We start from the raw sequence: 288,358 nt of genomic DNA, 5'->3' as shown, positions 1-288,358 counted from the left end.
GAACATTTGAACGTAAAGGATGTACTGAGAATGGAGCATCCATTCCTGACCAGGAGGCCCTGGCCAGGAAATTCAGATCTGTGGTGCCAGCGGTCAAAGTCGGAGGTTCCCTGAGTGGGTCACACTCCACGTCCAATCAGTTCCGATGCAGCCCATGCGTTGGTTCGTGCTGGGAATGTTCATGCAGGGACCCCCTGTGGGCACTGAAAGCCTCAGAACTGGTGTGATTTTGTCATTCATCGCCAGGTGGGTTGATATTTCTACTGGACCCAGCCTTCTACTTATTTTTTCTTTATTTTGTGATGGGAAACAGCTGTCGCTAGAGAGGCCAGCTTAGCTGCCTGTCCCTAATTACCCTTGAACTGAGTGGCTTGCTAGATAATTTCGGAGGGCAGTTAAACATCAGCCACATCGCTACGTGCCTGGAGTCACATGTAGGCCAGGCCTGGTCAGGGCGGCAGATTTCCTCCCCAAAAGAAACTTAATGAACCAGGTGGATTTTGACAACAATCGGTGATAGTTGCCCTGGTCACCATTAACTAGATCAGCTTTTCATTCCTGATTTCTTAATTGAATTTAAACTTCTCCAAATGCCGTGGTGAGATTTGAACCTGTGTCCCAGAGCAGCCCGGGTCTGCTGGATTGCTACTCCAGTAACATCCTCATTGCACCACAGTCTTCCCCATTCCAGCCAATTATTTGTCGCCCACCAAAGAACGTGCGTTCAGCTGCCAGACGGGCAATGAGCAAGGGGAAGATTAAATTGAAGGAAGTAGGGTTTGGGGTGGCATGCAAGAGTGACACGGTCACACAGTCTGCAGCTTCCTAATCATGGAAGATAGCAGGACGAGGGTGCACTGGGAGGCATAACAGGGGGACGTAGGTCACCCTCAGTAAGGCTGCAGGCCACAAACTGGCCCAATGATGCAGGCAACCTCCTCATCCATATGGCTCAATGGATACAGATGCCCTTGCCCTCCGCCAATTCTCTCCCCCCCACCGCTCGCCTCCGTTATGGACCATCACATCCTGTCAGAGAGGGAACAATGTCAGTGATTGTGTTGTATTGTGTCTAGGTGATGCGACTGCCATTGCTGAGTAGCTGAAGACATGTGAAGGCAGCAATAGATGGGTGTGAGGTTTGCAGCATTGATAGTCGTGTGAGAGTGCGGTGAAAGATCTGGATGTTAGATCAGAGACCTGAGTGTCAGAGAGTGCTGAAGGGTGAGTGATGGCATGGCACATTCAGCCATGTTGGAGGCCCGTGTTGGGTATAGGATGTCATGTGAAGATGTATTCAATGACCTTGACCACCCAGGTGAGGCGATTAGACCTATTGTGACATTGCCTCTGAGTCTTCAGGGACAGCAGACGCCTGGAATTGACCTTGTTCGCTTAACCCCATTCCTTTCTGAGAGTGGTTCTTGAGGATCTCCAAACCCCCACTTCCATTGCTGTCAGTAGAAACATGGCCTATCTCCTTCACAGTCACCCCCAGAACTGCACCTGTGAACCTACCCCACCCTCTCTCTCTCTGCTCTCTGTCCATTCAGAGTCAGGCTCCTCTTGAACTGCAGCTCCTCCTTCAGAGGGACAGACGTCCTTTAAGAGTAGCAGGTTCTCTGTGCCATATGCTTTCTGTGAGGCTTCACAATCCCGTGCTGAATGCTGAGACAGACAACAGTTCCGGCCCCAACCAGACCAGCGCAACTGGTCAGATAAATGAAGGGGCAGCGCCAAGTTTGCATGCTGCCACATTCACAGGAAAGAGCATGGGCAGATTGCGTATCGTGACTCCTGCTCCCAAAGAACAGCGTTGACCAATTTCTCAGACTCCATGTCGGTACGTCTTTGGTTAATGCAATTCGGTGGCATGTGAAAGGAAATAAAAAACTTGCATCTCTATGGCAACCATCAAAAGAGCATTGCAACCAATGAATTACTTTTGAAGTGTAGTCACTGTTGTAATGCAGGAAATACAACACCCAATTATACACAGCAAGGTCCCACAAACAACAGTGCGATAATGATTAGATGTTCTTTTTCGTGACATTGGTGGAGCGTTACATATTGACCACGATGCCAGGGATAACTCTCCAGCTTTTGTTTGGAATAAGGGAATGCAGAAAGGGGAGCAAGATTGGGCGGTTCAGCCCTTTGAGTCTACCCTGCCATATGGTCTGGGTTCCCCTGATTGTGACCTTAACTCCGCTTTCCTGTCTGCTCCTTCGTAACTCATTCCCTTGCAGATGAAAAATCTGTTGCACTCAGTCTTGAATGTATTTAATGACCCCCCCCCCCAGCTTCCACTGCTCTCCGGGGAAGGGACTTCTGAATACTAACGATTCGCTGAGAAAATAAATCCCTTCTCATTCCCATCTTAAGTGAGAGGCTCCTTATTTTCAAACTGTGCCACCTGATCCATTCTTGAGGGGAAACATCCTCTTAGCTCTGAGAACCTTACAACCCCAGGCTTAATATTTTATCCAAAATTGAGACGAGATGCGGACCACCAAGGCATTAACCTGTGCTGAGTTAGTCGTTTGGAGGACAGTCTCCTGATTATTATCATGTCACCCTTGCTGGAATGAGATTGGAACTTTGCTCTGCTACAGATGGGGCCTCCGGTATCATCATACCCAAAAGGTGACACTTCTGACAGTGCAGCACTCCCTCAAAGAACAAAGAACAAAGAAAATTACAGCACAACAGGCCCTTCGGCCCTCCAAGCCTGCAACGACCATGCTGCCCGTCAGAACTAAAATCCCCTATCCTTCCGGGTACCATGTCCCTCTATTCCCATCCTATTCATGTATTTGTCAAGATGGAGCTGCTTCTAAACCCTCCTTCATCACTCACTCCCAGTCATTGCACAGCATGGCAGTGTGCAGACCTGCTCCTTGCTTTGGGACTGCTGACCTGGCTGGGCTTCTCGACCCTGTGGGTAAGAGGCGGGCCACGCTGTGACCCCCGAGGGGGTCGGAGGACCAGCGGCAGGGTCAGCACTGCTGCCTGGGAGACAGCGGCTCTCCGTACGGGCAGCATGACCAGGAGAATCGCCGTCCAATGTGGGAAGAAGGCCAATGGCCTCCACTGAACTGCAAGGGGAAGTTACCACCTCTCTCCCGGCATCAGTTCCGCCTGCCACCCCTCAATTTCCCAAATCCCCCCCGTACCCCACAAATCACAAGCTGACACCTCGCACCCTCCTCACATCCGATCTTCGACCTTGTTCCTCAGCAAAGACCTGCTTGTTGGGTAATTTGGACATTGTGAATTCTCCCTCTGTGTACCCAAACAGGCGCCGGAATGTGGCAATGTGGTTCGATTCCCGGCTTGGGTCACTGTCTGTGTGGAGTCTGCACGTTCTCCCCCGTGTCTGCGCGGATTTCCTTCGGCTGCTCCGGTTTCTTCCCACAAGCCCCGTAAAACGTGCTTGTTAGGTGAATTGGACATTCTGAATCCCCCCTCTGTGTACCTGAACAGGCGGTGAAATGTGGCGACTGGGGATTTTCACAGTAACTTCATTGCAGTGACACTTGTGACAATAAAGATTATTATTATTATTGTCCTCTTCCATTGCTTGCCTGTCCGCGAGGACATGGCGCAGGTGCCACACTGTCTCTCTGCTGAGACACAGTCTTCTGCAGCACATGGTTTCCGTCAGCTCATTGAATGACCAACAACACCTGTCCACCTTGGGCTATCACTGGCCTCCCCTTCTGGGTTTCTGCTCAGCCTGATGGGTGGCTGGATCTTCAGGGTGTGTGACGGCACATGGGATGCCACCTCCAGCCTGCGTTGTCGCTATTTCCTTCTTCAGCCTCTGCCCTCCTCGGCTGCCGCAAGCAGTGAGGGCACCTCTGCGGGACCCACACCAACAAACATTGTTATATCGGTAAGGAATTGGGAAGGAGAGAGTTCGAAAGTCAGTTCGGGCTTCAATCCCCCACCCTTACGTGTCCCGCCTTCTCTCAGAGTGCCATCCAGTGAGCCAGTTGTGCTGGCAAACCTCGATCTGCACACTCACCCCCCCGGCCACATCAGGGACCCCCACACCAAAGGCCCCAAATCTCTGCCAGGAACATTAGGAAGGCTGTACTCAAGCACCCTACCCTGACACACATGCTTCTCCTTTGGTCGTGAGAAGATCCACATGATGAAGTGCTGATCTTTAATGTTTGATTGCTGGCCGCTGTCTCTATGGTGTCGACGCTCCTAGAGTTCAGGCGCACTGTTCAGGCTTCAAAGTTTGCTGGACCCGCAGTGCACGAACCATCCTCTGAGACATGCCATGTGTGCCCTCGAGGAGGCACTTGAGAGTTGAGGAGGGTGAAATGCTGTCACAACTAACAAGGCTAATTCCTCGTTTGAAACAGCCTTCAGCTGTGAAGCTAGAGGCTGCTCACAGTCAAAGGGAGTGAAATTGAATTTCAGGATAGAAGCGGCAGCAGGGCTCTGTCCTGGAAGTGTTTTGTAGGACAGACAGGCTGCAGCTGTGGCTGCCTCTGATATCCATGATATTTAAAGACGGCTTGAAGGCCTCACATACACAAAGCCCCTCACCCGCCCGGCCCAAGGGCGACTCCTGCCCTCAAAGGGATCATCATCCCCCCCCCCCCCCCCCCCCACCCCGGTACTGGGGCAGCAGCTCTGGTGCCCTTAAGCCCTTAAACTGCATGACAAAAAATGGGAGTGGCCACTCACCCCCTCACTTCCCCACTTCCCCTCAGTAGCCAAGGCAACAGGTTTCTGTTTTTGAAAAGGAGTACAAACGATGCCAGAGTGATTTCTCGCCGCGGAGTCAGGTAAATCCCGGGAGGCCGCCGCATTCGTCTTCAGTCTCGCGAATGAGATTGAAATGAATGCAAATGAGGATTAATAATATTCTCACCATTTTTGGACATGATCCGCAACTCGCCATTGGCAGCCGGCCGGGCGAATTGATTTTAACCTTTCCCGCCATTCACCCAGCCCGCCCAATATGCGCTAGGCACAATGCAGTGTTTAATCGAGCCGAGTGTGTCTACTAAAACTGTAATTAAAGGGCCGTAAAAGGTGAGATAATCACTCATTCCAGCCAATTATTTGGTTACAGATAAAGGACTATTATTTATATTTTACCTGGTTCCCTGGAGTGGAGATAATTTATGAGAGATTTTATTTCGATCATTTAAGGTCGTGGGATACGGATGATGTAATTAATGGGAGGAGCCAGGTCTGTCTGTAGTTTGTCACATGATTTGAGTGTACTGGATCTGCTCTTGAAGAAATTTTTTTCCAAGTCTCTGCACAGCTAAGCAAGTAACCTGTTGTGTTTACTTTATTTACAAGTGGCATTTGAACTGTATTGAGTTTCATAGAATCATAGAATTTACAGTGCAGAAGGAAGCCATTCGGCCCATCAAGTCTGCAACAGGCCTTGGAAAGGGCACCCTATTTAAGCCCATGCCTCCACCTAAACTTTTTGGACCACGAAGGGCAATTTATCATAGCCAATCCACCTAACCTGCACATCTTTCTTCGTTGCAATTAGTGGCAGGTGTAGATGTTAACTTCAAATTTTTCCTTTTGTTTAAGAACTGTTTAACTGTTAATTGTAAAGTGATTTATTTGATATTAATGTGGTTAATTCTGGGCAGGATTCTCTGATCACGCCCGCCAGGAGACCGGAAATTACTGCCCGAGGTCAACGGACATTCACATGGTCCGCATTCCTCCCACGGCAATCCTGCGGCGGGCGGAGGAATTCAGCCCCCGATGTTTGTTTTAACATAGAAGATATCTATTGGTCCGAGCCATCAGTCCTGGGGTGAGGTATCCTTTCCTAGGGGCTGGTTTAGTACAGGGCTAAATCGCTGGCTTTGCAAGCAGACCAAGGCAGGCCAGCAACACGGTTCAATTCCCATACCAGCCTCCCCGAACAGGCGCCGGAATGTGGCGACTAGGGGCTTTTCACAGTAACTTCATTTGAAGCCCACTTGTGACAATAAGCGATTTTCATTTCATTTCACAGTTTTACAAATAGGAAAGTTTGTTTGAGCTTCTCATTCAGTAACCTAATAAATGCTGGGACCTGGTACGGGATCCTAACACTCAGAAACCAGTGGGTTACTGTCACAACCCTCAAGGGGGTCACACTATCAGGGCTATTAGATGCCAGGTGACCTCCTCTGGATATGATCTTCCCCCAGTAACGAGAGGGCGGAGTTTTCCACTCAACTGGGGGAAATCAGACCTCTAGTATAAAAACCCCGACCTGGGTTCAGAAACCCTTTGGGGAGTGGAGAGTGTAATATTCTAAATCATAGTCTTTATGTTCTACCTGGTCTGGTCAATGCGTGCTGCTTTAGCGGATTCTACAGTCACCAAAATGCCAGATTTGCCAATGAGGACCATCCCCTGAAAATTACTGCAAACAGATTTCCCACTGCCTTAATTTACAGGAGGAAGGAAAGAGAATGGTTAGGAAGTAGAAGTCGGGTTTGGGAGGGGTGGGGGTGTGGTGTTGACTGCACAGGCAGCACCCGCCCTGCCCAAAAGAGGACACTAAGAGGAGTGAGATCACACACCCCAAACGTTACAAATTCCTCCATTCGATTGTGCAGACGGGGATTTCCCAAGTGAATGAATAATGCTTGACTGGGGATGAGAAAGTTAGAAGTAAAAGTGCGTTGAAGGAAAATCACCGAGAAAGCGGCAAGGGGGAGGGGCTGGGGCAAGAGGCCTCACTGGATGTCGCTCTGGGTGAATTCCTGACCTCCCTTTCCCTCTTTACCATCCTCCTTGAACTCAACCTCTTCAACTCAACCTCGCGTCACAATATCTCTTTGAGTGGCTCGGGGTGCCTGATCATCATTCCTGTGAAGCAACCTGCGATGTTTTTCCAAGTTAAAGCCACCAGATAGAGGCAAGATGTTGCAGCTGCCGTGACGTACATTTAATGAGGCATCCCGCGACAGCTAGAGGCAACCATTTGGTATCGATGCTCTCAGCTAACTTAGCATTTTCTCTCTATTAATATGTCACAGTTCTTGCAGTTCAGCCCTGCTGTCTTTACTCTTCTAAATCCACCCCATTAATCTTGTTGTTATGAGTGTATAATTGCAAGGGTTGGAATAATTTGGTGCCTATTTAACAAGGGCTGCTGTTGTGCCCAGTCACCAGAACATTAACAGGCTGTACGACAGCAACTACCCCACTGTGGCTGTAACTGTCGGGGATGTTGGGGGGGGGGGGGGGGGGGGGGCGAGGAGGAGGAGGGGGGGGGGACTGGAGGAGGGGGGGGCTGGAGGGGGGGGGGGGGCTTGCTTGGGCAGACATCATTTTTCTTCCGACATGAAACAGGTGTTCATTTTAAAAAACATTAGGAGGTAAAAGGGTCAGTGAGCGGGAGAGGCAAAGGCAGTCATGCAATTAGGAACTCACAGATTTTATGAGCCCTTCTTTTAACCTAATAAGGTGACTCTAAGTTTGCGATACGAGCATTTTTACTGCCGGCTCGGACGCCGATGGCAGGGATATTGCGGTCATTGTAAATGTGGGCACTGACGTGGTGGCGTTCTGGCATCAGAGGGCACTGGAGACCTGCCTGAACAGGTGTATGTTTCCGAATCAGATTGAAGAAATCTTACTGAGGAGAGGGAGGCTTGGATTTTCCATCGTTCCATTCAGGCACTAAAGAGTCACCCAGGCAGCCCCGTTGGAGCCTTAAACTAAAAGGCTAGTTTAGCCTGCATTCAGCTCAAGGTGCCACCTTGCTAAAAATGAAATGAAATGAAAATCGCTTATTGTCACGAGTAGGCTTCAAATGAAGTTACTGCGAAAAGCCCCTAGTCGCCATATTCCGGCGCCTGTTCGGGGGGGGGGCTGGTACGGGAATTGAACCGTGCTGCTGGCCTGCCTCGGTCTGCTTTAAAAGCCAGCTCTTTAGCCCTGTGCTAAACCAGCCCCTGGAGTTGAAACGGCACTAGGAACAGCCACGCGGATGCTTGCCAAGGGGCTGATTGATGCTTGAATTGTCCGCTGATATTCATTAAAGGGGCTACATGGCATTTCAGTGGGGCTCTCCTCCCGGCTGTTCGGCATGAAGCCAGTCATTGCCGAGGATTTAAGGAGCTCCTCAAAGTGTATCAGCATTTGCCGATTATTTCAGGGGACATGAGCATCAGTGGCAAGCGCTGCTTTCTTCAGCCGCTGCAGTCCGTGTGGTGTTAGAGCGGGAGTTCCAGGATTTTGACCCGACAGTGAAGGAGCAACTATATATTTCCAAGTCAGGATGGTGGATGGCTTGGAGGGGAACTTGCAGGTAGTGGTGTTCCCAGATATCTACTGCCTTCTAGGTGGCAATGATCATGAGCTTGACAGATGCTGTCGTAGGAGCCAATTTCTGCAGTATATCTTGTAGATGGCACATGCTGCTGTGCCTCTTTTGGCCCAGGTTCAGATGCTGATAGTGGGGTATTCAGCTGTGGTAATTCTATTGAACATCAAGTGGAGATGGTTCAGTTCTCTCTTGTTGGAGATGGACATTGCCTGGCACTTGTGTGGCATGATTGATGCTTGCCACTTATCAAGCCAAGCCTGAACATTGCCCAGGTCCTGCTGTACATTGGGTAGACATTTCTTCAGTGCCCACTGACTGCGATGGTACTGAACAATCATCAGCTTCTCACCTGTTGACAGACAGAGCTTCACTGATCAAGCGACTGCAGATGATCAGGCTGAGGAGATGAGACTACCCTTAGGAATTCCTGCAGTGATGTCTTGGGGCTGAGATGTTTGACTTCCAACAGTCACAAGGCAAACCGTAAGAATGCCACTGGAGACAACCTTGCATCTTTTTTGAAACTACCTGGGAACATGGGGGCCTTCTCCACGGCAACAACTCAAACACACTTGCTAGCCAACCAGCACTTGGAGTATAAATTGTGGCGATTGTTTGAAATTTGGTATTCTTGTGTTTGTCCCGATATGTTCAAGATAAAAGGTTTTGACAACATGTCTCTCTGGTCAGTAATGTTCAAGAAAGGGACTGTTTGTCGATCTGTTTCTTGCTGTCGGGGTTCCCCTTAGGGAGGAAGACAGAAACCAAACAGAGCAGCACCACCTTCTGCAGGAGAGGTGTCTTCCTACTCCCTACTGCTCCAGGATACCCTTCTTCCTCTGGAGACAATAAATTCTTTTGTCTTTTGGGGGTTGACTTCCGTGTCATTGGACAGAAAAAAATAGGGCAGCATGGCAGCACAGTGGTTAACAGAAGTGCTTCAGAGCTCCAGGGTCCCTGGTTCGATTCCCAGCTTGGGTCACTGTCTGTGCAGAGTCTGCACATTCTTCCCGTGCGTGGGTTTCCTCCGGGTGCTCCGGTTTCCTCCCACAGTCCAAAGATGTGCCGGTTAGGTGGAGTGGCCATGATAAATTGCCCTTAGTGGCCAAAAATGTTTTAGGTGGAGTTACAGGGATGGAATAAGCTTAAGTGGGGTGCTCTTTCCAAGGGTCAGTGCAAGGACCGATGGGCCAAAGGGCCTCCTTCTGCACTGTAAATTCTATGATTCCTTGACCAGCCGCTCAAGTGCCACATCTGAGATCTGGTGCACCCTCTCACTTGATCTCTCAACCACCCTGACGCCTGCTGCATCAGTCCTCACGTTCAGTGGAAATGAGTTCACGTATAGTGCTCCACGGAAACTGTATTGAAGCAGTACTTGAGTGCCATATCTGCAGATTTCTGGATTACCGTTTCCACACAAATACAAATGATAACCATCAGCAAATTAGGACCAAAATGATGTGCAAAATCAAGACTTTTCAAACAGTTTTATGAACACATCACCCTTTCAGCAACAATTTTACCTTTTAACCAAAAAAGCTCTGCAGAGTCTAAGTCAGAAACCATAAGTTCAAATATTTAATTCAAGGCAAAGCCATTTGCAGTAAATGAAATAGTTGGAAGAAAGATCCAATTAAAAGAGACCAACGGAATGGAACAAAAAAGTATAAATAAGTTTTATTATTATTTTTCACCGACAACAATAAGTAAAAACTAACAGGAATGGGACTCTAAGTTGTGACGTTAAACTTCCAGTGCCGCAGAGGTTGCTTGACAGTAATTACGACTTATTGCACCATTTAAAATTCACTTACACCAGAATGGACAATAACCATCACAGATGTGTGTTGTGGGTATCTAATGGGAGTGCAACCTCCCACTCTTTGTGTGTTTTTAACAGCCCAGAACTCCCTCCCTAATAGCATTGTCGCTATACTGCCACAATCACCTTCTCAAGGGCATTTAGGCATGGGCAACAAATTGTGACCATGCCAACAATGCCCACCTCCCATGAATGAATTTTTAAAAAACAATATTATTGGGAAGTTCATAGAATTTACAGTGCAGAAGGAGGCCATTCGGTCCATCGAGTCTGCACCGGCTCTTGGAAAGAGCACCCTACCCAAGCCCATACCTCCATCCCATCCCCATAACCCAGTAACCCCACCCAACACTAAGGGCAATTTTGGACAATTTAGCATGGCCAATCCACCTAACCGGCACATCTTTGGACTGTGGGAGGAAACCGGAGCACCCGGAGGAAACCCACGCACACACGGGGAGAATGTGCAGACTCCGCACAGACAGTGACCCAAGCCGAGAATCGAACCTGGGACCCCTGGAGCTGTGAAGCAATTGTGCTATCCACAGTGCTACCGTGTAAAGTTTCCCCTTCTAACACCCCCGCCACCCCTCTCACCCCCACACCCCCATATTGAAGTCAATTTAGAAATTCAATACCTCTACTTACCTCACTGGTTGTCACCAACGTTGATTTTTTGAAAATTCTTTCATAAGATACAAGTGTCGCTGGCAAGGCCCATCCCTCATTGCTCTTGAACTGAATGGCTTACCAGCTCATCTAACAGGGCAGTTAAGGGTCAATCACGTTGCTGTGGGGTCAAACACAACTGAAGAACATCATCACACGATCCCACAGCATCTTCGAGGGCATGGGCACTCTCCTATACACGTACAAAATTATTTTAAAACCAAATGCCATGCCTGTGGTTCACGCACCTCGCCGGGTACCGGCACCACTCAAGGACCGCCTCAAGCAGCAGCTGCAGGACCTCCAGGACCAGAGTGTCATGTCTAAAGTAACGGAACCAACCGACTGGGTCAGCTCCATGGTGTGTGTTAAGAAACCATCCGGCGAACTCCGCATCTGCATTGAACCTAAGGACCTGAACCGCAACATTATGAGGGAACACTACCCTATCCCAAAGCGTGAAGAACTCACCTGCGAGATGGCTCGCGCCAAATTTTTCACAAAGCTGGACGCATCCAAGGGGTTCTGGCCGATTCAGCTTGACACATCCAGTCGGAAGCTCTGCACCTTTAACACCCCATTTGGCCGGTATTGTTACAACCGGATGTCGTTTGGCATCATCTCAGCATCGGAGGTGTTCCACCGAATAATGGAGCAAATGATGGAGGGCATCGAAGGGGTTCGCGTATATGTAGACGACATCATCGCCTGGTCTACCACCCCGCAGGAACACATTGATCGTCTCCAACGCGTCATCCGGAGAATCCATGAGCATGGCCACCGCCTCAACAGAGCCAAATGCTCCTTTGGTCAAACAGAATTCGCCGCCCACCACAGAGACTGAATTTATGAACTGCCTTAATTTCTAAACTCTCTGAACTCATGAACTGATTGTTTCGTTACCCTGTTTATTAATTCACTAGTTTGTACATACTGTTATTCATGTTCTGCTTTGTGTTACATACAGTCTATCTGCACTAGACAACTTCCCGTGTAAATATGTTAGAACTTTTGTATATAGTCCTGTAAATATGCTCACATATGCCCCACATAGTCAGGAACATTCACATACCACACTATTTATTGCCACATACATACATTTTTTTTTTAAAAAAGGGAAGATGTCACAATATACACATCAGTATATGATGGTGCATAGACAGACACTGACTGTCACACTGAAAGACCAATCAACACACACAACACAGCAGCCAATCACCAGACAGGAAACGGTCACTATAAAGACAGAGGGCACTAGTTTTCCCGCTCATTTGGGATGCAGCCTCTGAGACAGACAGAGCCCGTCGTCAGTAGCACAAACCTCTACCATGTGCCAGCAGTATAGTCTGGTCGGGTTAGCCATAGGTCTTCAGTCAACCTAACATAGCGTCGACCCACAGTGCAAGTAACAGCTCATAGTTAAATAAAATAGAGTTGTACTTCTAAAAGTGTTGGTAGCCTGTCTCTCTCACTGCTGTGGTAAACGCAGTCCTCGCACACCCAGCATACCCTACACATCAATACACAGCTGTACAATTACATGGTAGCCTCCGATGGTGGCCACTATGTACAAAACCACCATCACCTGCTAAGGAATCAGACCCAGCAGATACCACAGCACTTCACTCATCAAGCATACAACACAGACCCCTACACCAGTGGAAATGAGGGCTCCTCCAGAGGCCTACGCAGCGAACCCTGCATCCACTGTGTACACTGACGTAATGACCCTGTCGAATCAACTCTGAGGATTCCTGCCTGAGAAATATCCAGCAAAGCCATATGGTATAGCCACATTCTCTGGGCATGTGACCAAATCAAACCTTGTTGTTGAAACATTGGGAATCCCCCCCCCCCCCCCCCGGGCATGTTTTCCAGCAGCAGAGGTGGTTCGCCGTTGGCGGCCGGTGGGATTTTCTGGTGCCGCCAATGCCGACGGCATTTTGTATGGCTCACCGCTCCGTCGCCGGTGAACCCACCGTGGGGCGGGGGGGGGCGAAAACCTCAGTCCAATGCTTCAACTTGGCATCACACCTTTTTGGGAGAGGATTACGGAACTTTGGTGAAGTGATTCATTGGCCTTTTAGCCAATACGCACTTCTGATACAGGTCTCAACCATCAAGCAATCTGGCCTCCCTGAAGCTTCGCAATGAATAATTAAGTAAAGTGCATCATCGGAGAGATTTTGTTGTGCCGCAATCTGCAATTTCTCCGACAAATCCCGATTTGGTTTGCTCATTTACAACTGGAGTAACGATGCTTTCCACCGACACAGAGAAACACGAGGAACTTAAACATGCCCTGAAATAAATATCAAAGCCACAGCATGACTTACGACACATTTCAGCTGTGCATTACACTCATCAATAGGACGTGATATTTAATGAGAAGCCTTTGTTCAGCATTGTCAAATAGAACATGGAGCGGGGGGAGAGTTAAAAATGTTTGCGCCAGGATTGATTAAACTTCAAAAGGGTAATTTCACCAAAATAGACCATAGGATAAACGTCAAGGAATCACAATTTCACGAAAGATTAAAAATGTTATGAGGGGAAAGTGAATTGGGGAAAAAAATGCCATTTAAAAAAAATAAATGTCGAGCACCGAATTAATTTCTTTCCAATTAAGGGGCAATTAATAGGTGGCATGGTAGCACAGTGGTTAGCACTGTAGCTTCACAGCGCCAGGGTCCCAGGTTCGATTCCCTGCTTGGGTCACTACCTGTGCCGAGTCTGCAAGTTCTTCCCGTGTCTGCGTGGGTTTCCTCCGGGTGCTCCGGTTTCCTCCCACAAGTCCCAAAAGACGTGCTTGTTCAGTGAATTGGACATTCTGATTCTCCTTCAGTGTACCCGAACAGGCACGGAATGCGGCGACTAGGGGATTTTCACCGTAACTTCATTGCGCGTTAATGTAAGCCTACTGGTGACAATAATAAAGATTATTATTATTAGCGTGGCCGATTGACCTACTCTGCAAATCTTTGGGTTGTGGGGGTGAGACCCACGCAGACACGGGGAGAATGTGAAAACTCCACACGGACAGTGAGGCGGGGCCAGGATCGAACCCGGGTGCTAACCACTGTGCCACCGCGCTGCCCCACGGGGGAAAAAACGTGATGAGCAGGGCTTTCCCGGCTTTTGGTTTGTGGGCTTGGAGGTGCGGGTGCCAGGAAAATAGCAGGGAACCATATTTGGAGAGCTCCTTGATGCATTGCCACTGCAACACTGATTTTTCTGTGGCTGGAGGGGAGGTGGGTCAGCTGCACACTGAACTAAGGTGCCAGCTCAATACCAAAGTTAAGTTCCGAATCAGGGACCCGCTCGACCCACACTTTGCCAGAGAATCTCCAGAGGTGCTCTGATTGGATCTTTGATTGGACCCACTGCACCGGCAGCCCATCCAACATCCTCAATAGGACAGTTAGCTCAAGGGAGGCCAACCTGGAGGCTAACTCCAGGAAAGTAGCTTCCCTGGTTTTCCTGCCAACAGCGCTGGGCTCAAGACCGATATTTGAAACCCATGTCGGGGTCCAGAAACCCACGGGAAAAAGAAATGCCCTATTTTTTCTGGTTGGAGAATCAGCGATGAGGTTGAACCACAAATTTGAAAGTGACGACTCTGCAGAAATCCCTGCATACTGAGGGTTGTTGGAGTGGCAATACAAGCTCAGAGGGAATAGTAGAGTCAGAAAAAATTGCAACTTCTAGAGAAAAATTAGACACATACTCAATGCAGGGGAAGGATGTAACTGTGAGGCTAGTTTTTGGACTACCTTACCTAAGAGCTGGTAACAGTAATGTGGGCTGAGTGTTATATATATTTCTGCGTTGCAAACTACTATAGTTCGATTGTTCTGAAATGTTATCCAAAGGTGTATATTCAGGACATAATAATACATCCCTGTATTATGAAGGTTAGTATTCAATAACTGAAATACAGAACTCACTAACACATTGATTATTGTACAGAATTCAGAGCACGGACACAAGCCATTGAGCCAAACAGGTCCATGTTTAAGCTCCACATGAATGTCCCCCTCATCCTCATCCACCCGTGGGAGTGTGCAGAAATGAGGACTGGGGTTTGCTTCGAGCTGTTTGCTGCAGTGTACGATGCCTTAATGGTCCTGTGTTTGATTATGTGGGCCTGTTGGCTGATCGCTGCTCAGTGTTCTTGATTAGTTCGGCCTGCGGGCTCAGAGAAAAGAAAACGAAGCTGTGGACAGAGTGGGATGCCGGAGCTGAGACATGGAGCTGACATTTTAAAACGCTGTGAAAACAAATATGCACAGCAGCGTGTGTCACCGCTGCATTGATTCAAAATATAGAATCAAAGAATAGAACCATAGAATTCCTACAGTGCAGAAGGAGGCCATCCGACCAATCGAGCCTGCACTGACCCCCTGAAAGAGCACTCTACCTGGGTCCACTTCCCTGCCCAGTCCCTGCAACCCCGCACATTGATCTTGGCCAATCCACCTAACTTGCCCATCTTTGGACTGTGGGAGGAAAGCGGAGCACCCGGAGGAAACCCACACAGACATGGGGAGAACGTGCAGACTCCGCACAGTCACCCAAGGCCAGAATTGAACACGGGTCCCTGGCGCTGTGAGGCAGCCATGCCAACCACTGTGCAATCATTTAATATGTTTATTGAGGCATCAAATTGGCCAGGACATGAGGGAGAACTCCCTTGCTCGTCCTATCAATAGCGCCATGGGAATGCAGATGGTGGCTCAGCATCCTATTTGAAAGATGGCCCTTCTGACAGTGCAGCACTCCCTCAATACCGCACTGATGGACCAGCATTGATGTTTGTGCTCAAGCCTTAAGAGTGAACCTGAAACGCTGTGACTCAGAAGCGAGAGTTCTACCAACTGAGACAGGGCTGGCAGTATTCATTCAGCATCCTCTCTTAGCGGTGACTATAGTTGCAAAAAATGTAGAGATCCCAAAGCATTTGCTATATGATACCCACACGGGAGCAACCGTTAAGATTGAAGGTGGAAGACATTCAGCCCCTCAAGTCTGATCTGTTATTTAATTGGATCATGGTTGATGTGTTCCTCAACGCCATTCACGTAACTTCAGCCTGAATCCTTTGATACCCTTATGCAAGTAAAACCTATCGATCTCATTCTTCAAAACTCTAGTTGATTCCAAGCAGCCAAAGCTCTTTGTGTGAGACAGTTCTTCATTTCCATTAGCCTTCATGTGAAAAACTTTCTTCACGGTTTCTGAACGGGCTATCACTAATTTTAAGACCGAGGATATGAAAACCATTCTTGCTGATATTTCAGCATGTTTGAGGAGCGTCTGCAACCCTTGGATACCGGGCGAGTAAGACACAAAACTTAATTTACCCACATTATTTCTATCATTCCAGGATGGCAATAAGTGATGCATATGGAGGCGGCAAGGTGGCACAGTGGTTAGCACTGGTTCCTCACAGCTCCAGGGACCTGGGTCCGATTCTGGCCTTTGAGTCACTGTGCGGAGTCTGCACGTTCTCCCCGTGTCTGCCTGGATTTCCTCCGGGTGCTCCGGTTTCCTCACACAGTCCAAAGATGTGCGGGTTAGGTGGATTGGCTATGCTAGATTGCCCCTTGGTGTCCAGTGATGCACAGGTTGGGTTCTGGGGATAGGGCAGGTGAGTGGACCCAGGTAGAGTGCTCTTTCAGGGGGTCAGTGCAGGCTCGATTGGTCAGATGGCCTCCTTCTGAGCTGTAGGAATTCTATGGTTCTATTCTTTGATTCTATATTTTGAATCAATGCAGCGGTGACACACGCTGCTGTGCATGTTTTTTTTCACAGCATTTTAAAATGTCTGCACACTGCAGAGGTTCTATGGATTCCGTGAATCACACGACAAGAACCAAATGATCTGCTCCTCATCACACTGCTGCTTGGGGGGGGTGCTCGCTGGGCACAAACTAGCCAATGCATTTCAGACATTACAACCAGTGACTACACTTCAGGGACATTTCATAGGCACTAAAACACTTTGGAGCATGAGATCATGCAACGCACCATATAAATGCAAGCCATTCTTTTTTTCTTCCTTCTGCGGCATTGGTCAATGTTCATTCAATTTCTCAGTATGTTCTCTCTTTCAGTGAGCTCTATATTCACTAAGGCTATTGTGTACCAGAGCTTGTGCAACCAATAATATAAATCTCAACCTTGATCACCCGACTTGTAATTGTTCCTTTACCAGTGTGTCGTGACAGATCCTAACAATGTCAGAATAGCAGCAACTAACATAGCTTGTCCTAATTAAGCTTGTTGCTTTCTGATTGAGCTCAGGAACAGTACACAACTCCTTATCATCAAACCCAATCTCCTCTCTTTCTCACTGGACACGTGTTCTCAACCAAATGATAGTCTTGAGCTCCTTTTATCCAGTGCAGCCCTGGGATTTGAACCCTTTGCCAGAGTAACCTAGTAACCCCTTCCAGCTTTGTCAATTTATAATCATTGACTCAACAGCACCGACAGAGACCATTCGGTCCTTTGTGATCCTGCTAACCTCTCGAGGACAGCTCCCCGGCTGGTCCCGCTCCACCAGTCTTGATCACAGTCGCAAATATTTGCGTTTCAAACATTTATCCTGTTCATTTCCAAAGTCACAGCTGCGTCTGAAATTGACACAATTGCCTCGCGTTTGCTGCCCCGAAAACAATGGATTCTCTCAGCCTAGGCCGGGCCGGAAAATCACCGGGGCGGGCGCGAATCGCACGACGCCGCCCCGACGCCGGTCCGTCGATTCTCCGGCGAGGTCGGCGAGGTGCTGGTCGGGGGCTGCTCTACGCGGCACCCCGGCGATTCTCCGCCCGGGATGGGCCGAGCAGCCGTAAAGAAAAACCCGAGTCCCGCCGGCGCCGTCCACGTGTGGCCTTACCTGGTGGGATCTTGGCGTGTATCCACCCGGGGGGCGGCCTGGTGTGGGGGGGGCGCGACCCCAGGAGGGCCTCCTCTGTGGCCTGGCCTGCGATCGGGGCCTACCGATCAGCGGGCAGGCCTCTCGGGCCAGGGGCCTCTTTTACTCCGCGCCGACCCCTGTAGCCGTACGCCATGTTGCGCGGGGCCAGCGCGGAGAAGGGACCCACCGCGCATGCAAGCAATCGCGCCGGTCACACTGCGCATGCGCAGACTCGCGGCGTCCATTTGACACCGGTATCGGCAGCTGGAGCGGCATGGGACGCTCCAGTGTTGTGCTGGCCCCCTGTAGGGGTCAGAATCGCTGCTCCTGGGGGCCTGTTGATGCCGTCGTGAAACGCGACGGTGTTTACGACGGTGTCAACACTTAGCCTCAGGGTCAGAGAATCCCGCCCAATGTTCTCTTCTCCTGCTCACAATTTGAACCATCTGGAGCCAATTCTTTGAATTTCTCAGAAGTAAGAAACCAGCGCCAGCCCCTGTGAGCCAAATTGATGCCCGATCAGCATGTGGAAATTCAAGGTATGTGAGTGATTGGTTGCTGGGGGAGGTCACTGCTTTTGTTGCTGCTCCAACAAGGCACCGGGAGAACAAAAGACCAGGAAGAAGTTGCACTTTGCAAGGTGCGCCTCACGAATTCAAGATACGCCAAATCCATTCACAGGAAATGAAGCACTTTTGAAGTGTCATCATTGTTATAAAGTAGGAAATGCAAATTATAGCATTGTGCGGAGGCGGTGGCTTAATGGCATTGTCACTGGACTCAGAATCCAGAGACCCAGAGTACTCTGCGTCCCAAGTTCAAATCCCGCCACTGCAGGTGGTGCAATGTGAATTCAATAAAAATCTGGAATTGAAAGTCTCACGGTGACCATGAAATCATTGTCGATCGCTGTATAAACCCAGCTGGTTTACTAATGTCCTGTAGGGAAGGAAATCTGCCGTCCTTACCCGGTCTGGCCTACATGTGACTCCAGACCCACAGCAATGTGGTTGACTCTTAATTGCCCCCTCAAGGTCAATTAGGGATGGGGAATAAATGCTGGCATAGCCAGCACCACCCAAGTCGCATGAACAAATTTTAATAAAAATATCTTCAGCAATTTTACAGGGAGACGTCTCTGCATTTTGATCCCCTCCATTCATGTGGCCTACCATTGTTCCAGAAATTCAACGTAAATTTAAACGCAGGGCCATAAATGGTGCAGCAAACAGCACAGCCGTTAGGCAGGAGGGTGCTTCATGGGTTCTTCCTCTGGACTCGATCAACCTTCTGCGCTGAAATTGGGCTTCAACAAATATTTTTCCTCAGAAGTTCCTTTTTTCCTGAGGAAGACACTGCCTTCTAATCCATCCGTTGGAAGGTTTGTGGGGTTTCCCTCAGATGTGGTAGCAAAACTAAGCAGACCAGACAAGCGAGAGAGAGTGAAAAGGAGAAAGAGAGTGACAGAGAGGTCAGCACAGTAAATAAGGGAGTGCTTGGCAGGTAGAGGGAGGTGTGATAAAGTAAAGAGGGAGAAGGAGACGCAGTCAAGCAGGATATTTTGCAGATTTTTTTCAGCTTTTAAAATTTTGCTTCCCAGCTCTCTCCGACGCCAAGTATCATCAGGAGTATATGAAATCGTGGAGTGAGGGAAGAAGGAAGCCAGCTGTGTTCTGCTCCAGTGATCCATGATAAAATCAATCAGTACACTCTTTAATCTTCTCTCTGAGGCCCTCAATTCATATAATTGTATCTCTGCTCCCTTGCTGCCTGATTCCCTCGCTTCGCCTTGGTGTGATACCAGTTTTCCTGGCTCCATGTACCGGAATGTTAAGTTGAGGTGTTTCCGTCTGTCTGAAATGAGTTTGACAGTATTTCAAACTTTTTGGCCATTCAGATTCATGTCTGTGTGGGTCTGTGCGCACGCGTGTGTATCTCTGTGTCTGTGTGGGAGCGTATGTGTGTGTGTGTGTCTGTGTGTGTGAATGAGTGTGTGTACATTTGTCTGGGTGTGTGTGTGTCGGGGTGCATGTGCAAGTGTGTGGGTGTGTGCGTGTGTGTATGTACATGTGTGCAAAGTATACATGTGTGTGCATATGTGGAGCTCTACATTTGCATGTATATATTTGTGTGTGATATGTGTGGTGTATATATGATAGGTGTGTGGTGTATATCTGTGTTGTATGTGTGGGAATATTTATGTGAGTGTGTCTTTGCAAAAGTGATGTGCGTCTGACGATTGTATGTGGATGTGTGACATGTGTAGTGTCTGTGTGATGTGGTGTTTGTGTTCATGTGTGCATGTGTGATAAGTGGACGTGTGTATGATGTGGCATGTGTATGCGTGTTTATGTGTAGGTGTGTGTTTTGTGTGTGTGTGTATGTGTGTGTGTGTGTGTGTGTGTGTGTGTGATATGTGTCGTGTGTATAATGTGGTGTTGGTGTGTTTATGTGTGTGTGTGATATGTGTAGTCTATTTGCTGAAGAACTCTTGCTTAGTTTCACTTCAGCCACTGTTTAGGTGTGTTCTTTGATTCTTCAAGGTCATAGCAGTCTCTGCGACATGGCCAAGTTACACTAAACCTGAATGCAGTTGACAAAGTTCAGTAGCCTTGTTGCTTATCTTTGCACCCTTGTCATTGGCACATCTTGATTGGCCAATGAAACCTCTTCGCAATATCTTACTTTAGTTGTGATGTGGAGATGCCGGCGTTGGACTGGGGTGAGCACAGTAAGAAGTCTTACAACGGCACCTGAGGAAGGAGCAGTGCTCCGAAAGCTAGTGTTTGAAACGAACATGTTGGACTTTACTTTAGTTGAAGGGAGGGGGATAAAAATTGAGCATGGGGTAACTTTGCCTGCAAGTCTGACTCCATTAAAGAAAAGGAGGACAACTGTCAGCATTCATGAAGGAGATATGCCGCTGATGATGGCCAATGTCAGATTCACAGGTGGCCTGTGAATAAGTTACAAAGAGGAAATATTTCTGATAAAAGAGAGGTAAATCTAGCCCGAAAGAGCAGTCTCTGACACTGTGGGGTGTTCTCATTAGCTCCTCAGAAAGAGTTGTGCCAAGCAAAGGCCTGTGGCAAAGCTAAAGTTGATAAGGAGATTTGTAAATATAGTGCGAGCTTCACCAAGCTGAACAAGGAAGATGTCATTAGCAATTTCTGTGAACATACTGTGATCCAACTGGCACATTAGGACTGGCCTTCTAATCTATCTCTGTCCTGCCGAGCAGGACCAATCAGAGCATTCAGAATAATAATGTGGTCATTATTAAAATCGTGCTAAGTGTCTATCGATAGCACTGTGCCAGTCAATGGGGGCAGCACTTACAACAAGGCAGACAGGCAACAAAGTCTCTTTATGGAGTCTATTTAAAATCGTGCTAAGTGTCTATCGATAGCACTGTGCCAGTCAATGGGGGCAGCACTTACAACAAGGCAGACAGGCAACAAAGTCTCTTTATGGAGTCTATTTAAAACAAGGGTCTATGAGCTATATACTTTAAAAGAGCACGACAGTAAAAAGTCTACAGAGTCTAGTTAAGGAGTCTCTACAAACTGCAGAAAACATGGCAAAAGCTGCAGCAATATCTCCCGTGAAAGATGGGATGGTTTGTCCAGGAAAATGCAAGGAATAAAGGAGAGTCACTTCCAGCAGGGCAGTCTCCCGACTTGGCAAGATGGGCAAATGAAACAATGGTCCGCATTTTGGCAAGAAAATAGTGCTTTCAGAAAATGTAACTGAAGCAATGCGCTGTCCATTATTATTAGCTGAATAGCATGCCCACTGAAGTGAGTGGAGCTATTTGTTTCCATTTAACAATGAGAAACCGTTTCTATCCAACACAAAATCAATAAGTGTGCAGGAGGCTGAGATGTAACAGATCTGTACATCTTTCCCTGAAGCAACGGGAGCCGATGCAAAGTGCTGTTAGGAAATGCGTTGGCTTATAAATCAGGCAGTTAAGTATAATAATGGTAATAAGTTCAGAAAACAGAAATTAAATTTATGTGCTGCAAATGAAGTTATCACTGCCAGGTTCTGCAAAGAGCTAAAAAATGTGGAGAACGCAAGGGCCGGACTTAATGCCAGTCAAATAAAATGATCAGTGCAGGAACGGCAAGTTGTGGAGGTTGAGTTCCGGGGGGGAATGGAGGAAGGAATTAGAGAAGGAAGTAAAAAAAAGGAAGGATAGAATTCAGACACCACAGTTGGGGAAGAAGACGGGGAAGAATAATTCTCTCCGAAGGGGAGTCACGCAGACGCGAAAGATAAACTCTGTTTCTCGCTCCACAGATACTGTCGGTCCTGCTGAGATTTAGCTCCATTAGCTCCCTTCTCTCTCCACAAATGTTATGATGTGGAGATGCCGATGTTGGACTGGGGTGAGCTCAGTAAGAAGTCTGACAATACCAGGTTAAAGTCCAACAGGTTTGTTTCAAACACCAGCGCCGGGATTCTCCCCTACCCGGCGGGGCGGGGGTTCCCGGCGTGTTGGAGTGGCGTGAACCACTCCGGCGATGGGCCGCCCCAAAGGTGTGGAAGTCTCCGCACCTTTAGGGGCCAAGCCCTCACTTTGAGGGGCTGGGTCCGCGCCGGAGTGGTTCCCACTCCGCCGGCTGGCGTGAACGGCCTTTGGCGCCACGCCAGCCGGGGCCGAAAGGACTTTGCCGGCCGGCGTAAGTCTGCGCATGCGCCGGAGCGTCAGTGGCTGCTGACGTCATACCGGCCCATGCGCAGGGGAGGGGGGTCTCTTCCGCCCCCGCCATGGTGAAGACCATGGCGAAGGCGGAAGAAAAAGAGTGCCCCCACGGCACAGGCCAGCCCGCCGATCGGTAGGCCGCGATCGCGGGCCAGGCCACCGTGGGGGTACCCCCCGGGGTCAGATCGCCCCACGCACCCCCCCCCCTCCCCCCAGGACCCTTGCGCCCGCCTGTGCCGCCAATCACGCCGGTAAGAGAGGCGGTTTAATCCACGCCGGCGGGAGAAGCTAGTCAGTGGCGGGACTTCGGCCCATCGCGGGCCGGAGAATCGCCTCGGGGGGCCCACCGACCGCTGCGGGGGGCCGGCCGACCGGCGCAGCGTGATTCCTGCCCCCGCCGAATCTCACGGTGGGGCAGAGAATTCGGGACACGGCGGGGGCGGGATTGACGCCGGCCCCGGGCGATTCTCCGACCCGGCGGGGGGTCGGAGAATCCCGCCCCAGCTTTCGGAGCACTGCTCCTTCCTCAGGTGAGGTTCAGGAAGGAGCAGTGCTCCGAAAGCTAGTGCTTGAAACAAAGCTGTTGGACTTTAACCTGGTGTCAGACTTCATACTGTCCACAAATGTTGTCAAATCAGCAGAGGAAGCTGGTGGAATTTAAAGCCAGTTATTTTTTTTAAAAACTTTTGGTATTGAAAACTAATCTCAGTGATGGTGACCATTAAACTATCATCCGTTGTCGTCAAAATCCCTCTGGTTCGCTGAGGCCTTTTAGGGATGGAGGTTTGCCATTTGACCTCAGTGTGAACTCCAGATCCACGGCAATGTGCTCGACTCTTAACTGCTCTCTGAAATGGGCCGAACGAGCTGCTCAGTTCAAGGGCAATAAGGGGTGAACAACAAACGCTGGCTTCACCAAGGGAACCCACATCCCATCAAAGAATAGAACAAAGAGGGGAGGAAGGAAGGTGAAAATTAAGAATAAGGATGGAAGTAAGGAGGCTGGAAGGAAGGACGACAGATGGGAGGGTGACAGGAAGCCTGGTGGGAAAGAGAGTAAGGGAGGATTGGAAAAAATGGATCGGGGATGAGAGAAATAAAGGAACGATTAATTTTTTTATTACTTCGTAAATTAGAAAAACAACCCGAGTTGCTTCCTTTCAGGATGGTGAGCGGGCAAAGATTCTCCCCAACCAACTTCAGCTGTTTCCTGCATCATTTCTCCTGGATGGACCAATTGATGATTGATCTGACTGGTATAAGGGGCAGTGGTGCAGTGATGCCCCCGCTATTTCTGTTGCTCCTTCACCATTGTACCTGTGAATTGTAGGCAGGTATGGTAATTGATCCTGACACTGCTGTTTTCTCCTTCGAGGGACAATCGCCACAGCGGTATAATCCAAAAATGTGCAGGGTAGGTAGGTTGGCCCTGAGTGTAACAAAGATGTGCAGGTTGAGTGAATTTGCCAGGATCAATGCGCGGGGTTACGCGAATAGGGCGGAGGAGAGGGCCGAAGTAGACTGCTCCTTTGGAGGATCGGAGCAAACTCGATCAGCGGAATGGCCTCCTTCTCCACTGTAGAGATTCTATGGAACTCTGGTCCGCGATTGTTGGTGGGATATTTAGGTCGAGATTCTCCGCAAATGCGGAGAATCGTAAAGGCTGCCATGGGACAGGCCGTGACCCATGGCAGCCTTCACACTCACTTCCGGGGCCGGTTCTCCCCCATGGGCTTAGTGTTGGGTGGGGTTACTGGGTTATGGGGATAGGGTGGAGGTGTTAACCTTGGGTAGGGTGCTCTTTCCAGGAGCCGGTGCAGACTCGATGGGCCGAATGGCCTCCTTCTGCACTGTAAATTCTATGTAAATCTATGTACTTCTATGTAAATTAATCTCTTCAATTACGGCTCTTTCCCGGGTCCTGGCGCTGTGAAGCAACAGTGCTATCACTATGCTACCGTGCCACCCATAAGTAGGGCTGCCCTTTTCAGTTTAAAGAGAAGGACCCTGATCGGACCATGAGCTTGCCAAAGTATGGGATGGTCACAGAGAACAACAGCGCCTACAGAGAAGAAAAAGCAAAAGAATTAATTGCCCGGAAAAGAATTGTCTTGAGGTTTAAAAACGAAACATTTAGAACACAAACAACAATCACGGAGATCCTGAAAAAAGTGCTCCTGCCAAATCTCCCAATGCACAAGGTTCAAAGGACACGCAGAGGTTTAAAAAAAAGGAAGAGCCGCAGTTTTGAAAGTTTGAAGGTTTAATAAAAACAAAGCAGACGTTCGATGGACAGCCTGCCAAATCCCGAACATGCACGGGGAAATCACAGACAAGAAACAGACAGCTGCACAGACAGCCTGAAGTAAAGAGAAAGTGGTTACTGCGCTCAGTTTTAAAGGCAATGACATTCAAAGCTGTAATTAGAAGAAAAGGAAAACAGTTGAAAATGAAATGAAATAAATGAAAATGAAATGAAATGAAAAGTTCTGGCCAGGGAATTGAGGAAGACGCCTGAGACGGGGCAGCTCCCAATAAAGCACCCAGGGTTAGAGATATCAGAGAGAGGGGAACGAAAGACCCGAGAGTGGGGAAAACAATATTCAGGCAAATCACAAGAATATTGCCAACCATGTCAATGCAATGAGATGCAGAAGCCAAAGACTTTACAGCGGAAAGAAAGAGGTAAAGATAGAAGAAAAAGAGATGGAGATAGAAAACAGAAGCTGCACTTGCATTATTTGCAGGAGGCAGTGGCGCAGTGGTTAGCACTACTACTTCACAATGCCAGGGAACTGGCTGAAGTTCGCCAGCAGGAAATGCTCCTTGCACATCGGGGAGACATTTTGGAAGGCTGCGCCGATCTTTCTCCTCACCTTTTTGACCCCCCCACCTTTTCTGCTCCCCCAAACCTTGGAGCCCCTGGGACCCACCCCTCAACCCCCCTGCAACTGGTAAGGTCCCCCGCTCGGGTCTGATCCCTGGCAGTGCCAACTGGCACCCTGGAAGTTCTGCCTAGTCAACAATCCCCTCCTCCCACCAACCCCCAAACAGCCCCCAACATTTTAAATACAAACATCAAACAAAAGGAATCAGGAATCCACCATCCGCCCATACATAGTCATCAACAACATATATTGTCCAAACCTACCCCCCCCCCCCCCCACCCCAACAGCCCCAACACCTCCACCCCCGCTAATGTCTGATGTCATCCATTTCTCGAAAGTGCATAATGAACAAAGCCCGTGAATTGTAGGACCCTTCCATCCCGCCCCCTCAACTCAAACTTCACCTTCTCCAGTGTTAAAACTCCAGCAGATCCTCCCACCACGCCAGGGCACAGGATGGAGAGACTGACGCCATTGTGCGATCAGCGAGGCGGAGGCTAAAACCTCTGCCTCCACACCCGCTTCCAACCACGGCCGATCCGATTTGCCGAATGTGGCCTTCAGAGAACCCGGCTCAAGTCTCACTTGTACCACCTTCGAGATTACCCTGAAAACCTCGCTCCAATAATCTTTGGACAGGACCAAAACATCAGAATGTGGTTTGTGGTGGGCCCCCCGGCAATGCTCACACACATCCTCTACCCCCTCAAAGAGTCGGCTCCTCCTCGCCCTTGTAAGGTGTGCTCTATACTCCACCTTCAGCTGTGTCAGCCCCAACCTCACACACAAAGTTGAGGCATTCACCCTCCGGAGAACCTCACACAACAACCCCTCCTCCCCCCCCCCCCACCCCCTCCATTCTCTCTCCCAACTCCTCCTCCAACTATGTCTTAATCCGTTCCATCGTGCCTTCTCTTCTCCCAGTCATGGTGGCTGCGCCGACTGCTCCCAGAATACACCTCAGTGACGTTTCTCTGCCGCCCTCTTGCTTGTCCTCTTTTTATTGGTTAGAGGAGGAGGGAGGGAGGGAAACACTGGCTTAACCGCTCCTTGACACCAGGGATCAATGCTAGGGCTTGAACTATCGGCTTGGTAGCACAGTGGTCAGCACTGTTGTTCCACAGCTCCAAGATTCCAGGTTCAATTCCCGGCTTGGGTCACTTTCCGTGCGGAGTCTGCACGTTCTCCCCGTGTGTGCGTGGGTTTCCTCCGTTTTCCTCCCACAATCCAAAGGTGTGTAGGTTAGGTGGATTGGTCATGCTAAATTGCCCCTTAGAGTCCAAATAAGGTTTGGTGGGGTTACTGGGTTACGGGGAAAGGGTGGAAGTGTGGGCTTAAGCGAGGTGCTCTCTCCAAGGACCGGTGCAGACTCGATGGGCCTAATGGCCTCCTTCTGCACTGTAAATTCTATGGTCCTATAACTTATTACGATTTATATCAATGACTTGAGTGGAGGACTCAAAGTGCTGTTGCTAAACCTGCTGATGACAGAAAGATAGGTTGGAAAGAGGAAATAAGGAGGCTACAAAAGGTAAAGATAGGTTAAGCGATATCATCTTAGCTGATGTTACCACCAGACAAATTGGATCTGAAGGTATAACCCAGGTTGATAGGTCCTGGGCTGGATTCTCCGCAGCCCGACGCTGAAATCACGGCCCGCTCCGGGGCGGAGAATCCAGAATGATGCCATAATCGGGCCCGTCGGCGGTTTGGTGATTCTCTGGGCACCGAAGATTGGCGTCACTGGGGAGTACACCGCGCCGCCGGGGGGCCATTGCCAGAGGCCTGCTCAGCAATCCTGCGCCCCCGACCAGCCGCGTTCCCAATGGAGTGGAACTAACCTGCTATTGCCGGTTGCAATGCTCGCATGCGGCTGCACAGGGTGGGCCTTGTAGGCGCCCGGGGAATTAATGTGCGGGGTTTGAGGGTCGGGTGCGTGGCCGATCGGGGGGTCTCTTTCTTGGGTCTGGCTCCGCGGTCCGAGTCCACCATGGAGCACGACGCGGCCGCTGGAGGCCGCCGCCGCAGTGCGCATGCGCGGCCTCTGACCCGGAAGTGCGGGGGGCCGTATCTGCAGAAAAAGCTGCGAGATTCACTCCGGGTCCCTGTTCGCCCCCTGGAGGGCTCTGAATTTGTTTCACTTTTTTGCAGGAATTTCAGGAGTAAATCTCCACCGTTTTGACGCTGGCGTGGGGACATTGTCTCAATAACGGAGAATCCAGCCCCCTAATTTTTATTATTTGTTTCGAAACATGGAGGGTGGTTACTAAACAGAGTCGCAGAGACTGCTGATGAGATTTTAACAAAATAAAATTTATATTAAACAAGAAGAGATAAACTATATTACAATACACCTTTACCCACTACTACACCTTTACAGGTATATACAGAATCTTAAGGATAACACAAGTTACAAAACCTATCTTATACTCTCCTATTCATGGTAAGTACAGTCGATGTGAACCAATCAGCGAACTGGACACACCTCACTCTGGAACCAAGTGACAGATGCTGCCATCGGCAGGTGCTATGGATCTCTCATCAACTTCCCCCACCACCAACCCTTCCAATGCTTGTCACATTGTGGTCCCACAGAAACTGTCTTTTATCTTGGGTTTCCCAACTCCACGCTTGAAGAACTCACCTTGGAATTTCCTCCCAAAGGATACTTTCACTTTGACATTTTCTGCAAGGATCCACCTCAGGGTTTCAGTCTCTCCTTCTGACGTTCCAATCCTCTAGATTGCCATGTGCATTCAATCATCGCCTTCCACACTGTGTCTCGGGTATTCTGCTGTACCAACAGAACACCAATCCTTCACAGTCCACTCACCTTTGATCATCTCCTTTGATCTTTTGGCTTCTCACAAGCCCACTTTCTTAAAATTTGCTTCTCGCACCTTCTCTTTAAATTTGAAGTTTTCGTCAGCTCCTCACCCTTGACTTCACTTAACAGGACCTTTTCCACATTCCTGCTTATTTTCTTGACTTAAATTATAGGTCTTCTTGGAGCATATCTCCTTTTCCCTTCAGACCTGCTCCTGCAGTTCCCTCTCCCAGTAGACTGTTGCCAATTTGTTATTTCCCTTGTGATAGAGAACTGAGCGGCACGGTGGCACAGTGGTCAGAGCTGCTATCTCACAGCATCAGGGACCCGGATTCAGTTCGGCCTTGGAAGACTGTGTGTGCGGAGTTTGCACATTCTCCCCGTGTCTGCGTGGGTTTCCTACGGGTGCTCAGGTTTCCACCCACAGTCGAAAGATGAGCAGGTTAGGTGGATTGGCCATGCTAAATTGTCCCTTAGTGTCCAAAGATTAGGAGAAGTTGCTGGGTCATGGGTTAGGGCGGAGGCATGGGCTTAGGTAGGGTGCTCTTTCCAAGGGCCGGTGGAGACCCGATGGTCCGAATGGCCTCCTTCTGCACTGTAAATTCTATGATTCTGTGATTCTATGAAACTATCCCCTTCACCTTCGAGCATAATCACTAAACAAACCTTAAAATGCTTACTGTTCCTCTGTGGTTTCTCTGTTGCTAGGCAATGGCTCGGTTTCTAGACCCTGTGTTTGCTTTAACATCCATTCAAGGATTTTGACCTGTGATGGGCTTTGCTTAATTGGAGATAGAGAAGGTATAAGTTAGTAACGTGTTTCCTTCTATCTTAGGAGTTGTTTAACCATAAATTGAAAAGCTATTTTCGATGATGATAACATTTTCAATGAAGAATATAGTTTGTTTTAATACAAAATATACCTATTGGTCAGTGGAATCATTCTTGGGGTGAATTATCCTGTCCTCACAGTTTTAAAAAGAAATAGAAAGGTGTTTGGGGTTAGTGTACAATATCCTTACAAAGGTTGGGGTCTGGTTTGGGATTGTGGTGATATGCATCACTGTAAATACACAAGGGGTTAATGTAGATACACTAGGACTGAGTAAACACTAGAGGGAGCACCAGAGACATCGTGACACACAGACATTCAACCAATAGGTCAGTAAGATAGGACACGACCAATGGGCAGTCAAGACACCCAGAGGTGACACTACCACAAGTGGGCAACCCATATAAAAGGAGAGGGCACACATGCTCTTTCTCTTTTCCAAAGGCAACACTCAGAGAGACAGGGGCAGATTGGAAGCATCACACCCACCGCATGGCTTAGAGCAGACTGGTTAGTTAGATTGAGTTACTACAGCAAGATTAGCAGGAGAGTCGAACTCAAGTAGGAGAATTGTTAACTGTTCAATAAATGCGTTAAACCTATCTCCAAGTCTGAACCTTCCTTTGTCAGAGCATACATCAAGGAAGCAGCTTGTGCTACATGAAGAAGCATAACATAACAGGAATCATAACAACAAATATAAATACAACTTACTTCTTCTGGGGTACATGACACAAACTGTCAAGGAACTGGTTTTTGGTTCTGTCCTATGGTTCTATTCGATTATAACTGGCAAAGGATACGAGGTGAGGCCCGCAATCCTTGGGAGCCAGTGGCTTAGTGGTATTGTCACTGGACGAGCAAACCAGAAATCCAGGGTAATGCTCGGGGGATCAGGGTTCAAATCCCATCGCTGCAGATCGTGAAATTTGAATTGAATAAAAATCTGGGTGGTGAGCATGAAACCATTGCCGTTTGTCATAAAAACACATCTGGTTCATGAAAAAGAAAATCTGGCATCCTTACCTCGTCTGGCCGACATGTGACTTCAGGCCCACAGTAATGCCCCTCAAGGGCAATTAGGGATGGACAATAAATGCTGGCACAGCCTGCGACACCCACGTCCCATGAGCAAATAAGAAAAAGGTTGGCATGCAGAGTGTATGGCAATAGGGTGGTGGGAAGGGGGCAATGGTTGGCATGAGTTAGCACAAATTGGGAATTGGGGCTATGAAGGGCCAAGGCGATGTGCGGGGGGAGCGTGGGGGTGTGGAGGGCCATGGTGGCTGGGTGGAGGGGCATGCATTGGCAGGAGGATATGATGGGTCGTGGAGGGTCACAGGTCGGCACACGGTGCATGATGGAACAGGCAGACAGCATGAGTTGGCATAGGTTGTCACCTATGGGTCATGGAGGGTGCATGGGCGTGATGAGGGGTGAGGGCCGGAGAGCTGTTCTTTATTTTATTAATTTAAAAAATTTAATGCTGGAGCACAGGGCCCGGTCTCCTGCCCATCCCACCTCTATCACCCTCTGCACACATCATGGGGGTGCCAGGCTCGATTCCCCTAATCCCACCCGCACTCCTGGAATGAGGCATCCTTTTCCAACATCAGGTTCAGGAAACTGGGAATTCTCCCATTCCCAGTGAAAATCAGGGGCTGGATTCTCCGTAGCACCGTGCCGAAATCGCATTTGGCATGGAGACGGGCCCAAATTCAGGCCCAGCACCAGTCTGCCGATTCTCTGGACGCGAGAATCGGTGTGATCGCGGAGTATGACGCGCGGCTGGAGGCCCAACGATCCTCTACTCCCGACCGGCCGAGTTCCCGACGCCGTGGAACTAATGTGCTATAGCCGGTCGGGGCGTTGGCGTGGCGGCTGCGGGGCGCAGTCCGCGGCCGCTCTGGTGGGGGGCAGGGGGATGGCAAATGGGGGCAGGATCTTTATAGGTGGCAGGGGTTAAGATCTGCGCGGTCAGATCTTCGGACGCGCGGCCGATCGGGGAGGGTTCTGATTTTTCAGTCTGCCTCCGCAGTCCGACTCCGCCGCAGAGCTCGACGCGACTGCAGGAGGTCACCGCCGTGCGCATGGGCGGACTCAAAACCGGAAGTGCGGGGGCCCGTATCCACAGCTAAAGCTGCATGAATTACTCTGGGTCCCTGCTAGACCCTGCAGGGCATTAACTTAGCTGTACATTTTTGTAGGAATCTCGTGAGTAAAACTCCAGCGTTTTCACGCCGGCGTGGGGACATATTCCCATTTTGGGAGAAGCCAGCCCCCAGGACCGGAATGCTTTGAGAGAATGAAAGGACGATATTGTGCGGAGGGTCACTATGAGAGTTAATGTCAGGGCTGGCTGGTCAGTTGAGGAAGCGAGGAGGTGCCTCGACAGAAGTGGATGGGTACTTGTGTGTTGGCTCGAAGAGTGATGTGCAGAAGAAAGTGAGTGAAGGCAGAGTGAGGAGGTTTATTCTTGAATATGCCACTCACCTTTCCCGCCCTGTCGGGTCATTGAAACGTTTGCTGCACCGGACCCAGGAGCAAGGCACTACGTTCCTGCTGCTGAACTCTTCCTCCACTCCCAACCTTTCAGTGGTAACCCACTTCCTTCCACAGGGAATAATATCTTCTTGCAGGATGTTAAGGCCTGAAGCATTATTTCTGGTGACGGGTTGTAAAAACGCAGGGTGCCCTTGCCAAATCGAACCTCCGTCTGTGCAATCTTTAGCTCTGTCAACACACCTGCAATATCGTTCCCATCTGGCCGTCGCAGGGTCTCTTCAATTATCACAGCCGATTGGTTGCGACAGCCTGAAGTCAAAATCAAATGCAGCGACTGGATTAAAAATAAACTGATAAATACACTGCTGAAATCTTAGCATTTCAGCGCACTGCCGGCTGTACTGCTTCAAGCAAATCTGGAAATTAAAATTCAAAGTCTCTGTGCGTGTTTGTGTCCCTGGATGCGCGTGCGTGTTTTTGTTTGTATGTGTACATGTTATTATGTTTGTGTGTGTAAGTCCATGTTTACATGCCTGTCTGTGCATGCGGGTACACCCTCTGCGTGCATTTCTTTTTCTATAAATTTAGAGTGCACAATTACCTTTTCCAATCCAGGGGCAATTTAGCCTGGCCTATCCACCTACCCTGCACATCATTGGATTGTGGGGGTGAAACCCACGCAGATACTGTCATAATATACAGCAGTATATCATGGTGCAGACACACACTGATGGACATACACTAGGACCTTCAACATGCAAAAACACCACAGCCAATCACCAGTTAGAGCACACGCACTAGAAAGACAGAGGGCATCACTTTTCCCGCTCATTCTGGATGCTGCCTCTCAGAAGCACAAGAGCTCATCAAGTACAGCACAGACTCTCACCACGTGCTGAGTGATTCAACTGGTTCGGACAGGAACAGGTCTCTAGTTAAACTAACATCATGTGAACCCACAGTTATAGTATGTCTAGTATTTTATAAGAGTTAATAAAATAGTGTTGAACCTTCTTCAGTGTTGGTGGCATATGTCTGCTTCACGAGTCCACAGTGCCCAACACTTCAGACACAGGGAGAATGTGGAAACTCCACATGGACAGTGAGCCAGGGCCGGGATCGAACCCGGGTCATCAGCGCCGTGAGGCAGCAGTGCTAACCACTGCGCCACCTTGTCGCCCTTTCTGCCTGCATTTCTGTGTGCAATTCTATTATTGATTGTGTGCATGTTTTTATAAGTGTGTGCATGTCTGCGTTTAGCCTGAGCCTGTATCGGTGGGATTTTTCATGCAACCCACTGTGTGTTGCGTGGTGATGGAGCCCACCCGTCATTGGCCAGCAGCGGGATCTTCTGATTGCACCAGTGTCCAAGGGGTATCCTGTTGAATGCGGCCCTCACCGACTGGACACCGACGGCAGGGGTGTGCTCTCGGCGGGACTGAAACGGCCGGACGTGCGGCCGATGTGTGCGCCACTTATGTGTTCACCTTTGCATGCTGGCATACATGTGTGTCTGTGTATGCTGGATTTAACTTAGCTGCAGGGACGGCTGAAGTCGAACAGAAATTATAGATCAGTCACCAAACAAAGTCAGCACAGTGGTTAGCACAGTTGCTTCACAGCTCCACGGTCCCAGGTTCGTTTCCTGGCTTGGGTGATTGTCTGTGCGGAGTCTGCACGTTCTCCCCATGTCTGCGTGGGTTTCCTCTGGGTGCTCCGGTTTCCTCCCACAGACCAAAGATGTACAGGTTAGGTAGATTGCCCATGATAAATTGCCCTGAGTGTCCAAAAGAGATTAGGTGGGGTTACGGGTGGATGTATGGGGATATGGTGGAGGTATGGGGTTAGCTAGGGTGCTCTTTCCAAGGGCCGGTGCAGACTTGATGGGCCAAATGGCCTCCTTCTGCACTGTACTGTAAATGTTTTGATTCTATCAGGCAGAGGGCATAGCTCGCTATTAAATGAATACTTTGCATCTGTATTTTCCAATCAAGAAGATGGTACGAGTTGTAGTGAAATTAACGGTGATGTGCAGAGTGGGGGGTAGACAAACATTAACAGGGGCTGGTTTAGCTCACTGGGCTAAATCACTGGCTTTTAAAGCAGACCAAGCAGGCCAGCAGCACGGTTTGATTCCCGTACCAGCCTCCCCGGACAGGCGCCGGAATGTGGCGACTAGGGGCTTTTCACAGTAACTTCATTGAAGCCTACTCGTGACAATAAGCGATTTTCATTTCATTTCATTTCAAACCAATGCAGCATGTTTTGTATTCCTGGTTATTTATGGTGTGTGTTCCGTTTATCTTTGAGCCATGCTTATCAGATTGTGTTGCTCTCCTTCGGCTGTCCAACTTTTCCAATTCATTTGCTTAGTCCATGTGTATTATTTCCAGATTGGAAGAGAAATCACCGATGGTCTCCGGGGATGGATTGTTAATGAGTTTTTGTCTTTGAAATAGGGAAGAACCTACTCGACCTGTGCTTTCTCATTTTTCCCCAGCAGAGTTTCACATGCTGAATTCGGCCTGTCGGATAATTGATCACATGAATCTCAGCTCCAGATGCACAAAAAGGTAAAAAATTACCAAAGGGTTTTTACGGAACAGGAGAAAGTAATTGGCCTCGCAATCTCCCCGTTGTTTTTTCAGGGGCTCCAACAAACCTCTTATCAAAGTTACAGCGAGTTATTGGGAACCCTGCAGTTTACCGGAACTACTGATACTGACGGTAGAAATCAAATCTACCTACCCACTGTCTCCCCGTCCCTCAATCCATTTTCTCTCAGGAGTCACAGGAATTGCCTGTTCCTGGTTGTCCCGTGTGTCTCACTGGCTGTCTCCAAATCCTTTTGGTCAAAAATTTACTTTCGACTTCACAATGTGGAGAAACGTGGGGGCGGAGAGGGGGGAACAAACTGTTCTATTCCCAGTTCGGGACCAGAAGGGGATTAATACAGGGAGGCATGGTGGCACAGTGGTTTGCACAGTTGCTTCACAGCTTCACGGTCCCAGGTTCGATTCCTGGCTTGGGTGACTGGCTGTGCGGAGTCTGCACGTTCTCCCCATGTGTGCGTGGGTTTCCTCCGGGGGCTCCGGTTTCCTCCCACAGTCCAAAGATGTGCAGGTTAGGTGGATTGCCCATGATAAATTGCCCTTAGTGTCCAAAAGAGATTAGGTGGGGTTACGGGTGGATGTATGGGGATATGGTGGAGGTATGGGCTTAGGTGCAGACTTGATGAGGCCAAATGGCCTCCTTCTGCACTGTACTGTAAATGTTTTGATTCTATCAGGCAGAGTGCATAGCTCGCTATTAAATGAATACTTTGCATCTGTATTTTCCAATCACGAAGATGGTATGAATTGTAGTGAAATTAAAGGTGATGTGCAGAGTGAGGGGTGGGCAAACAGTAAGTTGTTCTTGTTGGCTCTCTTCCCGCACCAAATGCTTTACTAAGGCAGTCTTTCATCCGTTTCCATAGCGAGTAATTCCTGGAACAGGTCACTAGTCTGTCACCAGGGACTTATAACCTGAAGGTCGTTACTCCACATCAAGCGTGACTGACCAGGGGTCTCCTCCGCACTTACCACCAGTCATAGAGCGTGTTGGAAGGATTTTACGTGATTGATAATCAACATGTTTGGCCGCGTTATGACCGTGTCTTCTTTGGCCATCAAGTCCTGGGGTGGGACGCAAACCAGCAACTGCAGGCTCAGAGGCAGGGTCTCCACCACTGTGCTCCGAAATGGCCAGCCAGAGGCACCAGGTAACTTGCTGCTTCGGAGAACGTGAGGGGCCGATTGGCCTCCTTCTGTGCAGCAACCATTCTGTGATTCTGTGCAGAGTGGGACAAGGGAAAGTAAGTCGTGGGGAGAATTGCTCTTCGGTTTTCCTGATCACCTTTGAGATAGCGAGACATCGGCAAGACACTTTAGAGAAAAATGATCAATAGAAACTAACACTCTCTCCCTCATCGACCACAGCTCCTGTTTCACGATTTTTAAAAGTAGAAGTGAATCTCGCCGCCAGGAATGCCCCCTAGTGGAGGCGGAGAATCGCGACGGCGCCGGAGAATCCCAGGTCAGGCCCACGAATGATATGCCAAAGGTGTTTACTGTATGTGCGGAGTACAACGCATTGATGCCATTGTCGAGGTGACGGAGAATTGCGATTTGGTGGTGAACCCAACGTCCGCCATGATTTCAGCGGCAAAACTGATTCTCCGTCCAATCGCCTTTCACGATTTCCGCTTCGCCCAACGGGCAATCCCACCCGGGATCTATCGAACCAGGATTCATCCTGGAACCTGACTTTCCCAGTACGAACCTCAGCTGGGATTGTAACAAAGGTTGAAGGGCTCGGGGTTATTGAGGGGGGGAGGGTAATGTGGGATGAGGCCATGTGACCCCCAAATTGTCAGAGGTGGGCTTTAAGGAGGATCTTAAAGGAGGAGAGGGGAAACTGAAACTGAGAACTACAGCTTGAGAGAGACTATTGTAGAACGTGAAACATGGACAGCTGAAAATATGGTTGCCCATGGTGAAGTGAAGGGGGGGGGGAGTACACAAGGCAGAATTAAGAATTGAGGTGATGGTGATAGGGATGGATGAGTTTATAGTGATAGGGAGTGGGTGGAGAGCATGGAGAGTGATGCGACCATCAATTCATTCGGAGACACGAGTTGAAGTAAACTGTTGCTTTAATCGGCTTACAACTGAGCCTGCCTGTGACTATGCTGAACTGAGGGCGGACTCGCAGGACCGCAGCACTTATACTTCCTGCAGGGGTAGAGCAAAGGGCGGAGCCCTGTACATGCTCCTCATCTCCCCCTGTGGGCAGAGCCGCACAACGGCTCATAGATGGAGCCCACAGGGACACAGTAATGTACAGTGTGAATTTATAGTGGTTATACATTCACCACATTCACCCCTTGTTAAAAAATCAAGTCCGGTGGGGGTGACGAGTCTACAAGTTCAGCCGGTCCGGCGCCTGAATCGTGTGTCGAGACCGACGAAGCTGTGGTGTTGCAGCCATTTCGGACGGCTGTGGAAGGATGTTCGGTGCGAGTCCGAGGATGGACTCCGGGGGTGGTTCTTCCTGAGCTTCGTTCCTGCGGACCGGTGTGACGGGTGGAAGGGAGCGCGGGAAGCAAATAGGTGCAGGGGCGCAGGGCGTGGGAGGTCGGGCGGGGTGTTGTGTGGGAGGTACATCGGCTGTAGTGGTAGTGGAGCCGGCGGGTGCCAGGTCCCGGAGGGAAACGGTGTCCTGTCGGCCATCGGGGTGTTCGACAAACGGGTAGTGGGGGTTCGAGTGCAGGAGTTGGACCCTCTCTACCAGGGGGTCTGTCTTATGTGTCCAGACGTGCTTCCGAAGGGGGACAGGGCCCGGTGTCCTCAACCAGGATGGAAGCGAGGCCCCCGTGGTAGTTCCCCTGGGGAAGACAAATAAGCGATCATGAGTCTGGTTTGTGGCCGTACAAAGGAGGGACCTAATTGCATGGAGCGCATTGGGGAGGACCTCCTGCCATTGGGAGGTCGGGAGATTCCTGGACCGTAGGGTCAGTAGGACGGTCTTCCAGACCATCGCGTTCTCCCTCTCCACCTGCCCGTTCCCCCTGGGGTTATAGCTGGTAGTCCTGCTCGAGGCGATGCCCTTGCTCATGAAGGACGAACTCCTGTCATAGCTGGGGAAACCGAACAGGGTGAAGATGCTGTGCAGGGCTCTGATAACCGTAGGGGTGGTCATATCGGGGCACGGGATGGCAATAGGGAAACGGGAGGACTCGTCTATAATGTTGAGAAAGTAGATGTTATGGTTGTTCGAAGGGATGGGCCCTTTGAAATCAATACTCAGGCGTTAAAAGGGCCGGGATGCCTTTACCAGGTGGGCCTTATCTCGTCTATAGAAGTGCGGTTTATACTCCGCGCAGATCGGGCAATTCCTGGTGACGGCTTTAACCTCCTTGGTGGAGAAGGGCAGGTTGCGGGCCTTGATGTAGTGGGCGAGCCGGTTGACCCCCGGATGGCAGAGGTCATTGTGGATAGCCTGTAGCCGGTCGTCTTGCACGCTGGCAAATGTGCTGCGGGGCAGGGCATCTGGGCGTTCATTGAGCTTCCCAGGACGATATACTATATTGTAATTATAAGTGGAGAGTTCAATGCTCCACCGCAAGATTTTGTCATTCTTGATTTTACCCCGTTGCGAGTTGTCAAACATAAAGGCAACCGATCTTTGGTCGGTGATGAGGGTAAACCTCCTACCTGTGAGGTAGTGCCTCCAGTGCCGCACGGCTTCCACAATGGCTTGGGCTTCCTTTTCGACTGAGGAGTGTCGAAGTTCCGATGTGGAGAGGGTTCGGGAAAAGAACGTTACTGGCCTGCCTGCCTGGTTCAGAGTGGCAGCGAGAGCAACTTCTGAGGCGTCGCTCTCCACCTGGAATGGGACGGACTCATCTACCGCCCGCATGGCGGCTTTGGCGATGTCCGCCTTAATGCAGTTGAAGGCCTGGCGAGCCTCGGCTGACAGTGGGAAGCGTGTGGCCTTAAATAGTGGGCGGGCTTTGTCCGCATACTGGGGAACCCACTGGGCGTAGTATCAAAAGTGACTTCACTGAGCTGCGTGTAGTCGGTGGCGTGGTCGGCGGTGCTGGAGAGGCCCCGTGATGACTGTCCGCGGAAGTTGTAATCTTCGAGTGGCGAAGCGGGTGATGGCCAAGATGGCAGCCCCGTTGATCACACGTGGCGGGCAGTGAGGAAGATGGCATCCAAGATGGCCGCCCCCATGGATCACATGTGGCGAGCCCTCCGTGGTGGGCGGGTGGCCGTGCGGCGCAGGCATGGGGCAGTCTCTGGTCGGGGGTCCACGGTGGGGTCGCGTGATCAGCCAGGAACGCGGTTAGGCTTTGGAAAGCGACCTCTAACGAGGTTGCTAGTTTTACTGTGTCCACCAGGTCCTGGGCCTCTTTCTCGAGAAGACGCTGCCGCACATAATTGGATCGGACCCCTGCAACATGCACGTCTTGGATGGCGAGCCCCATGTGCTGGGAGGCTGTCACGGCCTGGAAGTTATAGTCGTGTGCTAGGGCTTTAAGGTCGCGCAGATAGTTTTCTAGCGACTCCCCAGGGCGCTGCCAGCGAGTTGTAAAGATGTGTCGCGCTAGGCTTCATTCATGGGCCACACGTATAGGCGGTCGAGAATCGCGAGGAGATACTCACCAGTGCGTGGAGAAGACTGAGTTTCTGTTCTTCTGTAACAAAGGAGGTAGTTGATGCAGCCAGGTAGGCCTTGAAGCACCGAAGCCAATGCAGAAAAATTTACTTTGCCTGCGGCCTGTGAATCGAGTTCCAGTCGGTCAGGTTTGAGGGCTGATTCCATAGTAGTTTTTAAACTCGATTAAATTGATGCGACCATCATTCGGAGACACGAGTTGAAGTAAACTGTGGCTTTAATCGGCTTACAACTGAGCCTGCCTGCGACTGTGCTGAACTGAGGGCGGACTCGCAGGACCACAGCACTTATACTTCCTGCTGGGGGCGGAGCCAAGGGCGGAGCCCTGTACATGCTCCTCATCTCCCCCTGTGGGCAGAGCCGCGCAATGGCTCACAGATGGAGCCCACAGGGACACAGTAATGTACAGTGTGAATTTATAGTGGTTACACATTCACCACAGAGAGATTTTAGTACAAGTGTCTAACTCCGATTTCACTTCTGATCTGCTACTTTGGACTTCATTGGTCCTGTTAATACCACAGCTGCTGGAGGAAACCCCACATGACTGTTCTTTAAAGGTGTCCGCCACATATTGCTGTAGGTAGTTGGCCAAACTCAGTGTGGTGGATTGCATCCTGCTGTAGGGCTCCTGGGTGGTTGTCCAAAATTGCTCTAAAATGAAGCTGTTGGCCCGGAGCTATGTGTGGTGGCCCGGAATAGATGCGGATATTGAGACTTCAGCAAAAGAATGTACACCATGCCAAGAACACCAGAAGCTCCCTCCAGCAACTCCACTCCACCCATGGGAGTGGCCAGGCCTCCACGAAGATTTTGTGGGGCCCTTTCAAGGAGCATCTCATTATCGTGGAGGCACATTGAAAACGGATGGACATCCATCGCAAAACAACAGCGACATCGCGAGCCACCCACCACTGAGCGGCTTCGGCAAACTTTCAGTGTTCACAGACTTCCCAAGGTGTTGGTATCAGTCAACAGCACTGCTTTTAAGAGTACGGAATTCGCCAACTTTCTGAAGCAAAATGGGGTCCACCGTTTACGGACTGCGCCTTATCACCCGTCCAACGGTTTGGCCAAAAGGGCAGATATTTAAGATCTCCAGTTCCCCAGAGACCCGCCTCGCCCGTTTCCTCCCGGACCGCCTGCCACCACTGTAGTGCGCCCTCGGAACTGTTGGGACTGCGCTCGGGATTGAACCTCGTCTTGCCGAACATCAGGGAATCGATCCGTGACCAGCAGGAACAGGTCAAGATGCAGCGAACCAGAACCATCGGGGAATTTGTATCTGGCGACGCCTCTACGTCTGACATTTCGCCAAGAGGGAGGTGTGGATCCTGGGGACGGTAGTAAATCAATCAGGGCCAGTCTCATACTCTGTTTGAGTACAGGGCAGAGAGTCGAACAGACACGTGAACCACCTCCACAGCCGAGACTCACAGATCCTCAAGGACAAATCAAAGCCCCTCCCTCCAGAGCAGCTCAGCTACCTGCGATACCCAGCAAGCTGGATGGGCCCCTCGGCCTGGAAATGCGAAGTTGATTCATCCGACCCAAAGTCTGACATGGAGACATTACCAACAGGGGCCGCTGGCCCAAGCGCAATGGGACCACCCTGGAGTGCGGCCTGCAAACGTTGCTTCCCAGTTCGTTATACCTCTCCGAACCCAGGACAGCGGGCGTCCGGGAGACAACCCCAAGCAAAGCGGGAAAAGGACTTCCTCCCTTCTGCCATTGAGATTGACAATGTGTTGTCCTTGGAGGAGGAGGACTGAACCAGAGGCCAAGGGATCTGCAACTTCAGAGGCCCTGTGGCCTCACCTGAGTGCGATCTCCCTAGAACAGGGGGTGGAACTACCCCTTAAGCCAGGGGCCTCTGGGACATAAAAACTTTGGTTCAAGTGTGGGCCGGGCACGGGAGACTTTTCGGGGAGTCGGAGTTGTAACATAATAGGTACAATAAATTGGAGTTTCCTTTCAGCCATTGCTTCTGAGTGGTCGCTTGCCTGGGACTTTACAGAGGCCAAACCTAACTGTGCACAGTACCTCAACACATGAACCCACCAATATCTTGTCCAATTGTAGCAAAACATCCCTACTTTTATACTCCATTCCCCTTGCAATAGTTGAAAACAATTCCATTTGCCTTCCTAATAACTTGCTATACCTGAAGACTAACTTTTTGTGATTCATGTACCAGGACACCCAGATCCCTCTGTACCTCAGAGTTCTGCAATCCCTCCCCATTTAAATAATATGCTGCTTTCTTATTCTTCCTGCCAAAGTGAACAAGTTCACATGTTTTCCACATTATTTTCCATCTTCCAAATGTTTGCCCTCTCAGTTGACCTATCAAGATCCCTCTGAGGACCCCTTCTGTCCTTTTTCATGACTTACTTTCCTACTTACCCATGTGTCATCAGCAATTTTAGCAACCAGACATTTGATGCTGTCGTCAAGGTCATTAATGTACATTGCAAGTAGTGGAGGCCTCAGCTGATCTCTGTGGCACATCTTCCCAAGCTGAAAATTACCCATTTATGCCTACCCTTTGTTTCCTGTTCGTTAATCAATCCTCGATCCATGCCAATATGCTAGCCCTGCACCATGACCTCTTATTTTGTCGCAAACTTTGATGTATCATCTTATCAAATGCCTTCTAATAATAGTAATCTTTATTGCCACAAGTAGGCTTACATTAACACTGCAATGAAGTTATTGTGAAAATCCCCTAGTCAACACACTCCGGCACCTGTTCGGGTACAGGGAAGGAGAATTCAGAATGCCCAATTCACCGAACAGCACGTCTTTCGGGACTTGCGGGAGGAAACCAGAGCACCCGGAGGAAACCCACGCAGACACAGGGAGAACGTGCAGACTCCGCTCAGACAGTGACCCGAGGTGGGAATCAAACCCGGGTCCCTGGTGCTGTGAAGCAACAGTGCGAACCAATGTGTGACCTTGCCACCCAAGTACACCACATCCACAACTTCCCCTTTAACCATATTACTTGTTAATTCCTCAAAGTACTCTACTAACTTAGTTCAACATGATTTCCTTTTCACTAAACCATTTTGACTCTGCCCAATTGCCTTGAGATTTTCTAAGTGTCCCACTCAAACCACCTTCGTCATAGATTCCAGCATTTTTCCAATGACACTTGTTAAAACAAACTGACCTGTAGTTTCCTGCTTCTTTCCCCTTCCTGACCTGAGTACAGGAGTTACATTCACTATTTTCCAATCTGATGGGGCCTTTCTAGAATCGGAGGAATTTTGAAAAATTAAAACAAGTGCATCGGCTACCTGAGAGGGCATTTCAAGGATATAATCGATCAGGACAACATGACAATTAAGTTTGAAGAACTTTCTCCATCCTCTTGCCCTGATGATTGCAATTGTTTCAATTTTCTCCCTCCCGTCCACCTCTTGATTCCAACTTGCTGCATTATTTCTGGCGCTTTCGCTAATTTTCTTAGATCATGGCACTCATGTGGCTATGGGCCAGATGCGAAGCTGAAGGTATAGATGACATTCATCCAAGAGCATGGCTCGTCTGCTGTTGGATTGTCGATTGATGTGAAAATTGAGTTCAGCAGCTCCTGCATGTCTAATCTATTTAGAGATGCGGTGCCCACAGTAAATAGAAAGATTATGACCTACAAATTGTTCTGTCTGGTTTTCTGTGATGATTGAGTCGTTTCCCTAAGTGGCCAAGACAAAGAGAAGTAACTCATCACAGTATCTTGGGACTATCTGCTCCTAAATGGACGGTCAGTCGTCCTATGATGAGACAGAGAGATGGACGGTTTAGTGGCCTAACAACCTTTGTGTAAACTATTTTCATTACTGCCTTCAGCAAAGCCAGAATACCTGAAGACCCTGACTGATGTAAAGATATTGATTCTTCCATGTGAAGTGTACATTTGATTTTGATCTTGCGGTGGTTCGAAGAGATGACATGGTTTGCCAACCTTCATTTGGATCGATGAATTGATTCCTCTGATATGAGCTGTTTGAACTTTTTATTAATTTTTTATTAATTCTTGGGGTGTGAATGTTGCTGGCAAGGCCACAATTTATTGCCCATCCCTAATTGCCCTTTAAAAGACGATGAGACCAAGGAGAGATTCAGTGAAGACCGAGGGCAGGATTCTCTGACCCATCAGCTGCGTTTTCCAGAAGGGTGTGGGCACGCCACCCCGCCGGCATGGGGATTGTCCGTTCCTGCAGCCGACCAATGGGGTTTCCCATTGTGGCCACCTCATGCAGTCGCGAAACCCGTGGGCGTGGGCGTGGGCATGCTGCCGACGAACCCGTAGGATCCCGTTGCCTGAGAATTCAGCTGCCTGTATCTGACCATCTCCTTTAATCGAAGAAAATAAAAACCTCATTCACTTGGAGACTTTGAAACACATGTTGCCCAGTACCACAGATTGGGAACAGCATCATCGGCAAGCACTGGAACTGTGCAATAGAAACTTGTACGATTTACTAAAGTATCGAAAGTCAACAAAATATTACACATGTTAATATTTACAAAATTCCCTCGCATTATCCTGCCTCCAGACATCTCCCTGACTATATTAATGTTGCACAATGCAATATCCACGGTGTGTACAATATTGCATGTCACCACTTAACAGTGATTCACTTAATGTAGATTTCCCTTAACGTCGTTAAGAAAGTGGTGTCAATTTGTCCACTTAACACTGTTAGTTTCATTTTAATGTTGCTTGCCATAGACCTCCTCTTCTGTGGCCTATCTGCTCTCATGACCTTTCTCGCAGTCCTTCCACCCTCGCCCTCAGTCCCCCTTCCCCTCACTCCCACCCTTGCCTCCCGTCCTTTCTTCCCTGAGCCATCGATGATAAGGGAATAGTGTAGATGGGCTTTCGAGTGGTTTCACAGGTCGGCGCAACATCGAGGGCCGAAGGGCCTGTATTGCGCTGTAATGTTCTATTGCCTTCCCCCTGGCCTGGTTTCCCCTTCCTCTGCCCCCCACTTTGGCCTTGCCTCCTGCCCTCTATTCTTACCTTAGTCTCTGGTGTATGTTCCTCAGTTGCCCAATGCCTGGCCCCCCCAGGCCCCATTTTCAACTTGCGCTGAGCTCCATGTGGTGGCAAAAGCTGGTTGGAGCAAGGAGTCCTGGGACTTCAGCTGCTACATGGACCATCGAACTTCTGCCAGTAGGTGGAACCTGGTCCCTCTGAAAGTGCTGTGGGTAAATGTATGTTTAAAAAATATTTAGCAATATATTTTACTTTGCAAGTTATTTAGGCCAGGAATGTGCCGTGCTGTTCATGTACGGTATGATATTTTAACTTGTACATTGGATTTAACGGGTGGGAAGTGTCAAAATAAACTTTACCGGCTTGAACATTGATTTCTACAGGAAATCGTGATTTGTTTGTTTTACTTAAGGTCGCAATTTTTAAGAATGCAACCACAATTTAGTGTGACAGCTCCCAATAGTCCTATGATACTGTTGCACAGAACATCACCTAACCCAGGGTTTCCTGAACCATTCTAGCCATGGACGCCCTCAATCTTTACGCTACGGGAACATTCTCCGGCTCCAAGCATGACCTGCGCGGCATATCGCAGGTATCAGTGCAGAATTGCATCCAGGGTGTCACGGATGCAATCCAATGTAAGGGCTTTAACTTTAATTATTTTGACCTAGAACAGCTCCGCAAGGACGAGGGGGCTACGGGCTTCGGCAACATAGCTGGTCTGCCACATGTGCAGGGGGTGATCGACTGCACCCATGTTGCTCTTCATGCCCCGTGGCACCAGTGAGCCTCTTTCTCAAACAGGAAGGGGTCCCACTCCCTCAACATGCAGCTGCTGTGTGACCACCAGGTGCAATTCACGCACATGGGTTTCCTCCGGGTGCTCCAGTTTCCTCCCACAGTCCAAAGATGTGCGGGTTAGGTGGATTGGCCATGATCAATTGCCCTTAGTGTCCAAAAAGGTTAAGTGGGGGTTACTGGGTTACGGGGTGAGGGTAGATATGTGGGCTTGAGTAGGGTGCTCTTTGTAAGGGCCGGTGCAGTCTCGATGGGCCGAATAGCCTACTTCAGCACTGTAAATTTGATGTTCTATTCTATGATTCTACGAGTGTGCATGTCTTTAAGGAATGGTAGTTGCATCATCAGCCAATCGCCGATCTCTGGCATTTTTGAAGGTCACCCCAAGCTGCAGGGATGGCTTGTAAGCAAAAAGGGATATCCCCTGCAGCTGATGATGGCAGTGCGGAGGCCAGAGGCTACAGCAGAGATCTGATACAATGAAGCTCACAGTGCCACCCACCCGGTCTGTGGTAGGTCTGGCAGGCGCTCCAGTCCAGCCCCAGATGGTCTGTCACATCGTGATGGTTTGCTGTGCCCTAAATAAACTGGCACTGCCGTGGTATGACGACCTTCCTGAGGAAGACCCCGAGGAGCAGCACTGTCCCCGGATGAGGAGGGCATTCCGGATGGAGTCTAGAAAGAGGCAGTTGAGGATCTGGAGGTTGGAAGCCAGGTGGAGGCATACATGCGCATGGATAGGAGGGCGAGGCACACCCACCGGCTTTATGGAGTAGCACAAGCTTTTGATCACAGCGTTCTCCCACCTCCGTCCCTCCACAGGACATAATAATAATCACTTATTATCACAAGTTGGCCTCAATTAAGTTACTGTGAAAAGCCCCTAGTCACCACATTCTGGCGCCTATTCGGGGAAGCTGGTACGGGAATTGAACCCGCACTGCTGACATTGTCCTGCATTACAAGCCAACTGTTTAGCCCACTCTGCTAAACCAGTCCCTAATCGTGACCCTCTGTGATCACGATATGAAGGATGCACTAGTCTTAGAATTCCCCCCATACCAAAAAGGGCCGATATTCTAAATGGCGAACAGGGATTCTCACTGCCTGGGCAAGAATCTCCCAACGGGAGAACAAGCGCCGACGCCGGAGTGAAAACCGGAGTGTTTCACTCCGGAGTTGGAGGCCGCTCCTCGCCCCCCTATTCTCCCACCCCCCCGGGGGGCTAGGAGCAGCGCCTGGTCATTTACGCGCGCCGGGCCTTGGTGCCGCGTAAAAGTGGTGCCACGTAAATTACGCGGTCGGCACTGCGTAAATGACGTCACCGCACATGCGCAGTTGCCGTCCTCCCCGCGGGCGCCTCGCAAGACATGTCGGAGTGATCTTGCGGGGCAGCGGAGGAAAGGAGTGCATCTCCCAGAGAGGCCGGCCCGCCGATCGGTCAGCACCGATCGCGGGCCAGACCCCTTTTGAGCGCCCCCCCGGTGCTCGATCCCTCCTCCCCCCCCCCCCCCCCCGCAGCGTTTGCGCGCTGTTCACGCCGGCAGCGACCAGGTGTGGTCGGCGCCGGTGGGAGCACGTCGTATTGGGCAGGCCGCTCGGCCCATCCGGGCCGGAGAATCACCGCTCACCCGTTACAAACGGCGAGCGGCGATTCTCCGAGCGGCCAGCCGCAAGTCTCGGCGCGCCGTTTTGGGGGAGTGAGAGAATCGAATGTGGGTGCCGGAGCGGCGTGGTGGGACTCACCTGGTGCCCCCGCGATTCTCCCACCCAGCGTGGCGGGGGGGGGAGAATTGCGCCCCCTGACTCCGATGCAGGCTTCTGTGGGTGCTATTCAGGTCAAACTATATTTTCAAGTTATCCCCCGGTATAACCCATAACTTCACCGAAGATTTCATCTACTTACCACTTAGTAGCATCGATCCTGGGTCCCGCATTGCTAAGTAAATAAAGTAGACTGAAGAATAACCACTGTTTCAGGTTAAATTAAGTTATTATATTATTATATTTTTTCTTTTCAAAGCTGCAATCACTTTCTTGACAGAAAGGTAAAAAGATCTTGCTTCTGGATCCTTCTGGTTGGTTGAAGGGACCTTCAGGCCCAACTTGATAATCAATCTTCTTTAAAGTCTGTTCTTCTTTAGATGTATTAGCTGTTTTAGCTCGGCTGCTATGTCTTATCTTTCCCATGACCGAGTTGGCTGTAAGCTGACTCTGCTTCTCTTGTTCCTTCTCTCCTTCTCTCTGAATTCTGGTTCTGGTAGTTCCTCCTCTGGTCTCTGGGTTTATATTCTCTTTCTAACAGTTATTAAGTTTTTATGACCTTATTGTAAAGTAACTTATTTCCCTTGGATTGCAAAAGGTACCTTTAATCTGAATTTTTCTAACATGACTAAGTATTCATTTTGGGCATGGCCTCAGCCCTCAGATCTGATTACATTGTTTCCTTTGTGATATTTTAAAATGCTTTGGTTTCAAGAGGTGTTACTTTTAATTCCTGTCATTTCTGTAGTTTTATTTTCCAATTGTGTCCCCAGCTCATCATTTTGACTTTGATTTTGACTTTAAATTATGTTTCTCGTAGACTGATAGCCTCCAGTTTTCTTTAATTTCCCTGATATCGGCAGAACTTCACACCTAGAATTGTCACCAAATTCAACTGAACCTCATCTTTTCCTTTCTAGCTGCTTACTAAAATAGTTAATTTCAATGAAGGTGTGAAACATGGCTTTTAGCTGTATTCTAAAATCCACTTGGTTATAACTTGAAAGGTTTACAATTATCACCTAGCTCAACTGAAACCCTCATCCATGCTTTTCCAGATGCTTACTAAGATAGTTACTTTCAATGAAGGTGTGAACCTTGTGCTTAGCTTCATACAAAATTCTATTTTTGCTAAGCCTGTTTGGCTAAGGCTATCTGCATTTTACAATCCTGCTCTTTGCAGCTGCTATTAACCCTTCGTAGGATCTTTCCCTGTATCCTCTGATGTTTCTCTCAGACCAGATATTACCAGACTTCCATGTTTCATATGACATATCTTTCCATTTTTTTCAATAACAGTACTCTTCCCCTACGTTTGGGTGTGTGTTACCAGAATGCACATCCCAGGTGGACAGCCTGCTGCCTTCCACACCTCGTTGCTTGAGAAGCCTTGGCCAGCATGCTCTGCACTGCTGGGTCCTGGAGGGACCAAACCTACTTCCAGGCAGCATTAGTCTCCCTGTTTTGCCTGCTGTGCCTAAGTTTAGTCAGTGTCAGGAAGGGGGGAATGTGATTGGCGTTTCAGTCCCAGGGTCTCCTGGGTGGAAGGCCTCAGGATGTGCTCCAGTGAATCCTCCTCCCTCCGGGTGCTCACGGGCCCTGTGTTACTCCATAGGACAGAGGGGCAGCCGGAGTCAGTCCAAAAGCCTCAACGTCATCCGCCAGTCCTGGAGGCTCGCCATTGCCTGAACCATACAGATGAAGTCCTCAGCCATCGTCCTCTGGAACTGATCCATGCTTCAGAGTTCTCCCATCATGGATCTAACATCGCGCCCCAGACTTGCAGTGTTGGCCTGGGTATCACGTGTTGCCAGCACCACCTCCTGTGACAGAAGGTTTTGGGTCTCCTCCCAGTACTTCCGGCTCTGCCTTTGCATCTCCAGCAGCTGAGGGACGATCGTGTCCGGAGACATGGCACCTGTGTGAGGCACAAATGAGTCCTGGGATTCAGCAGACCTCTGACTGTCCGATCCCTGGGCCATTCCTGCCCCCACCTGATATACATCAGATACAGTGTAGTGCTCATCAGATAGTGACGCAGAAGCATGCCTTCTATGGTCGCACACTGAGGTATATGTCTCTGCAATGTTGGATGGTGCGGGCGATTGCTGTGATGCTTCATCTGTGCCCTCCTCTGAGATCTCCTCCTGGGTGGGTGTCCAGGGTGGGTGATGGGACACGGCTGGTGATGGGCCAGGCTCTGTCTGTTCCTGCACGGCAAGGGACATGCTTTAGTACACAGCCTGGTCAAGGGTTTGAAATACACAGAACTCACCTAAGACTGGTCACCTGAATGAAGGTGCAGTGACTCCTCACTATTCTCTCACACGCCCACCTTGCTGTCAGCACAGGCCCGTTCCTCCCCCCGCGAGCTCCATGGCCCTCAGCTCGGGCACCCCACCGCCCATTTTCTCTCGCTGTGGGCAAGCTTCTCCGGCGGGAAGACAAAGGGGGATGATGTGAGTTGGTCGTCTGGCGGGTCAGATGTCGATGACACCTGTCATGTGTGGGCACTGGCCATAAGCAGGGAGGGGTTCTGAAGAGGAGTGGCAAGGAGTTTGCGGGAGTTTGCGGGAGGTTGGGTGCTGGGGGCCTGCGTGTTGGCGCCACGTGGAATCAAATAACATTCTGGGGGTGGTGGAAGGGTGGAGTGCAGAGAGGAGACCAGGAGCACTTACCTTGGCTGATCGGAGTAGGTCATTCATCTCTTTTCCGCAATGCACACACGTCCTTTTGGTCAGGCTTCTGGCGGTGACCAGTGCTGCGATCATCTCCCAGACAGGATTTGCCACCTTGCTGGAGGGTCTTCTGCCAGCCCAGGCGTATATTGCTCCCTCCTCCAGCATCTGGGTGAGGGCCCCCTCAGTAAATCACGGAGCTTGTTTCCTCTCCGCCATCCTCCTGGCTTGAATGAGAGTAAGTGCTGTGGAGCTGTTTCAATGCAGCGGGGGCTCCCGGGGTGGGTGAATCAGACGCTTTGCACCTTGGCATTTTCCACATGGGCAAAACGTCTTCTAATTGCTGGGGTCGGTGGATATGGCGCCGATTTTCACACCAGAACGTTTGGAAAATTTCGCTCATCAGGTTTTACAGCACAAAACGAGGCCCTTCGGCCCGTCGCGTCTGCAGCGGCCATCAGGCAACAAATTATTCTAATCCTACTTTCCAAGAACTTGGATCGTGGCCTTGCACGCTCTGGCATTTCAAGAGTGTGGTAGTATGACTAGAGGTACTACGGTACCTGGGAGTGTGAGCTGCTATCGGTGGAGAAGGCTCGCTGCCCATTGACCCAAGTGTTGCTTTCCCATTGGTCAAGATGAAGGTAGCTCCGCCCACGAGGCGGAGTATATGAACCCGTGTTTCCCAGCAGCCATCGTTCTTTCTGTACTCAAGCTGCTGGGCACACTTCTTGGAGATTAAAGCCTTCAATTCGGACTACTCCTTCGTTTCTGTGCTTATTGATCGCGCATCAAAGAGATCATCTAAATGCTTCTTCAATGTTGTGAGGGTTTCCGTCACCACCATCCTTTCTGGCAGTGAGTTCCAGAATCCCACCACCCACTGGTGAAACCTTTATCCTCAAATCCCCTTTAAATCTCCTGCTCCTTACCTTAAATCTCTGTCCCCTGCTCATTGACCCTTCAACTAAGGGCAAAGTTTCTCCGAACTGCCCTATCTATGTCCTTCATAATTTTGGACACCTTGATCAGTTCTCCCTCCAGCCTTCTCTGCTTCAAGGTGAACAACCCCAACTTAAACAACCTCGTTTAAAGCTGGGGCTACCGTATTTTCATTATTTTTAATCGGAGGAGTGATGCTGGTTTTGTTTGCTCACAAGTTTGTTTAATATTTGGAGTTCTGATGGAGAGCTGTATTTTCATATCAGACACACACGCAAACTCCCGCCCTCGCCTTTATTTCTCTCACACACAAACACACACTTGCACCTCTCCTTCTCACACACTCACACTCTCACCTCTCTCTCTCACATACTCACCTTTCGCTCTCTCACACACTCATCTCTATCACACACCTCTCACACACACACACACTCACCTGTCTCTTTCACTTACTCACCTTTCTCTCTCACACACGCGTGCACTCACCTCTATCACACACTTTCTCACACTCATCTTTCCCTCTCACAGACTCACCGTTCTCTCCCTCTCACACAAACTCACCTCTAGGACAGCACGGTAGCATTGTGGATAGCACAATCGCTTCACAGCTCCAGGGTCCCAAGTTCGATTCCGGCTTGGGTCACCGTCTGTGCGGAGTCTGCACATCCTCCCCGTGTGTGCGTGGGTTTCCTCCGGGTGCTCCGGTTTCCTCCCACAGTCCAAAGATGTGCAAGTTAGGTGGATTGGACTTGATAAATTGCCCTTAATGTCCAAAATTGCCCTTAGTGTTGGGTGGGGTTACTGGGTTATGGGGATAAGGTGGAGGTGTTAACCTTGGGTAGGGTTAGGGGCTTTCCAGGAGCCGGTGCAGACTCGATGGGCCGAATGGCCTCCTTCTGCACTGTAAATTCTATGATCTATGATCACAGACCCTCTCACAGACTCACCGTTCTCTCCCTCTCACACACACTCACCTCTATCACAGACCCTCTCTCACACACTCTCACCTCTCTCTCTCACATACTCACCTTTCTCCCTCTCACACACACTCACCTTTGTCACACAGATTATCTCACTCTGGAGCTGGTTTAGCACACTGGGCTAAATAGCTGGCTTTTAAAGCAGACCAAGGCAGGCCAGCAGCTCAGTTCAATTCCCCTACCAGCCTCCCTGAACAGGCGCCGGCATGTGGTGACTAGGGGCTTTTCACAGTAACTTAATTTCAAGCCTACTTGTGACATTTCACACTCTCACCTCTCTCTCTCACATACTCACCTTTCTCTCCCTCACACACACTCGCACTCCCCTCTATCACACGCACTCTCTCACACAATCACAATCTCACCTCTCCCTCCATTGTTCTGTGGCCAGCCTTCCACCCCCCCACCCAGCATGGGCAGCACGGTAGCATGGTGGTTAGCATAAATGCTTCACAGCTCCAGGGTCCCAGGTTCAGTTCCCAGCTGGGTCACTGTCTGTGCGGTGTCTGCACATCCTCCCCGTGTGTGCGTGGGTTTCCTCCAGGTGCCGGTTTCCTCCCACAGTCCAAAGATGTGCGGGTTAGGTGGATTGGCCATGCTAAATTGCCCGTAGTGTCCTAAAAAAGTAAGGTTGGGGGGGGTTGTTGGGTTACGGGTATAGGGTGGATACGTGGGTTTGAGTAGGGTGACCATTGCTCGGCACAACATCGAGGGCCGAAGGGCCTGTTCTGTGCTGTACTGTTCTATGTTCTATGTTCATGGCTACTGCCCACCTAGCTCCACCACCAACTTCGCCACCCAAGCGCCATCACTCTCACCCTTGCCCGGAACTTTGAATTCTGCTTTTTCCCCGCTATTCCCATCTCATCCAGGCAGAGGCTGGCATCTCGGTTCATTGGCTGCTGATAGGTTGACTAGTTGCCAACGCGGTGTGAATACAGTCTCCGATGGGGCAAGCTGAAAGGACTGCTCTTTTCAAATATTTAATGGCCAGACCTCCCTTCCTTGCAGAAGCAAATTTGTAAAATTCTGACTTAGCAGATTCTGACCCGTCTTTTGTTACCAACTCTCATCAATAAAAGGCTCCTCCAGCACTGTGATAAAACAAAATGTCAATCAGTTGGAATTATTGCACCTACTGAGGAAGCTCCGCCTTGATTCTGGCTGCCCAGTGATATGAACACTGGGAGTGAATACAAAGCTGAATGTGTGTAATATATGTCCAAAGATGTGCAGGTTAGGAGGATTGGCCATGATAAATTGCCTCTTAGTGCCCAGGGATCTACAGGCCCACAAATGGGGGCCGGTTTAGCTCAGTTGGCTAGACAGCTGGTTTGGCCCGCAGAGCGAGGCTGTTTAGCACAGGGCTAAATCACTGGCTTTGAAAGCAGACCAAGCAGGCCAGCAGCACGGTTCGATTCCCGTAACAACCTCCCCGAACAGGCGCCGGAATGTGGTGACTAGGGGCTTTTCACAGTAACTTAATTTGAAGCCTACTTGTGACAATAAGCGATTTTCATTTCATTTTCATTTTCATTTTCAATTCCAGTACTGACTGAGGTTATTCATGAAGGCCCCACCTTCTCAACTTTGCCCCTCGCCTGAGGTGTGGTGATCCTCAGGTTAAATCATCACCAGTCAGCTCTCCCCCCCCCCCCCCCTCTCAAAGGTGAAAACAACCTATGCCCACCTGGGACTATGGTGACTTTACTGTTACAGGGATAGGGGAGTATGCCAAAGTAGGATGCTTTTTCAGATAGTCGGTGCAGACCTAATGGGCCAAATGGCCTCCTTCTACACTGTAGGAATTCTATGCTTCTCAGGTTTAGGTCCTGTTGTCTCCTTTGCAAACTTGGAAGCTCTGATGACAGGCACTGGGTTTAGTACGATATTGTACGATATCATCGAATTCACAGTGCAGAAGGAAGCCATTCGGTCCATCGAGTCTGCACTAGCCTTTGGAAAGAGCACCCGACCTAAGCCCAAACTCAAACCTCCACCCTATCCCAGTAACCCCACCCAACCTTTTTGAACAAGGGCAGTTTAGCATGCCCAGTCCACCTGACCCTCACATCTTTGGACTGTGGGAGGTAACCAGAGCACCCGGAGGAAACCCAGGCAGACGCGAGGAGAAAGTACAAACTCCGCACAGACATTGACCCAAGCCGGGAATCGAACCTGGGACCGTGGAGCTGTGAAGCAACAGTGCTAACCGCTATGCTACCGTGCCCCCTTAATGTGCATAACGTTCGTTATGCACATAATGTCACCTTGGCAATGCTTTGTGGTTTAATGTTTTGGGGCAGGATACATTTCCACCCATTTTTCTTCCAGGCACAATTTCTAGTCCAGATATTAGATATCCTGTCGCTTGTTTAAGAAAAAAAATATCACCTGGGTTCACTAATGGGAAGGAAAGGAAATCTGCTGTTTTGACTTGGTCTGGCCGACATGTGACTCCAGACCCACAGCAATGTGGTTGACTCTTAAAATGTCCTCCTCAATGGCCAAACAAAGCAGTTCAAGGGCAGTTAGGGATGGGCAATAAATGCTGGCCCAGCCAGGGGCGTCCACATCCATGAATGAAAATAAATTTTTCTCATCACAAGACCCTCCATTTGAAAGTTCTGATTGCAGTGACTCCCTTTGGCCCCATCTCTTCTTTATCAGCATATTTCATTTCCTTATTCCTCCCTTTGGGGTACTATATTTTGAATGGTTTCCTCTCAATTGGATGCAGGGTCACTATTTTGAATTTAAGCGGAGAGTTCTCAGAGTCCAGTGAACAGTTTTGGTGCCTTTACCTGAGGAAAGATATACTGGCTTTGGAGGCAGCCTAGAGAAAGTTCATTGGGTTGATCCGGGATGTGATGTTCTTTGTGTTGTTAAATTCAGGATAGTTGGCGTAGTGTTCACAAAGACAACAAAATAGCATTAAATTTAACAAAGCTATAAATTTATTAACACTACTAATTTGGATTTGACACTTAATCCGAGTTATTATACAGTTGATAATAAACATATAATCTACACTCATCTACTCCTAATCTTTCATTCAGTCTGCTCTCTCGCCTTCTCCTCAACCTCTCACCCATAAGGTTTAGCATCAGTGTCTTATTTAATTGTACATCTGGCTCCCTCTAGTAGCTGAGTTATACTTTTCATTAACCCTTGCAGACCTTACATTTATGATAATATCACACGGGGTATGGAGGGAATTTCTGATGAGGAGAGGTTGAGTACATTGAGCCTGTACTCATTGGAGTTTTAAAGAATCCAAGGTGACCTTATTGAGACATATAGGGCGTGATTCTCCGACCCCCTGCCGGGTTGGAGAATCGCTGGGGGAATCTCGCCCCCGCCGGCTGCCGAATTCTCTTGTGCTGGAGATTTGGCGGGGGCTGGAATCGTGCCATGCCAGTCGGGGGCCGTTGGCAACCGCCCCCCCCAGCAGCTATTCTCCGGCCCGCGATGGGCCGAGTGGCTGCCCATTTTCGGCTGGTCCCACCAGCGTACTTTACGACAGGTATTTACCGGCATGACCTGGCTCCGCGGGCGGCCTCCGGGGTCCTCGGGGGGGGATCTGGCCCCGGGGGGATGCCCCATGGTGCCGTGGCCCGTGATAGGAGCTCACCGATTCACGGGCGGGCCTGTGCCATGGGGCACTCTATCACTCTATTCCTCAGCGCCGGTCGGTATAATGGTCCGCGATGGCCAGCACAGAGATCAAACCCCCCTGCGCATGCGCTGGGGTGACGCCAGCACACGCTGGCGCTCCTGCGCATGTGGCAACTCGCACCGGCTGGCGAAGGCCCTTCGGTGCTGGTTGGCATGGCGTCAAGCCCCTTCCACGCCATGTGCCACGGCGTAAACCGCTCCGGTGCCGGCCTAGCCCATGAAGGTGCAGAGGATTCCGCACCTTCGGGGCGGCCCGACGCCAGAGTGGTTCACGCCACTCCTTCGCGCCGGAGTTTCCTGCCCCGCCGGTTTGCGAAGAATCCCGCCAATAGAATTCTCAGGGTGCTTGGCAGGGTACATGCTGAGAGGGTGTTTCCTCTTGTGGGCGAGTTTGTGACCAGATCTAGAGTAAGGGGGTCACCCATTCAAGGCAGAGATAAGGAAGAATTTCTTCTCTCAGAGGTTAGTGAATATGTGGAGACTGTGTGGAGAGCTGTAGAGGCTGGGTCATTAAGTATGTTTGAGGCTGAGATAGACAGATTTTGAATCCGTAAGGGAAATCAAGAGTTATGTGGATAAGGCAGGTAAGTGGATTTGAGGATTATCACATCAGATCAGTCATGATCTCATTGAATGGCGGAGCAGACTCGACGGACCGAATGGCCTACTTCTGCTTCTACGTCTTTTGGCCTTATGGTCCAGGCCAATATTAATCCCTTGGCCAACATCCCTAAAACAAGCAGACTATTCTAATCATTATTACATTGCTCTTTGTGGGAGTTGGTCCTTAAGAATGTTCGTGGGTCCTGAGGTCAGGAGAGTTGTGACAAAATGAAAGTCTCTCTCAAGCAAAAGCCAAATACCTTGAACGTTGGAAATTTGAAACAAAGGCAGAAGATGGTTGAAATACTCAGCAGGTCTGGCACTACCTGTGAACAGAGAGACGGCTCATCTTTCAGAATAGCCTGGTAGGGTAACTCTGATCCTCTCTCCACAGAGGCTGGCTCACCCGCTGAGTGTTTACAGCATGTTCTGTTTTCATCTCCCTTCCCAAACATGAGAAAAAGACCGAGAAATGAAAGTGAGACAGATAGCGGGAGAGAGAGGTAAGGAGAGGTGGGAAGAGATTGGTGAGGAAAGGAAGAGAGGTACGAGAGGACGGGAGGCTTAGGTGAACTGAAGAAAGCAAAGAAAGGGAGGGTGAGGATACGAGTAATAGTGAGGACAGAGAACAAAGATGGGAGAAGAGAGGAAGGGAAGAGAGGGAAGAGGAGGGGAGGAGCGAGGAATGGTGGAATGAAAAGGGGCTGGGGGACAGAGTTATATAGACACAGGAAAGATGCAACAGAATGAAGAGACAAAGATATGAACAGAAAAGAACATCTGAGAGATGTTTTAATGCAAATCCAATAGTTTGATTAACAAAAAAGCTGAAAACTCAATTATGGAGAACTTGCAGTTACCCACTAGGTCGTCAGTTTCTGTTGCCTTTAGGCGAATTGGGCCCAATCTGTCTTGGACCAATCCAGTTCCAGCAAGGCCTCCTTCATATTCTCACTATGGCAGCACCATGCCGATGAGATTATTTGCCTCCTTTTATCCTTTGGCTGCACAGCAACTGTCTTCGTGTCTGATCTTTTTATGCCTATTCATTGGTTTCTACAATTTGTCCAAACTGAACTCAGATCGAACTCGTAGAAACATAAACGTAGCAGGAGTGGGCCAGTCGGTTTGTCGAACCATTCAAGGCAACCACGGCAGATCCTCAATCTCTCCCCCAGGCCCCTTGGCACTTTCAGGGTCTCGAAACCTATCTATCTCCTTCTTAATTACATTCAATGATTTGGCCTCCACAGCCTTTCGTGGTAGAGAATTCCACAAGTCTGCCACCCTCTGGATGAGTACATTTCCCACCATCTCAGTCCAAATGGAGCTTGCACAGTCTGTTTCGCCCACACATTCCCCCGCTGGCAATCATTTAACCAAAGGATGTCCGCTGCTCTTGTTTTCTGTCTCCTCCAGGATCAGCCATCATTTTTTAATAATAATCTTTATTGTCACAAGTAGGCTTACATTAACACTGCAGTGAAGTAACTGTGAAAATCCTCTAGTCGCCACATTCCGGCACCTGTTCGGGTACACAGAGGGAGAATTCAGAATGTCCAATTCACCTAACAAGCACGTCTGTCGGAGCTGGTGGGGAAAAAACCGGAGCACCCGGATTAAACCCACGCAGGCACGGGGAGAACGTGCAGACTCCACACAGACAGTGACCCAAGCCGGGAATCGAACCTGAGATCCTGGCACTGTGAAGCAACAGTGCTAACCACTGCGCTATCATGCTGCATCTTACAGGTGGCTGTGCAAACACCCCCCCCCCCAAAAGATCACTTGAGAAACCACAACCATAATAGTTCTTTTGAACAGACAGTTTTGTAAACCACAACATGTTTTTTGAGAATCGTAACATGTTGCGAGAATTATCAGATCAATTCCATCACTCTTTAGCAATAAATATAAGCACATCCTTCCAATAATTTTGCTCCATTTGCCAGTGTGGGAGAGGGGAAGTGGATGTAAGTATTAAACAAGAGAGCCCGACCAGAAGAAAATGTACTTGGGAGAAGATTATGAGCTTGCTGTCCCATTAATAATGATTTTCAGCTGACTTTAAAAAGATATCAGCTGCCATGGGCACTCAATGAGGTAACACCAAACCAATAAAATATAATTCATGGGGCTGAGTAGAGGACAATTTGGGTTTAGATGTGAGGAAGGAATATTTGGTTTAGGATTGATTGGTGAGCAGGCAATAGAAGTAAGGAGAGAGCTGGATCAATGCTTCATCGAGGAGCATTTAAGAAGAAAACATTTGCACAATTATTAAATATATTGCACAAGGCTAAAATTGATGTGGAAGACATGGGACTTATTAAGCAATGTGAGGGCAGCAAGGGGGCAGCGGCTACTGGAAATAAGTTTTAAAAATGGACAAATGATCGGGAGGGAAGGAAGATGAGGAGGTGTTATCTCAGCCAATCGTTTTACTCTGGACTCAGAGACACTCAGTCAGCTGGGTGCCCATACTCGATTCAGAGTTGCTTCTGATCCGATGTTGCAACTTATGCAGGAATCCCGTGCACACGTTGCGACCTGGGACTTCCCTCTGGCAAAGGTCTGACATCAGAATGGGAGCAGGGGGCAGCACGGTGGCGCAGTGGGTAGCACTGCAGTGTCACGGCGCCAAAGGTCCCAGGTTCAATCCCGGCTCTGGGTCATTGTCCGTGTGCAGTTTGCACATTCTCCCCGTGTCTGCGTGGGTTTCTCCCCATACAACACAAAAATGTTGAGGGTAGGTGGATTGAACATGCTAAGTTGCTCCTTAAATTGGAGAAAATGAATTGGGTACTCTAAATTTATTTTAAAAAAACAGAATGGCAGCAGCATGTCCGAATAAAATGGAAAACCCACATACAACCTGTGATCAGTGACGAAGCAGCACTGAGACCAGGGTTAACGGAGTGGACACTGGAGGAGGGAAGTCGGAAGAGTCTATCATGGTATAGCTTCAACAGGCCATTCAGGCAAACTGGTTTATGCTGAAGTTTATGCTCCACACCAGTCCTAATTCATCCCATCCTATTAATACACTCTTCTTTGAACGTTGGAGTATTGATTGTAAATTAAGCGGTCAAGCAAAGTCAATGAGAATCACAGAGAGGGGCTTGGTAAAACTGACTTTCAGAAATGGAATCAGAGAGAACACTGCTGACTGGGCATAGGTGACACTGAAGATGCCCCAACATCAACTCAGACTAAGTAATCCAATGTGATCAATATTCCATCTCCATTATCCGCAGCACGCTTATCCAACCTTTTCACGTTGAAATTTCTTTCTCATTCAAGAGCAAATTTCGGAAAGGAAAAATTTGCCACAACATTGAACATAAATCTTTTTAAAAACTGATGTATGAAGAGGTGGTGGCGTAGTGGTATTGTCACTGGACTAGTTAGCCAGAGACCCAGAGTAATCCTCTGGGAACCCAGGTTCAAATCCTACCATTGCAGATGGTGAAATTTGAATTCAATAAATATCTGGAATTAAAAGACTAATGACCACCCTGATACCATTGTCGATTGACGAAGCACCTGGTCTGGTTAATATGTGACTCCAGAACAATAGCAATGTGGTTGACACTTAACTGTCCCCCTCAAGGGCAATTAGCGCTGGGCAATAAATGCTGGCACAGCCAGCGACTCCCACGTCCTGTGAACAAATTTTTAAAAAGTCAACTAGCCGAGCATTGTCAAAGCAACAAATTGATATTGAAAAAAACGTGACAAAGGTGAGCATGGGGAGGCGAGGGTGCTCACTCTCAGGGTGCTCACTCACTCACCCTCACCCACTTTGAGAGTGGTTGAGTGCATGTGTTGGTGAGTGGCATTAGATTAAATCCCCCTTGTTGGAGATGGTCATTGCCTGGCATGTGCATGATCCAGATGTTACTTGTCATTATCAGCCCAAGCGTGATATTGTCCAGGTGATTCTGCATGTGGGTATGGACTGCCTTAGTATCTGAGGATCTCCAAATAAAGAACAAAGAAAAGTACAGCACAGGAAGTACGGCCCTCCAAGCCAGCGGCAACCATGCTGCCCATCTAAACTAAAATCTTCTACACTTCCGGGGTCCGTATCCCTCTATTCCCATCCTACTCATGTATTTGTCAAGATGCCCCTTAAATATCACTATCGTCCCTGCTTCCACCACCTCCTCTGGCAGCGAGTTCCAGGCACCCACCACCCTCTGAGTAAAAAACTTGCCTCGGACATCTTCTCCAAACTTTGCCCCCCGCACCTTAAACCTATGCCCCCGAGTAATTGACCCCTCTCCCCGGGAAAAAGTCTCTGATTATCCACTCTGTCTATGCCCCTCATAATTTTGTAGACCTCGATCGGGTCGCCCCTCAACCTCCGTCGTTCCAGTGAGAACAAACCGAGTTTATCCAACCGCTCCTCATAGTTAATGCCCTCCAGGCAACATCCTGGTAAATCTCTTCTGCACCCTCTCTAAAGCCTCCACATCCTTCTGGTAGTGTGGCGACCAGAATTGAAGTGTGGCCTAACTAAGGTTCTATACAGCTGCAACATGATTTGCCAATTTTTATATTCAATGCCCCAACCAATGAAGGCAAGCATGCCGTATGCCTTCTTGACTAGCTTCTCCACCTGTGTTGCCCCTTTCAGTGACCTGTGGACCTGTACACCTAGATCTCTCTGACTGTCAATACTCTTGAGGGTTCAACCATTCACTGTGTATTCCCTACTTGTATTAGATCTTCCAAAATACATTACCTCACATTTGTCCAGATTAAATTCCATCTGCCATCTCTCCGTCCAAGTCTCCAAACGATCTAAATCCTGCTGTATCCTCTGACAGTCCTCATCACTATCCACAATTCCACCAACCTTTGTTCCATCCGCAAACTTACTAATCAGACCAGTTACATTTTCCTCCAAATCATTTATATATACTACGAACAGTAAAGGTCCCAGCACTGATCCCTGCGGAACACCACTAGTCACAGCCCTCCAATCAGAAAAGCACTCTTCCATTGCTACTCTCTGCCTTCTATGATCTAGCCAGTTCTGTATCTTTCTTGCCAGCTCACCTCTGATCCTGTGTGACTTTACCTTTTATACCAGTCTGCCATGAGGGACCTTGTCAAAGGCCTTACTGAAGTCCACATAGACAACATCCACTGCCCTACCTGAATCAATCATTTTTGTGACTTCCTCAAAAACCTCTGTCACGTTAGTGAGACACGACCTCCCCTTCACAAAACCATGCTGCCTCTCACTAATACATCCACTTTCTTCCAAATGGGAGTAGATCCTGTCTCGAAGAATTCTCTCCAGCAATTTCCCTACCACTGACATAAGGCTCACTGGCCTGTAGCTCCCTGGATTATTCTTGCTACTCTTCTTAAACAAAGGAACACATTGGGTATTCTCCAGTCCTCCGGGACATCACCTGAAGACAGTGAGGATCCAAAGATCTCTGTCAAGGCCTCAGCAATTTCCTCTCTAGCCTCCTTCAGTATTCTGGGCTAGATCCCATCAGGCCCTGGGGACGTATCTACCTTAATATTTTTCAACACTTCGTCTTTTTGGATCTCAATGTGACCCAGGCTACCTACACACACTTCTCCAGACTCAACATCCATCAATTCCTTCTCTTTGGTGAACTCTGATGCAAAGTATTCATTTATTACCTCACCCCTTTCCTCTTGCTCCACACATAGATTCCCTTGCCTGTCCTTCAGTGGGCCAACCCTTTCCCGGGCTACCCTCTTGCTTTTTATGTACGTGTAAAAAGCCTTGGGATTTTCCTTAACCCTATTTGCCAATGACTTTTTGTGACCCCTTTTAGCCTTCCTGACTCCTTGCTTAAGTTCCTTCCTACTTTCCTTATATTCAACACAGGCTTCGTCTGTTTCCAGCCTTCTAGCACTGACAAATGCCTCCTTTTTCTTTCTGACGAGGCCTACAATATCTCTCGTTATCCAAGGTTCCTGAAATTTGCCGTGAATATCCTTCTTCCACACAGGATCATGCCGGTCCTGAATTCCTTTCAACTGATAATTGAAAGCCTCCCACATGTCAGATGTTGATTTACCCTCAAACATCCTCCCCCAATCTAGGTTCTTCAGTTCCTGCCTAATATTGTTATAATTAGCCTTCCCCCAATTTCGCACATTCACCCTAGGACCACTCTTATCCTTGTCCGCCAGCACTTTAAAACTTACTGAATTGTGGTCACTGTTCCCGAAATGCTCCCCTACTGAAACTTCTACCACCTGGCCGGGCTCATTCCCCAATACCAGGTCCAGTACATCCCCTTCCCTAGTTGGACTATCTACATATTGTTTTAAGAAGCCCTCCTGGATGCTCCTTACAAACTCTGCCCCATCTAAGCCCCGAGCACTAAGTGAGTCCCAGTCAATATTGGGGACGTTGCAGTCTCCCATCACAACAACCCTGTTGCTTTTACTCCTTTCCAAAATCTGTCTACCTATCTGCTCCTCTATCTCCAGTTGGCTGTTGGGTGGCCTGTAGTAAGCCCCCAACATTGTGACTGCACCCTTCTTATTCCTGATCTCTACCCATATAGCCTCGCTGCCCTCTGAGGTGTCCTCCCGCAGTACAGCTGTGATATTCTCCCTAAACAGTAGCGGAACTCCTCCACCCCTTTTACATCCCCCTCTATCCTGCCTGAAACATCTGAATCCTGGAACGTTTAGCTGCCAATCCTGTCCTTCCCTCAACCAGGTCTCTGTAATAGAAACAACATCATAGTTCCAAGTAGTAATCCAAGCTCTAAGCACATCTGCCTTACCTGTTATACTTCTTGCATTAAAACATATGCACTTCAGGCCACCAGTCCCGCTGTTTTCAGCAACATCTCCCTGTCTGCTCTTCCTCAGAGCCATATTGGCCCTATTTCCTAGTTCTCCCTCAATGTTTTCACCTTCTGACCTATTGCTCCGGTACCCACCCCCCCTGCCACACTAGTTTAAACCCTCCTGTGTGACACTAGCAATCCTCGCAGCCAGGATATTTATGCCTGTCCAGTTTAGATGCAACCCATCCTTCCTATACAGGTCACACCTGCAACGGAAGAGCTCCCAGTGGTCCAGATAACTGAAACCCTCCCTCCTACACCAGCTGTTTAGCCACGTGTTTAGCTGCTGTATCTTCCTATTTCTAGCCTTACTGGCATGTGACACAGGGAGTAATCCCGAGATTACAACCCTGGAGGTCCTGCCTTTTAACTTTCTGCCTAGCTCCTTGAACTCCTGCTGCAGGGCCTCATGCCCCTTCCTGCCTATGTCGTTAGTACCAATATGTACCACAACCTCTGCCTGTTTCTCCTCCCCCTTCAGGATGCCCGCTACCCGTTCAGAGACATCAAGGACCCTGGCACCAGGGAGGCAACATACCATCCTGGAGTCTCTTCCACGTCCAGAGAAGCGCCTATCTGTGCCCCTGTCTATAGAGTCCCCTATGACTATTCTGCGCTTTGACCCTCCCTGCTGAACATCAGAGCCAGCCATGGTGCCACTGCTCTGGCTGCTGCTGTTTTCCCCTGATAGGCTATCCCCCCCAACAGTATCCAAAGTGGTATACCAGTTCGAGTGGGGGATTCGAGAACCTGTTCGAGAAATGTTGGGCGAAATTCTCCCAAAACGGGAGAAATCGTCAAACTGCCGTAAAACCCGGGCGGGTTTTACGGCATCGCGCCCCTTCCCGACGGGGGACCGATTCTGGTCCCCCGTCGGGGCTAGCAGCCCGACGTCGGAGGCCCCGACAAGTCGGGCTTAACGAAAATCGTTAAGCCCGCTTGTCGGACTTAGCGCCGGCTGACGCGTCATATGACGTCAGCCGCGCATGCGCAGGTGGGAAGACTCCACCCGCGCATGCGCGGGTGACGTCATCGCGTTTTTGCGCGAAACCCGCGCATGCGCGGTCCGGGTTGCCCCTCAGCCGCCCCGCGTATTGATACTGCGGGGCGGCGGAAGGACAAATAGTGCGCGGGCATCGGGCCCGCTGCCCGCGATCGGTGGGCACCGATCGCGGGCCCATGGCACCCTTGGCACGGCCGTGGTACTGCCGTGCCAATCGGTGCCATGGTTATTTTTTTCCAGGTGGTCACGACGTTTTTACGAATGGCAGGACCAGGTGTGTTTGCCGTTCGTAAAAAGGTCGTAAAGGGCTGGGACTTCGGCCCTTCTAACAGCTGTGAATCGCTGCCGGCCGTAAAAAAACGGCGGCAGCGATTCGTGTCGGGATTTCGGCGGGGGGGGGGGAGAATAGCGGGAGGGCGTCAAAAAAGTCGGGAAGGCCCTCCCGCTATTCTCCCACCCGTCGTGGGGGGGGGAGAATTTCGCCCATTATTCAATACTCCGAATACCTTGCTATCATCAGCGACCATCCAACTCCTGACTGTGTGAAGGCGGAGAAGGCCATTGATGAAACATCTGACGATTGTTGGGCCCTGAGGAACTCATGCAATGATGTGTGGTCAGAGGCATGATACTGACATAACAATATCGAAGACAACACTGAGAAACCTGGAGGTCTTTGGCTTCTGCTGCCTCACATAAGTTGACAATTAGATGGACTGATGGAACAACTGCAGGGCCTCATGCCCCTTCCTGCCTATGTCGTTAGTACCAATATATACCACAACCTCTGCCTGTTTCTCCTCCCCCTTCAGGATGCCCGCTACCTGGGGCAGCACGGTAGCATGGTGGTTAGCATCAATGCTTCACAGCTCCAGGGTCCCAGGTTCGATTCGCGGCTGGGTCACTGTCTGTGTGGAGTCTGCACGTCCTCCCCCTGTGTGCGTGGGTTTCCTCCGGGTGCTCCGGTTTCCTCCCACAGTCCAAAGATGTGCGGGTTAGGTGGATTGGCCATGCTAAATTGCCCGTAGTATCCTAAAAAGTAAGGTTAAGGGGGGGTTGTTGGGTTACGGGTATAGGGTGGATACGTGGGTTTGAGTAGGGTGATCATGGCGCGGCACAACATCGAGGGCCGAAGGGCCTGTTCTGTGCTGTACTGTTCTATGTTCTATGTTCTATGTTCTAACTAATGAGATGGTCCTTGAACCAGAACAAGGACAGAGAGAAATTATGAGGATGATAAGGATGGGAAAGGTGGCAGATGACTGCTCTGGAGAAGTTGTTCAGATTCTTGCTGTCTGAAAAAGCTGATGGTGATAGGTTAAGGGGCTGTCACTACAGAACCTGGATGGACGACATGATTGAATGGCAGCAAAATGTTAGGCATTAGTACAGGCCATCTGTCAAAAGGCCAAAGAAGATGGAATACCATTGCCACCACACCTCCAGAGGAGACAAGTTACATTGGGGGAGGAAAGAGAGACAGAAACAGAGGAACAAAATTACAAAAGAAAGATGGAGAGTCAGGTTAAGAGGCAAAGAGACAGAGGTTGAAATTTTCCATTTGTGCTCTTGGCTGGGATCTTGTGGTGAAGATTAATGGAGTCTTGGCTGGAAAGCCAAATGTTCTGCTCTGGCTCTCAACGTGTCCCGCTATGAACAAGACCAGAGAATCCCGCTCCGAGAGGGAGAGAAAGAGACAGAGAGAGATATATAGGCCAGGATGTTACAGACCATCCTACCCAGTGCGATATTATGTGAATGGAAATTTAATTGGCTCACCGCATCCGCCAGGGGGAGGCGCCATGGAGTGGCTGTACAATCCCTGCCACGGAAAGGCAAAGAGAAAGAGAATGACAGAGGCAAGGTCACTGACATCACTTTAAAAAGACAAATCAACAAAGTATCAGAAAAAATGTTCCCCAGCTTTCCGGGTGTGTTTGCATTCTACAGACTTTGGCATAAAGTGGGAAAAAATGATTAAAAACGAAAGCTGCCCAATGTTTGTTCATTCCCAACTTCTCACCAACCTATTTATCATCCCATGCTAGTCAATGGAAATGGGGGGAACCTGGGTTGTACAACAGGCTTTGTCAGAGCAGAGCCTGGGCCACAGTTAAAACTAATCCCCCATCCACTGCTGCATTAAGGAAAATGTCAAAGAACCAGCAATCCAGCCGCAAAGGCAGCAACAGCAGGGCAAGGGAACCTTGACCTTGGACCAGGGAGACCTGGAACCGACCATGGCTGACCCCACGGAATCGCCAGCACAGACCCAGGCGATGATGCTAAAGCTGATGGCGTTTATCACAACTGAGAGGCACAGGATGCAGGAGGATCTCAGGGTGGTGGTTGGGTCAACAGTAGGGACCACGATGGCCCCCAACTAGAAGGCAATGGGCAAAGTGGAGCGGACGCTGGAGGCCCAAGGGGCAACGGTGCGAGATCTAGAAAAAGCCACCATGGACCCGGGATCACTTCACTCGAAGCTGAGGTGGCAAGGCCGGTCAAGACCCAAAAGGTACGGAAAGACAAGGCTGAAGACTAAAGAAACAGGTCCCGTCAACAGAACCTGCGATCACAGGGCTACCGGAGGGCGCAGATGGAGGAACCACACAGAGCAAGTAGCCGCGATGCTCAAAATGCTGGTCGGGGTGGCAGTATTCGCCGAGTCCCCAGAAGTGGACCGGGCCCACAGATCGTTCTGGCAGAGGCAAAGATGAGGCAACCATCGCGGGCGATGATAATGAGGCTCCATAGGTTCCAAGATAAAAGGTAGATCCTGAGGTGGGCAAAAACCAGGAGGGCGTGCAAGTGGGAGGGACACGCCATCCGCTTGTGCTGAGACATTGGAGTGGGCCTGGCCAAACGCCAGGCAGAATTAATTGGTGCCAAATCCCCACTGTTCAAGAGGAAGGCTATGGTTTGGTATGCCTCACCCCATCAGGCTATTGGGAAAGGAAAATTATTTAGATTCCACGGAAGAGGCCAACAATTTTGTGGGGAAGAACAAGAGACATCATTAAAGACAACTGTCAAAACACGGACTTTAACGATCCGGAAGAGACAGGGGTAACCGTATTTGGGGGTTTGGAGCAGGGGGGAAAGGGAGAATCAGAGGTGGTTGTAAAAATGGGCATTTGGGCACTGTGGGGGAGCCGTTGCAATAGTGAACAAGCTGATGTAGGGAAGTAAATTAATGTTGGGGGGAGGGACCACAGCTCACCATCCGGGAAGGAGGGAGTGCCTGGGAGGGGGGCGGAGGGGCGAAGGCAACAATCCAGGGGGGCAAGGGGCAATAGGTGAGGGAATGGTGGGGTGCAGGGAAGGAGAAGGAGACAAGGTGGGAGCGGGAAAAGGGAAGGGGGGAATACACGTGTCAAAGGACTCGTTGGGGGAGTCGGGGAATAGGAGGGTAGAATGCTGGTCACAACAGGTCGTACGTATGTAGTGATCTCTGTATGTGCATGCACATAAGGGGTTAATGTGTAATCAGTAGCACCATATGATCACAAGAGGGCCGGACCAACAGGGGTATCAAAGAAATCACATTGGGTCTCTCTCTCTCTCTTGTGGGTGCACTGTGACCAGGCAGTATCAGATTAGTTCAGATGGCTAGTGGAGTTACGTATAGTTACTGTAGTTAGATCTTGTTCACCTTATCACTAGTCTCAATGTTAAAGTAAAGAATGCATTGGGTTATTGTTATAGTTACTTAATAAACCTTTTGTTACTTACTGGATGAGTTTGCGTCTTCTTCATCGAGATTCAGAAGACCTCATCAGTAACCAAGGTTTGAGTAACACATATTACACTCCGTAATATATCAAGATAATCCAGGAGTGTAATAAAAGAACGTGGAGATGGCGGGAAAGGGAAGATGATGGTGGCCATTTTAAATGGCACAGGAACCAGGGAAGTCCGGGGCTTGCAGGAGCATGTCAACAGGGTGAACATGGCTGACCCCACAGGAGGGGGTGGGGACACGGGTGAAAGAAAAAAAACAATCAGAATCGTCACCTGGAGCGTGAGGGGTCTCATTGGGCCAGTGAGAAGACCCCGAGCCTTTGCCCATCTTAAATGCCTAAGGCTGGATGTCACCTTCTGACAAGAGACGCATCTGAGAGAGAGGCTGACTGGGGGGTCAGGAAAAGCTGGGTGGGATAAACATTTCAGGTGTGCATCGACACAAGGGCGAGGACGTGGCCATACTATTTAACAACAAGGTGGTGTTCACAGTGCTGAGTATGGTGATGGACCCAGGGGGCGATTTGTAATGGTCATCAGGATTCTGGAGGGGTCCTGGGCAGTGATTCTGATAAATATATAAGCCCCAATCTGGGACAACATAGAGTTCATTAAAAAAACGTAGACTCTCACCGACTCATCATGCAGGGGGGACTTCAACTGTGTGCAGGACCTGAAATCAGACAGACCCAATCCTAGGACGGGAGCCATTTCAGGAATGACACAAGAGCTAAAAGACTTTATGTAGCAGATGGGGGGGGGGGGGGGGGGGGGGGGGGGGGATAGAACCCGTGAAGATTCAACTAACCGAGGGAGAAGCAGTTCTCCATTCTACAACTGCAGCCCCATCAGGTGCCCACCCCTCTCGCCCAGCCCCAACCATGGTCCTTGCCTACACGCATACCACCAGGCACGGTGCCAGCTGGTGGCAAGCAGTTCCCTCCTGCAACCAAGTGGCACGCTGCTGCTGGGGTAGCAAACATTCCACCCGAGGAGGGCACCCACGGTTTTCCTCACAGGTGTGCACAGGACAGGAGCCCACAGAGCGTAAGGCTGACAGGGATGGGTGGAAGGGTAAGAGGCCCCTGATGACAGGCACTGGCGGGGTCCATGGGCATGGTGTGGAGTGAAGACGTCGGGGGGGGGAGCAGGTGGGGTGTGGGTCTTGGACTTGGAGGACGTAGGGGGCCATCTGGGGGCAGGAGCTACAATGCAGACCAGGGCCACTGTGTTTCCCATTGGACCTGGTTGGGTACGGGTGTACTCTAAATGCTAATATGCCTGCCCTCTGCAGAAAATGGTTTTCGGAGTACAGCCGGGTGTGGTTGGCCTCTGGTTGGCCACCGCAGTCCTAGCAGATGCACTGAGGCTGCACGAGCAGGTGCTGCTCGGGGAGGATCCTACAGAACAGGAGCCTGCCCCAGAGGAGCAGGAGCGAGTCAGTGAGGTTGGAAAGCTGGCCGCCCAGCAAGCCGAGGAGGAGGTTGTAAGGAGGCATCACCTGAAGGTTTGTGGATTCCTGCAGCGTCTGTCATACAAGCACTTGACGGACTGCGCGTGTAGCCAAAGACTGCGGCTGAACAGGGAGACCGTGCGGCATCTGTGCCAAATCACTTGTCGACAGGAATAGTTCCAGAAGACTGGAGGATAGCAAATGTCCCCTTGTTCAAGAAGGGGAGTAGAGATAACCCCGGTAACTTTAGACCAGTGAGCCTTACTTCTGTTGTGGGAAAAGTCTTGGAAAGGTTTATAACAGACAGGATGTATAATCATCTGGAAAGGAATAATTTGATTCGAGATAGTCAACATGGTTTTGTGAAGGGTAGGTCGTGCCTCACAAACCTCATTGAGTTCTTCGGGAAGGTGACCAAACAGGTGGATGAGGGTAAAGCAGTTGCTGTGGTGTATCTGGATTTCAGTAAAGCGTTTGATAAGGTTCCCCACGGTAGGCTATTGCAGAAAATACAGTGGCATGGGATTCAGGGTGATTTAGCAGTTTGGATCAGAAATTGGCTAGCTGATAGAAGACAAAGGGTGGTGGTTGATGGAAAATGCTCTGACTGGTGTCCAGTTACTAGTGGTGTACCACAAGGATCGTTTTTGGGGCCGCTGCTGTTTGTCATTTTTATAAATGACCCGGAGGAGGGCGTAGAAGGATGGGTGAGTAAATTTGCAGGTGATACTAAAGTCGGTGGAGTTATGGACAGTGCAGAAGGATGTTACAAGTTACAGAGGGACATAGATAAGCTGCAGAGCTGGGCTGACATGTGGCAAATGGAGTTTAATGCAGAAAAGTGTGAGGTGATTCATTTTGGAAGGAATAACAGGAAGACAGAGTACTGGGCTAATGGTAAGATTCTTGGTAGTGTGGACGAGCAGAGAGATCTCGGTGTCCATGTCCATAGATCCCTAAAAGTTGCCACCCAGATTGAGAGGGTTGTTAAGAAGGCGTACGATGTATTAGGTTTCATTGGTAGAGGAATTGAGTTTCAGAGCCATGAGGTCATGTTGCAGTTGTACAAAACTCTGGTGCGGCCGCATTTGGAGTATTGCGTGCAGTTCTGGTCGCCACATTATAGGAAGGATGTGGAAGCATTGGAAAAGGTACAGAGGAGATTTATAAGGATGTTGCCTGCTATGGAGGGAAGATCTTATGAGGAAAGGCTGAAGGACTTGAGGCTGTTTTCGTTAGAGAGAAGAAGGTTAAGTGGTGACTTAATTGAGGCATACAAGATGATCAGAAGATTAGATAGGATGGACATTGAGAGCCTATTTCCTCAGATGGTGATGTCCAGCACGAGGGGATATAGCTTTAAATTGAGGGCAGATGGATATAGGACAGATATCAGAGGTAGGCTCTTTACTCAGAGAGTAGTAAGGGCGTGGAATGCCCTGCCTGCAACAGTAGTGGACTCGCCAACACTAAACACATTCAAATGGTCATTGGATAGACATATGGACGATAAGGGAATAGTGTAGATGGGCTTTAGAGGGGTTTCACAGGACAGCGCAACATCGAGGGCCGAAGGGCCTGTACTGCACTGTAATGTTCTATGTTCTAAATCATGGCGCACCTGGAACCACCGCGGTATGGGTCAGGATACCCGCAAGGTGATAGTTATGCTGAACCTTTCCACCACGGGGTCCTTCCAGCCTCCAAATGTGGACCTGTCTGAGATCTCAGAGACCTCTGTACACAGCTGCATCCCTGCTGTAATGGATGCCCTGTCTGCCCGATCGGCACAGTACATTACATTCAGAGTGGGCGATACAGGCTGCATGTCCGCCTAGGGGCACCGGAGCATGAGCGAGTGCCCTTCATCAATAGGAAGAGATTTCATTCTCTCAGTGTGGAGCTCGTGACCAACCACCAGATGCACATCATGCACGTCTGTGCCCGGAATCCAGGCAGTGTGTACGAGGCCTGTGTCGAGGCTTACTTGACGGTGCCCGACACCTTCGAGACACTCCCCTTGGTAAAGGGTTGGCCCTTGGGTGACATTGGGCTATTTGCTGCGGTCTTGGCTGATGACGCCTCTCCGGAGACCTCAGACCAACGTGGAGAATCACTATAATGATGCCCGTATATCCAGGGGTGTCATCAAGCGGTGCATCAGCATGCGGAAGGTGTGGTTCAGGTACCTGGGCCACACTGGTGGTCAGCTCCAATACAGCCCTGGGAGGGTCTCCCGCATCGTGGTGGCCTGCTATGTCCTCCACAACATCACCCTGCAGAGGGGCAACATGCTGGAGGAGGAGGTGGAGGAACAGCATGCCTCGTCTGATGAGGAGGGTGAGCAGGAGGGTCAGGATGGGCAGGACATGGGACCCGGCCAGGCACAGGAGGCATAACGACACGTGCGTCAGGGTTGCTGCACACGGAAGAATCTAATCACCTCCAGGTTTGCTGATTCGGCCACTGGCAGCTCAACTGGCCAACCCAAACCCACGATCCTCCTCATGGACACCCCGCTCTCAGCACCCTATCCCCACCACCCCACCCTCCTCCATCCTCTGGAGCAACTGGGCCAATGTTCCAGGTGTGTGGAACATTCCACTGGAATGTGGCGACTAGGAGCTTTTCACATTAACTTCATTGAAGCCTACTCATGACAATAAGCGATTTTCATTTTCATTTCAACCTCCACCTTTGCAACTGCCCACTCACCCACCCCACCAACCAGGTCCAACGGCGCCTGCTCTGCCACGCTGAGCAGTCGCAAGTCCGATGGCCCCTTCAGGTCTTCTCCCCCTCCCTGCAGTTGTGGGACGCCTTCTCCTGGGGGACAGATAATGCACAGTGTGAGGCACTTGGACACGGGCAGCGCAGTGTGTGGGCATCCAGCCACGGCAGGCAGTTCAGGTGTTGGCATGTCGAGGTGTGAGGGGGCCACAGGTGAGTGGGGTGCATGTGGTCACCCTCTGGGGGTCTGGGCTGAGGAGTGAGGGATGGGGATGTGTGGGACAGGGGTGATGCCAGGGGCACAAGCTGGTGACTGACCATGTCTAGCCAGGGGGTCTGTCCACTCCAACCCAGCACTGCCTACCAGGCTGCCTGGTGGGGCCACATGGGATTGGGGGGGAGGGTCGTTGGGTGGGGGGGTGGGGGTTGAGGGGTGTGTCGGACAGGGGAGCATGTGCTGTCAAGGGCATGGAGCTGGTATGTCATCCTCACCGCCCTGAGGGGGTTGTGCACCTTTTTCTGCACTGCTCTCCAATCCTTGTGGTTGGACCCAAGGTGCCACCTGCGCCCAAGCTCTTTAAGAATTTACCACAGCCCCAGACAAGTTTTGGAGGGTTGGCAACTTTCCTTCCAGCCAATGCTTTGGCCTATTTGGTCAAGTGGCCAACGAGGTCCATCAGGTTGACATCGGGCCAAGATGCTGCTGCCCCCTGGTGGACATGACACACGCTTTATCCACCTTTACTCTCTGGGGTCAAAAATCAACTTCAGCCGAATATCCGAACCGTATTCGACCACAAACACTTCCCGATGCTCAATTCACAAATTCTCACCACAGGCGAGAAAGAAAGAGAGAGAGAGGGCAAAGAGCCACAGCCGCGTTCAAACAAGGTCCCAGGGGTTGAAGAACTCGCAATACGATCTGACTACATTATCCTCTTTCCTTGTGAGAATGAAGGATTTATTCAGCTGTCAAAGTGTAGACAACTCCTCCAACAGAGGACTCCTGCGACATTGATTTCCCTGTAATCTTCCAGTGATGAATGTTGCCATTTTGTAATAAGTACAGCGTAGTCAGTCAGAGGGAATTACAACCAAAGTGGATGGATGTCTTGAGGCATGGACCCTATTGGCTGCTGGCAATGTAGGAAGACACGGAGAGCTCATCCCAAGGTGACAGGGAGTAGTTGCAAAGCTGCCCAACAGCAATAAAGCACACATCAATAACTCCGAAGAAAGAACCTGCTTTTATAGCATGCTCGTGAGTGAAATATATTAGATTCAATCTTTGATACGCGGGGACTGGAGGGAGCTTTGTTCAAAAGTATATAGTTTTTATCACAGTTGTAAAAAAAGAAGTCTGCGGTACAAGAAATGAAGATGTTAAGATTAAAAAGTGTACAATTGTAAAATTCTAAGAGAGACTTTGAGACACAACCTGGCAAAGCTTAACACTGGCACAGCTCTCAGGTGATCAAATCGGAATGGCCGTTTTCCTCCCACTGATCGGACAACCATTCGTTTGGCCCATCAAGCCAGGTACTGGCTCTATGTGAGTGAGCTGAGCAATTAAGTCCCGCATCCCAGCTTTTTCCACATGACCCTCAAAATTAGTTCTTTAGAATTGAGTGTCCAGTTGCCTTTTGGAAGGTCCTTAAGAATCTCAAAGTGTCTCCCAGATAACCCTCGGTGTGAAGGCCAATCTTCTCATTTCCCCTCTGGTTCTTTAGCCAACTATTTTAAATCTTCTCTCTCTGGAACATGTCTTGCATCACTCCAAGAACATTCAATCAACAATGCTCTAAGCCCACGCTTACGTGCATGAAAGGCACTTATTAGCTGAAGGAACCTTGAACCAAGTTTGTGCCAGCCAATTAATTTCTATGTTTCCCCAAGACAAACAGCTGTCGACCTGCTCCCACACTTTGCACCACACGAGGGCATGGAGGGCGGGATTCTCCGTTGTGAGTCCGTCCCGTTACCTCGGTGAGCGAGGGCGGGGAATTTGGCCGCGCCGTTCGCTGACGGCGGGATTTTCAGGTCTCGTCGCTTGTCAATAGGATTTGCCATGGAGACCACCCCACGCCGCTGGGAAACCTGCGGGAAGGGTGGGGGTAGGGGGGTGGGGGTGGGGGAGGGGGGGGGCATTGCCGATGGGACCACAGAGAATCCCGGCTATAATAGACAACAAACGTGATAGGATTTGGGTGTCTCATTTTACAGCCTCTTCAACTGTGCTACACTCCTTGTGCGCCAGACTGAGTATTAGCACAGATTATATGGACAATCTTGTCATTGTGCAAGGACCCTCAGCCTTTGTTGAGACGAGCATGTTATCCGGCGAGTCAGCAGTCACTGCAATCCTACTTCAGCAAGGGCTGGCTGTACCTACACTTTGAACCTCTTTGTGAAAAGTTTCAAAGTATTGTCTCAGAGAACAGTTTCTTGCAGGGGTTTGCTCGGAGGGGGCAGCCGTTCACCGACTTCTTCGTGAAGAATTAAGGTATCAGCGAGGGAAAAAGGGGATGCATGAGAGAGACGAGTAAGGGCAGGAGAACCAGTGGTGGCTGGGGAAGGTGGCACTGTTTGTGCAAGCCATGTTGGCTGGGGTTTTGTGCTTCTGGGGGGGTGGGGGGGTTTGTTGGTTATATTGTGTTTTTCTTTTTGTTGAAAATCTGATGTGTACAATTGTTAAAATTATAAATGCCTCAATGAAATATTTTCTGAAAGAAAATTGAAGGCACCCTATTCCTTCCAACCCACCGTGAAAGAGTCACAGAAGATCTTCTCACAAGAAACCGTAAACGCCATCTTGAAGTGTACTGACTGTCGAAGGAACGGGGCAGCCAATGTGAGCACAGCAATATCGCAAACAAATTGAAGTGGGACCTTGACTGGACGATTCACGATAGTGATATGGTTGATTAACGTTGGTCAGGAAACCAGGGCGGGTGCCCCTGCTCTTGTCAAATGTTGCGACTGATCTTTTTAATTTGGCCTGGGAGGGCAGATGAGACCTTTGTTTAACATCCGATGCACACCTTGGTCAGTGGAGCCCCCCACCCCCCTCCATGTGGCAGTGAAATGTCAGCCTGGATAATGTGTTCAAGTCTCTGGAGAGGGAATATTTTTTTGGGGGTGGGGAAACAGGGGAATTCCCCTATCCAATATTTATTCTTCATCACTGGTCATTATTGCATTGCTGTTTGGGGGATCTTGGCACGGTAGCACAGTGGGTAGCACTGTTGCTTCACAGAGCCAGGGTCCCGGGTTCGATTCCCGGCTTGGGTCACTGTCTGTGCGGAGTCTGGACGCTCTCCCCGTGTCTGCGTGGGTTTCCTCCGGGTGTTCCGGTTTCCTCCCACAAGTCCCGAAAAACGGGCTGTTAGGTGAATTGGACATTCTGAATTCTCCCTCTGTGTACCCGAACAGGTGCCGGAATGTGGCGACTGGGGGCTTTTCACAGTAACTTCATTGCAGTGTTAATGTAAGCCTACTTGTGACACTTACAAAGATTATTATTGTGTGTAAATTGACTGCCACATTTCTTATGTCACAACAGTAATTGCTCTTCAGAAGCGGTTTATTAGTTACAATGAGCTTTGTGATGCCCGAAGGTCATGAAAGGCACAATTTTAATTTTTATTCTTTCATCTGAACACTGCGCATGGTTTTGACTCCTTGGGGCGAACCCTCCTTTGTGCAAAAGTGTAAAACAGGCAATGTCCACGAAAAGGAATGAAAACTGGGAGAGATATACATGCATGATTGATCCAATACCACCCTTTGTACTCTATCACCCAAGTCAAACTGATCTCGTCCCCTCCCAGCCCCTATACCGGCAACCCCATGTTCAATAGCAATGGACACCTCGAACAAATGTGTGCTATCTTGCTTGAACTTTACACTCGCGTAGATATTACCTTCTTCAGCAAGAACACACAAGCGCTGACGATATTAATTTAAAAGCCATTACTCCTTGGAAGTGACTTGAACAAGAATGAGTCATGAGACATTCAACAAACCACACACACAGACACATTCAGAGTCTGAATATCATGAGTCGCTGTACCAGTATCGCACATCCCACTAGAATGCTGGGGATTTTGCACATTTTCCGATAGGTGGATTGCCCGGAAGCATTGACAATACAAGCAAAACATAGGAATAAAGTTATGCTAATTTTCATAGACCATTTATCATTGTTGTATTAATTTTGGTCCATGTAAATGTTCAGATGCTTGTTTCTTCCGCAGCAAATTACATTCGGAAAATGTCCAGCTCAATTAAAAGCTCGAGTTTACATAAAAACCCTTGAGTCCTCAACTCCAGGCTCAAGTATCAGTGAATGTTGGCGCAGATGGATCAGCTGGCTGCAGACTCCCTGATATCTGTGTGTTAAAGTTGGCCTGCTCTCAGTCCTTTTTGGAATAGAACATCCAGACACAGACCAAGAATATGTGATGCTGGGAAATTGTGACGGTCCCTGGGAGGTTGAGCACCATCTGTTTGTGGGGCAGAGAGCCACATGTGGTGTGATGGGAGGCGGAGGGGAAGGACCAGGCAACAGTCGGATCTCTGCACAGTGTCAGCCGTGGCCCAGTGGATATGGCCCGCCTGCCTCTCTGAGTCAGAGGTTTGTGAGTTCTCATTCTTCTTTCAGCTTCTTCACCACACTGTTGGACGATCACCCTTCTCCAGCTCCTCCTGTCAGCCGCCCCCATTCTTTTCCAATCTTGCTGCGTTTCTCACAGGGTTCGGAGAGGGGGCCCTGCACATTGCTTGAAGGGTGTTCACTGGCATGGGAGCCAGTTCCCTTCATGTCAACCCTGACTTGGAGTTGGCCGGTAATTTCATGGCCAGTTTCCCTTCCTGATGCTAACCCTCTCCATTTACCTGGGCTGGGGACCAGCATTGTGTGCGGTGGCCTCTTGCACAAGTGGCTGTGTTGTCTCCACACATAGTCCAAGTTGCCACATCAGGATAATTCTGAGCGGGTGCTGTACTGTCATCGACGCTGTTGATTGGCTGGGCTTTTAACTGAGGTCTCGTCTGCCCTCTGGAATCTTTGGATGTAAACAATCTTATGGCACCATTGTGTTGTCAACTGTGACTCAAAGGGTCACAGGATTCTGGGTTCAAAGCCTACCTCAGGCCTTCAGCACAACAATCAAGATTGACACTCTGGTGCAGTACTGAGAGAGGGCTGCAGTGTTGGAGGCACTGGGCTGGATTATCTGGTCCCCCAGCCGTCTGTTTCTCAACAGTGCGCCGTTTACTGGCGACGGGATTCTCTGTTCCAGCCGCTTGTCAATGGGGTTAGCCACCCCACGCTGCTGGGAGACTCGCGGACGGTTGGGGGTGGCGGGGGCTGCTGCCAGGGTGAACAGAGAACCCTGACGGCGGAGAATCCCGGCCTTGTCTTTCAGATGAGGGATGCGATTCACCAAGCCTCGCACCGGGCCGGAGAATCGCCGCAACCGCGTCACGACGCCCCGGCGCCGGTGCGCGATTCTCCGAGGTGCGGAGAATCGGCACCATTTGCCCAGGCGCGTTTGGCGCGGCGTCTGCCGCAGGGCGCTGGAATCTTCTGGGCGATTCTCCGGCCCGGATGGGACGAGCGGCGGCGCAGATAAGACAGAGTCCCGCCGGTGCCGTTCACCCCTGGTCGCTGCCGGCAGGAACTCTGCGCGAACGGTGGGGGGCGGTCTGGGGGGGGGGGGGGTGCGGTCCAGAATCGGTCGTCCCCGTGCCCGTTTCGCGCCGTCATGAAATGCGACGGCGTTCACGACGGCACAAACACTTGGGCTCCATTTTGGCGAATTGTCTCCGAGGTGTTAAACTGTGGTCCTATCTGCCTACTTGGTTGGATGGAAAATACCCCGTGACAGTATTCCAAAGATTGGGGAGTTCTCCCCGCCCGGTATCCTGGACAATATTGCTTCCTCAAATCGCAAGAACAGATTATCCGGTCATTATCACATTGCAGTTTGTGGTAGTTTCTGTGCGTAAACTGACGAATAATTTCCTCCATTCCAAATGCCTCTCAAATATATTTGGATGGAAAGTGCTTTGTGATGTGCAGAAAAAGCACAAAATCAATGCAATTCTTTGAGGAAGACCAACAGGGCAATTCGACTTGAAATCCTGGGTTAATATTTACCCTTCAAACAGCATCCAAAACAAATCATCTGTTTAATACCAGACTGCAGTTTGTGGGGAACTCACTGTGTTCAGATTGGTTGCCGTATTGCCTACATTTTAAGAGTGAATATTCCTCAACTTGATTGTAAAGAGCCTTGAGGCAGTGAACAGCACTGTATCAATAAAAGTTTTATTTATCTTGTTGCGAAGACCAATGAGGTTGCAAAGCATGAGCCGCGGGAACAGTTATTGGTCTTCCTGTGAATGCTCAATCACCGCATGTTTGCCTCTTTGCCGTTTTCAGGTACTGATACATCTATTCCAAACAGGGGTTGACTTCACTCAGTCACACAAGAGGAGAATGTGACCAGAAAGTATTGAGCATTTATGCGTCAAACAATCACTACAACCCTGACGTTACCTCTGGCAACAGAGGGCTAATTCTGAAATCTTGAGGCTCTGAATAAAAATCAGGGGAAAACCCGCAATCTCTTCTCTTCTCCATGAGACTATAAGGCCACTAGACATAGGAGCAGAATTAGGCCATCCAGCCCATCGTGTTTGCTCAGCCATTCAATCTTGGCTGATCTTGTTCTCATCCCCATTCTCCTGCCGTCTCTCCATAACCCCTGAGCCCCTTATTAATCTATCTCTGTCTTAAAGACACCCAATGATTTGGCCTCCACAGCCTTCTGCGGCAAAGAGTTCCACAGATTCATCACCCTCTGGCTGAAGAAATTCCTCCTCATCCCTGTTTTAAAGAATCGTCCCTTCTGTCTGAGATTGTGTCCTCTGCTACTAGTTTTTCCTACAAGTGGAAACATCCTCTCCACGTCCACTATACCCAGGCCTCGCAGTATCCTGTAAGTGTCAATAAGATCTCCCCTCATCCTCCTGAACCCCGATGAGTTCAAACCCAGAGTCCTCAACCGTTCCTCATACGGTGCACAGGAAGTATCATTTCACACTTCTGCACGGGTTTTGACCAGTAGAACAAATGCTCAACAGGCGTCTCGTTAAGGGCCAGAAGATTATTTGGAAGTTACACAGAATTATGTCGCGTTCACTGAACAGAAACAGAACATTCAGCCCAGCTGGTCCGTGCTGCTGTTTATGCTCCGCATGAGCTACCCTTCATCGCTTTTCATCACGCCCAATCTGTACACCTTTCCATTCCTTCCTGCTTTTTGTGTATTTATAATGACCAACTCCTACTTCAATGTCCAATGTCTCTCTGATAATACGCACAAGAAAAAGAACAAAGAACAATGCAGCACAGGAACAGGCCCTCCGGCCCACCCAGCCTGTACCGGTCATGATACCAACCTTTGCCAAAACCCTCAGCACTTCCTTGTGCTGTATCCCTCTAAACCCATCCTATCCATGTGTTTGTCAAGATGCTGTTTGAACGCCGTTAATGTATCTGCTTCCACAACCTCACCTGGCAACGCGTTCCAGGCACTCCCCACCCTCTGCATAAAAATCCTGCCTTGCACATCTCCTCTAAATGTTTCCGCACAGACATTAAACATATGCCCCTGGTGACTGACCCCTCCACTCTGGGAAAGAGTGCCTGCCCATCCACTCTATCCATGCACCTCATAATCTTGTAGACCTCTATCAGGTCATCCTCAACCTTTGTCTTTCTAATGAAAACAATCCGAGTCTATTCAGCCTCTCCGCATAGCTAACATCCTCCAGGCCAGGCAACATCCTGGTAAACCTCCTCTGCACCCTCTCCAAAGCCTCCACATCCTTCTAGTAGTGTGGCGACCAGAATTGTGTGCAATATTACAAGTGCGGCCTTACCAGGGTTCTATACAACTGTAGCATGACTTGCCAGTTTTCTATACTCAATGCCCCATCCAATGAAGGCAAACATTCCGTAGGTTTTCTTGACTACCTTGTCCCCTTGTGTTGCCAGCTTCAAAGATCTGTGGACCTGCACGCCCAGATCTCTGACTTTCTAAATTCCTCAGAGTTTTGCCATTTACGGTACATTTCCCCTCTATGTTAGACCAACCAAAGTGCGTTACCTCACATTTGTCCGGATTAAACTTCATTTGCCATTTCTTGGCCCAAGTCTCCAACCTATCCATGTCCTGCTGTATCCTCTGACAATGCTCAACACTATCTGCCACTGGGCAGCAATAAATCCAATTGGGAACTCAAGAGACACTTATTTACCCAGAGAGTGGGGAAAATGTGGAACTCCCCCCCCCCCTCTTAACTTGGGGGTGACGGTGGCATAGCCATGACACTAGACTTGTAACTCCGAGACCCAAGCTAATACTTGGGGAAATTGGGAGTTCGAATTCCACCTTGGCAACCGATGGGAGTTTAAATTCAATTAATTCTGGAATTGAAAATTAGTTCCAATAATGGTAACCATGAGACTGGATCCACATTGATTGCCATAGAAACCTCTCTAGTTCAGTGACAGGAAATCTGCCATTCTTACCCGGCCTAGGTAACACATGACTCTAGACCCACAGCCTTCTGAACTGGCAAGTCAACCACTCGGTTCAAGGCCAATTAGGGATGGGCAAAAATGCTGCAGTTGCCAGTGGCACACGCATGAATGAATGTTAAATAAATAAACAGAGTAATTAAGTGTATTCAAGGAGAAATGAGATAAACATGAGAGAGATAATGATCGGCGGGGTTAGAACACAGGGGTCAGAGAAGGCTTCAGAGAAGGCTTGAGTGCAGCACAAACAATTTATCGACCTATTGGGCTGAGCGATCTGTGTTTGTATTGTAAAAGCTGTGGAAAGCAATGTGATTGTTTAATTAAAGAACCCTCTTTTAGACGGGTGGGGAATAGCTAAACGGGTTCACCTCATGTTGCCCTTCGAAATTTAGCATTTCTCAAATTCGCCAAGCAGACCCTCATTGTCAGTCCCTCCCAAAACCTCAGCACGGTGTCTCAGAGATTGGTGTCCAGTGAGATAATGGAAAATGGGCATTACTGCAAGACCCCTTCTAAACTAAAGAGACTGTCAGGTCAGATAAATCCATAAGTATTCCTGACAGAGCGTTCTTCAACAAAATAAATCACTAATGTACTTTCTCAGCAGCTTACAGATAAAGGCCTTTCAAGGAACATTCATAGATCTGAAGTGATACCGACTATCTTTATACTCCGACACACGAGAATAATAACCACTGGCTCTATTACTCCCCAGTAATGAAATTTTATTCTTGATAAGCTTATAACGAGTACAGTGGTTCTGTCATAAACCCATAATCCTTCAGCTCTGATGTCACTGCAGCACAAGATCAGACAAAGACAGACTGCAACAAGAATATGAAAACAAAAGCTCCCTCTTGAAATGTTAGCGTCCACTCCTGTGTCTTTTCTTTCAATGAGGAACGGTTTGAAGTTTCTAGGGGTGCGGGGTTTCAGTCACTGGGAGAGACTAGAGAAGCTGGGGTTGTTCTGCTAGCAGAGACGGTAAAGGGGAGATGTCCAACACGAAGAAAGGTTTTGATGAGGCAGGTAAGGAGAAAACTGTTTTACCATGCAGTATGGTTGCAAACGAGAGGACATGGATTTAAGAGTATGTGCAAAAGAACCTGAGGCAAGATTGGGACTATTTAATGACTCAGACTCCAATGCATTGTGGAGCAGTGAGCTCCACAAATTCACCACCCCCTGAGAGAAGTAGTTCCTCCTCATCTCAGTCTAAATCTACCGCCTCTCAACATTTAATGTGACCTCTTGTTCCAGATTGCCCCACAAGGGGAAACATTTGGTCTACATTTACTATTTTACTATTTTATATACCTCAATCAGATCCCTTCTAATCCTTCTAAACTCCACCGAGAATAAGCCCAAACTGTTTACTCTCTCTCCTCATACGTTAACCCCTTCATCCCGGGGATCAATCTAGTGAACCTCCTCTGTACCTCCAATACCCGCATCCTTCCTCAAGTCTGGAAACCAAAACTGGACACAATACTCCAGATGTGGTCTCACCAACACCCTATACAATTGCAACAACACTTCTCTACTTTTACACTCCAGTCATTTTGCAATAAACGCTAAGATTCCATTTGCCTTTTTAACTGCATGCTGTACCTGCATACCGACTTCCTGCGATTCATCACCAAAGACACCCAGATCCCTCTGCCCAGATGCATCTTGAATCTGCTTTCAATTTCGATAATAATTTACCTTTCTATTTTTTCGGCCAAAATGGATGACCTCACACTTATCTACATCGAACTCCATCTGCCACATTTTGGCCCAATCTCCTGGCCTATCTATATCCATCTGTAAAATGTTTATCTTCTCTTCACTGCCTGCTTTCCCACCTATTTCAAAAGGAAATTGGATAAATGCTTGGGTAGAAACGAGGCAGAAACGCAAAGGTGTGCGACTACCTTGATATCCCTTTTAAGATGCCGACATAGTGTGATTAAACGATTGACCTGCTTGCTGTACAATTCATGACCTCAAGGTGTCTCCAGATGTTTTACAGCCAATTAGGTACCTTTTGAAGCATCACTATTGTTCTAATGTAGGGACCAGGACCATCCGTTTGTACTCATCAAGCTCATGTGAACAGTAACAGGACAATAATTGGTTCATCTGTTTTAGAGAGGATGATTGATAAATACTATTCTGGAGAACTCTCCGACTGTTCTTTGAAATAGCGCAATGGTATATTTTACATCCACAGGGAGTGGATGAAGACATTGCCTTCATGTCTAAACCAAAACCAACAGCTCTGACAATGCGGCGCTCCCTAAATACTGCACAGGGATTATCGAGTGAGATTATCTGTTCCAGTCACTGGACTGAAATTCGAACAACCTTCAGCCTGGGAAGCCACAGCGCTACCTATTTTCCCTGGGCACTGCAACAGGAGTTGCAATAAGTGGGCCACTTTCCAACTGTAATGGAGGTGTATGTTGTTTAGTGAGCAACAATGAATCAGACAAGAGATTTTGATAAAATTGCCAGATCTTGTCTACAGCAAGTTAATGAATTGATACTTCACATGAAGAGAAAAATGGTACAAGAGCTCCGGGCTCCCGCAGATAAAGTTTTGCTTCAGTGTGCTACAGTTCAATTAGACAGGAGACCAAACTGACAGTTTTGATGCACATGCTATGGGCAAAGAGAGAGAGTGAGAGTGAGGATTACGTTGCTAGGTTTCAGACCACTTGATCAATTAAAGACACCCTGTGGTGTGAGGTGGAAACTGGAGTATTTAACACAGTGGTAGGTCCTGTTAGATCCTCCCACTCACACTCCAGAATCCTCGTTTATCTGCCCTCGCGGGTTTAACTCTCTCTGTGGAATTTTGTTCAAGGTTCTGGTTAACGAGCGCCTGTTGAATTTTTATTTCAACATCACCATTAATCTGTGAAGACATCAATTGATGTTGGAGGCCTATCATCCCACAGACCTTGGATTGAGGCACTGGTTTAATTTATGTGCACCAGTCGGCTGAATGGAGAATAGCAAGTGGACCAGACCACACCAATGTTTGGTGAAGGGAGACAGGGCCGGATGTAGCGCAAAGAAGCTCCTTTGCAAGGGCGCCCAAGGGGCTCGCGCGCACAGTGATGTATGCCCCACAACACTTCACAACCAGCAGCAAACTGTTGAAGTGCAGTTGCTGTTACAGTGAGGCAGCCAATTTACATACAAACAACAGTAGTTACCAGATGAATAGTTCAGCAGCGTCGAGTGAGATAAACATAACCAGGACTCCTCGACTCATCTCAAAACATTGCCTGGGATCTTTTACATCCACCTCAGGCAGCAACGGGGGATTCAGTTTAGCATCTTATCCGAAGGTCAACAGCATCGACTTTGCAGCGTTCCCTCAGCACTTCACTGGAATGATCAGTTTAAACTCAAATCTCTGGAGTGCAACTTGAACCTTCCGACTCAGCGCTATCGGCTGAGCCATGCCCGGCATTAAAACACGGCGTCCTTACATCCTCGCCTGAAGGCAACAGTGATTTGACAGGCAAACTTCTGTGCAGCTGAGTTTGACTTTGGATGTTGAGTAACTGTGACAGGGAGAGTCATTTCCTGGAGTTAATGAGCACATTCATATCTCAAGACATGGAGAATGTAACAGGAATGTTCCCACTCTGGAAGAGAGAAATGAACACCGTTCTATCACACAGGCAGACTGTTAAAAGAATAAACACTGTCCAAATCCTGACATTAAACTTTAAACACACCTTGCAACCTCAGGAAAACTTTGCTGGACATTTTTTCCAATTGCTTTCTATAAAATCTTTGTGAAGTGAGGTGAAATGATAACCCTGCACTTAAAGGGACTTAGAATCGACACCAGCAAGGTGCCAAAATGAGACTTGATTGCGATGGGTAGGTGAAGCACAAAGATGTTCACGTCGCCCTGTCAAAGCTGATTGCAGGGCCCTAGTCTCAAGAATAAGAAGTCAACCATTTGCAGCTGAGGTGAGAAGAAATTTCTTTCCATCAAAGGCAGTTAGGACGATGGGCCGTGCAAGATTGCGCCTTAGTGTCCAAAGATGTGGAGGTCAGGTGGATCGGCTATGATCAATGCCCGGGGTAACGGGGTAGGACGGGGAGTGTGTCTAGGTCATGTGCTCTTTCGGAGGGCCGGTGCAGACTCGATGGGCCGAATGACCTCCTTCTGCACTGTCGGGTTTCTATGGCTGCAAATCTTTGGAATTCTCGACCAAGTAAGTTGAGTAAATTAAAGACAGAGATCGAATTGTATTTCTGCACAGGTGAATGATGGGATATGGGGATAGTGTGGGATAAGTGCCAGGCAATGACCACCTTCAAGAGAAAATGTAACCATTGCCAATTTACATTCAAATGGCATTAGCTGCCCTGAATCCCCGACGTTCTATATCCTAGTGTTCGCAAATGACCAGAAGCGGGTAACCTGCCTGTTGACTCCTCAAAGCCTGCCCACAATCTGCAAGGCTCAGAGGAGGATGGATTACTCCCCAATTTCCTTAATTAGTGCAACTCCATCAACACTCAAAATGCTCAGCACCATTCAGGACAAAACAGCCCGCTTAATTGGAATGCCTTCCACAAGCATTCACCCCCTCCACCACCAACACAGCCGGCAGCCGTGCGTACTAAATATAAAAAGCACTGCAGGAACTCACTGAGGCTCCCGAGGCAGCACTTTGCAAACCCAGGACAGCTACCATCTAGAAGGACAAGGGCAGCAGACAAATGGGAACACGACCAATGGGAAGCTCCCCTCCAAGCCACACGCCATCCTGACTAATAAATAATAATTGTTCATGCATTGTTTTTGGGTCAAAATCCTGGAATTCCCACCTTAACAACACTGTGGGTGCACCTGCACCTCAGGGTCTGCAGCGATTCAAGAGGTCAGCTTATCACCTCCTTCTCATGGACAATTGGGGTTAGGCAATGATTGCTGGCCTAGTCAACAGTTCCCACATCCTGGAAAAATGAATGAAAAGTACAGCCAGCATAATAACAGAATACAAGGAGAAAATCACATTCAGATTGAATCCTTTAAGATGGACAGATTCTCTCGCATGGTTATTTGAAACTGAATGGAAGTTGGAAGGCTCTGCATTTCCAAATGAGGTTATGGCTCAGCTTTAATCGGGGCAGTTGGAAATAAATGGATGCAGCACACGAGGCCGAAATCACGGAGGGAAGACAACATGCCTCAAAGGGATATCGGCTGGCCCTTAAGGCAAGGGCTCAAATGTGAATGTGGTCAGGAGGTCAGGATCTGGAGTCTGGCCCTGATGAACTCACTGCACCGTGAAGGAGCAGGGGTCCAGGCCAATGGTGGTCGGAGGCATTGCATGCAGGTTGGAGCTCATCCTTTCCAGCATGGATGTTCTGGCCAACACTGCAACACTTGTGCACCCATCCTTGATGGAGCAGATGCTGTCCATTACAGCACAAGCAGAAGATACCCAACAGAGCAATGCTCAGGCTGAGTTCTTGATATTCATGTCACCAAAGTCCCTGGTACCAATCTAGAAAATCTCCCTTCCGCCCTTTCCAGGTCCTTGATCTCCTTCTCAAAGCGTGAAGTTTAAAATTGAACGCAAAAGAACTGAGGCAAAATATTCTGCAGCGGTCAAATGGTCATCTCACCACATTGCCATGAAAACCGGCGTTGCAAATTGCCTCATTGTTTCGAGTCAGTGACATGAAAATCAAAGTTTGGTTTCTGAGGCGAATGATTTTTGAAAATCTACCCCGTTGAAGCAGAGGTGCTGAGTTCCTCCAGGGACAAGAAGAAGGGGTGGATTGAACGGTTGGGTTTGAAATCCATCCAATGGGTTTGCTGAGGTCTCATGGTGTTTCCCTGTTTTGAGACCCAGTTTAATCGCACGAGGCCAAGACTGTTTCAATTTTTTTTTTGTTTTCGTTTTGTTTCCTCATCTCAATCAATCAGTGTATTCACTGACTAATTAATTTCTCTGTGGTTGTATTTATTGTTCAAACTCAACTATCTTAATTGTTCACATGACAAATTCAGAGAGAATTATTCCCTGTGATCATCTCATTAGAGAAAATGAAAGCGCATTTGGAAAGTTACGAGAGGAATTAAGAAGCGGGCCCAATTAGTGAACCCAACTATGCAATTCTTCAGTAAAAACAGAAAATGCAGGATAAACCGTTCTGTGGTTCTGCAGAAAGATCATTTAGATCCAAAACGTTAACTCTGTTTCTCTCCACAGATGCTGCCAGACCTGCTGTGTTTATTCAGCATTTTTTTTGTTTTTAATTGCTGGTTCTTCATAGGCTAGCTGACTTTTTCAGCTGCAGTGACACTTTCACCTCTGAATTACAGGGCGCTGGGTTCAACTCCCACTCTGGGACTTGAGCCCAGAATCCAGGCCGACATTCTAGTGCCTCACTGAGGTCAGGCTGCAACATCCGTGCCGCCTTCTTTTAGAAGAGGTCTAAAACTGTGAGGCCCTGTCTTCTGCCTCAGGCGTCTGTGAAAGTTCCATTGCACTCTTTTGAAGAGCAGCCCCTAATAACCCCCCAATTTCGCTCACAAACCGACCATCTGATTGCTACCTCATTGCTTTTTGGCGGAGCTTGTGATGTCCAAGTTGACAGCCGTGCTTCCCGAGGTGTGAACCGTTACCACAGGTGGAACTTGCTGGAGCAAGCAAGGTGGCGGCGAGACGTGGAAAATTGTGATGTCCACCAGCAGGAAAGCTGCCCCAAATTTAGTCAGCGATGGGAAGGGCCCGGCGCGGGTAACCATAAAATTCCTACAGACATTCGGAGGCGGCCATTCGACGCCTCGAGTCTGCACTGACCCTCTGAATGAGCACCTTACCTAGGCCCCCGCCCTGACCCTGTAGCCCCACCTAATCTACACATCCTTGGATCCGAAGGGAAAATTTAGCATCGCCAATCCATGGAAATGCACTCAGACACAGGAAGAACATGCAAACCCCACACAGACAGCCACCCGAGGCCGGAATTGAATCCGGGTCCCTGGCGCTGTGAGGCAGCAGTGGCAACCACTAGGCCACCGTGCCTCCCCTCTGCTAACGCACCACCCTTCTGGCAGTGGAAGGCAATTCTGTTCATTAGAAAGTCTTTTGAAATCAATTATCCACTTGGGTTTAATGGTGGCTCAGGTATTTATAAAACCTGCGTGGGTCTGCCGTGTCTGAAAGAGACTCCTGTTAAGTGCCATTGGGTTTGCCAGTGATCTCCTGGGACGTTCCTCATGCATAGGCCTTTATAGCTCCATCAAGGGATGGAGCCAGCATCAAGAAAGGGGGGTGCAAACCAGTGCCACTCCCCTGCCATCACATCTGACCCCTCCCCCCCGCTTCACGAGCAACCCTCTATCCATCACCTCCACTTTCTCCCCCCCCCCCCCCCCCCCTTCCTTATTTCTCTCCAGGTGAGGGATCCTGCTATTATTCCTGGTGAAGGCCCCAGGATGTGACCAGCTCCCGGTTGCACTGCCAGCAATGGAGAGCTTCCAGCCTCTGCCTCGTCAAAGGTTCTGGGGGTGGGGTGCCCATCCTACTGGGGTCCTGATTGATTGGGGGGGGGGGGGGGGGGGGGGGGGGGGGCACAAAGCCGTCCAGGTGAAGGCCTGCTTAACTTGCAATTTCAGGTTAAAGTCCAACATGTTTGATTCAAACACTCGCTTTCGGAGCACTGCTCCTTCCTCAGGACTTCTTACTGCGCTCACCCCAGCCCAACGCCGGCATCTCCACATCATAACTTGCAATTGTGTCAGACCTCTCATGGAGAAGCAGCACGGAGCTCGTAACAGAAGGTGGGGGGTTTGGTGGGGTGGGGGGGGGGGGAGAGCTGAGGGAGCGGGGTGTGGGCGCAATGACCCCTGTCACTGCAATTAAATTCCAATCGAGGTCGCTGGCTGAAAAGCACTCTGAGATCTCAGGATGTCAGTCCAAAGATGTGCGGGTTAGGTGGATTGGCCATGCTAAATTGCCCGTAGTGTAAGATTAATGGGGGGATTGTTGGGTTACGGGTATACGGGTTACGTGGGTTTAAGTAGGGTGATCATTGCTCGGCACAACATCGAGGGCCGAAGGGCCTGTTCTGTGCTGTACTGTTCTATGTTCTATGTTCTATGATGGCCGCAGAATGTGCTGCACAAAGTCAAGCCTTTCTTTTTTCACCCCAGACACAGCAAAGCCCGTTTCAAATCACCAGTCATTCAAGCATGTTAGTGCCAGCATGAGGTTGCTTAAGCCAATATCTTCCTCTCAATGTGCTATCTCTTTTAAGTGGAACTGTGAAGACAATGGCAGCAACATTTACAAATGCTTACATTTTGTCAATATGGGAATAGAAAAGCAGCCATGCAAAGATACAATTAAATCAGTTGCGATTTTCTACAGCAAGGCATGCGGCTGTGAACTAATAATTTTTAGACGTGGAAAAAAAATGTCCCCTTGAAGAGTTAAGTTGAATCCATTTGAATACGAAATGAAATGAAAATCGCTTATTGTCACGAGTAGGCTTCAGTGAAGTTACTGTGAAAAGCCCCTAGTCGCCACATTCTGCCGCCTGTTCGGGGAGGCTGTTATGGGAATTGAACCGTGCTGCTGGCCTGCCTTGGTCTGCTTTCAAAGCCAGCGATTTAGCCCAGTGTGCTAATGGAATCAGCCCATGCACAAACCTGTGAAGAGGCAACAACACATGGATTGTACACACCGCGGAACACAAATTGTAACGGCCTGCTATTCCACCGGGCTACTGAAAATTGCCTGACGCTATCTGATCCAGAAACAGCTGAATGTGAGATGGATACACTGGAAATACTTCCGAAGGTCATGAGCCATGGAGCAGGGAAACATTTTTTTAATTCCTTGATTGAATGTCGGGGCATCTATTGCCCTTGAGTTGAAGAGTTTACTCGGCAAATTCAGTGGGCTGTTTTGAGTGAACCACATTGCTGTGGGTTTGGGGTCACGTGTAGGCCAGGCAAGGGGTAGGGTTGTCTGGCCGCACCCACCTCTACGATCGCTCGGTTCTGGCGAGAGTCAGTGGACCTTAGGCTGGGCTGTCGCGTCCCTGTGTGGCACGTCCTGCCACGGCAGGAGTGGAGAATCCTGGCCCGGGTAAAGTCGGCAGATTTCCTTCCCTAAGCGGCACAAGAGAACCAGACGGTTTCATGGTCTCCATTACTGAGACTAGCTTTACATTCCAGATTTTATCAATTGAATTTAAATCCCGCTAGCTGCATTGGCGGGATCTGAACCCGTGACCCCTGAATATTAGCCGGGTCTCTGGATTGTACTCCAGTGACATTAGCCCGACACCACCACCTTTACCATTGATGGACAGGAAAAGGACAGCTACCTTATCAAGACGACCGCACACTCAGGGAACAGAATTAAGCAAGTTCCTGGACCATCACCGGGAATGTTGGCCGGGATCTCACCCCACTCCAGACACTAGATCCAAATCCAGTTAATGCTCTGAGGAGTACTCATTGGCTGGAGGCTCGGCTGCCGTGTCCATCGAGGGAGGGAGTCCCCCGGACAGGCGCCGGAATGTGGCGACTAGGGGCTTTTCTCAGAAACTTCATTGAGGCCTACTCGTGACAATAAGCGATTTTCATTTTTTCATTTCATTCACCTCCGAGATCGAATTGCCAACTGATTGACTGACAATTCTCTGTTCCCCCCAGCACCACCGGGAAGGGCGGTGAGGGATGAGGAGGGGTGCGGGGGGAAAGCGTGCAAAGGCCAGGGAGATAGGACATCCCTGGAGGGTTGGGATAGCGATTGAGGGGGGGAGGGGGGGGCAATCTCATAGAGGGGGCCCATGAAGGAAGCATACCTCTTATCCCACCCTAAGAGTGAGCCAGCTTGCCAGGCATTGCCCTGCTTCCCAACCAATAGCAGCCAGCACGGGAATTAACCTCAACTAGTTATTAATTGGTCACTTGAGGGTTTCATTTGGGATGAGGGCAGGGAGGCGTGTTGACACTGGCAAATAATAAGGGGAGCCCCCAACTGCAAAACCACTGTTGGGGACCGTAGCATTCAGCCCATAATATCTGAAAGATCGTGACTAAATACTTCCTACATCCCAGTTTCCTCTACCCTCAATCATGTAATCTCCTGGGAAAGGAAAATCAAAACCGAAACCATTTGGGATAATAAATTCAGAACATCCTTCTCTGTCCTCGATAGGCAATCTAAACCCAAAACAAGTGTGCACCAAGTGGGCAAAGGGGCTGGTTTAGCACAGGGCTAAATCGCTGGCTTTGAAAGCAGACCAAGGCAGGCCAGCAGCACGGTTCAATTCCCGTACCAGCCTCCCCGAACAGGCGCCGGAATGTGGCGACTTGGGGCTTTTCACAGTCACTTCATTTGAAGCTTACTTGTGACAATAAGCGATTTTTATTTCATTTCAAAGTAGTTCATTGCCTCACCTTCGATGTGATGCGAGCTCTGCCCCAAACAAGGATAAATATTAATGATTCCTAATCCGTCTTTAGTTATCTAATATTTCCCTGGGATGGTTTTGCTGAACCAGATAGAAAGAAAGACTTGCTTTCATGTCACTCCTGTTCTGAAGCGTGAGGATTCCCACAGTGCTTCAGAGGCTTAGTTGTGAGGTGGGAAAAACGGTATCCAATTCCCCGCAACCAGCACCAACAAAGCACAATGTGATGATGGCTACCCTACTGATGTTGGTTCAGGGATTAGCATTGCCCGGGACCCCAAGGAGACCTCCCCTGCTCGACAAATGATGCCAAGAGATCTTTCAACATCGACTCGGTTCAACACCTCATTCGAAAGAAAGGGGTGAAAATACGATCAGCTGGCCGGCACCTCGTCTTCTGATTCTGGCCCAATGACTGGAAAATGTGCACAGGAAGACACCAGGGCCTGGAGGTTTGTTCAGGAGTGGTTTCCAGGTTGAAACCAGCAGTTAATATGAATAACCACGCAGCAGCTGAGGCTCGAAGAACCATGCAAATTGGGTCCTCTGGCATTAATAAGCCAAGGCTGGAATGCCCGAGATGTCAATCGTGCCCCAAGTGGCTGTACATCAGTCATAAATAGTCATAAATACAGCACAGTCTCTAATACATTAATAAAGAATTCAGAAGGGACTTCTTCACCCAGAGAGTAGATAGAATGTGGAATATACAAACACAGAGAATAGATAAGACGCAAGGTACAAATGCATTTAAGGGTAAGCTTGATCCAGTTTGGGGGGGGGGGGGAGGAATAGGAGGTACTGCTGATAGGTTGAGATGAAGAGGGTTGTCGATAATCGGGGGCAGCACGGTAGCATTGTGGATAGCACAATTGCTTCACAGCTCCAGGGTCCTAGGTTCGATTCCAGCTTGGGTCACTGTCTGTGCGGAGTCTGCACATCCTCCCCGTGTGTGCGTGGGTTACCTCCGGGTGCTCCGGTTTCCTCCCACAGTCCAAAGATGTACAGGTTAGGTGGATTGGCCATGATAAATTGCCCTTAGTGTCCTAAAAGGGCGACTGGGTTACGGAGATAGGGTGGAGGTGTGGGCTCAGGTAGGGCGCTCTGTCCAAGGGCTGGTGCAGACTCAATGGGCCGAATGGCCTCCTTCTGCACTGTAAATTCTATGATATGATTCAATCCAATTTAGTTCAGCTCTCTGCATTGAAGTAGTTTACATCCACAGTTTTATGTCATCTATGGAGCTAATTCAGAGTGGGATCATGTCAATCAATGGAGTGAAGAAAAGCTTTGTAATCTGTCGTCAATCAAAGAGCTGGAAGATTTCTATTCTAGCTGATCCCCCGCATTCCCTTTCTTACATTTTTTTCCTCTCTTATGTGAACAGGGGGTTTAATAAATGACTCTAAAGATCATTTCTCACAGAGAGCTTTCCTTCATGGACTCATGTTCAGCAATTACTGAAAAGAACTAATAAACTTCATATTTTCTATTACTTTGCAATAGATGGTGTGAAGATAAATAGTGTGCAGGTTAACAATTGCCAGTCCCTAAACTGCCAGGAAGCTCCTGCACTCAATCAGTCCACAGTCAATTACAGATACATTAGCTGCTATTTCTACACATTTAAAATCAATTGACCCAAAAGTGCTACACCCACAATTTTCCAATAATCTCTGATTGGTTGCACGGCCCATGCCAGTATTGAGTTACCTCGCAAGCTTTACCTAATACATTTGGATCCAAATTGGTCAGTACTGAATGTGGGCAAGAGGCCATGATTCATAATGGGCCGGTGTTCATTCAGATCGAGGTGAGCACTGCCCCTCATCAGAAAGACTGTGGCATTAACTGCTGCCACCCTTTCTGCTCCTTAATTCTGCCAGAAGGCGTCCCGGCAGCATTGTTTACAGACCACATGGTATAAGCAGTCTACCCAGCACGGGGACAGCACATGTAGCAAAAGTGGATAGCACTGTGGCTTCACAGCGCCAGGGTCCCAGGTTCGATTCCCCACTGGGTCACTGTCTGTGCGGAGTCTGCACGCTCTCCCCGTGTCTGCGTGGGTTTCCTCCGGGTGCTCCAGTTTCCTCCCACAAGTCCAAAGTCGTGCAGGTTAGGTGGTTTGGACTTGATAAATTGCCCTTAGTGACCAAAAGAAAAAGGGAAAGTCCCAGAGGATTGGAAAATCGCTGTTGTAACCCCCCTGTTCAAGAAGGGAACAAGAAAAAAGATGGAAAATTATAGGCCAATTAGCCTAACCTCGGTTGTTGGCAAAATTCTAGAATCCATCGTTAAGGATGAGATTTCTAAATTCTTGGAAGTGCAGGATCGGATTAGGACAAGTCAGCATGGATTTAGTAAGGGGAGGTCGTGCCTGACAAACCTGTTAGAGTTCTTTGAAGAGATAACAAATAGGTTAGACCAAGGAGAGCCAATGGATGTTATCTATCTTGACTTCCAAAAGGCCTTTGACAAGGTGCCTCACGGGAGACTGCTGAGTAAAATAAGGGCCCATGGTATTCGAGGCAAGGTACTAACATGGATTGACGATTGGCTGTCAGACAGAAGGCAGAGAGTTGGGATAAAAGGTTCTTTTTCGGAATGGCAACCGGTGACAAGTGGTGTCCCGCAGGGTTCAGTGTTGGGGCCTCAGCTGTTCTCTTTATATATTAACGATCTAGATGACGGGACTGGGGGCATTCTGGCCAAGTTTGCCGATATACAAAGATAGGTGGAGGGGCAGGTAGTATTGAGGAGGTGGGGAGGCTGCAGAAAGATTTAGACAGTTTAGGAGAATGGTCCAAGAAGTGGCTGATGAAATTCAACGTGGGCAAGTGCGAGGTCTTGCACTTTGGAAAAAAGAATAGAGGCATGGACTATTTTCTAAACGGTGACAAAATTCATAATGCTAAAGTGCAAAGGGACTTGGGAGTCCTAGTCCAGGATTCTCTAAAGGTAAACTTGCAGGTTGAGTCCGTAATTAAGAAAGCAAATGTAATGTTGTCATTTATCTCAAGAGGCTTGGAATATAAAAGCAGGGATGTACTTCTGAGGCTTTATAAAGCACTAGTTAGGCCCCATTTAGAATACTGTGAGCAATTTTGGGCCCCATACCTCAGGAAGGACATACTGGCACTGGAGCGGGTCCAGCGGAGATTCACACGGATGATCCCAGGAATGGTAGGCCTAACATACGATGAACGTCTGAGGATCGTGGGATTATATTCATTGGAGTTTAGGAGGTTGAGGGGAGATCTAATAGAAACGTACAAGATAATGAATGGCTTGGATAGGATGGACGTAGGGAAGTTGTTTCCATTAGCAGGGGAGACTAGGACGCGGGGGCACAGCCTTAGAATAAAAGGGAGTCACTTTAGAACAGAGATGAGGAGAAATTTCTTCAGCCAGAGAGTGGTAGGTCTGTGGAATTCATTGCCACAGAGGGCGTTGGAGGCCGGGACATTGAGTGTCTTTAAGACAGAAATTGATAAATTCTTGATTTCTCGAGGAATTAAGGGCTATGGGGAGAGAGCGGGTAAATGGAGTTGAAATCAACCATGATTGAATGGTGGAGTGGACTCGATGGGCCGAATGGCCTTACTTCCACTCCTATGTCTTATGGTCTTATGGTCTTATGGTGAGGAGGGGTTATTGGGTTACGGGGATAGGGAGGAAGTGAGGGCATAAGCAGGTCAGTGTCGACTCGATGGGCTGAATGGCCTTCTTTTGCACTATGTTCTATGTTCTACCCCTCTTTTTCTTTTTTAATAAATTTAGAGTACCCAATTATTTTTTCCAATTAAGGGCCAATTTAGAGTGTTCAATCTACCTATCCTGCACATCTTTGGGTTGTGGGGGCGAAACCCATGCAGACACGGGGAGAATGTGCAAACTCCACATGGATAGTGACCCAGGGCCGGGATTTGAACCGGGTCCTCAGCGCCGTAGGCAGCAATGCTAACCACTGTGCCACCATGCTGCCCCATGTTCTACCCCTTGTTGTTCATTCTGGGTGAGTGTGCTTTACACTCAATTTGGCTCTGTTTCGTTCCTTAGCTCTAGAGTCGCTAGGTATCGTTAAGATACCGCCACAAGTTTCAAGTTCAAGTTCAGTCCAATAACTTCATACACCAGTTAGTAAGTTCAAACAAGACACGTTTATTATAATAGTTATCTACTAATTATGCATATAAAACTACAAGACAAGGCTAATCCTACCACTAACAGGCCAATACTTATCTGGAATAAGGGAACTGCCGAATCAGGGAACAACGGCCTCTAGCTTTGTCCTGGATCCGCAGGCTTCCAGTTGGTGTGGACTAAAGGGGTCAGGAGTGTCTACTCTCGTAGCGTGTGTTGTATGACACTTACTTGATGGCGGCTGCTGGCCAGGCCTCTCAAGTTCGAGAGCTGCTACAAAGGTGTTCTTGTTGGGAGGGCCGGCTGAGAGAGTTGGTCAAGGAGAGGCTGGCTGAGAGAGAGAGCTGGGGTCGGGGTCTCTGTCTTATGCCTCTCCCAGGGTCTCGCGCCCACCTGTGCGGACCCTCTATACTCTCGCAATCGATTGGGTCTCTTCCCAATCGATTGATTTGAATTTCCCCAATAACGGGGCAGTCCCTCGATCACTGGGCGGTTCTTGGGGCTTATTGTTTTGGACTTCTCTTGGCGCCGAGAAGTCTGGCCTTCTATTTAATGTAGCAATTTGAATTAACTTGTTTCCATTGTACCTGGGAATCACCGGGTATCGCCTCATTAGTATGCTAACTTGTTTTCTTTCACAGTGCTGTCTGGTTTCTGCAGCAGTCAGAATACACAAGTGCTTTTGCAAGCTGCTTGCTTTTGCAACATGTCCATTTTCCCTGCATTCTTTGTAATCTTCCATTTTGTGTTGGGCAGTGGCCACCCCAGGTGGCTACACCCTCTTAAAGGCAGGCTATCTCTCAAAGGCAAATCAGACCGAACGTTGCTGCAATATAAGCCCTTGCAAACGGAACACTAGGCAGACAGAGGGATCCATGGCACATAGCTGGAGACATTAGGAGTGCATGTGAGAAGGAGGAGAAATGTCATGGTCTCACAGGGGGCCAGGAGATCCTGAGGGACCAACGTAGAAGGGACTGGTAGCAGATGGTCAGGAAGTTCAATACCCAGAGTCTGGACCAGAGGGTGTGACAGCAGTGAAGTCTAATTACCTCACATGGTTAGTCAAGGTCAATGGATACATCATCACATGGCATTACCTATCCATCACAAACCGAGCCTCTCACACTGCTCAATGCAGCGCACCCATCACTCACCACACCCTGCAGAACTCTCAGCCATTCAGAACTCACTCTTGGCATCCAGATACTATTTCACCCTCACACACCTACTAATAGTGCCAGCCTCACACACACACTCTCACACCTCTGGCTGCCTCCACATTGCTACAATTCTAAATTTTGTAAGATTTTTATGCTTTGGGACTATGTGCGTGATTCTCCGGAAAGATTTCTAAGTGTGGCAACGAGGGGAACAGTCGGGAGCTTCCCGGTGTTTGGCCCAACGAGGCAAGCATCACTATTCAACATTAATCGGTCCACTTAATGAGGCCTCACGGGCTTATCACCGCAAATGAAGTCTCGCCAGCTGATTCGCCGACACCGCGCTCGCCAGCTCCCCGCTAACAAGTTCGAGCAGCACCCCAGCCGGCTCGCAACAATGGCACCCTGGAGACCAGCCCCAAGATTCGGAGATGCAGATCTGGGGAGGCTCCTGGACACAGTAGAGGCCAGGAGGGATGTCCTATCCCCCGAGGGTCCCGGAAGGTTAGTCACAGGGTGGCCAGTGCAGCCCGGGATGAGGTAGCGGCGGCTGGGAGCGGTGTGTGACCAGAAGGACTGGCCTCCAGCGCCAGAAAAGGTCAACAACCCACACCGGGCAGTACGAGCGTGTTGACACCAACGCCCGCCCTCCACCCCCCCCCGAGACCTTGCCGCCCCATGCGAGCGTCCACCTCCCAACTGTCCATGTGACCCCCAACTTTCCTTCCACCCACCCTCTCCCTTTAACCCACCAACCCTTCCCACCACTGTGAACCATTCCTCAGGAAAAGCAATCCCATAATTCCCGGAGAGCGCACAAACTGGTGCTGGTGTGCCACACAGAAGAATACTCATCGCCTTGTCGGAGCGGGCCCTGGAGGTGACTGGGATGTTCGTACTGAGCCATTACCAACGCGGAAGCTGGCAGACGCCACAAAGGTGAGGAACCACAGGGCTCCACCGGGAGGACCTGTCAAACCTGAGTTGTTATTGCCTTACTGACTCTCCCAGTCCACCCACTGACCATGTGTCCATTCTCCCACAGGTCCTCCAGCCGACGGCGACGGCCCATCCCCACCCTCCACCAGAGCAGATTCACACACCTCGGTGGGAAATGTCAATGCTCAGGTTTCTGGGGCACAAACGGGTGAGCACCCCACAGCTGCTGATGCACATCAGGTGGAGTCAGGAATCCCCAGGCGGGACAGCAGTCGGAGGTCTGCTGGATCCCAAGCTCCAGCTGGGTCCCAGCCTGATGCTGAGCCTGTGTAAGAGACTTTCCCTGAGCTGATGGAGACTTTATGGCAGTGTTCTTCAAAGTCGGGGGCGCGACCTGAGGGTGTCGGGAGGGTCACGGAGCCGTTGTCCGCGGCGCTCCCGATCGCGCAAATCCCCGCGCAGCAGCTGGCTTTTCATAACGCCGCTGCAATCCGCCGCGAATATGTTCAAAATAAAATTCGGCCACATTGTGCATGCGCGCACTGTGATCTGCAAGCAGCGCATTCCGCGAACATGTGTAAAAAAATCCGGTCGCATTGCGCTTGCGTGTCGATAATCGGGCACGCATGCGCAGTGCGGCCGCTATTTTTTAAAACGGTTGCAGCTTTTTGTTTCACAAGTTCTGCATTGGTTTTTATTCATTTATTCATTTTTTTTATCATTTGATTTTTTTTCATTTATTTTACTCATTTTATTTTTTTTTACAAGTTCGGGGCGGGGGTTTATTTGATAAAACTTTACAGGAAAAAAATTCAGAACTTTGGACAGATGGAGACTCCATACTTCCCGACACAGGAAGGCTTCACCTTCATCCAATAGGTTCCATTGGAGGAGCGTGTACGAGGGCCAAAGGGACCCAAAACCATTTCCTCCATTTTTGTCAGCAGCAAACAAGGTAAGAGAAAATGGTGGGTCGCGCAGGTCGGCCGGCGTGGGTCGCGAAGGTCAGCCGGTGTGGGTCGCGAAGGTCGGCTGGGTTGGGTCCCGAAGATTGGCCGGTTGGTAAAAATGGATCCCCGGAAAAAAAGTTTGAAGAACACTGCTTTAGGGTATGGCCATGGCATTCAGTGGGAGATGTCAGTGACACTCCAGCAGGTCCATAGCCGATTGGAGAATCTCCAGAGGCTACAGGCGCAGGAGATGTCAGCGGCAACAGGTGGCACCAATGCCGATTAGGATGGCAATCGCAGTGGAGAGTCTGGGGCACGTTCAAGTGTCCAAGGCATCGCGCAGTCGGTGACAGCTATGGCTGAGGATTCAGGCAGAATGTCCACCTCACTGGGGGCTGTCACGCAGTACCTGGCTGATCTAGATAAGGTTCTGCAGGATGGGAATAGCTGAGGTGCTGTAAAGCTTGTCCCAGTCGCAGGTGGACATTGCCGAGGTGCTGCAGGGCATGTCCCAGTCACCGAGGAGTATTGCTGACCGCATGGATATGATGTTGCAGACCATGCGGAACTGCCAGCGCTGGCACAGCCAAATGATACAGGGCTCAGCCAGGGCTCAAACCAGCTGCCACTCCGTTCCAAGGTGAACCCTGGGCCCTGTGGGGCACCGACTGGGAAGAAGGGGTGCTGGGTGTCAAACAGCACCGGTCCCATACATGGTAATCAGTAGCCACCAGCTCCCTTGAGTTCCACCCCTCTAATGAGGCCGCGTCTCGGGATCAGCAGACGGACAGGGCCTTCGATAAATGAGCCGCCGCCCTCCAGCCCCAGAGCCCCCAGAGGATGAAAAATGAATGAAATGAAATGAAAATCGCTTATTGTCACGAGTAGGCTTCAATGAAGTTACTGTAAAAAGCCCCTAGTCGCCACATTCCGGCGCCTGTCCGGGGAGGCTGGTACGGGAATCGAACCGTGCTACTGGCCTGCTTGGTCTGCTTTAAAAGCCAGCGATTTAGCCGAGTGAGCTAAACCATCGAATGCCACGGGACATCATCTTCCTTGTTACATATAATAAACACCCCTGTGCCCAACCAGTCACTGTCATTTTCTTTTGCGATGTGGGCCTAAAAACTAAAGCCAGCCCGTACAATAGCGAAATGTGGAAACATTTCTTCATGGAAGGGGCGGTGGGTGATTGGAGTTCTTTTTCGTAAATGGCAATTGACGCTAATCAATTGTTAATTTTTAATCTGAGATTGACTGATTTCTGCTAACTGAGGGTATGAAGGGAAATGAGTAAAAGCGTGTTATCTGAGTTAGTTCGCAGATCACCCACCATCTCATTGAAGAGAGGAACAGGCCAACTTCCTCTTCCTATCTTTCAGTAAGCCTCGACAAGTCAAGTGATCCTGAGCTGCAGTCAGGCAAAGCTGGAAGCTGGTTCAGCATTCATTATTACTGCCGCCATTTGTTGGTTATGAGCCGTGAAGACCAACCCACATTTCAGCTGTGTGCTGCTGTGGTTCTGCGAGGGCTTTCTCTGCAATTCTGTCTCACTCAGCGACACCTCCTCACATTCCCTGAAAACTGCTGCCTTGGGCTCTGTCAAAATATTGCTGAATTCCCCGCAACTCCCCAGCAACACCCACCGACCCCCTGCCAGGCCCCATGCGCCCGAAGATCTGTAGCGGAGATCTGTTTAGAAGGATGACTGCTTGCAGCCTACCCATGGACCATGTCCACTGTGTGAGGTGTGTGTGTGTGGTGGGGAGGGGTGGGGGGGGGGGGGGGGGGTGGAATTACATACCCCACATATACTGTTCGCCCAGTTAATGCTCCATGTTAAAACCAGCTCTGCCTTCTGTCCTTTCGAATTGCCACAAAAACCCCCTTGGCACCACATGAAATAGACCAGGGGATTTATCCCCAGTGTCCTTGCCTGAAACTCTCCAATCACGATGCTGCTCTGCCACGACAGCAAAACCGGTCTTGTCAATGTTTCAGAGAACGAAGATAAACTCTGCTACCTTGTACTTTTCAACCTGCCTGCAGTCTTTAACGGAGTTGATTGCACCTTCCTCCTCCAACGTCCCTCCACTGCCATAGAAACATTGGAACATAGAAAAAAAATACAGCACAGCAGGAGTCCATTCAGCCCATCATGTCCATGCCAGCCATAAAGAGTGACACTTTAAGGGGGTGGGTTCCCCGAGTGTTATGTGACCCAATCGGGCAATGGGGCCAAAGCACGCAGACCCTGGGGGCGGAATGGGATTTCCCCAGTCAGTCAGCAGCTTGGAGTCTTGGAACATGGTAGCTTTTTGTCTCACTCTCTGCGTTATTTGTAATCAACTTGGTGGTTGACTGTGTGTCAAGGATCTTACACTAGTGTAATCCCACTTTCCAGCTCTTGATCCGTAATCCTGAAGATTACGACATTTCAAGTGCGCCTCCATGTATTTTATAGATGTATTGAGAGCTTCTGCTTTTACCAAACTTTCACAAAGTGAGTTTCAAACCCCACTAACCATTGTGTAAAAAGATGACTCCACAGATCCCCTCTAACCCTCCTGCTGTTAACTTTAAATCTAATCCCCTCTGCAAAGGGAAAGACATCCTTCTCATCATTCTGTCTACATCCCCTCATAATTTTTCAAATTTCAATTTGAAATCTCCTCTATTTGAAGTAAAACACAGCTTACCCACTCATGCCTCACAATTAAAAATCCCATTTTTGGCAATGTGCCAGTAAATCTCCTTTGTACCTTTCTGAGATGTGGTGACCAGAACTCTAGCTGTAGGGCTAATATTATATACAGTTCAGGCATAAACGTGGGTGGCACGGTGGCACACTGCTGCCTCACAGCACCAGGAACCCGGGTTCAATTCCGGCCTTGGGTGGCCGTCTGTGTGGAGTTTGTACGTCCGCCCCGTAGTTTTCCTCCGGGTGCTCCGCTTTCCTCCCACAGTTCAAAGATGTGCAGGTTAGGTGGATTGGCCATGCCAAATTGCCCCTTAGTGTCCAAAGATTAGGTCAGGTTATGGGATAGAGCAGAGGAGGGGGCATAGATAGGGTGCTCTTTCGGAAGGTCGTGCAGACTTAATCGAGCCAAATAGCCTCCGTCTGCATTGTATGATTCTATGGAACTCCCGGCTCTCATTAAGTTCTATTTGCCTTCTTGACAACCTGATGTACCTATCCGGCTCTAATCCGCTCCTTAGTCTCCTAGAGCCCCACAACTCTTCAAGATCTCTGTATCCTAATTCTGGCTTCTTGAATATTCCTGATTTTAATCACTCCACCAATGGGTCCCATGTCTTCACCTGCCAAGGACCTAAGGTCTGGAAAGTTCTCCCTAAACAACTGTGTCACTCTCCCTACTCGTCTCTCTCTCTCTCCTGCCTTACAACGTATCTCAGACCAAGTGTTTGGTCGTATACCCTAGTACCCCCCCCCCCCCCCCCCCCCCCCCCAGCAGCACGGTAGCATTGTGGATAGCACAAATGCTTCACAGCTCCAGTGTCCCAGGTTCGATTCCGGCTTGGGTCACTGTCTGTGCGGAGTTTGCACATCCTCCCCGTGTGTGCGTGGGTTTCCTCCGGGTCCTCCGGTTTCCTCCCACAGTCCAAAGATGTGCAGGTTAGGTGGATTGGCCAGGCTAAATTGCCCTTAGTGTCCACAATTGCCCTTAGTGTTGGGTGGGGTTACTGGGTTATGGGAATAGGGTGGAGGTGTTAACTTTGGATAGGGTGCTCTTTCCAAGAGCCGGTGCAGACTTGATGGGCCGAAAGGCCTCCTTCTGCACTGTAAATTCTATGAAACTATGAAACTTATGCGGCACAATATAAATTTTGCCTCGTAAGTCTCCTGTGAAGTGCCCTGTCAAATATGAGTCTTTTCCCTTCCCCGACATTACTGTGATAGATTATCGGGTCACTCAGCTCATTTTCTGTGCTAATTGGAGATGTGAGAAAAAGATATTTTCTGTTCAAAGAAGAAGAATCATAGAATCATACAGGAGGAGGTCACTGGGCCCATGATGCCAGCCCCGCCTCCTTACAAGAACGATCTAATAAGACCCTATAGTTTTTCCATCCACCTACAATTGGATTGCCTTCTTGCGCGATTTGCTAACCCAATTCACTTTGGAAAGTTTCTATTGAATCTGCCACCAACACAACTTGCTGTGTCAAAACATTATCAGTCTTCCCCTCATTAATCTGAATATTTTCGTGCACATAAGACTTAATTATCCTCTCGTTTGAATTAAGAAACCTAATTAAAATGTAGATTTTATGGTGTTCAAAAGAAATGCGAATGTAGAGAGAATTCAAATTAAAAGGAGCACAATGCAATTTTTTGTTTGTTTGGGAAAACGGTGTTGATGCATTGTGGCAAAACATCCTGTGAAACTGTCTTATTCAGGTTTCAATCAGGTCTGTACATGCAATCTATTTCCTCGATAACTAATCAAAATTAAGTTAACGAAAGATGTACGTACACACAACGCCTTTCATGGCCCCAGCAGGTCCCAAAGCACTTTACAGCTAATTAATTACTTTTCAAGTGTAGTGCCACTTTGCAATGGAGGAAAAAAAACGTGGTTTTTTTCTGAAATGTGATCGCCAATTTGACTGCAGGAGCAATACAAATCAGCAGAGATGGACAACCAATTCATTATCACCTGTTTTCTACCTTATATGATTTGCCTCTTCTAATTTTTTTTTTATTCGTTCACAGGACATGCTAATTGGAGGGCAGCACAGTAGCATTGTGGATAGCACAATTGCTTCATAGCTCCAGGGTCCCATGTTCGATTCCGCCTTGGGTCACTGTCTGTGCGGGGGTCTGCACATCCTCCCCTTGTGTGCGTGGGTTTCCTCCGGGTGCTCAGGTTTCCTCCCACAGTCCAAAGATGTGCAGGTTAGGTGGATTGGCCATGATAAATTGCCCTTAGTGTCCAAAATTGCCCTTAGCGTTGGGTGGGGTTACTGGTTTATGGGGATAGGGTGGAGGTGTTGACCGTGGGTAGGGTGCTCTTTCCAGGAGCCGGTACAGACTCTGCACTGTAAATTCCGTGATTCTATGACTTGGTCATCTCAGGCTGTGCCAGAATATGTTAACATTTATTTAGGGGGCAGTTAAGAGGCAACTGTGCTGCTTTGGGGTCTGAGTCACATGTAGGCCAGACCGAACAAGGACAGCAGATTTCCTTCCCTAAAGGACCTTAGTGAACCAGATGGGTTTTTACGACAATCGACAATGGTCATCATTAGACTTTTAATTCCAGACTTTTACTGAATTCCAATTCCACCATCTGCAGTGGTGGAATTTGAACCTGGGTCCCCAGATCTTTACTCTGGTTTCCATTTACTAGTTCAATGATAATACCACTACGCCATGGCCTCCCCATGTGCACACCCTTGGATTGAGGCTGACTTGCTTCCACTCCAGTTTGGTGGGTTTTAAGGTGTCTGATAAATCCAATGCACAATCTCCATTTCTGCCCCATACAGAGCTGATGGTGCTTGAAGAATTCGGTGGATGGATTGTTTTGGACCCCACAGCAGCATGGTTGCCTCTCAATTGCTCGCCTAAATAAATGCTAATAAATGCTGGCACAGCCTGAGATGCCCACGTCCGTGAACGAATAAAAAAAAATTAGAAGAAGCAAATTATATGCTCCACCCACTGTCAATCCTCCCCGATGCCTCAACTTAATCTCTGAATGTTCCCAACACGTCTCTCAATGTGTTCACTACCTTTCCAAATTAACTTTCTCCGTTTTGGTCAAGTCACAAGTCAGGGTCTCCCGTGGGTCGACGGAGTTGCTTTGAGGATGTCCCTGAAGTGTTTTGGTTGTCCTCCTGGGAGTCCCCTGCCACTTCTCTTGCGAAAACATTGCAGCACCACTTCTCTAACCTGTACTCCAATCTCTTCAAAATTGCTTTATGAGCTGGAAAACAAACAACATTTCCATGCTTGTCGGCATTCACACCGCTGTTCCTGTTCAGCCGATATTTCAGATAATGAATAAAAGGCACAATGTCAATAACACAATGTTGTCAGCACAAGGCAGTGTCACATGTTTGCAGAAATGCCTAGAACAAGCACCAAAATATTCTATTGCAAATAATATGGTTGACGATCTCTTTCACTCACACACACACACACACACACACACATGAGTCATGAGATTGTGTCAGGGGTAAGGGGGAAAGTAAAAAAGCCAAAATCAAGTTCATGCGCATGTATATGACTGCACAGAGTGTGCTTAATAAGATTGGTGAACCGTAGACACAGTTTGACAAATGGAACTATGACGTTATTGCTCGGACAGGGACCTGGCTCAAAGAAGGACCGGTCTGGGCGTTAACTATTCCTGTCTCCAAGGTATTTGGGGTCGACAGGAAAGGAAAAAAGTGGAGGGGGAGGCTGTTTGGTGAGTGGCGGTATTGATTAAAGGTGTTCTGAAGAGAGAGAGAGGATGTTCCGGAGGGGTCAAGGATGCACTCTCTCCGGCAAGAGGTAAGGAATGACATTGATTAGTGTAGTATATGGACCAACAACTAGGGAAGGGATGCAGAGAAACACATTTGCAAAGAAATTACAGAGAGATATAAGAATTATAGTGTAATTATAATGGGGACTTCAATATCTCAATATAGACTGGGGTGCAAAAGGACAAAAGGGCATCAGTTCCTGGAATTTGTTCACAAACATTTTCTGCAGCAGTTTGTTTCTGGTTCAACGAGAGGGCATAAGAAATAGGAACAGGAGTAGGCCATTCAGCCCTTCAACTCTGCTCCATTATTTAATAAGATCATGGTTAATATAAGTGCAGGTTCTCTGTCTGAGTACAGCCCCCCTCCCTCCCCCCCCCCCCAAAACATGGTCTTTCGAGGAAGCTCTTCAGAACAAAGAAACAGCTTCTTTTTTAAAAAACTGTGGTTAGAAACAACACCTGTTCAATAGAGAAAGCACTTCAGAGTTAATGGAGTATAAAACAAACTAGCCAACCCTCCTTTGAAATAGCCTGGACACATCAATCAAGAGGCTGGCAAATGGTAATGGACAATGAAATCGAATGTAAACAATGCAGTTCAAAGCTTTTAGACTTCTCAGTAAGAAGTCGACTATCAACAGGCAGGACTGTTCCCTTCCAGTTGGGGAACACTTCAGCAGTCAAGGACATTCAGCCTCTGATCTCCGGGTCAGCATTCTACAAGGAGGCCTTCAGGAGACGCGACAACGCAAAATTGCTGAGCAAAAACTTATAGCTAAGTTCCGCACGCATGAATGCGGACTCAACCGGGATCTGGGATTCATGTTGCATTACATTCGGCCCCCACCAACAAGCCTGGACTTGCAGAGGCCTACCGACTGAACTGGCTTGGGACAATTCACACCTCTTTAACCTGGAGTTACCTCTCTCTCTGCATCTTTGATGATTTGATTGCCTGCAGGTGCTCGCATTCCGGGGCATCTCTGACTGTGTCTATATAAACATTTCTGGAACAAGCCTTTCCATTCACCTGAAGAAGGAGCCGTGCTCCGAAAGCTCGTGTTTGAAACAAACCTGTTGGACTTTAACCTGGTGTTGTAAGACTTCTTACTGTGCTCACCCCAGTCCAACGCCGGCATCTCCACATTTAGACTTCTCAGCATGCCCAGAGGCTTCAAAATGTTTAACGTGAAAGAAAGTGACTGTGGGAAAAGCACTTCAAATGTTTCAAACACATCAAAGGGAAGGCTTCATCTGACAGATCTTTGAACTGGACATACTGAGGGAGACATCAAAAGTTTCCAACACATTAGAGGGAAGAATTTTAACTACAACTTGACATGCTTAAAGGTAGTTTAATGATTGTCAAAGCTACAAAACAAAGACGTGCCACATCCCGGAAAAGGTAGTGGGGATCCAGAATGCACTACCTAAAATGGTGGTAGAGGCAGGAACCCTCACAACATTTTTGAAGTATTTAGATGAGAATTTGAAACATCACAGTAATCAAGACTATGGACCAAGTGCAGGAAAATGGGATTAACAGAGATAGGTGCTTGATGGCCGACACAGACACTATGGGCTGAAGGGCCTCGTTCTGTGGAGTAAAACTCTATGACTCTAGGACCATTGACCTTCGCCCCTCCAGCCAAGCATGAGCGACCCCCTGACCCCCAACACCCCTGACAGAACCCCCGCAGCATCCGGTAGGTTAGCATGTGGAGGGTAATCACCCCTTTGCCAAAGAATGGTATCTGAAGGGGGGGATAGGATGGAAGAAGGGAGGGCTGCAAGGGGGGCTCTGAAGTAAGGGGCATTTGGTTAGTCCATGATGGGGTGTCGCTTATTTGTGAAGAGGGATCTTGTCAACAATTGTGGGGAGAGATGTTGCCATTGATTGGTAGATTTGGGGTGTTGCCAGTGATTCAAGGGGAGGCTGCAGTCTTATTCTGATATTGGGGTACGCTGATCTCTGAGGAGCGGTACCTGCCAGAAAATGTAGGCTTCATCCCTCTCACGGCCAGCACTAAACCCACCCCTCTCCATGAAAGTTTCAATGTGCAGTTCAATCCCATCCCTGCAGCACTGCACACACCAGCAGGAAACACATTGGGCTGGATTCTCCGTCGGCGGATTCACTGTTTCGCCGGGAGCGCACTCACGCCGGTGGATTTCCCGACAGTGTGGGGTGGGGGGGGTGCCCACAATGGGAAATCTCATTGGCCGGCTGCCGGGACAGAATTCCGCTGCCTGTGGGGACGCGCCGCACCGGAAAACAGGTGCGGTGGGATGGAGAACTCCTGCTGGCAAAAACAGTTAGAATTAATTCAGGAGGATCGTGGCTATGATTTAAAAATTTTCAGATGTAAACGGGGAGGAAGCTGTTGGCCAGGATTCTCTGAGCCCGCGCCGGGTCGGAGATACAGCGATGACGCAGGAAGTTCCCGCCATGCTGCTCTGACGCCGGGATGCGATTGGAGAATCGGTGGCAAATGCGCTTGTGCGGTTGACGCAGCGCCGGTCAGGGGCCGCTTTCGGTGATTCTCTGCAGTCAACTGGCCCAATTCCTGCTGAGTTCCATCAAATCCCGCCGGTGTGGATCCAGCCTGGTACCACCCGGCGGGAGCTTGGACACACGGTGTCCTTCCTGGTAGTGGGGGGCGGGCGGCGGGGGATCAGACTCCAGGGGGGACCTCCATAGCATCCAGGCCCACGATCGGGGGGCTACCGATCAGCGGGCGCCCGTGATCTGGGGGGAGGGGCCTACCTCCTTCCATGCTGGCCCACTGTAGGGCTCCGCCATATTGCTCGGAGCCAGCGTGGTAACGGCCACCGCACGCATGCGCCGGCACGGAGACGGCCGTTGCGCACATGCGCGGACCTGCGCCGGCAGTGCAGGGCTGCCTTTCGGCGCCAGAGCAGCACGCAGCACTCAGGCCCCCTGATGGCCGCTGAATCGCTTGGCCAGGAGGCCCGTTGATGCCGGCGTGCACCTCTCCAGTATTGTGTTTTCATGTTTGTGAACACCTCTCCAATAAAGCTCTTGTTTGTCTGTAGCTCCGTGGTCTGCAATCCCAGCCTTTAACAATGCCTTAGAAGTACACGGGCAATGTAATTGGGAGCACCACCACTTTAAAGTTCTCCTCTGCGCCACACATCATCCTTACTTGCAGATATATTGGCCATTCTTTCATTGTCGGTCAGTCAAAATCCCAGAGGTCCCTAGCACAGTGAGAGTGTCCTGACGGATGCAGTTCTTCAAGAAGGTACTGCACAAGGGGAAATCGGCATGGCAATAAATATTGACCTTACCCATGATTGAATAAATTCAAAATAAAAACTTCCACAGCTTCTGGCTTCTTCGTGCATGAGAAACCTGGTTGCAAGCCTCAGGAAAATCAATGAAAGTTGTGTATATTTGTTTCCCTCGAGTCTCGCAACATCCCACCAGTCCTGTATGAAATCACAACCTGCCTTGCATATTCCTCCTGAGAGTGACACTCAACCTGTTCATTTCTGATGACTGGAACATCTCCAAAGAAAACATCCCATATGGGGGCTGTAAGAACGAGCTTCTGAATAAATAATATCAATGAGATTCTTCAGTACAATTTACATTCAGTCAATCCCCCCTCTTGTGGATCAAAACTATATCTGCGAATGAGACATATGGGCCGCGATTCTCCGCAACCACGATGGGTGGGAGAATAGCGGGAGGTCCGCTCCCGCACCTCCCACTATTCTCCCACCCCCCACCCCCCAAAATGGCGTGTCCGGCTTTCCGACCCGGATGGGCCGAGTGGCCTGCTGTTCCCGACCTGGTCACGACGGCGGCAACCACACCTGGTCGCTGCCGTCGTGAACATGGGGGGATCGGGGATCGAGCACCACGACTGTGCTCGGGAGGGGACTGGCCCGCGATCGGCGCCCACCTATCATCGGGCCGGCGTCTCAAGGGGTTGCACTCTTTCCCCTCCGCCGCCCCTCAATATCAAGCTGCCACGTCTTGCGGGGCGGCTGAGGGGAATGACGGCAACCGCGCATGCACGGGTTTGAGCTGTCCAACCCGCGCATGCGCGGCTGACGTCATTAGGCTCCGCCGCGGCATCATTCTTGGCACGCCGGGCCATGAAGCCAGGGACAAGGCCCGGCTGCCGAGTTTCCCGGTACGGCCCACCTATCCCCCCCCCCCCCCGGGTAGGGGAGAATAGGGGGCCGGGAGAGGCTTCCGCCGCCGTCGTGAACCTCTCCAGGTTTCACTACGGCCTCGGGCCTTGCGGAGAATTCCGCCCATGGTCACCTCATTTAGGTTCCTACTTGTCAGCCTCAGAGGGATGCAACTTTAAGAATGTGCATGGTGACTGTCACAGAGTTTTGTTAGGATATGGAGGACTTTGTTTCTTGATTCGTTCATCGGATGTGGGTGTCACTGGTAGCGCTGCCCATCCTGAATTGTCCTTGAACTGTGTATTTCAGAGGGTATTTAAGAGGCAACCACATTGCTGTGGGGGCTGGAGTCACATGTAGGCCAGACGGGGTAAGGACGGCAGATTTCCTCCTCTGAAGGTCAGCAGCTGTCCATTGCCTACGGAGCCATGGGGAGTAGTGGCTGCTGCAGGTTCCTGGAGATAGGTGAGTGTGGGCAAATTGGGGGTTCGTGGGGTGGGTGTCATCATTGGGGGTGGGCTGGGCAGCACGGTGGCACAGTGGTTAGCATTGCTGCCTATGGTGCTGAGGACCCGGGTTTGAATCCCGGCCCTGGCTCACTGTCTGTGTGGAGTTTGCACATTCTCCCCGTTTCACCCCCACAACCCAAAGATGTGCACTAAGGTGGATTGGCCACGCTAAATTGCCCCTCAATTGGAAAAAATAATTGGGTACTCTAAATTTTAAAAAGAAAAAAATCATCGGGGCTGGGGGGATAGGGGGGGGAGTCAGAGAGAGACGGTGGCTCTCAACGGTCACCCTCCCCTTGCCAATGCTGGGTCCTTCAATCGAGCGTTGTGCGCTTGCAAAGTGGCCACCCCGGGAAGCCGCTGGCACACCTAATAAGGTCTACGTGGCGTTCTGAAAGAGTCACAGGTGACCTGGGAGAGTTTGTAAGTGTCCCTGGACCATGCAGGTTCCTCACACCGAACCACTTCCACAGCTGATAAAACAGAGGGAGACAGATTATTGTTAGGCAAGGACATCAAAGGCTATCGGGATAGATGGGAATATGGAATTAGATACACTGACAGATTAACCATGATCTTAGTGATTCATGAAGTAGGCTTGAGGGACTAAACGGCCTAACTCTGCTCCCATTTCTTGTGTTCATATGTAACAACTCAACACCACTGCCTTCAAAATCAAACTCTTCAACCGAGTTTTTGACCATCTGTCCTAATCTCACTTAATCGAGCTCGGGATCAAATGCCGAGGGACATTTTGCTACATTGAAGTCACACACTAAGAGCAAGCTGTTGTTATTGCTTTTGAATGTCAGAAGGGATCATTAAACTTCAATTTTGGAAGGTTATGCACCCTATTTAAAGCTCGCACCCTAATATATTTCAATAATGTATTTCAAAAGCAATGAGACACTGGGCTACCATGCTGAGAGATCAACCAGAGCAAACCTATTGTATTGAAGGGTAAAGGTGCCATAGTCCCAGATGACCATCGTCTGCTTTCCCCTTTGAGGGGGAGCCGGCTGGTGGCTATTTAACCAGAGGGTCACCACACTTCAGCTGAGGAACAAGATTGAGAAGGCGGGGCCAGCATGAATAACCTCAGCTGGTACGGGAATTGAACCCGCCGTGCTGCTGGCCTTGCTCTGCATCGCAAATCAGCTGTCCAGCCAACTGAGATAAACTGGCCACACAGTCCAACGTCACATATCTTCTGCAAAATATGCACAGATACCACGATTCGAGGCGGAAACCCCCCAAACAATATTAGTTTGGTAAATTAGTCAGTGTGGTTAGATCCCGGAGGTGGGATCTCCCATCAGCTACTGGCCGCATCGCACCACCTTTTGGGTGCAACGTGGTCGGTAGATCACACCCTGAAGTTTTATCTTTATTCGCTACGTTAGAAAACCACAATGAGCAGCCATTAGTGCTCTGAGGCTGGGAGGGAAAGGATGCATCAAACATGAAGAAGAAGTCACTTTATCCGAAGCCTTGATAGCCTTTAATCTCATTTATATCTTGTTAGTAACAATAATGTATCCTGTTCCATAGGGTCATTGCAGCAAGATTGTAGTCTAATTAGTGCCAAAAGGCAGAAATTTAGCATTAAGTTCCTATATTGTTCCAGCCATAAAATCCATAAATATTACTGAGCACGTTGTTAAGCAACGATGCGCTTTCAATGTGCCAAATAATTGATCATTCATTTCAATCGGATCCCTGATCTTTTTTCCTGCTTATTTTCATGAGTCTTCCATGGAAATAATGCTCGCTAATCATTCACGTTTATAACATTCACCGCGTAACCTCTCGTCCACGTATTGGTCACACAACAAAATTAAAATCTGTGGTGTAGAAACAGCATGAAGTAGTAAGTAATCGTCTAAGGTTGCAGAGTTCCTTCTCCTAACTGCTTTTCGAGACAAAAGAGTCAAAACACAAGAGGATGCAAACATTTGTTCCGGAATGGGCAAGAGAGATAAAACTGAAACCCTTTTCCTTAGGCCCCTAATCATTGCATTTCTTGGAGACGAAGATATGTACGGGTCTTATCCCACCAGAGTAGATAGACAGTTTAGGAATAACAGCAGAAAGCTTTTGAGTGTTTAAATAAAGAGGATTATTTAGTCACACATGCAAAATTCTAAATGCTACGCCAAGCACTCCCACACACCAGGAAGGTACAATTAAAAAGAAATATTTTACTTTTACAAGTTGTCAGCCAAAATAATATGCCATGGTTTGCAAGCTGGACTCCTAGTAGAACAGTTGCTTCAGCCCCTCAAAGAAAGGAGTGTTTTTTCACTCTTAAACTGTACCGGCCTCCCCGAACAGGTGCCAGAATGTGGCGACTAGGGGATTTTCACAGTAACTTCATTGAAGCCCACTTGTGACAATAAACGATTATTATTATGTAGCTCAGATGAGTTCCAATAGCTGAATTCAGATATCTGGATTGTTGAAGGATTCCCTCAAAGAGATAAATTTTCAACAGGTCACTTGTGTATTTTTTACCAACTGGTCAAATTTCTTTGCAGGTGGACTTGGAGTTTTGGAATCAGCTTGGGGGACTCTTTTAAGATGTATGGCCTTCATGTCCTTAAAGACAAATATGACACGGCATTTTGCTGCAGCTGCTGTCTCTTTTTGTGTTTTCTGCAAACTGTTCAGGTTTTTCTGGGGCTTCAGATAAAAACTGGTTATTCCCAGACAGTTTCAGTCACACGCAATTTTTAACTAGGAATGGCTTGTGTAAAAGCCATTGCTATGCAATGTGGACAATTGTTGAGTTCTTCACGTTCAATCTTTGTATTAAAATTGCAAAGAGCTTCATACTCGTACTTAACTTAGTCACAAACTAATGCTGTGTGCACTATGCACAAAGCTTTAGGTTATTTTAATATCCATGGTGCTATGAGATAGGTATTACAGGAATTATTTTCCCTTTCTATTTCTGGCCTAATTTCCTTTGCATTCAAGTCAATTACCAACATATCGCTTTGAGGTGCCAGGGTTACTTTGTTCTGCATACCAGCTCTTACCTCAACTGAGAAATGTTAAACCATGCAGAACAAGCAGCAGTAGATTTCCTGATTCCTTGATTTCCATCTTCCAGCAGTTGCATTCCGTGTGTCTCTTGATCTTATCCATGATGAAATGGCTCTGATGTTTCTATTGGCGCGGATGCTGCTCATCCAGGTCATGAGCCAGATGGGCCAGCAAGCTTCACCAACTCCAACCACAGTGTGGGTGAAGTGAACTGCAATTGGACTCAGTGCCTGCTGGACACGCAGTGTGGAAGAGGAAGAGAAATCAACTGGGGATTCCTATCCCTGACCACCACCTTGGTGGTATGTTGGATAATCAGAGGGTGATGTGGTTGAATAGGCTATTGGCATTCACTGTCTGGGCTTTCAGTATTGGAGTGACCTCAAAGGACTATCGCCTGAAAAAGGCACTATCACCTTCAGGAGAGAAGGTGAAGAAAGAAAGACTGGGAAGAACGTTGGGTGGTTGGAGAGAAAATAACTATTGCATTGCATATTGCTTTGAGTTCTTCCAACTTACTGCCACTTCCAAGAGAACAGGAAACAGCTTCGAAGTGGGCAATTGTTTCAAACCATTATTCCGATTAATTTCTAATTTAGGAATGACTATTTTGGCTTCAATTGTTCTGAGACTTGACACATCTTCTTGAAAAAACAGCACTTACAAATCAAAACTGGAACACAAAAAACGCACAATTGAATTCCTTTTAATTCATTTACAGTCTTGAGATGTAACTCACTCATGGCTGGGTTTCTACAGTTGCAGTGAGTCTAATAGGTAAGAACCATTGTTGAGCAAAGCTCATTTTTCCAAGGCAGCTAAGGGTCTGCTCAGGAGCTCAACGGCGTTGTGAAAGCTTCCTCTGTTCTAACATGGAAACTTACTTCCAAAACGAGTCTTCACTCTTCTGATAATCCTAAATCTATGTTGCTCTCCTTATCTATTCACAAGTCAGTGGAAACTACTTTACTGTTTACAAACTTTCACTATTAACCATTTCAAAATATTTTGTAATTTTGCAAATACCCCTACTCGGTAACACTTCCACCTTCTCACTTCTTATCAAGTAAAGCCTTCCATTCCTTAATTCTAACAAATCTTTGCACCTAAGATGGGGTGCCCACAATGGCACACAGTGGGCAGAAACTTGTACCCTTTAAAAATAATTGAGGGCAGGACCACTTCTGGGCAGCAACCTCACACTGGCAGTCAGCGTGCCCAGCTGGGAGATGGTCGGGAGACGACCAATTACTGGAATGCTGTCCCATTCAGGGCAATGATTACCTTCCTGAGGCTTCTGGCCCTTGGAAGAGTGGCTTCTCCCACCAGGGGTGGATGCTGCCGCTTGACGAGGGGCACTTAATCGCGAGGTGCCCTCTTGAAAAATCTCCACGTCAATAAAAATCTTTGCCGCAGGTCTCAGAGCATCTCTACGGCGGGAAAGTGCACCACAGGATCACAGAATGGTCAGCGGCCTAACCACAGCCCAACGTTGGCCGTGGATCCTGTGGCGGGATTAGAACAGGCTGCCTTTATTGGCGGAGGCATAGAATATGAGTGCAGGAAGGTTATGATAGAGCTGTATAAAACGCTCGTTAGGTCACAGCTAGAGTATTGTGTAGAGTGCCGGTCACCACAAAATAGGAAGGGTGGGATTGTACGGGAGAGGGTGCAGAGGAGATTCACCAGGATGTTGCCTGGGCTGGAGTTTTTCAGCTGTGAAGGGAGGCTGGTTAGGCTAAAGTTGTGTTCCTCAGTGCAGCTGAGGGGGGGGGGGGGAGAGAGAACCTGATCGAGATGTACAAAATTATGAGGGACAGAGTTAGGTTGATAGAAATAAACTTTTCCTCTTACTAGAAGGGCCAATAACCAGGGGGGATAGATTTAAGTTAGGGCGAGGATTTGAGGAAAATTGTTTTCACCCAAAGGGTGGCGGGAATTGAGAGCTCTGCCTGAAAGGATGGTAGAGGTGGGAACCGTCTCAACAATTAAGATGCGCTTAGATGAGCACTTGAAGGGCCATTGAGTGCAAGTGCTAGAAAATGGCATTAGAATAGATAGGTGCTTGATGGCCAGCATGATGGGGTGAAGAGCCTCTTTTTGTATTGTTAAACTCCTTGACTCTAAGATGTTTCAAAGTAACCGGCCGAAAGCTGAAAACTGTTTCTTTTTTCCCAGATAAACACGAAACACTAGACTGTGACAGGAACCAACGCTTTGAAGGCCCAACGACATCAAAGTGAGCTAAACTCAACAGACAACCGCACTTCAAAACTGTGTCAAGTCATTATACATGCCGGAGTACAAAGTTAATTAGTGTGTAGAACCATAGTACGGCTTCAACAGTCTGATAAGATCAGAGAACATTTGGGACTGCATTAGCATTCTGAATAGCTCCGAGCACAAATGGCTGGTGACAGGCGAATACGAAGAAGGAAACTCTGAAAGATGGTTTATAAATCGAGGGCACGGTGTTTTGAGAGAGCTGTGGGAGAAAAAGCCGCGGATTAGATAATGTGAGCGCAGCGCGTTGATCAAAAACATGAGGCATGTGTGAAAGTTCAGAAGCATGTGGAGGATGGAGGATGCCCATGATGGGCTTTGTGGAATTTCAAATGTGGCACACCAATCCCGCTGGTAGAACGGGAAGTGGGCACTACTTCCGCTCTCGTCCTTTTTGCTGCTCCCGACAGGATTCCAATTGACATTTATAGTGTTGGTGTCGAACACAGGAGACACGTTCAATGGCGCGGCGCAGGAATCGTGCCGTCAGCTGACAGTGCAGCAGCTCTGTGCGGGCTATGGACGAGTGTGTCGGGAGACCCTGCGTCACAGCCACAACCTGGCTGTGCAACTCTATGACCAGCAATCTAAGACTTATGGAGAACACAAAGGTAGCACGGGTGTTTTTCAAATTCAATTTCACTTCCAAATATTTCACATTATATTAGTTTCAGTCACGTGTAAAGTGTAAAACTGCCATAGTCCCAGATGACCATAAGCTGCTTTCCCCTTTGAGGGGGAGAGCTGCCGGTTGGTGGTTTAACCTGAGGGTCACCACACCTCAGGCAAGGGGCAAGGTTGAGAAGGCGGGACCTTCATTAAGAACCTATCATGTGTACATCATTATTCGCTCAAACCAGCTTAGTCTGAGAGCTAAATCATAAAATATCTATGGTGTAGAAGGAGGCCATTCAGCCCATCGAGGCTGTACCGAACCTCTGAAAGGGCACGTTACCTTGGCCCATTCCCCTGCCCTATCCCATAACCCCACCAAACATGTACATCCCTGGACACTAAGTGCAATTTTATCACTTATTAATCCATCTAACCTGCACATCTTTGGGCTGTGGGAGTAAACCGGAGCACTCGGAGGAAACCCACGCAGACACGGAGAGAAAGTACAAACTCCCCACAGACAGTCATGCTGGAATAGAACTCAGGTGCCTGGCACAGTGAGGCAGCAGTGCTAGCCACTGTGCCGACCCTCACCGTCCATGCATTGCAAAAGAGATTGTCCACGATTACTCTCAGTTGGGATAATTGAAATGTTCAAGGTGAACTCAAATCCCTGTAAGGATTTTTCCAGCCAACATCCTGATGTTGACCCACATGTAGACAGTAGACATTATTATCCTTTGGGTCCTCATTTCCTTACCTTGACTGATTGCTCCCCCCCACCCCCTATCACAACAAGGACATCAGCCCTTCCCTCTTCCACTCCCCCACCAACTCACTCTTTCAGTCCTAGATTCCATGCAAGCAGCTGTTCTCCTCCCCTCTTACCCTCCTGCCATACCTTTCAACAAGAAAAGCTGCTGATCCCATACAAAATGCAGGAAGCTGACTGTTGCTCAAGACCTTTAAAGGAACATGAACCGGGTGTCACACGATTCCTGTGCGCCAATGACTTCATCTTGAAGGTAAGAGTTTTGCACTGATGAGATTTCATAGCACGCACATGTATTACAATTGGAAACCTGCCACACAACCTGCCAGGAGGCCCCATATGCCACAAACAAGCCACTGACTGACTCTCTGCGTCTCATCTAGCCATCAGGAAATCGGTTCCTACCTAATTCAGTCACCCTTTGTGCCATGTTTCCTTCTCTTGCAGCCTCCATAAGTTTCCCCTCCGCCTATGATTCAAGCAAAGAATCTTCAATGGCCCATTAGATAACTTAGTGCAAGTTCGATCATGGGCTGCAGAGCTGTGAGTGACCTCAAGTCTGTCCTGGTCCACCCACAACGATGCTACGTCCAAGAAATCACAACAGCGGAAACTAAGGAAATTCTGCGTGTCCACATTGACTCTTTTTTTGTTATAAATTTAGAGTAACCAATTCATTTTTTTCCAATTAAGGGGCAATTTAGCATGGCCAATCCACCTAGCCTGCACATCTTTGGATTGTGGGGGCGAAACCCACACAAACACGGGGAGAATGTGCAAATTCCACACGGACAGTGACCCAGAATCGAACCTGGGATCTTGGTGCCATGAGGCAGCAAGGCTAACCCACTGCTGCCCCACATTGACTCATACCACTTTTTACAGACGCACCATAGGAAGCATCCTATCTGGCTGTATCACAGCCTGGTACAGCAACTGCTCAGTCCAAGACCGCAAGAAAGTTCAGAAAGTCGTGAACACAGCCCACTCCATCACACAAACCTGCCTCCCACCCACTGACTTTATCTACACCTCCCGCTGCCTGGGGAAAGCGGGCAGCATAATCAAAGACCCCTCCCACCCGGCTTACTCACTCTTTCAACTTCTTCCACCGAGCAGGAGGTACAAAAGTCTGTGAACACGCACGAACAGACTCAAAAACAGCTTCTTCCCCGCTGTTACCAGACTCCTAAATGATCCTCTTATGGACTGAACTGATTAATACTACACTCCTGTATGCTTCACCCGATGCCGGTGTCTATGTATTTACATTGTGTACCTTTTGTTGCCCTATTATGTATTTTCTTTTTATGCACTAATTGATCAGTTAGAGTGGCAAGCAAAAAAATACTTTTCACTGTACCTCGGTACATGTGACAATAAACAAATCCAAATTGATAGTGTGAAAACGTCTATTGGACAGTGAAGCGCTTTTGGTGTAACATCCTGCTGCCGTTGAATGAAGGGCAGAAAAAAGTGGTTGTTGAAGAAATCTCAGTTCTGCAGCTGACTTGGCCAATCACCTCGAATTTGCGCTTAACAAGGACTAATCGTTCCCCCGGTAGTTGTGTGTAGGGTTCCGTCTTAAAACATGATTGGCCAGTTTGAATTGTGGTGATTTAATTTCAGATTGTGCGATAGGGCTGGTTTGGAATCTTACGTCTTGAAGATATAACACAATCCTGTGGACAGAAATAGTACGTCTTGCGTAAGTTGTCGTAAATCTGAACTAAATCTAAAATCATCAAAAATAAGAATCATGAAACATCCTGACTTATAATTCTGCAGCATCTTTCACAACTTCATGGAATCACGAAGTGGTCGCGCACTCGCTCTTACAATGTTGGGAACACTACAACAAGATCTCACAAATAGCAATTTGATAATGGCGAGTTAATCTTTATTGAAGCGATTGTTGGTTGAGGGGTTAATATCGGACAGGCCATTAGGTAGTAACCTCTCTTTGCTCTTCTTTGAAATAGTGCAATGGGATCTTTAATGTCATTCTGAGACGACATACACGGCCTGAATGTGAACTTTCATCGAAAAGGTGGCACCGCCAGAAGTGCAGCACTCCACCAGCGTACAGCTGGAACGTCAGCCTGCTGCTTATCGCATTGTCACTAGTAGCAGCTTGCTGTGCGCAAATGAACTGCTGCGCATTCTATACTGCAACCATGAAAAAATTAACAATTGGCTTCAAAGCACTTTAGGATTCCCTGAGGACATGAACGGCGCTATATTAATGCAGGTTTTTCCTTCTTACCTGGATTATGTTGAAGTGAGGCCAGAGATGGAATGCTGAATGGTACAGCTGAGGTACGTTTTTACCAGCACAATAACAGCATATGGTTCGCATCTATGTTGGGGTTATCCATCTGTGGCCATGGATACTACCGCATTTACACTGCAAAAGCCATCAATACTAACATGGAGGTTGATGAAGCACGTCTGGAAAACGTGCCAATTCACAGCGACTGCCGCAGTGACACAGGTGGTAGACATGGGCCAGTGTCCAAAAGAGGAAATTATTATGAATCTTTATAAATCTCGACTGGACAGCTGTGTTCAATTCCGGGAAACGCACTTTCGGAAGGATGTCACGGATTTGGAGAAGGTGCAGAGGAGGTTGATTCGGGAAGTGGCAGGAAATTGGGAATTTAATTCTGCAGAAACTGAATTATTTTCCTCAGAGTGGAGAAGGTGGAGAGGAGATTCAATGGACGTAATTTAAGAATATTATTATTTGAAAAAAAAAAAATTTTAGAGTACCCAATTATTTTTTCCAATTAAGGGGCAATTTAGCATGGCCAATCCACCTACCCTGCACATCTTTGGGTTGTGGGGGTGAAACCCACGCAGACACGGGAGAATGTGCAAACTCCTCACGGACACAGGATTCGAACCCGGGTCCTCAGTGCCGTAGGCAGCAATGCAAACCACTGCACCACCGTGCTGCCCCAATTTAAGATTATTTGATGAAAGCATTTCCACTGCCAGAAGACTGGGAACAAGAGAACACCGATTTAACATAATTGTTATTATCTGGATTGTCCTCCATCAGAGGAGTATTGTTATGTTTGCACCTGAATACTGGATATTTTAGATGACTGAATTATCTCAGAACAATACAGTGGTGACTCTGCTTCTAAATCTTTATTTTTACAATACTTTAAAGCACCTTAGAACTTACAGGATTTCCAACACAGGTGGTCTTTGCTAGATCCCGGGTCCTTTCCAGAACATTCCTAGTCTGGTGTCAGGAGTGAGCACTCAAGCTTCACCCGCAGGCTTAAGCAATCAAGCAAGTGCACAAGGATCAGCGAATCAGACTAACCAATCAAGCATGGAACCACTGAATGCGGCAGTTATGAAGACAGTTTCAATCGTGTGTTTGAAGAGGGAAATAGATAAATACTCAAAGACAAACAAATTGCCTAGCTATGGGGAAAGACGAGTGGAGTGAGATTAATTAGAAAGCTCCGAGACCGACCCCACTATTAAACGGGACTCTGCAAGCCAGTGCTGAACGGCGTCCACTCGGGGCCCCCTAGGCAGGGCCGTTAAGTCCCAAGCACTAGTTAGATCTGACGTAGACATAACCAAGTGAGACCAGCTTCTCACTTGAATATGCAAATCTGGGCCCGACCTCAATGTTGCAGGATCTCGATTGCGACACCACGCGAGATCTCGTCAGATCTCGCGAGGTGTGACGAGGTCAGTAAATCTCGCGTGAGATTTACCGGCCTCGTCGCGTCCCGAGTCATGCGCGATGAGGCCGACAGGTTGCGACATCTGCCTCTCTAACCATCTCCAACCCTACGGCCCTCTGGAACATCTGTGCTCCTCGAAGTCAGCTCCCTGAACATGGAGCTCACACTCCATAAAATCTACCTCCATGGCCAAGCTTTTTGGCCGCCTGTCCTAGTGTCTCAGAAAGGTTGTTGTCAACTTTGGTTCGAAATCACTCCTGTCAACACGTTGAGGCACTTCACCATGTTAAAGGTTCTAAATAAATGCAAATTGTTTTGCTGCAGTTCCACCAAGTGATCCATCTCCAAATCAGATCCTCTTTTTCCTGATTTTTTTAAATAAATATATATTCAGGGCTCTGGCAACACAGAGGTCATGTGACAAAATTTATTATTTCCTGGTCAACTGTGCATATTATGATATGCATTTGCACAGTTTAATTATGTAACAATTATTTTCGGAGGTTTTTACACTTCAAATTTGTTTTGAACTAAGTTTTGTGCACTAGCATTTTGCCATTGTTGACTGACAAAGCGAGCTGTGCGTTTGCATATTAAACCAACTTAACCTCTGCCAAACCATGACTCCCTGGGTCCATATCACCGCATATATGCTCAGACCTGATCCCAGTCATATTTCCTCGTCAGGTAAGCCAAGTGAGTTGTTGAGATTCCTGTTGCAGATTCACTGACAGAGGTCCTGATGATGCTTTGTGCTCCGTGCTTTTACATTCAATCAATTGGCCTAATTAGCGCTGTATCATTCTGCAGCACTAATATCTCACGCTTAACTGCTTGGAAAATAACAATCGGAATCGTTTATATCGCTCAGCGCCTCATGAGAATAAAAGGCTGTCATCAAATGTTGTGATTTAATTAAAAAGCTTTCGTGAAATGGCAGATGGAGTTATGGATTTATTTATATCAGACATTAATCATTCAGGAGCAATGGTAATATCAGAAATTGCACCACTTAAGAATCGAGGATTAACTATTAAATTGTCAGAGATTTGAACAGTGTCAAAGAGCTTTGACTCTTGGAGGCTCTGTGCCTTTGGCATCTTCCCCCTTATTGAACATTCCTGTTCCTTTTCCGCCATTCGTTATTGGCCGGTTCATGAACTATAGACATCCTGAACAGCCCCAGTCATTGTTCATAACTTCACAAATGGATATTCTTAAATGGTGTTCAGGAGCAAGATGTTTCACCTCCCTCTCTCCCTGTGGACCAGGGACACAGATGGCAATTACAACCGAAAATCAAGATCACCTAATGCTGGACAGGCCATGTGTTGGAACTGAGCTTGGACTGATCATAAGGGGTCAGCCTGCACACCATCACGGCAACATTGGCCATTCAGTCAACACCATATCAACATGCATCACTAAATTCCCAGGGACTAAGAGAGAAGTTCCAGAATCAATGGCTTCTGAATTTTAACCATGTGAGGGGGGCGGGGAGCTGGTGGGAAACTGTGGGAAGCAGATTGAGGCACTGACTCAGAGGGAAACTCAGAAGTGATGGTGTTTCAATAATTTCTCTGCTCTTGAGTTTTGCAGTGGTTCCAATCAGAGGCAGGAGAGTGTGGCCAGAAATTGGTTTGGGTTGAATTGCTGCAGTCCTCCCTTTAATTGGTTCACACTGCAGCTACCATGCATTGCCGGTAGAAGGGTAGAGTTTTAAGGTAAGGGTGATTTGTCACGCATGGTGGTGGGCCTCTTGAGTAGCCAACGGAATTACACTCATCCAGTTAAGTGATGATTCAGCCATCACACTCTTGACATGCCTTGCAGTTGACACAGAGCCAATGAAGGCTCAGATTATGTGCCACAGATGATTCAGTCTCTGTGCTGCTCCTGTAGCCGTGGCATTGATCTGCTTGGACCAATTAAGCTTCTGGTCAAGGGTGACCACTAAGATATTGATGGATGCTGAAGCCTAAAGGGAAATGGCTGATTCGCCTTCCTCTTGTCATGACGCCTGGCACTTACCTGACGCCTGCCACATGTCAACCCAACCCAACCCGGCTGGAGACATCTTCTTTATTATCAGATAAGTTGTGAATGGAGTTGAGCACTTCATGAATGCAACTGCTACCTTTTGGGTCAGATGACAAACCAAGGCTCCATTAACTTGGTCCCATGGACTTGATGGTGTCCCACATGGCACTATTTGAAGAACCAGAACATGGAATATGGCCAACATTCATTTCTCAACCAACCACCAAAATAAGTGGATTCAGGTGGGTTTCCATGGGAAATCCCATGAACAAGCGGTGGGAAGAGACAGTCCCGCCATCAGCGAATGATGTGCTGCCAAGAAACAGATGGCTGGGATACCGGGGAATCCCGCCGTGGCCTCCAATGGTGCTGGAGCAATTGAAATTGGGGATCTGAATTGGAGGAGGGCAGAGATGTTGAGTCCTGTGGAACCGGAGGACGTCCCGGAGGTTGGGAAAGGCAATGCCAAGCATTTGAAATCAAGGAGAACATTTTTAAAATCGAGGCGTTTCCTGACCGAAACCCATCCGCTTGAGTGGGATGTAATGTAGGTTCGAATAGGGGCTGCAGAGATTTGGATCAATTATGGGTAATGGGGGGAAGGAAAGAGGCCAGCACCAACGTTTCAGGGCAACTGTGAACAAGCAAAAAATGCTAGTCTGGCCAGAGATGCCCAGATCCTGCAAATTAACTAAAGAAAATAAAACCCATTTATTTTTAAAAATTCATGTCGTGAAATTTCACAAACACTGGTTTTGTAGACAGGCGCCCAATAACAAATCATTGAAGTTTTAGTGAATTTAATTGAGTCATAAAACCAAAGCAAGGAGATGAACAGACTTCTCACACATTTATTGATAGTTAGAGTTTTAATAAGTATGTTTTATGGAGGTATGAATTTTAAAAATACAAGTACTTGGTCGAGCTGACAGACATAAAGCTAAGCCAAGAGAAATATTGGGCAATAAAATACCAAGGTAAAAGTGAAGCAGATATTTGTTTTTGTTGATGTGTGTTAATTTTATAGGCATGGAATGATAGAAACTTACTGCACTCAAAAGCCCATTTCGCCACCTCTTTTATACTGTCTCTCTGAAAGCAGTCAAAACAGCACAAGGTGTAAGGGCAGGAGTAGACCACTGAGAATGCACCACCATTCAATATGATAATGACTGATCTTGAATTTCAGCCCCACTTTGCTGCCCGCTCCCCATGTTGCTTCATTCCTTGAAAAACCAAAAATCTGTCAATTCCAGCCTTAAATATATTCGCTGGTGAAACGTCCATAAACCTTTGCAATTTTTAGAAAATTCCAAAGATTCATATCCCTATGAGTGAAGTAGTTTCACCTCAGCTCAGTCCTCATGATCAGCCCCTGCAATGTTCTTGTTGAATGGCCTGATTTATTACAAGAACACTTGCAGCTAAGTCTATAAACAATTTATTAACATTAGCTGTGGGTAAACCATGGGCGCAATTCTCCGCTGCCCAGGCTGGGTGGGAGAATCGCGGAAGGGCCGCTCTGGCACCCCCCGCGATTCTCCCACCCCCCCAAAATGGGGCGACCCGCGATTCTCCGGCCCGGATGGGCCGAGCGGCCTGCCGTTCCCGACCTGTTCATGACGGCGGCAACCACACCTGGTCGCTGCCGGCGTGAACATAGCGCAAAAGGTGAGTTTGGGGCCTGTGGGGGGCGGAGAGGGGATTGAGCACCAAGGCCGTGCTCGGGAGGAGACTGGCCCGCAATCGGTGCCCACCCTTTCCTTCCGCCACCCTGCAAGATCAAGCCGCCACGTTTTGTGGGGCAACGGAGGGGAAGACGGCAACCGCGCATTAGGCATCATTAGGCGCCGCCGTCTGCATCATTCTCGGCGCGCCGCCTTGATTCCAGCGTCAAGGCCCGGCGGCCGAGTTGCACAAAATGCCGCTCCTAGCCCCCAAGAGAATAGGGGGCGAGGAGCGGCCTCCGATGCCGTCGTGAAGCACTCCGGGTTTCATGACGGCGTCGGCCGTTGCGGAGAAATCCGCCCTATATATTGAACAACAGATGAAAAACTGTAAAATCATGCACAAGCAACTCTTCAACTTCCTCCAGCCAGTCTGAGGTCAGCTAGCTTCAACATTCACTTATATAGCACTGTGACACCTAGTGGTCAATCGGTGAGTTACAGCACAACCATGATATCACTGCAGCCCCTTATCCCGAGATTCTGCCCTGTGAACAATCTCTCAGCATCTCTACCCTATCAATCCTCATCAGAGCCTCATAGGTTTCAATGAGATCACCTCGCATGCTTCTAATTTCCAGAGAATATGAGCCCAATTTATTCAGTTTCTCACCACAGGACAAACCCCTCATCGCAGGGACCAATTTGGTGAACCTTTATTGTACTGCCTCTGTGGTAGCCTGGGCCCTTTAAGTGGGCGGTCTCCACAGACCATGTGACTGGCTCAGGGCCAATCGTACGGGAACGTGCAAACCCCCAGCCAATGGGGCATTTGCGCAAGGCCCTGGGAACAGGGCCAAGAAGCTGAAGTGTAAAGACCTGTTGTGTAGTGTTCTGTGTCTGTTATTTAACTGCCTCTTCCTTTTATCAATAAAACCCTTTGTTTGCTGAGGTACAAGTGTACTACAAGACACAAGTCAGGAGTGTGATGGAATACTCTCCACTTACCTGGATGAGTGCAGCTCCAACAACACTCAAGAAGATCAACACCATCCCGGGCAAAGCAGCCCCACTTGACTGGCACCCCCCACATAAACATTCAAACCCTCCACCATTGATGAACAGAGGCAGCCGTGTACCATCTACAACGTGCACTGCAGTAACTCACCAAAGTTCCTTAGGCAGTACCTTCCAAACCCACGACCCCTACCATGTAGAAGGACACGAGCAGCAGATACCTGGGAACCCCACCACTTGGAGGTTCCCCTCCAAGTCACTCACCGCCCTGACTTGGAGTATATTGGCCGGATCAAAATCCCAGAACTGCCTCCCTAATAGGGTGTACTGACACCTCAGGAACTGCAGCGTTTCAAGAAGGCAACTCACCACCACCTTCTGAAGGGCAACTAGGGATGGGCAATAAATACTGGCCTAACCAGCGATACTCACATCCCATGAATGAATACATACATTTTAAAATTGCTGGAGATTTTGAAATAAAAATGTTAATTGCTGGAAGCAATCAGCAGGTCAGGCAATATCTGTGGAGAGCAACAGAGTTCATATTTTAGTGCGAGGGCCCTTCATCAGAGCTGAGGATAGATAGAAATGTAATAGGTCTGGAGCAAGTGAAGGAGGCAGGGGGAGGGGGAGGGGGGTAGGTAACAAAAACAATGAAGGAACAAAGTAGAAGAGGCATAATGGAAATCTTGTTGGAGGAAAGAATGGAATTTCCTCAAGGTGACGTTCCTGGAAGAAGAAGCGGCAGTGAATTAAACACTATTACCAAAGTAAAAGACTGCTTGTGTGAGATGTGGAAAGGTTTAAAGTTCCTGAGTGGAAGTCAATTTAATCAGTATTCTAAGGGAGATGAAGCATAGATAAAAAGGAGAAATAGTTTTTATTTGAACTGCAGTTGCGAAGTCATAAAAATAATTCAATGATTCTCAATTTCTAAAAGAAGTGAAGGAAGAATGTTGTATAACACTGATATCATAGAATTTACAGTGCAGAAGGAGGCCATTTGGCCCATCGAGTCTGCACCGGCTCCTGGAAAGAGCACGCTACCCAAGGTTAACACTTCCACCCTACCCCCATAACCCAGTAACCCCACCCAACACTAAGGGCAATTTTGGACACTCAAGGCAATTTAGCATGTCCAATCCACCTAACTTGCATATCTTTGGACTGTGGGAGGAAACCGGAGCACCCGGAGGAAACCCACGCACACACGGGGAGGATGTGCAGACTCTGCACGGACGGTGACCCAAGCCGGAATCGAACCTGGGACCCTGGAGCTGTGAAGCGATTGTGCTATCCACAATGCTACCGTATAAATTGATAAAAACACTGACTAATGGACTTTAACACATACCCTTTCAACTTCTTCCAAGAAGCCCCTTCCTGGCATGTGTTGTGTGTCACACGATGACTTGATTGTCGCCTTGATTGCATCTCCAAGGTGAAACAGGTACAAAGTCGCTTAGAAACTCACTCTCTCGATTGCCTGTGGAATTTCTATGAATAAATGCCACCTACAAACCATTATGAGTAACAACATTCATTACATCCCATTTACATCCACTTTCAGGTAATTTGTTTCTTTATCGAGAAAATCTGGAAATGAAAGTCGCTGCCCTTTAAGAGGAGGCGACAGCAGAAACCTTTTAAGACTCTGCTTTATTCCGATGCATATTAAAGGGGGAGAATTTGTAGCTGTGATGTTGTTTGACATTTATGATTTTGAAAGACTGAAGGAATCTGATTGTGATCTTTTCAATAAGCCATTAGTAAATAGCAGAATCTAATTTGTTATCTATAAACTACATGATATGAATTAATGACTGCACATTCGGCCAGTGAGTGGGATGTTGTCTCATTAATTCAGACACTCACAAACTCAAATTGCTAATCGGTGCACATTTCTTTCCATTGTCATTTATTTATTGTATTGTTAGAGGAGGAGCAATGTGTTTTTTTTCCCCCCCAGGGACAGAGAAAGGGTTTTGGACCCTTTCTAACCGTTCGGATTTATGTAAAGTCTTTAATGCAGCAATCCACCTAAAACGTTTGAAAGCAACGCTATTAAGGATAATTTGACACTGAGGCGCATGAGGAGACTAGACAGGTCTGCCAGAGAGGTGGGTTTCGAAGAGTGTCTTATGCAGCTGAGAGAGGTCACATGTCGGAGAGATGAAGCGAGGGAGTTCGAAAGCTTCGAGTCTTGGCAGCTAAAGCACAACCACCAACAGGGAACAAAACAAATTGGGGATATGGACTAGGGGCTAGATTTGGAAGAATGCAGGGATTGGAAGGATGTCAGCAGCCACAGCTACTGTATCTCTCTGTGCTTTTCTCATGCCTCTGGGGCTTTTGTGGGAAACTATGGGCTTGGTCACGTGGCCTTGTCACGCTCAGCTCGATGAGGAGATGAGGCCGTTAAATCTCACAAAGGGCCTCACGCTAGATATGCGATGCTCGGAGGAGACGTTGTGATCTGGGTCTTAACCTGACTGGTCGAGATCCAGATTTGCATGTTTAAGTGAGCTATTAGGCACATTTAAATGTGTCTGTGCCCAATTCTCCCATAGCCTGGGAACTAACGCCCGTGCCTGAGAGACCGCACCATGGTGCAGTTTAGCACTGGTCCACAGGAACATGGACCAGGCGTAACAGCACCTGGGTGGAATCTCCCAAGCCCTCGGAGGCCCCCGGGTGGTCAGGCTCTGGGCAAAATGGCATCCAGGGACTCCCTCTGACGCCTGGGCACTTGGCACTACCAGGTTGCCCCTGCCGGGGATTAGGCACAGGGGATGCCCTGCCCCTACGAACTGGGGTGAGGGGAGGCTTAAGAAACCCCTGAGAGGAAAGTTGGGGCAGAGGGAGGGGGGGGGGGGGGGGGGAAATCCGGAAGTCATGGTGAGGATTCCAAGGGGGGTCAAAATATATGGGGCACCGTTTAAAAACGATGCTCCGATCTTTTCCTGCACTGGCCAGATGAGCTGAAAATTTTAGCATGGTACCTCAGAGGAAAAGTGACATTAACTGAGACATGGCTGGCAAAGTGAGATTAAGGCTCAGAATGAAGAAGGGGAGGATCATTCTGATTGCTTGCCTGGGTAACTCCAGTGGAGAATCAGGCGACGTTCTCGCAACCCCCGGGATCTTTCTCAGGTCTGTGCTTATTGCAGGATTGCAGTAATTATCGATCATGAGAATGTAATTGGGATTATGGGGTGATTGCAAACTCTGAGTCCCGATTGGTCAACCAGGCCACGTGACCCTTACTCTGCCGTGTGGCCCTTAAAGGGGAGATCACCACAGATTAGCTTTGTTTTGTGCATTCTATACTTTAATTGGACTACTTGGGGTTCTTTTTAGCAGTTCATGCCCTCTTTGGAATGAGGTGGGTGCTTGAGGTGCTGTGATCTATTCCCGCAAACTGGTGTGCACCATCGTTTGGTCCAAATTAACATTCCTGTCTTTACCCGGTGTACAATCCATGTTCAGGACAAAGCGTTATTTACCTCCCTGGTGTTTGAAGTTTTCACTGCGTGGGGACAATTTTCCCAGGATAAATCTGTCAACCTCCCTCAGGATATCGTAAATTTAAGGGGTGGTATTTTCGGGCCATTCCATGAACAGGATTTTCCGGATCGCTGACGGTGATCCCGGACAGCGGGTTCCCCAGCAGCGGGATGGGCGAGCCACGTAAAACGCGTGGACGTTGGCGGGGCCGGGAGATTCTGCCAGCGGCCAATGGGAGGCCGCATCCACTGTCTGAAAATGTGCAGCGCTGGTGGGGGGGGGGGGGGGGGGGGGGGATTCCTCTTTCTCGAAGATAATAAACTGATATAAAATACAGGGCAGCACGGTAGCATTGTGGATAGCACAATGGCTTCACAGCTCCAGGGTCCCAGGTTCGATTCCGGCTTGGGTCACTGTCTGTGCGGAGTCCGCACATCCTCCCCGTGTGTGCGTGGGTTTCCTCCGGGTGCTCCGGTTTCCTCCCACAGTCCAAAGATGCGCAGGTTAGGTGGATTGGCCATGATAAATTGCCCTAAGTGTCCAAAATCGCCCTTAGTGTTGGGTGGGGTTACTGGGTTATTGGGATAGGGTGGAGGTGTTGACCTTGGGTAGGGTGCTCTTTCCAAGAGCCGGTGCAGACTCGATGGGCCGAATGGCCTCCTTCTGCACTGTAAATTCTATGATAAAAGCAAAAATTGCTGGAAATGCTTCCCACACACGGCAGCCTCTGTGGAGAGCTAATTGGCATAGGGGCGGGACTGTGGCGTAGTAGTTAGTACTGCTACTTCACTGCACTGAGGACCCAGGTTTGATCCCAGTCCTGGGTCACTGTCCGTTTGGAGTTTGCACATCTTCTCGTGTCTGCGTGGGTCTCACCCTCCGCAACCCAAAGATGTTGTATGGAGGGTGAGCTTCTTCATTGATGACTGTTCAAGATAGCAGCAGCGAAGACTGAAATAACTTTCTCAATCACTGCCAGCATCAAGCATCCTCAAGTTACATTCGGAAAGGGTTTGATAAATAAAAACTCCCCCTCTGTTCTGTCCTCATTACAGTGCAGCCTCTGAGGAGCATGCTTGCTGTACCAGCCTGACATTTTTCTATTTTCCACACCAGTTATCCCGGGGACTGATTGAGCGAGATTGCCAATTTAGTGCCAATTAGTTCTCAATTCTAGTTTGCCGCTTTGTTGTGGCTTCATTAGCTCCAGCAGAGAGTGAAGGCTTTCACTCCAGCAACATGGGTGGTGCAGAAGCATCCGAAAATATCCTATCAGTTTAACTCTCTGTACATCCAGTCCCCTTCTCACAGAACCTTACAGCGCAGGAGGGGGACATTCTGTCCACCAATTCCGTGCTGGCTCTTGGAAAGAGCTATCCAATTGGACGCACTCTCCATACCTTTTGCCCGTGGCCCTTGTCAAGTATATATCCAGCTCCCTTTTTAAAGGCAGCACTGCCTCTGATTCCACCACTCTGTCAGGCAGGACATCCCATTGTAAAACGTGGCGTAAAATCCACTCATCTCCCCCTCTATTTCCATGACATTTCAAATAAATTTCCTTCATTATGAAATTTGCAGAAAGTTAGACTAAGAGATGGCAATACCTATTGGCCTGGCAATGAATCTACCAAGTGCAAGGTCAGGGGTTGTGATTTAAATTGCAAACTCTGCCTGTCCTAGAAAAATACAACCCAATTTGGATCAACTTTCCCCTTCCAAAGTCCTTGACCATGTTGTCGACCCCAAACGTGATGCCCATCCTTCCTACAACTCCCCGTTTGTATCTCTCCAATCATGTTTTCTCTCCTACCACAATACCGAAACAGCGCTTGTCAAAGTAGCATAGATTACATAGAATTTACAGTGCAGAAGGAGGCCATTCGGCCCATTGAGTCTGCACCGGCTCCTGGAAAGAGCACGCTACCCAAGGTTAACACCTCCACCCTATCCCCATAACCCAGTAACCCCACCCAACACTAAGGGCAATTTTGGACACTAAGGGCAATTTATCATGGCCAATCCACCTAACCTACACATCTTTGGACTGTGGGAGGAAACCGGAGCACCTGGAGGAAACCCACGCAGACACGGGGAGGATGTGCAGTCTCCGCACAGACAGTGACCCAAGCCGGAATCGAACCGGGGACCCTGGAGCTGTGAAGCGATTGTGCTATCCACAATGCTACCGTGCTGCCCTTAGCAAGTGCCATCTGACATGACTGTGACAATGGCAAATCCAACTCCTCACCCTCCTCGATCTGTCTGCAGCCTTCGGCACAGCTGGTCACAGAGTCCTCCTCCAAAACCATTCCACCGCCGTCCGTCTGGTTGGGAGTGTTCTCACCTAATTCTATTATTTTCTACCTAATTGTAGCCATCGAATCGCCCACAATGGTTCCTGTTCCCATTTTGAGACGTTTAGTTTCCCAAAGGACCCGTGCTTGGATCTCTATCCATTTCCTATCAACATGCTGCCCCTTGGCAACACACCTCATTTTCCCGGTGCAACAACCAACTCCACCTCATTGCCACTCCTCTTGACCTGGCTCTAAATTCTCATACCGCTTGACCAACATCCAGTCGTGGGTGAGAAGAGATTTCCTCCAATTAAATTTTGGGAATGCGGAAGCCAATATCCTCAGGCTCCACCACAAGCCCTGCTTCCGAACTATTGGTTCCATCTCTCTCCACGGCAACTTTGAACCAGTCTGTTCGCAACATCGGTCTGACATTTGACCCCGAGATGAGTTTCCAATCACATTCCGAATCATCACCAGAACCTGTTTCTACCTCTTCACCCACCTTTCATCCTTGCTTCAGTTCACTTCCTGCTGTAAGCCACATCCATGCCTTTTCTTTAGCTCTAGACTTCAAAAAACTACAATAAATTGGTTAAACTTGATTTCCCTTTCACAAAACCTAGCTGACTCTTCCCGATTACCTCGGGTTTTTTTTAAGTGCCCAGCTGTTACCTGTTTGATAATTGATTCCAGCAATGTCCCCGTGACTGACGTCAAGCTAACTGACCTATAGTTGTCTGTTTTTTGCCACTTTCTCATCTGATGGAACCTTTCCAGAAACTCGGGAATTTTGGAAAACTAACGCCAGTGCATCTACTATCTCATTATCCATCTCTTTTACGATTCCAGGATGGAATCTATCAGGACATGGAGACTTGTCAGCCATGGCTCCATCAGTTTGCTCAGTATAGCTTCTCCAGTGATTGTAATTTCACCAAGTTATGGGCGGCAAGGTGGCACATGGGCGGCACGGTAGCACAGTGGTTAGCATTGTTGTTTCACAGCGGCAGGGTCCCAGATTTGATTCCGGCTTGGGTCACTGTCTGTGCGGAGTCTGCACGTTCTGCCTGTGTCTGCGTGGGTTTCCTCCGGGTGCTCCGGTTCCCTCCCACAAGTCCCAAAAGACGTGCTGTTGGGTAAATAGGACATTCTGAATTCTCCCTCTGTGTACCCGAACAGGCGTCAGAAAGTAGCGACTGGGGGCTTTTCACAGTAACTTCATTGCAGTGTTACGTAAGCCTACTTGTGACGATAATAAAGATTATTATTATTAAGTTCCTCTCTCCTTTCCACCTCCCGATTTTCAGCCATGACTGACATGTTTCTTGTATTCCCCATCGTGAAGACAGAAGCAAAATATTTGTTAATTTCATCCGCCATTCCCTTATTATCTACTATTTGCTCTCCATCGTCACTCTCCAGAGATTTCATGATATCAAGTTTACGTCGGAGGATGGACAAAAGTGATTTGGAATAGTAAAGTTTCAAAGTAGTAAAAGCATGGCTGAAGGTTTAAATGGCAGATGAGCTGAGGTGGGATGGAGTCTAAGCAATGTTACCGAGGCTTTGTTAAAATGTATTCCTTCCTGGGATGTGGGCATCGCTTGTAAAGCCAGCATTTATTGCCCAGACCTAATTGCTCTTGAATCAAGAGGGCCATTAACAGATAATTGTTGTGGATCTGGAGTCACATGTAGGCCGCACCAGGTAATGACACCAGAAGAGAACAAGATGGGTTTTTAAGGCAAAGGTTTCATGGTTACTGTCATTGTGACTAGCTTTTCAATTCCGGGTCATTAATTGGATTTAAGTGCCACTGGCGGCCGTGGTGGGATTTGATCCCCGTCCACAGAGCATTAGTCTGAGTCTCTGATTACTAGTTCACTGAGGGTGCAGGTGTGTCGTCGGAAGCATATCTCAAAGTTGAATAAGACAATGCGGTTGAAAACAATCTGATTCAGCCTCTTCAGGCGCGATTTAATGGAAACATTTCTAAGTGTCATTCTGGGAACGATTGGTGGGGTGTCGCTCGACAACCGCATTGGCGAGATCATGGCCAGTATTTAATGGCACTTAGTGCGATAATGAGCACCCGCGACTTCTCAGCATTACTGGCTGTCTCGCCGGCTGATTCGCCAGACCCGCGCCTCAGCGACTGACCGCTAAAAAGGGGGAGCTGCTTTTAAACGCTCCCTCACCACACACTCCCAGTCAACACATAAGCATGGAAGCACGCAGAACTGCGATGCCAACCTGGCTAGGCTTCATGATGCCCTTGATGAGAGATGGGGCACCTGCTCCACCGAGGCGATTGGAGGGCCAGCAGCAGGGCTACCAGTGCCGACTGGGAGGCAGTGACAGCGACTGACCGTGCGGGCAGTATGACCAAGAGGCATGGCGGGCGCCCAATGTCGGAAGGAGATGAACAACCTCCACCGAGCTCCAAGGTAAGTTGCCACCTCTCTCCTGGCATCAGTTCCACCTGCCACCCCTCAAATGCCAACCCCTCCCATAACCTCAGCTCCCTAAAAATCACTGGCTGACACCTTGCACCCTCCCCACATCTGATTTTCTTGCTTATTCCTCAGCACCCACCAGCACAAGACCTTCATGTCCAGGTGTGGTACCCACACATGCCACCTGCTATGGAGCCGCTGACCCATCAAGCAGGTGGCTCACAATGCCCTCTCTTTGTCCCCACAGGAGAGGATAACCCATAATAAGCAGCAAAGGGACAAGATAGGGGGCTGAGTACCAGAGATCTGAGTCCTCACCCCCTGTGAGGAATGGGCCCTGGAAATTCCAGCAATGTCCATGGAGCGATCAGTCAATGACATCAGTAATTGTGTGGTGCTCACCAGATTATCCCCAGGACCCTCTCCACTAATGACGCATGCTGACGTGTGTGTGTGTGTCTGCATTGATGGAAGATGACAGCTGTGATATGTCTATGGCGGTCACCTCGGGGCCCTCTCCAAGGTGGTCTCTTGGTGGCGTAAGGGGGATGACTCCCAATGGCCGGCCCCATGAGATGGAGGTCCTGCGAGAGAATGGTCATGTGGTCAGTGAGAGGGAAGGATCATTTTGTCTGACATGAACAACTCACTTGAGACGGGTCATCTGGGTGAAGGGGCTGTGGATCCTCAGCTCCGGGGCACAGGCCGACCTCGCTGTCAGTGACTGCTCTCTCCTCAGACAACACCACGACCTCCAGGAACGCTTTTCATAGGGGGTGGAGACATGGATCTTTGGTAATCTGCCCCCACCTTGTCCCTTTCACACTTATTATGGGCTATCTTTCCTGCGGGCACAAAAAGAGGGTTTTGTGAGCTGCGCGGTTGATGGATCGGGGGGCCTATAGCAAGTGACATATGTGGGCACCACAGTTGGACATGAAGGGGTGATGCCGGGGGTGCTGAGGAAGAAGCACGAAGATCAGATGTGGGGAGAGTGTGAGGTGTCAGCCAGTGATCTGTGGGGGTGTGTGTTGCGAATTTATGGGGTGGCAGGCGGAACTGATGCCAGGAGAGAGGTGGTAACTTCCCCTTGCAGCTCAGTGGAGGTCGTTGGTCTTCTTTGGACACTGGATGGTGGTCCTGCTGGTCATGCTGCCCACATTGACAGCTACTACCACTGCCCCCCAGGCGATTTTGATGGCCCGGCTGCTGAACCTCCAACCTTCTCGGGGGAACAGGATGCCTCGTCTCTCATTGACGGCGTCGGGGCACCTGGCCAGGTCAGCATCGCCAAAGCGAGGAGCAGGTCTGCGCTCTGCCGGGCTTGAGTGTTACTGGGAGTGAGCGGTGAGGGAGCGTTTAGAAGCCGTGTTAGCGGCAAGACAGTGAGTTGGGAGTCTAGCGAATCAGACGGCGAGGGAGTGGGAATGACGAGTAGCTCCTGGGGGCTCATTTTTGGCAGTAACGCCGTTAAATGCCGGCCGCGATCTTGCCAATGTGGGCGTCGAGAAACACCGGGCAAACGCTCCCAAAGTGACATTAGAAATGTTTCTATAAAATTGCGCCCAGAGGGTGCTATCGACTGAGTCACAGCTGGCAGAATGGATGTCGAGAGCGAGTTGAAGAAAGGATTCTGGTTTGCTGCCACTGGATTATTTAACTTCACCCTTCTTGGGCTGTGAGACATTAATGAATTGTCAACAATGAGCTCCACATAACACTTCATCTGCATTGTGAGAAAGGCTGTTTGTATTACTCAAACTAATTCCAAACGCTATTGTGCTCCCAGCAAAGTATTGTCTTTTCTGGGTTCGCTAGACTAAGGAAATGGATCAAAGTCTCATTAGGGGTACAGGTAATGAAGCGGCAGACATTATATACATGAACAACAGGCTCACAAAGCACAATTTCAAAATTTACAGATAACATAAAACGTGGAAGCATTCTGTGAAGGACAGTAATAGACTTCAAGAGGACAGACTGGTACATAGAAATGTGTGAAGTACTTCACAGAGAGAATGAGAGAGGTGACGTAAAACAAAGGGTGCAATTGTAAAAGGGGATGCAGTATTGGAGAGACCAGGGGGTATATCTAATGTGGCACGCCAGATTGAGCCATGGTTCACTGATTTGTTACGGTGCAGAAGGAGGCCATTGGGACCTGATCGGCTCTCCAAATGAGCAATTTACTTTTTCCCCGGCCTCTCTCCGTAACCGTGCACATTCTTTCTCTTCCAGTAAATCCTATTGCCTGTTGAATGCCTTGATTGTACCTGTCTCTGCCGCACTCCCAGACAGGGCATTCCAACCACTCGCTGCATGAAAAAGGGTAGTCTCAGTTCACAATTCCTTCTTTTGCTTAATTACTTTAAAATTGGTGCCCTCTCATTCTTATCCACCCTGTCCAGACCCCTCATGAGTTTATACACCTCTGTCAAATCTCCTATTCGCTTTCTCGTCTCCAAGAAAAAGAATCCCAACATCTGCAATAGCCACAACTGAAGTCCCTCATTCCCGGTGCCATTAGAATTATAGAATCTACAGTGCAGAAGGAGGCCATTCGGCCAATCGAGCCTGCACCGGCCCTTGGAAAGAGCACCCTACTTAAGCCCAGGCTTCCACGCTATCCCCGTAACCCTGTAACCCCACCTAACCTTTTGGATACTAAGGGGCAATTTTGCGTGGCCAATCCAGCTCACCCGCACACCTTTGGACTGTGGGAGGAAACCATTGGACACGGAGGAAACCCACGCAGTCACGGGGGAGAAAGTACACATTCCACACAGACAGTCACCCGAGGCCGAAATTGAACCCGCACCCTGGAGCTGTGAGGCAACAGTGCTTACCACTGTACCACCTTGCCACCCTTGTAATCTTGTAATCTGTGCCACTATTTATAAAAACCCAGGACATTGCATGTTTGATTAACCTGCCATTTGTCCTGCCGTTTTCAATGACGTATTTATACATCCTCTCAGGTACTCTGCTCCTCCACCCCCTTCAGAGCTGTACCCTTTATTTTACATCTCTCTCCACGTTTTCCATGCCAAAATGAATCAGCTCGCTGGTGAAAGCATATGAAATCCAAACTTTACAAATAGAGACAAAGATAACAAAAGCAGCAAGTTAAGCTGACTCTGTATAAAACACGGGTGTGACCTCAACTGGAGTATTGTGTCCAGCTCTGGGCACCCCATTTTGGGCAGGATGCCAAAGGGTTTGCAGAGAGGGCAGAAAAGGATTGGCAAGACTGGTTCCAGGGGACGGGTGGGGGGGGGGTTCTCCTCTGAGAAGAGGAAGTTGAGAGGAGATTTGATAGAGGTGTTCAAAATCACGAGGAACCGAAACGCAATGGAAACTGTCCGCGTTGGTTGAGAAGTTAAGAGTCAAGGGACACCGATTTAACTTGATTGGAAAAGAAACCAGCAAGAGGAAAGATATTCTGTGCCCTGAGTGGTGTCACGAGACTATGCCCCTTTGGTTTTGGAAAATTGACTCAAACGTTCAACTGGGTGGAAATTTAGCAAGTTTACAATTAAATATGCAAGGCCACCTTCCATGGTAAGGTAAATAAAACACAAATAAGACACCCTCATGGGAGTGTGAAGAGAGTGACCTTTCCTATAATTCAGAGACCATCGAAACTCGTCACTAGGAATGGGACATTAAAATGTAAAATGCTGACGACTGAAAAACTAGGCACCATATTCCACTCGGAAAGTCACAATTTCCCTGCACTATCCCCATATACCTATACCTTTAATATCTAGAAGGTTTGTGCACATATATCCCCTTTAAAGTGTTATCCTTTATTTTATATTGCCTTTTTCTCATCCTTTTGACCAAAATCATAAAATCCCTACAGTACAGAAGTAGGTCATTTGGCCCATCGAGTCTGTTCCAACCCTTCGAAATACCACCTTACTTAGGCCCACTCGCCCGCCCTGTTCCTGCAACCCCACCCAACCGTTGGACACCAAGGGGCAATTTAGCACAGCCAATCCGCCTAGCCTGCGCATCTTTGGACTGTGGAAGGAAACCCACGCAGACACAGGGGAGAACATTCCAGTTCTATACAGTCACCTGAGGTTGGAATCAAACTCGGGTACCCGGGGGTGTGAGGCAGCTCTGCCAATCACTGTGCCACTGTGCCGCCCCTGAATTTATGAAAAGATAAAATGTAAAAGAGATGAAATGTATCTCTTCACATTTCTCTGCATTAAATTTAATCTGGCACGTGTCCGCCCATTCCACCAGCCGGTCTATGTCCTCTTGAAGTTTGACTCTCCTCTGCCCAGTTCACAATGCTTCCAAATTTTGTATCATCGGGAAATGCTGTGATTATACCCTGTACAACCAAGGCTAGGTCATTAATTTAAGCTCAAGAAAAGCAGTGATCCTAATAACATCCCCCGCCCTGATTATAACTTTCCTCCAGTCTGAAAAACAGTCATTCACATTATTCTGTCACTCAGCCAACTTCATATCCATGCCTAAGCTCAACTAAAGGCCCTCTCTCTGGTGTGAATTTTGTAAAGATTCTCTGCATCCTTTCTAAAACCTTGGCATGTTTTCCACAATATGGTGCCCAGAATTGAACCCAGTCCTTTAGCTGGGGCCAAACCCGTGATTTGGAAAGATTTAGCATAACTTTCTTGCCTTTTTATTCCATGGCTCAGTTGATAAAGCAAGGGTCCTGTGTATTTTTTTGAACAACCTTCTTAACTTGTCCTTCCACCTTGGGGAAAAAAGGCAGACCATATTCAAATAGACAATAAGATGTGAAGATAATAATACATCTGCTTTAAAGCCTATTTGTGAAGTTAAAATGAAGGACATTCGCACAAAAGCAATGGAAGGTAATAAAAATCAATATAATAATAATCTTTATTATTGTCACAAATAAGCTTACATTAAGACTGCAATATATTTACTGTGAAAATCCCCCAGTTGCCACACTCCGGCGCCTTTTTCTGGTACACAGAGGGAGAATTCAGAATGTCCAATTCACCTCACAAGCACGTCTTTCGGGACTTGTGGGAGGAAACCGGAGCACCCGGAGGAAACCCACGCAAGACACGGGAGAACGTGCAGACTCCGCACAGACAGTGACCCAAATGGGAATCGGACCTGGGACCCTGGTGCTGTGAAGCAACAGTGCATGCGGGAGTTGGCGCCACTGTGCTACCCTGCCACCCAAAGTCAGCACAGAGTATGGAGGAACCTTACTTACTGATTCATGATAAGACCAGAAGGAATGAAAATGCTTTGCCAGACCTGCGACATTACGTTTCGGGATACAAAGCTACTCTGGGTCCTAACCACTTTCAATGTCACTGATCGGCTCTCCTGAAGTGAGAGACCACGTGATCAAATCTCCAGGAATACATCCAACTCGACTTGGCAACCCTGTGAATCTATATCACACATCTGCCTTTGATTTCTCACCTGTGATCGTCCTTCCAGCCTCCTTAAATCATCAAGAGTCACTCACTGGGGGCGATTCTCCAATGTGGAGCCCAAGTGTTTGCATCGTCGTGAACGCCGTTGCGGCTCAGGTACAACCGATACTGGCCTCCAGCCTCCTTTCCCGGCGCCAACTCCCACGTGCGCAGTTGGGCTGCGCCAACCTGCGCAGGCGCGGGGGACTTTTTTAGCACGCTGGTCGCGACTCAACATGGCGTCGGTGTTCAGGGGCCAGCCGCGCCAGAAAGATTGGTGGGCCCCGATTGCGGGGCAGACCCCATTGGAGGTCCTCCCCCCCCCCCCCCCCCACCCATCGTCGAAGAAGCCCCCCCTCACCCCCCCCACCCCCACAGGTCGCCCCCCGACCGTTGGCACAGAGTTCCCGCCGGCAGCGACCAGGGGTGAACGGCGCCGGCAGGATCCACGCGGCCACTCGGCCATCCGGACCGGAGAATTAACGGCCCCGCCGATTCCAGCGGCCGACGGCCAGCGCCGCGCGGGGCTCGGAGAATCGCCCCCATGATCCCAACTTGTGATTGGAGAATAGCCATGCTATAAAAATACTAGATACAATACCCTCCATTGGCTGCCGGTCAGGTGTGAATCAGAACCTACAGGACAAGAAGGATAATGGAAGAAAATGCGTTCGATGTGAAGGATAGGAACTTTACTGGAATGATATTCTCATCAATGTGATTGTTTTCCCCTCTTGTTTTAAAAATTATTTATTTCATGGGATATGGACGTCACTGGCTGGCTGGGCCAGTATTTCTTGTCCATCCCTAATTTCCCTTGAACTGAGGGGGCATTTAGGAGTCAATGTGGATCTGAAGTCACATGTCGGCCAGACCAGGTAAGGATGGCAGATTTCCTTCCCTAAACAGCATTAGTTAACCAGACGGGTTTCTACGACAATCAACATCGTGAGCCTTTTATGGAGTTCTAATTTCACCATCTGTCATGGTGGGATTGGAACCGGGTCCCCAGGGCTTTACTCTGATACTTTACATTACTCGTCCAGTGATGACATCAATATGTCACTGCTGTCCCTTATTACTGTGAAACAAAGTGCCTCTTGATTCAATAAGACTCCAGTGAAAAGGAAGTGATCAGTTTCATCAAGGCATTCAAAATGGCATTCTCAACATACAGCCTTACAAATCAGACACCCAGACACCAATCTGGGGTTATACAGGATAGAAGGAGACCATTCAGTGTATCATGCCTGTGCAGACTCTTATAAAAGTCTGTCCCATTTGCCCCACTCTCCTGCTCTTCCCAAATGGCACTTGCAACTTTCTCCCCTTCAATCCCTTGGATTGCTTCATTCTTTCTGAAAGTCATTTCCGAATCTGCTTCCGCCATCCTTGATATCAAGGGTCACCTGCTTACAAACTGCCTTTAAACTTAAGCCTGCGCGATCCAGGAGGAGGTAATCAAAAAGGAAGAGGTAAGTTGGACAGGACAGAAGATACCCATCATGCCCCACAAACAGAGCAAGAGGAAAGCATTTAATGATTCGAGGTTGAGGATAAAGCAAACGGATATAACTACACGCAAGGAACAAAGTTGAGTGGAGCCTTTTTCATATATAGAGCAAAGGTTGAAATGTCAAAGTTACCGGAGGTGCCAATCAATGCAGTTGGCGCAATCGCAGTTCACTGTTTTTCTGGAAAGGTTGAGATTGAGGATTTAGAAGCCTGCATTGATATAGTGTCTTTTGCAAGCACAGAATCTCTGAAGCATGTCACACTCGGAAGTGGTGTAAAGTACATTATTCGTGAAGTGATGTAATTTAGGAAACTAAGCAAACTCCCACAAACAACAATGAGATAATGACATACAGACAGGAAGCTCTGCAGGAAACAATAGCATCGGTCCAGAGCAGGGATCAGTATAAAGGTCATGGGGGCGATTCTCCAATATGGAGCCCAAGTGTTTGTGCTATCGTGAACGCCGTCGCATTTCACGACTGGGCGAACTGGGCCCAGGTACGACCGATTCTGGCTCCCACAGGGGGCCAGCATCCACTGGAGTGGTTCATGCTGCTCCAGCCTCCTGCCGCTGCACCAAATGGGTGCCACGCCAACCCGCACATGCGCAGTTGGGCCGTGCCAACCTGGGCATGCGCGGGGGACTTCTTTAGCGTGCCGGCCCCGTCCTAACATGGCGTCGGTGTTCAAGGGCTGGCTGCGCCAGAAAGTAGGCCCTGGGGTGGGGTGGGGGGGGTGGGGGGAGGCCGGCTCACCAATCGGTGGGCCCCGATCACGGGCCAGACCCCATCGGAGGCCCCCCCCACCCCCCACGGTGAAGGAGCCGGCCTGACCGTTCGCGCAGAGTTACCGCCAGCAGCGACCAGGGGTGAACGGCGCCGGCGGGACTCTGTCGTATCGGCATGGCCGCTCAGCCCATCCAGGCCGGAGACTCAGCGGCCCCACTGATTCCAGTGGCCCGCGGCTGGCACCACGCCAAACGCGCCGGCGCAAATGCCGCCGATTCTCCGCCGATTGGACTCTGTAATAGCGCAGGATGTCACTGCAGGGGTTTCTTGTGCAACAAAAAAAGTTCATTGGAAACAAAAAGGTTCAACTATTAACAGGCACAGAAGTGTATCATACAGATCTTTACACCCTGACTCCTGGGCCCACACTGTCTGAGCCGCTGCTCCCAGGGGCCTGTACTTTTACCCCATTGCTCAGGGTTTGTGCGCCCCGTGCGATATGCCCCAAGCCGGTAATTTGGCCTGTGAAAGACTCCCCCCTTAGAGAGACCATGCCGCCTCTGACTTAAAACGTTTGCTTTGTTTCTCTGTCAGCGGATGACGCACTTCCTGTTTTTATTTCAGACCTCAAGCAACCAGAGTAAATTGTTTTTATTTGAATGAGATGGTGATGTTGATTGAGGGTAAATACTGGGCTGCCGTCGGGAGAGCTCCCCGGCTCCTCTTCCATATTGCGTCCTGGAATCTTTTACATCCAGCAGTTAGGGCATTGGCTCAATGACTCTTCTCGCAGACAGGTCCTCAGACTGTACAGCGCTCCCTCAGAACCTCAATGTGTGCTTAAATCTCTGGAATGAGGGATCTCACAAACGTTTGAGCCGGAAGCTACCTAACCGAATCAAGTTGGAAGATTAGCCAGATTCTGTCTCAACCCCATTTCCACTACATGCCTCCCTGAACCCTCTGCAGTAGATGTGATGGAACGCACAGTTGGCTGGGGAAGAACAAAGTTTATTTACACTACACAATAACCACAAATACTCCAACTCCTCACCCCGAAGGGACATCCTCCCCAACAGGCACCCAGGCCAAGGTGTATGTACTGTGAAGCTCCTCCCAGTCAGAGGGGAGGCTCCTTCCCCTCAATTACTGGGGGAGCTCATGTTCCATGGTGCAGGAGGGGACTCGATAACAACATCATGCTTGGTCCCTGAGGAGACACGTTCAATTCTCCCAACGACTTCACTTTGTACAACTGTGGTGAATGTATTACTGCTACCGTTCACCATTGTATTGCATTACATTGTATTGTATTATGTTGATGCCCTTGTGGGCTCCGCCTGTGGCTCCGCCCCTCGGGGGAGGTATATAGATCTCCTTCCCTGTAGGCGGCTCTCAGTACAGAGCAGTCGCAGGCAGGCACAGATCGAGCTGATCAAAACCACTGTTCACTTCCACTCAACGTCTCGTGTGAATTGATGGTCGCGTCAACAACTCCGTTACATATCAGAGTAACATCATTGGCTGGTGCAATGTCACGTTTATGCAGTGATGTCATTGGTGCCTTTTGCAGGCTTTTGCGGAGTTCACCATCGCACCCTGTTTGAGCAGCATCCTGTAAATTAACCCTTCGCGCAATGTTACACGCACCCGACGTATGCCACCTCTGACCCTTTCTCTTTGGCAGCTACAAATAAAATGTAACAAACTCGTAGTGTCATAACTTCCTCAAGGCCAGTCTTCCAACAACAAACCCCTTTTATGAAGTGACGAGCTAGGCACACGTCCAAGCCCAGGGAACTCCGAGGATACCAGTCCGGATTGGCTCAGCAGGTTTTCAACTCCCTCCCGTACATTTCCTATTGGGCGAGCTACTGCCCGCTTAATAGGGGATCCATATTCCACAGAGAGCATGGGGTGATATATTGCCGATTCCCCCGTGTCCTTCATGGTCATCCCTCCCCCCTCAAGTCCATTTCTCCCTCAAGTACTCCCGCGGTGAGGAGGTCTCTTCCACCACCTCGCAATTGGTCTGAGGTCTGTCGAGGGTGGAACAGGATCTGGTGGTGTGAGCCGAATTGGAGACCTGTGCTCCCAGATGGAGCGTCGAACTGACGTGGGTTCCTCCTCGGTGTCTGTTTCAGACGGAGCACAAACTTCCTCTGCTCCCATCTTGGATCCCATGTCATCATTATCAGGGGAGTCGGTCACAGGGTTTACTTCAGCCGGCTGCCCCGTACTAGCAATGCCACCTCTATGACCGGTAGCAAGACTTGCTCAGGTACAGACTCCCTATTTGAGAAGCGGTCCAGGTGTTTCCTCACCACCTTATGCCGGACCTCCTCTTCATTGGACACTGGTCTTGTTTCCTCCATTATGATTCCAGGAACCCAGCAGGAAGTATCTCTGAAGTTCCTCACACAGACCAGATCACCTAGCTTGGATATTCTTTTGGATCTCGCAGAGCCATATTTTCTTCTCTAGTTTTCTTGTTGGGACTATACCCTCCCCGCCACGTTTGGGAATAGGAGGCTTAATCTCGGGCGGAGCCGCTGTCCCTTCAACAGTTCCGCTGGGTCGATTCCTGTTGTTGTGTGAGGACTGATCCTGTAATCGAATAAAAACCCTGCCAATTTGGTCTCTATGGATACTGCATGTTGCTTTTCCATGCCCATTTTGAAGGTCAGCACCGCCCGTTCTGCCAGCCCATTTGACGATGGGTGATAGGGTGCTGTTCTAATGTGTCTGACACCATTGGATAGCATGAACCTTTGGAACTCACCACCGGTTACGGCTGTGCTGTTATTGAAAACCAGGACTTCTGGTATGTCCTTAGGGCGGCACAGTAGCACAATATTTGGCACTGTTGCTTCACAGCGCTCGGGACCTGGGTGCGATTCCCAGCTTGGGTCACTGTCTGTGCGGAGTCTGCACGTTCTTTCTCCCCATGTCTGCGTATGTTTCCTCCGGCTGCTCCGGTTTCCTCCCACAAGTCCCGAAAGATGTGCTTGATAGGTGAATTTTACATTCTGAATTCTTCCTTTGTGTACCTGAACAGGCGCTGGAGTGAGGCGACGGAGGGATTTTCACGGTAACCTCATTGCAGTGCTAATGCAAGCCTACTTGCATTAGTAGGTAATGGGCCCCAACTCCTTAAGGGGAAACATCGCATGTCAGGATGATTTTGGGGTCACAATGCGCCAACATGTTGGTTAACATTAGCTTGTTTTTTCACTTTCTTAAATATATTATGTCATATGTGCAAAAACTCTTGTAGTGTCCCCATGGTAGCGGGGGGGGGGGGACTGTAGAACCCGTGCGGTGTATCTCCAACAACTTGGAGTGTGCATCCACCAGGATCAAAAACATGGAACCTATAAAAGGTTCGGCAAAGTCCAAATGCACTTGCACCTATGGCCTGTCTGGCCACTCCCATGGATGTAGGGAGGCTGAAGGAGGGAGCTTTTGATTCTGAATCGCACTGCTTCACCAAGTCCGCAATGGCTGAGTTGGGACCAGGCCACCAGACATGAGCTCCTGCTGAGCATTTTCATTTTCTCTACTCCAGGGTGGCCATTCTGTAATTCCATTAGCATCGGGCGCTGCCCTGGGCGAGGATCAACTGACCGGGACTGTTAAAGAATGACACCGCCCTCAGCACTGGGTTCTTGTCCGGATAAGGTTTTGTTTTTTTCTGAGGGTTGTCCTTGAATTCCACCGTTCAAGGTGCGCTTCAATTTTGATAGTATTGGATCTTTTTGCATCTAGGTCATCATTTGCCCTGCAGGCGCTGGTAAAATCTCTAAAAAATTGAGCTGACAGGGGAACAGGGCAGGTGCAGAGTGGGAGGCAAGTCAAGGCATCAGTGTTCGCTATTCAAATTCCCGGACGGCGCTCCAAGATATTCATCTGCCAATAACAGGCCCCAGCACTGCATCCAGGCCGAGGCAATAGGGAGAATTGCCTTATCTTCTTTCAAAAGTGCCAATAAGGGTGTGTGGTCAGTCGCTCATATAAAACGCTGACCATAAATGTACTGATGACAATTTTTTACACATAACAAAACTGCCAAACCCTCTTTCTCAATCTAAGTAAATATATCCACTCGGAATCCGAGAGCGTTGGCGATGGTCCTTTCTGTTCCGTCTATCCAGTGGTGTAAAGGTACCGCCCCAACTCCGTAAGGGGAAACATCGCATGTCAGGATGATTTTGGGGTCATAATGCGCCAACATGTTGGTTAACATTAGCTTGTTTTTTCACTTTCTTCAAGGCCTCCAGCTGTGGCGCCTCCCGTGACCATTTGTGGTACTTTTGCAATAGTGTACAAAGCGGGGTCAGTAAGGAGGCCGAAATTGGGATAAACTTTCCATAATAATTTACTAGAAGGATTTCAACTCTGTGGTGTTTCTTGGAGTAGGTGCCTCCCTGCTGGATCTCACCTTGTCCTCCACTCGATGTAAACCTTTCTCAAAGGTCACTTTGCTCGTTTGGAAGACACTTTTTTCCCTTTTCAGATGTATCCCAGCTTTTGAAAATTGGAGGAAGACCTTGTCTTGGCTCTCCAGGTGCTGTCCTTCTGAAGTCCCCATGACCAGAATATTATACAAGTGCACCGCCGCTTTAGGTAATCCTTGGAGTATATCCTCCATGATGCGTTGGATATGGTGCATGCTGATGATGTGGCAAGCAAGTATGCTCAAAATAGTAATAATAAAATCATTGTCACAAGTAGGCTTACATTAACACTGCAATGATGTTACTGTGAAAAGGCCCTAGTTGCCACATTCCGGCGCATGTTCGGGTACACAGAGGGAGAATTCAGAATGCCCAATTCACCTAACAGCACTTCTTTCGGGATTTGCGGGAGGCAACCGGAACACCCGGAAGAAACCCACACAGACACGGGGAGAGCGTGCAGACTCCCCAAAGACAGTGACCCAAGCCGGAATTGAACCTGGTACCCTGGAGCTGTGACGCGACAGTGCTAACCGCTGTGCTACCGTACCATATAGGCCCTGGTGCGTGTTATCTTAACATATTTGCAAGAATGTTAGGGGCTGGTTTAGCACACTGGGCTAAATCGCTGGCTTTTCAAGCAGGCCAGCAGCACGGTTCAATTCCCGTACCAGGTGCCGGAATGTGGCGACTAGGGGCTTTTCACAGTAACTTCACTGAAGCCTACTCATGACAATAAGCGATTTTCATTTTCATTTCAGAAGGCTCGTCCAATTCGAGTTGAATGTCGACGTGGCTCATACCTAACTTAGTGAACGTCTGGCCACCTGCTAGCTTGGCATATGGATCTTCAATTCGGGGCATGGGATACCTGACTAGCTTGGAAACCCAATTGATTGTTAGCTTATAATCTCCACAGAGGTGGACCTATTTGTCTGGTTTAAAGACCTGGACAACAGGTGGGGCCCACTTGCAAATTATACCTAGATTTTCCAAGTGCCCAAGATTGGTGTCTACCTTTTCCAACAGGGAATATGGAACAGGCCTTGCCGAAAATATTTAGGGGGAGCATCGGGGTCAACATAGATTTTGTCTTTGGTTCCTTTTACTTTTCCAAGGCCCTCCCAGAAGACTTCAGTGTATTTGCCGATGACTTCATACAGTCTCTCCCACCCACAGCCTGACGATCTCAGCCTGATCCACTGATCCAATCTCTCCCCATAAGACTTGGTCCCTCCCCCGCACAACCATGAGTGGAAGTCCGTCTGATTGCTGCCTGCAGGTCACTGGGGTCATTGCGGTGCCCTTAATCTGCAAATGTTCTCCTGTGTGGGTGGCTAGTCTGGCCTTTGTGTCTTCTAGACTCAAGGGCTGGATCCCAGTTTGCAGGCGATCAAATGTCAGCTCCCCAATGCCAGAAATGGCAGCTCCTGGGCCCACCTTCATTTTCAATTGCTGACCATTTACCAACAGTTTCACCATTATTGCGGCGACCTTGATCGTGATGAAACAGTTTAGTTGCATTGTCTCTGTTTCTGGGAGTAGGTACACCTGAAAAATGAAAATGAAATGAAAATCGCTTATTGCCACGTGTAGGCTTCTAATGAAGTTACTGTGAAAAGCCCCTAGTCGCCACATTCCGGCACCTATTCGGGGAGGCTGTTACGGGAATCAAACCGTGCTGCTGGCCTGCTTGGTCTGCTTTAAAAGCCAGCGATTTAGCTGAGTGAGCTAAACCAGCCCCAGTTTAGCTCCAGTTTTATAATGGGCTACTTACACACATACCTTCAGTTCAGGAATGGTCACATTTCCACGATGCCCCTCCCTCTAACTGAACGACATTGCTAGGTGAGGCCTCTTGGATCTCCTCAGCCCCTTCTTCTGCATTTTCCAGTGACAGACCTATTTCAATGGCTTTCTTAAAATCCAGATTAGCTTCTGCCCATAATCGTTTATGAGTTGTCGCATTGTTTATTCCTCACACCAATCTGTCTCGCAACATTTCAGGCAGGGATGGTCCGGGTTCACGACGTTCTGCCAGTTTCCACAATCAGGTCACAAATTCGAGTTTTCGAGTCGGGGCATCTGGGTCGGTCAGGTTTTTTTATCCGGTTGAATGTCAGGACCCCGTATGCTGTCACAGGACCACTTTCTGCTTCTCACCTCCCGCAATGTTATCAGCCGGAAAGAAGTAATGCATGCTCTGTGTGTATTGGGCCCAATCTCCGCTAATGCCATGCGGTTCGAGTTTACCAAAGGGAAGTATTATTTTTTCCTACCGACGAAGTTGCTTGTTTTTCGGATCTGAAGGTTGCTCGAAAAAAAAACTTGTTTACTCCTCGTCTCCAATATAACAACTTCAGTAAACGCCTTTATTAAAGTAATGAAAAGTTCGTGAGAGGCCTTTGCACAATTCTTATTGGGCGAACTACTGCCCACTTAATAGGAGAATTCCACAATCCCAAGACGAGATCTGCTGATGATACCCCGTCTCCTTTGCAGCCGCCATAATGCATGAAAATGCATCGAGGCCATTCAGCCTATTATGTCTGTGAAACAGACTTCCAAGACATTGCACTCCCCACTTCCCTCGCATCCCTGCAAATCATTCCTCTTCAATTATACATCCAATTCCTTTTGAAACTTTATTTTTATCTCTCTGGTCACTCTTTCAGGCATGGCATCGTCTCAGTTCATGGCATCAAGTTAGGCCTTGATTAAGGTCCAGGAATAGGTCAATCACCCGCACAGGTCTTTGGGGGGTTTATGTTCTATTCCCAGTCCCAATCAGCATATTCTTCTCTTCCTTATGTATTCATCTAACTTCCCCTTAAATGCATTCTTGCTGTTCACCTCGTCAATTCATAGAATCCCTACCAAAGAGAAGGAGACCATTCGGCCCATCGACTCTGCAACAACCCACTGAAAGAGCATCCCACTAAGGCCCACTCCCTCGCCCTAATGCTATCACCCCATAATTCCGCATCTTTAGTCACTAAGGGACAATTTGCCATGGCTAATCCACCTAATCTTTGGACCGTGGGAGGAAACCGGAGCAGCCAGAGGAAACCCACGCAGCCATGGGGAGAACGTGCAAACTCCACACAGACGGTCACCCGAGGTTGGAATTGAACCCGGATCCCTGGCGCTGTGAGGCAGCAGTGCTAACCACTGCGTCACCGTGCTGTCCATCTTGGATCCCGTTCACCTCCGAGATCAGGCAAATGCACCTGAGTGGGGGCAGCAGCATACACACAGCTTCAATTGTAACTCAGTTCCTTAGCGTAGCTTCAGCCATAAAAAGTGTGACCTTTTGAAATCACTGACAGCTTGGACCGACAACGAACACCCGAGGAGTCCCCCACTGGGCGAAGGCCTGCACTCGAAGAATAACAGCTCACAGCAGCAGAGTTTTACCCTGGCATGACTCAGCACCTTCACAGGAACAGTGAAGGGAAGAAAAATTACAGGAGACAAACGATGAAGTTCTCCCAAAGCTAAATGAAATGTTCAGCCTGAATCATTTGGCAATTACGAGGGAAAGCCAGCGTTAAATGGCCCAGAGGCTTGCTTGGCGGGTTTGCTACTTTTAATCAGCAGCAGCTCCAGAGCGTAAAGAGAGTAACTGTCGCGGGAATGGTATCAGCAAGGGCAGGGCCACTGACAAAAATTGTCACAGGTCAGAGAGAGGCCTTTTCGGAGAGACGCCTTCCAATTAGAGGAAGCGTGAGCAATCTGGTAAACGGGTCACCGCTACAAAGGCTCTCACAAATTAACTAAACCCCTTCTCGAAGGAACTGAGCGGAATGAAGCCAGGCTAGATTAGGACTGGAAATGTGTTGCAGATATTGATCTGCCTCTCTCTTTCTCTCTCCTCCCTTTAAGAGGTTCCTTAAATTGACTGCTTCGACCAAGCTTTTTGTTACCTGTTCTCACATCTCCTCGTGGTGGCCTGGTGTCAGATGTCTTGTGAAGCACTATGGGGCGTTTGTTTTTCTCTCATTATGTTGAAGGTCCAAACTAAAAGCTGGTCAGCGTGGTTTGCATGTGATTTGCAATAACCGTATCAGGACCAAGCCAGGTGCTGTCATGGCGGGCCCATTCATCATGGGATGGCTGTTGCTCGGATACAGGGGCAGGCATGGAGAAGGTAAGTGAGCAAACTCACAGCACCCAACTGGATTCGAGGAGGAAACAAAATTACCCCCAATTCAGTAATTGGGACGCTTTTAAAATTATATACCAGCACTTAATGGGACAAAGTCACGTTGAAATACACCATTGCAAATTATGCAATTGATAAATAATATGACAGGATTATCACACAGCTCCTCCAACTTAATATCCACTGGAACATAAAACATAGAACATATAGTGCAGAAGGAGGCCATTCGGCCCATCGAGTCTGCACTGACCCACTTAAGCCCTCACTTCCACTCTATTCCCGTAACCCAATAACCCCTCTGTGGTAGTCGGTATTAGGGGTATTACGGTACCTAGGTTGATGCTGTAAGATCATTGGTGTGGGAGGTACCTGAGACAGTAAGATCATTGGTGAAGCCTGCCTGCTGGTTCCGCCCAGTAAGGCGGAGTATAATTGTCTGTGTCTCCCTAGCTGCTGCATTCTGTATCTGCGCTGCTGGGGGAAACATCTAGTCCAATAAAACATTCAATAGTCATCCAATCTCGCTTCTGGAGTAATTGATCGAGCATCAATTTATTGGACTAGATTTTGAAGAATGGAGCTCTGCATCAAGCCGGAGTGTCTGCAACTTAGCCCCCACGCAGCAAACTCAGCGGCAACCTTCAAACACTGGCTGGCGTGTTTCAATGGGTACCTCAGGACGGCCACGACTGCACCCACGGAGGACCAGAAACTGCAAGTTCTCCACTCGAGGGTGAGCCCAGAGATCTACACACTCATCGAGGATGCCGACGATTTCGAGGCTGCGATGGCCCTGTTGAAAGGACACTATAATCGCCCAGCAAACCAGGTTTACGCCCGATATCTGCGACCAGGCGACAAATTCCGGGGGAATAGCTGGATGAATTCTACCGCGCACTTCTGGTACTAGGTTGGAACTGTGACTGTCCGCAAGTTTCAGCCAGTGACCACACAGAACTTTTAATCCGGGATGCATTCGCTGCAGGTATGCTGTCCTCCCAAATCCATCAGTGGCTGCTGGAGAAAGACACACTAGGCCTCAAGGAAGCACAGGCCCTCGCTAGCCCCCTGGATGTGGCCTCCTGCAACGCCCGCGCGTACGTCCCTGACCGCGCGGCAGCCCCTTGGGCAGCGTGGAACCCATCCTTGGCCGACCCTGATGCATCCCCCATCCCTCCACAAGCTTGTGCCGCGCGGCTACCAGGCAACCCCGGGGGGCCCCGCTGTTATTTTTGCGGGCAAGCCATACACCCCCCGCAGCGCTGCTCGGCTGGCTCCTTCACTTGCAAAGGCTGTGGCAAAAAGGGCCATTTCATGGCAGTATGCCAGGCCCGGGCGGTCGCCACAGTCTCCGGGGGGCGAACTGGGTCTGTCACAACAACTCTGTCCGTGGGCCATGTGTGGGCCGTGGGCGCCGCCATCTTCAATTTACCAAGCCACGTGCGGGCCCCAGGCGCCGCCATCTTGTTTCCCAGGGACCACGTGCGACCCGTGGGAGCCGCCATCTTGCCTGGAGTCTAGGAATCCGATTCAGATGACCACACACCGCCCAAGTAAAGTCTTCAACTTCGACCACGACTCGCCTCAATGACCCTGGACCAGTCTCGGCGCCAAACTCTCTCGACCGCGACGACGACCATGCTCATCAACGGGCACAAAACAGCCTGCCTGATTGACTCCGGGAGCACAGAGAGCTTCATACACCCCAACACGGTAAGGCGCTGTTCTCTTCCCATACACCCAGTTAACCAAAGAATCTCCCTGGCCTCCGGGTCTCACTCTGTAGAGATCAAGGGGTTCTGCATGGCTAACCTCACAGTTCAGGGCAGAGAATTAAAAAATATCCGACTCTACGTCCTCCCTCACCTCTGCGCTGCCACGCTCCTGGGATTGGACTTCCAATGCAACCTCCAGAGCTTAACTTTTAAATTCGGCGGCACTATACCCTCCCTCACTATACCCCCCCTCACTGTCTGCAGCCTCGCGACCCTCAAGGTCGACCAGCCTTCCCTTTTTGCGAACCTCACCCCGGATTTCAAACCCGTCGCCACCAGGAGCAGACGGTACAGTGCCCAGGACCGGACCTTCATTAGGTCGGAAGTCCAGCGGCTACTGAAAGAAGGTATTATCGAGGCTAGCAACAGCCCCTGGAGAGCTCAAGTGGTGGCTGTAAAGACCTGGGAGAAGCACAGGATGGTCATCGATTATAGTCAGACCATCAACAGGTAAAGGCAGCTCGACGTGTAACCTCTCCCCCGCATACCTAATTTTGTCAATCAGATTGCACAATACAAGGTCTTTTCCACGGTGGACCTCAAATCCGCCTACCACCAGCTCCCCATCCGCCCGGGAAACCGCAAGTACACTGTATTCGAAGCAGATGGGCGGCTCTACCACTTCCTAAGGATTCCTGTCGGTGTCACAAATGGAGTCTCAATCTTCCAACGGGAGATGGACCGAATGGTTGACCGGTACGGTTTGCGGGCCACGTTTCCGTACATTGACAACGTCACCATCTGTGGCCACGACCAGCAGGACCACGACATCAACCTCCCCAAATTCCTCCACGCCGCAAAAATCCTTAACGTAACCTACAACAAGGACAAATGCGTGTTCAGCACTGACCGTCTAGCCATCCTCGGCTACATAGTGCATGATGGAGTGATAGGCCCAGATCCCGAACGCATGCGCCCCCTCATGGAGTTTCCCCTCCCCCACTGCTCCAAGGCCCTGAAACGCTGCCTGGCATTTTTTTCATATTACGCCCAGTGGGTCCCCAATTATGCGGACAAGGCCCGCCCACTAATCCAATCCACGATTCTCCCCCTGTCAGCAGAGGCCTGCCAGGCCTTGAGCCGCATAAAGGCGGACATCGCAAAGGCCACGATGCATGCAATCGATGAATCCCTTCCCTTCCAAGTCGAGAGCGACGCGTCCGACGTAACTCTGGCAGCCACCCTCAACCAAGTGGGCAGTCCTGTGGCCTTCTTCTCAAGCACCCTCCATGCTTCAGAAATCCACCACTCCTCCATGGAAAAGGAGGTTCAGGCCATAGTAGAAGCTGTGCGACACTGGAGGCATTACCTGTCCGGCAGGAGATTCACGTTCCTCACTGACCAACGGTCGGTAGCTTTCATGTTCGATAATGCACAGCGGGGCAAGATAAAGAACAATAAGATCTTACGGTGGAGGATCGAGCTCTCCACCTACAACTATGAGATCTTGTATCGAAGCTAAACGAGCCTCCTGATGCCCTATCCCGCGGCACATGTGCCAACACACAAGTGGACTGACTCCGGGTCTCCGTGAGGACCTCTGCCACCTGAGGGTCACTCGATTCTTCCATTTTATCAAGACCCGCAACCTGCCCTATTCCCTCGAGGAGATCAGGATCGCGACCAGGAACAAGCCGCACTTCTACAGGCCAGAGAAAGCGCACCTGGTAAATGCTTCCCGTCCCTTTGAACGCCTCAGTATGGACTTAAAAGGGCCCCTCCCCTCCACCGACCGCAACACGTACTTCCTGAACGTGATTGACGAGTACTCCCGGTTCCCATTCGCCATCCCCTGCTCCGACATGACCGCAGCCACCGTCATAAAAGCCCACCACAGTATCTTTACCCTGTTCGGTTTCCCCGCCTACATACACAACGATAGGGGGTCCTCCTTCATGAACGACGAACTGCGTCAATTCCTGCTGAGCAAGGGCATTGCCTCGAGCAGGACAACCAGTTATAACCCCCGGGGAAACGGACAGGTAGAGAGGGAGAATGGAACGGTCTGGAAGACCGTCCTACGGGCCCTACGGTCCAGGAATCTCCCAGTGTCCCGCTGGCAGGAGGTCCTTCCCGATGCACTCCACTCCATCTGATCACTGCTGTGTACCACGACAAATGAAACACCTCATGAATGTCTGCTTGTCTTCCCTAGTAAGTCCTCCTCCGGGACCTCGCTCCCAACCTGGCTGGCAGCTCCTGGACCCATTCTGCTCCTCAAACATGTGCGGGCACACAAGTTGGACTCATTGGTCGAGAGGGTCCACCACCTTCATGCTAACCCTCAGTAAGCCTACGTGGCGTACCCCGCCGGCCGGCAGGATACGGTCTCCCTACAGGACCTGCCGCCCGCTGGATCACCACCCACACCCCCCCCACCAACCCCATCCTCCCTCCCACCAGCGCACCCCATGGCTGCCCCCTTCCCAGGTGGATCGGTTCTTCCACTGGTCCCACCCAGTGGTGATGAAGCTACCGAGGAAGCCGGAGTCACGCTCCCGGAGTCACGGATGACTGAGCCGGCACTTGCATCATCGCCGAAACTCCGACAATCACAGAGGACGACCAGGGCCCCCGATCGACTAATTGCTTCATTTTGATATGTACATGTAAAATTAATATTGTAAATAATTGTGACATGTAATAAGGCAAAACATTGTACCACCGACGGGTACCACCATAACCTCTGCCATTGTACAACACGAGACCACCACCCCCACCGGACTCTTTTTATTAACAGGGGGTGAATGTGGTAGTCAGTATTAGGGGTATTACGGAACCCAGGTTGATGCTGTAAGATCATTGGTGTGGGAGGCACCTGAGACAGTAAGACCATTGGTGAAGCCTGCCTGCTGGTTCCACCCAGTAAGGCGGAGTATAAGAGTCTGTGTCTCCCTAGCTGCTGCATTCTGTACCTGCGCTGCTGGGGGAAACATCTAGTCCAATTATGCCTTTAATTGTCATCCAACCTCGCTTCTGGAGTCATTGATCGAGCATCACCCTCCTAACCCTTTTTGGTCACTAAGGGAAATTCATCATGGCCAATCCACCTAACCCGCACATCTCTGGACTGTGGGAGGAAACCGGAGCAGCCGGAGGAAACCCACGCAGACACGGGGAGAACGTGCAGACTCAGCACAGACAGTGATCCAGTGGGGAATCGAACCTGTGACCCTGACGCTGTGAAGCCACAGTGCTAACCACTGTGCCACCATGTTGTTTATTATAGATAGGGAAATTAAGTTGGAATAATCCGACATTGATTTACATCCAAAAAATAATCTACAGTTGGTCTCTGGCCTCGCCAACAAGCCAAAGAAAATTCATCAGAGCAATGGAACATGAAGAGGCCATTCAGCCCTTGAACGTATTCCACCATTGAATTCTATCAAGGCTGATTTGGAGCTTAACTCAGTCTGCCAGCCTTGGAGCAAATACTGTTGCAGACGAAAAACCATCCATCCCAGTTTTAACATTTTCAATTGAACCCCAGCTTTCAACAATTTATTTTTGTTGGCGGTGGGCGGGTTTCCATTACGCTTTATGTGAGGAAGTACTCCCTGATATCGCACTCCTGAAAGGCCTCCTTATGTCACTCAGCGAGGGTGCCTTTTGTCTGCTGCAGTTTAAAATGTTTTCACTCGTACAACGGAGATGTCGGTTGCAGATTTGTCAATTTGCTTCACCACAAAAAAAAAATCCATTCTGATTCACTCACCGTGAAACCAAGACCTTGGGAATTTTACTGAGAAATCCGGAGGCTGGGAGACAGGATCGTACTTTCTGAATGACCTGCTTCTCGGAGATTGAAAGGTGTGCAGTGTCAGTTCCAAGTCATGCGTGAATTTCAATCCTTCGACTTAGGCTGGCTGACTCGCTGTGTGCCTCAAAATTAAAAACCCTGATGGAATGTTGGCTCTTATCTCAAGAGGATTTGAAGACAAAGAGGAAGTTAGGTTACAGTTACAGAGAGCTCTGGTTGGATCACATTTAGTGGACTGCGTTTAGTTCTGGGCATTGCAATGGATTCTCCGTTCCTGAGATGTGTTGATGCCAGGGCAAGATTCATGGACTTCTACGACAGCAAAGCTGGCGCCGCACCTGGACCCATTCAGCCACCATTGAGGAGCTCACACCAGCACCACGTGGAACACAACCAATTCCAATGAAAAACGGTGCAGGATTCGTTGGGTCCGTGATTGACACTCAGGAAGCTGACAAGCTGCAGCCGCATATACACACTGCACTCCCCACACACATCAGCCTTGCCAACAAGATGGCACAGGTCGCGCTTGAGCGCGCCCATCCCATTGATACGTCGACTGGGCCAGTGGACACCTAGGAGGATGGCCTGGGGGGACACCCATACAACCTGTGGCACTAGGTTCATAGTGGGCAGTCGGCAGTGTGCTCAGCTGCATTGCTGCCATGCAGTCTGCAGCAATGGTGTTCTGTGCCCATCCACTCTGACCCCACAGTCCGTCACCTCACTCCCCGCTGCTCCCCCCGGCCCTGACAAAAGAACTCCAGCCGACGGCACAACTGTCAGCAAACTATGGTGATTTTGAATACTTCGCCTTCTCTCTCCTTCAGCAGCAATGGCACATGTTTCACGATTTTTGAAAGCACAAGTGAACCTCGCCAACCGGAATTCACCCGGTGGAGACAAAGAATCGCGGAGACCCGGAGAATACTGGATATGCAAATAGCGTTTACTGTACGCACGGAGTTGAACACATTGAGGCAGAGAGACAATTTAATGGTGCTCTGTACTGTAAAATTGTAATAGAGTTCGAGAGGGCTAGGTTAGCAAAGATGTTTCCACTTCTATTTCCTTCAAATCCAACATATATAAAAATAATATCCTCGGAATCTAAGTTAGTATCCAAAGAGATAAGATTGAGCTCTTCGGGAACACTTCAGCAGTCAAGGGCATTCAGCCTCTGATCGCCGGTTAAGCGTTCTCCAAGGCAGCCTTCGGGACACGCGACAACGAAGAATCGCTGAGCAGAAACTGATAGCCAAGTTCCACATATATGAGTACGGCCTCAACCGGGACCTTGGATTCATGTCTCACTACATTCACCCCCCCTCCAACTGCACAGCTGGTTTTTGACACAAAACAAGGCCAGCAGCAGGGGGTTCTAGTCCCGTACCAGCTGAGAATTCTGAATCCTCCCTCTGTGTACCCGAACAAGCGCCGTAGTGTGGCGACTAGGGGCTTTTCACAATAACTTCATTGCAGTGTTCATGTAAGCCTACTTGTGACAATAAAGGTTATTTATATTTGGTCTGGGCTTGCGAAATCCTACCAACTGACCTGGCTTGAGACAAATCACACCTCTTTAACCTCTGATTATCCCTCTCTCCACTTGCACTGTCTGGACCTGTAAAGACTTAATTACCTGCAAAGGCTCGCATTCAAAGTATCATCTTGCTTCATTGACTTTGCCTATATATGTGCTTGTGGAACCCACCTCTTCACTCACTTGATGAAGATGCTGCGCTCCAGAAGTTAGTGATTCCAAACAAACCTGTTGGACTTGAACCTGGTGTTATGAGACTTCTTCTTGATCTGCTGCAGTCCCTGAGGTGTAGGTACACCCACAGTGCTCTTAAGGATGGAGTTCCAGGATTTTGACCCAGCGACAGTGAAGTAACGGCGATATATTTCCAATCAGGATGGTGAGTGTCTTCGAGGGGAATTTCCAGGTGGATTTGTTCCCAGGTATTGTTATTGAGACCATCACTGTCAGTGTTTCTGTCTTTCAAACGTTAAAAATAAGATTCACCTGCCCTCTCAGGTGAACACGGGCGATCGTACGGCACAGTTTCTAAGAGGAACAGGGCTGTTCTCCACTGTGTCCTGAACAATATTTATCCTCATCCGACATTACTAATAAACAGATTACCTGGCTGATATCACATTGTTGTTTTTGGAAGCTTGTCGTGTGCATGTTGGTCACTGCATTCCCCGCATTACAATAATATTTCATTGATTTCTTTGGTTGTGAAACACTTTGACACATTCTGGGGTTATGCAAGGTGCTGTGAAGATGCAAGTCCTTCATTTGTTCTTTCTCTTTAATCATGGGCTCTAATTCGCTGGTTGCAAATTTTGGCAGGGGCTGTCATGTGAGAGTACCTTTAAGAAATGGATGTTTATCAAATAGCTGATGTCGATGTACCTTTAAAAAATTATCAAATAGCTGCAGTGTTGTCAGCGTGTGGGTGGAGCTGGGCTGTCTGTCTGTCTGTTTTACTTTCATTTTTTGAGCTGGCAGCTACAGTGTGTGTATAGCTGCATCCAGCCAAACATTCTCTCTGCACGTAAGGAATGTCTTCAGATCACTTGCTAATTTAAAAGTGATAACTGTTCTCAGTAGAGGATTTAAACCTGATGTCTGTGTTAAATGAGTATTTGTCTCATGGATGTTGCTCGGAAAGATTAAGGGTTACTTATAGAGTACTGTATTCTTTGGGGGAAGTATTTTAGTTGATTGTTGCTAAGATGTTTACTGTGTGTTTATAAACTGTTAACTGGATCCACATTGTTTTGTTTTTAAAATACTTTAGATCTCTGTTGCATCACACCTGCAGAGTGGGCCGTGTGCTCCCCATAACCAAAATCTATTAAAAGTTGCGGGTCAGATGAACTCCATGATACACTTTGGGGTTCTCTAAACCCTGGCCCATAATAGGGGCCTAGAATTTCCCTTTGACCATTTGCAGAGCAGCAAATGGCCAGATTGACTGATCCCTGTACCCGAGGGGAAAGCAGCAACGTGCGCGTGGGATGGATGGAGGGAAATCCATCCGCAGTTATTAGAAATGCTGCTGAGTCAGGAAGGGAGCTTATTTAACATTATTAAATGGGAGTTTGTTAGTTTAAGTGCTATTTCCTTCAACTATCCGGCGTGGTGAGGGAACATGAAATATTTGCACTTGAAACATCGTAAAACGCAACAAAGTGCTTCAAAGTGGTGAATATTCAGGCAAAAACTTGGCAATGGGCCATGTACAACGCGACAGCAAGCAGGAGGAGTAGGAAAAGCCTGATCGGAGGGGTTGGGTTCCCAGGACATTCCAAGACACGGCCCCACTCCCAGTGCAGGAGTGGTGAACGAAACAAATCAGTGACACTTGAGGGGCCAGAGCAGGAGGATCGCTGAGATCTCAGAATTTTACACAGTTTCTTTACTGTTGTTTTGCATTGGCGGAGTGCGGGTGTGGGGGGTGGGGGTGGCGGGGGGGGGGGGGGGTGGTACTGGCTCTCATGAATTGTAAACAATAGATTAGACTCTCTGACAAAATCACACCATAACTGAAGCAAGAGGTTTGGAACATTAGTGGTTTATCTACTCGATGGATATCGTCTGTGATGTCTCCAGCACAATGTTGTATCTGTGAGCTGCCCCTGGGCGACAAACCAACTTTGCGCAAGCTTCAAAGCGTAAGCGACTGCATAAAAATCTTTAATGAATGGAATTACAGAATATAGGCTGCCACAGAAAGGCATTACATTTGCAAAGTACCCACTGAATAAACCAGAGGATTAGACGCCTGGCAGCTGCAGGAGCAAGGACTGAATGATTTATTCCCAGCTCTGTTTCATTTTTCTTTCCTCTCCCCGCACCACCCCCGTGATCAGATCGGGAAGTGACTTTTGAGCCAAGGCCGGGGGGGGGGGGCAGGACGTCTGTCCCCAGGCACGGGCTCTTTCGCGAGAGAAAAAAAAGAAGGCAGAGAGAGAATTTAATGTTGCTCTGTAAAATTGCAATAGAGTTCGAGAGGGCAGGATTAGCAAAGGTATTTCCACTTGTTGAGCAGTCATGAACCGGTGGCCATCAATCCAGGATGGTCACCAATAAATCCAAAATAATTCCGGAGTGCAGCCACCTGGGATGGCCACTCACAACTAGGTGCAGAGAAACTCGCAAAGCCTAGTGGGTAAAATGGACAAGCCAAGACTCAGGCAGGCTCAGAGCCTGAAATACATATTTGCAAGCAAGAAGTCCAGACGGAATCGAAACTCCGACCAATAAGCATTTTAACGGGGCCGATTAGCATTTGATGGCCCATCTTCACCAAACCAAAGGACTGGTACTCGAGCGACCGCTACAGTCCCAGACATTTCGGCGCCACTCCCTGTTCAAGGGAAGGGTAAACAACGGAGTCAGTGACCGCATGGGACACGTCCAGCCATCCAGATCCCCGCCCACTTATTGATTAGGAATAGATGGAGTGATCAGGGAGCGCCCAATTAGTGGGACCCAAACTGAAGGACCGCCCAAAAGAGCGCAAAAACCCCCAAGTATAAGAAGAAGATTTTGCCACATGTTCGCTCTCTCTTGGACCTGGTACCCCGGTCACGGCCATCTCCAATTGCAGCAACACCAGAAGCAAGCCCAAGTTCAACGCTCGCTACCAGATGGATGAGCCTAGCTGAGCAGCAGTTACTCCTTCGGACTCGATAGATCCCGAATCGAGCAGCGGCCACTGTTTCTCTGACCTGAGCCAAGTGGCCAAGTTAAGTACAGGTTGTCTTAGTCGATAGGTGTAATTAACTAGTAGTGTTTATGTTGCATGACTAATTGTGCGTAAATAAAGCACCCTTGACCTTGAACTAACTAACTGGTGTTTGACTCTTTGATCGGTAGCCGGTTGAACCTTGTGGTGGTATCATTCGATACCTGGCGACTCTAAACATTAGAATACAGATCACATAGAAAGAAGGGCTATCTCACTGATTGCCAAACCTGGAACAGAGCCACAGAAAGGACAGAGTAAAAGAGTAAAAGAAGAAAAGGCAACAGGGGGAATGTCTCGAACCAGTGAGTGGGGAGAAATGGGGTCCCCAGATGAATCTTTCTGCAGCATTGTAGCGAGTGGGGAAGATAGCGTTGATTTCTGCGCCGTACTGTTAGTCTGATAGACATAAGGTGGGTGTACAATGTCATGCTGGTGGTGGGGGGGGGGAGGGGGGGGGGCTGTTTTTAATAATAATAATCTTTATTAGTGTCACAAGGATGCTTACATTAACACTGTAATGAAGTTGCTGTGAAAATTCCCTGGTCGCCACACTCCGGTGCCTGTTCGGGTGCACAGAGGGAGAATTTGGAATGTCCAATTCACCCAACAGCACAGTTTCCGGGACTTTTGGGAGGAAACCGGAGCACCCGGAGGAAACCCATGCAGACACAGGGAGAACGTGCAGAGTCCGCACAGACAGTGACCCAAGCCGGGAATCGAACCTGGGACCCTGGAGCTGTGAAGCAACAGTGCTAACCACTGTGCTACCGTGCCACCACTAAGGGCCAATTTTAGTATAGCTAATTCATCTAACATGCATGGTGGTTAGCACTGCTGCCTCATAGTACCAGCGACTCGGGTGCAATTCCGGCCTTGGGTGACTGTGCGGAGTCTGCACGTTCTCCCCGTGTCTGCATGGGTTTCCTCCGGGTGCTCCGGTTTCCTCCCACAGTCCAAAGATGTGCAGGTTGGATGGATTTGCTGTTCTAAATTGCCCCTTAATGTCCAAAGGTTAAGTGGGGTTACGGGGATAGGGTGGGGATGTCAGCCTGTGTGGGGTGCTTTTTCAGACGGTCGGTGCAGATTCAATGGGCCAAATGGCCTCCTTCTGCATGGCAGGGACTCTATGATTTTATCATCTTTGGATGGTGGGAGGAAACCGGAGCTCCGGAAAGCCATGCAGACACAGGGAGAACGTGCAGACTCCACAGTGACAGTCACCCAAGGCTGGAATCGAACATGGGTCCCTGGCGCTGTGACACCTCAGTGCTAACCACTGTTCCACCTGCCGCCCCTACTTTAAATACCCAGACCGGTCCCCACAGCCCCAGACCCCACAGGTACACCCCATGCACCCAGCACCCCCATAAAAGCAACCCCCTCTGTATTTCCCAACCTCGACCGCACAGGATTGCAGATGCCCCCCCCCCCCCCCCCCCCCCCCCCCACTCCCTTGACCTAACCCAAGTAGATCTCCTCCCTGAGTTGACTTATCTGGTACTCTCACATGACAGTGTGGAGTGGCAATTAGACTCTGAATGCCACTCCGAGGAAGTTATGGCTCATTATGTCTACTCAGCTTCAAGGGTGGGGGTGATTGCTTGCCTTTTGGGCAACATCTAGCCCACGGCCCCCCTCTTGTCGGCTCTGTTCTGGGGTGGGCTCATGGGTCAACTCAGTTCTTCAACTAAAATAGGACCTCAGAGCTTGTCCAGGGCATGATGAATGGGATCAATGGAGGGCACCTCGCTACACCGCACACTCCACATTGATGCCAACCCAAGCTGGTCTCCACTACAACGAGGGTGGGGGGGGGGGGGAGGTAAAACCAGGACCAGGAAACCCAGAAACAGCTATAAGATTGGGGAGATAACCTGCGGAAAGAGGACCATGAGAACCTGTCAGAGAAGATCAAGCTCCTGTTATCCACCATCAATCTGAGAGATAAGACAGGGACTTGGTTTACAGCCTCATGTGAAAGGGAAGGTCCAACATGACAGCACAGCCATGGTATGACTGTAAAGTTTCAGCTTTAATCATGCACTCAGATCTGAACTGGGGCTGGAATCCATATCATTCTGAAATAAAACTGAGAGAACCTCAACTGAGCCAGGCCGTACGCATTTACACATTGTCCCGGTCCACCCACGTCGACGCTACGACAAAGAAAGCACAAGAAAGCTCCTTTACTTCCTCAGGAAACTAAGGAAATTCGGCATGTCCACATTGACTCTCACCAATTTTTACAGATGCACCATAGAAAGCATCCTATCTGGCTGCATCACAGCCTGGTATGGCAACTGCTCGGTCCAAGACCCTAAGTAACTACAGTGAGTCGTGACCACTGCCCAGTCCATCACGCGAACCTGCCTCCCATCCATTGACTCTATCTACACCTATTGGCAAGGCGAAGGCTGAGGCATCCGCCTTCAACCCCGTCTGCAGCACCAGCGAGTCCGATATTACAAAAATAGCCACCAATGGGCACGGCTCCTGTTGAACCCCCAAAATCCCCGACATTGTGTCAAAAAGGAGACCCAGAAACTCACAGGCTTGGGCAAGACCAAAACATGTGCATGTGATTGGCTGGTTCCCTGGAGCATGCTCACACCTATCCTCTACCCAGAGGGGAAAGCGCTCCTACGCACAGGTGCAGTCAGGTGCATCAACATTTCTTTTTATTTCCAATTAAGGGGCAATTTAGCGTGGCCCATCCACCTACCCTGTACATCTTTGGGTTGTAAGGATGAGACCCAGGCAGACAGAGGGCGAATGGCCGAGGTGGATTCCACAAGGGGTTTCAAAAGAGGGCTGGATGTATATTTGAAAGTGATGAGTTTAGAGGGCTACCGAGATAGGGATCGGGAATGGGACTAACTCGGTTGCTTTTTTGGGAGCCGGTGCAGACATGATGGGCCAAATGGCATCCTTCTGTGCTGGAAATAACAAACAAATAAATGTGTAAACTCCACACAGTCAGTGACTCAGGGCCCGGATCATACCCAGGTCCTCAGAAGCGTGAGACAGCAGTGCTAAACACTGCGCCACCATGCAACCCTAAGGTCCACTACCTTGAACAGGGTCAAGCTTAAACTTGCACATGAGGAGGTGTGGTTGATCTTATGCAGAGCCTCACTCCACACTCTCCTCTCAAAGACCATGCCCAGCCAATCCTCCCACTTGCTCTTTACCTCCTCCAACGACACCTGCTCCGTCGCTAACATCTGCCCATAAACCTCCAAGATCCTACCCTCCCCTAACTCGGCCAAGGATAAAACCATGCCTATCAGTGATAGACCTGGCACCAGAGGAAATGAAGGCAGTTCCTTACATTAAAAATGGCGTACCTGAAAGTACCTGAATACATTCCCCCTTGGGAGCTGGAACCTCTCTAACGGCTCCTCCAGGCGGCGAACCTCTCCAACCCCTCCCTCTCCCATACCCTATACAATGAATCTTCGCCAGACGGCACAAACCTATGGGGCTGGATTCTCCCAAAATGAGACTATGTCCCTACGCCGGCGTACAAATGGTTGAGTTTTACTCCTGAAATTCCTATTAAAAAGATGAACTAATTCAATACCTTGCAGGGGGCTAATGGGGACCTGGACTGAATCTCACAGTTTTAGCTGCAGATACGGGCCCTCGTACTTCCGGTTCGGAGTCCGCGCATGCGCACAGTGGCGGCTTCCGGCGGTCGTGCCGAGCTCCATGACTCGGACCGTGGAACCAGACAGAGAATGGAGACCCCCGATCAGCCGTGTGCCTGAGCATCAAACCGTGTGGATCTAACCCCTCGGCCACCTATAAGGCCCCCCCCCCGGCCTCCGATTGCCCCCCTCCCTCCCCCCCGACCAGGGCGGCCGCAGACTGAGTCCGCAGCCGCCATGCCAGCTTCCCGACCGGCAAAGGTGATTAGTCCCACGCCGTCGGAAACTCGGCCGGGTGCGGAGGATTGCTGGGCGGGCCTCTGGCAATGGGCCCCCCGGCGGTGCGGCAGAGTCCGCGATCACACCGATTCTCGGGTCTGGGAGAATCGCCGGACCGGCACTGGGCCTGATTACGGTATGAAAGCGCCCCCGTACTGGCCGCGATATCGACGCAAGGCTGCGGAGATTCCAACCCTTAATTCCTGCAAATTGGAGCCAACTGGACTAGAAGAGAATCTAGCAGGGGAAAAGGGAATGGCGATGGAACCAGGGCCCTCAGACTCGACCCGATGCACAAAACCTCCTCTATCGGCCCCCATATAGAGTCAGGATCCTCAAATCACCCTCGCACTGTGGAGATATTCCTATGGGCAATATGCATGGTGTGTGACCTCCAACCAGCAGGTGGCGGTACAGACACCCCATGCGGTATCAAGACCATGGTCATGTGACATGGGACATGTATATAAAGAGAGGCTCATCTGGCCATCTCCAGAGGAACACGCGGTAGAGGGTGGCAAGATGTACATGTAACAGGTCAGCAGAAGGTGTAAGTTCCAGAGGAGTAGCAAGACTCCATGATCACATGCTCTGTACCTGATTGGCGTCCTACTGCACGACACACAATAATAGGATCTTGGTCAAAGTATTTGGTGAGTTCATCTGAAAGGACAATGGACTAAACACAACATGCACCTTATCAATATTTGCCACCCAGTGATAGCATAACAGATTGTGTAATACCAACCCCACAGACTGCCGATCTCTTTGTAAAAATGTCCAATGAATCTGAGGAGTCTTACCCGTCCAAACAAAAGTAGAAATCTATTTTTTCACCCTGCAACAGAAAGCCGTGGGAAGAAAGACTGGAGACACTGGGAAAAAAACATAAACCTCGGGAGAATATTCGTCTTCACTGTCAGTATTCTTCCCGTTAGAGTCGGACGGGGGGGCATCCCACCTTTTCAAATCGGTCTTCGCCCCATCTACCAGACTAGAAAAGGTAAGTTTATGAAGCGTGTCCCAATCACGGGCCACCCGGATTCCCAAATACGGGAAGCTAGCCTTGGCCGGATGCCATGGCAGCCTCACCACATCAGCTCCCCTCCACCGAGGGATTCACCGGAGAAAATTCACTCTTACCCAGATTTAGCTTTTACCCCAAAAAGGAGTCAAACTTCCTGAGCCGCTCCATTATCTCCCCCACATTGGAGAGAGGGTCCGTAATATATGATAACAGATCGTCCGCATATAAGGAAACCCTATGCTCCCTCCCCCCATGCTCGAACCCCTCCATCTGGTAGACAACCTCAGTATTTTCTAAGGCAAACAGCAGTGGAGACAATAGACACGCCTGTTTTGTACTTCTGTTCAGTTGGAAATAACCCAAGCTCAGGACATTTGTACATACACTCGCGGTGGAAGCCCTCTATAAAAGCCTAACCCATGAAATAAATTTTGTACTGAAGCAGACCATCCCAGGATCTGAAAGAGGGACCCCAACTCAACCCATATCAATCGCCTTCTTTGTGCCCATTGATATATTCAGCCTCGGTTGGTCTCTAAGGAGAGCGACAACACAACATTTTACAATCTCCTAACATTGGCTGACAACTGCCAAACTTTAACGAATCCAATCTACTCCTCCAAAATCACCCCAGGTAGGTAGGGTTCCAACCTCACTGTTGAAATCTTAGCCAACAACTTAGCATCAGTGTTTAACAACAAGATAGGCCGATGCGACCCATATTCCATGGAATCCTTGACCTTCTTCAGGATCAAGGAAAGCGATGCCTACGTCAGCATGGCCGGCAACAGTCCCCAGGACACGGAATCGTTCAACATACCCAGCAGAAGAGGGACCAACTGACCCGCAAACTGTTCATAAAATTCAACGGGAAACCCATCCGGCCACAGTGCTTTGTCCAGCTGCATTAGCCGAGTACAGCTCATGATGTCCTCCAATCCTAGGCCACCGCCTTACCTGTTGTCAACAACTCAAATCCCATTTGCAACTTCTTTCTATCTGTCAGTAACTCCGGTGTCAGGGCATTAGTGTACCACGGTCTACCTCGAGAATGGCGTCCACCATCTTCTGTCGCTCTACGTTCTCAGATTTATTCCTATGCACCTTAAGATATTATCTCCCCGCCTACCACCGCCTTCAGGGCCTCCAAAAGCATGGACGGCACTTCTGTTGATCTCCACAAACAGAGGTTACCCGCTCACAAAATCTCTTGTCTGCAAGCAATGCTGTGTCCTGTCTCCACGGGGGTCTCTGAGAGCGGCCCCGCTCCAACAATAGGTCCACAAAATGCGGAGCGTGATCCGATATTATGATGGCCGAGTAACCCGCCCCCGCCCCCTCACCCAATGGAGAAGAGACCTACCCACCATGAAGAAGTCTATTTGAAGTGGTCTCACCTGCATTGGGGAAACCATGCACAGACTGGTGACCGCTTTGTGAGTATCTTCGGTCAGTGTGCAAGCATAACGTTCCTGTCGCTTGGCATTTCAACTCATCATCTGGCATTACTGCTCACATTTCCATCCTGGGCCTTCTAAACTGTTCCAGTGAAGGCCAACCTTCCGATTGGGCTCTTTACAGCCTTCTGGACTTAACGTTGAGCTCAACAAGTTCAGACCATGAACTCGATCCTCCATTTCAATCTTCTTATAATTGATCTTTTTCCCCATGCCCTCCCCCCCCCTTCACCCCCCCCCCCCCCCCCCCCCAAACCCCCCACCTCCGAAAGGCCATCTGGCACTTATTCTTACGTTTTGCTTTCACAAAGCACTGACTCGTGTTCTGCTATTAACACGTTCTACTATCTCACCTCTCTGCCGCTATGAGCACCCCCTTTAGTCTATTAGCACTACCACTCACACTCGCTTTGCTTGTGTCCTTTGCAACTTTGTCGAATCACTCCTGAGCTCCCAGCTACCCCTGACCTTTTATTCGACCCGTTCCGCAGCCTCTCCAATAGTACAACATCCATCACATCTCTGCCACTTTTCAGTCTGAAGAAGAGCCGCACGGCCTGGAAAGGGTAACTCTGTTTCTGTCTGCGGCCAGAACTGCTGAGCGTCTCAGGCACTTTGTTTTTTTAATTTTTGATTTCAAGCATCCGCAGTATTTTGCTTCAATGTGATATGAGAATTTCAATGTTGTGGCATTGCTGGAGCAGGTGATAATGCGGGTCAGTGAGCGCCATGGCGGTGGGCGAAGGGGAATTAATGTGAGCTCGTTCAGAGGAAGCAGACCTTTGGACAAATAGGCAAAGGCCCAACCCAAATGGGGCTTTCCCTTAAGCATGGTTTTGGCAACTCTCAGCCACGCGATCGGGTTGCTCAGAAATTTGACTTTTGCAAAAGGAAAATAGAGATTAGTTTCAAAACTGGAGCGCAGCTCGATTGCTCCTCCGTCTCCTTTAACATTTTTTAAAAGCCCAGCAATTTATACGAAGGAAAAATCTTTTAACCACATAAAGCCTTCTGGTTAAAATTATACTCGTGCAAAAGGTAATCACTAACAGGCTCGCCAGGAACTTTAAATCATGTTTTAATGATCAAACCACAGTGTTTGGAAAATGCTGCAATTTGTGGACTGCGCTTGAAATAATCTAATTTGTGGCTTGAAAACTTTAACTGCTTCATAGCTAAGGTCGGCAACTTGGTGTTGCTTTACCGACACAGCCAGAAAGCTGACAGTCACCATATTGAGCGCTTCAAAGGAGGCTGAGGCTAATCCAAGGTTTTTTTGAAATCTCATTCTTGCTTCCAAATTGCTCCGTGGCCTCACCCTCCCTCCACCACTGGAACCTTCTCAAGCTTGGCATCTTCCTCAGATCTCTGCAATTCTGGGCTTCTTATACAGCGCGAATTCTCATCACTCCACGATTGATGGCGGTACGTTCAGTCACCTCGGCCACCAAGCTCGGGGATTTCATCTTGTTATCACCCACATGGGTCTTACGGGGTAGGGATCATCCACTTCCCTGTGGAGCTTGCAGAATACAAGCTGCCCTGATAAAGGGATGCGGGACCTTTAGGTAAGGCCATGTGCCTTTGTATTAATAGAGTCAGCCAGTTAGGCACCAACTAGAAAAGACCCAGTAGGGAACTTCTGGAGCTGTGTATAATGTCTTGTTATGCTCTAGGCGTAGCATAAGCGGCTTCCTTGATGTTCACTCTGACAAAGGAAGGTTCAGACATGGAGATAACTTCAACATGTTTATTAAACTATTTACAATTCTCCTACTCGGGTTCGCCACTACTGTTAATCCTTTTATAGCTACTCAGACTGACAAACCAGTCTGCTACAATCCACGTGGTGTGTGTAATGTTGAATCAACCCTGTGTCTGTACTCACTGAGTGTCTCCACTGAAAAGAGGAAGATCATGTGTGCTGTGTCCTTTATATATGGGTTGGTGTAATGCCCCCCTGTGGTAGTGTCACCTCTGTGTGTATCGTGAGTGCCCATTGGTCGTGTCCTATCTTACTGACCTATTGGTTGATTGTCTGTGTGTCATGTCTCTGGTGCTCCCTCTAGTGTCGAGCTAGTCTACGTGTACTTACATTAACCCCTTGTGTATCTACAGTGATGCATATCACCACATGTAATAGTTAATGTGTTAAATAAAAATAAGTTTTGTTTTTCTCGACCACTCAGTGTGGACTCTTTCCATTTCACCTTACAAACCCTCTCTGGACTGCTCTCCCTTCTAACTCACTCTACTGGCTGGCGACTAGGGGCTTTTCGCAGTAACTTCATTGAAGTTAGTCAAAGTTAGGCAAAGGTCGGCCGGTTTGCAAAAGTGGGTCCCGGGAAAAGAAGTTGGAAAAACACTGCGAGAGCTTATTCCTATATCCAACATTCAAATGATTCAAGAATTTGATGAGACCGCAGTTCTGTTTTGCAAATTAAAGATTGTCAACGGCAAATATCTCAAGTATGTTGACACCACAGTTAAAGTCAAAGATATATAGTCTGTTTCAGTTAGACCAAATCTGACACAATCTCTCAGACATCGGTGCAGCTCAGACTCCTGGTATGGCGAAATGGCTACAAGTAAGGGTTTAATTGCTGGAGTAATCCTTACATGGCAGAGAAATGTACCGTAAATGCTTATACACATAACCATACTCATTTCCAATTTCTAGCAGCCACTGCAGAGGGTCAGCTTAACTCAGCTTGAGTAAATGGTGGTGATTAAAGCCAATGCTAAAGTCCGGGGTGCTACTCCTTAGCTCGCATTGAGCTTCGTTAACGCAGAGCAGAGGAACAGAGAGAGGGCGGAATTTTCCCTTTATTTGGTGGAGTGGTTGATGGAACCATCAATTCTACAGACACGTGCTTGTAGGATTAGAATAGCGGTTTTAATATACTTACAACAGAGCCAGCCTGTTAGCCGTTGAACTTTCGGTGAACTGGCTGGCTGACCCTGTGGCATGGATCTTTATACAGCAGCTCCAGGGGGAGGAGTTCTGGGTGAAGCCAAGGGGGGGGGGAGCCAAGTACAAACTCTCGAGTACTCCCAGAGCTACTCCCCCTGGCGGTCAGGTAGTGCAACTGCACTTACAATATTGATACACATATATATACTTGGAACAGAGTGACATTGGTAACTATAATACCGTGTGAATCTCATTCACCACAGTGGTATAGCGGGCAGGGAAAATCCCAGCCATGGAAGGTGCCAGCCCCATGAGTAGCTTCTTCCACCTTATCATTCAGCTGACAGCCAGAGAAAATTAGAAAAGAGATGCCCGCCATGCCAGCAACTTACGTTTCAAATGAGTTTTCCAAAAAATTAAAAATCAAAAATCAAATCGAACAGCACCAACCCCCCAACCCACCTTCACACACTGCCCCCCCCCCCCCCCCCCCGGCACTTTTTAAAGATTCATTCATGGGTTTCGCTGGTTGGGCCAGGATTAGTTTCCCGTCCCTTATCACCCTTGAACTGAGTGGTTTACTGGGCCATTTCAGAGGGCATTTTTAAGAGTCAATTGCATTTCTGTGGATCTGGAGTCACAGGTGGGCCAGACCAGGTAAGGATGGCAGATTTCCTCCCCAACATGAACATGAATGAACCAGATGGATTTTTACGACAATCGACAATTATTTTGGTGTTATCATTGGACCTTTGATTCCAGATTTTTTCTGAATTCAAATTTCACCATCTGCCATGATGGGGATTCGAACACAGGACCCCAGAGCATTACCTTGGGTCTCGGAATTAATAGTCCAGCGGCAATGCCACTACGTCACCACCTGCCCCCTGGCGCTGCCTGAAAAAGTTGTGTGTAGGAAAGGAATATCTGCTGGAGGCAGACTCATTCCAGTTGCCATTCAGCAAGAAAAGGGTCCCCATTCACATTGAACTGGATGAAAGAAAAAAAAGTGCATTTTGAAGAGCCTTTCTTACATTGAACATAGAACAGTACAGCACAGAACAGGCCCTTCGGCCCTCGATGTTGTGCCGAGCAATTATCACCCTACTCAAACCCACGAATCCACCCTATACCCGTAACCCAAACCCCCCCCCCGCCCCCCAACCTTACTCTGGGGTCCTGTGTTCGAATCCCCATCATTCAGGGGCCTCACGGTAGCATGGTGGTTAGCATCAATGCTTCACAGCTCCAGGGTCCCAGGTTCGATTCCCGGCTGGGTCACTGTCTGTGTGGAGTCTGCACGTCCTCCCCGTGTGTGCGTGGGTTTCCTCCGGGTGCTCCGGTTTCCTCCCACAGTCCAAAGATGTGCGGGTTAGGTGGATTAGCCATGCTAAATTGCCCGTAGTGTAAGGTTAATGGGGGGATTGTTGGGTTGCGGGTTACGTGGGTTTAAGTGGGGTGATCATGGCTCGGCACAACATTGAGGGCCGAAGGGCCTGTTCTGTGCTGTACTGTTCTATGTTCAGGACACTACGGGCAATTTATCATGGCCAATCCACCTAACCCGCACATCTTTGGACTGTGGGAGGAAACCGGAGCGCCCGGAGGAAACCCACGCATACACGGGGAGGACGTGCAGACTCCGCACAGACAGTGACCCAGCCGGGAACCGAACCTGGGACCCTGGAGCTGTGAAGCATTTATGCTAACCACCATGCTACCATGCTGCCCCTTCTTAACTTCAGGACATCCGAAAGTGCTTTACAGCCAATGAAAACTTGCGAGGTATTGGCACTGTAGTGATGCAGGGAGCGCGATTGTCAGTTTACCCATAACAAGCTTTTAGAAACGCAATGGTGACCGTTAAGTTGGCAAGGGAAGTGATTCTGTTTGAAGGGTACAGACTGACCTGACACCAAGGCCATCTCCCATGCTTTGCTTTAAATAATTCCGCGCAAACTTTAATGCGAGGTAAGTGTGACAGATCTTGACATAACTGGGAAGCAGAGCAAACCCACCACTGGTTGGAGTCATACCTGGCACATAGGAAGACGGTTGTGGTCATTGGGGGGTCCATAACCTCAATTTCAGGACATCTCTGCAAGAGTTCCTCAGGGTAGTGTCCTCGACATAACCATCTTCAGCTGCTTCCCTGCGTTATAAGATCAGAAATGGGGACGATTGCATAATGTTCCAGGCCGTTTACAACTCCTCAGCTACTGAAGTAGTCCAGGCCTGCATGCAACAAGATCTGGACAAGGTTCAGGCTTGTGCTGGTAAGTGGCAAGTAACATTCATGCCACATGAATGCCAGGAAATGAACCCTATCTCCAACAAGAAAGACTCTAACTAACTCCACTTGACATCCAACGACATTACTAGCGATTAATCCCCCACCATAAATATTCTGGAGGTTACCATTAGCCAAAAGCTGAATTGGACTAGCCATATAAATACTGTGGCTACAGGAGCAGATTAGAGGCTAGGATTCCTGTGGCCAGTGACTCACCTCCTGACTCCCCAAAGCGTGTCCACTCCCTACAAAAGACACAAGTCAAGAGTGTGGTTGGGATCATCTCCACTTGCCTGGATCAGTGCAGCGCCAACAATGAACACTCAAGAAGCCCAACATCAGCAAGAAACTGTCAAGAAATGCTTTGATTGAAGACGACAAAGACAGTCAACTACCTGTTGCCCCTTGTCACAAAGGGTATTGGTTTTCCGACATTTTGCTGAAATATTCATACCACCTGAACCTTGCACTTTAATATCTGATGGGCAGAGGGTATTGTTTGGAGCCAGCCCAGATTATCAGCTGACATTGTGACACCAATTCTGGTGTCAATTTTAAATTCAGTGTTAACGCTTCTTCCCTTCCACTCTGACTGGCTAATAGTCCTGATCATGACCATTTACTTTCCCCAGGAACTCTGTAATTTTGTGTCTCCCATTATTTCCAATTCCGCGAATAGTTTGCATTTCATAAATATTCTCCAATTGTCTACCTGTTAGACTTACTGAACCATTTGAAGTGACATGTCTTTCCCTAATGGAAGCAGTCTGTGCCCCTCTCTGGGTCATCCTGATGTCTACACTGCTTCATTGTGACACACTGTAAGCACCTCAAGGTGGCTGCTGTAGGTTCCCTGGCCTTTTGCCCATTTTGACTGACTTTCATAATGATTATAGCCCGATTTAGCTCTTTGAGTTTGACCTGACTAGCCTGCAGAACCGTTTGATCAAGAGTGAGGTTATCCTTCATCTATAAAAAGTCTGTGTTTTTCCTTGCAACTCCGATGACACTGCATCCGCAAATAGGTTCACCTTTCAGTACACCATACCTGTACGTACTGGCAAGGCGATATAGGTTAGTAAGAAACAATTCAACAGATTCCCCTGGTCTCTGTGATCTCTGATTAAATCACACTCACTCAATCACGAGGTTTCATTTTGTACTCGTGTGTGTTGAATGCCTTTAGAACAGTTTCAAAGCCTGCAGAGATCTCTTCTGCCTCTCTGTGTCAAGAGGACGCCAGTGGTGAAATGTCCTTCAGTGCAGAGGAATAAACTAACCTGGTGCTTCTGTTCCTTGGCATGCAAATCTGACGCTGCTCAATACTTCAGGCAGTGTTATTTCTGTTACTGCCTATGTTGGGCGCTTTGTGGGCCGTGAGACTTTCTAACAGACGTGGTGTGGAAAGTGACTATTCACCTGATGCCGACATCACCATTGCTTTCCAGTGTTCCTTCCTTGCAGGTGAGCTTTCAGATTCTGACCTCGAACAGGTTGTCTTCCACTATCTTGCCGTGAAAGTCCTGTTCTTGGCAACAACCTGTTGGCAGATTGGTGCCACCACCAGCGCGACCATGTGTTGTATGTCGGTCGTGTGGCCTATCTTATCTTGAGTAACTCTGATCTGAATCAGTTAGGTCACAATATGAAAGATATACATAATAACCTACTGGGTAGGACGACTCTCTTGAATACAGACTCATCCATCTGTGCTACGGGTCTATAGAACATGACTGCTCTGGCCAATGTTACTTCATGATACACATTACTAACTCATTACCATAACACTTGACCCATTATATTCCAGTCGCTATTGTGATGTGGGAAATTGATCATAGAATCCTTAAAGTGCAGAAGGAGGCCATTCTGCCCATCGAGTCTGCACCGGCCCTCCGAAAGGGCACCTTACCTAGGCCCCTCTGACTGCCCAATCCCAATAAACCGACCAAATCCTTGGACACGAAGGGCTAAATTTATCGTGGCCAATCCACCTAACCTGCACACCTTTGGACTTTGGGAGAAAACCGGAGCACCCGGAGGAAACCCACGCAGACACGGGGAGAACGTGCAAACTCCACACGGGCAGTCACCCGACGCCAGAATCGAACCCGGGTCCCTGGCGCTGTGAGACAACAGTGCTAACCACCATACCGATCCTGTTGCTTTGCTCTGCGTGGCAAGAAGGTTTCTTGTCCACTTGCCTTTCTCACTGCAGCATGGATGTAATCAGGGCTCCAGGGTGCAGGCATTCACAGTGGTGGTGCCATCTTTCCGTCCCTCGTTACCGAGAGCAAGGCAAGCTTCCACTTCCTGGCGCAGGGCAGAAATCACTGAGCTAGGCCGATAGCGGCAGGGCCATTCGATAAGTCGATCTTCTCCTTATAGTCCTGTAGATTGGCACCTCATCCAAGCGCTGTTGCTGAGTAGGCAAGTGCCTTACTTTTACTCTCTTCACTTGTCTGCTTGAGTTTGTTCTGCTAACATTTTCAAACAGAACCAGTATGTATCGGAGCCAGCTTCAATTCCAAGTCATTCTTCCGTTGACCTTTCACCACACCCTCACTCCTAGCATCATGAAGCATTTATCCCCTCCCCACCCCCCCCCCCCCCCCTCCCCCCCACCCCCACGCCAATCCCCCTGCCTCAGCTCCCCGGCAAATTTAATCAATTGTTTTATTTCCCTCAGTTATTCCCTCAACCACTTTCAGAGGGACAGCTCAGGAACCTTTGGCTGTCATTCTGTGGAGCCCACTAGGTGGTGTACCAGAGTCACAGGTTGAGGAGCATTGTTGATCGCTCCAGGACCTGAGTACAGAATACCGGCTGCACTCACTCCTGCACTTTCAGAGCTGCCATCTTCAAAGTGAGATGTTGAATAAAGGCCCCAAGGTGTCAGCCTTGGGTCAGTCAGTGGGCCTCGCATATCTCTGTCAGACAGTGGTGAGCTTGCATCGTACCCCATTGCAGCACCGTCAGTTTTGACACCCAGGCCCTGCCTTGTGCCCACAGGTGGATGGATGTCGGTAATCTATTTTGAATAAGATTATGGGAGTTCTGACCGATATCCTGGCCAATATTTATCCTCAATCACTGAGAAACATATCTTTGACAATCCTGTGTGTGGCAGCTTGCTGTCCACAAATTGCCTGCTGTGTTTTCCTACATTACAATAGTGACTACACTTCAAAAGTATTAAATTGGCTGTAAAGCGCTTTGGGATGTCCTAGAATCTTGAAAGGTGCTACAGAAATGCACATCTTTCATCAACGCATTGAATGTTGGGGAGCTCAGGAAATGGTGGGGAAGCAGAGTTGGCAACTCTCGCCAATTCACCCTCATTAAAACCCCGATGACCAACCTACTTTTTCCTATCTCCGCGATTATCAAAGCTAATAAATGAAGGGGCCGACAGAAAATGAAAAGAGAAGCAATATTTTTCTGCAGCCTTTCGCGACTTTTCTCCTGCGATTCCTTTGCTTTGTGGTCCTGGCCGGAATTCTCCGGCCGTTAGCTCGCGCTGCCCGTGGGTTTCCCTGTGGCGTGGAGTGACTTCAGCGCTGGAAGCAGAGAATCCCGTTGCCAGTGGACAAGCGCGTTGCCGAGAAAGGCGCTGCTGGGAGGCCGGATGAATCCCGCCCCGCGTTGGCAAGATGGTTTAGCTCAGTGGGCTAGATAGCTGGATTGTGATGCAGAACAAGGCCAGCAACGCGGGTTCAATTCCCGTCCCAGCTAACCCCAACAGGCGCTTGAATGTGGCGACTAGGGGCTTTCCACAGTAACTTCATACTTGTGACAATAAAAGATTTTTCTTTATTTATTATTATTATTTATGAGACTTTGACTCCTGGAGACTCCAGGGCAATCCTGGGAGGGTTGGCAACCCTATTAATGGCAGGGAGGGAGGAGGCACCCGACTCTTTCAGTCCGCGCGCTACACTTGCCAACTGACTGCAAAATAAAGGTTGAAATGAAGGAGGGCCCAACAATCAGGAAAGCCTGACACTGACCGACCTGGGGAGGCTGCGCACAGGCTATAAACTAAAGTACAATATTGTGGTGTTGTGCGCTGTCCGCCGCCCTTCATTGCTGAAGCAGTCGGTGCATCAGTTAATTCTGCTCCTTACACCCAAGACGTGATAGAGTTGCCTAGCAACAACTGCAGCCGCACAACCAAAAGGGAGGGAGACTTTGTTGTAGTTGATTTATTAACAGAGAAAACAGCTCAACACTTTGTACGAACACAGAGCCAAACATAACTCAAAAACCAAACAGGCAGCAACAACAGGTCGGCCTGCTTCTTTTTCTCTCTCTCTCTCGCTCTCGCTACTTTCCAACGATGCACAGATGTTCACTCACATGACAGCGAGGGGCAAAGGGGAATTAATCAAACTCCTTGGAGCATTAATCTCTGCCATAATTAATGTCCTCTTCTTATCATTTTGTCACCGGCCCTGTCGGTCATTTGAAACACGTTTTACGCCACATGCTCTCTCCCCCCCCCCCCCCCCCCCACCCCCGCTCCCCATTCCTCTCCTCTTTCTTCAGTTCAGTGTCTGATGGTGTGAGGGATTTGCATCTGGAAATGACTGCACCATTAGAGGATTGTTAACCTCGCTCTTGCCAGGGTTGTCCAAAATACTCCTTCTAATTACTGCGCAGTCTCTCTTTTGCATGGCTGCCTGCCCCTTAACGGGAAGGTTTGTTGGCCACAGCCAGTTTGATGCAACGCGCGGGATGTCCCGGATTGCTGCGCAGCCGAGGAAGAACATCGGCTGGAAACCCGTCAGGATTTACCCCTGAGCATCCCAAACTAAAGCTTAATCCAGCAAAGAGAAAACCTCGGAAACAACTGTCAAGATATTAAGTAGGTGGACAAATAGAGGAAATAGGGACAGGAGTAAGTCATATAGACCCTCTAGGCTGGTCCGCCATTTAGAATGATTATAGCTGATATGCTACCTCAAATCCACAATCAGGCTTGGCTCCCTTATCTTGATTTCCTCAGAGTCCAAAAATCAGCCAACCTCAGCCAACCTTGAATAGACTCAACGGTGAGTATCCACTGCCCTTGGGGGGAGAAGTCCAAAGATTCACAGCCCTCTAAATCACAACGTTTCTCAGTCGAAAGTGATTTCTCCCTGATAGAATCATAGAATTTACAGTGCAGAAGGTCTGCACCGGGTCTTGGAAAGAGCACCCGACTTAAGCCCCACACCTCCACCCTATCCTCATAACCCAGTGACCCCACCTAACCGAAGGGCAATTTTAGCATGGTCAATCCACCTAACCTGCACATCCAAATCGAACCTGGGACCCTGGAGCTCTGAAGCAACTGTGCTAACCACTGTGCTACCGTTCGGCCCTGTTGATTCTGCGACTATGCCCCCTGGCACTTGACTCCCCAGCCAGGAAAAGCCGACGCTCAGCATCCGCACTGTCACGCCCTTTCAGAATCTTAGGGGCTGGATTCTCCGCTGTCGGGATTGTCCGTTTTGCCTGCAGCCCGGGGATGTCTCGACGGCATGGCGCTGGCCACAATGAGAAACCCCATTGGCCGGCTGGCGAGATGGAGAATCCCAGGGAAGTGCCGCACCAGGGGCGGGATTCTCTGACCCGCTGCCGGGTCGGAGAATCGCCGGGGGTCGGCGTGAATCCTGCCCCCACTGTCCTCCGAATTCTCCGGCCCTCCAATAATTGCCCCGGCGTGAATCGCGGCACCTGCGTCGGGGAATGGCAGGGACCGGCGCGACTCAATGGGCCCCGGGGCGGCCCGAATTCTCCGGCCCGCGATGGGCCGAAGTACCGCCGCTTTTTGCCAGTCCCGCCGTCATAAATTGGAGTAGGTCCTTACCGGCGGGACCTGGCGGCGCGGGCGGCCTCCGGATTTCTCGGGGGGATCTGGCCCCTGGAGGTTCCCCCACCGTGGCCTCTCCCGCGATCGGGGCGCACAGATCCGTGGGCAGGCCTGTGCCGTGGGGGCACTCTATTCTTCCGCACCAGCGGCTGTAGCATTCCGCCATTGCCGGTGCAGAGCGAAGCCCTCTGCTCATACGCGGGGATAGTGCCAGCACACGCTGGTGCTCCCGTGCATGCGCCAACTGGCGCCGGCCGGCAGACGCCCTTCGGCGGTAGTTGGCGTGGCGCCAAGCCTCTTTCCCGCTGGCCGGCGGGGTGCAAACCACTCCAGGGTGGGACTAGCCCCTGAAGGTGCGGAGGAATTCACATGCTAGGAGCGACACGACACCGGAGTGGTTCACACCACTCCTCGGCGCCGGGATCCCCCACCTCGGCGGGTCGGGGAGAATCCCGCCCCAGAAGTCTGGAGTGGCCTGACAGAGAATCCCACCCTAGCTGTTTCAAAGAGATCACTTTTCACTATTCTACACTTTCAAGTACATCGGTCTATTTTACTCAATCTCTCCCCATACCAGGAATCAATCTAGCATCCCTGCTCAGGCAGTAGGTAAGGAGGTCAAAAATGTACATGAGTTCGACCCTAACTGGAGAATTGTGTGCAGTTCTTGCCAGCAAACTTTAATAGAAATCTAAGAGCATGCCAGAGGGGTACAAAGGAAGTTTATGTTGTCTGGAATTAAGAATTTTAGTCATGAAGAAATATTGGGCTGGTGGATCTCCTTTGGAACAGAAGACGCTGAGGGGCTCTTAATTGAAGTATATACGATTAGGAGGAGTCAGGTAGAATGGATAGGAAGGCCCTATTCTCCTTGGTGAAGACCTCCATAATCAGGTGGCATCAGGAGATTGAGGGTGAGAGGAAGGATCTTTAGAGGGGACTCAAGTGGGGTTTCTTTCCACACAGAGGGTGATGTAACTCACTGCCTGAAAGAACAGTGGAGGCAGAAATCTACATCACATTTAAAAAATAGTTTGATAGGCATTTGAAGTGCCGATATTTACAGTGTTAACGATCAGGAGATGAAATGTGGGATGTTGCTGGATGTTGCCTTGTTTGCAATCATAAACACGATGGCTACCGTCGATTCTGTAAAGTTCTAGGATTCTTGAATTCTACAATTCTTTTTCTGTGGTGTTTTTATTTCTCAGCGGAATACAGATTTGCTGAGAATTATGAAATGTTTCTTAAAATGGTCTTAATTGCTCATTTACCATCGTACGTTTTCATGTAATTCCGCAATCTGTCTTTGCCAACTCACCCTCATAACTATACAATCAGCTGTGATTAAGCTCACTACTCTAGTTTTAGGTGAAAGTGCTTCACTCTGAAACTTTATCTGAAATTTCAGCATATTATGATCACTCTTTCTCAGAGGATCCCTCACTATGAAATTACTAATTAATCCTACCTCTGTGAAAGCAGGAAAAAAAAACAAGATCTAAAACAGTCCCCTACCAGGTTGTTCTCGGAAACCGTGAGCCAGACCTCTGAACTATTTTGCCAATTTGACTTATCCAGTTGAAATTGAAGATTAAAGACCCCCAAGCTCATTTTACTTAAGAACATAAGAGCATTGGAAACAGGTGCTGGGGTAGGCTATTTGGCCCTTTGAATTTGCCCCAACTTTCAAGATCACATGATACAGCTGTTCTTTGACCTCAGCTAAACATTCTCACACCCTTAGTATTCAAAAATGTGAATATTGAACAACTGAGCACCCAGTTTGCTGGAGTAGAGATCTCCGAAGATTCATTTCCTGAATAATACTCTGTCCGATGGTATCGCTCCTGTTCGGGTGGGTGGGTGGGTCAGGGGGGAGTTCTACACTCCTCCAATCAGCACCCTTGTTACTTCTTATCTCCGTTTTCCGCTCTTCCGAAGATTATCAGGGAGGCCTTCCTCTTTTTCCATACTGTGCGTCTTCTCGAAATGCCAAGTATTTGGCATACCTCATGACTAAACTTGGTCACCATACAACCACATCTCTGCAATATCTATTACATCGAAACTATTTATCTCTATTTCTGCTATTAACACATTTATATTCTTCTGAATGCTTCTTGCATTCAAAGAAACTGTCCTTAATTTTAACTTTTGACCACATTGCTCCTGAGTTGACCGCATTCATTGATGCATTACAGCTGCTAAATGTTTTGTTCCTTCCTGTCACGCTCTGTTTATTTTCATCCAGATTGTCACACTGCTTTGTACAATACTTTTCCCTTTAGTTTGATGAATTTCACCTCATTTTAACATTTCCCTTTTTCGGTTAATTCTATCTACATCCTGTAGCGATGTCCTGGGTCTGAGATTGCTGTCCTCCAGCATCCACAGCCATCTTCCTTTGTGCCAGATATGGCCCCACCAGTGGAGAGTTTTCCCCCTGATTCCCATTGACCCCAGTTTTGCTGGGGCTCCTTGATGCCGTACTCGGTCAAATGCTGCCTTGAAGTCAAGGGCAGTCACTCTCACCTCACCCCTTATGTTCAACTTTTTAGTCCACGTTTGAACCAAGGCTGCTACGAGGTCAGGAGCTAAGTGACTCTGGCGGAACCTAAACTGAGCATCAGAGAGCATGTTATTGCTAAGTAAGTGCTGCTTAATAGCACTGTTGATTGCCCCTTCCATCACTTTACTGATAATTGAAAGTAGGCTTATCGGGCGATAATTGGCAGGGTTGGATTTGTCCTCATTTTTGTGTGTAGGACATACCTGGCCAATTTTTGTGTAGATGCCAATGTTATTCATTTTTTATTGACTTTTCCGCAGTTTGATAAGCTGGGCGGCACTGCGGTTAGCACTGCTGCCTCACAGCGTCAAGGACCCATGTTCAATTCTGACCTCGGGTGACTGACTGTGTGGAGTTTGCACATTCTCCCCGTGTCTGCGTGGGTTTCCTCCAGGTGCTCCGCTTTCCTCCCACAGCAGTCAGCAATTGTCAACCGAACTTCACTGAGAGGCAGGGACGGGATTTTCCAATCCCGTGCCAGGTCGGAGAATTGCTGGCTGGGATGTGAACCACCCGACGCCGCTCCGACACTGGGCCGCCGATTCTCCGGTCGCCAATGGCGCCAGCGCGGTCGCCGCGGTGCAGGCCGGGGGCTGCTCAACGCAGCCTCCCCCGGCGATTCTCCGTGCTCTGCGGGCCGAATGCTCGCCGAGTACGGCCGAGTCCCGCTGCTGTCATTCACATGTGGTCCGATCCGGCAGGACCTCGGCGTTCTGGCTGCGGGGGCCGTCCTGGTGGAGGGGAGGGGGGATCCGACTCCGGGGGGGGGTGCTTCAACGGTGGCCTGGCCCGTGATCAGGGGCAACCCATCGGCGGGTGGTCTAATTCAGGGCGGGGCCGATGTTCCTCCGCGCTGGGCCCCTGTAGTGCTCCGCCATGTTACTCGGGGGCCGGCGGGGATAAGGCAACCCACGCGCATGCACAGACCCGCGCCAGCCATGGCGTGCATGCATGGACCCACACCGCCCGTGCTGGCGCCCGTATCGGCAGCTGGAGCTGCATGAAGCGCTCCAGTGCCGTGCTGGCCCCATGTGGGTTGGGGGATCGCTGCTCCTAGTGGCCGGATGACGCCATCGTAAAACGCCCCGGCATTTACGATGGCGTCAACACTCTGCCGCTGGGACTTCCGGTTGCGGCTATGCGGAGCTACGCCGCACGTTCGGCAGCTCCCGCTTTAACAGGATTGGGGGCTCTTTTAAGGGCCCCAAACGGCGCTGATTCGACGATTCCCGGTGGATAAAGGGGTCTGGAACAAAATCCCCCGGGATTTATGGTGCGGACTCGGAGTGGGGCGAGGAGAAAAATGACAGCAGCTGCCCTGGAAAAGCGGGGGAAGGCGGACAAAATGGCAGCCGGTGGAGCCCCTGAGGAGTGGAGGCAGTGGGCGGAGGAGCAGCAGGCGGCCCTTCTCGGCTATTTTACGGAGCTGAAAGGGGAGTTGTTGGAATCCCTGAAGGTGACGACTAGTAAGCTGCTGTAGACCCAGACAACCCAGGGTGCAGCGATACTTGAGTTGCAGCAGCAGGCCTCTGAGCACGAAGAGGAGGTTTTGGCCCTCGTGGGGAAGGTGGAGATACATAAGGCGCTTCATAAAAAGTGGAAAGATCGGTTTGAGGAGATGGAGCTTCGGTCACGGAGGAAGAATCTGCGGATCCTGGGCCTCGAGGACAGGCTGGAGGGGTCGGACCTGCCGGCTTATGTGGCCGTGATGCTGAACTCGCTGGTGGGGGCAGGATCCTTCCATCTGCCCCTGGAGCTGGAGGGGGCCCACAGAGTATTGGCCAGGCGGCCTAAGGCGAATGAACCCCCGCGGGCGGTGCTGGTGCGGTTCCATCGGTTCAGTGACCGGGAGTGTGTTCTGCTATGGGCCAAGAAGGTGAGGAGTAGTAAGTGGGAGAATTCGGTAGTGCGTATCTACCAGGATTGGAGTGCGGATGTGGCCAAGCGGAGAGCCGGGTTCAACCGGACGAAGGCGGTGCTCCATGGAAAGCAGGTGAAGTTTGGCATGTTGCCGCCTGCGCGCCTGTGGGTCACCTACAAGGACCGGCATTGCTACTTTGAGTCCCCGGAGGAAGCGTGGGCCTTTGTGCAGGCTGAAAAGTTGGACTCAAACTAGAGATTGGGGTCTGTGGGAGGTTTTCTATTCTATTCATGTATCATTGTTTATGCTGTTGATGATTATTCTGTTTGTTTTTGTTTTTCCTCTCACTTTCGGACGATGTGGGTTATGGTTTTGTGTTTTAAGGAGGGTATTGGGGTTTGTGGTTGATCTGTGTCTTTGTTTGTACGGAGTTGGTAGATGGGTTGGGACTGCGGTTTGGGAGCTGCATTGGTGGGGTGGGGCAGTGTGAAAGCGCGGGCTTTTCTCTGGTTTCCCGCGCTGCGGGACGAGGGGGGTGGAGCTGGTGGCGAGGGGCGTGGTTATCAGATCCGTTTTCCCGTGCTGAAGCGGTGCCAAGGAGCTGATGCAGGGGAGGAGGGGGGACCTCATATCGGGAGGGGTCGGATTTAGGGCGGGAGCTGCCGGGGTCAGCAGAAGTCAGCTGGGTCACGGGAGTACTGTGGAGGGAGTGCCGCGGCTAGGAGGGGTCCTAGCCCGATGGGGGGGGGGGGATACCGGGTTGCTGCTGGATTGGCCAGGGAGGAGTTGGTGCGGGTCGGGGGGGTCGGGGTGAGGTTCTATCGCCGTGGGAAACGGGCTGAATGTGTGCTGGCTAGGGGCGAGCAGTCGATGGGCTATGGCTAGTCGACGGGAGAGGGGGGGGCGGGGTGCCCCCTGATCCGGCTGATTACGTGGAACGTGAGGGGGTTGAATGGGCCGGTTAAGCGGGCCCGGGTGTTTTCGCATCTGAAGGGGCAGAAGGCGGACATGGCCATGCTCCAGGAGACCTACCTGAAGGTGGCGGACCAGGTCCGTCTGAGGAAGGGGTGGGTGGGGCAGGTTTTCCATTCAGGGTTCGACTCGAAGAACCAGGGGGTGGCGATCCTGGTGGGGAAGAGGGTGGCGTTTGAGGCGTCTGAGGTTGTGGCTGATAGTGGCGGCAGATATGTGATGGTGAGCGGTAAGCTGCAGGGGGCGAGGGTGGTGTTGGTAAATGTGTACGCCCCAAATTGGGATGATGCTGGTTTCATGAGACGTATGTTGGGCCGCATTCCTGGCCTGGAGGTGGGGGGCTTGATCATGGGGGGGGGGGGAGACTTCAATACGGTGCTGGATCCCCTACTGGATCGTTCTAGTTTAAGTACAGGCAGGAGGCCGGCGGCGGCCAAGGTGTTGAGGGGGGATGGGAGGAGTGGATCCCTGGAGGTTCGGGAGGCCGAGGGCTTGGGAGTACTCTTTTTTTCTCCCATGTGCACAGGGTTTATTCCCGCATTGATTTCTTTGTTTTGAGTAGGGGACTGGTCCCGAGGGTGGAGGAGGCCGAGTATTCGGCTATTGCAATTTCGGATCATGCTCCGCATTGGGTGGATCTGGAGATGGGGGAGGTGCGGGACCAGCGCCCGCTTTGGCGTCTGGACGTGGGGTTGTTGGCTGATGAGGCGGTGTGTAGGAGGGTTCGGGGATGTATCGAGAGGTACCTCGAGGTCAATGATACTGGGGAGGTCCAGGTGGGGATGGTGTGGGAGGCTCTGAAGGCAGTGATTAGGAGGGAGCTGATCTCCATCCGAGCCCATAGGTAGAGAGGGGAGAGGAGGGAGAGGGAGAGGCTGGTGGGGGAGCTGTTGAGTGTCGATAGGAGGTATGTGGAGGCCCCGGAGGAGGAATTGCTGGGGGAGCGACGCAGCTTGCAGGCCAAGTTTGATTTATTGACCACCAGAAAGGCGGAGACACAGTGGAGGAAGGCGCAGGGAGCGGTCTATGAGTATGGAGAGAAGGCGAGCAGGATGCTGGCGCATCAGCTTCGTAAGCGGGACGCGGCTAGGGAGATTGGTGGAGTGAAGGATAGGGGTGGCAATGTGGTGCGGCAGGGGGCAGAGGTCAATGAGGTCTTTAGGGACTTTTACAGGGAACTGTACCGGTCGGAGCCGCCGGCGGTGGTGGGGGAATGGAGAGTTTTTTGGACAGGCTGCGATTCCCAAGGGTGCAGGAGGAGCAGGTGGAGGGACTGGGGGCGCCGATCGAGTTGGAGGAGTGGGTCAGTGGGATTGGCCACATGCAGTCGTGGAAGGCGCCGGGACCGGATGGGTTCCCGGTTGAATTTTATAAGAAATACGCGGACCTGCTGGGCCCCCTGTTGGTTAAGACCTTCAAGGAGGCATGGGAGGGGGGTGTTTTGCCCCGACGATGTCTCGGGCACTAATCTCCCTGATCCTGAAGCGTGATAAGGACCCCTTGCAGTGCGGTTCATACAGGCCGATTTCACTGCTGAATGTAGACGCCAAGTTGCTGGCGAAGATCTTGGCCACTAGAATAGAGGACTGTGTGCTGGGGGTGATACATGAAGATCAGACAGGTTTTGTGAAGGGAAGGCAGCTGAACACTAACGTGCGAAGGCTGCTAAATGTGATAATGGTGCCGGCAGCAGAAGGAGAGGCGGAGATTGTGGTGGCATTGGATGCGGAGAAGGCCTTTGACAGGGTTGAGTGGGGGTACTTGTGGGAGGTGTTGGAGAGGTTCGGGTTTGGTGGGGTTTATTAAATGGGTGAGGTTGCTGTACGAGACCCCGATGGCGAGTGTAGCGACAAATGGGAGGAGGTCCGAGTACTTTAGGCTCCACGGTGGGAGGAGGCAGGGGTGCCCCCTGTCCCCCTTGCTTTTTGCATTGGCAATTGAGCCTCTTGCCATGGCTCTCAGGGAGTCGGGGAGGTGGCGGGGTTTGGTGCGAGGTGGGGAGGAGCTCCGAGTGTCGCTGTATGCGGACGACTTGCTGCTGTATGTAGCAGACCCGGTGGGGGGAATGGCGGAGGTGATGGAGATTCTTGCTGAGTTCGGGAGTTTCTCGGGCTATAAATTGAACCTGGGCAAGAGTGAGCTGTTTGTTGTACACCCTGGAGATCAGGAGGAGGGGATTGGTAGGCTCCCGCTAAAGAGGGCAGTGAGGAGTTTTAGGTACCTAGGGGTTCTGGCGGCTAGGAGCTGGGGGACTCTGCACAAGCTCAATTTCACTAGGTTGGTGGAGCAGATGGAGGAGGAATTTAAACGGTGGGACATGCTGCCATTGTCGTTTGCGAGTAGAGTACAGTCCATTAAAATGACGGTGCTCCCGAGGTACTTGTTTTTGTTTCAGTGCCTCCCCATTTTCATTCCGAGGGCCTTTTTTAGGAGGGTGAACAGCAGCATTCTGGGATTTGCCTGGACGCACGGGACTCTGAGGGTAAGGAGGGTCTTTTTGGAGCGGGGCAGGGATAGAGGGGGGCTGGCGCTGCCCAACCTCTCTGGGTACTATTGGGCGGCTAATGTCTTGATGGTACGTAAGTGGTTAATGGATGGGGAGGGGGCAGCATGGAAGCAGTTGGAGATGGCATCCTGTGAAGGCACGAGCCTGAAGGCACCTGTAACGGTGCCGCTGCCGCTCCCTCCAACGAGGTACACCACGAGCCCGGTGGTGGCGGCCACCCTCAAAATTTGGGGGCAGTGGAGGCGACACCGGGGGGAAGTGGAGGCCGCGCTGCGGGGGATCCACCGGTTTGTCCCAGGGAACATGGATGGCGGGTTCCTGGGGTGGCGCAGGGCGGGCATTAGGAAGTTGGGAGGCCTGTTCATTGACGGGAGGTTTGCGAGCCTTGGTGAATTAGAGGAGAAGTTTGAGCTCCCCCCCGGGGAATATGTTCAGGTACCCTCAGGTCAAGGCGTTTGCTAGGTGACAGGTGGAGGGGTTCCCTTTGCTGCCCCCGCGGGGGGTAAGGGATAGGGTACTTTCGGGGGTGTGGGTCAGGGATGGGAAGGTTTCTGACATCTAACAGGTGATGCAGGAGGTGGAGGAGGCGTCGGTAGAGGAGCTGAAGGCTAAGTGGGAGGTGGAGCTGGGGGAGCAGATTGAGGACGGGACATGGGCGGATGCCCTGGAGAGGGTGAACTCCTCCTTCATGTGTGAGGCTTAGCCTCATCCAGTTTAAGGTGCTGCACCGGGCCCACATGTCCGGGTCTAGGATGAGTAGGTTCTTTGGGGGTGAAGACAGGTGTGTCAGGTGTTTGGGGAATCCAGCGAACCATGCCCATATGTTCTGGGCATGTCCGGCACTGGAGGAGTTCTAGAAGGGGGTGGCGAGGACGGTGTCGAGGGTGGTAGGATCCAGGGTCAAGCCAGGCTGGGGACTCGCGATATTTGGGGTTGGGGTGGAGCCGGGAGTGCAGGAGGCGAAAGAGGCCGATGTTTTGGCCTTTGTGTCCCTAGTAGCCCGGCGGAGGATCTTGCTGCAGTGGAAAGATGCGAGACCTCCGAGCATGGAGATCTGGATTAATGACATGGCGGGATTCATTCAGCTGGAGAGGGTCAAATTCGCCCTGAGGGTGTCGGTACAAGGGTTCTTTAGGAGGTGGCAGCCTTTCCTCAACTTTCTGGCTCAACGATAAGGAACTAGATCAGCAGCAGCAGCAACCCGGGGGGGGGGGGGGGGGGGGGGGGTTAGGGGAATAGTGTTTACGTTAATTTGCATATTGTTAATTTCTTTTGTTGTTTATTAGGTTTGGGGGGGTTTGTAATATGCGTTGGTACGAGTGCCGGGGGGGGGGGGGGTTTATTATTGTTATTGCTATTATTGTTCTGTTGTTATTTATTTTTCAAAAATTCCAATAAAAATTATTTACAAAAAAAAACACTGCCGCTAAAACGGAGAATCCCGCCCCAGGTGTCTGACTTTCCTTGTCCATGTTTGATCTGGTACCATGAAACCTCATGGGTCCAAAGCCGATGTTCTGGACTGTCAGTGCCACTCTCTCCTGACTATAGACCACAGTGTCGCCGCTGGGTCTGTCCTGCAGGAGGGACAGGCCATACCCAGGAATGGTGATGTCTGGGAAATAGGAAGGCTAAGGAAATCATGTACTCCTTGGAAAATAATCTCTAAATGAAGCAGAGGAGTGTAAGTACAGATACATAAATCATGAAAAGTAGCGTTGTAAGATAATAAGATCATAAATAAGTACACAAAGCACAGGGGAACGTTTCTGGAAGAATACAACTGAAAAGCAAAGAAGTTATGTTGAAATTATATCAAACCTTGGTGAGACAACAACTTGCATATAAATACAGCGCAGTTAACATGGTAAACTGTCCCCAGGCATTTCACAGTAGTGTTACCAGTCAAAACCAGTCAAGGAGATACAAGGGAGCATAACCAAAAGCTTGGTCATGCAGCGGGTTTTGGAGATTGTTTTAAAGGAGGTGAGAGGTGAAGAGATTTGGGGAGGGAACTCCAGACCTTAGCGAGCGAACGAAAAGCACGCCAGCAATGGTGGAATTGTTAAAATCGGGTGTGATCAAGAGGCTGGGAATGGAGAAGCAGAGAGATTTCAGGGGATTGAGGGTCAAGAGGGGTTAAGGGTGCGCAAGGCCATGGAAGGATTTGGAAACAGAAATTACAATTTTACAATTGAGGGGCGTTTCTCAGTGTCATTTTGGGCGATTTGGTAGGGTGTTTCACAACGGCCACATTGGCGAGATCACGGCTTGTATTCAACCCCACTTAGTCCCAGAAATGAGCTCCCACCTGAAACTCGATATGCCAGACTCCTTTGCCATTTGATTCGTGCCTCAGCATCTCGCCGTTAACAAGGGGGAGCTGCTTTTAAAAGCTCGCTCACCACTCACTTCCAGTCAGCACACAAGCAAGGCAGGGCGCAGACCTGCTCCTCGCTTTGCCGATATCGACCTGACCAGGCTTCCCAACACCGTTGATGAGCGGAGGGGCACCGTCTTCCGGCGAGCGAGTCGGAGAATGAGCAGCAGGGCCAGCAATGCTGCCTGGGAGGCAGCGGCAGTGACTGTCAGTGCGGGCAGCATGAGAATTAGGACCGCCATCCAATGTCGGAAGAAGACAAACAACTTCTACCGAGCTGCAAGGGTATGTCCCCCCCCTCTCTCACGGTATCAGTTCCACCTACCACCCCATAAATTCCCCAAAAACCCCCTCCTGCAACCCTCCCCCAATCCACTGGCTAACACCTCTCACCCTCCCAACAACCTTGTTTCTCAGAACCCGCTGGCACCACCCAGCACAACCTCTTTATGTCCAGTTTCAGTACCCACACATGCCACCAGCTATAGACCCTCCCTGACCCATCAAGCATACGGCTCACAATGCCCTCTCTTTGTCCCCGCAAGAGGAGATAGCCCATAATAAGAGGGAAAGGGTCAACACAGGGGGAGGATTCCCAGAGATCCGAGTCCTCACCCGCTATGAGAAATGGGCCCTGGAGATTGCGAGCTTGCCCATGGAGCTAACAGTGACCGACAGCGAGGTTGGGCTGTGCAGGGAGGTGAGAATCCACTGTCGCTCCACCGGGATGACCTGTGCCAAGTATGTTGTCGATACCTCACACAATTAACCTTCCCCCTCACTGGCCACATGTCCATCGTTTTACACGATCACCATCTGATGCGGCAGTGACAGAAACAGACTATAGTAGACTGCTGTCCTCACGTTTGAAACATTGGCATTCCCATGAATCTGCTAACCTTGATCTTTTAGGTGCTGCAGGTCACGAGTGTGGAAGATGCTTTTGAGGAAGGTTTGGTGAGTTGCCGTTGGGTATCTTGTAGATGGTACACACTGCTGCCACAGTGCTTCAGTGGTAGAGAGGGAGAGATTGCTTAACCTGCTGGATTGGTACCAATCAAGTCAGCATCAACCAGGGAATTCAAAAATGGTGAATATATTTGTTAGTGGGCTGGATTCTCGGATCCCCCGTCGCGTGTTTCTTGGGGGCGTGCCATTCGCCGGTGGTGGGATTTCCCACGGAGCCATCCTGCCCCATTGGAAACCCACGGGCCGAGGGTGTGCTGCTGGTGGGAAAAGAGAATCCCAAATGGCCGGAGAATTCCGGCCTGTGGGCTGGATTCTCCGTCGACGGGATCCCCCGCTTCCTCGGCAGCGCCCTCACGCCCGCGGATGTCCTGACGGCGTGGGGGTGCCCAGCATGGAAAACCCCATTGGCCGCTGCCAGCGGGGGCCGGCCGTGCCAGAAAACCGGAGCGGCAGGGCGGAGAATCCCGCCCAATATTGTCTTTGCGCGGCAGCTACGCAGCAAGAATTCAACGAGCAGACAAGGGCGGAATGGAACGGAGCGGGACACAATGCCTTTAAGACGACTCAGGGCATGGTACGACTGGCCATAGATTGAAGTCACATTCCTGCTTTGCATTCAAGTCTCACTCCAGGGTGATGGCTCCTTCCCAGGCAGAGTGCGCTGTGAGATGAGGTTTTCACTGAGCTCGGCTGTAGCTCATTGAGAGTGAGACAGGAGCTGATCAAAGCTGACAGGGCTGGTAATGTCAGGGGCTATGTTATTAAGTCAAATGCAGGCATCGGACTGGTGAATGACACAGAGCGTCCTCTTGAATAAAGAGAGAACGGAAGATAGATGTGCAGCCACTGATTGAGATGAAGATGGGTTTGTGTGAAAGGGCACGGGGAATGGATTGCATTTTTTTTGGCTGTGATCACATGACCAGTGTTTGCTGGTTTAAGAATCACAATGGGATGCATTCTGAATGATGTCACCAAGACTCCCATCCCTGGGAGTTTGGATATGTTGGTGAAACATTGAAATTTTAGATACATTTTGAGGGAGGACCTGAAAGAACTTGCATTTATATAGCGCCTTTTGTGACATTCGGACATCTTACACAGCCAGTAAACCTCCCATGGGTGTCATCTTAGGTCGGGTTGAAAGATCCCAATGGCGAGAAGAGTTGCAATCTCCAGCCCCATGACTTACGAAGTGTAGTTACTGCTGTTAAATAGGAAATGCCGTCGCTATTTTTCACACAGCAAGATCCCACAACAGAATACAGATATTTGAGGACAACAACTAGACTGACAATCCCGGTGCAGAACTGAAGTAACGTCGCACCAGAGGGGGTTCCATCCATGAGATGTTAAACCAATGACTCCTCTCTTCCCTTTTTAGTGGATAGCATAGATCCAGTGCATTGGAAGCAAAGCAAGGCAGCTTGCCCTGAAATCTTGGTCAATTTACAGCCCTTAGCCAACATTATCGTATCTGATCATAGAAGTTACAGTGCAGAAGGAGCCCATTCAGCCCATCGAATCTGCAACGGCCCTTGGAAAGAGCACCCTAACTTAAAACCACAGCTCCACCTTATCCCCATAACCCGGTAACCTGACCAAACCTTTTGGACACTGAGGGGCAATTTAGCATGGGCCAATCCGCCTAACCTGCACGTCTTTGTACTGTGGGAGGAAACCGGAGCACCCGGAGGAAGTCCATGCAGACCACGGGGAGAACATGCAGACTCCCCACAGACAGTCACCCAAGGCCGGAATTGAACCTGGGACCCTGGAGCTGTGAGGCAGCAGTGCTAACCACAGTGCCACCCAGGCCACCCCCATCCCATGAACGAATAAAAAAATGTCAAGAGCTTTTATTTTCCAAATGACCTCGTTCTGTGTTGTAACCATTCCATGAAATGATTGAGTGGCCATTATCAGGTTGCTGTTTGTAGGATCTTGCTGTTCCCGCCATCGGGACCTTCCAGCCTGGCAGAAGGTGATCACCCATGGTTAGTTTCCCGGCAGTGGGGCGGGCGACCCACACTGTTATAACCCCCACAGAGGCAACGGGGTGTGTACGATTCATTTCCCCGTGACTTCCAATCAATATGAGCTTCCCTGGTAATGGGGCGGGGCTTCCCCTTTAACGAGGAGAGCCCTCACAATATAAAAACCCCGACCTGAGTGCGGGTGGGGTTGGGAGACCCTTCTGCTTGAGGTGATTTGTGCATTGTAATAAAAGAGTATTGTTTTCATCCTACTTGCCGTTCACTCTTATTCTCTTGGCATGGATACTACACTGGCGATGAGGGTTAAATGGAGCTGCCCCCAGCACCGAGTGCTATGAAGCCGGACGGCCTCGTTTCGGCCTCTGGTGGCCTCCAACCCGCCCGCAGAGAAGCCCCACATTGGGAAGCTGGAACCGTCCGAGGCAGGTTCAGATGACTGGGAACAGTACATTGAGTGGGTGCGATACTTGTTTTGGATGTATGTGATCATTGGGGACAAAAGGCAGAAGTTGGTTTTGCTCACGGCTGGTGGCGGTACAGCCTATAGGACAATTAAGAGTCTGAATCACACAGATTTGCCCGCTACCCGGTCTTCGTAGGGAATCATTTCCACCCAAAACCCTCCTTCATCGTCCGTCATTTTCACTTCCATATCACCACCCAGGTCCTGGATGAGTTGACCAGCGATTTCTTGGCCCGATTGAGGAAACTGCCGGATCCTGGGAGATGCGGTTAGCAGGGTTCCTGGTCAGTTACTGGGCCACACCGCACACGACAGGGGCTGTGCTGGCCAAACTATTGATGGGTCATCACCCTGTAGCCATCTGAGTTTGGTGATGCTTGCTGGGAAGGTCCGCCGCGGGCAGAATCGATCCAAGGCAGACTCACGCCGCCGCACGTCATTGCGTTGTTTCACCCCAGATGATTCGGTGTACGTCCGATATTCTGGCAAAGGAGGCACAAGAACCCTGGCCGTTCTGTTGGCTCAGGTTGGGCCAGTTTCTTATGTGAGGCGCGCCGAGGGCCCGGAATTCAACCGGCACGTGGGCCACCTCGGCAGCCGTGCTCCCGTGACTCTGAACCCAGCCCAGGATGTCCCAGCACCACGGGTTCTGCTGGTCCCTCCGCCATTGCAGCCATTGCTGCCACCACTGCTGCCTTCACCGCCATGTCTCCGGATCTGGATTGCATTGAGATCCAGGACACCGAGATGCCGGATGCAGAGACGTCGGACTCTGACTCCGACATGGAGGTCCAACCACCGGAGAAAGCCACCATTCGCAGCGACAACCACGCCCACTCCGCCTTGTCGTTCCATGCGTAAGTGTCGTTCTCCAGTCTGGTAAACACCGCCAAGCCAAGAGGAGAAGACGCCTGAGCGCCTTCCCCGGGAAAAACGGACATGAGGTCCTCACACCGATCTGCCGCGCCGACGCCACTTTGGGGATCGCCCCCATGGAGGCCACAGGGTATGTCCCTTTCATTTCCCCGTGACCTCCAATGAATATGAACTTCCCCGATAATGGGGTGGAGCCTCCCCTTTAACGCAGGGAGCCCTCACATTATAAAAACCCCGGCCAGAGTGCCGGAGGTTTGGTGTGGGAGACCCTTCGGGTGGAGAAGAGTTGTGTACTGTAATAAAAGAGTATTGTTTTTCACCCTATTCACCATTCATGCTTATTCACTTGCCGAGTTTACTGCACACACAAAATTCCGTAGATATTGGCCAGACCAGAAGAACGCGCCAACGGTCACTGTCGAACCACGTCCACCGGTGAAAAATCACACCCATGGAAATCGTGTGGAGAGGACAGTTAAAAAGAGGTCTTACCGAGAGCTCGGAACCTGCTACCTTCCAATTTGGTCACATTCTTAACTTTTCTAATCAGGTGGGCCAATGCTGGCATCAGGACGTGCTTTGCAATCTTTGCCTGAGACCTGATTTTAGGGATGGGCAGTGTCACCCCTCTCCAATTCCCTCCGCTGCTGGGGACCTGGATCTGGTCAGAAGAGGACTGAAAGGTAACCTTAAACATCCACTCCCTCCACCACCGACATACCGTGTGCACCATCTACAAGATGCACTGCAGCAGCTCACCAAGGCTCCTGTGACAGCACACAACAAACCAATAACTTCTACTACCTAAAAGGGCAAGGGCGCAGGCTCGTGGAAACGTCACCCTCTGCAGGTTCTCTCCGAGGTCGCACACAATCCTCACAAGGAACAATATTACCGCTCCTGCGTCAGAGTCCTGGAACTCCCAACCTAACAGCACCATGGATGTGCCTACACCACACAGTCTGCATCAGTTCAAGATAGCTCACCACTGTTTCCTCAAGCGCATCTAGGGCTGGACAATAAATGAAATGTGCATGCCAAATGAACAATAAAAATATCTTTACAAGTTTTTAGTTTGGTTTCCTTGTGGGTGAGGAGGGTCAGGACTCAACCTCTGGGGCCTAACAAATCCTTGCGTCTTCCTTGGGCCCGCTATACATGATGGTCACGACCATGCTCCGCCATCCTACGGACTACCCCATGGGCTTCCTCGACATGTTACATCCTCCCACTCCCACTCAGATGTCATCAAATGAAGACTTTCTCTTTGGGTTGGCCGGGCCTCCAGGTCCACAGCCTTGCCCAGATCCTCCACACCCGGTCCTAAAAACTGGCCTTTCAGCAATGCCCACATCCCAGTAACAAATTTTTAAAATGTTGTGATGTCTTGCTTTCCAGACAGCCTCCTTCTGATGCTTTAACCAACCGAAGAACAGGCTAAATGGCCGTTATGACATCAGTTTCCGTGGGATCTTGCTGTGCTCAAGAGGTCTTTCGATTTTTCAACTTTACGACACTTCAACATTCAAGGGGCGGATAAAGAAAACACTTTAAACGCACTCTGACTCTCTCCCTGTAGGGTGGCAGCATTGAAGTTATTAACTGGACGGTTCTTAATCCCAATCGCTCAGGTGGCAACAACTTGCCCATCACACTTTAAATCACGGCATGTTCATGGTGAGGCAGAGCAATGGTAGAAAGGAGCGGGAAATAATCAAACCCTCCGCTCCCGATCCCACTGCCCTGCGGGACGTCCTGTCCGTGTTTCCAAAGATCTGCAGGGTTGAAAATCCATCTGTTCAGCGACATCAAAGATTTTGTAGCAGAGCACTTAGCAAACAGTTCCAGGATCGGACAGAGTCAGCTTGGATTTACGAAAGGGAAATCATGCGTGACAAAAATCTACTGGAATTCTTTAAGAATGCAACCAGTAGAGTTGATGAGGGGGAGCCAGTGGATGTGGTATATTTGGACTTTCAGAAGGTTTTTTATAAAGTCCCACATAAGGGATTAGCGAGTAAAATTAAAGTGCATGGGATTGGGGGTAGTGTATTGAGATGGATAGAAAACTGGTTGGCAAATACAAAACAAGAAATAGTAATTAATGGGTTGTTTTCAAAGTGGCAGGCAGTGACTCGTGGGGTACTACAGGGATCAGTACTCAGACCCCAGCTATTCACAATATATATTAATGATTTAGATGAGGGAGCTAAATGTAATATCTCCAAATTTGCAGAAGACATCAATTTGGGTGGGAGGGTGAGCTGTGAGGAGGATGCAGAGATCCTTCAGTGTGATTTGGACAAGTTGAGTGAGTGGGCAAATGGATGGCAGATGCAGTGTAATTTGGAGGACTGTGAGATTATCCATGTTGCAAAAACGGGAAGACAGACTATTATCTGAATGACCATAAACTAGGAGAAATGAATGTGCAATGAGATTGAAGACACCAGTCACTGAAGCTAAGCATGCAGGTACAGCAGGCAGTAAAGAAGACAAATGATATGTTGGCTATCGTAGTGAGTGGATTCGAGTACAAGAGCAGGGATGTCTTGCTACAATTCTACAGGGCCTTGGTGAAGCCACACCAGGAATATTGAGCACAGTTGTGGCCTCCTTATCTGAGGATGGATGTTCTTGCTCTGGAGGGAGTTCAGCAAAGGTTTACCAGACTGCTTCCTGGGATGGCGGGGCAGGCGTCCGAGGAGAGATTGAATCGGTTAGGATTGTATTCACTGGAGTTCAGAAGAATGAGAGGGGATCTCATAGAAACCAATAAAATTCTAACAGGACTGGACAGGGTAGATGGAGGAAGCATGTTCCTGATGGTGGGTCTGTCTAGAATCATACGGTTAACAATGCAACAATGCTTCAATTCAGATATGGTTTAGACAAGGTATAATTTATATCATCAACAACAGTGCTCCTTGTCCTCAAACTTGGGGAGCTCCACTGTAAACTATCCTCCATCAATGAGAAGCAGCCAGTCAAAATCTATCCTTGGGCCAGGGTTTAGAGAACCCCAAGGTGTATCATGGACTTCACCTGACACACAACGTTTAATAGATTGTGGTCATGGAGAGCACATGGGCCTACTTTACAGGTGCGATGCAACAGAGATCTAAAGTACTTTTAAAACAAAAAAACATTTTTATTTATGAATCCAGTGAACACTTTATAAACCCACAATAAACATCTTAACAACTATCAGCACCATTAATCCCCACAGATATAATATTCTATAAGTAACCCTTCATAACTTTCCTAACAACATCCATACATTAAACCCCTTTCAAAGAAAGACAGCAGGTTTACATTCGCTACAGAAACAGGTATTACTTTGAAATTCTCAAATGAGCTGAAGACAGTCTGTAGTCTTCTGTAGCTTGCAGAGATAGATCCTTATACAGTTGCTTGCTTTTCCTGCAGCTGTCCACCTCTGAAAACAAAACTAAAACACACTCTAGCTGCCTGCTCAGAAACAAAAGAGAAAGACAACCAGCCCAGCTCCACACACACTGACATCACTGCAGCTATTTAATAAACACCCATTTCTTAAAGGTACTCTCACATGAATCCTCCCCAAGAAAAAAAATAAACCATCAACTTCAAGATGGTTTCATTTTTCACCTTTACACTTTCCTTCAAGAAATATTGTCAGTGAATATCTGGCTTTTTTTAACAAAACAAAAAACGCAAACATTTATAATAACATAATGCATTTTAGTTCTTCTTCCTCCAACTGGATTCCTTCTTGATTGACAGTCTCTTTGGACAAGGAGGTCTCTGCACGATCCATCCAAACGCCTCCGCATTTCTCTCAGCCTTTAAGCCTTTAAATGCCTGTTGAAACTCTGCTGTCCACTGAACTCTTTGACGTTTCTTTAGCAATTCCATCAGTGGAGCAACCACACTGCTCAGATTTGGCACAAATTTTCAGTAGAATCCACTCATGCCAAGAAATCGCATTATTTCCCTTCGTGTCGAGGGTATTGGAAACTTGCCAATAACTTTTGTTTTCACATCCCGTGGGACCATTCGACCCTCTCTGATTGTATGGTCCAGGAAAGTGACTTGGGTTTTTCCAAATTCACTTTTGGCTAGGTTTACCACCAAACCCACCTCATGAAGTTGATCGAATAACTCCATCAGATGCTTTAAATGTTCCCTCCATGTCTGGCTGAAAATTACCAGATCGTCGATGTATACCGCACAATTGGGTAATCCTGAAACAACTTTGTTAGTTAACCGTTGAAATGTAGCTGGGGCGTTTTTCATGCCAAATGGCATAACTTTGAATTGGTGTATACCATCTGGAGTCACAAAAGCTGACATCTCCTTCGCCCTTTCGGATAAAGGTACCTTGCAGTAATGTTTAAGTAAATCCAGTTTGGAAATAAAAGCTGATTGTCCCACTTTCTCAATGCAATCCTCCAAACGTGGGGTAGGATAAGAGTCCATTCTTGTAACTGTATTAACCTTTCTATACTCCACACACAACCATTGGGTACCGCCCGTTTTGGTACCATCACTATGGGTGAGCTCCATTGGCTGCAACCCACTCAATTGTGCATCTTTTAAGCATACTTTCAATTTCCTTGGTAACCTGTGCCAATTTTAAGTCGATATGGATGTTTTTTAATTGGAACAGCATTTCCCAGATCTACATCATGTATAGCCATTTTAGTACTTCCCAATTTATCTCCACAAACTTGCCCATGTGATATCAATAAATATTTCAGGTATGTTTGTTTTTCCTCTGGAAGGAAACTCAACAATGTATCCCAATTTTTAAGATATCCTCGTTTTCCAATTTTATTCGAGGGATGTCAAATTCAAAGTCATTTGGATTTGATTTTTCACTTTGAGTTCAAAGGGTTAAGTCTATATGGATGTTGTTTGATTGGAACAGCCTTTCCCACATCTGCATCATGTATAGCCATTTTAGTACTTCCTAATTTATCTCCACAAACTTGCCCATGTGATATCAATAACTCTTTCAGGTCAGTTCTGGAAGATAACTCAACAATTTATCCCATCCTCATTTTCCAATTTAATTTGAGGGATGTCAAATTCACAGTCATCTGGATTTGGTTTGTCACTTTGAGTTAGAACCTCCTCCTTTTTCTCTCCTTCCCTTTCAAAGTACCTTTTAAGCATATTCACATGATGCACTCGGTGAGTTTTCCTTCTACCTGGCGTTCTTACCACATAATTCACCTCACTTAATTTCCTTTCAATCTGATAAGGTCCACAAAACCTAGCTTTTAAAGGTTTACCTACCACTGGTAACAATACTAAAACTTTATTTCCACTGGCAAAACTACAAACTTTGGATTTCTTGTCCGCCACCCATTTCATCACATGTTGTGAATTTTTAAATGCTGTCCAGCCAATTCACCTGCTCTATTTAATCGTTCCTTAAAATCTGACTGGTAATCCAATAATTTAAGTTCCGATTTCTCACCCACCAATTTTTCCTTAATCAATTTAAGTGGTCCTCTTACCTCATGACCAAAACTTTGTTCAAAAGGACTAACTTTGGTTGACTCTAGTAAAGAATTTAAGTAACTCCTCCACAACCTTTTTATCTGTAATATTACGCACTGGAATGGCCTCTGGAAACCTAGTAGACACATTCATTATAGTCAAAAGATATTGATTCCCGCTTTTCATTTTAGGAAGCGGTCCTACGCAATCAATTAGGAATGGGTATTAAGGACGCTGGTTTTATCACTGCTGAGGTTCCCCTATCACTTGATATGTGTGGCATGATCGACAGAATTTAACGACATCTTTAAGTAGTCCAGGCCAATAAAAATGTTTTTGGATTTTAGTTTGAGTTTTCTTTACTCTACAAATGACCTCCCACTGGTACCTCATGTGCTACTCGCAACACCTCCTTGCTATACCCTACCGGCAATACCACTTGATGAACTTCTGCCCACTTTTCATCCACCTGCAATGGAGATGGTCATTGCCTGGCACTTACGTGGCACAGATGTTATTTACCACCTGTCAGAGAAAGCCTGAATGCTAGACAGGCCTTGCTGCATACAAACGCAAACTGTTTCATTATCTGAGGAGTTGTATATGCAACTGAAGATTGTACAGCAAACAAGTGTCCCAACTTCTGAGATTTAAATGTCAATGATGAAAAAGTTAAAGATGGGCCTCGGTCGCTGCCCTGGGAAATGCCTGGGGCTAAGATGATTGACATCCAAGAACCACAACCATCTGACCCCAGCCAGTGAAGAGTTATCCCCTAACTGGCAGCCATTGATGTTGTTCTGTTGCCTTCAACTTTGCTAGGCTTCTTTGAAGCCATATTTAGTCAAACATTGTCTTGACATGAAAGTCAGTTGTATTCTCCTCATTATTTCACAGCACTACCCTCATTCACCCCCTGTGCAACATCATCAGAAAACTCAAGGTAAAGATGATTTGTCCTCAGTAGGATACAGCCCTGTAAATTACCAAAAGGTTTGATTTTCACAAATGTCTGGAGAGGGGATGAGGAAATTTGTGCTTTTCCTTCTCCGTGAATTGTCAGAAACACTCGGTCTGAAAAGTGGTGAAACCAGATCCATAAATGGTTTCAAAAGAAAGGCAGACAGCTATTGAAGGATGAGGAAGTTACAGGGCTACAGAAAAAAAAAACAGAGGTGTCGGAAGAAACACAAATGATCATTCAAAGGGCCAGCACAGAAACGGTGGGGTGAATGGCCTCCTTCAATACTATAAACTTCTATGATTCTGACAAATCCCGATGAAGCACCCATGTGATTGTTAAGAATATAGAAGGTTGGGCCGTGGGCGGTGATGGGGGGGGTGGGAGGCTGCCCTACATGTGTAAGGGTCACCAACTCTGGCCGAACATGTTCCTGGAGAACTCCTGCATTCTGAGACTGATCACAAAACAGACTCTTGGTTATCAAATTAGATGATTCTTAATGCAATGATGTTATAACCAATAAACAAATGTGTTGAAAGAAAATGAAAACATTTTTTAATGTCCCACTGTTCTATTTCCTGGGTGTTGGCGCAGAAGTATCGCGGAGACGAGGACTCAATTCTCGGAGACCCCGGGGCACTCCTGGAGGGTGGTGACCCGACTTTCCGTGTGGTAAAGCGCTGGAGGCTGTAGCTTGTTCCGGCATCGTTGTGTAGGAAAATTAAACTGGGTCTGAGTAACATTGAAGAGAAGGTGCAGCTGACACAGGATCATTGTGTGCGGAGTCTGCATGTTCTCCCCGTGTCTGCGTGGGTTTCCTCCGGGCGCTCTGGTTTCCTCCCACGCGTCCCGAAAGACGTGCTCTTCGATGAATTGGACATTCGGAATTCTCCCTCTGTGTACCCGAACAGGTGCCGGAATGTGGCGACTAGGGGATTTTCACCGTAACTTCATTGCAGTGTTAATGTAAGCCTACTTGTGACAATAAAGATTATTATTATTATCATTGTGTCTGGCTTTCATCAGCAAGATTTCACCTTAAATGGCGTAAAACATCCAACGGCATTCCACAGCAGCGTTAATCAGACAAACACTGATTCTGAGCTCAAGGAGAGAGCTCATGGCATGGGGTAAAACGTTTGGCTGATTTTATCGATGTCTTAAAGAAGGCAAGAGAGGAAGTAAAGACCAGGGAGAGGGAATTATGGAAGGAATTCGAGAGCCAAGAGCCTCAGGAGTTGAGTGGAACTGCTGCCAATGGAAGAGAAAATCATGTGGGGAAAGGCAGAATTGGAAGACAGCAGCTATTTCGAAGGGTTGTAGAACTGGAGGAGATTGCAGAGATGGGACAACAGGTGGCTTGGCACATACTTCTTAATACAAAGCTGCTTAATTTGAATGATCAGACCATTCATCTTTGCAAAGTGCAATAAAATAGTGCAAATTATTAGCAGGAGACTGATCATCAGTAAGAGATGTCTCAACTTACTGATTATCTTCATTTCAACTCGTGCCTTCTGAAGTGAAGGTCCTTGCTCTGATAGGACCCTCTCTGCTGAGTGCGGATGTAATTACCCTGTGTAATTTCACTGCTCTTTTTGATTGCCATTTTTCAAATAGCGAGTGCTCTGACATAATTCATCATCCCACTAGTTCTCAAACCCTGCTCACATTCCGGCAGCGGACTGTGCTAGGGCTTCAGGGGAAGCAGAGCAAAATCTTTCTGCAAAAGGAATAAAAAGTACATCAAACAGCAAGCATGCATTCACCGTCTCCAATCAGCAGCCTTAACTCTGCTCCCCAAGGGGTTGCCCTCGATCCTATTGACATTGTTCTTGCCACAGCATAAATCACTCACAGGTCTCACTGTTACACCCAGACCTCACACATCTCACCCTACATGTCTTGGGCATTTCCTACGTTACGATAATGACTACATTTGAAAAAGTTCTTAATTGACTGTAAAGCACCAAAGGCACGTTGGGACCATGAATAGTGAAGTGCAACTTTGTACTTTCTTTCTCTCTTTCTTCGCTCTCTCCCTCTCTCTCTCGTTTAGACAATCTAAATGTGTGAAGTTGCTCTGACTCGAATAATATTCTTTGATTATATTTGCCTGATGTGTTTCTTCTATAAATTTAGAGTACCCATTTATTTTTTTCAATTAAGGGGCAATTTAGCGTGGCAATCTACCAAACCTGCCCATCTTTGGGTTGTGAGGGTTAAAACCACGCAGACATGGGGAGTATGTGCAACCTCCACACAGACAAGACAGTGACCGGGGCCGGGGTCGACACCGAGTCCTCAGCACCGGCCTTATGTATTCACATGTGGCATTGCTCACGTTGTTTCACAATAGAACATAGAACATAGAACAGTACAGCACAGAACAGGCCCTTCGGCCCTCAATGTTGTGCCGAGCCATGATCACCCTACTCAAACACACGTATCCACCCTATACCCGTAACCCAACAACATCCCTCTTAACCTTACTTTTATTAGGACACTACGGGCAATTTAGCACGGCCAATCCACCTAACCCGCACATCTTTGGACTGTGGGAGGAAACCGGAGCACCCGGAGGAAACCCACGCACACAGGGGGAGGACGTGCCGACTCCACACAGACAGTGACCCAGCCGGGAATCGAACCTGGGACCCTGGAGCTGTGAAGCATTTATGCTAACCACCATGCTACCCTGCTGCTCTCATGCACAATGAGAGGTATTAGGTTGAAAAACGTTGCATATACTCTGCTCCTAATTGCCATTGTGATTAAGGTGACAACATTTCGGTCAATGATGACAACATTTCGGTCAATGAATTACACCAGATTTTCAGATTGACTGCACCTTATAAATTCTATGCTTCAAATCAGACAAAGCATGCCTGAAGACTCTTATACCCCTTTTATTTTGAGATGACATCTGGATGTGTGACATCTAGAGTGTGATGTATGTGCCTTACATCCAGGAAATGTGCAGATATATCTTTGTAGATTCATGTAAAGTCATATTAAGGGCGCACTACAAGGTTATATCTGGCATTATTATTCAGTTTCTTGGCCACTTGGCAACTAAAGGATTCTTGGAGCTAAAATTGACTGTTTGTACCCCGTCTATTGATTGTGTTGTGAAGTCCAAGCTGCTAAGTGAGCTGCTAAGCAGAGGACCCAGCAGCATGCATTGTGAACATGCTGCACAGCTAGCCTGCACTTCTTAAAGGCAGCCTGTCCCTCTTCAAAGGGGAGGTGCAACTGATGTTACATCAACTGCTGCAACTGTGTCAGAATGTGTTTAAGGGAAGGAAAGAGACTGCAAATGGAGCAACAGGCCAGAGAGAGGGTCCTCTGGCTTGGTGCTGGAGGCCTTAGCCGACAAGGTCAAGAGGAGGAGAGGAGATGCCTCTACGGGGATACGGGCACCTCCTGAATAATATCTTCCAAACGGCGTGGGAGCGAATGTCAATTTGAAAGGTCTGGCTCAAGGACCTGGCACCAATGCTGGCAATGTTACAGCCACCCCTCGCAGCTTCAGTATACCTCCAGCCATTCAGCTGCAGCAGGTACATCACCAAAACCCACTGCAACAAACCCACTGACAGTATTCCCTCGCAGAGGACAAGGTTATGCACAACTACAGGTGTCAGCAGTAATAACACAAAGATGGTTAGCGCCACAGAAATAAAGAAAGACTTGCATTTATAAAGCACATTTTACAACCACCAGATGCCGTCAAACATTTTCAAGCCGGTGAAGTGCTGTGTGAGATTAGACAAGCCTGTACACGTGGGGTTACAGAGAAACAGCAAGAGAAAGCAGACTGGAAGCTTGTGACTGCCGGCGTTTTGAAGCGTAAACGTCCTGTTCACACACAGAACCCGATGTGACATTGTCTCATATCACCCAGGTACAAAACGCAATGACTGATGAAGAAGATGGAGAAGGCAAAAGGTGGCACTGGCTGGATTGCTCGTTCGGAGAGCTAGCATGGGTAAAATGGGCCAAATGGCGTTGCACCTGGACCGATTCAGCAACTGTGGAGAGGCTAGCACCGGTGCCACGTGGAGCACAATCGATTCCAATGAAAAACGGTGCGGTATTCGCCAAGTTCGTGATTGACGCTCAGGAGGCTGACAAGCTGCAGCCGCACATACACATTGCACTCCCCAAGCACACTCACCTGCCATGTGAGAGTACCTTTAAGATATGGGCATTTGAGAAATGTACTTTTAAGAAATGGGTGTTTACTACTGCTTTGATGTCAGAGAGTGGGTGGAGCTGGACTGTCTGTCAGCTTTTTGTTTTAGTTTCATTTTCAGAGCTGGATAGCTGCAGTCACAGCCAGAAGGTGTATGAATCTCTCTGTAATCTAAAGACTGTAAATCAATCCTTGTGATTTAAAACTAAGAACAGTAGTGACTTTAACCTGATGTGCTTCTGTTGAAAGGTGTTTCCTTTGTCTTCTGGATGTTGTTTGGGAAGTTATTAAGCATTACTTAGTGTTGTATTCTTTGGGGGTTGTATTTGAATTAATGGTTGCTAAGATGTTCACTGTATGTTTTAAAAAGGTTAACTTGAGTTCATAGAATAAACATTGTTTTGCTTTAAAAAATACTTTTCCATTTCTGCTGTACCACACCTGTAGAGTGGGCCGTGTGCTCCCCATACCACAATCTATTAAACGTTGTGGGTCAGGTGAACTCCATGAGACACTTTGGGGTTCTCTAAACCCTGGCCCATTACACACCCCAGCCAACAAGATGGCACTTTTTGTGTTGTAGCTTGCCCATACAGCAGATGGGTCGGCTGGGGCCAGAGGGCACCTGGGTGGGTGGCCTGGGGGACACACCTCTAAGACCCGTGGCCCTAAGTTCAAAGTGAGCTGTTGGCGACGTGAGCACCTGCATGGCTGCCTTTCCGGTGGCGGCAATGGTGTACCGTGGCCGTCCACACCAACCCCACAACCTACCTACTGACCACCCCCCCCCCCCCCCCCCACTCCCTCCGACCCTGGCAGAAGCCCCCCGACCAGCGGCATGGCTGTCAACACACTATGGCAATGTTGAACACTTTATATACCCCCTCTCTGTCCCTCAGCAGCCATGACGCTGGTTTCACGAGTTTTCAAAGCAAAAGTGAACCGCGGCGTCGGGAACTCGGCCCATCAGAGGCAGGAATAGCGGAAGCCCTGGGGAATACCGGGTCAGGCCTGCTAATGATATGCAAACGGTGTTTACTGTATGGGCGTTCCGGAACGCATTGACGCTGCTGTCGTGGTAACGGAGAATCGCGATTTGTCAACAAATCGGCAGCCGCCGCGGTTTTGGCACCAAAACCAATTCTCCGCCCAGTCGGAGTTCGTGATTTCGGCGTCAGGCCAATGAAGAACCCCACCCAGGACATTTTACATTCTACCTGTGGGGGCAGAATGGGCCTTTTGTTTTTGAAATCTAATCCAAAAGTCAAAAGGAAGGAGTCTTCACGTTGTGGCCTGGTCGCCTCTAAATCAGCCGATGAATCCTTGCAGTGTTCTTCAAGGGACGAGCGTAGGGATAGAAGAACTGTCCATTGTTGCAGAGTAGCAGCCCTAATCCACCGCGTTATCCCTGACAAGGCAGCTCATTGCTATTCTGTCCTCAGCTGTTCACAGTGTAGCGCAGAGAGAGCCAGACCCATTGCTTGATAATGCCTGAATGCTCTTCGACCATCATTACGAATACCTTCATGAACACTCCAGAATGTGTGAAAACAAGCGTCTGTTAACTTGGGTAACCCGGTTAAACAAGGAAGTAATTGGTCCCTCCAAGTGCTGTTCATTCTCAATCACTTGGAATTGATGAATGATTATAAAGTAACTCCTGCCTCGGATTTGTGCAGCAAATTGGCAATTAGGCGATGAGCTTCTGGAAATTTTATTCATTTTCGTCCAGTCGTTAGTCTGAGAATTATTTACTATTTGCATAGAATTACATAGAATTTACAGTGCAGAAGGAGGCCATTCAGCCCATCGAGTCTGCACCAGCTCTTGGAAAGAGCACCCTACCCAAGGTCAACACCTCCACCCTATCCCCATAACCCAGTAACCCCACCCAACACTAAGGGCAATTTTGGACACTAAGGGCAATTTAGCATGGCCAATCCACCTAACCTGCACATCTTTGGACTGTGGGAGGAAACCGGAGCACCCGGAGGAAACCCACGCACACACGGGGAGGATGTGCAGACTCCACACAGACAGTGACCCAAGCCGGAATCGAACCTGGGACCCTGGAGCTGTGAAGCGATTGTGCTATCCACAATGCTACCATGCTGCCATTATGAAAATGAAAATTGCTTATTGTCACGAGTAGGCTTTAATGAAGTTACTGTGAAAAGCCCCTAGTCACCACATTCCGGCGCCTGTCTGGGGAGGCTGGTACGGGAATCGAACCGTGCTGCTGACTTGCTTGGTCTGCTTTAAAAGTCAGCCATTTAGCCGAGTGAGCTAAATCAGCCCCAGCAGAGCTAAACCAGCCCCAATTCAAAACATAATAGAATTCCAAACGTTCAATTGTTAAACAGCGTCTGCAAAAGACGGAAATTGTTTGAGGTTCGTCGAATTTCAATAAATTTGGAACGGATTCTTTCTCTCACCGGGCAGTCTACCTCTGGATGTTTGAGTCAAGTCATCGCTATTTGCTTTGAGAAAAGACACAAAGTCATACCCAGGCACCATATTTAAAAGGTGCCCGGACATCAACTTACCCACCATTGAAGGAGGAGATGGCCCGCTGATCACAGGGAGCTCCTGCCCCAGATTCAGTGATGCATTCCTCAAAGTCCGTCTCCATGCAGTGGAGACCGGAAGGGGTGTCCTTTACACAGAGGACTAAAGGAAGAGGCCAAGCCATCAAACCAATCCTACCTGGAAGGGAGATTCCAGGAGGGTCAGTGTGCAGGAGTCTCCACCAGGGAACTGCCCTGCAATGCTCTAGACACATGAATGGCCTCATCTTCTTCGCCAGGGTAAGTGACCCCACAACTGCTCACAGTCACCTTGCTGAATTTAGCCGCGCTAAATTGCACCTTAATTAGAAAATAAAATAATTGGGTACTCTAAATTTATAGAAAAAAAAAGAACCTCACTGTCATTGAAGAGCAAGCGGTCCACCTGACTGGGGAGGAACCAGACTGAGCTAGCAGTGAAAGCGAAGTCGATGGAAGGTCTCCAGCCAATACGGATCCACTCATGTGACATGGAAACCTAAGGTTCGTGCATTCCATGTTGGAGGCAGCCTATTCAGTCTCCCGCTCTCTCCACTCTCACTTATAGGGGCCAGCAGGAAGAGAGCAAGGGAAGAAGAGATCTTGTCCGGCATTACCTTCAGCTCATGGTGGACCTCGGACCTTCAGAAGGAGGAAGAAATTGCACAGTGGAGGCATCACAGCAGGCAGCTGCATCCTCCACCAGCGCAGGCACACACCTCGGTGGGTACTGGAACCAGAGAAACATAGAGAAGAGTTTTCCAGCCCTTCCCGCGAGAGGGATTTTCCAGTGCCGCTGAAGTCAGCTCCCCAGTGGCAGGACAGACGAGCCACACAAACACCATAGACACCAGTGGGCCTGGAAGATCCCAATGAAAGCCAGTGTCGCGCCACTTCTGCTACTGCGAAGCAAGGTGAGTGGGTGGTCATTGCTGATTATCTATCACAATCCCATTCCCACTCTCTGCACATACCCCTTTTAGCAGCTAGCCCCTTTAAGGGTTGAGATACCCTCAATCACGACACAGGAGAGAAGATAGATGATTCAAAGGCTTTAATCATCTGAGAACTGTACAGCAGCCGAGAAGTGTGCTCATCACATGCTGCCGAGTGAGCCCCATCCTATATACCGTTTCCTGGGGGCGGAGCCAGAGGCGGAGTCCCCCAGGGTTCCAAGCCCGGTCTTAAAGGGCCAACGCATTAAAGGTAAGGTACCATTATAGCAGCTACTGATAACATTCATCACAAGGTTCATGTGACCTGATCGTCAATGGGTGACGGGCAAGGGATCTCGGTGCAGAGCGCGGGTTTTGACAGCCAGATGTGATCCTGGTGCTGAGAGTGAAGACATTGTTTATCGTGCTTTGTGTACAGTTCAGATGTATAATAAACCCGACATCATTAGTTCGCTAACACTTCTTGATGCATTTAGCGTCTCAAAATCTAACTATTATAATCACAGGAGTCGCGAGAAGGTTCAAACTTAAAGGCTTAGATTGTTAAAGCCATGCAAGGCTGCAGAGCGCCGGCAGTACCATTTAGTTCCAGTCCGGACCATTCAAAAATTCCGCTTCCCACCTTGGTCGGCTTTTAACGCGCCCTGCTGTTCGGCCTCCGTTCCTTAGCGGGGCAGTTTGTATCCGTGGGTCCTGCAGGGGTTATTTCTGAAGCAGATATCAGTGATTTGACCTCTACATCCTCCTGTGTTGGAGAATTCCACAGACTATCACTCCTGAGCGAAGAGATTTTTCCTCATCACATGTCTGAATGGCTGACCCCTAATTCTGAGACTGTGACCCCCTTGTTCTAGTGAGGCACCCTTGCTCTTGCACTCAATCCTCTTGCAATAAAGGCCAACATACCACGTGCTTTCCAAACTGCTTGCTGTGGCTGCCACGGTAGCACAGTCGGGAGCACTGTTGTTTCACAGCAGCAGGGATCCAGGTTCGATTCCTGGCTCGGGTCACTGTCTGTGCAGAGTTTGCACGTTCTACCCGTGTCTGCGTGGGTTTCCTCCGGGTGTTCCGGTTTCCTCCCACAAGTCATGAAAGACGTGCTGTTGGGTGAATTGGACATTCTGAATTCTCCCTCTGTGTACCCGAACAGGTGCCGGAATGTGGCGACAAGGGGCTTTTCACAGTAACTTCATGACAGTGTTAATGTAAGCCTACTTGTGACACTAATAAAGATTATTATTACATTAGAGAGCATCGGGGTCCCCATGGGGAGGGTGGCAGTTGCCATGGAGAACCTGCTTCAGCTGAACACCCAGTTTCTGCCGGAGATGTGCATGGACCTGCACTCCATCTCTACTGCCATTGGTGTTTCTGCAGTGACTACGTGGGTGGGAGATGGGGCACCTTGCCCTCCCTCCAGGTGCCCCTTCCGCTCAAAGAATCAGGCAGAGGCCTCCAGATACCCGAAGGCAGAGACAGCGGCTATTGGGCACCCCTGGGATTTCCAATTAGGACTCTGTAAGGGTGTGTGGCTCTTTGGAATCTCGCTTTCCTGTTACCCCTTCAGTTTTATCCTCTTGTGATCACAGATGGAGCTGCTGTCCACAGCTTGACAGCTAAAATAAGGCATGGTCCTCCTGGCCTTGGGTCTTCAGAGGATGGCCACCAGGTCATCCAAGACAATAGTGTAAATTGGTCAGCAAGCAGCCTCCGTCCCTGCTCTGGACACTGTGGAAGCACCCTGAAGTGTAGGGAATGCAGGGTTAAGAAGTTTTTATTTCACATGTGATTGCAATGACACTTTGTAAGTATTATACATTTTCATGTTAATAAGGACTAATGTGATTTATTTGAGATTTAGTCCTTCAGCCTGAATGTGACCCCCCCTTCCCCCACCCACCACCTTCTGTGGGACACCCTAGGCTGAGTCTATGTCCCCGCAATGATACATTGTAAGGGTCTTCCCTGTTGATTCCCTTATTTCCTATTTATTTTAATTTGTCATTATCCTTTTGAGACCTTTAACTTGAGTCGAGGAAGTGAAGAACTGAAAAGTTTCAAAACAGTACACCGTGCAATGAAGATTTGGAATTTGAACAGCAGAACTCAGACTTTATGGCACCCGGGAGATGGGAGGGTTTGGGTTGAATTGATTGGCTGGTGGCCAATGGATTGGCCAAGCCCCGTTCTGCCTGGCAACAGACAGTAATTGGGTCCTGCCAGGTGGGGTGTTTTCAGAGAACAAGAGAAAAGCTCCCAGACAGTGAGAGGAGAGGCTGTGTGTTTCACTCTCTATTTCTTTTTCTCTCTCTCTCTTTCTCCAAAAATGTTTCCTGCCCGCTGTTTCTGGGTCTGCAGAGAAGTCCTGGGACCCTGATGAATCGACAGTGGAAACCATTACAGACTGGAAGCAAAGACCTCATCCAACTGGAGGCCGAGACTAAAGGAAAATCTAACTGGAAAACGTCCATCTGTTCGGGTACACTGAGGGAGAAATCAGAATGTCCAAATTCCCTAACAAGCACGTCTTTCGGGACTTGTGGGAGGAAACCTGGAGCACCCGGAGGAAAGCCACGCAGACACAGGGGGGAAACATGCAGACTCCGCCCAGAGAGTGACCCAAGACGGGAATCAAACCTGGGACCCTGGGCCACTGGCTGCCCCCCTCATTGTGCCTACCCCCAGAATTCGCTCCTCCTTCCATATCCCCTTGGACAACCCTCAGTGCCCCTTCACTCCGGACTGGTTAATTTAAGCAGCTCTGGTTTCTGCTCGAATTGCCCGCCCATAAATAGAAAGGTGTTTTTCATTTCTGATTTCCCACTTTATAAGTACCGGAGTATTTTCCCCAACCCTTCAGTTTGGTGTGATCGGATCCTTTATTGATAACCCCATGGAGTACAGGAGATGGGTAAATCAAGAGAGTTGGTTTCTTTTACATGTGTATTTTACACACGCTTCAAACACTGGAAGGAGTTTCGCAAAGTCCACCCAATAAAAGAGGGATAAGGCAAAGAAAGATGTTCAGGGCAAGACATAAAAAAGTGTTGTGGTTTCATACGAGTCCAGAATCCAATGGTGTATTCGTTCAGAAGATAACAGTCTGATCTGTCTTTCCCGAAGCGAGGACTTCCACGGCGGAAGAAGGCAGACAGCGATGAATAACTCTGGGAAGCACAAATACGGAAGTTCCAATGTTCCAGTAATGCTCGGTGTCGATGAGGGCCAGGCGGTGCAGCTGGGCAGAGCTCATTCGGCTGATACTGGTTGGCTGGTAAAATGGCGGACCGCTTGGATACAGTTTTGCACGGCAATATTACAGGTTCTAGCAGCTTGTGGGAGCTCGGGTAATATTTCGTCCACTTCTTCTCCTGGGTTTTGGACAAGGGATGTATTTTTCCAGGTCTGGAACCTTGAGTCACAGTCCCTTTTGCCCTTGCAGCTATACCGTTCCCTTGGCCAGAACCCCACCTTAAAAATGTAAAAGGTGTTAGTGCGTTTCTTTGGAATTTGATTTTCTACAGTCACAGCGGGTACTCGCGCACCTTTAAAGGTAATGGAGTTGCAGCTGGTTTTCTGAAGACTAGAAATTCCTCTGGTCTGAGTCATGGCTCGACAGGCATATCAGGGTAATAAAAATAATTTTATAAAGCAGCCAAGTTGACGGAGATACATAACTTTTCCTCCTGTCTTTGAACTGGGTAGCCGTCATCTCGATGGGCCAAATGGCGTCCTTCTGCACTGTAAATTCTAAGATTCTATGAAACCCTGGTTCTCCCACTGTACCAACTCCGACTGCTCCCTCTAAACCTCACCTTCTTCTCCCATCATCATACCCTCAATATGTCGCCCAGGACGAATCAGTTGACACCACAGACCCCTCCCTCTGAACACCTTCCGCTTTTCCACTCCCATGCCTGTTTACACCTGCACAACCCACCCGCAACCTGTACTCAAGCAGCCTCCCACCATTCCCAACCTCCCCTTCCATCTCCCGGCATACAAGCAGAAACTCAAGCGGGAGAATCCAGCTGAGGGCATGCAGTGCTGGTCTGAGGAAACAGAAGAGCTCCTACGTGACTGCTTGGAGACAGTGGACTGATCCATATTTAAGAACTCAGCGACCAACTTAAACGAGTATGCCGCCACCGTCACAGACTTCATCAGCAAATGTGTGGATGACTGCGTGCCAAAGAAAGCAGTACGTACGTTCCCCAACCGGAAACCATGGCTCAACCGCGAGATTGCCTCCCTACTGAAGGACAGGTCTGAGGCGTTCAAGTCAGGCGACCCTGACCTATACAAAAAAATCCAATTACAACTCCGCAAAGACATCCGAGATGCCAAGAGAGAATATCAGACCAAGCTAGAGTCACAGACTAGCATTACTGACTCTCGGCAGTTGTGGCAAGGCCTAAACAGCATAATGGGCTCCATTATGGGCTTCGGAAGCCGAGCAGTTTCTTCAGCAGCAACGCACCCCTCCCAGATGAACTCCATGCATTCTATGCTGGGTTCGAGCAGGAAACCAACGATTCTACTGTCAACTGCCCCAGTAGCCTCATATACACCCATACCCACCATCACAGCTTCTGAAGTCTGATCGGCCTTCCTGAAAGTGAACCCTCGGAAGGCGACGGGTGCGGACGAGATCCCTGGTCGTGCACACAGAGTCTGCGCGGACCTGCTGGCAGATATATTCGCGGACATCTTTAACCTGTCCCTTTTCCGCTCCGAGGTGCCCACCTGATTCAAGAAGACCGCCATAATACTGGTGCTAAAGAAGAACCAGGCAACGTGCCTCAATGATTACAGTCCGGTGGCCCTGACATCAGTCCTAATGGAGTGCTTTGAGAGGTTGGTCATGAAGCCCATCAACTCCATACTCTCAGACAGCCTTGATCCACTGCAATTCGTATACCGCCACAACCATGTCCACGGCAGACCCCATCTCCCTGGCCCGACACTTATCCCTACAGCATCTCGACAACAAAGACTCCTACATGGATATTTTTCATCAGTGTTTACACTGGAGAAAGACAATGTTGTCGAGGAGAATACTCAGGTACAGTCGCCCAGGCTAGATGGAATTGAGGTTCATAAGGAGGAGGTGTCAGCAATTTTGGAAAGTGTAAAAATAGATAAGTCCCCTGGGCCAGATGGGATTTATCCTAGGCTTCTCTGGGAAGCCAGGGAGGAGATTGCAGAGCCTTTGTCCTTGATCTTTATGTCGTCTTTGTCGACAGGAATAGTGCCGGAAGACTGGAGGATAGCAAATGTTGTCCCCTTGTTCAAGAAGGGGAGTAGAGACAACCCTGGTAATTACCTTGTGGGTAAAATGTTGGAAAAGGTTATAAGAGATAGGGTTTACAATCATCTTGAAAAGAACAAGTTGATTAGCGATACTCAACACGGTTTTGTGAAGGGTAGGTCATGCCTCACAAACCTTATTGAGTTTTTTGAGAAGGTGACCAAACAGGTGGATGAGGGTAAAGCAGTTGATGTGGTGTATATGGATTTCAGTAAGGCGTTTGATAAGGTTCCCCATGGTAGGCTATCACAGAAAATACGGAAGTATGGGATTGAAGGTGATTTAGTGGTTTGGATCAGTAATTGGCTAGCTGAAAGAAGACAGAGGGGGGTGGTTGATGGCAAATGTTCATCCTGGAGTTCAGTTACTAGTGGTGTACCGCAAGGATCTGTTTTGGGGCCACTGCTGTTTGTCATTTTTATAAATGACCTGGAAGAGGGTGTAGAAGGATGGGTTAGTAAATTTGCAGATGACACGAAGGTCGGTGGAGTTGTGGATAGTGCTGAAGGATGTTATAGGTTACAGAGGGACATAGATAAGCTGCAGAGCTGGGCTGAGAGGTGGCAGATGGAGTTTAATGCACAACAGTGTGAGGTGGTTCACTTTGGAAGGAGTAACAGGAATGCAGAGTACTGGGCTAATGGCAAGATTCTTGGTAGTGTAGATGAACAGAGAGATCTCGGCATCCAGGTACATAAATCCCTGAAAGGTGCCACCCAGGTTAATAGGGCTGTTAAGAAGGCATATGGTGTGCTAGCCTTTATCAGTCGGGAGATTGTGTTTCGGAGCCACGAGGTCATGCTGCAGCTGTACATAACTCTGGTGCGGCCGCTCCTGGAGTACTGCGTGCAGTTCTGGTCACCACATTATAGAAAGGATGTGGAAGCTTTGGAAAAGGTTCAGAGGAGATTTACTAGGATGTTGCCTGGTATGGAGGGAAGGTCTTACGAGGAAAGGCTCAGGGACTTGAAGTTGTTTTCGTTAGAGAGGAGAAGGCTGAGAGGTGACTTAATAGAGACATATAAGATAGTCAGAGGGTTAGATAGGGTGGACAGTGGGAGTCTTTTTCCTCGGATGGTGATGACCAACACGAGGGGACATAGCTTTAAATTGAGGGGTGGTAGATATAGGACAGATGTCAGAGGCAGTTTCTTTACTCAGAGAGTTGTAGGGGTGTGGAACGCCCTGCCTGCAACAGTAGTAGACTCGCCAAATTTAAGGGCATTTAAGTGGTCACTGGATAGACATATGGATGAAAATGGAACAGTGTAGGTCAGATAGGCTTCAGATGGTTTCACGGGTCGGCGCAACATCGAGGGCTGAAGGGCCCATACTGCGCTGTAATGTTCTATGTTCTATGTTCTACATCAGACTCCATACTTATTGACCACAGCTCCGCGTTCAACACCATAATCCCAGCCAAATTCATATCAAAGCTCCAAAACCTACGACTTGGCTCCTCACTCTGCAACTGGATCCTTGACTTTCTGACCCACAGACCACAATCAGTAAGAATAAACAACACCTCCTCCACAATAGGCAGGAGCACACATTCCAACCATCATTTTACATTTGTGTGAAACCCATTTTTCAGCTCTCGTTGAATTGCTTAGCTGTGTAGAGGCATTTTGAGAGAGCACCTTTCAAGATCAGATCCAATACACTTCTGGTCAATCGAACAGCATTTGGCAAAACTGCTGTTCAACTTAAAATCCTATATCAGACTGGAAAACTAGACAGCCCTGGCTCCTCCTATTAATTACATCATCTCAATATCACACTTAGTTCCATGACCTGCTTAACTCGGACTAAATATCACCCCACTCCCCCATAAATGATCTACATTCCAGGGAATCTCCAGCAATCAAAACAAGATTCCATTAGCCCTTTGTCTGTAACCAAGTGGTTAAAATTAATAATTACCTCATCCTTTTATGACACCTTAGTTACCGCTTTAACTGGGTTCTTTAATCATATTACTGCAACAAATATATACCTTAACTGGGGCTTTTAAAACCATTACTGCACCAGGGCTAAAATATCATATATAACAATTTCTATATTCATCACAGTTGGAGATTCTGCTTTATATAAATTAGATGGGATTTCCAGCACAAAAGCAGGACATTCGGCCAAAATAGACTGTCAACCCAAAATGTTTGCCACAATGCTCGACTCCACAACATTGACTGCAATGCAAAATTACTTCCATATCTGCACAACGCTTCGGGGAGTCTTGAGATCACAAAAGGTGCTGCAAAAATGGAACTTCCTTTGCTGCACAGTCAATCGTCCAAATTTACAGCCCCACAGGGCTCGGAGGGAAAGTGGAGTTGGATTTTTACCTTTGGAGGGTCTCCATTCATTTCTGCATTTCTGCAGTCGACTTAATTCCTTTATCCTGGCTTTACGCCAAGTCTTAAAAATAATTCCTGTCGGGTGATCTCATCAAGCTCAAGCCGTTGGCTGCAAGGCTTCTGGTTGACTGTGTACATGATATCGGGGGGGTGGGGGGATGCAACTATCATTGGCAAGACTTCATACTGGGAGAATCGACCACTGCATCTACAGCCCTGTTGTGCAACAAAGACATTTTATCCAATTACGACCATTACAGAGTAATGACACTTAAGTGCACACAACTCTGTGCAGACAATAATATAAATATTACATCTGTATTTTCAGTTCGGAAAACATTCTCAGGATTTGAGCATCGCTGGCAGACTGGCACTTGTTGCTCATCTCTGGCTGGCCTTGAGTGGGTGGGTGGTGACTCTCTGCAGTTTGTGTGGTGAAGGTGCCCCGACAGTGCTGTAGGACAGGAAATTCCAGGATTTTGACCCACGACGAATGGAGGAACTGCCAAGTTATTTCCAAGATTTTGTGTGGCTTAGACAGGGCCCTGTGGCACTCGTGTCCCCTGGGCATGTTGCCCTGTTCATCCCCAGTGACAGACATTGGGTGTTCAAAGTCGACTTGTCGAGTGAACTCCCTTACATTCTTGGGACTTCTCTACTGCTGCACAATGCTTCTTGTTTGCATGAAGCATTTTCAGTGCTTTCCCCAATTGGCCATTTTCAATGAATGCCCCCTGATAGCGTCTGCAGAAACGTGACAGCTGAACCTGGTTCTGCTGTCCCCGTTAATCGCATCATTTCATCACAGATAGCGAGAGCCTTTGTTGTTCCAACTGTTGCGGAGTCAGAAGAATTTCTCAAACAACTCTCCATTGAAGGCAATTCTCCTCCTTGGGGTATAGTTCTGGCAGTGCAGGAATTCACCATCTTCACCAGGTACATATTCACCCCATTCCCCTGCACCTTCCCTTATTGACCCTATCAACGTCCTTCATAATTTTTGAAAGCCTCTGTTGAACCTCCCATTAGCTTCTCTGCTCTTTGAGCTGCAGGAGTCTTCTCCAGCCTCTCCTCCTTACAGAAGGGTCTCGTTATCCTAACAACTCCCATTCTGCTCCTTCCAAGGCCTTGACTCTAAACAATGGTGCCCAGAACTGGATACAATATTCCAGCTGAAGTCTGAAGTGTTCCTGTCGTAGACCACACATCCTCCGTTCCAATGAAGTAATACCACGCTTAGTTTTTAATAAGCTGATCCTCAGCAAATGATGGGAGAGACTCGAGCTGAGGGGAAGCTGATTCCTACCGTGCTCAGCTCCCCAAACATGCAGAATGATGGAACATGGTTAAAACTATACGTTTGAGTTAGTAATTCATTTATATTTAATTAGAAATGGATAGAAGTCCATGCATGCTCCTAACAAATATATCAGGCCAAAATTGTTTCTCTGTTTGAGAGCAAACATGGAATTTCCCCCTGAGGGAATAAAAAAAAATTAAAATCTAATGACACAATAGGATTAAAAGAGTATTAGCACTTAGTAATTCATTTTGATCTGATTATAAATGGATGGTATTGAATTTGTGTAGGTGACAAATATAATTGGTTTTGTGCCGTTAACTCTCTGTGATTCGTTTCTCAGCTCAAGCTGTGGGAAGTCCTCCACAGAACATTCAGTGAAAAAAAAAGAGGACGTTTTCTGAAAAAATATCTGAGGATTTGGATCAGGGCAATGCCGGGGAGTGGATTCTCTGTCGGGAGGGAACACCATCTCCCGTTTACATCTCAAGGAAGGCAAGAAGGAATTTTTACATTTGCGGCGTCTTTTACAACTTCGGGGTGTCCCAGAGCTCTTCAAGTCCAATGCACCTTTTGAAGTGCAGCCACTGCTGTAACGTAAGAAACGGGACAGCCAATTTGTGCACAGCAAACTCCCATTAACAACATGGGCGGCACGGTAGCACAATGGTTAGCACTGTTGCTTCACAGCACCAGGGTCCCAGATTCGATTCCCCGCTGGGACACTGCCTGTGCGGAGTCTGCACGTTCTCCCCGTGTCTGCGTGGGTTTCCTCCGGGTGCTCCGGTTTCCTCCCACAAGTCCCGAAATTGGATGAATTGGGTGAATTGGACATTTTGAATTCTCCCTCCGTGTACCCGAAAAGGTGCCGGAATGTGGCGACTCGGGGCTTTTCACAGTAACTTCATTGCAGTCTTAATGTAAGCCTACTTGTGACACTAATAAAGATTATTATTATGACATGATAATTACCAGATTTCTTTTTGTCGCGTTGATTGTGGGATAAATGTTGACCAGGAAAATGAGGAGAACCCTCCCACTTTTCTTCAAGGTCGTGGCCCACCTGAGAAAACAAGCAAGGCCTTGTTTCCGTATTTCATGCAAAATGTCCCGCCTTCCAACAGCTGCTGTACCCCCTCAGTAATGCACCAGGTGTAACAACCTGAATGGGATGTTCAGTTCTCTGGAATAGAACTTGAACCCACAACCTCCTAATCCAGAGCCGTAAATTATGCCACATTGGGCCTGCTGTACATAATACACATTCAAAACCTCCTACTCGGATGGAAAATGCTGCTCCAGAATATCAAAGTTCCATAGACGTGCACGTTAGGTGGATTGGCCACGCTAAATTCTCCTTGGGGTCCAAAAAGTTTAGGAGGGATTATGGTTTTACGGGGATAGTGTGGAAGTGAGGGCTTAAGTTGGTTGGTGCAGACTTGATGGGCTAAATGGCCTCCTTCTGCACTGTATGTTCTATGTTCATTGCCGCATCCTCTTCAATCCATCCAGGATGCTATTTTCTTTGTTTTCTATGTTCTCGTTCCTTCATGCTATTTTCTTTCATCCATCTTAATCCCATTATAATTCTCACCTTCGTATCAATCAATGTTGTCTTCAGTCCATTGATCATCCGATACGACGCGAGCGCCTTTAATTCCATACTTCTGCTAAATTCCGGGTTGTGGTGTACAACTGTAACAAATAGCGAAGTAAGTGGTTGTATTTTTATAATTCTGCAATTTTTGTAAATCATTCTAATGGTTCCCGTCACATTATTTTACATTGAAGTCAGGCCAATCATCTCACAGAAGTAATCTCTATTATGTTGTACCCTCAGGCCCTGGGGTGTGATATACGGAGGCCACGCAGAGCACATAGTGCTTCTATATATCAGGAAGATTACATAATTTACAAGTAATGAATTCACCAGTGAGTTATCAAAGTCTCTCTAATGAGTGGAAGCGAATGATTTGCAAAGATCCCCCATTCTCCAGCCTCATCACACCAGGGGAATGGAGAAAATTTGTTGCAACATTTTAGCTCAGAAATTACTATTTACAATTATTAAGCAGGCAAACTCCTTACACATTCAGATGATATTCTGCATACTGCTTTAATTGATGCACAGACCCATTTAAAAAGCAAAAGATTAAGGGGGGGGGCAGGAGATGGAACGAGTTTTTTTTCAAAATGCAATGAGTTGCTGTGCTCTGGAATGTGTTGGCAGAGAATGCGGGGAAGCAGATTCGGTCGTGATTTTTAAAACGGAGTGGGATATAGACTTGTAAACGGGGAAAAAGAAGGTGCATATTTATGGAGAAAGAATGTGGAAGTGGGACTAATTAAATCGCACTTTCAAAGAACCAGCACAGATGTGATGGACCGAAAATGACAATGCATGTGGATAAGGGGGTCAAGAAGCCTTACGCTGGCCTTCATCGGTCGGGACATTGAAGATAAAAATTGGCAAGTCATGTTGCAGCTGTACAGGACCTTAGTTCGACCTCATTTGGTCAATTCTGGTCGCCACACTACCAGAAGGATGTGGATGCTTTGGAGAGGGTACAGAAGCGATTTACTGGGATGTTGCCTGGTATGGAGGGCATTAGCTGTGAGGTTAGATAAACTCGATCTGTTCTCACTGGAGCGACAGAGGTTGAGAGGCGACCTGATAGAGGTCTACAAGATTATGAGTGGCATGGACAGAGTGGGTAGTCAGATGCTCTTTCCTCGGGTAGGAAAGTCAAGTACTCGGGGGCATAGGTTTAAAGTGCACGGGGAAAAGTTTAGAACAGACGTGCGAGGCAAGTCTTTTAGACAGAGGGTGGTAAATATATGAAACGCGCTGCCTGGAGGGGTGGTGGGAGCAGGTACGATCGCAGTATTTAAGGGACATGTCAACAGATATATTTATAGGGTGGGAATGGAAGGGTACGGACTCCGTAAGTGCAGACGGTTTTGGTTCAGGCAGGTACCATGGTCGGTTCAGGCTTGGAGGGCGAAAGGTCCTGTTCCTGTGCTTTATTGTTCTTTGTTCTTCTTTGTTCTTTGAATGGCCTCGTGTTCTAGAAGGTTCCTGACTCTAATGTTCGTAGCCAAAAATGTGAAACTAGGAATGACTTATAAGTCAGCGGAAGTTTTGTCCTCAACTTTGAAATGCTCTCTGCCTTCAATCCTTCCCACATCTGAAACTTCGTCCATATCTATATCTGGTTTGAATTGTTCTATCTCCCAGCATTAACTGCTGTGCTTTGTGTATATCAGGAAGATTACATCATTTACAAGTCAAGAATTCATCAGTGAGTTATCAAAGTCTCTCTAATGAGTGATGTGGAGATGCCGGCGTTGGACTGGGGTGAGCACAGTAAGAAGTCTTACAACACCAGGTTAAAGTCCAACAGGTTTGATTCAAACACGAGCTTTCGGAGCACAGCTCCTTCCTCAGGTGAATGGCGAGGTAATACCTCGCCATTCACCTGAGGAAGGAGCTGCGCTCCGAAAGCTCGTGTTTGAATCAAACCTGTTGGACTTTAACCTGGTGTTGTAAGACTTCTCTAATGAGTGGAAGAGAACGATTTGCCCATTCTCAGTGAACCTGCCCTTCAGTGAACTGGTATTCCCTGCCAATATCACTCCACTTGCCTCTCATTTTTCCTGAAACCCATCACTCTGACTGAGGGAGAGCTACCCCTGGGAGAGATTTTGTTTTTTCCGATAAAGGCCCTGCTGCTTGCCCAGACGCATTTGAAGGATTTCAGGAAGGACAGCAGGAGAATTCTTCCTGGTTTGTTGACCAATATCTATTCCTTATTCAACATCGCTAAAACAGATGACCCTGTTCCTGTTTGTGGGATCTTGCTGTGCGCAGACGAGCTGCCACGTTTGCTCCATTGGAAAAGTGACAGCACTTCAAAAAGCACTGCGTTGACTGTAAAGTACATTCTGACACCCTGCTGCTGTACAAGCCTTAAAATAAATGCAAGTTCTCTGGTTTATTTTCTAGAAATGGACCTTGAATCTCGCAGAGGCACTTCAACCACAACAGGAATCAATAATTAATTTGCTGTATACATTCAAGCTTTGTAACTTTTCAAAATTAACTCAGAGCTGAAGCCCATAGTTCACCTGTTGCTTTCACCATGGCAACACCTCAGCCAATCAGAGTTGACTTGCCGACCCGTGATGCACCGTCAATTACCACAAAGACGAGAATAGTGGAACAATCGAGGCTTTATTGAGCAAGATGTTGTGCCTCCTGTAACTGGAACCAGAATGGCTGCAGCATCGGAGAGCACTCACATTTATACACCGCCTGCTGGGCGGAGCCAGCAGGCAGGGATTTACCATTGTACCCTTAATATACAGGCAGTGCCATAATACATATAATATGCCACTAGCGGTGACTACCACATTCACCCCCTGTTAAAAAAGAGGCCGGCGGGTGTGGTGGAAAACCCCATGGGTCACACGTGGGGGGTGTAGGAACGCCGGGCCTGGAAACAGCAGCAAAGTGTCCTTTCTTCCCACATCCATTGCGGGTCGCGCTCCACACCAGGAAGCGCTGCCTGGGGTGTTTGTTTTGCCCACAAAAATAGCACTTGGCGCCCCCCAAGTTAAGTCTGTCGTGGGTCTTGACCCTCTTCTGCGATCGCCTCAGTCCTGGTGGTGATGTGGGCGCCGACTTGGCCACCTGCGACTCCGGGAGCGTGTTGTCTTCGTCTTTGGCACCCCTGAGTGGATCCAGTGGGAGGACGGATCCTGTTGGGGTGGGGGCTGCGATGAGGTTCGCTGGGGGGAGGATGAGTGGCGCAGGGGTGAACGAGGCAACCGGGGGGAAGGGGGGGGGCCGTGCCAGGTCGGGGTTCGTGGGTGGGGATCCAGTGGGTGCCAGATCCCGGAGGGAGACTGTGTCCTGGCGCCCGTCGGGGTGTGCCACGTAGTCGTACTGCGTGTAAGAGGTGGACCTTTTCGACCAAGGGGTCCGACTTATGGGTCCGCACATGCTTCCAGAGGAAGACGGGTCCAGGAACTGTCAGCCATGTTGGGAGCGAGACCCCAGAGGTGGACTTCCTGGGGAAGGCAAACACGCGTTCCTGAGGGGTCTCGTTAGTCGCGGTGCAGAGGAGCGATCGGATGGAGTGGAGCACGTGGGGCAGGACCTCCTGCCAGTGGGTGACCAGGAGATTATTAGACCGCAGGACCAGCAGGACGGCCTTACAGACCATCCCGTTCTCCCTCTCCACCTGCCCGTTTCCCTGGGGGTTGTAGCTGGTCGTCCTGCTCGAGGTGATGCCCTTGCTGAGCAGGAGCTGACGCAGCTCATCACTCATGAAAGAGGATCCCCGATGTAGGTGGGGAAACCGAACAGGGTGAAGATGCTGTGCAGGGCTTTGATTACCGTGGCAGAAGGCATATCGGGGCATGTGATGGCGAAAGGGAACCGGGAGTACTCATCAATCACGTTCAGGAAGTACGTGTTGCAGTCAGTGGAGGGGAGGGCCCCTTGAAGTCCATGCTGAGGCGTTCAAAGGGGTGGGAGGCCTTCACCAGGTGCGCTCGATCTGGCTGGTAGAAGTGCGGCTTGCACTCTGCGCAGACTTGGCAGTCTCTGGTGACCATCCTGACCTCCTCAATGGAGTAGGGCAGGTTGCAGGCCTTGATAAAATGGAAGAACTGGGTAACCCCCGGGTGGCAGAGGTCATAGTGGAGAGCCGGGAGTCGGTCCACTTGTGCGCTGGGACATGCACCGCAGGATAGGGCTTCAGGGAGCTCGTTGAGCTTACACAGGCGATACAAGATCTTATCATTATAAGTGGAGAGCTCAATCCTCCACCTCAAGATCTTGCCATTTTTCATTTTTCCCCACTGTGTATTATTAAACATAAAGGCAACCGACCGTTGGTCAGTCAGCAGAGTGAATCTCCTGTCGGCCAGGTAAAGCCTCCAATGTCACACAGTTCCACAATGGCTTAGGCCTCCCTTTCGATGGAGGAGTGCTGAATTTCGGAGGCATGGAGGGTGCAGGAAAAGAAGGCCACGGGCCTGCCACCTGGTTGAGGGTGGCGGCCAGAGCTACGTCCGATGCATCGCTCACCACCTGAAAGTGGAGGGACTCGTCGACCGCGTGCATCGTGGCCTTGGCGATGTCTGCTTTGATGCGGTTGAAGCCCGCCAGGGGAAAATGTGGACTGAATGAGTGGGCGGGCCTTGTCTGCATAATTAGGGACCCACTGGGCGTAAAAGGAGAAAAACCCCAGGCAATGTTTCAGGGCCTTGGGGCAGTGGGGGAGAGGGAGTGCCAGGAGGGGGTCAGGCCAGAGAACTCCATTTTCCACGACATAGCCAAGGATGGCTCAGCGGTTGGTGCGGAACATGCATTTCTCCATATTGTATGTGAGATGAAGGAGTTTGGTGGTCTGGAGGAATTTTTGGAGGCTTGCGTCATGGTCCTGCTGATCATGGCCACAGATGGTGACATTATCTAGGTACGGGAAGGTGGCCCGCCGTCCGTTCCGGTCGACCATTCGGTCCATCTCTCACTGGAAGACCGAGACCCCATTAGTGACACCAAAGAGAACCCTAAGGAAGTGATAGAGGCAGCCATCTGCTTTGAATGCAGTGTATTGGCAGTCCTCCGGCGGTCCTCCGGGCAGATAGGGAGCTGGCGGTAGGCGGACTTCAAGTCCACTGTGGAAAAGACTCGATATTGCACAATCTGATTGACCATGTCAGATATGCGTGGGAGGGGGTACGCGTTGAGCTGCGTGAACCAGTTGATGGTCTGACTATAGTCAATGACCATCCTGTGTTTCTCCCCAGTCTTCACTACCACCACTTGAGCTCTCCAGGGGCTGTAACTGGCCTCAATGATCCCCTCCTGCAGAAGCCATTAGACCTCCGACTTGATAAAGGTCCTGCCCCAGGCACTGTACCGTCTGCTCCTAGTGCCGACGGACTTGCAATCCGGGGTGAGGTTCGCAAACAGGGAAGGTGGATCGACCTTAAGGGTCGTGAGGCAGCAGACGGTGAGGGGGGTAGGGGTCCGCTGAATTTTAGAGTTAGGCTTTGGAGATGGCACTGAAAATCCAGGCCGAGTAGCAGGCAAAACGCAGAGGTGGGGGAGGACGTAGGGCCGGAAGTTGCTGAACTCGACGCCTTGGACGGTGAGGGTCGCGATGCAGTACCCCCGGATTTCCATGGAATGGGATCCGGAGGCCAGGGAGATTTTCTAGGTGACGGGGTGTACCGGGAGGGAGCAGCGCCTTACCGTAGTGGGGTGGGTGAAGCTCTCGGTGCTCCCGGAGTGAAAGAGGAAGGTCGTCTCGTGCCCATCGATCTTCACTGTCATCGTAGCGGTCGCGAGGTTGCAGGGCCGAGACTGATCCAGGGTGATAGAGGTGAGCTGCGGCAGATGCTGGGAGGCCCCGGGCTGGTCAGCAGTGGCGAAAGTAGCGGCAGGCGATGAACGGCCAAACGAGCAGGGGTCCTGAGGCGCCGTCCAAAATGGCGCCGAAGATGGCGGCGCCCACGGGGCACACATGGTGGCCGGCACCAAAGGTGGTGGCGCCCATGGGTCACACGTGGCTTGTGTTGAGGAAGATGGCGGCACCCACGGAGCGCACGTGGCTTGCGGAGGGGAAGATGGCGGCGCCCCTGGGTCGCACGTGGGGGGTGTAGGAACGCCGGGCCTGGAAACAGCAGCAAAGTGTCCTTTCTTCCCACATCCATTGCGGGTCGCGCTCCACACCAGGAAGCGCTGCCTGGGGTGTTTGTTTTGCCCACAAAAATAGCACTTGGCGCCCCCCAGAGTTGGCTGGCTGCCGTGCGCCGCTGGCTTGCGGTGTACTGGAGTCGGCAGCTGGTGGGGCCCACGATGCCCACAAGGGTGCCGCGCGGTCAGGGGTGTAGGACTGAACGTTATGGGAGGCCACTTCTAACGAATTAGCGAGCTGCAAGATCGAGCGTACCCCCTTCCAATAGCCGCTGGCGGACGTACGCAGACTTCATGCCCGTGACGTCAGCGTCTCTAATTAAAAGTTTGGTGTGCTGGACTGCTGAAACTGCCTGGCAGTCACAGTTGCTACCTAGAGTGTGCAGCGGCACGCCAGAACCCGTCCAGAGACTCCCCGGGGAGTTGCTGTCTCATGGACAGGAGCTGCCTGGCCTATACTTGATTCACTGGTCGAACGTAATGTCCCTTCAGGAGCACCATTGCATCGGAGTAGGTGGGCACATCCTGGGTGAGGGGAAAAATGTCAGGGCTCACCCGTGAATAGAGGACTTGGGGCTTCTGCGTGTCTGAGGGTTCCTCAGCGGCTGTTCTGAGGTAGCTTTGGAAGCAGGCTAGCCAGTGGTCAAAGGTGGATGTAGCGTTAGCTGCTTGAGGACTCAGCTGCAGGCGATCAGGCTTGATACGGAGATCCATCGTTTAAAAAAATCTTGCCCAATAAATTGGTGCACCGTCAATTACCACAAAGACGAGAATAGTGGAACAATTGAGGCTTTATTAAGCAAGATGTTGTACCTCCTGTCGCTGGAACCAGAATGGCTACAGCATCGAGGAGCACACACTTTTATACACCGCCTGCTGAGCAGAGCCAGCAGGCCGGGATTTACCATTGTACCCTTAATATACGGGCAGTTCCGTAATACATAAAATATAGCACTCGTGGTAACTAGCACAACCAATCAGCACCTTTTCCGTCTGTTGTATAAATTGCTTGCAATGTGTACAAATTAAGGTTTCCCTCAACATGCATGTTTTCCAAAACTTCGGCAGTTCCTATCATTGGCACATAATTGGTGTCCTTTGATGGATGGATGGATGGACTCGTTTATTGTCACATGTACCGAAATTCAGTGAAAAGTATTTTTCTGTGAGCAGCTCAAACAGATCATTAAGTACATGAAAAGAAAAGTAAATAAACGAAGGTACACAATGTAACTACATAAACACCGGCATCGGGTGAAGTACTCGGGGGTGTGGTGTAAATGAGGTCAGTCCATAAGAGGATCTATTAGGAGTCTGGTAACAGCGGGGAAGAAGCTGTATTTGAGTTCGTTAGGACGTGTTCTCAGACTTTTGTATCTCCTGCCCGATGGAAGAAGTTGGAAGAGTGAGTAAGCCGGGTGGGAGGGGTCTTTGATTATGCTGCCCGCTTTCCCAAGGCAGCGGGAGGTGTAGATGGAGTCAATGGATGGGAGGCAGGTCCGTGTGATGGACTGGGCGGTATTCACGACTCTCTGAAGTTTCATGCGGTCCTGGGAAGAGCAGTTGCCGTACCAGGCTGTGATGCAGCCCGATAGGATGCTTTCTATGGTGCATCTGTAAAAGTCAGTAAGAGTTAGTGTGGACATGCTGAATTTCCTTAGTTTCCTGAGGAAGTATAGGCACTGTTGTGCTTTCTTGGTGGTAGCGTCAACTTGAGTGGACCAGGACAAATTTTTGGTGACGTGTACCCCTCGGAATTTGAAACTGCTAACCATCTCCACCTCGGCCCCATTGATGCTGACAGGGGTGTGTACAGTACTTTGCTTCCTGAAGTCAATAACCAGCTGTTCAGTTTTGCTGGCATTGAGGGAGAGATTGTTGTCGCTACACCACTCCACTAGGTTCTCTATCTCCCTCCTGTTTTCTGACTCGTCGTTATTCGAGATCCGGCCCACTATGGTCGTATCGTCAGCAAACTTGACGATGGAGTTGGAACCAAATTTTGTCATGCAGTCGTGCCCATACAGGGATTAGAGTAGGGGGCTAAGTACACAGCCTTGCAGGACCCCTGTATTAAGGACTATTGTGGAGCAGGTGTTGTTGTTGATCCTTGGTCTTTCAGTCAAGGGGAACAATTCATGCATATTCTAACCTGCACAGAAATCACGGGTGTGGACTATTAGGTTCCCTGTGACCTCGGTAGAAGAAGAACTTCCCCATTTAAGGGGCAGGAGTGCCTTTCAGGAAGTGGGTAGTGCAGGTGTGGTATTAATGAAACCTTATGTTTTGCCTCCAAACATTAATTTCTTGCGGTCAATCTGCCCGGATCTAACACTGCATATCTACTCTCTCCGCACGCATCACAATTTTGAACACCTCTGCTAAATATCATCTTAATCTTCTCCTCTGTGGAGAACAGCACCCACATCTTCAACTTATCCTTTAAATAAAGCTCTTCAACCCCAGGGCCATTTCTGTGAATCTTTTCTGAACTGTCTCTCATACGTTCATATTTTTCCTAAAAGTATGGTACCCTGAACTGGGCCCAATAATTCAGTGTTTTCTATTCCTTTCTCCCTCAGGTACTTGGCTCTTTTTTTTCCTGAAAGACATCAGTCTTTCCATTGTCTACAGGCTTGAACAGTCAAAAGAACATAGGAATAACAGCAGGTTAAAGACTGGGAATTCTGCGGTGAATAACCCGCCTCGTGGCTTCCCAAAGCCTGTCCAGCATCTACAAGGCACAAGTCAGGAATGTGATGGTATACTCTCCACTTGCCTGGATGAGTGCAGCTCCAACAGCACTCAAGAATCATCGAAACATAGGAATTAGGAACAGAAGTCGACAATTCAGATACATGGGAACAGCACCACCGGCAAGTTCCCCTCCAGCCACACACATCGCCTTTCCTTCACTGACGCTGGTTCGAGATCCTGAAACTCCCTTCCCAATAGCACAGTGGGTGTCCTGACACCACATGGTCCGCAGCGGCTCAGGAAAGCTCGGCTCCCCAGGCAGACAAAATAATTTTTATTCCGATCTGCCTTCTCTGGTCCCTTTACGACCTTCAAAGCTTCGATCAAATCACCCATAACATTCTAAATTCCAGGGAACACCTCCTTATTTTGTGTCATCTCATTTCATAACTTAACCCTTGGTGTCCTGGACTCATTGTTAGCAAATCGACAGTGTGCTCCGTCCAAGGTCAATATATCCTTCCTCAGGTATAGTGCCCAGGATTGGATGGACTAAGCATTCCAGTCATTTTGGGCAACACTAATTTTTTGTGTGCCACATCAAAGGGTAATTAAACTGATTTCGCCTGTGAAGCTGCATGCCTCCAAATGCTCTCCCCCATCCCTCCCATTTGTCTGTTTTTAAAATCCAGGAAATAAATGATTGAAGCTGCCCCATAGTCTCCACTTTCTTTCCATCTCCCATAGTTGCTCACAATTTAGGTGGGCAGTGGAAACGTGAGGCGACTGATGTCAATGATAAAATAATTAATGGCTGACTCCCAATATGGAACCCAAACAGCCTGACTACTTTTCCCCTCAACTCTGTATTCTGCCACTACCCACCACCACATCACCTTTTCCTCTCCCTCTTCCCTCTCACTTTTTCATCCTGTCGTTCCCACATAATCCCTACATCCCCTCCACCTCCATGCCCACCTCTTCAATACCGCCTCCTGCCACTCTCACCTCCTCCTCACCTACCAATCCACCTGACTTCTGCCCATTCCTCCTCCTCCTCCATCCTTTGCCTCCCTCCCTCCTCCACTGTCTGGCATGCTTCTCACAACCCCTCAGCATTCTCCTCCCAGCACCCCTCCCTCCCCCTTCCCTCATCCTGTCCTCCTCCTGCTTCACACACCTGCCTCCTCTCCCTCCTCTTCTTTCTCTGCCCCACTCCTACCTTTCCTAGTAACGATGAGAGGGTGGCTGAATTGGGCCGGCGTTCTCTGAAGCTCCGAAGAATGAAAGGTGAACTCCTTGAAACATAGAAGATTCTGAAGAGGCTTGACAGGGTCGACACAGAGAGGCTGCTTTCTCTGGCTGGGGAATGTATAAACACAGGGCAACACTTTCAGAGTAAGGGGTCAGTCACTTAGGATATCATTAGAGATGCGGAGAGATGTCTTCATTCAAAGGGTTGTGAATCTGTGGTACTCTCTACCCCAGAGGATTTTGGATGCCCTGCATGTTGACCTTATGATCGCTCAAGGAGTCAAGGGATATTGAGCTGCAAAATGAAGTTGAGGTAGAAGATCAGCGACAATCCTATTGGATGTTAGAGCAGGCCCAAAAGACCACTTAGGATATAATTAGAGATGCGGGGAGATGTCTTTATTCAAAGACTACTTTGGGTCGACTCATGCTCCTATTGCTTATGTTATTATCTTCATTCCAGGATAGGCAGTATTACAGAGTTGGATGTAGAGAGTGTGGCTGAGAGAGAATATGGACTCAGAAGGCTTTGAGATGCCGTGTGGTAGTAATGTCACTTGACCGGTAATCTACAGACCCAGGGTGATGCTCTGGGGATGGATTCAAAATCCCACCATGGCAGCTGGTGGGATTTTAATTCAATTAATAACTCTGGAATGTAAAGCTAGCCTCAGTAATGGTGAACATGACAACTATCATTTGATTGTTATAAGAACTCACCTGGTTCACGAAAACCCTGAGGGGAAGGATATCTGCCTTCCTTACCTGGCCTGACCTACATGTGACTCCAGATCCACAACCCTCTGAAATGGCCTCAGAAGACAAGGGCAAAATGGGATGGGTAACAAATCGCCTTGCTCGCGATGAGAAGAATTGAGAATTGGTCGGGGAAATCCCGACAGAGCAGAAGGAGGCTCATTCGGCTCAGCACCGACTCTCCGAAAGAGCACCCGACCTAGGCCCACAGATGGGCGCTAACCCCGCAAGGCCACTTAACCTGGGGGTGGCACAGTGGTTCGCACTGTTGCTTCACAGCACCAAGGTCCCAGGTTCGAGTCCTGGCTTGGGTCATTGTCTGTGCGGAGTCTGACGTTCTCCCCATGTCTGCGTAGGTTTCCTCTGGGTGCTCCGGTTTTCTCCCACAAGTCCCGAAAGATGCTCGTTAGGTGAATTGGACATTCTGAATTCTCCCTCTGTGTAGCCGAACAGGCGCCGGAATGTGGCGACTAGGGGATATTCACAATAACTTCATTGCAGTGTTAATGTAAGCTACTTGTGACACCAATAACGATTATTATTATTAACCTGCGCATCTTTGGATACAAATAGACAATTTTAGCAGAACCGATCCACCTAGCCTGCACAATCTTCGGAATGTGGGAGGAAACCGGAGCACCCGGAGGAAACCCATGCAGACACTGGGAGAACTTGCAAACGCCACACAGTCACCCAAGGTCGGAATCGAACACAGATCGCTGGCGCTATGCGGCAGCAGTGCTAACCACTGCTGCCCACATTCCGCCAAAGAATACATTTTAAGAAAGCTCAAACTCAGTGTCACAGAAGACATTAAAGTTGCCGTTAGTGTGGTTTAGCCTCCGACAGTGAGGAGGGAAAGAAAGGGGGTCGGTGATGAGGGAATGGAGTTTGTGGCAGGGACCTGTCACAATGACTTTGATTTTTCCATATGTTTATTTGGAGGAGATGTCTTCTCATCAAATACTGGGTGTCAATGCAGCAGAAGACTTGGCAGTATTCTTGAGTTATGGGATGGATTGAGTGCTTCAAACTATCACAAAGATGAATGTTTTTAATCTAATTATGATCTCGTGGAGACCAAGAAAGCTGCAAGCCAAAAGCTTCCTTACACTTAGCAATTACATAATGGAGCAACACGCCTTGGGCTTTACTCAGCTAAAAGCAAAACCTCTTTGTAGGAAAAGGGAAAGTGGTTACATGGGGCTTTCCACATTAATTTCATTGAGTTGCTGACAGTTATCTGTTGCCTCATTAGTTTTTAGCATCTGAAGTAGACACTGTACAAAAAAAAATGGCCAGACATGTCTAAAAGGAATAGAGAGTGAACAACACAAAGCATCTTTGCAAAAAAAAAAATCTCCTCAGCAATTTATCTGCTCTCATCGCCATTTCTCTCTCTTCCCAAACTCTTCTCGCTCTTTAAAAGCAATTTCTCCCTGTGTCGCGTGGGTTTCCTCTGGGTGCTCCAGCTTCCTCCCACAGTCCACTTCACAAGAGAAAACAGCCATGGACAACCAAAGAGGTTAGGGACAGCATAAAATCAAGAGAAAGGGCTTACAAAAATGCAAAATACAGCACAGATCCCGCCGATAGGATAGATACAAAGTCCAGCAAAGTGTCACTAAGCAGCTCATAAGAGCTACTCAAAAGGGATTATGAAAGGAAACTTGCAAGGGACATCAAAATCAATAAGAAGCAATGATATAGCCATAAAAAGGGCAAACGGGTGGTCAACTGTATGTAGGCCCTCTAAAACTTGGAAATGGAGATATTGTCAGTGCTCATGGGGAAATGGCAGACATATTGAGCATATACTTCGCCTCAGTATTTCCAGTTAAAAAGGAGGATAACTTGCCAGAATTCTCAAAAATATTAGAAGTCGAAAGAGGTCAGGGACTTAATAACTTAATTAACATAAGTACAGAATCAGTAACTCGGAATGCAATGGGATCAAAGAGTGACAACTTCCCAAGGACCTGACTGTTTCCATCCAAGGTTGTTGAAGGCAGTAGGGGAGCATACTGTAAATGCACTAACTATAATCTTTCAGCGTTCTCTAGATTCAGAAGTAGACCCTCGCGATCGGAAAATTGCACATGTCACTCCGCTTTTTAAGAAGGGTGCAAGGGGGAAAGCAGGGAATCACAGAGCGGATAACCTCTGTGGTGGGGAAACTGCCGGACCCTATCATCAGGGACGGGATAACTGAACACCTCAAAAAAATGTTATTGATCAGGGAGATGCAGCATGGATTGGTGAATGGAACGTCATGCCTGGCTAATCTTATTGAATATTTTGAAGAGGTGGTTAAGGTAGTGGACAGGGGAATGTCTGTGGATGTTATTTATATGGACTTGTTAAGAATCATAGAATTCCTAGTGTAGAAGGAGGTCATTCGGCCCATTGAGTCTGCACCAACCCTGCAAGACAGCACCCTACCTAGGCCCATGCCCCCACCCTATCCCCACCTATCTTTTTGGACATGAGGGGGAAGTTTAGCATGGCCAATCCACCTAACGTGAACATCTCTCGACTGTGAGAGGAAACCTGAGGACCCGTAGGAAACCCACGCAGATACGGGGAGAACGTGCAGGCTCCACACAGTCATCCAAGGCCAGAATCGAACCCGGGTCCCTGGTGCTGTGAGGCAGCAGTGCTAACCACTGTACATCATCATTTGGAGAATATGACAGCACTTCATCATCATTGTTGGGAAGCAGGGTGTAGATTGCAGGATGACTGATCTGCAAGGACGATGAAAACTTTTCCATGAAAGATTGATCCAGAAGAGAAGACTGAAGACAATCGACCTTCGGACCTTCTGGATGTAGAAGGACAGAATGCGCACACTCTGAGGAACTTGCTGCTTCCTTGAAGGACTCTGGTAAGAAGTGTCAGAAAAGGAACCATCTTCAACTCCAGGGGAAATTATCACGGCTTTATCATCCATTGGTGTATCAAAGACTGAAAATACTTTGAAAATCAGAGATTACAAAGAACCGAGGTGACAAAGGAAAAAACATCCAACTTCTTATAAGACTATCAGGCCAAGCAGAGGAGATGATTTACCAGTGATATTTTGGGAGGATTGTCTACTTTCTGCGGACAGAGGTAAGAAAGACATTCTTCTCTCTTTGTGAGGTTGTGGGAAGAATTGCTGAGAATATAGTGACAGGAAAGCTTTGTGAACTTAATGAGATAAAATTCCTGCAGACATTTAACTCTGGGAGGAGATTGATGTTCAGGATTCTGCAGCTTCAGAAGTATACAATATCCTGCTGCAGCTTCTGTGTTGACCTCTAGCTCTGACGATAAGAAGATTTTCAGTCGTGAGTGAGGTTAAGGGGGCCAATTGACATTCACCCCTGGGAAGGTCCCAGTTCCTTAGCAGTGTGATCCTCTGTGGACTTTGACCTGGATCTCCTGTGGAAGGTTCTTCATGGACAACAGGAGATCAAGTAAACAATACATTGGGAGATTCAGTGGAACTAAGATCTGAATGCTTCCCTGCCACCAAAAAGCACAGGCAATTCTTCTAAAAAGACACCAGGGACTTAATAAAGTGTATCCATTACTGGGAAAGATGAATCATTCCCGAGGACCTTAGCCTCCGAGAGATCACTCAGTCCTACAAGGGTTCCTTCCTCATCACTCTCCAGGAAGAGTCAGTTTAGGTCCAGCATGATTCCAACCTGTGTCTCGAGATCCTAAAACGTGACTGACTGATATCACTAGTTCATCACCATCTAGATCATACATCAGCATGTCCTATCTGCTACCCATTCATACTGCACATCCGACCTTCTAGACTGAGTGGCAGCACGTAGCACTTATTATTAAAACTCTCAAAGGCCTTTCTCTGGTAAGTGTGGATAGGCACACACTAATTGGATTGAATGGCTCGTTTCTACACCACATGAGCCTCATCCCAACATAATTCATTGAATCCTATCAGCATATCATTCGATTTCTTGGGCTATGATTGCCAGCTTCCACAAACCAGCTGCAGCCTTGATTCATTCATCTCCCTTCGTGGAAGAGTGACTCTGGGTGCTGAAACCCTAATGTTTGCAAACATCAACCACATCCAAAGAGCGGTAAGTACATTGCAATCACACTGCGTTTCGTGATTGCAATACCGATTTTCTGATTCTCAGCCACATCAGGGACCTCGCTACCCGTGGAGGGTGGCAGAGATTCCAGGCCTGTTTCTCCAGCCCTGACTTTTTAAATCGCTTTGATATTGGTGAAGACCTCCTGCAGGTTTTCGAGTGCAAATAGCCTCAATTCTTCAAATTTTTCCTAATCAGACCTTTCTGTCCTGACCACAACTCTGTTGACCTTTGGGTGAAAATTATTATATCGCATTGCAAGTTTCACCGAGGGTGGCCAGCCTGGTTGTGCTAATACCGCTAATTAGAACTTCCAACATGAATAATGTTCCAATCCCAACACTGCCATCCTTCACTTTGATGCACACATCAAAAATGTAACACTCATTCCCTCCACCTCCAGCACAGAGTGGCAGCAGTGTGTACCATTCACAAAATGCACTGCAGCAACTCTCTAAGATTTCTTCGGCAGCATCTTCCAAACCCCCGACCTCTGCCATTTAGGAGGACAAGGGAAGCAGGCACGTGTGAAAACCATCGCCTGCAAGCTCACCCCCGACCCACACACCATCCTGCCTTGGGATTATATCGCTGTTCCTTCACTGTCACTGGGTCAAAAATCCTGGAGCTCCCTTCCTGACGGCACTGTGGGTGTTCAAGAGGCTGACTCATCACCGCCTTGTCAAAGGAAATTATGGATGAAAAACCCTCATCCCACGGTACAAATGTTTTAAATGTCTCTCTCTGAGTACTGACATGAAGGGCTAGATGCTGTGCTTTGGAGTGTTAACCCTCTGACTCAGAGACATTGAGTACAATCAATGTCATTCCCTTTACATACACGGACAAGGTATCTGTCACATTACCCACAAGATTATGGCTGTGTCACCTCAGAAACTCTTCAGGGATTTTCACAGTAATTTCATTGTATTATTAAAGTAAGCCTACTTGTGACAATAAAGATTATTATAAATTATTATTCTAAATTATTACCAACCCCTGGTCCGATTGCGGAAACTAATTCTATTTCCCTTTTGTCTTCAGGAAATTACAGAGACTTTATACCATAAAGATTGGTCATTCTGCCCAACAGGCCCATGTCAGTAAGTAAGAATGTACATCTCCCCCACCCCATGTAACACCCATCAGCATATCTGCCGAATACAGTCGTTCTTAAAATGTGATCCACCGTGAAGGTGCTCCACGTGGTCCACGGACCACTGACCTGAAACTTCACTGTCGAGGGCAGGCAAAAGACCCTGCCAGAGCTCTCATCTCCACCACTCGCTTGGCATCTCACAGTCAGATTTATGATGCTGCTGATTTTATTTGAATGATACTAATGTGAGAAAGGTATCAGCCCATCAGAAGAAAACAATTACAATTTAGAGTGTTTTGAACAAGCACTGCCCTTTGCAGTACGTTCTTTGTTGGAATGTGGGCCTCGCTGGCTGGGCCAGCATTGGTTGTCACTCACCCCGAATTACCCTTGGACTGAGTGTCTCGCTCGGCTATTTCAGAGGGAAGTTAAGAGTCAACCACATTGTTGTTGGCCTGGAGTCACATGTAGGCCAGACCGGGTAAGGATAGACTTCTTTCCCTCATAGGCATGGCCGACCCGGATGGGTTTTTCTAGTGAATAATCTTTATCAGTGTCACAAGTAGGCATACATTAACACTGCAATGAAGTTACTGTGAAAAGCCCCTAGTCGCCACCCTCCGGCGCCTGTTCGGGTACACAGAGGGAGAATTCAGAATGCCCAATTCACCTAACAGCACATCTTTCGGGATTTGTGGGAGGAAACCGGAGCACCCGGAGGAAATCCACGCAGACACGTGGAGGACATGCAGACTAGCTAGGAACCTAACCCGGGTCCCTAGCGCTGTGAAGCGACAGTGCTAACCACTGTGCTACCGTGCCGCTCATTTACAACTGATAATAGTTTCATGGCCACCAAGACTGAGATTAGCTTTCAATTCCAGATTTTTTTCTTAATTGCACTGAAACTACTGCTTTGGTGGGATTTGAACTCATATCCCCAGATCATTAGCTTGAGCCTCTGGATTACCAGGCTAGTGATATTACAACCGCACCGCTGTTTCCCAATCATATGAAGAGGTTGTACTTTTGCTTCTGGTGCAAATTAATAATTTACTTCTGATATTTTATTAAAAATTAATGCACGTGAATTTATTCAATTGAATAATGAAAAAGCGGTTAAATATTTATTGGTTCTTGGTGATGGTAAACAAAAGCAGGTGGGGTAGGACAAGTAGGTGGTCGACAGGACTTTTACCCGACTTAAACGGTCTGCAGAGAAAAAAGGTTTGGAAATCGCAGGTCTAATATTTATTTAATATTATCTAACTTCTTAAATGTGTCTGAGGCATCCTTTGTTGATTTGCATGGGAAAGGCAGTTTTGCAGAAGGTCAGCAACCTGCCTATTTATTGCTGGAACCTCTTCAAGCCTTCCGGAATAATGCAGTGGAAGTTTCCTCTGTATGTTGGATTGAAGCACGCTATCTGCTGTGCGACTGGGCAGTGATATGTGAATTCTGAAGACGTGTGATGAAGACACAAAGCAATGGGAGCTATTATACATTCATTCAGATCATGTTCAAGCCCATACCTATCTTAATTGGCCTAGATTCTATAATTCCAATTCCAATCCTCTACCCACGCCAAGGGATGCACTAAGGCAGACTTTTGCCTGTCTCCACAGCTAGTACTTTCTGGAATAGGGAACTAGCCTGTCATCAGATCGCTACAGCTTGATGGGCAAGACACCACATCAAGCGTGGCTGACCCGGTGACCCTCCTGCTCTTTCTGTCAGCCATTGGCATGCTGGATGGCACGGGCGCAGTGGTTAGCACTGCTGCCTCACAGCTCCAGGGACCCCAGTTCAATTCCGGCCTCGGGGGTGCCTGTCTGTGTGGAGTTTGCACTTCCTCCCCGTATCTGCGTGGGTTTCCTCCGGGTGCGCCGGTTTCCTCCCACGGTCCAAAGATGTGCAGGTTAGGTGGACTGGATATCCTAAATTGACCCTCAGTGTCCAAAAGGTTAGGTAGGGTAACGGGGGACTGTGCCTGGGATGGGGGGCTCTTTCAGAGGATCGGTGAAGACTCAATGGGCCGAATGGTCTCCTTCTGCAGTGTGGGGATTCTACAATGATGCTGATGGATGGATTTTGCAGGTTGATACTTGACCTTTTTGCCACGTTATGAACGCATTTTCCATCAAGCCCTGGGATGGGACTCGAATCCAGAGAACCTGACTTAGAGCCAGTGACACCACCCACTGTGCCACAAGAGCTCTGGGATTCGGTGATAACCATTCCCAACAAACAAAACAATCAATATCCACCTTGCAAATTAACCCAGTGTCCAAAGCCAATTCGGGGAAGAGATTGTGAGGTTTCCTCCAGCGACTGTGCCAAGAAGCCTCCTGATTGAACTCCCAAGAGCAAAGTATATACCAAACGTTGATTTTACATGTTATAACAGAAAGGAAAGTCTGGAAACCTCTTCTGGGGCCTCCACCACTGATTACCTGAGAGACAGACATTAAGGAAATGAAATTTTGAAACCAAACACTTCCGAAGGGGATAAAGGTCAGTATTTATATATTTTTAATTAAAATAAAAAGGCTCTGACACACCGGGGTGTACTGTTACAAAGTGACTTTCACGAAAATGGGGTCACATTACTGAGACTGTTTGGTGTTGTGTTACCCTATAATTGATTTAAAGCTATGGTTAAAAGTCAAGTCTTTCATGTGTAACCAATCTCGGCAACAGGCATTCAATATTATATTGAACTTCGCTTCACTTTTCACCCTTGACCCTTCGCCACAGGTCAAAGCTGAGTGAGTTAAAACCAACATCAAAGGGTGAATGGCATCATCAGGAATCCTTAAACACGGACCAGTCAGTGTGATATTAAAGTATATGGCTTAGAAGGTTCCAAAGTCCATTTTTTGTCACCCTGGTGGAAAATAGGAAGAAACAGAGTGAGAGAGAGAGAGAAAGAAAGCAAAGTATGCTGGAAAAAAGTAGAAAGTCTTGCACTTGTGCTGTCATGGTGGTGACGAAGGACACGGGGTATCATCAACAGATCTCCCCATGGACCTCATGGAATATGAATTCCCCGCTTAAGTGGATGGTATCTTGCCCAGTAGGAAATGTTTGGCAGAAGTTTGGAAACTGCTGTTCCAAAGCAAACCGTCACCTCAGTAGGCTCGTGGGCTTGGACGTGTGTATTGGAAGCTGTGACAGTGGTCTTTCTCATTACTGTAATAAAGGGGTTTGGTGCTGGAAGACTGGCTTTGGCCAGTTAATATATTGGCAACAAGGAGTAAAAACAAGTCTTCAGAATTGAAAACGAGCGGCTATTCTGGTAAGAAATAAAACACCACTCTTCAGAAAACCCGAACCATATGGCATTAGCTGAGGAGTCTGGGCCCAGTACGCGGAGCACATGCATTACTTCTTCTGGGCGAATGGCACTGTGGGAGGTGAGAAGCAGAAAGCGATCCTGCTGACAGCATGGGGGGGGCCCTGACATTTAGCGTGATAAAATGCCTGACGCACCCACTCGAAAACTTTTGATGAGCTTGTGGACTTGGTGGGAAATCATTATGACCTTGTGCCCTCTCTCATCCTCCGGAGGTATCACTTTACACGGCAGGTAGAAGCCACTAAGGTAACCCTAACCCTGGAGAACACAGGAAAAGGAGCACAGAAGCTACGAGGGGCACCAGTGGCAGCAAAGTCCTCTGGTTAGGTGGGAGGGGCTCATGCAAAAGTCGCCATTCCTCAACTCAATGCGCCTGTGCATCACCAAACCAGATCTCAGCTCGCGTCCCCTGGGAGTCGAGGAAATATTATGACAGTCCGAAGGATGCTAGTGACTCCGGTGACCTTGAGGCAGCAATCAGACTGACTCCCAATCATGATGGTACAGGGACAGGGAGCAAGCCTTAAGTGGAGAGATTGGCTCCAGCGGACCAGGCTGAACTGGCCAGAGATTTTCGGGCAGGTTGCAGATGTCAGACAATGGCCTATTGTAAGCATTTCCGAAGGGTACAGCCAAGGTTAAGCTCTTGGAATAGGCAAACCCCGTGCCACTCGGGGCAGAAGCCAATGCCAACACAGACCCAGAGCATGCTGGAATTCAATACTTGGTGCAATACCTTGGTTCAAACATGGACAAAAGAGTTGAATGCCAGAGGTGAGGTGAGAGTCACTGCCCTTGATATCAAGGCAGCCTTTGACCGAGTACGGCATCAAGGGGCCCCAACAAAACCGGAGTCAATGGGAATCAGGGGGGAAACTCTCCGCTGGTTGGAGTCATACCTGGCATGAAGGAAGATGGTTGTGGTGGTTGGAGGTCAATCACCTCAGCTCCAGGATACAGCATTGGGCCTTGTTACCTACAGCTGATTACTACCTCTTGGAGCATCGCCCTGGAGCCCGAATAGCAAACGCAGATGCCTTGAGTCTGTAATGATATGTAGAATATCATTTGTGTATAACTTAATAACCAAACTGCAAGTAAAGATAGGTGCTGTAGGCATAGACTGAGATTCTAGCATCCGACCAAAGGTGGCGTAGTGACAGGAGTAGGTCACTGGAGGACAGGCTGCATGGAGATAGGATGCAATCTCCTGGACAGAACGCAGACAAAGGGCGGGATTCTCAGGTCTCTGACGCCGAAATCGTGTTTGGCGATTAGCTGGAGATCCACGTTGGCGCCGAAATTGGGGGCGGCGTCGCTTTTATAATGCTCTGCCCCTCCAAAATGCCATATTCCAGGAGTACGCTGCACGCCGTATGGACGGCCTCAGGACATTACCTGAGGCCCTCTTCCTGATGCTCCAGCCCGATTGGACGAGTTCCCAACCGCGTGGGTTTCTCATGCTATTTCTTTTTGGGATCTCGGCATTGCCGCTGTGGACTGTGTCCAGCATCGCTACAGTTGGGGGAGAGCCGATCTGCGGGCAGGGGGGCTTTGACAGGGTCTGGGGGCACTGGTGAGGGGTGGTCCAGGGGTGGCGTGCCTGGCCAAAGGGGGCAAGGGGGCACTATTTGGCAGACCGGGTCCTCGCTCGGCCGAGGCAATGTTGCACGACGCGGCCCCTGCAGACCACCGGTGTGCATGCGCGGCCATAGACACGGCAATTTGCCGGCTGTATCGGCAGCTCCAGCCGGGTGCTCTACACTGCCTGCCTGCTAGCCCCCCACCAGACGGAGGATCGGTGGCCATTGGTGGCCATCCCCAAACAGGCGCCGGAATGTGGCGACTAGGGGCTTTTCACAGTAACTTCATTTGAAGCCTACTCGTGACAATAAGCGATTTTCATTTCATTTCATTTTCATTTCATTTCATTTTCATTTGCACTGAATCTTCGGTCGTAAAATGCCACCGTTCCCATGTTGGCATCAGGGCATAGTCTCCAAACCGGAGAATCCAGCTCAAGGAATCTGGAGCTCAGGGCCCAGCTGCATGTCGAGCAGTTCCTGAGTTAACAGTAATGAATAAGAGTTAACCATAGTTGTTCGTATTTAGCCATAATATCCAACTGTGATCTTATATCATAGAAACCCTTTAGTGTTTTTGTTCATTAAAAAAGTTTTGTTCATTTACAAAGCCGTGTGTTCTCTGGTCACTATAAAGGCCTTGCCATCTGTGCATACAGGGAACATCACAGAGCCGACTTCCACTGTCCACAAGCCTGGCTCCATTTTCAGTGTTGGAAGAGGTCACGATGGCCCTAAATTATTTGGAGACATTATCAGTGTTTACAAAGCAAAACAAAACTTTGATGCAAAAGAACATCAGAACAATAGATCTAGGAACAGGAGTCGGCCACCTGGCTCCTTGAGCCTGCTCTGCCATTCTATAAGGTCATTTTAATGGACTCAGCTCCACTTACCCCGCCTGCTCACCAAACCCTTAAACCCTTTGCTGTTTAAAAATCTATCTATCTTTGCCTCAAAAACATCCAGTGAAGTTGCCTCAACTGCTTCACTGGGCAGGGAATTCCATAGATTCACAACCCTTTGGGTGAAGATGTTCCTCCTCAACTCAGTCCTAAATCTGCTTCTCCTTATTTTGAGGCTATGCCCCCGAGTTCCAGTTTCACCTGCCAGTGGAAACAACCTTCCTGCTTCTATCCTACCTATTCCCTTCATAAATTTATATGTTTCTACACGATCCCCACCTCGTTCTTCTAAATTCCAATGAGTATAGTCCCAGTCTACTCAGTCTCTCGCATAAGTCAATCCTCCCAACACTGTCAAAATTTAAGCACGGCAAAATCCGTGGACAACCCTCGGGTGGCATGGAACACTATCTGGCCAAAAAGAAGAACTCAGAGTTGAGGGCGTAAGCATTATTTGGGGGTCCCTCGCCCAAGGAGGTACCCGAGTCTACTGGAGCTACACAATGGTCACCCTGCGATCACTCAAATTAACATTGATCTGGTGGTCCAGTCCTTTTTTTTTAATAAATTTAGAGTACCCAATTATTTTTTTCCAATTAAGGGGCAATTTAGCATGGCCAATCTACCTATCCTGCACATTTTTGGGTTGTGGGGGTGAAACCCACGCAGACACGAGGAGAATGTGCAAACTCCACATGGACAGTGATCCAGGGTCAGGATTTGAACCCGGGTCCTCAGCGCCGTAGGCAGCAATGCTAACCACTGTGCCACCGTGCTGCCCCTGGTGGTCCAGTCCTGACTCAGATATCACGGACTTGGTGAAACAGTGCGATTCATGAGAATCCAGCAGAAGGCAGCAGAGCAGAGCTTTTGATTGGGCGTTGCAGGGGAAATTTGCATGTGCATTGTGGTCAGTGTTTCTAGAATGTAGTTTGTGGAGGAGCTGTTGTCAAGTGACAGATAAATCCCAAACACTTCTTCAGTGTTTCTCTCCCTACCTTCTCCTCCAAGCAAGGATCCGAGAAGAGTAAATATCAAGAGGGAGACTCGAGGGCAGGTAGAAGTAAAAAAAAAAAAGGGCAGCACAGTAGCATTGTGGATAGCACAAATGCTTCACAGCTCCAGGGTCCCAGGTTCGAATCCCGGCTTGGGTCACTGTCTGTGTGGAGTCTGCACGTTCTCCCCGTGTGTGTGTGGGTTTCCTCCGGGTGCTCCGGTTTCCTCCCACAGTCCAAAGATTTGCAGGTTAGGTGGATTGGCCGTGATAAATTGCCCTTTTGGTCCAAATTGACCATAGTGTTAGGTGGGGTTACTGGGTTATGGGGATAGGGTGGAGGTATGGGCTTGGGTAGGGTGCTCTTTCCAAGAGCCAGTGCAGACTCGATGGGCCGAATGGCCTCCTTCTACACTGTAAATTTTATGAAATAAACTCCCTCCTTCAGCCTCTATTTCCATGGGAGTGGCCAGGCAGGCCATGGGTGCCAGGACACGTGGACTTTGCCTTTTATGGGTTCCATGTTTTTGATCCTGGTGGATGCACACTCCAAGTGGTTGGAGATACACCACACAGGTTCTACCCCGCTACCATCGGGACACTACAACAGAGTTTTTGCACGTATGACATGCCAGAAGTCCTGGTTTCCAACAACAGCACTGGCCTAACCCATGGAGAGTTACAAAGCTTCATGCTATCCAATGGCATCAGACACATTAGAACGGCTCCTTATTACCCATACAGAATGGGTGGTGTTGACCTTTAAAATTTGCATGAAAAAGTATCCTGCAGCATCCACAGAGACCAAAATGGCTGGGATTTTATTCGATTATAGGATCACTCCTCACACAAGAACAGGAATCCATTTGTCAATGTTCTCTGTTGATTATTCTTTTGTCTACTATGTACGTACTGTGTACGTTCCCTGGGCCGTAGACTATCTCTACCACTACAGGCCAATACTTATCTTTGGAAAAGAACCTACTGGGTCAGGGAACAATGGCCTCTTGTTCAATCCTGGGGCTGCGGGCTTCCAACTGGTACGGACTAAGGGTCAGGAGCGCCTGTCTCGTAGCGTGTGTTGACTGGAAACTTACCTGTCGGTGTCGCTGTTAGCTAGGCCTCTCCTTCTCACGGTCAAGAGTTCTTCCAAGCTGCTAAGATGTTCTGCTGGGAGGGCCGGCTAAGAGACTGAATTAAACTTGGGACCTGTCTTTTATAGGCCCCAGGGGCTTTGCGCCCTTTTGGGCGGACCCCGTTCCTGCCTCCAATCAATTGGATCACGTACCAATCGATCGGTTTGAATTCCCCCCAATACTGGGGCTGTTCCCTGATCGCTGGGCTTTCCTTGGGTGCTCGTTAGCCTCTTTTGTCTTGGGCTCCTCCTGGCGCCGAGGAGTCTGACTTGTTTTGACAATTCTCGATTGTTACCATTGTGCCCGGGAATCGCTTATTAATATTCAGATTGCTGGTTTCAATGCTGTCTACTTTCTGCGAGTCGAATATACAGGAAGACTTTGCAAACTGCTTGCTTCTCTGAGCCTGATCATTTTTCCATGCGTCTTTTGTGAACCTCCTTTTTAAACTAGGGAAGTGGCCAACCCAGGTGGCTACACTATGCAACTGGTGTTCCGCATCTTTGAAACTGCTGTTGTTTGTCCAGTTACTCCCCAAGTAATAAAATAAGTAAGAAACACGTGCATTTATTCAGCACAGACCAACAGACATCCCATAATACTGCACAGCCAAAAAAAAAACATTTTTAAGGTTAGGCGGCAGCCAATTTTCACAGAGCTACCTCCCACAAACAGCAGCGTGACAATGATCATAGAATCATTGAATCTACAGTGCAGAAGGAGGCCAATTGGCACATCGGGTCTGCACCGGCCCTTGGAAAGAGCACCCTACCCAAGCCCACATCTTGTGACCCCGTAGCCCCACCTAACCTAAAGGCAATTTATCATGGCCAATCCACCTAACCTGCACATCTTTGGACTGTGGGAGGAAACCGGAGCACCCGGAGGAAACCCACGCACACACGGGGAGGACGTGCAGACTCCGCATAGACAGTGATCCAAGCCGGGAATTGAGCCTGGGACCCTGGAGCTGTGAAGCAACTGTGATAACCACTGTGTTACCGTGCTGCCCTAGCTCATATGTCTTTGTGTTGTTGATTCAGGGGTAAATATTGGCCAGAATAACGGCTTTTATTCATTCACGGGATGTGGGTTTCGCTGGCTGGGTCGACATATATTGTCCGCCCCCTTAGGCCATTTAAAAGCCAATGGGCGAGATTCTCCGTTGCCCGATGCTGAAATCGTAATCGGCGACCGGGCAGAGAATTCCTTCTGACGGCCAAATTGGGGGAGGCGCCGGTTTGCCGCCGGTTTTTGAATCTCCGCCCCCTCTGAAATGGCATTATCGCATTGCTCGCAGCACGCCGTTGGGATGGCGTTGGAGCGTCACCGGAAGGCCCTCCCCTGATGCTCCGTCCCCGGGGCCCAAGTTCCGGACTGCACGGTTGACAAGTCGGTTAAGTGGTTGGGTACCCGGCATGGCGGCCGCGGACTGTGTTCAGCACTGCCACAGTCGACCGGGAGCCACGCCGCTCACCGGGCAATGGGGGGGGGGGAGGGGGGGAGCTCCCGTGAGGGCTGGGGGGACTGGTGGCTGGTTTTGTTGACTGATGTCGAGTGTTAGATTTCTGCTCTGTCTGTGGTTCACTGTCTTGCTCCATTTATTTATATTGTGGGATTGTAATTGTTTGCAGCTTAGAACAATTTGCACTGAAGCCGCCACCAAAACTCTCTCTTTTCCTTTGCAATGTTCCCCAAAATGCAGTTTCAGAAGCCTTCTGCCAACAATCTGTTTTTAATTTTCTTCTATTGCATGTTTCAATCAGCCCCTTTAAATTCAATATTATTTAAAGTAAAAAATACATATTTATGCGGTGATATATGCCTGTGCATATCAATGTACAAAGTTGGATGTACGATCTCCGACCAGCAGCTGGGGACGGTGTTCCACCATGTGACTCCACAGATCGAGCAGTTGATAGTAAGTCGCACTAGAGGACAGTCGCATTCGAGGTAGCTCCAGGGGGATTCACTTATTCGTTACCGTTTGTCTTATAGTTCATTAGTTACCTTTCCATGTGTTCATTTTGTTAATAAATGATCTTACTAGTCATGGAACTAAATTCTCTGTGTGCACCTTTATCACGGCCACATCACAGAACATAACAATTTATAGCTAAGTAGACACTTGTTTAGATTGACTTTATCCCTTATTAGGGCGAATGCATGAAGAACTTAAAGAGAAGTTCATGTGTAGCTCATTGCAGCCAGGCTCTGTGATATGGTACACGTGCCCAGATCTCGGATGGCATTTATGACAAGTCTCGCAATTTATTAATCTCCTTCATTGATTTGTTTCATATTTTTATTTAGATTTTTTTCCGCCCCTTTGGTCAGGTACATTGACTATTATATTGTGCGCCATTGGGTAATGTTACAGCACATATTCCATTGAGGAAAGTGCCATAATGCATTCAAAAATGTGTGGAAATGTTTTGTAAAGCATTTCCTGTCATGTTTGGTACAGGGAGATAAATGTACAGACAATTCTCACCCTAAATAAAATTGCCCCTGATTTTGAAAGTTAAAAACTTCCAAGCATCTGTTCTCATCCATTAATTGCCAGACCAATTTGTTTTGAAATGCAGAAGACATCGTCTGTCCATTAAATCTCAGCATTTGGAGTTGGGAAACAAATGCATTTTCGTAGCTGTGACCTTTAAGAATGCTTGCCAGAGTTTCAAAAGTTACTGATCTGTTGGCACAGCTGTTCAGAGAAATAAATGACAATTTATGAGGTTTTAATAATATAATCTGCCTTTGATGAGGTTTCAGATTAAATGATTTTCTTACACAACTTAATGGACATTTAAAGATGAACATTTAATTTAAATGGAGGAGTTATTTAGGCAGTATCAATGGCGGCATGTGTGAATTAAAGTTATATTCGTGTTATAACCCCAATGGAGGTCCCGGGATCAGGACTATGTGATTTTCCCATGAACTTCCCCTTTAAGGAAGGCAGGACTTCCCCTTTAAGGGGGCAAGGTTTCCCCATTACAAGGAGAGGCCTAGCTGGAGAAAAACCCAGTCTAGCTGCAAGTCGGAGAAGAAGATCCTTTGGGGAGTGGAGGAGTATTGTAACTGTATTGGAATAAACCTTGTTCTTTGATTTCTACCATTGTCTATGCGTTCTGCTTATCATGGATTCAACAATTAGATTGTCACAGGCTATTTTAACTTCAGTTAAAAGAATTCCCGCAACTTTGCATGGCTCCCAAGAATTGTATATGGTGGATCATAGAATCTCTATCATGCAAAGGAGGCCTTTTGGCCCATCAGGTGTGTACCAACCCTCTGAAAGAGCACTCTACCGAGGAGGTAATGTGTGAGGTTTAGGGTGCTTTTAGGCGATGCTGCATGCTGGGGGACTTCTGTCTCCGTGAACAGAGATGGGCCTTGTCACTATCCAGCCTCCGTACCCACACTGCTCCTACACTCCAATCCAGCTCGAACCCTGTGTGAGAGGACACAACTCCCAGGTAAATTCACACATGGGTTGTGTGTGCAGTTTGGAAGGTGGAAAATTTCACAGGTCGCATGATCCTGAGATCACAGGAAATTCCGGGCCCTCAACCCCGAGGGTTAAATTAACAAAGGGAGATAACTTTCGGATTGTAATCGTAGAATTCAGAACGTTAAGGATGATTTGATATTGATCTGGTGATTTCTGTACCTTTTGCAGGGCAGTTCTGCTGCTGGCAAAATGCTGGTGAGGTCAGAAATTGACCCATAATTGGTGCATTAATTATGTAAATTGCTTTCCTGCCTCAATGGTGCGGACACACAATCCGCATTCCTACCCACGCCCAGGAAACTTCCCTGGAGGCTGTAACGTGGTGGGAAGCTGTCCCAAAGTGATCCTCCTCTATTTCCCAGCCCCTTCCGTCTCCCCCAGGGGAAGTGATAGCATTGTGGTATTGTCATTAGACGTTCAGAGACCCAGGGTAATGCCAGCATGTTGAGTAATTAAATCTGAAACAGAAATCTGGAATTGAAACGCCTCAGCACCGTTGTTTCACAGAGCCAGGGTCCCCGGTTCGATTCCCGGCTTGGGTCACTGTCTGTGCGGAGTCTGCACGTTCTCCCTGTGTCTGTGTGGGCTTCCTCCGGGTGCTCCGGTTGCCTCCCACAAGTCCCGAAAGACGTGCTGTTAGGTGAATTGGACATTCTGAATTCTCCCTCAGTGTACCCGAACAGGCGCCAGAGTGTGGCGACTAGGGGCTTTTCACAGTAACCTCACTGCAGTGTCAATGTAAGCCTACTAGTGACAATAAAAAGATTACTATTATTAACGGTGACTCAGAAACAATTGTCAGTTGTCGTAAAAACCGATCAGTTTCGGTCATGTATGATAAATAAATAAATCTGCCATCCTTAACTGGTCTGGCCTGTAGGTGACTCCAGTTCCACAGCAATGTCGTTGACTCTTAAATGCCCTCTGAAATGGCCCAGCAAGTCACTGGCTGAAGGGAAACAAGGGATGGGCAATCAATGTTGGCCCTCTCAGCGTCGCCCACATCCCATTAATGCATTTTTTAAAAAAACATTATTTACCTTGGTTTCGTTTACCACTTATTATTAATCGGTGTCCTCAGATCGCTGGCCCTCATAGTTAGTTTCTTATTGTATCTAAATCCCATTTGTAATTTTTAAAACCTCTGTCAAATCTCCCCTGACCTTCCCTGCTCCATGGGGTACAACCCCAACTTCTCCCTTGTGCCAGTCCCGTAAATCTCGTCCTACCTACTCCAAGGCCTTGGCACCCTTCCTGTACTTGAGTGCCCAGACTCAGACTCCGTACTTCAACTCATAACTAAAACAGAAACTAAGTTTGAGCTGTGGCGAGGATTTGAAGAACGAAATCAAGAGATACTCAAACGTTGCCGCTCTATCCCTGTGTCCTGCATAAGTGAGATTAAGTTTTGTTTCGTGTCATGTTTGCGGGCTGCATCGCCGGGCTATGTCTGTGTTTAGGTTGTGCAGGGGTGGCAGAACTGCAGTGTTATTAGACAGCTTGCCAACAATGACGAGATAGAGGCTATGGAGCTAAACTGTGCAAACAATTTTCCACACTGCTGGAGAGACTGCAACGGTGTTGTAATTAACCTTCAATAAAATGAAATAGTTTCCCTTCATATTGCGGTTGCACAGGAGAATATGGGAGAAGAATGGAATCAATCGTCTTTGCTGCAGCCAAGGCTGTCCATTATCAAGTATACAATGCCTATCTAAACCCTGTCGTACGAAACTAACTTGGTTATTCAATGTCAGTCATTCAAATTTCAGAAAGCTGCTCCACCTTAGTGAATGGATTCTTCACCCTGGTAGAAGGCAGGCCTGTTACCTACAAACATAGGAACTGAGAGACGATGAAAGACCAAGGTCAATCGAGATAGCCTTCTGCCATTCTGCTATTCACCTCTTCCAATGGCAATCAGGGGCGGGATTCTCCCCTACCCGGCGTGACGGGGGGTCCCGGCGTAGGGGAGTGGCGCCAACCACTCAGGGGTCGCGCCTCCCCAAATGTGGGGAATTCTCCCCACCTTTGGGGGCTAGCCCCGCGCCGGAGCGGTTGGCACCAGAAGACTGCCGCAAAAAACCGGCGCCCCCGGCTGGGCGAAAGGCTTTCGCCGGTCGGCGCATGCGCCGGCCGTGACGTCAGCGACCAGCTGTCGCTGACGTCACCACCGGCGCATGCGCGACGTGGGTTTCTCTTCCGCTCTCCGCCATGGCGGCCGCGGAAGAGATAGAGTGCACCCAGGGCACTGGCCCGGAGTCTGAGCGGGGGGCCCCGATCGCGGGCCAGGCCACCGTGGGGGCGCCCCCCCGGGGTCCGATCGCCCCCAGCCCCCCCCAGGACCCCGGGGCCCGCTCGCGCCGCCGATCCCGCCGCCACCAGAGGTGGTTCAAACCTCGGCGGCGGGAGAGGCCTCCCAGCGGTGGGACTTTGGCCCATCCGGGCTGGAGAATCGCCGCAGGGGCCTCTCCGATCGGAGTGGCGAGATTCCTGCCGCCGCCACTTCCCGGGTGGCGGAGAATCTCTGCCACGGCGGGGGCGGGATTTTCGGCGGCCCCAGGCGATTCTCCGACCCTGCTGGGGGTCGGAGAATTTCGCCCAGAGTTTCTTGCTAACCTTCCGGAAAAATCCATAACAGTTCATTTCCGACAGAGTGGGAGAAACTCCGGAGGGGGGGGGGAGTTCTCTCAAAGGAGGGCGGCCTGATGTCAGAGGAAAGAGATGGGGCCCACCTCCCAAAAGCACATTGTGAACCTGCCTACACCCCCCCCCCCCCCCCACTACCCCCCACACAGACAAGGGAAGGGCCCCCAAATGTTCACCACAGAGGGGCAAACCCATACACACCACTCAACGACCGGGTCACCAACTCCCCATTCCACGCAGACGTGAGGGCGACACAAACCCCCCACTCCCCCACCCCTCAGCAGTTAGGGGTATTGCTTTGCCTGCACCCACCCCCCTCCCAGTCAGAGACATCATTCCACTGACCTCCCCCAATGAGAGAGCGAGAGACACTCCACTATGGGGTCACCAAAGACGCCACCCCTTTCAGGTCGCTCATTCAGACCACACCCCATGGCGGTGCCAACCGGAGACTGCCCCCTGACCCTGCCTCCTGGCACCCTGACAGTTGCAACCTGGCGGTGCCAACCTGACACGGTACACCGGTCACGCGTGATGTCTCAAATCAGCTCTGGCCAACATGGGCTGAAGTACGTTCTCTCCATTGGGAGTAAGAATTCATCTTGAAATTTGGCAGGCCTCTGAAAATAAAAACAGACTGTGGTAGTGAACACTTTTAAGGGGGTGAGTTCCCCGGTGGGGGGGGGGGGGGGGGGGGGGGGGGGGTATTTCATATGATGCGTAGTGCCAATTGGGCCGGAGTGCGCTAATTCAGGGGTTGAATGTGGGCTTTTCTGTTAATTAGCAGTTTGGCATCATGGAATATAGTCGCCTTTACCACACTCTCTGTAAATAGTTCATTGCCTTAATTTTTTTTTCTTTTTAATAAATTTAGAGCACCCAATTATTTTTCTTTCCAATTAAGGGGTAATTTAGCATGGCCAATCCACCTACCCTGCATATCTTTGGGTTGTTGTAATGTGCTAATCAGGGACTACACCCGATCTACACCTGGCACAATCTGGATTACTGTGCCCTCACTGGGCACAATCCAGATAATTATGTTTAAGCGCTGATTTAAATACGGCGACGCCACATTCACCCGGCACCCGGGAGTAACCAGCCGCACCAATAAGGCCTCAATAAGGCGTTGATTAGTACTGGTGTCCACAAGCGTGGACCAGGCGAATAGGTAACTCAGTGGGTCTCAGAGGCAATGGGAGCCCCTCAGCTGGCTAAGGACCCAGCAGGGTATCACTTGGCACCCGCATTGGCACTCAAGCACCCTAGTAGTACGAACTGGGCACCCTAGCAATGCCAAACTGGTACTGCTGGGGTCCCCAGTTGGCAGTGCCAGGGTGCCAGGTGCACTGTCCAGGTGCCAGGCTCGCATCTCCATGGTACCAGGTTGGTACTAACAAAGGAGCCTGAGGGGATGAAAGAGGGGTGAGGGGGGTATGAAGGATTAAGGAGTGAAGGGTGATACAATGAGGCCTGCTGCTCTTATACTTCTAGATGGTAGTCGTTGTGGGTTCGGCAGTGCTGTCTAAGGAACCTTGGTGAGTTCCTGCAATGCATCTTGTAGATGGTACACACGGCTGCCACTGTTCGTCATTGGTGGAGGGTTTGAATGTTTGTGGAAGGAGGAGCAATCAAGCGGGGCTGCTTTGACCTGGATAGTGTCGAGTTTCTTGAGTGTGGTTGGAGCTGCACTCATCCAGGCAAGTGGAGAGTATTCCATTACATTCCTGACGTAGGGCTTGTAGATGGTAGACAGGCTTCGGTGAGGTCAGGAGGTGAGTTACTCGCTGTAGAATTCCTAGTCTTTGAATTGCTCTGGCAGCCACAGTATTAATGTGGCTAATCCAATTCAGTTTCTGACCAAGGGTAACCCCCAGCATATTGATTATGGAGGATTCAGCGATGGTAATACCACTGAATGTAAAGGGGCGATGGTTAGATCCTCTCTTATAGGAGAAGGTGACTGCCTGGCACTTGTGTGCCGCAAAATGTAACTTGCCACTTGTCAGCCCAAACCTGGATATTGTCCAGGTCTTGATGCATTTGAACATTGACTGCTTCAATCTGATGGAAGTGAGGTCATTGATGAAGCTGCTGAAGATGGTTGGGCCTCGGACACTATCCTGAGGAACTCCTGCAGTGATGTCCTGGAGCTGAGATGATTTACCTCCAATGACTACAACCATCTTCCTTTGTGCCAGGTATGACTCCAACCAGTGGAGAGTTTTCCCATTGACTGCAGTTTAGTTAGGGCTTCTTGATACCATACTCGTCAAATGCTGCCTGATGTCAAGGGCAGTCACTCTCACCTCACCTCTGGCATTCAACTCTTTAGTCCATGTTTGATCCAAGGCTGTAATGAGGTCAGGAGCTCAGTGATCCTGGCAGAACCCAAACTGCGTGTGAGCAGATTATTGCTGAGTAAATGCCGCTTGATAGCACTGTGGATCACTCCTTCCATCACTTTGTTAATGATGGAGAGTAGACTGATTGGGCAGTATTTGGCTGGGTTGGATTTGCCCTGTTTCTTGTGTGCAGGACACACCCGGGCAATTTTCCCCATTGCTGGAGAAACTCCCATTGGCCCAAAAATCAACTACGTGTGGGTGAATACCGATCTGGATCTCAGCCAAAAAAACGGCAGGAAGGGCGTCATGGTGGCGCAGTGGTTAGCACTGCAATCTCACGGCGCCAAGGTCCCAGGTTCCATCCCGGCTCTGGGTCACTGTCCGTGTGGAGTTTGCCCATTCTCCCCGTATTTGCGTGGGTTTCGCCCCCACAACCCAAAGATGTGCAGGGTCGGTGGATTGGACACGCTAAATTGCCCCTTAATTGGAAAAAATGAATTGGGTACTCTAAATTTATTTTAAAAAGGGCAGGAAATACCCTGCCAACCTGCCCAAAATGACAATTTGAACCTTTTGGGGTGAACCGCGCCCTCTATGCTGGTAAAGGCAGTTCAGTTATCTGAAAGCAGGACGTTGGGTACTCCATGAATGAAAAAACTCTGACCTAATTTTTTGGCCGTCGCATAAATGTTAGTAGAGTTCATCTGGTTTGTGTCAATCCATTTTCACAGCTTTTCACAGCATCTTCATTGCAATGTAAGCCTACTTGTGACAATAAAGATTTTGTGTGTGTGTGTCCACTAATAAAAGAAACACAGCACGGTAGCATTGTGGATAGCGCAATTGCTTCACAGCTCCAGGGTCCCAGGTTCGATTCCGGCTTGGGTCACTGTCTGTGTGGAGTCTGCACATCCTCCCCGTGTGTGCGTGGATTTCCTCCGGGTGCTCCGGTTTCCTCCCACAGTCCAAAGATGTGTAGGTTAGGTGAGTTGGCCATGATAAATTGCCCTTAGTGTCCAAAATTGCCCTTGGTGTTGGGTGGGGTTACTGGGTTATGGGGATGGGGTGGAGGTGTTGACCTTGGGTGGGGCACTCTTTCCAAGAGCTGGTGCAGACTCGATGGGCCGAATGGCCTCCTTCTGCACTGTAAATTCTATGATGAAAGGACCTGAAAAGTCAATGTGTGCTCTAAGCCAATGTCGACCAGGCTATTCCCGTAGGTGCGGTGGGCAGCAGTGGGCAAGCTCCGTTGTTCCTGACATTGGTCACATTGTTTGACTACATTCGTTATATCGCCGTCGATGCTGGGCGACCAAAAGTAGCTTCTTGCCAACATTTTCAATTAGGATATGTCTGGTGGGTGCCACACAATTCCTCCAATAATAATTGTCTTCCGGCATTGGGAACAACCATTCGTGATGTCCAAAGGGGTACACAGCCTTCACAGAGTAGTTCATCTTTTTGGGGCAAGTAGGGCACCTTTGCCTCCGAAGCTTAACCATAGAATCACCCGCTTAATACCATGTTCCCTACAGGCCCACATCGTGTGTCCAAGTTTTGCAGTGCTCTTGTCTCATTTCCTTGATTTGATTTAATTTATTGTCACATGTAGCGAAGTGCAGTGAAAAGTGTTTTCACTGCAATTCTTTCAATGGCGCTCCTGTACACATGTGAGATGGCGGGCAGGGTATCGGCACTAAGTTTCATCTGAGCGATAACGGTCTAATTCTTCCAGTCCTGCCCACTTCAGGAATTGGCACTGGCGGGATGGAAAATCTGCCGGACCAGCAGATGACCTCGGACGGGAATTTCCAGCACCAACGTCTCTGACAGCACAGCAGCCCCTCTGCACTGCACTGAAATGTCTGCAGAGATTATGGCCGGGATTCTCCATTCTAAATTCGTCCCAGTATCACTGCCGGTGGGTGAGGAGAATTTGGCACAGGATCCCGCCGGAATGAACAAATGGAGAATCCTGCCCCATGTGCTGAATTCTCTGGAGTGAGGGTGGACCCCTCAACATTTTGATTAAGAGGCAACGTTACCATCTGTTCATTTTAACGTTGATATGTTTAAGAATGGGCGGATGCCCTGGAGAGGGTTAACTCTTCCTCCTCATGTGCGCGGCTTAGCCTCATACAGTTCAAGGTTCTGCACCGGGCCCACATGTCCGGGTCTAGGATGAGTAGGTTCTTTGGGGGCGAAGACAGGTGTGTCAGGTGTTCGGGGAGTCCAGCGAACCATGCCCATATGTTCTGGGCATGCCCGGCACTGGAGGAGTTCTGGAAGGGGGTGGTGAGGACAGTGTTGAGGGTGGTAGGATCCAGGGTCAAGCCAGGCTGGGGACTCGCGATTTTTGGGGTTGCGGTGGAGCCGGGAGTGCTGGAGGCGAGAGAGGCCGGTGTTTTGGCCTTTGCATCCCTGGTAGCCTGGCGGAGGATCTTGCTACAGTGGAAGGATGCGAGACCCCCAAGCGTGGAGACCTGGATCAATGACATGGCGGGATTTATTAAGCTGGAGAAGGTCAAATTCGCCCTGAGAGGATCGGTAGAAGGGTTCTTTAGGCGGTGGCAACCTTTCCTCGACTTTCTGGCTCAGCGATAGGGTACTGGGGCAGCAGCAGCAGCAACCCGGGGGGAGGGGGGGAAAAAGGGGAAAAAATATGCTTATTTAATTTTAATTTATTTTTAAGTTGGGTTTGGGGGGGTGGGGGGGGGGGGTGTGATACATGCGTTGATATGGTCTTGGGGGTGTTATACTTATTATGTTGTTTTATTATTGCTTGCTATTGGTTGTTGTTATATTTTCTGTAAAAAATTTCAATAAAAATTATTTTATAAAAAAAAAGAATGCTTCAATGTCTATCCAAAAACTTCCTGAATTGCTGATCAGCCGGGGCTGGTTTAGCACAGTGGGCTAAACAGCTGGCTTGTGATGCAGATCAAGGCCAGCAGCGCGGGTTTAATTCCCATACCGGCCTCCCCAAACAGGCGCCGGAATGTGGCGACTAGGGACTTTTCACAGTCACTTCATTGACGCCTACTTGTGACAATAAGCAATTGTTATTATTATCTCCTATTCCAACACTCTCCTTTAATTATCTCTTCCCTCTCTCCCCACGTGGGTGTAAATACATCAATATCTCCCGGATTGTCTCCAGAGGGCAACACAGCTCTCTGAAGCAAAGTAGTGAAGAGAAACCCACATATGACCCTTAAAGACCGGCTAGTATGTGTGAAAAGAATAAAGATCTTCTGTGATGTTAGATCCTGGCGGACCTGTATTAACTCTGTTTTTTTTGTTCTTTTTGCTCTCTGAATATGGTTGACCCAATAAAAAGCAAGAAAAAGTTGTCAACCTCAGCCCTGAAATCTCATATCCCCATCCATCTTTTCTTCAATATCAGCCAGACCCTTTTGCGAAATATAGTGGGGGTTCCACTTTCACAAGTGTATTCCTGGACCACTTTCCACATGGCTAGTCCAAAAGTGGTATCCATGTTTTTTGGAACTTTGGGATAAGAGGTGCCCGTAAAGTATGGTTGGAGTTGCTTTGGTATTAAATAACTGAGCAGGCACAAAGGCACAATCATCTCCTCCTGATCCTATTTCATATGTCACGGCTCTTATGGGTTCATGTATCTCTGTGTGGCCTTGGGTTATGTGGGAATGAATCACATTTTCAGCATCATCTCAGCATCTGCACTTACCTTGACAAACCTGGTGAGGTCCTTGAAGATATTTCCAGCACTACCAGTCCCAACTCCCGCCACACGGCATGCACGTTTCTGTGCCTGAGCTTTAATAGGGGCCAAGGAACCTCCATCTCCTCACCTCCCCCAACATAACCTCCACCTGTAGCTTCCTGGGTCCTTGACCATTGCACTAAGACGTTCCGATCCACCAAACAGATGAAGAATTAATCCCAATAATGGCCACACTGCGTCTCCACTAATCTGGTAATCCTGTTGTATCTGGGATGGGAGGGGAACCAATGCTGGTGCTTGTCAGGAACTACTCTGACTGCCTTCTGCTAGACAACAACTCATGCTAATGCTGAAAATGTAACCGTAATAAACCAACTGTTAAACAGCGTGACTTCCCATTTAGAATTAGAAGATACAGAAGGCGTTTGGGATGATGGCATTTTAATGAAGTACTCTGCTGCTTAAGTCCAACAACAGATTGTTAGTGAGCAGCATGACACAGAGGTTGAGGCATTAGTGGATGTTGCAATAGTTAATGGCTGGCAAGTTGCTTCATAAAGGACGAGGGAGAACCAGGAAATAATCCTCCCTGAAGTGATCCTTTATTTAAATTTTGCAGAATCAGGCATTCCAATTTGTAAGCATATCACTCACCTCTTCCCTACTGCTCACGGCTTCCAAGTTCCCCAACCTCTCTCCTGCACATCAATAATGGAGTGTTTTTCTCACCAGCTCTTTCTTTGTGCCTCTGGATATTCTCTCACACGACATCATTGCCGGTTTACAGAACAAATCCCCTCCCCACCTTGCATACGGACATAGGAGCATAGTGCGGTGAAGTACAAATCATTCAATTGTTTCTTATCATAGAATCATTTACAGTGCAGAAGGGGGCCATTCGGCCCATCGAGTCTGCACCGGCTCTTGGAAAGAGCACCCTACCCAAGATCAACACCTCCACCCTATCCCCATAACCCAGTAACCCCACACAACACTAAGGGCAATTTTGGGCACTAAGGGCAATTTATCATGGCCAATCCACCTAACCCGCACATCTTTGGACTGTGGGAGGAAACCGGAGCACCCGGAGGAAACCCACGCACACACGGGGAGGATGTGCAGACTCCGCACAGACAGTGACCCAAGCCGGAATCGAACCTGGGATCGTGGAGCTGTGAAGCATTTGTGCTATCCACAATGCTACCGTGTTTCGAGAGGGACATAGATATATTTCTGATAAAAACGGGTTAAAGGGATATGGGGAACAGGCAGGGAGGTGGATTTGAGACCAGGAAGAGATCAGCCATGATCGGATTGAATGGCGGAGCAGGCTCGAAGGGCTGAATTGCCGACCTCTGCTCCTAATTCCGAGGTTCCGAGATGAATTAGGAGCAGGAGTAGGTTGCTTGGCAGAGAAAAATAAACTCTTCATTGCCATCTTCAACCGCTCCAGTCTCTCCCACAAGGGGAAACACCCTGGGCTGGATTCTCCGCACCTCGACGCCGAAATCGCATCCAGCGTCGGAGCGGAGAATCCACTTTCGCTCATGGAATCGGATTCCTTGATTCTCCGGCCCCCGAAAAGCACGCCGCGTATCCCGTACCTGCGGCCATTGCTGGAGGCCCATCCCACCATTCTCCGCCCCCGACCGGCCAAAGTCCCGACGTCATTGTCCTGCCATTCGGGATACTCGTGTGACGGCTGTGGACTCAGTCCGCGGCCGCCATGGTCGGGGGGGGGGGGGGGGGGGGGGGGGGCGATCGGAGTGTAGGTGGGGGGAGCCTCATACGGGACCCGGCTATTTTTGGGCATGGGGTCCGGGTCGGGCGCACGGCCGATCGGGGGTACTATTTAGGAGTTCCAGCTCAGTGGTCTGAGACCGCCATGGAGCACAGTGCGGCCGCGGGAGGCTGCCGCCATGTGAATGCTCGGCCTCTGACCCAGAAGTGCGGGGTTTTTTCTGGAATGAAAGGCCACAGTTTTTACGATGGCATGGGGACATAGTCCCTGAAACGGAGAATCCAGCCCCCTTTCAGCATCCACCGTGTCAAGCCTCCCCCAGGATCTTATACGTTTCAATAAGATCACTGCTCATTGGTCTGAACTCCAATGGATACAGGTCCAACCTGCCCAAACTTTCCACATAAGATAACCTTTTCATCCCACACATCAGTCGAGCGAACCTCCTCTGAAATTCCTTTAATACAATTAATTATATCCTCTCCGAAGTAAGGAAACCAAACTGTATACTGTACTCCAGATGGGGTCTCACCAATACCCTGTACAACGGTAGCAAAGGTTTCCTAAACATTTATATTCTATTCCCCTTGCAATTAACAACATTCCATTTGCCTTCCTATTTGCTTGCTGTGTCTTCACAGAATCCGAAGAGTGCAGCAGGAGGCAATTCGACCCATCGAGTCTACACTGACCCTCTGAAAGGGCACCCTACCTAGAGTCGCCTCCCAATCACTCCCTCCCTTACCCCTAATTCCCCTACCCTTATGAACCCACCTAACCTTTGGGGACTAAGGTCAATTTAGCATGGCCAATCCACCTAGCCTGCACATCTTTGGACTGTGGGAGGAAACTAGAGCACCCGGAGGAAACTCACGCAGACATAGGGAGAAAATACAAACTCCACACAGACAGTCAGCCAAGGTCGGGATTGAACCCTGGTCCCTGGCACTGAGGGGCAGCAGTGCTAACCACTTTGCCACCAATGCCGCCCTGCATACTCATTTTTTATGATTCATATACCAGGACATCCAAACCCCTCCATAACGCAGAGTTCTGAAAGATTACCCCCATTTTAAAATGTTGCTGTTTTTCTATTTTTCCTGCCTAAGTGGACAAGTTTGCCACATTACGCTCCATTATCTTCACTCCCTTGATCGACACAACTTTCTTTCCTTCTCTCCTCACCATTTCAACGATGGTGCTAGAGAGGCGAGAGGGTATCCGTGGGCTATTTAACAGTACATCCAATCAAGTGAGGAATCGATAGGCCGAATGGCCTGTTTCCGTGCTGTATTTTTATCCCATGTAAAGACAGGCTGTTAACTTCCTTTTGCCTCGTTTTCTCTACAGATTTCTTCCTTGGGTGTTAGGATCACCTGGTCATAATGCATGGAAGGAGCATCAGACTCCTCTCTGGGGTCGACCTAATTTCCTGGTATAAAAAAAAGGCCTGCATTTATCTAGCGCCTTTCCAGATTACTGGAACTCTCAAAGAACTTTAATGAAAGCATTTTTGAAGTCTAAGCACAGGCAAGCTGCACACAGCCGCCTCCCAGATACAGCAATGTGATAATGATCAGATAATTTATTTTGTGATGGTGATTGATTGATAAGTATTGGCCAGGACAACAGGGAAAACGCCCCTGCCCTTCTTCAAAATAGCATCATAGGATCTTGTACATTCACCTGAGAGGATCTTGGTCACCTGAAGTATGTCGCCTCACTATTACAGCAAAGCGTTGAGCTTGACTTTTCAGTACATGTCTTGGGGTTGGGATTGAACCCCAACCTTCTAACAACCAGAGAGTTCTACCAACTGGGTCAGTAGCCTGGCCACATTATATCTGCACACTCCTCCTGGCTGTGTGCCTACTCTGGGTTCTGAGTCAGGAGGTTGCGCATTCAAGTCTCACTCCAGAGATTTGAGGCTGGATTCTCTGATCAGCGACACCGAAATCGCGTTCGGCGATCGGCCGGAGAACGTGTTTTTACGCCGGAATCGGGGTCGGCGCAGTTTTTACGATGCCCTGCCCCCTCAAAAACGGCGGACTCCGCCACCTCAGGACGTCACCTGAAGCCCTCCCCCGATGCTCCGCCCCCGATAGGCGGAGTGCCCAACCGCGTGGGACACGTGTGCTCACAACCTTCGGGGGATCTCGCGTGGCGGCTGCGGACTGTGTCCAGCGCCGCCACAGCCGGGGGGGGGGGGGGGGGGGGGGGGAGTTGTTCCGCTGCCACGAGGGGCTGGGGCTGGGAGTACTGGTGAGGGGTGGTCCGGGGTGGCGAGGGGGTTTACAGGGGGACAGTTTTGGCAGGCCGGTTCCGTGCGCGGCCGGTGCCATGTTTTACGGTGTGGCTGCCACAGGCCGTCATTGGGCACATGTGCAGCCACAGACCTGCCCATTCGGCACCCGCATCGGCAGGGAGGCTTTGCATGGCGTGGCTGCGAGCCCCCCCCCCCACCGGGCGGAGCATCGGTGCGGGGACGCCTCCGACAGATGGATCCTGCAGGCATAGCTGCAGAATCGGAGAATCCAGCCCTTGGACTGTAATTCTCCGTTCCTTCACACCGACGGGATTCTCCGTTGCTTTACGCAGTCAATGGAGATTTAGCCAAATTGTCTGTCCTAGCTGGCCTCAGTAATGTGGTGGACTTGTAACGGAGAGTCCTTCCCTTGATCACCTATTCTAACCTGACATCCAGTACAGAACAGAAGGGTGCTGCACTGTCGGAGGTTCCATCACTCAGGTGAGATACCAAGCTGAAATTCTGTCTCATCTGTCAACTGGAGTGAAATAGTGGCCGTGGGGTCTTTGAAAGTTGACAAAGGAGCTCCCCCCATAGGCCTGGCCAATATTTATTTATAGATCGTAGATCATAGAAGAGTCCCTTTGGTCCAGTGAATCTGCACCAGCACCCGGAAAGAGCACCCCACCTCCACCCTATCCCCGTAACCCAGTGACCCCACCTGTCCTTTTGAACACGAAGGGCAATTTATCATGGCCAATCCACCTAGCCTGCACATCTTTGGACTGTGGGAGGAAAACGGAGCACCCGGAGGAAACCCACGCAGACACGGGGAGAACGTGCAGACTCCACACAGACAGTGACCCAAGCCGGAATCGAACCTGGGACCCTGGAGCTGTGAAGCAATGTGCTAACCGCTGTGCTACTGTGCCGCCTCAATCAGTGTCACAAAAACAGACGATATGGCCGTTACCTTATTAATTTGTGTAATTAACGGTTGCATTTCCCAGTTTACAACACCGATTACACTTCAAAAGTGATTGAGTTGGCGGTAAGTGGTTTGGGACAACATTGAGGTTGTAAAAGTATTTCAGACTTTCAAATCTTTCTGTCTTTACTTGTGCTCAACCCAGTGGCTAAAGTTCAATCAGTCCCACTGCAGAAAGCCTCCCGGCTACTGATTAGCCTCTTGCAACTCATCCAAGTGATTATTATTTATCCGCCAGCCCAAACAGCGGGCGGCAAATTTTACTCTTTACTGAAAATACTAACTCGGGAGTCAGGGGTAGCGCTCACTGTCCTGTACAGATGTGAAAATTGGATCTGGAACACTGCAGGAAGCAGTCTGAGGAGATTAAGCTGTGGGGCTACAGTCACCTGTTCGAAATTAGGTGGAATAACTAATGAGACAGTCCTTGAACCAGAGCAAGGGCAGACCAAAGAGGTTGACTGTGATGAGATCGATGACAAGTGATAGGTGCAGGGATGTTGTTGAGATGTCTGGAAAAGCTAATGGTCATAGGTCTAAAGTCAGCGAATAAGGAGCCTGGTACAATAAAGTGACATTTATAGCTCAGCCATAGTTAATGTGGGGAAGCAGGTAGGTTTTTTTATTGAACCTCTGGAGACTGCGAAGGAGCCCTCCCCCTCCTCCCTCCCCCAGTTCTGTTCGATATGGAGTATCAGGATTTTGACCCAATGATGATAAGGAAACAGATGGTATACGTCCACATGCAAAATGCACCACAGAAAACAGAAAAGCTCCTTCAACACCTCCTCCCAAGAGTACTATAATAATCTTTATTGTCACAAGTAGGCTTACATTAACACTGCAATGAAGTTACTGTGAAAAGCCCCTAGTCGCCACATTCCGGCGCCTGTTCGGGTACACAGAGTGAGAATTCAGAATGTCCAATTCACCGAACAAACACATAGAACATAGAACATATCTTTAGGATTTGTAGGAGGAAACCGGAGCACTCGGAGGAAACCCACGCAGACATGGGGAGAACCTGCAGGCTCCACACAGACGGTGACCCAAGCCGGGAATCGAACCTGGGACCCTGGAGCTGTGAAGCAACAGCGCTAACCACTGTGCTGCTGTGCCACCATACGAACTCTATCACCAAGGAGAACGAGGAGAGCTGGCACATGGGAACACCAAATCCCACCAAGTTACAGAATTCTGATTTGAAAGCATACCCCCATTCCTTCATCATTGCTGGACGGGCATCCTGTATCTTCCCATCGAGCCACGGTGGAGAAACGCTGTCACCACTCAGGCTGCAGGACTCCGAGGTGAAGGACAACCAATGTCGCAGTGATTAGCACTTCTGCCTCGCAGCGCCAGGGACCCCGGTTCGTTTCCGGCCTCCGGTAACTGACTGTGTGGAGTATGCATGATCTCCCCGTGTCTGCGTGGGTTTCCTCCAGGCGCTCCGGTTTCCTCCCACAGTCCAAAGATGTGCGGCTTAGGTGGATTGGCTATATTAAATTGCACATTAGTGTCCAAAGTTTAGGTAGAGTTACGGGGATAGGGCTTGGAAGTGGGCTTTGATGGAACCATCAATTCACCAGGCACGTGTTTTCCGATATGAATATAGGCTTTAATCTACCTACTACAGAGCCAGCCTGTTACGCATTGATGAATTCTCGGTGAACTGCAGGCTGACTCTGGACAAGGGTATTTATACAGCAGCACAAGGGGGAGGAGTCGTGGGCGGAGCCAAGGTTGGAGCCCTGTACAATCTCCTGAGCATTCCCAGAGCTACTCCCCCTAGTGGTCAGATAATGCTACAGCGCTTACAAAGATACAGTGTGAATTACCATGTTACATTCACCACAGGCCTATTGTGATATGTATATAGAGAGACAAGTCAAGGGTTAATGATGACATCTTAGTGTGAAACAACCACTAGAGGGCAGCACTAGATTCCACTATATATATGAGAACTCAAAGGATATTGGGTCTCTTCCAACCTGGAGTGACTAGACAGCAGATTTTTTTTTTTTTTTTTTTAAGAACAGTACAGCACAGAACAGGCCCTTCGGCCCTCAATGTTGTGCCGAGCAATGATCACCCTACTCAAGCCCACATATCCACCCTATACCAGTAACCCAACAACCCCCATTAACATTAATTTTTTAGGACACTAAGGGCAATTTAGCCTGGCCAATCCACCTAACCCGCACATCTTTGGACTGTGGGAGGAAACCGGAGCACCCGGAGGAAACCCACGCACACACGGGGAGGACATGCAGACTCCGCACAGACAGTGACCCAGCCGGGAATCGAACCTGGGACCCTGGAGCTGTGAAGCATTGATGCTAACCACCATGCTACCATGCTGCCCAGACTGTTAGAGAGTTAGATAGCATAGTTAGCACGTGTAGTTTAAATTAGTTAATATTTTAATATTGATTAGTAGATTCCTAGTTATAGCTCTGTAGAGTGCGTAAACTCAACATTAATCAATTCGTTATTCAATAAATCTGTTCTGCTTTAATCTGTTAATCTGTTTTGAAGATTGGCGGTTTCTTAAGAATCACACCATCAGACCATTCTGGATTACAAAGCAAATAGTAACGATATATTATCAAAGAGTAATATAACAGGGTCCAGGTGGGGTGTTCTTTGAGAGGGTCGGTGCAGACTCGATGGGCCAAATATCCTCTTGCTGCACTGTAGGGATTCTATGATGCTTGTGCAGCTCGCAACGACTGTCCTGGTAGCAAGGACAAATTCTGTGAAGTAATTTGAAAAGAAAGTTGGGACGGTGTGTGAGTTCGAGAGGATGTTGGTACTTTTAAAGCCAATTGTGGCAACATTAGCCCATGGTAATCAACAGTAAGCAATATTAATGCAAAGCAAGGGATGATAAAGAGTTAAAAGTGATAGTTCAGAAGAGATCTATCTGTTAGCTCGCTTGCTTAACATATATACTTGATGTCATTATCGGAGAAAATCTGGCTGTCTTAGAAGTTAGTTGAAAATCAATGGAAAATTGATAAACAGATGCAGGTATGGTGACAATAGAGCACTGATTGCAGATTTAAAAGCAAGATTAAAAGGAGATACTTGATGAGGTAAATCAGGCAAGTTTTGGAATATTGCTTGAAATTAGATGCCAAGAGATAAAATCAATGATAATCACAAAGAGAGAGCTCCTCAAGATTGACCTAATAAGGAGAAGTAGAAGAAGAGATGAACTGTTTTCTGGGGTAGTACAGCAATACAATGATACAGAGGAGCAAAGCAAGACACAGGGGGGAGATCCATGAGCCTGAGACCAACGTCAGATGGCGGATGTCCGAGAGTTCAAAACCGGAATAGCAGGGGAGAGATTGGGGAGTTTGAGCCAGTGTGAGAGGGAGGGGTTGAAGAGTTCAAAGTAAGGGGGAGGTGTCAGAGAGTGGGAATCCAGTGAGGGGGAGGGGTCAGAGAGTGGGAATCCAGTGAGGGGGAGGTGTCCGACAGTGGGAATCCAGTGAGGGGGAGGGGTCCCAGAGTGAGAATCCAGTGAGGGGGAGGGGTCCCAGAGTGAGAATCCAGTGAGGGGAGGGGTCAGAGAGTGGGAATCCAGTGAGGGGGAGGGGTCAGAGAGTGGGAATCCAGTGAGGGGGAGAGGTCAGAGAGTGGAAATCCAGTGAGGGGGAGGGGGCGTGGAGTGGGAATCCAGTGAGGGGGAGGGGGCATGGAGTGGGAATCCAGTGAGGGGGGTGGCCCAAGAATGGGAATCCAGTGAGGGGGAGGGGTCCCAGAGTGAGAATCCAGTGAGGTGAGGGGTCAGAGAGTGGGAATCCAGTGAGGGGGAGGGGTCAGAGAGTGGGAATCCAGTGAGGGGGAGGGGGCGTGGAGTGGGAATGCAGTGAGGGGGAGGGGGCGTGGAGTGGGAATCAAGTGAGGGGGAGTGGCCCAAGAGTGGGAATTCAGTGAGGGGAGGGGTCAGAGAGTGGGAATCCAGTGAGGGGAGGGGTCAGAGAGTAGGAATCCAGTGAGAGGGAGGGGTCGTGGAGTGGGAATCCAGTAAGGGGGAGGGGTCAGCGACTGGGAACCCAGTGAGGGGAGGGGTCGGAGAGTGGGAATCCAGTGAGGGGGTGTGGTCAGCGACTGGGAACCCAGTGAGGGGAGGGGTCAGAGAGTGGGAATCCAGTGAGGGGGAGGGGGCGTAGAGTGGGAATACAGTGAGGGGAGGGGTCGCAGAGTGGGAATCCAGAGAGGGGGAGGGGTCAGAGAGTTGGAATACAGTGAGGGGAGGGGTCGGAGAGTGGGAATCCAGTGAGGGGGAGGAGGCGTGGAGTGGGAATCCAGTGGGGGGGGTGTCAGAGAGTGGGAATCCAGTTAGGGGAGGGGTCGTGGAGTGGGAATCCAGTGAGAGGGAGGGGTCAGCGAGTGGGAATCCAGTGAGGGGGAGGGGTCAGCGAGTAGGAATCCAGTGAGGGGTACGGTCGGAGACTGGGAATCCAGTGATGGCGGGGTCAGTAAGTGGGAATCCAGTGAGGGGGAGGGGTCAGTGAGTGGGAATCCAGTGAGGGGTAGGGTCGGAGAGTGGGAATCCAGTGATGGGGGGTCAGTGAGTGGGAATCCAGTGAGGGGAAGGGTCGGAGAGTGGGAATCCAGTGAGGGGGAGGGGTCAGAGTGTGGGAATCCAGTGAGGGGGAGGGGTCAGCGAGTGGGAATCCAGTGAGGGGGAGGGGTCAGCGAGTAGGAATCCAGTGAGGGGAGGGGTCAGAGAGTGGGAATACAGTGAGGGGAGGGGTCAGCGAGTGGGAATCCAGTGAGGGGAAGAGTCGGAGAGTGGGAATACAGTGAGCGGAGGGGTCGGAGAGTGGGAATCCAGTGAGGGGGAGGGGTCAGCGAGTGGGAATCCAGTGAGGGGGAGGAATCAGAGAGTAGGAATCCAGTGAGGGGGCGAGGTCGGAGAGTGGGAATTCAGTGAGGGGAGGGGTCAGAGAGTGGGAATACAGTGAGGGGAGGAGTCAGAGAGTGGGAATTCAGTGAGGGGAGGGGTCAGAGAGTGGGAATACAGTGAGGGGGTGGGGTCAGAGAGTGGGAATCCAGTGAGGGGAGAGGTCAGAGAGTGGGAATCCAGTGAGGGGGAGGAATCAGAGAGTAGGAATCCAGTGAGGGGGCGAGGTCGGAGAGTGGGAATTCAGTGAGGGGAGGGGTCAGAGAGTGGGAATTCAGTGAGGGGGAGGGGTCAGAGAGTGGGAATTCAGTGAGGGGGAGGGGTCAGAGAGTGGGAATACAGTGAGGGGGAGGGGTCAGAGAGTGGGAATCCAGTGAGGGGGAGGGGTCAGAGAGTGGGAATACAGTGAGGGGAGGGGTCGGAGAGTGGGAATCCAGTGAGTGGGAGGGGTCAGCGAGTGGGAATCCAGTGAGCGGGAGGGGTCAGAGAGCGGGAATCCAGTGGAGTCTGCCAGCTGGCTGCATTCGGAGACATAAATTATATTGTGACCTCACAGTGAAATATGTAAGTAATAAATAGGTGAGCATTTTGCGACTGCTCATTTATCCTTCAAAACGCAGGTACATTTAAAATAATCATAACGTTTTATTAGTACGAGTAAAGGTTTCCAATAGTAATAAAGCATTTTGAGAGTAATAGAGTTTAATAATCATAAATTCATGAAGAAGCAATAAATTAATGTTCTTTCAGAAAGGAAATCTGCTGCCTTTACCTGGTTGGCAGACATGTGACTCCAGACCCTGAGTGATGTGGTTGAATCTTAAATGCCCTCTGAAATGGTCAGTAAGCCAGTCAGTTGTATAAAACCGCTGGAAACAAGTCAATGAGTAATGAAGCTGGTTGGACTGCCTGGCATCGATCAAGGCACTGGAACCAACAACAGCAAGCCCAGCCCTGTTGACCATGTAAAGTCCTCCTGCTAATGTCTGTGGGCTCATGCCAAAGTTGGGGGAGCTCTCTCATAGATTAGTCAAGCAATAACCTAACATAGTCATACTCACAGAATCATAACTTACAGACAATATCCCAGACAGCACCATCGCAATCCCGGGATATATCCTGTCCCACCAGCAGAACAGACCCACCAGAGGGGGCAGCACTGTGATATACAGTCAGGAGGCAGCTGCCTTCGGAGTTGTCAACATCAGCTCCAGTCCACACCAAGTCTCATGGCATCAAGTAAAACATGATCAAGGAATCATCCTGCAGATTATCATGTATCCGTCCATGTTCAGCTGATGAATCGGTACTCCTCCATGTTGAAACCCCGTTAGGAGGAGGCACTGAAGTTGGCAAAGGTGGGGAACTTCAATGTCTATCACCAAGAACTGCTCATCACTTTGAGCTTAGACAAAGGCTCACCTGGACTCGAAACACTGGCTCTTTTCTCTCCCGGCAGATGCTGCCAGACCTGCTGAGATTTTCCAGGATTTTCTCTTTTGGTTCCTCACCAGCCTTGGTGGGTAAGGTAAGGCGTAAGGAACAGGCCGTGCCCTGAAATATCTGGGTTGATCCTCTGAGTCCACGTGGATGTGAGTCTTGGCCCCCTTTATTTTGCCCAGGCCCTCCTGGAATACTTCTGGATATTTGCCCACAACGTGACACAGGTTTCCAGTCCCCATCCAGGAAATCTGCTGCCAATCGTAACAGAGGACCTGTAACCAGCCACACCCCAGCAGATTTGGCCCCAGTATCTGCACCATGACTAAGGGTAGCCTGACCGTTAGCATCCCTTGTGTCACTGGGGCTGCAGTGGTCCCCACGATGTGCAGAGGCTCACCTGTATAGGTCGCCAATCTCGCCTTGTAGTCTCGTAGGGTTAGTGGTAAGTTCCCTGAACGAAGCCTGACATAAGGACTGTTGGTCCATGACGGAGACCATGGTTCCCATGTCCGTCTCCATCACCAGAGGGTGATAGAACAAAGAACAAAGAAAATTACAGCACAGGAACAGGCCCTTCGGCCCTCCCAGCCTGCGCCGATCCAGATCCTTTATCTAAACCTGTCTCCTATTTTCCAAAGTCTACTTCCCTCTGTTGCCGCCCGTTCATATACCTGTCTAGATGCCTCTTAAATGATGCTATCGTGCCCGCCTCTACCACCTCCGCTGGTAAAGCGTTCCAGGCACCCACCACCCTCTGCGTAAAAAACTTTCCACGCACATCTCCCTTAAACCTTCCCCCTCTCACCTTGAAATCGTGACCCCTTGTAACTGACACCCCCACTCTTGGAAAAAGCTTGTTGCTATCCACCCTGTCCATACCTCTCATAATTTTGTAGACCTCAATCAGGTCCCCCCTCAACCTCCGTCTTTCCAACTAAAACAATCCTAATCTACTCAACCTTTCTTCGTAGCTAGCACCCTCCATACCAGACAACATCCTGGTGAACCTCCTCTGCACCCTCTCCAAAGCATCCACATCCTTCTGGTAATGTGGCGACCAGAGCTGCACGCAGTATTCCAAATGTGGCCTAACCAAAGTCCTATACAACTGTAACATGACCTGCCAACTCTTGTACTCAATACCCTGTCCGATGAAGGCAAGCATGCTGTATGCCTTCTTGACCACTCTATCAACCTGCGTTGCCACCTTCAGGGTCCAATGGACCTGAACTCCCAGATCTCTCTGTACATCAATTTTCACCAGGACCCTTCCATTGACCATATAGTCCACTCTTGAATTTGATCTTCCAAAATGCGTTGCCACCTTCAGGGTGGCTCCTTACTATCCAAAGATGTGCAGGTTAGGTCGATTGGCCATGCTAAATTTCCCCTTACTGTCCGAGTATGTGCAAATTAGTTGGGGTTACGGAGATGAGGGGGGAGTGGGCCAAGGTAGGATCAGAACCCCTATTTCCGAACCAGATCAGACAAAACCCTTTTGGCACCAGCTGCTGTATTCCGGAAGTAAAATGTTAAATGTCCAAAGCTTCTTTAAAAAGCTACAGAGAGAAGGTAAGTTTTGCAAAGGGGTAGGACGCGCAAGGGGAAGAGGGTGGTGGGGTGGGTAAGGTAAGTGGGGAAAGGGCTAGAGTGGGTAAAGAAGTAAGGGAGTGTATGTGGGTAGGGTGGGAAGGTAAGTGGGCAAAGGGGTTGGGTGGGTGAGAGGATTGGGTCGCAGTTAAGCAGGATGGTGAGATCGGGGAGGTCAGGTCGTGAGGGAGTCAGGAGGTCAGGAGAGGAGTCGTGGGTGTCAGGGGAGATGTCAGGTAGTGAGGTTCAGTCAGAATTGGTTGGGGAGTGTTGTGGGGGCGGTGGGGTGGTCAGGGTGGGAGCTGCGAGAGTCAGTGTGATTGGTTAAGGTGACTTAGGGGCCTCACGGTAGCATGGTGGTTAGCATCAATGCTTCACAGCTCCAGGGTCCCAGGTTCGATTCTCGGCTGGGTCACTGTCTGTGTGGAGTCTGCACGTCCTCCCCGTGTGTGCGTGGGTTTCCTCCGGGTGCTCCGGTTTCCTCCCACAGTCCAAAGATGTGCGGGTTAGGTGGATTGGCCATGCTAAATTGCCCGTAGTGTAGGGTTAATGGAGGGATTGTTGGGTTATGGGTATACGGGTTACGTGGGTTTGAGTGGGGTGATCATTGTTCGGCACAACATCGAGGGCCGAAGGGCCTGTTCTGTGCTGTACTGTTCTATGTTCTATGTTCTATCCAGATAGGTACATCAAAACTGGTGTCATCTCTGACTTGAACTCGCCATTAGAGATCTTTCTGGAGAGTTCTGGGAACATAGGAATTAGTCATCGGAAGGTCAATTCCCATAGAGGCAGTGCGTTGTGAGACGTTCCATTTACATCATGGGGGCCTGGGGGGAGGAGTTGCCCCACCACTGACTATCTGGAGTCTGGGAGATCTTGGCCAATATTCATTAGAGGAGGTGCACGAGGCAAGTTTTTTACACAGAGGGGAGTGGTGTCTGGAACTCGCTGCCGGAGGAGGTGGTGGAAGCAGGGACGATAGTGACGTTTAAGTGGCATCTTGACAAATACATGAATAGGATGGGAATAGATCGAAACGGACCCCGAAAGTGGAGAAGATTTTAGTTTAGACGGGCAGCATGGTCGGCGCAGGCTTGGAGGGCCGAAGGGCCTGTTCCTGTGCTGTACTTTTCTTTGTTCTTTGTTCATCCAAGCATGAAATTTTGATCCAGGAATGGTCTTACTGCGGCCGAGTTCCTCGGTTTGTGATTGGGCCATGGTCTGCCTTTGCACTTATTTTGGATTTTAAGTAAGCATTTCATGAAAATAAAAAAAATGTGTAAATACTTCAAAAATGTCTTATCTCAACACGTTGTTCTGTTCGATTTAATCTTCTCCGAATTTATCCTTTTTCAACCATTTCAATCTTAACTTTATACTTTTAACCAGGACGTTGAGGTGAATGTTGCAATTTATTGTTCTTTGTACAGTTAAATGTAATATGATAGCATGTCCGACACATTTGTGTTTGGATCAGAGCTACTTCAGAGGGTGGTGGAAACAGGACCTCACTGCCCGAAGGAGTGTTAGCGGCAGAAATCCTCATGACATTTTAAAAATATATTTGGATATGTAAGAGTGTGGACCAAGAGCAAAAAAGGTGGGATTGGGTTACATGGCTGCTTGATAACCAGATAGGGACACTCTGGGCCCAATGACCTTCTTCCAAATTTTAAGGCCATCCAGTTCAAAGCAGACGACTTGCTTGGCATCTCATCCGCCATCCTACACATTCACTCCCACCACCACTAGGGCCCGGTAACAACAGTGCCTTATCATCGACAAGAAGCAAATCAGCAAAGGCGTGTCTTCGCATCTTCTAATCCCACAACCGCTACTCCCTCAGAGGAGAGGGCAGCAGCTTCATGGGAACACCTCCAATTTCCGATCCTGGCTGGGAAACATACCGGCTGTTCCTTCATAGCCACTGGGTCAAAATCCTGGAACTCACCCTAACAGCACTGAGAGTGTACCTTCACCACATGGACGGCAGTGGTACAAGAATCACCTTCTCAACGGCAACCAGGGATAGACAATAAATTCCAGTCTTAACAGCGACGTCCAACGCCCAAAAATTAATCAGAAAAGCTTTAACATCATGCATTTGCATTTCCTCCCTCCGCGATCAACCTAACAACAGAAATAGTGATGCAGAGCATCAGATGAAGTTGATTCTGAGCTGGTTCAATCATATCTGTGTTTTAATATTGCGTCTAATGATCCTGCAGGGATGAAAAGCTACTCGGAGGTGTCCATTTTCTGAAATGCCTCCAGATTCTCTTGTGATACAAACCACACAGCGTGGGTCGTCAGCATGATTCAACATGAGAAAGGATACGTTTCAAGGCTGGCTCTTTTTTTTACTGTTCTGGGAAATGGAATTCAGACAGAGATACAATCAGTTCAGCTTAAAATTAGAGGAATTATTTCATGGGACATTGCCAGTGGAGAGTAATGAGCACCAGTCTGGATTTGAGAATTGTGGAGTTTCAGGGGCAGCGTGGTAGCACAAGTGGATAGCACTGTGGCTTCACAGCGCCAGGGTCCCAGGTTCGATTCCCCGCTGGGTCACTGTTTGTGCGGAGTCTGCACGTTCTCCCCCGTGTCTGCGTGGGTTTCCTCTGGGTGCTCCGGTTTCCTCCCACAGTCCAAAGACGTGCAGGTTAGGTGGATTGGCCGTGCTAAATTGCCCATAGTGTCCAAAAGGGTTGGGAGAGGCTATTTGCGAGGATGGGGTGGAAGTGAGGGCTTAACTGGGTCGGTGCAGACTTGATGGGCCGAATGGACTCCTTCTGCACTGTATGTTCTGTGTAACTATGCTGAATTTAAACCAGATTATTCATCAGATTCCTCTTGTAGCCACAACGGTCACACTTTTGAAGATCTTGAGTGTTATTCGAAACCCCTATTGGCCTTAATTACGAATGAAGATCCCCAGCAGGATTCTCCGTCCCGCCAGCCTCGTTTTCTGGCGCAACGTGCTTCTGCCGACACCAGGATTCTCCGTTCCCCAGCCGGCCAATGGGGTTTCCCATTGGGCCACTCCCATGCCCACGGGCAGCCGGCAAAGAGGAGGGTCCCACCCAGGGCCGGCTCAAGGCACCGGCAACTCGGGCAGTCGCCCGGGGCGCCATGTGCTAGGGGGCGCCAGAGACTCGGGTCCCGCGCATGCGCAGTTGGGCCGGTGCCAACCAGCGCATGCGCGGTGGCCGCCCTCCCCCGCGGTGGCCGCCTTCCCCAGGGCGGCCCACCCCGGTCCGCCCCCCCCCCCCTCGGTCCCCCCCGCACCACCCCGCGGGTCCGCCCCCCCCTCGGGTCCCCCCCCCCGCGGGTGCGCCCCCCCCCGTCCCCCTCTCGGGTCCGCCCCCCCCCCCCCCTCGGCCCCCCCCCCCCCAAGGGCGCCGAAGTTCAGCTTGCCCGGGGCGCCAGCAACCCTAGGGCCGTCGCTGGTCCCACCGACGGCAAATCCAGCAACACATCCCCAGTGGTGCTTCTGCCACATTTGTTTTCAGCTGTTCCCACAAAAATGCACGTCGCCGTTTTGTATTTTCAATGTGAAAGGAGCCGCAACACTTTTGTTTGAATGGCGCTGCCACCACCAGTTCTGGCTATCCGTTTCTGTCAATTTTCAACACAGTCACTGAAATCAGAACAGGCTGAGACAGGTTAACCTAGCACGGGAAAAAGAAACATGAGTCGAGTACACAATCCCTCGGTTCCTATTCTCCCAATAAGATCATGGCTGTTCTGCGACCTCTCCACTTTTCTTCCTGATCCCCATGTCCCTCAATTCTCTCAGCGTTCAAACCTCTCTGATTTCTGTCTTGAATATATTCAATGAGGGAACATTGATAGCTCTCCGAGATGTGCCACCTGAGTATGAAGGTCCTGGGTTCAAGTTGCGCGCCAGATACAAGTGTTCAGCCTTGATTGATACTCGTGGTGCGATATTGGAAGCACTGCCCTGTCAATGATGCAGTCTGATCTCACAGTGTTAAGTCTGATCTGTCCTTTACTTAGAATTGTGCTTTCTGTATTCTATTTTTTATCTATTCTCTTCCCACACCTCGTGATGCACTAAGGTAAACTATTGTTCGTTTCCATGGCTAGTGATTCCCGGTGCACTAGCCTCTCTCCGGGGGTTTATAGCTTGAGGGGGTCATCCCACATCAAATGTGGCTGAGCAGGGGCTGGATTCTCCGACCCCCAGCCACGTATTTCTCAGCGGTGCGCCGTTCGCTGATGGTGGGATTCCCTGCTCCCGCCGCATGTCAACAGGATTTCCCTTTGAAGACGCTCAACGCCACTGGGTAACCCATGGGTGGGGGTGCGCTTCCGGCAGGAACAGATTAACCCAACCACTGGAGAATTCCAGCCCCGGAGTGTCTCCCGCTCTTACCGCCAGCCATTGGTGTATGGAAGGATTTACAGGTTAACAAGCTCAGCCTGTTTTTCCGCGTTAAGAATGCACCTTCCTTGGGCATTAGGTCCTGGAGTGGGACTCGAACCCGGAGCTTCTGGTTCAGAGGTCGGGGTGCTGCCCATTATGCCACAAGGCCTCCTCACTTTTTACATGAGCTCACCTCCAACTGTTTGACGTAATGTGCACAATGGCCAGGATTCTCCACCCACGTCCGCCCGGCGATTGGAAATTCCCGCTCGAGGTCAATGGACCTTCACATGGTCCACGTCCTGCCTGTGGCCATCTTGCGGCAGAAGGGCGGAATAATCCAGCCGAATGACTCTCTATGAATCAATTCGGCCCTAACAGGCTCTTCTTCCATGTGTTTTCACCATTCTTTTTGTTCTCTGGCACAAGATCAAAAATCCTCAATGTCGCAAAGGGGAATCATTTGTGGGACATAACATATGAATAAAAGAAAGGAATATGTGGTTTGCTGGATGCTCCCATGTTCACAGGAAGTTTGAAAGCACTTAGAGCCAATGATTATAGTCAGAAATTAATCCCACAGCACTATTTCATCGTAAAGCAGTGGAATTATCACTGACGTTCGGGTCAATATTTATCCCTTAACGAACTCACTGCCAAAAAAGTCGATGATCTGGACAATTTCTGCCACTTCTGGGAGCTTGCTGCGGATAAATTGGCTGCTGTGTTTCTATACTTCAAAGAACATGACGGTTGTGAGAAAATACATACCTTTCCTTCATCAAGCCCCCGCTTCAGAACTGCAACTTGTTATCCGGGACGACACTTTGATGCAGTCACGTGGGAGTGCCAAATTAAACGCGAGTCAGCCTGCCTGTTCACAGGGATGTAAAGTTCCATGACACTATTTGAAGAGCAGGAACGGTCTCCCGGTGCCCACACTAGCATTTTTCCCTCAACCACCACTCCAAGGCAGTTTAAATGGGCACTCTTCTTATTCAAGCAAACATTTGCTGGATGTGCAATGGCTGCTGCATTTACTAATCGGCACCAGTGTCAATACTTCAAGGGAAACCCTCTGCTTGTAAGGTGTCCTGTTTGTGTGATGTTAGTCATCCTTGAATTTATTTGCTGCTTAAGACACAAGGCACCAATCACTCATATGGGATTGGATTGACCCATTGTAGGTTCATTGATAAAGGTGAGGTGCATGAGCTCCCATTGTTTTATAGCTGGGAGACACTAGGTGTTGTGTTGTCTACTCTGCTGCTTAAAATAAAAATGAAGCTGAAATGAAAATGAAAATCGCTTATTGTCACGAGTAGGCTTCAGTGAAGTTACTGTGAAAAGCCCCTAGTCGCCACATTACGGCGCCTGTCCGGGGAGGCTGGTACGGGAATCGAACCGTGCTGCTGGCCTGCTTGGTCTGCTTTCAAAGCCAGCGATTTAGCTGAGTGAGCTAAACCAGTTAAAACTGGAACTTGCAATTCATATATAATTTCCCTTCTGCTGATATATACAGAGACATGATAGTATATATATTTTTTAATTTAGAGTACCCAATTCATTTTTTCCAATTAAGGGGCAATTTAGTGTGGCCAGTCCACCTATCCTACACATCATTGGGTTGTGGGGCCGAAACCCACGCAAACACGGGAAGAATGTGCAAACTCCACACGGTGAGTGACCCAGAGCCGGGATCGAACCTGGGATCGCGATGCCGTGAGGCAGCAATGCTAACCACTGTGCCACCGTGCTGCCCTGACATAATAATAATAATCGCGTACTCCCATCCATGGACTCCATCTACACCTCCCGCTGCCTGGGGAAAGCGGGCAGCATAATCAAGGATCCCTCCCACCCGGCTTGCTCACTTTTCCAACTTCTTCCATCGGGCAGGAGATTCAGAAGTCTGAGAACACGTACGAACAGACTCAACCAGACTCCTAAATGACCCTCTTATTGACTGACCTCATTAACACTACACCCTGTATGCTTCATCCGATGCCAATGCTTATGTAGTTACATTGTATATCTTGTGTTGCCCTATTATGTATTTTCTTGTATTTTCTTGAATTTTGTTTAATTCCCTTTTCTTCCCATGTACTGAATGATCTGTTGAGCTGCTTGCAGAAAAATACTTTTCACTGTACCTCGGTGCACGTGACAATAAACAAATCCAATCCAATCCAATCCAAGTAGGCTTCAATGAAGTTACTGTGAAAAGCCCCTAGTCGCCACATTCCGGTGCCTGTTCAGGGAGGCCGGTACAGGAATTGAACCGTGCTGCTGGCCTTGTTCTGCATTACAAGCCAGTTGTTTAACCCACTGTGCTAAACCAGCCCAGTACCACTTGTACTTTTTCATACAAACAGAAATGCGTGACATGAAAATGTGAAAAACAATAAAAACATTTTAAAAATAAAAGTAAAATGCTGCTTATCTGTCCCTCTTTACTCTTTTTCAATCTAAACTCTTTCCCACCCTCTTTATTTCTCTTTGACAGTAAATTTGCACTCCTTCCCAGTGCTTTTTCTGTTTATTCATCAATCCTGGAATCTGACTGGTTAAGGAGACACCTTCTCGCTTTGCCATGTTTGTTCGGCTCTGTTTCGCCAGGCTGCAATGTGATCAGCCTGCACTTGCAGCAATTTTTACTGGGCAAAGATTTATTTTGTGCTGCTGGGTGCTGGGGCCAAGTCTTGCGAAAGGCAGACGCTGTTAGATCCTCTGCTGCAGCAGAATCTGGCACATTATTAATCTCAGACGAGCAGGGCAGCGGCAGAGGCAATTGTTCTGATTCTTCGCCCTGGTTTTCATCAATTGCTTTAACGGAATGCACTCCCATTCATCTTGTATGGGAATAATTCAACGGCAGCGCTTCCAACCACCTTGAGCCTCCGGAGATAATGAAAAAGGGTCTGATCCTCCATCTAATGGCTTCATTCAGTTGAGAAAGAATTTCTACTGATCTGGGAAAATCAGAGGGATTGGGTAGTGCACTTGAACATAGAACGTACAGTGCAGAAGGAGACCATTCAGCCCATCGAGTCTGCACCAACCCACTTAAGCCCTCACTTTCACCCTATCCCCATAACCCAATAACCCCTCCTAAACGTTTTGGTCACTAAGGGCAATTTATCATGGCCAATCCACCTAACCTGCACATCTTTGAACTGTAAAAGGAAACCGGAGCATCCGGAGGAAACCCACGCAGACACGGGGAAAATGTGCAGACTCCGCACAGACAGTGACCCAGCGGGGAATTGAACCTGGGACCCTGGCGCTGTGAAGCCACAGTGCTATCCACTTGTGCTACTGTGCTGTCCAGCACGGTTACAGCATTTTCCTTTGGGCTGAGGGGGACTACGATTGAGCCCGGCTCACACTGGTCGGGTGATGAAGGAGGAAAAGGGAAAGGCTCACATTCGTCTAACGTAATTCAAGACCTTAGGCTTTCCCCATGTGTTCCACAGACAATGACATACTTTTTAAATGTCGCCACTGTTGTAATGCCACAAACACGGCAGTTAACATGCAAGCAAGGTCCGAGAGGAAGCAATGAAATGAATGAGCAGAGAATCTGTTTCAATGCTATTTAATGGGTAAATATTGGCCTGGACATGAGGGAGAACTTATTAGATCTTCTTCAAAATGACAGGATCTTCTGTGTCTATCTGAGGGACAAAAGGAGCCTTGGATTCATATCTCCTCTGAAAGATACAGTAAGAAGTCTTACAACACCAGGTTAAAGTCCAACAGGTTTGATTCAAACACGAGCTTTCGGAGCGCAGCTCCTTCCTCAGGTGAATGGCGAGGTATGTTCCAGAAACATTTATATAGACAAAGTCAGAGATGCTGGACAATGCTTGGAATGCAGGCATTTGCAGGTAATCAAATCATTGCAGATCCAGAGATAGGGGTAATCCCAGATTAAAGAGGTGTAAATTGTCTCAAGCCCGAACAGTTGGTAGGGTTTTGCAAGTCCAGGCCAGATGGTGGGGGGTGGATGTAATGCGACATGAATCCAAGATCCCGGTTGAGGCCGTCCTCATGCGTGCGGAACTTAGCTATAAGTTTTTGCTCGGCAATTCTGCGTTGCCGCGTGTCCTGAAGACCGCCTTGGAGAACGCTTACCCGGAGATCAGAGGCTGAATGCCCCCTGAAAGATGGCATAGCTCACAATGCAGAACTCGGTGTGTACTGTACTGGGAGGTTTACTCTGGACTTTGAGCTCAACTTTCTGGACTGGGGCATTAACACACAGCCTATTACTTTGAGATGAGCTTGTAACCAGCTGAGGCCAGCTGACCACTATGAATAAGACATTATATAGAATCCCATTGAATAATGAACAGTTGTACATCAGGTAAGCTGGAGTAAATGATTCTCATCGAGTTGATTTGACACCAAAGCTATGTATTGTTGAGGTAATAATGACAATGAGACAAAAATCATCGGGGACAGTTAATTCCTTGGTCAGCGTGTGGAACAGCAATATTTCTTTGCCATCAAGGCTATATATTTCCTATGATTAGCAAGAGGAACTTACAAATACAAGATGAGCATTTGAGACATGATAAGTGGTAAGTGTAGCGTGCACGGGAGAGTTTAAACTACTTTGGCTATCTTTTGACCCTGAAGTAATTGAACAGATTGCTGAATGCACCGAATCATAGGGGCCTCAACATGACTCGGTTAGCACTGCTGCCTCACAGCGTCAGGAACCCGGGTTGAATTCTGACCTTGGATGACGGTGTGGAGTTTGCACTTTCTCCCCGTGCCTGTGTGGGTTTCCTCCGGGTGCTCCAGTTTCCTCCCACAGTCCAAGATGTGCAACTTAGGTGGTTCGGCCATGCTAAATTGCCCTTTAGTGTCCAAAGGTTAGATGGGATTATGGGGTTACAGTGATAGGGCGAGGAGTGGGCTCAGGTAGGGTGCTCTGTCAAAGGGTCAGCATCGAATGGCCTCCTTCTGTACTGTAGGGGTTTTATGATTCTATGAAAGCCACACAGGGTCTCAGGACAAATGTCTTCAACCAAGCTCTGTCTATTTTGAGATTAATGGCTTCCAAAGTGCAGACAAGTGCACTGCTTTCTTCGGGTAACTATCTTTACCCAGATTGCTACATGCTATCAGTTCATAATGCTTGTATTTTCCCAAATTATTTTTTCATGGTGTCCTGGCATTACTGGCGAGGTCAACATTTGTTGCCTGTCCCTTATTACCCATTGACTGAGTGGCTTGCGAGGCTATTTCAGAGAGTGGTTAAGAGTAGACGACATCAGCCATTGTGCCAACGTTTAATTGAAAAGCTGCAGAACCAAATCTATATTCTGCAGTTGAAGCAGAAATACTGCAAATGCGGGATAATTGAAATAAAATTAGAAAATCAGATTTGGCAGTTCGGCTGGTGTCTGTGGATAGAGAGACCACACTAACAGTTCAGGTCAATGACCTTAAATCTGAACTGGAGGAAGTTGCACCGATTTGTACAGAATTGCATCGATTATACATCATCGTAAAAGGTCACTCAGGCAAATTGGTTCATGCCAGCCTTTCTGCTCATCCTGAGCCTTCATCCATTCAGCTTCACGTAACTCGATCAACACAACCCCTGTATTCCCTTCTTCCTCTTATTTTTGTTCAACGTTCCCTTAATGTATCCATGCTGTTCTTATCAACTGCTCCCGGTGCTTGTGAGTTCAACCACTCACTGGGTAAAAAAATGTTCCTTCTGAATTTTCTACTTGCTTTCAGATAGTTTCTTGGCAGTGCAGAACTTGGCTGTTCCTGAACAAAGAGAGGTGTTGTCAAAACTTTCCATCCTGTATTCACCGGAGGCAAGAATGCCAAATTTCAAAAAGAGCAACAATTTACACATTTACACTGCACGAAAAAGGGGTTCTGATTGGTTGTCAAGTCAATTCTGATCATCAAGATGGCGCTGTGCAAATACATCAGGGAATATTTTCCGTTGTGCTTTTGTTTATTCAGAAAAGGTGCAATGTCTGAATACATTTATTATTGCCCGCAGATGACAGATCCCTGAATATGAAGATATCCGGCTTCTAGCTCGCTTAAGCGAGCAACATCGCAAATCTGGCTAATAATTCTAAATTGGCTGTTCGCATCATTATTGGCACACTCAAGGTTGTTCAGCAGATGCTGCCCAGTGGCAGAATCACATCTAACGTTAGATATTATGCTCTGAGGTCTGCATGCATGGGCTGATAGAGTGCGGTCAGTCATTTTGCGACTAGCCAAAAGGGACATTCAGTTTGATACGACTTGGCAATGATAGGGATGCGGGCTTATGTATCTAGAATTGTTCCTTGTTTTGATTGAACAAAAGCCTGGGGGCAATAGCTCCTTGGAGCATTTGTTACGGCAACACTGGCAACCCAATCAGGGCCAACTTGTATGCCAATTAACACCTCTTTTCTCGTGCAGTATAAATTGCTGTCCCCCTTTTGAAATTTGGCATTAGGTGAATAATTAAAAGTTTTGACAGTCTGCCTCCTTTTTCAGCAATATTTGATACCTTGGTAAGGACTATATATTCATTTGCTCTTTTCCGCAAGTATAAATATTCCCTACCTCTACTCTATCAAAAAGTTTGCAATTTTAAGAGTTCTACTAGATCATTAAAGTTAGAGATTTAACAATTTACAAGAAAATACACAATCAAGGATAAAAGTGGGGCATGATAGGTGGAAAGGAATGAACAAAAGGGGCAGTCTGTGAAATGATGGCAGACAGGAGAGGTTAAATACAAAAGAGATAACAGTGCAAGGCAAAATGAGGTGGTAATGGGACAAAAAAATAAATATGGATCTAAAGGAGGTGTAAATGGCAAAAGCAGAACATTAGCAATAGCTGCTGTTCAAAACAGTTGGGTTTGTGGTCATGATCTGAAATTGTTGAGCTCGCTGTTGAACCTGGTGGATTGTACAATCTCCTTTCAGGAAGATGAAGTGCTCCTCATGATTCCAATGCAGTTAACTGGAAAAATGCAAAAGGCCAAGGAAAGAGAGTTCAGCGTGGGAGTCCCGCTGGGAATTAAATTGCATTTGAGATGTCCTCAGTTGTGAATTAAATACGGGGGGGGAGTTCTCTGTTGGCTGCTGCCGAAATTACGAAACGCGAATGGACGGAGAATAGGTTACGGCGCTAAAATTGCAGCAGGTTTTGACTCCAAATCGCAACTATTCTCCGTCACCTCAACAGCGGCATCAATGCATTCCAGAACGCACGTACAGTAGACACCGTTTGCGTTAGTGGGCCTGCCCCGGTATTCTCCGGGGCCTCCGCGATGCTTCGCCTCCGAGGAGCTGAGCTCCCGACGGCGAAATTCACTTGTGTTTTTAAAAATCATGAAACTAGCGCCATGGCTGAAGGGAGAGAGAGTGAGTCCAACATCGCCATAGTTTGCTGACGGTTGTGCCGCTGGCTGGGGGGCTTCGGCCAGGGCTGGGCGAGTAGAGGGGGGTGGACAGGAGGGGTGGTGGACAGGAGGTGGGCTGTGGGGTCGTGCTGGACGGGCATGGAACACCATTGCCGCAGTTGGCAAGGCAGCCATGCAGCTGCGCACACCGCTGTCAGCCCGCTTTGAACTTAGTACCACTGGATGTGGTCACTGGATAGACATATGGATGAAAATGGAATAGTGTAGGTCAGATAGGCTTCAGATGGTTTCACAGGTCGGCGCAACATCGAGGGCCGAAGGGCTCGTACTGCGCTGTAGTGTTTTATGTTCTATGTTCTACCACGGGTCGTATAGATGTCCCCCCCAGGCCTGCTCCTTGGGTGCCCTCTGGCCCCAGCTGACCTATTAGCCGTATGGGCGCGTTCCAGCACAACCAGTGCCATCTTGTTGGCTGAGATGAGTGTGTGTGGGGAGTGTAATGTGTATGTGCGGCTGCAGCTTGTCAGCCTCCCGAGTGTCAATCACGGACTCGGCAAAACCCGCACCATTTTTCATTGGAATCAATTGAGTTCCACGTGGTACTGGTTCTAGCCCCTCCACGGTCGTTGACTCGGTCCAGGTTCCGCACCAGTTTCGCTGTTGTGAAAGTTCACGAATCCTGTCCCAGGGTCAGCACTTAGTCTCAGAAACGGAGAACCCGCCCAGGATTTTTGTCTGCATATGAACATTTTAAAAAAAAAATTCCAGTTAAGGGGCTATTTAGCATGGCCAATTCACCTACCCTGCATATCTTTGGGTTGTGGGGGTGAGACACACGCAGACACGTGGGGAATGTGCAAACTCTACATGGACAGTGATCTGGGGCTGGGATCGAACCCGAGTCCTCGGATGTCTGTATATGAACCTTGGAAGCGAGAGTCCATACGAGATACCGTCTGGCAGATTTAACAAAACTCAAAACAATCAGAGCTTCAACTCATATCCACGTCTGCTCCAGCAGATGTCACTCGATGCCAAAAAGGAAATAGGTACCAGCACGCTGAGAGAAGGAAGTTTAAGATCAACTATGGCTTTTTTACCCTCACTCCTGAAATCACGATGGGCCAGCAGTGGAGTCTGGAAATGTCCCCATCCATATGCCTCAGTCCTGCCCTGCATGCAACATGAAACCGCAGCCCGGAATGCCCTCTCAGGTGGACTTAAAGTGTCGCATTGATCTAGTTTGAAGAAGAGCAGCCCTCATGTCCTAGTCAATAGTTACCTCTGAGTGAAAGTAGCTGCTGGTTCGAAGGAAGCGACAACACGGGAGCGTAAATGATACAAAGATTTATTTAAATGTTGAATGGAAACTCTACACACCACCTCCCCCGAAGGGACTCTCGCGACTAGCCCACACTCGGGCCGGGGTTATTATATCCAGGTTTGTTCCTGGCTAACGTGGCTTCCCCTCACGGGGTAATTCAAATTTCCTCGAGAGTCAGGGGGAATCTAATCGTCCCCGGTCCCTTGGCTCTCATATAGGCTTTGACAGAAGCTAGTAAATATTATTGAGCCATTTTCAAATTGTTGCCTCTGAGAACTTGCTGTGGGATAATTTGCTGCTACATTTTCCGCATTACAACAGTGACTACACTTATTTGACTGTAAGGCACTCTGGGACATGCTGAGGTGCCATAGAAATACATGTCTTTCTTTCAAGATGAATTTCAAATAGGCAAAATGTTTTCTCCATTTGAGGCAATGGCTGCGAAATGGACATAATTTATCTCCGTGTTCATGATAATAAATAGTAATGATAATGGATGATGTACTTGTCTGGAATAGACGATACTCATGAATTATTGAAGACGTGTCTCACACCCATAGAAAGATAGTTCAGAAAAATAATCCCACAAGGCGCCTGTGCCAGGTTACGATTAACCAATCTGCATTTTATACAATTTCATTTCAGTAACATTTTTCTCTTTGTTAGCTTTCAATATTCCTCAGTGACATCTGAGATTCAATAGGAGCGGGGGGGGGGGCAACGGGGGGAGGGCTGCGGTTTAGAAAATGGTTTAAATCTCATTTTGTTCATGATTAGAATGGGTATAGTCAATGTCATTTAGGACTAATATCTCTTTGCAAAATCAGATGAAAAGGAAAGTTTTATTAAATGGGACTGCAGATTGAAGTGTGAATGTTTCATGGCAATATCATCAGTGAGAAACAGGAGGACAATATCTGATTAAAAATAAAATCAATGTCGAGAAAGTTCATTGAGGCGTTGCGAAAGCATTCAGGCCCCTTTGTCCGTTCCACAAGTTTGTTTCTGCTCTGCAGGCTTTAGACAACCAAATCTCTATTCTAAATCCTCCTGACTATATTCAGGCTCTGTCGAAGGGTTCAAGTGATAGGCCTCTGACCTGAATCGTAGACTCTGGCCGTGATTTTCCAGCCCCGTTGTGGTGACACCCCGCCCAGGGAGATTCGGCACCCCAGCCAAAAGCCCATTGGCACTCAGCGGCACAGGACGATCCCAGCGGTGGGCAGGTGGGGCCGGGAAATCCCACCCTCCTTTTCTCTGTTTGCCGGTGCGGCCAGGCTGACTTGAGGGGCTGGTTTAGCTCACTCGGCTAAATCGCTGGCTTTTAAAGCAGACCAAGCAGGCCAGCAGCACGGTTCGATTCTCGTACCAGCCTCCCCGAACAGGCGCCGGAATGTGGCGACTTTTCACAGTAACTTCATTGAAGCCTATTTGTGACAATAAGCGATTTTCATTTCATTCGCAGTTTTTTGCTTTTCTGGGTTGAGTTTGCATCTCTCTCACTTTCTGTTGCCCTTCACCCGTGTCTATTACTGTCTCAATCACGGCTTTTCTCTGTTTCACACCTTTCCCTTTATTTCTCTATCTCTCTCTCTCTGTTTGTATCTTTCACACATCGGCTGATTCTCCAGCTCTATCTGTGGCAGGACCCATCGCGGGTGAGAACGGAAAATATGTCGTTCCGGCCAAAACTCCACTCACTTTCAGCGGCAGCGGAAAATCCCGGCCACCAACCAGGCTGGAGGATCTTTGCCACAATCTCCCTTTCTCCGTGTTTGTCTCTTTTCGATGAGATTGGGCGGGATTCTGGCCGGAATCACGAAACACGATTGCGCAGATATTCACGCATGAGACGTAAATCAAGGCCATTGCCGGGCGCCCCCCCCCCCCCCCCCCCCAGAATGCCATGGCCCGCTGCCTTGACAGCGGCGTCAATGTGTTCTACTCGGCACATACAGTAAATTGCGTATCATTAATGGGCTTCACCCGCTATTCTGCGGGGCACTCGCGATTCTCCGCCTCCACCAGGAGGAATTACCAATGGCGAGCTTCACTTTTGCTTTTAAACATTGCGTTCAGAGGCGCCCGCTGTGCCGGGCACCAAGGGGGCCAAGGGTGCGGTGCGGAGGGCAGAGTGCCAGGGGGAATGGCTGAGGGTGGGCCTGGGGATGGGACAGGAGGGAGAGGGGCAGAGGATCTTGGGAGTGGGGGGGGGTCAGAGGCTGCAGTGCAGACAGGGCCATTGTGTAGCCTGGTGGACCGTGATGGACACGGGGGCAAGCACCATGCTAACATATCTACCTTCCATCTCCTACAGACAATGGACATTGGAATCCAACTAGGAATGGTGGCCTTCACCCTGGTCCACCTCACACCATGGTCATACATCTCATGGGCAGCACGGTAGCACAGCGGTTAGCGCACAGTTGCTTCACAGCCGTGGGGGATGCACTGAGGCTGTGCGAGCTGGAGCTGCTCGAGGGGAAGGACCCTGCAGTAGTGAAGCCTGTCCCAAAGGAAAAGGAGGCAGCTGGTGAGGATGGGGAGCCGGTCGCACCACAGGCCGAGCAGGAGGAGGTGGAAATGAGGTGCCGCATGAGGCCTCGTGGTGGAGGGGAAGTGGTGTGGCGGTGATGGTGGTAGAAGAGGGGGGATGGCGCTGGAGGGGGGTCTGGTGGTAGGTGGTGAAGGGGGGGCGGGGTGGTGACACACGCGCCATGGGGAAACGCAACTCAGCGGGGCCTCACTTGCTTGCCCGACGCTGACATCCTCCTCGGTGACTGCCCTCTCCCCGGACCCATCGCTCAGGCCCAATGCCCGCTGCCCTGCTGCAGTGAGGGGGGTCCACAGGTCCGGGGTCCCCCTCCCGTCTTCTGCCTCTACAGGGACTGGTTTAGCACACTGGGCTAAATAGCTGGCTTTTAAAGCAGACCAAGGCAGGCCAGCAGCACGGTTCAATTCCTGTACCAGCCTCCCCGAACAGGCACCGGAATGTGGCGACTAGGGGCTTTTCACAGTAACTTCATTTGAAGCCAACTTGTGACAATAAGCGATTTTCATTTTTTCATTTCTTTTCTCCCGGCGGTTTTGGGCCAACATCTCCTGGGGCAATGGAGGTGGGGGGGGCAGTTGCCCTCCAGGTTGGGGGGGCGGGGGTTTACGGGTGTGTGGGTCGGGGGTTAGGGCCAGGGGCACAGTGCTGCCTACTCACCCTGTCCACCCTGAGCAACAGAGGCCAAAATATTCTGGCCGTCCCCGCCTGTGGGATCTTCTAGTTGTGCAGATAGCGAGCACCCACTGCCAATCAATAGCGGGTCGCTTCCACCACCGCAAAACACGCCACAGCAGCGGGTGAGGCGGTGGGGGGAGGGAGGGGGGGGGGGGGGGGGGGGCGTCAGAAAATCACACCTAGAATTAACGTTTTGAGTCCCTATGATTCTTTTTCACCTGGAAAGGTGAGGAGTGATCTGGCACATTCAGATATCAGCTGATGTGTATCTAACCCCAGCACACATGTCACTCCACCTTCCCAAGCTGCCTTCTGCCGATCACTCTTCATACCAACTCACTCTTATCTCCCATTGAAGAGAAGAGCTTGCAGCCTTTGTCTTACTACTTGAAGTTCTGGCAAGAATGTGTAGGGATAAAGCAGCTGTAGCAAATGCACAGCTGAAAAATAACGTGTTCATATTTGTAATCGAATGGTTTCCAGGTTCACCTTAAAATCTTCCAGCCTTGCATCTGCTCAGCGGTTTCCCATGATGGTGTGCAATGTTTGACTGGATTCACACGGTGTTTCGTCTGTTATTCCTCAGCCCTGATCTTGCTGTGTGCCTCTCAGATATTATAAAGTAGATTTCTGCAGTCCTCCTGCCTACAGTGATACCTTGTTCAATGGGAGCCTGTAACAAAATGGAAGATGCGCTACACAGGATCTCCTGTTTGTTGATTTAAACATCTGTGATTTTCTGATTTGTAGTCATGTGTTAAGTAGTCTCATATTCAGACTGTCCACCTCACACCATGGTCATACATCTCATGGACAGCACGGTAGCACAGTGGTTAGCGCACAGTTGCTTCACAGCACCATGGTCCCAGGTTCGATTCCTGGCTTGGGTCACTGTCTGTGTGGAGTCTGCACGTTCTCCCCGTGTCTGTGTGGGTTTCCTCCGGGTGCTCTGGTTTCCTCCCGCAGTCCAAAGATGTGCAGGTTAGGTGAGTTGGTCACGCTAAATTGCCCTCAGTGTCCAAAACGGTTAGTTGGTGTTACTGGGTTACAGGGATAAAGGGGATAGGGTGGAGGCGTGGAGCTTAAGTAGGGTGCTCTTTCCAAGGGCCGGTGCAGACTCGATGGGCCGAATGGCCTCCTTCTGCACTGTAAATTCTATGAGTCTATGATCTCGGATGCAAAGGTTGTGGGTTCAAGCCTTATCCCTGGAGTTTTGGGCATATAATCAAGACAGACATGTCCAGTGCTGTACCAAGGGAATACTACACGTATTTGGGCCTCACGGTAGCATGGTGGTTAGCATCAATGCTTCACAGCTCCAGGGTCCCAGGTTCGATTCCCGGCTGGGTCACTGTCTGTGTGGAGTCTGCACGTCCTCCCCGTGTGCGCGTGGGTTTCCTCCGGGTGCTCCGGTTTCCTCCCACAGTCCAAAGATGTGCGGGTTAGGTGGATTGGCCATGCTAAATTGCCCGTAGTGTAAAGTTAATGGGGGGATTGTTGGGTTACGGGTATACGGGTTACGTGGGTTTAAGTGGGGTGATGATTGTTCGGCACAACATCGAGGGCCGAAGGGCCTGTTCTGTGCTGTACTGTTCTATGTTCTATGTACACTGTCAGACAATGCTTGCTTTCAGATGAGATGTTTAACTGAGCCTTTGTTTGCCTTTCTCAGGTCAAGGTCGACAACAATCACAAATAAGTGCAGGTGAGTTCACCTCAGCATGCTGGCTAATATTTATCTCAATTCCTACCTTCATCCCCCCCCCCCCCCCCCCCCCCCCTCCCCACCCCGCTCCCTCTCTTCATTCCCTCCTTCCATCCTTCCTCCCTTTATTCCTTATAATAAAGCCCCTAGTTATGTTCCTCAGAGACTATTCAAATAAATCATGTAAGGGTGATGGCCATTTAGTGCACAGCACCATCCCTTGGTTGGCATTGAAATGCATGGATAGGTTTTTTTGGATGGAGGATTGCTGACCTTGGCGTCTCAAGAACTTTGTTGTTCATCCTCAAGAAATGCCAATGGGATCTTTAACATCGATCTGAACAATCACACAGTGTATTGGTGAAGTACCTCATAGAAAGCTGTCACCTCCAGTAATGCAGCACTTCCTCAGTATGGGACTGATGGGTGAATTGAAATTAGGGAATATAGAATTACCGTGGGATTCTGTCAAATGCCTTCCATATGTTTGACTGAACATTGATGCGTCGCCTTCTGTTGGGGAGATCCGGGGGGTGCGGTTTGCGGTTTCTGTAGGGGAGTAGTTCCCTGGGAGATGGGTGCGTCCTGTGTCCTTGAGGGGGTTCCCCAGGGGAGGGGGTGTAGTCCTGTGTCCTTGAGGGAGTTCCCCGCTGTTACCAGACCCCTAAATGGCCCTCTTGTGGACTGATCTCATTAACACTACACTCCTGTATGCTTCATCCGATGCAGGTGTTTATGTAGTTACATTGTGTAGCTTGTGTTGCCCTATTATGTATTTTCTTTTTATTTTCTTTACATGTACTTAATGATATGTTGAGCTGCTCGCAGAAAAATACTTTTCACTGTACCTCGGTACACGTGACAATAAAGCAATACAAATCCTGAGGGTGGGGGGGGGTAGTCCTTTGTCAGTGGTGGGGGGGGAGCAACTTTTTGAAAATGCGTTTAGATAGGGGCTGGAGACTCAATCCCTTGAAAGCCGAGGTTTCCGGGCGCGAGGGCTCATTCAGAACTAATGTGATGCCATGGGACCTGCCTCCAGCATTTGCACTACCAGACAGGCATCTTGGCACTGCCACCCTGTCACTGACAAGGTGCCCCAGTGGCAATTCCAGGCTGCCAGGACTCCAGGGTGTCCATGTGCCAGGGTGGCATGGCCAAGTGTCAGGGCCTGAGGGGGCATGCCCATGAAAGGAGGGATGAGGGGGGGAATGAAGGCTGGGTTGGGTGAAGGGGAGGGTATGAAGGGACCTCCAGACATTTGAGGGGTGAAGGGTGGGGGTCCTGGAAGGAGGGGGGGCCCCAGAAAGGAATGGGAAGGCCTGAAATGGGGGGGTCGTCAACGACCCCATAGCGGGGTGTCCTCACTTAGGGTGGGGAGGTGAGATAATCTCCATGTGGGTGTGGGATGACATTGCCTGAGGGTGGGGTGTGTGGGGGACCCTCAAGCTCTTGATTAATAAGGGGTCCAGGGGTTCACAGAAACATAAAATCATAGAACTTACAGTGCAGAAGGAGGCCATTCACCCCATCGAGCCTGCACCGACCCTTGGAAAGAGCACCCTACTCAAGCCCACACCTCCACCCTATCACCACAATCCAAAAACCCCACCTAAACTTTTTGGACACCAAGGGAAATTTAGCGTGGTCAATCCTGCACATCTTTGGACTGTGGGGGGGAAACTGGAGCGCCCGGAGGAAACCCACGCAGACACAAGGAGAACGTGCAGGCTCCGCACAGACAGTGACCCAAGACGGGAATCAAACCTGGGACCCTTTGGGGAGAAGGCAGGAGAATGGGGATGAGAAACGTACCAGCCGTGATTGAATGGCGGAGCAGGTTTGATGGGCTGAGTGGCCTAATTCTGCTCCTATACCTTATGGTCTTAAGCTCACTTAGAGATTGGGGCACCCCTAAAAGTGGTGGCCCGATCTCGGAGGAGTCAGTCTGGCCACTAAGTTCAGCTCCCCGGTGATGAAAAAAATTCAAAGTCTGGGCTAACCCAGAGAGAAACTTCCCAGGACCCAAAAAGATGTCTACGCGCAGTTAGATAGCAGTGGGGAACTCACCGATTGAGCCGGGGGAGGGGGGGGTGGGACCCCCAGCCAAACCCCCAGCCGAACCCCCCTGATCTGACACTTCGAAATATTCTAATTAAATCACGCCCGATATCTTGTATTGTATTGTTCTGTCGTTAACACCTTCCATTATTTCAGTTGTCAGGACAGAAGAGCAGCGACGTGATTTCCCACAAATACTGATCGGCTTTTCGTGTTTTTCTGATGGGTTGCGGAATTGGGGAACATTCAGAACCTTAAGCCGGGTGGGGGGGGATTTATTTGATAAGAGCGAGCATCATCTCCATAAAAAAAAACTGTGATTAGAATCCAATCACTTGCACATGTGCCGTGGGTCATAAAGACCATAATTAGTTCATAAATGCACAAATGAATGGAATATATATTCCACCCATCTGATAGCGAGCATCAATTTGAATGGTCTGTTCAGTGAGCTGCGGGGAGCACTGACCACTTATAATTATGGAATGCACCAGGTTTAGTTAATCTTTTTCCATGTTTGATCGTTTCTAAGGAGTAAAGCCTTTCCCTTAGGTTACCCAGTGTCATCATCATGCCCAGGTAAGGCAAGAAGCAAATTCCGGGCGAAGCCGTCTCTTACGCTCTGTCACTGGCGCAAATAAATCATAATTAAAACATTCCTTTTCAACACATTAACAATGTCACTGCACGCAGCGACATGATTAATTCTATTCTATCGCGCCCCCTCAGAAACTTATGGATAGGATTTAGGGCGGCACAGTAGCGCGGTGGTTAGCACTGTTGCTTCACAGCTCCAGGGTCCCAGGCTCAATTCCCGGCTTGGGTCACTGTCTGTGCGGAGTCTGCGCGTTCTACCCGTGTCGGCGTGGGGCTTCCTCCGGGTACTCCGCAAGTCCAAAGATGTGCAGGTTCGGTGGATTGGCCGTGCTTAATTGCCCTTCGTGTCCAAAAAGTAAGGTGGGGTTACTGGGTTACGGGGATGGGGTGGAGGTTTGGGTTTAGATAGTGTAGCCTTTCCAGGGGCCGTTGCAGACCTGATGGGCCAAATGGTCTTCCTTTGCAATGTAAATTCTATGATTCTATGACCCATAAGCCATGGATGCAAATTCCGTCAAAGGGGAGGGGGGGGAGGGGGGGGTGTGGGGGGTGGGGGGGGGGGGGGTGGGAGAGGTCTATTCTTTTTGCAGATCTTTAAAGATAGTGCTCCAATCTCTGTGGAGTCTGCCTTACCGGCGTTCGGCCTAACAGAGCGACGGCATAAATCCCATCCCCAATTTTCTTTTGACAGGACACCAGAAGATCTGATCAGAAAACTTGGCTGTGTTTCTGGAGGGAAACACGTCTGTTTTCAGTCAGAACCTGAGTGTTTGTCATTTATGTATTTGAAAGTTTCAGCCTCTGTGTTTCAATAAGATATCCTCTCATCCTCCTGAATTGCAATGAGTAGCGGCCAGGCCTGCTCAATCTTTCGTCATGAGTCAACAACTTGATCCCAGGAATCAGCTGAGTGAGCGTTTACTGAATTGCCTCCAATGCAAATCAAGCCCTTGTTAAATGGTGTTGTCAGCGAATCCAAGTTGCATCCACCTTACACGAATGTTGCCGCCTGATGCTCTGGACTGCAATGGTAGAGGCTCCAATTTCTTTCTATCACATAGGACTCCCTCCCAATCTTACTGCCTGCCATTAGCATGGGATGGAAGGACCGACAAGCTGATACTCCACCTGTCTGGCCGCATTACGGATGCACCTTCCTTGGCCATCAACTCCTGGAGTGGGACTTGAATTCAGACCTTCTAGCCCAGAGGCAGGGGTGCAACTCACTGAGCCACGAGGCCTCCTCCCACTTCAAATCAGGAGACCAAAACTATTCACAGTGCACTAGATGCAGTTTCTCCAATGCACTGTCCGCTCTACCTTCTGAATTAGAAGGTAATGGGCTCAAGTCCCAATCCAGAGATGTGAATGCATAATCCAGGTTAATACTTCCTGAGTCCAGAGTTATTGGGTTACGGGGATGGGGTGGAAGTGAGGGCTTAGCTGGGTCGGTGCAGACTCGATGGGCCGAATGGCCTCCTTTTGCACTGTATGTTCTATTTTCTATGTTCTATCCAGTCTCTCTTGGATTGAAACGCTCCAGCCCAGGTAATGCCCTGGTGACTCTCCTCTGCAGCCTCTCGTGATAATATGCAGAAGCAATCATGTAAACGACCTCCAACCAGAAGGTGGCAGTGTCAATCTACCACGTGACTCTGCACCTCAAGGATTCTGGAGACGGTCGTGTTAGTGGAGAGTCATACTTGCAGTAGCTCTACAATATTTTATGATAATTAGTAGTTTGTAAAATATTTCTCATAGCTATGTGAACCAAGCATTTATTTTACAACAAAACACTTTCACTAGTCAAGAACTATATATTCTATTGTGCATCATTCCTTTTTTTTTTAAAATTTAGATTATCCAATTATTTTTTCCAATTAAGGGGCAATTTAGCGTGGCCAATCCACCTACTCTGCACATTTTTGGGTTGTGGGGGCGAAACCCACGCAGACACGGGGAGAATGTGCAAACTCCACACGGACAGTGACCCAGAGCCGGGATCGAACCTGGGACCTCAGCGCCGTGAGGCGGTTGTGCTAACCACTAGGCCACCGTGCTGCCCCATTGTGCATCATTCCTACCGGCCAAGCACCAGAACATAACACCTCTCTTGTGCAATCACATTCTCCCTATTTTGATGACCAGAACTGCACACAGTATTCTAGCTGTGGCCTAACCAGTGTCTTGTTTAGATCCATCATAACCTCCCTGCTTTTATATTCTATACCTTGGCTGATAAAGGCAAGTATCCCTTGTTAAGTATGCCTTCTTAGCACCTGGTCTACTTGCCCTGTTATTTTCAGGGGGTCTATGGACTTGCACACCAAGGTGCCTTTGATCCTCTGTATTTCCTCGGGCCCTACCATCCATTACATATTCCTTTTCCTTGTTAGTTCTCCCAAAATGCATCACCTCACACTCTTCAGGGTTAAATTTCATTTGCCAGCGTTCTGCCCGTCTCAGCAGTCCATCTGTATCGCTCTGTAATCTAATGCTCGCCTCCTCGCCATTTACCACACCACCAGTTTTTGTGCCAACTGCAAACTTACTGACCATATCCCTTACATTCATGTTCAGATCATTAATTCATTCATGTATACCACAAACAGCAAGGGAACCAGCACCGATCCCTATGGAACACCACTGGACACCCGCTTCCAGTCAGAAATACAACCTTCAACTCTCACCCTCTGCCAACTATCACAAAGCCGGTTTTGGATCCAATTTGCCAAACTGCCCTGGATCCCATTGGCTCTTACCTTCCAGACCAATTTCCAATGACGGACCTTGTCAAAAGCTGTACTAAACTCCATGTAGACTACATCAACTGCACTGCCCCCATCTGCACAACTAGTCACCTTTTCGGAAAAGTCAAGCAAATCTCTAAGACATGGGGCTGGATTCTCCAGAGCCCGACGCCAAAATCGTGTTCGGCGATTGGGTGGAGAACGTATTTTCACAACAAAATCAGGGCTGGCGCCGGTCCATTACGCTCCGCACCCTCCAAACTGGCGGCATCATGACGCGTGACTTGCGCAGCGCACCATTTCAATGGCGTTGGCACGTCATCGATCGGCCCACCCATGAGGCTCTGTCCCCGATAGGCCGAGTCTCCGTGTCGCAGGACACGTATGGGTCCCAGCGATCGGGAACCCGACGTGCCCGCTGCGCACTGTGTCCAGCGCCGCTACACTCAGCTGGATCACTCATGCC

This window comes from Scyliorhinus canicula, chromosome 9 (genome assembly GCF_902713615.1).
Source record: "Scyliorhinus canicula chromosome 9, sScyCan1.1, whole genome shotgun sequence".
Taxonomy (NCBI): Eukaryota; Metazoa; Chordata; class Chondrichthyes; order Carcharhiniformes; family Scyliorhinidae; genus Scyliorhinus; species Scyliorhinus canicula.
The sequence above is the reverse complement of the archived record's forward strand: the minus strand, read 5'-3'. Positions refer to the sequence as shown.